At 42.6% G+C, this 248,964-nt stretch overlaps 10 protein-coding genes and 1 long non-coding RNA gene across 24 annotated transcripts; 7 read left to right on the top strand and 4 right to left on the bottom strand.

Annotated features, from left to right (window-relative positions):
• The first annotated feature begins 19,270 nt into the window (after nt 1–19,270).
• adamtsl5 (ADAMTS like 5) lies at nt 19,271–83,805 on the top strand. Of its 2 annotated transcripts, XM_086294635.1 has the most exons (14): nt 19,271–20,016; nt 25,378–25,479; nt 45,116–45,191; nt 60,548–60,720; nt 60,913–60,973; nt 61,377–61,482; nt 62,703–62,830; nt 65,119–65,242; nt 67,915–68,001; nt 68,585–68,748; nt 75,726–75,924; nt 79,099–79,209; nt 80,275–80,346; nt 80,429–83,805. In XM_086294635.1, the coding sequence occupies exons 1-14, from the start codon at nt 19,997–19,999 to the stop codon at nt 80,746–80,748; spliced, it is 1,743 nt and encodes a 580-aa protein (XP_086150761.1). In that variant the 5' UTR covers nt 19,271–19,996; the 3' UTR covers nt 80,749–83,805. The 2 variants fall into 2 exon arrangements, with proteins under 2 accessions (XP_086150761.1, XP_086150770.1); XM_086294644.1 differs by lacking the exon at nt 25,378–25,479 and having other exon boundaries at nt 19,273–20,016.
• LOC147339487 (uncharacterized) lies at nt 68,769–74,356 on the top strand. The gene is made up of 2 exons (XR_015129796.1): nt 68,769–73,272; nt 73,519–74,356. It is a non-coding gene; the product is annotated as an uncharacterized LOC147339487 (long non-coding RNA).
• On the bottom strand, nt 82,456–114,403 carry serinc4 (serine incorporator 4). 3 transcript variants are annotated; one of them, XM_086294665.1, is made up of 11 exons: nt 114,192–114,403; nt 102,336–102,503; nt 101,807–101,985; nt 100,114–100,193; nt 99,688–99,781; nt 97,176–97,387; nt 96,468–96,563; nt 87,493–87,619; nt 87,233–87,345; nt 86,475–86,628; nt 82,456–86,380 (listed from the first exon to the last, which is right to left on the bottom strand). In XM_086294665.1, exons 1-11 carry the CDS (start codon nt 114,216–114,218, stop codon nt 86,173–86,175), a joined length of 1,458 nt encoding a protein of 485 aa, XP_086150791.1. In that variant the 5' UTR covers nt 114,219–114,403; the 3' UTR covers nt 82,456–86,172. The 3 variants fall into 3 exon arrangements, with proteins under 3 accessions (XP_086150791.1, XP_086150783.1, XP_086150800.1); XM_086294657.1 differs by lacking the exon at nt 114,192–114,403 and adding an exon at nt 109,862–113,045; XM_086294674.1 differs by lacking the exon at nt 114,192–114,403 and adding an exon at nt 109,852–109,980.
• Nucleotides 114,404–115,668: 1,265 nt separating this feature from the next.
• hypk (huntingtin interacting protein K) lies at nt 115,669–118,439 on the top strand. The gene is made up of 4 exons (XM_086294702.1): nt 115,669–115,868; nt 117,101–117,156; nt 117,260–117,311; nt 118,214–118,439. The coding sequence occupies exons 1-4, from the start codon at nt 115,707–115,709 to the stop codon at nt 118,307–118,309; spliced, it is 366 nt and encodes a 121-aa protein (XP_086150828.1). The 5' UTR covers nt 115,669–115,706; the 3' UTR covers nt 118,310–118,439.
• A 7-nt stretch (nt 118,440–118,446) lies between these two features.
• mfap1 (microfibril associated protein 1) lies at nt 118,447–123,665 on the bottom strand. The gene is made up of 8 exons (XM_086294680.1): nt 123,434–123,665; nt 121,891–122,107; nt 121,659–121,797; nt 121,380–121,567; nt 120,661–120,930; nt 120,413–120,572; nt 119,554–119,643; nt 118,447–118,973 (listed from the first exon to the last, which is right to left on the bottom strand). The coding sequence occupies exons 1-8, from the start codon at nt 123,513–123,515 to the stop codon at nt 118,794–118,796; spliced, it is 1,326 nt and encodes a 441-aa protein (XP_086150806.1). The 5' UTR covers nt 123,516–123,665; the 3' UTR covers nt 118,447–118,793.
• A 734-nt stretch (nt 123,666–124,399) lies between these two features.
• hddc3 (HD domain containing 3) lies at nt 124,400–127,316 on the bottom strand. Its single transcript, XM_086294690.1, has 4 exons — nt 127,071–127,316; nt 125,140–125,195; nt 124,812–125,052; nt 124,400–124,627 (listed from the first exon to the last, which is right to left on the bottom strand). Exons 1-4 carry the CDS (start codon nt 127,180–127,182, stop codon nt 124,497–124,499), a joined length of 540 nt encoding a protein of 179 aa, XP_086150816.1. The 5' UTR covers nt 127,183–127,316; the 3' UTR covers nt 124,400–124,496.
• On the top strand, nt 127,036–137,938 carry vps33b (VPS33B late endosome and lysosome associated). Of its 4 annotated transcripts, XR_015129786.1 has the most exons (25): nt 127,213–127,345; nt 127,633–127,772; nt 128,483–128,563; nt 128,673–128,734; nt 128,820–128,869; nt 128,980–129,047; nt 129,138–129,183; nt 129,263–129,357; nt 129,971–130,075; nt 130,194–130,284; nt 130,359–130,436; nt 130,624–130,697; nt 130,781–130,867; nt 131,449–131,539; nt 131,619–131,693; nt 132,937–133,001; nt 133,076–133,130; nt 133,208–133,254; nt 135,459–135,591; nt 135,708–135,781; nt 136,309–136,410; nt 136,507–136,582; nt 136,697–136,816; nt 136,955–137,128; nt 137,809–137,938. XR_015129786.1 is itself a non-coding variant. In XM_086294609.1 (24 exons), exons 2-24 carry the CDS (start codon nt 127,677–127,679, stop codon nt 137,032–137,034), a joined length of 1,851 nt encoding a protein of 616 aa, XP_086150735.1. In that variant the 5' UTR covers nt 127,036–127,206; nt 127,633–127,676; the 3' UTR covers nt 137,035–137,181. The 4 variants fall into 4 exon arrangements, 3 of the variants coding, with proteins under 3 accessions (XP_086150735.1, XP_086150727.1, XP_086150743.1); XM_086294609.1 differs by lacking the exons at nt 127,213–127,345; nt 137,809–137,938 and adding an exon at nt 127,036–127,206 and having other exon boundaries at nt 136,955–137,181; XM_086294601.1 differs by lacking the exon at nt 137,809–137,938 and having other exon boundaries at nt 136,955–137,181.
• Nucleotides 137,428–146,300, top strand: prc1b (protein regulator of cytokinesis 1b). 6 transcript variants are annotated; one of them, XM_086294552.1, is made up of 15 exons: nt 137,428–137,584; nt 137,809–137,941; nt 139,909–140,031; nt 140,301–140,534; nt 140,736–140,906; nt 140,995–141,144; nt 141,254–141,401; nt 141,479–141,615; nt 143,267–143,362; nt 143,450–143,596; nt 143,678–143,791; nt 143,883–143,996; nt 144,466–144,648; nt 144,779–144,813; nt 145,081–145,605. In XM_086294552.1, exons 1-15 carry the CDS (start codon nt 137,574–137,576, stop codon nt 145,253–145,255), a joined length of 1,971 nt encoding a protein of 656 aa, XP_086150678.1. In that variant the 5' UTR covers nt 137,428–137,573; the 3' UTR covers nt 145,256–145,605. The 6 variants fall into 6 exon arrangements, with proteins under 6 accessions (XP_086150678.1, XP_086150709.1, XP_086150686.1 ...); XM_086294583.1 differs by lacking the exon at nt 145,081–145,605 and adding an exon at nt 145,728–146,300 and having other exon boundaries at nt 137,429–137,584; nt 144,466–144,571; XM_086294560.1 differs by lacking the exon at nt 145,081–145,605 and adding an exon at nt 145,728–146,300 and having other exon boundaries at nt 137,429–137,584.
• Nucleotides 146,301–166,324: 20,024 nt separating this feature from the next.
• Nucleotides 166,325–173,108, top strand: ptpmt1 (protein tyrosine phosphatase mitochondrial 1). Its single transcript, XM_086294540.1, has 4 exons — nt 166,325–166,627; nt 168,485–168,565; nt 170,655–170,846; nt 172,494–173,108. The coding sequence occupies exons 1-4, from the start codon at nt 166,481–166,483 to the stop codon at nt 172,620–172,622; spliced, it is 549 nt and encodes a 182-aa protein (XP_086150666.1). The 5' UTR covers nt 166,325–166,480; the 3' UTR covers nt 172,623–173,108.
• Nucleotides 173,109–176,146: 3,038 nt separating this feature from the next.
• Nucleotides 176,147–184,492, top strand: ndufs3 (NADH:ubiquinone oxidoreductase core subunit S3). The gene is made up of 7 exons (XM_086294527.1): nt 176,147–176,297; nt 176,519–176,584; nt 180,654–180,751; nt 181,419–181,568; nt 183,786–183,911; nt 183,998–184,117; nt 184,205–184,492. Exons 1-7 carry the CDS (start codon nt 176,243–176,245, stop codon nt 184,373–184,375), a joined length of 786 nt encoding a protein of 261 aa, XP_086150653.1. The 5' UTR covers nt 176,147–176,242; the 3' UTR covers nt 184,376–184,492.
• Nucleotides 184,493–185,548: 1,056 nt separating this feature from the next.
• c1qtnf4 (C1q and TNF related 4) lies at nt 185,549–239,716 on the bottom strand. 3 transcript variants are annotated; one of them, XM_086294515.1, is made up of 4 exons: nt 239,624–239,716; nt 191,616–191,977; nt 189,949–190,543; nt 185,549–188,371 (listed from the first exon to the last, which is right to left on the bottom strand). In XM_086294515.1, the coding sequence occupies exons 1-4, from the start codon at nt 239,691–239,693 to the stop codon at nt 188,331–188,333; spliced, it is 1,068 nt and encodes a 355-aa protein (XP_086150641.1). In that variant the 5' UTR covers nt 239,694–239,716; the 3' UTR covers nt 185,549–188,330. The 3 variants fall into 3 exon arrangements, with proteins under 3 accessions (XP_086150641.1, XP_086150625.1, XP_086150636.1); XM_086294499.1 differs by having other exon boundaries at nt 185,549–190,543; XM_086294510.1 differs by lacking the exon at nt 239,624–239,716 and adding an exon at nt 193,216–193,322 and having other exon boundaries at nt 185,549–190,543.
• Between the last annotated feature and the right edge of the window lie 9,248 nt (nt 239,717–248,964).

Here is a 248,964-nt window from a genome sequence, read left to right as displayed (position 1 = left end):
TTTCAGATAAAATGTGACATTTGTTGCCCCGCGGGGGATAATTACAGTTCCTGGAACCACACATGCAAACAGTATAGACTTTACATAGCAGTGTGAGAGGACAGTGTGGGCCATGGAAATCAGCCAGGCTTCATATATCAAATGCAGTCTGGGAGTAAGTTCCCAAAACAACTACGCACCCCCACACACACACACACACACACACAGTAAGGGAGCTGAACAGATAATCAGTCCTCAGTCAGAGAGCTGGAGTAGCTCCACAGAGTGAGTCTGGGCAGGTCAGGATGCCAGCCTGACATTCCTCTGAGGATGATGTGTGTGTGTGTGTGTGTGTGTGTGTGTGTGTGTGTGTGTGTGTGTGTGTGTGTACGTACTGTCCAGCTGGTGGGAACCTGGAGGAGTACTGAACTGAGCTGCTGCCGAAAAGTAATTAATGAACTGGTTTAAGCTGCCGGCAGTCCTGCAGTGCACCAGCTGATTTCTGTTTAAACCAGTTAAGAACAAAGTTGGTCGTGGAGTCGTTAGCTGGTCACAAAAAGCCATCTATTTATTATTTAATGTTACTTTGAGCTTTGGTGTGAGATAAAAATATCAATCAGGGCTTTCTGGGTCTTTCAACTGCATCTTTGTCTAAGGATGAGGTTTGTTGTGTACACAGAGAATAATCCTTAAAGCATTCATGTTCTCAGATGCAGTCAAAAGTTTGCAGCAGTTTGTTTTATATAACTTTGTGAGTTTGGGTGAGATTTTTACAGGCAAGCTAAAATGAGGAGACGGGGGACCCATGGCCTACATCAGGATGTCATTACTCTGAAATGCATAGAGTCACAACTAAAAGGTGATCTTAGAATAGGATGCAATCGTGGAAGTCAGGACTCTCCATTTCCAGTTTGTGTCACACTTTTCACAGTTGTACCGCCCCATGGCAAGTCGTTTTTGTGTCTGCAGACAAATCAGCTTCTTCCATTACAACTACTGGCAACCTGCTAGTGATTAAAGCACTGTGTATAGCAGTGTTTGGCAATCAGCTGCATCCAGGAACCACTAAATGGTTGGGGGATACACACCTTCCCCTCATTGCTGGTGGCTGACCAGTCTGTGTGTGGCTGCACTGTAAGCTGATTTACTATCAGGTAATATTATAGCTTGACTCTCACGATGCTCGTCATTCATCTCAAACATTTGCTGAACTATTTAAGTCCTTTTTTGCCTTGAGGTTCTGATAAGGTCAGACAGATTTAATGCTGTTGCAGGTTTGTCTTTTCTAGGTTTGTGCACACGATGATGTTAATTTGCATGATGATTGTCGACAACAATGATCTCTGTCTACGGCTCTGGTGTCACCTGCTTTTTCTCAGAAACACACAAAAGCAGCTGTGCTTCTTCTCCATCATTCATTTCCACCCAGAGCATGATGGGAAATTCATTAAAATCAATCTAGTTCTATCTTTCCCCCATCTTTGAAAAACTACACATTGACTTTGACCTTCTTCGGTGCATGTTCAGAATTTCATGTTTGCAGTGGATTATTTCAAAAGAGCTTAAAAGAGCTCAAAATCTGTGAGATACAGAAAATCTTGGTGTACTTTGTATCAGGACATCATAAAAATCTCTGGCAGGTCTTAATTGGAGATAATATATAAGACTGGAGATTACCTGTGACTCTCAGGATTGGGACACCTCCATACATGTTATTGTGTCTCGAGGCCACTTTTACGTGGTCTCGTCTCGACTCTGTCTTGGTCTCGATACCCTCTGGTCTTGGTATTGTCTTGGTTTAGGCGGTCTTGACTTCAAGTCTATTGTCTATGTCTTGTCCATATATGTGACCTCTGAGGCCTTCAGCAAACAGCAGCCTGGATGACTCACGCTATCTGCTGCTATGTGTGAGAGACGTGGTCAAACCCACGGGCAAATGAAAAATAAGGCAAATTCAACCTGAGATTAGCTGCATGTGACACACTCCACTCTCTGTTTAACAACACTGCAGCAGCAGTGTTTCTTCTCAGTCCCTCATCACAGTGTAGCTTCAGTATCAGGGCTCTAGAGTGCGACCAAATTTTTCAGTGGTGCGACTAAAAATAAATATTGTTCCGGTAACAACAACAAAAATCTCTGTAACTCTCCGTGTGGTCAACAACACTATCGTGGACTAAACCAATCAGAGATAGTCAGGGGCGGGACCTCTCTGTTTGGCCGTGGTCCAGTTGAAAGTGCAGGTGGAAGAGAGAGGTGAGTAGCTTGAATAAAGCGATATCAATTCATTAACGGATTCCACACAAAGACCTAAACACGGAGCGGACCCAACACATCAGAATCAGCTTCGTCTTTCTCGGCTTTCTCACCCGAAGGCCCGAACACGGACACGCTGTCGGAGCTTAGCGATTCTTCGGGTCCGCGCTGTGTTTACGTCTTTTTGCGCTGATTCTGAGCTGCAGGTTTTGCCTCTCTCCAACCAAAATTCACCGAGCCTGCAGCAAAAGAAGCAGCAAACTGCACTTCACATTTGATCAATGTCGTCATGAATTCCCTCTGACTTTTGCTGTTTTGCTTCCACCACGATAAAAATCACACTTCCTGCACAGCTCTCTCTCTCTCTGTACTTCAGGAACAGTTTCCCGTCTCAAATCTGTTTTCTGCATTATTCATTCGCTTATTACCCACCAGTCTAGCGTTGTTTACAGCGCTTTTTCTTTTTTCACTTAAATGACCTCGGACAAGAAAGCCTAATTTCTGCTGTTCAATACTGAAGAAATGTAAATTTCTTAAAATTATGCAAAATTGCAGAATATTTTTAAGGTTATCTGCTATAAAAAGCCAGACCAGGAAAATCTCCTTCATGTTTTCCTGTGTTTTATTCTGTTACTTTCACACAAAGGCATCTGCTGTGATTTTCACAATTCTGATGAAGTCTCATGTGTATCAGTACTGATAAATGATCAGAATTATAATATTTCTGACTGTCTGAGGCTAAATTGAATCAAATCAGGACTTTGAGAACCGGAATTGAATGGATTATAGAAATCAGTGATGATACTCAGCCCTAGTGAGCAGCCTAGGCCTGAGAGAAGTGGATGTAGCTGTGGGTAATAAGAAAAGATGAAAAGAACTATTGATAACTTTTTTGTTAAGTTAAGGCCTGATCTGTCTGAAATTCATAGCCAGTGCTCTGACACGGTGCCATCAATATTTGAATGCTGAAAAAGCCCAGTGTATCCAGAAAACACATTATATGCTGCAATAAATGCACTGCCCAAGTGTCCCCTCTCCCCACGGCCTTTCAGCAGCAGACAGCAGCAAACAGGTCGTCAGAGGAGGCCAAGATGATGATTAAGTTTAACATTTTCTACAATATTGACAAAGCACTTTAAGCACAAGTTTGTTAGTTAATAATTTAGAAATTAATATTGTCTGTATGGACTCCCCCCCCCCCCCCCCCCCCCCCCCCAAAGAAAGTGCACATGTAAAACTGCGGTGTTAAGCGATGCGGTTGAAAAATTTGAGTGCGCCTAACTTTTGTGCCGGTACACCTAAATTTTTAAAGTTAGGCGTACCGGTGCGCCCATGTCAAAAAGTTAGTCTAGAGCCCTGAGTATATTTGCTTCTACCATAGCTCTGTTTCACCACTCAATGTGGGCCAAGCTTTAGCTGTCAGGCAGACGTCCTCACATTTGACCGATATTTTGGTTCATGGTTCACCAACTGCACGATGCAAAGAAGCCCGGCCCATCGTAGCTTCTGCTGTTCGGTGTATTTGGTTTTCGCGTGGCTGATTCTCTCCTTCCTAATTCCTGTGGAGACAGTGAGGGTGAACTTCATTCTTCAGACACTTCTTCTGTATTTTGAAAAAATAGTGGCACAATTCGTCATGTGTTGTAGTTCATTCGAGACCATTTTTACCTTATTTTAGGACCTAATAAAGACCAGGAGATCTGCATGTAAAGCTTCTTTTTTAAATGGGTGTGTACTACAGTTGGCGTGATTTGGGTTCTTTTCATATTTAATTGGTTTCATGATGCAGCTGTTGTTAGATGCCTGTATAGCAGTGTTTCCTTTGCTTTCTAATGCCTCGCTCATTGCACCCACTAACAAACTCTTTCGTTCTCATCCGGCCTGAATGCTTGTGATCTGTATTTTTAGGTTTCTTGTGGCCGGGGTGGCAGGGCAGCCACACCTCTGGCATTGCATGTTGTGGGTGACTGAAATAGACTAATCCACACAACAGCAGCAGGATCCTGGCTGAACGGGCTCAAATAAACCTGGTTCCCAGAAGAGTACGAGGAGCGTCAACATCATCCCGATCTGCGACCTGCCTTTGTGCTTTGGATGTTTACATGCTTTTGTGTGTTATTCTCAGCCAACAAGTACAAAGCACATTTGGGCTGTGTGGGAACATTTGCCAGCAGTGAGCCAACCGAGGATGACTTTGTTGACTGTGTGTTTGTGAAGTTATTCTACGTGCGCGTACGAGTGGATTCCCCCTGCAGCTGTGTTTGAGGGCATGTGGATGTTTGTTTTGAGACACTGAGACGTGTTCCTTAGACTACCGTGTTGCTGGCATAAACACAGCTTCTCCGCTGCATCTGTGCAACCTCAACTAAGACGAGCTGTGTTTATCTACGTGTTTATGACTGAGCAAAGGAGAGACTCCATGAGAACGTCAGTGAGACGGCAGATGTTTCCCATCCAGACACCTTGTTTATACTGACAGGTTACTGACCCGTGTGACTTTACAGCGGAAATACAGTGTTTACTATCTCACTTAGCATGCATCCCCAAATATCCATCATGCCTCAGGTGGGTCCATTTCTTCTGAGATATAGCTCCTGGGTTTTATCCAGTTTCTCAGAGAGATGCATGGTCTGACCTTGGGCTGGATTTGCTGGGACGCCCATTGCTGGGAACGATGTGGCATCCTGATGTGTTAGTACACATCTGGATGCCCAAACTGCCACTTTTATAGAGATGATCAACCTCAGCAATGATCAGTTAATCAGATGCATTTGATTAGCAGCACCTGGCTGCTAATGACACTCGTAGTTCCCCTGGAAGAAGTGAGGGTGGACTGCATACATCCTGTGAAAACATTATTGTTAACAATGGCTGCGTGTCCTTACAAGAAATTTTATTCGGTGAAGGTTGTCACAGCAAACGCCTGAGACCCCAGGACGCGACGCAGTAGGTCGTTTGTGCAAGTTCCCGTTATGATTTACACTCATGTTTTTAAAGTCAAGAGAGTTTATGATCGTGTGAATACGTTGAGAAAAATGTGCACAAAGCTTTGAGACATGTGTTGTAACCAAACAGTGAGTGAAAATCATATGGCGAACGAACCATGAAAAATCCTGGTCGAATACTGGTCAAGCTTTCTGCAGAGTGTTGGGCGCGCTGTCGGGCATGTGGACCGTGTGGATTGGTGACCAGCATTCCTTACAAACAATATATCAACAGTTATGCTTTCACTCAGCGAGCTCATACTCCCTGCAGGAGATTTCCAACCATCCCACAGGCCACTGGTTGGTTTTCCAGCCTGCATCCAATTCCAGCTCATGACTGGCTTCTCAAAAATAATCATAGAAGTAGACATATACACCAATCATACATGACAATATGAGCACTGACAGTGAATAACACCGATCATCATCATGGCACCTGTTAGTGGGTGGAATATATCAGGGAACAGGTAAAGATAGAAGCAGGAAAAATGTGCAGTTTCCGTGTGCATGTGCGTGTTTGTATGTGTGTGTGTGTGTGTGTGTGCATACAGCTAAACCTGGGTCTGTGGCTCACTGAGCCTTGGCGCCTGTAGGACCTTGTTCTTGGGGGCGGGGTATGCAGTATGGAAGAAGGCAACCAGTATGAAGGTTTGGACAATGTTCTGTTAGGAACACTTGGGTACTGCCATCCATAAAGATGCTACTTGCATGCATGAGCTGCAGATCAAGTAGCTCCTTACTCCCCGATGGTTCAGGAATGGTTTGAGGAGAACTTCCGGTTTATGTGACTATGGCGTAGGTCGCACCGAGTGCAGCTCCTGCAGAGTCTAGTTATTATCTAGCATGTCCAGGCACATTTTGACGGGTGTTTTTAAACTGTTTTGTATAGTTCCGAGACAAGACTGTTTTTGCTTATTGCGTTTAGAATGTCGCGTAAGGTTAATAAGAGCGCAAGCACCTCTCAGCCGAACTTGCGGCCTGCTGCTAACACTGCATCCCCGCCTCGTGGTAAAACTTCGCCACTGCCTGGGTCGCCCGACACGCTGCTTGTCGATACGGAAAAGTTCACGAAGGCTGACCTCCTCTCTGAACTTCGTGAAGAAATTTCAGCACTGTTTAAAAAGGAACTGACGGCTCCTTTGCGGAGACTCTCACGTCTATCAGGTCCGACATACAGCAACTAAAAACGGACCTTTCCTCAGATATATCTACCATGCGGCAGGAATTCGCTGACCTCAGAAGCACAGTTACGGAGATGGAACAGTCTCTCTCTACATGCACGGATGATATTGTCCACCTCCAAGCCAAAGTGGATGCGATGTCAAAGGAGTTGGCCAAATTGGAGAATAAATGCGAGGATTTGGAGTCCAGGTCTCGCCGCAATAATATAGCCTACGCATTGTTGGTGTGCCAGAGGAGAACATCCTATCTGCTACAGATGTGTCCGTGCTGTTGATGGAGGCATTTCAGCTTGGGAAGGAGCCGCTTGTAGAAGGAGCCCACCGAACTTTGGCCCCCAAACCTAACACCGGTGAACGTCCCCGCGCTATGGTTGTGAAGCTGCACTAATACGTGGACTGTGCTAGGATTCTCCAGAAGGCCAGGGAGCTGCAGAGGGTGCAGATAAATAATATGACCATTTCTGTGTTCCCCGACCACACCGCTAAGACAGCGCGGGCCCGTGCGGCTTTCAATGAGGTCCGTCGCCAGCTTCGCGGCATCCAGGGAGTCCCATTTGGGATCCTCTATCCGGCAAGGCTACGGATCACTTATCAAGGAATGCAGCGCGACTTCGTCTCGCCAGAAGAGGCCAAGGAATATATTAAGACAATAACCATGCGATAAAAAATATAGCGGGACAATGTTTGTTTGTTTGAAATAGCGAATGATCCAAATCCAAACATCATTGTGGTGAGTTAAGTTTGTTACTCTGCCAAACACTTGTTTTGTTTTACCTGTCTAATAGTAAAATATAATTGTGTTATTTTTTATTTTATTTGTGCCTTTTAATTTATTCAGAAGTCGGGAGCATTTTTGTTCAGATTGCTCCGGGTGGGAGCGTGCACTGCCATCTCCATCGTTTGGGGATGGGGGCTTTTGCCGCGCAGGGGGGAGGCGGGAGGGTGTGTTTGACGAGTTATTATTATTATTATTATTTTTATTCTGAAGCTGTACTTCTGTTGTTGTGGGTTTGCTTTGTGTGTTTGCGTGAGTGTGTTTTTCCCACTTGTTCTTTCTTTGGGGGTGAAGAAATAAGTATTTTCTCTTTTATCTTTCTGCAATGATCAGCACTTCAGGTCAGTCTTTAGGCAATAGTGGTATTAGATTTTTAACTTGGAATGTCAAAGGTATGAATAGCCCAATTAAACGATATTCTCGCATCTTAAATGTCTAAAGAGTGATGTAATGTTTTTACAAGAGACCCATTTGCGAAATAGGGATCATCTTAGGCTCAGGTGCCCATAGGTGGGTCATACTTTCCATTCAATGTTTAATTCAAAAGCCAGGGGGGTGGCGATCTTAATAAACAGAAGGGTACAGTTTACAGCCTCTGAGATTAAAGCTGACAAAAACGGGAGGTATTTGGTTGTTGTAGGCACCATGTACAATGTACCCGTCCTCTTAGTCAATGTGTATGATCTGAATTTTGATAATCCAGGTTTTACAGATGCACTTTTGAGTAGTCTCCCTTCCCTTGATACTCATCTCTTAATATTGGGTGGTGACTTAAACTGTGTTATTGATCCTGCCTTAGATCGCTCGAATCCTCGGACCCTGACCCAATCCTCTATGTCCAAGTCTATTTCAGAGTTTATGTTTCAGAATGGTTTTGTAGATCCCTGGAGGTTTTCTAACCCTACCACCAGAGCGTACTCTTTCTTTTCTCAGGTACATCAGTCCTTTTCGCGGATTGATAATTTTTTTTGTGGACGGTTCCCTTATTCCAAAAGTACTGTCATCTACATATCATCCAATTGTCATTTCCGATCACGCACCACTTAGCGTTGACATCAAGCTCATAGCCCAGTCCTCTTTTTCCTCACCCTGGAGATTTGACTCTCTGTTGCTTTCGGATTTGTTACCTTTATCAAATCCGCAATTGATGAATTTATGGTGTTTAATGACAGCAATACTGTTACGAGGTCATTGCTTTGGGAATCTCTTAAAGCATATGTGCGTGGGCAAATAATTTCTTTCTCTGCCCATTCCACTAAAAGCCACAAAGCCAAACTTCAAACTTTGACTGCACAAATTTGTGACATAGATAGACAGGTTGTTGACAGTCCCACTCCTGATTTGCATAAAAGACGACTTGACTTGCAGACTGAATTTGATTTACTTTCTACGGCAGATGCTGAATGTCTTTTACTTTGTGCGCGTGCGACTTATTATGAACATGGTGATAAGCCCAGTAGGCTTTTGGCCCATCAGTTAAAACGTCAGGCCTCTTCTCGATTAATTTCTCAAATTAAAGATGCGGCAGGCAACTCGGTCTCTGATTCAAAGGAAGTAAATGAGGTGTTTAAGAAGTATTATTCCTCCCTATATGAATCTGAATCTGCTGCTGACGCCTCAGAGATGGATTCCTTTTTTAACGGTTTTATAATGCCCACTGTCGATCATGTTATAGCTGAATAATTAGATGCCCCTTTTAGGTTGGATGAAATTGTGCATGCAATCAAGACCATGCACAATAGTAAGGCACCAGGACCCGACAGGTTTTCAGTTGAATTTTTAAAAACATTTATAGACAAGTTAGCCCCACTACTTCTTTCAGTGTATAATGAATCTTTTGAACGTGGTCTATTGCCCCCTACATTGTCTCAAGCACTAATTACTGTTCTCTTAAAGAAGGGTAAGGATCCTACGCCTTGCACCTCGTATAGGCCTATTTCACTGCTGAATGTGGATGTTAAAGTCTTGGTTAAAATTTTAGCAATTTGCCTTGAAAAGGTTCTTCCTACTATTATTTCAGATGAACAGAATGGCTTTATTAAAGGCCGCCAGCTGTTCTTTAATGTTCGCATGCTTTTGAATGTCATTCTTTCCCAACACTCGACCACTAATCCAGAAGTAGTTATCTCACTTGACGCTGAGAAAGCTTTCGATCGTGTAGAGTGGAGCTTTCTCTTTGCAGTCTTACAAAGATTTGGTTTCAAGGACAGATTCATTTCATGGATTCGACTGTTGTACAAGGCACCACAAGCCAGTGTCTATACAAATGGTGTTTCCTCTGGCTACTTCTCATTGTCACACGGCACGAGACAGGGTTGCCCCCTGTCCCACCTACTTTTTGCTATTGTAATTGAACCCCTATCTATAGCTTTGAAGGCCCTTCCTCATTTTCGTGGTATTTCCCGGTCAGGCCTTGACTTAAAATTGTCTTTGTATGCAGATGACCTGCTTCTATATGTTTCTGATCCCTTATCTAGCATACCATCGATTGTGTCTCTATTAAAGAAGTTCGGCTCTCTGTCAGGTTACAAAATAAATCTTCTTAAAAGTGAATGTTTCCCCATAAATTCTTTAAGTCTTACATTTAAACAAACTGACATTCCTTTTAGACTTAGCCCTGCCGGCTTTAAATATTTGGGAGTTAACGTGACTCGTACTTTGTCTTCTTTATGCTCTTCCAATTTCAATTTAATTCCAATTTTCTCAAATTCAATCTGATTTTCAGAGATGGAAATCGCTACCTTTGTCCCTAATTGGTCGGATCAATGCTGTAAAGATGAACATTTTGCCTCGATTGTTATTTCGGTTTCAGAGTATTCCTATATTTTTACCTAAAGCTTTTTTCAAAAAGTTAGACCAGCTAGTTACATCGTTTTTGTGGGGAGGGAAACACCCCAGGGTGAGGAAATCATTATTACAGAGACTGACGTTTGATGGTGGTCTTGCCTTGCCTAACTTTTTATTTTACTATTGGTCCTCTCATATTCACAAATTGACCCATTGGCTTGAATCTCAAGAACTGCTGTGGTGCAAACTGGAGCACCTGTCGTGCACTTCCTCATCCTTAGAAGCTTTATTGTTCTCTCCACTACCACTTAAGCCTTCTCATTTCACCAAAAACCCCGTGGTACAGTCTATTCTAAGGATCTGGTCACAATTCAGGAGTCATTTTAAGTACATCTCTGCGTCAGTACACATGCCCATCACACAGAACCATCTGTTTACTCCTGGCCTCATTGATGGTACCTATGTACAGTGGAAGCGTCATGGTATTAATACGTTTAAGGATCTCTATAAAGATGGCACTTAAGTTTTTTAGACCTGTGTTCAGAAACAAATCTTCCGGCTACCAATCTATTCCGTTATTTTCAGGCACGGCATTGCACTTCTGCTCTCTTCCCCTACTACCGTCTTCTTCCAAATGTCCAACCGTGGGAGGAATTCTTATCCCTTAAACCCAATAAGAAGTCAATTATATCTTTAATATATAAACAACTTATGGATTTAAATGTCCATTCAGTTGTTAAAATTAGGAGGGCTTGGGAGCGGGAGTTAGGAGTAATTTTTTCGGATCAGCAATGGGAGAAGGCAGTATCCAATGTCCGTTATAGTACGTCCTGTGCCAGGTTACAACTCATCCAGTTCAAGGTGTTGTACAGGGTTTACTATTCAAAGTCTCGTCTGTCTGAGATTTACCCACAAGTGATGGATCAGTGTGAGAGATGTCATGCCACCCCATGTGACCTAGGTCATATGTTCTTTCTGTGCCCAAGACTCCATGGCTTCTGGAGTCAGTATTCAGTTATTCTTTCCAAGGCTCTTGGGACCCAAATCTGCATGGACCCTTTTCTAGCTGTTTTTGGGCTTCCAGTCAACACTGGTCTAACCGACCCTACACACTTCAAAATATTAGCCTTTACATCACTTTTGGCTAGACGTTGCATCTTACTCCTTTGGAAATCTTCAAAGCCACCTTCAGTTTCTTTTTGGTTTAGAGATGTGATGTCATTTCTTAAATTGCAAAAGATAGGCCTTGTGGCGAAGGGCAAATACAGAGACTTTTATCGTATCTGGGGCCCCTTCGTAGACTATTGCAAGTCATTAAACGCTCTACCAGCTGATTAATATCATGTCCCCCCCCCCCTTTTTTTTTTGTGTGTGTGTTTTGGGGTTTGTTGTTTGTGTTTGTTTTGGGTTTCCTCTTAGGTTTTGTTTGTTTGTTTTTTCAATTTTATTTAAGTGTGTGTGTGTGGGTGTATTATTGTATCTGTTCATGTAAGCAAAACTAACAAATATGTGAGGGGCACAGATTGTATTGTCATTGTAAACTAATGTACACTTGTCTCTCAATAAAAATATGAAAAAAAAGAAAGAAAAAGGAATGGTTTGAGGAACACAACAATGACTCAATTGTATCGACCTCCAAAATCCCAGATCTTAATCCAGAGCATCTGTGGGACCTGCTGGATAAACAAGTGCGATCCATGGAGGCCCCACCTCGCACCTTGGAGGACCAAAAGGATCTGTTGCTGACGTCTCGGTGGCAGGTACAACTGCACAGCTTCAGGCTCTAGTGGCATCCATGGCTGGAAGGGTCGGGGCAGCAAAAGGGGGACCAACACAACATTAGGCAGCAGGAGGTGATGTTCTGGCTGATCGGTGTACTCTAAGCTGAAGAATGCATTTTTTTTTTTCAAGGCATTGTGTTGCTGTTTTTCCACATGGGCACCGAGAGCTATTAAGAGCAGCATGTGGCTTGTTTGGTTTCTGTACATAACTCCTGATGCAGATGTTCTTACAGGATTCAAGTAGCCCAGTAAACTGAGTAAATGGTGTTTTACCCATGGCTTCAAGTGGCTTTCTGTGCATGTTATTTCTCCCTTATGTGAACACGGTATTGTAAATTACATGACGGCTGCATGTAATAGCTCGTATTCTAACAAGCTGGTTGATGAACAAGCTCGACTGTGCGCTCGGTGTCTGCACTGCTACACACTCTCTTTTCCTGCCAGCATTAAATCAAAGTGGCTGATCCCTCTGCTCTGTTTATGAACTTTACTAAGCCCCTGCATCAAAACCTCACCGCCTCAGAGAGTGTCTGCCACAGGGCCACATATAAAACATGTCACAACACCACATCACATGTATGTGCCGGTGTGTTGCCCAGGTGACCGGTGACAGATCGAGATGAAAGCAGGACGTTCCTGCACACTCTTTAAGTGTTATTCTACCTCCACTTGAATTCAAATCCCACCCATGCTGACATGCTGACATCACGCTGACATGCTGAGGCTTCTCGTTGTCTGTTTCAAGCCTATGAAGTCTTTTATGAATAAAGTGATTTTGGTCATTCTCCTTAAAAGAGTCTCTTTATTTGATTATAGAGGCACCCCTCTCATGTTGTCACAAATATGATGCTTTCAGTTTCTTTCCCCAAACACCTGCCTGTGGCCATCATGCCTGCATGTTGTCCTGTGGAAGGGACACTGGGTGAACCTACAAAGAACACGTGCATCTGTCACTGCCAGTGAGGCCTTCTCCAAACCACAGCCTCAATTCATGCTCAACCATATATTATCTGCTAGAAACACTGTCAAACCTTAATGAGGACGTGATCCCAGTGAGTGAAAACACTCATTTGAACCACTGAAGTCAGCAGTGAGGGGTGCATCACTTCTGTTATGGTGTTTGTGGTATTTTGCTGCCATAGTTTGAGTCTGAACACAGCAAAGCAAAACATTTATAAAAACAGACCTGCAGTTAAATTAAAACCTACCCACTGCTCTGGCTGTCTGGGGGCTTGTGTGGTGCATTCCACAGATGCTGATCAGGTCACTGTGTGGAGTGTTTTTTAGGCAGGTCAGTAAATTGTGACACAAGTTTCCTGAGCGACATTTTCTGTGGGGCAGCAGAGAGGCTGCCAGTGGGTGTTGTTGCCATGTGTGAGTGTGCTTTGACTGATTAGGTGAATGAATGAGAGTGACACAAGTTTCACGTGTCACAGCAAAGTAGTAATGAGGTCATCAGTGCATTTATAAAGGCATGTTATAAAGCAGAATTCCAGTGTGAAATAGCTCAATAGCAGTTTCCGATTGCTCCATATGAATAAGAGATTATATATTTTTTATTTCCCCGCTCGCCCCTGTGGGTGGTCTATCCACCAAGCTCAGGTCCTCTACCAGAGGCCTGGGAGCTTGAGGGTCCTGTGCAGTATCTTAGCTGTTCCCAGGACTGCGCTCTTCTGGACAGAGATCTCCGATGTTGTTCCTGGGATCTGCTGGAGCCACTCGCCTAGCTTGGGAGTCACTGCACCGAGTGCTCCGATTCATAAAAATGCAAAAGAAGACCCCAAAATGATGCTATCCACTTTGAGAGTTGCTGTCCGTGCTAGGCTGTGAAGTCTGAGTTCTGCTTTGGCATCCTTTGAGAACCAGCCAACATTTCAACAGTTTGGGTTTTTCTGTGCCAACCATGTGTGTAACCCTCATACAGCCAGTGGTCCTCTGTGCTGGTGGATGCTGTTTCCTCTTTCTTTCTATGTTGAAGAACATGCTTAGAACCGGTTCTAGCTTAGACGCCGGCACCGCGTTGGAGGAACGGGGATATCATTTGTTTGGCCTGCCCCCTGCCCCAGTTCAGCTGTTGATGTCCAGGTATTCACCAGTATTTGTTAATGGTGCTGTATCTGTCACAAATATGGATTTTCTCTAGACAGCAATAAAACTGTTAAAGAAGGCCGACACACCTGAAGAGCTTCCTAGCAGCAGCTGTGCCAAGGCTGCATGTACTGTGTATGATTCCTCACAGCACCATCCACAATCTTTCATCAGCGCTGCTGCGTGAAACCCAGTCCTACCATCAGCTTCTCATCGTGGCCGCCTGCCAAGCTCAGTAAAAACCTGAAAGAGGGGCGGGGCTGGTAGGTGTAAGTGCAGCCCTCCATATCCCCCTCCTAACCCCCAACCCCCCTCCTCACTAATATCTCTGAGGAGCGGGAAAGTGCCTCCTCATCTCAGAAAGCTCTTATTAGAGGGAAGAACATAGTAAGCTGCCAAAAGCACGCACAGAGAAAGAGAGAGCGTGCACGTGTGCGTGAATGCGATGATTACTGTAAACACTCGGCTATCTGCCTCTCGGTAAACACACAGAGTACTAAAGTGTGCTCTGTAATGATGGGGAACTATAGGAGGGCGTAGGAAAATCTCTCTACAAGCCGGGACAAGCATCCAGACCTCGGAGCGCTTAACTAATCATTATATACACGAGTGCTGAGGAGCTGCTTACTGCCCACGGAAACATTTCTATCACATATGACTGATAGGCAGCTTGAAGCTGTTTAGAGCTATTTAAATACTTTTGGAACCAAGATGAAGACGTTAAATATTTATGCTTTTTGTCTAACTGCATGGAGCCCTTTGACTTATTAAACAGAAAGTTTCACTGTAAATGTATCTGAAAGACTGTTTAGTTTAATAACGCCGTGCTGTGAAAAGATTACACTCTGTGATGGTGAAGCTAGATGAAGGAGCAGGAGATCAGAGAACTGTTTAAGGCTCAGCTCCTGATGGTGGTGAATGTACAGATGTGATGTCTGGCTGGATCAGATCCACTTTGGTGGTGCACACAGGCAAAATTACAAAAGGTCATTGTCCAAAAAACTAAGTGCATATTGGTGTTTGCCTAAGTCTACTGTCATGGTTCCAGGGCCCAACTGAGAACCGGTTCCATGCACTGAAACCCAGAAAAGGACCAGTTCAAAGCACTTCATACCAGTACTAGCTTTTTTATGTGAAAATGGCCTGTATTTATATAGCGCTTTACTAGTCCCTAAGGACCCCAAAGCGCTTTACATATCCAGTCATCCACCCATTCACACACACATTCACACACTGGTGATGGCAGCTACATTGTAGCCACAGCCACCCTGGGGCGCACTGACAGAGGCGAGGCTGCCGGACACTGGCGCCACCGGGCCCTCTGACCACCACCAGTAGGCAACGGGTGAAGTGTCTTGCCCAAGGACACAACGACCGAGACTGTCCGAGCCGGGGCTCGAACCGGCAACCTTCCGATTACAAGGCGAACTCCCAACTCTTAAGCCACGATTGCCCTCCGTACGTTATGTGAACGGAGGGAAGAATCATGTGTAATTTGTTCTTGTACTTGTGGTATGAGTTTTCAGGGACTGGCACCAGCACAGCCCTCTTGGAAAAAAGCAGCTGTGAGCAGTGCTTGTATGTAGTTACAGCACGGTCCAGCTTCCAGCATCTGTTTAGCACGCCAACAGCAAAAACTTGCCTTAATGCTTCGCTTCAGGCTAACAAAGTGTGGACTGAGAGGATTGATGATGTCGGCATGGTTTTGACCACGAGTCCGTTTTGTGTTAGCTGAGGTTTAATAGATTCAGACCCACACAAAACTTAATGCTGTGTTGTGGCTTTGGGCTTTTGCCACTTTGTCCCATCCTGCTGTGTACAGATTGGCCGCCTTTTATCTTCTTAAGCCATGCTGTGGTCCACTTGAGTCTGCGATGGTTAAACCAAACATGCCTTATTTAGTCTACTCTCACAGTTTAACGTACACTCTGTTTGGCTGCTGACGGCTTCCACCCCTCTGATGATTTATGACTCATTTTGTCTACAAGTCAACATTTGTAGTTTCTCGTGTTTTTTGGCATCTGTAATGTTTATGGGCATCATGTATGACCCTGTATGGTCAAAAACACGCTCACGGGCAGTAGCAGAGCTGAGAGCGCTGTCCTGTTTCCTCTGTTATGTCTGCATGGCTCCAGATGATAGCTCAAGGTCGCGCGTGGAACCTGAAGCACAGCTTAACTGTAGCTGTCTTGGCTGAGCATAAAGGGAGTGTGCTCCGAGTTCACAGAAAGCCCGTGTGGTTGCTCCACTATCACTAAGTTATGCTAGTTGTACCGCTGGACAAGCGGTGCAGGAAACTGGAGATGACCTGGGTGTTACTGTCTCATTGCAGAAAACATTCCCACTGTAACATCAAACCTGCTAAATACGAGCTTTGGCACGTCAGACATAACGCACAGTGGGAGACAAAAAGAGAAGCCTGAGGGATACAGTTACACACAGGTCCAGAGGAAGAGGGGGTTTTAAATGTGCCTGTAAAATAAAAAGAAGAAACTAAGACTGGTATGATAAACGTGTCCTGACATGTCGATGCAGAGGTCTACTTTTCTTAAGGAGTCACCCTCTGAAACAAGGAGTCACAGAGGATGACGTGATGTGGAGGGATTAATGGAAGATGCAGGCAATGAGAACGGGGCCAGATGAAAGAGGCAGTGATGATAAACGGACTGAGACGAGGATATTCGAGATACTGATTTGTTATTTTTGTGGCTGTGCGGGCTCTGAAACACAGTTTCATTTTTCAAGTTGTTTTAATGACATTTAATTGAACTGAAACAAACACCAATCAATAAACTGGTTTATGAGACATACAAGTTAAATCCAGTTCTTTGCCTCTTTTTGTATTTTAATACCAAATAAACTGTATAAATGTTACATCAATATAACACGATGAAGTCATAAACTCGTTTGTAGGAATACTGTAAAATAGTAGTGTCTGATTATTTTGTACAAGAAGTTAAAGATTTACGCCCTTTTTATTATTCCTAAAATTGCATAAAGGTGGAGGATCCACAACTAATGAGACGTCAAAGTAAAGTCACGTTTCTTCAGCAAATGTATATTTGTTACTTGAGAGTCTTTCCCTTCTGAGCTGGAGCAGGTAATCGTGGATTACCAGGGTAACTAAACAAACAGACAGTCTGCAGACTCACTGTGTTGATTCTTCTTTGTTTTTTTAAAGAAATCTTTGCCTTTGCAGTCGTTGCTATTTTTGTAGGGAAATGTAAGGCAAAAGAAGATTCCCAGACCTAACTGTGGTCCCCATGTTTCATGTGTCGGCCCTCTGAGGTGCACACGATCTTGTGAAAAAGAAAGGTTTTATTAGTTTTATTAGTACTTGAAGTACTTGTTTCTGTGTGCCTTCATTGTGGGGGAATTCTGGACGTTTTTCTACTCAACGTTACTTCAGTTCACAAAATATTTGGGGGCATTTGTTCCTGAACAGCTCACATAAGGCCCCACCACAGCATTTCAACCTGCTCGAAGCCTGGTCTTTAACTGGGACAACACCTTATTCTCCAGCTGGTGTGCTTGCTTTCATTGTCATAACCTAGTTTCAAGCAAACATGAGATGGACTCGGGTTTGACTTTGGTGCACAGAAGAGCTCATGGTCAGCGCAGTGACTGAAAGGTTCATCTGAGGTGCTCGAGCTTTCTCTTGGCAACCTTTACAAACCTGTTCAGTCTTTTGTTGTAACGTCAGAAGTTTTCACATTTAACATGCTAAATAAGGCCTCCCAAGAATGAGATCGCTTACTCCCCCCCCCCCCCCTTTTTTTTAAACATTACACAAGCTGGCCCTGGGGTGAATTTTCTGAGACATCCACACCAAGAAAGGAGTGGCAGCTGTCTTGTTTTCCACCTGTGAATAATCCCCTTCACTGTACATTGATGAACTTCAGACTGTTTGGAAATGACCTTTTAGCTTTTCACAGATAGACGAGCAGCAACAATTACTTCTTTAACATCACCGCTGATGTCTTTCCTCCCTGGCATTGTGGTAACACACGGCTGATCGCTCAGCAAAACTTCTGCTTTAACAGAAGTGCTCACACCTCCCAGTGCTGCATTTTATTAGCTGCATTTATCTCTGGCTGGCTGGAGCAGCATCTATTAAACAACTCGCAAAATAAAACAAAATAAAAACAAACCATCAGACACGAAAACACCAGACATCATGATACAGACTTATAATTTGCACCAATGTTTTTCAAAATTCTGTACGTGAAAAGTGAGCGCGAGAGCCCTCGGTGCGCCTGCGCGCTGCTGAAGTCAAAGTAAACTTTATTGTCATCTCCGCTACATACAGTCCAGTCGTACAGGGAGATGGCCACAGGCAGGAATGATTTCCTGTGTCGGTCAGTGGTGCATTGTGGGTAATCTCAGTCTCTCACTGAGCGCGCTCCTCTGACTAGCCGGCGTGTCATGGAGTGGGTGGGAGGTGTTATCCATGATTGTCTTTATCTTGAACAATATCGCCTCTCAGATACCACCCTAACAGAGTCCAGCTCCATCCCCACAGCATAACTGGCCTTATGGATCAGTTAATTTAGCCTTTTGGCATCTGTGACCCTCAACCTGCTGCCCCAGCATGCAACAGCAGAGAGGATCGCACTGACCACAACAGAAATACAACAAGTAACATTAATTAGTAGGGACAGTGAAAACGTCTGTTTACCTTTGTTAGCCACTTGGCTATGATAGTAAACAGTAAACAGACACTGATGTAGCTTACTGACTCTTTGGACTGTGTTCAGCACAATATTAATTAGTCATTGTCAATTCTTGATTTGTCCTGTTTCATTGTATGACCAATTATGATGGCTGTTTGTAAGCCATTTGCATACTATGCATACTCTGTGTGTGTGTGTGTGTGTGTGTGTGTGTGTGTGTGTGTGTGTGTGAGTGTGTGTGTGTGTGTGTGTGTGTGTTTCTCTGGTGAAATTCAGTATGGTTTCGACAACAGTTTTATGTTAATGTAAAACTGTATTTGTTTTATGTGTGTGTGTGTGTGTGTGTGTCAGAGGGAGTGTTCGCCCAGGGCGCCAAACAGGCTAGGACCGCCACTGATGAGGAGGATGACTTGAAGGAAGAAGATATTTTCATCAAATACAGTTAAAAATATTTTAACTTTATAAAAATGTAACAAAAGTGCTTTTGAACTACAATAGTAAAAGCTCTCAGTGTTACATTTGCCCCCAAGCGCTACTTTCTACTTGATTGATATAAATTGTGTTTTTACTGAAGGTATTAAATGGTACTGTTACAGTGCAGACATATATGTTCCTTCAAAGATGTCTGTTGTGAGTTGCTCCATTTCCAAAGTTGAACTGATCGTAGTGAGGTGAAGGGATGGTAAGTTTTACCGCCTCTGAGTTCCGACGCGCTGCTGTGCTGTGACGGGGGAGAGAGGCGTGTTCACGGCAGGAATGCAGCGCTCAGGTGGAGAAAGAGAGAGGGCAGCAAAGAGAGAGAGGGAGACACACGGACACAACAGCAGCAGCCGAGCTGTGGACAAGTGGGATCGGCCCGTGGCCCCCGTGCTCCTGAGAAGTCGTCCCCGCTCCTCTGTGCGCACTTTGGCCGGACTGAGAGGAAGGTCACGAGGAAAATAGAGGGGAAAGTGCCACCGGCGCTACCTGCTGCGACCACAGTCAACCGGGAGTCACCTGCCGGGAGGCAAAAGTGCATTTTAAGCGTAGTTGTAGGAACACGTTGGAGTCGTGGAAGATGGTTTATAAGAAGCTCTTTTTTTAAAGGACAAAGGGCCCTTCGTGTCACTTTTTGCACTTGCGCGTCCAGCAAAGGAGGTCTTACAAAAATTAACGTATTTATTATTTTCAGGCTTTACTTGTAACTGATGTCATGTGTTTTGGGAAGTGGGACGCAGCTGTTTGGATGGACAGGCACTTCAGCTGAGAGAGAGTGAAAGACAGAGACTTCCTTCAGAGTGTCTGCTAAAAAAACAGCGAAGGCAGAAGGAAGAAGCCTCCAGCAGACGCAGGGACATGGATGGTATCGCTGTCTTTGAAATCCGTGTGTCGGCGCAGTCTGCAGATTGGGTGCACAGCGCGTCCGAGCCGTGACAGTTCATCATGACAGAGAATCCAAACTGCACCTGAGCGCGAATGTAACGTTACCGGAGCCCACTCCACTACAGGATCCACGATGTCCTCAGTCCAGACGAGGTAAGAACGAGGGGCTGTAAACGATCTCTCTGATCAAGTTTATCTTCCACCCGCAGGTGGGATTAATATACTGTGATTTCTAATACGAGTCCAGCTTTGATAAGAGGCGACAAATTCCAGAGAAGCAACATGGAGCCGTCTGTCCTCTGGAAGGAGGAAATATTTGGTGGCTTTAAATATTTACCTTGAGTTATTTTTTTTTTCTTGCAAGGAGCTGCAAAGCCTTGAACATTTCTTGCACTGCATTGAAGGATGGGAGGTGATAAATTCCAGGGACAGTTGAGTTTTTCTCTTCCCCAGTGGGTTGGACGGTGTTTGTTTTGTGGTTTGATCCATTCCAAGAAGTTCAAGGAAAACTTGTGCTGTGGGGCATCTTTTCTCAGTTGTTTTGGAGCATATTTGAAAAAGCTCGTTGCTCGGGTGCTTCTGTATTTCGCTTTATTTGGTTTGTGCATTTGGTTTGACTTGGAGCAGCTTAGTTGATCCTGCAGTCGCCTGTGAAGCCAGGGGCAGAAGTCATATCCAGTCTGCTGTAGGCTACTTCCTACCAGAGGGTGAGGTAATCCCCCTGCCATATCAGTGATATTACAAGTCCCGACTCCACATTCCACACGCCCTGATACTCTACCTTTATCTCCTAAATGTCACTGCCTATAAATACCCTGGTAATATTTTATCTAATCCTTACCCTGCAACAGAGAACACAAACACAGAGGACTGCAGAGAGACTCAAACTTTGCAAAGCTTTTTTCATATCTGCCTCTCAAATGGACCTGGTGTGCATTTGATGCCGTGCATCAGGGCACATTTGTAGGACCGCTGTCAGCCAGGCTGGTGTGCAGCAGGAGAAAGAGGAGAGAAAGAATTGGCTCAGGGCACATTTTCTGTGTCGGGTAACTCTTCAGAGGAATGTTTGTTTGGGAAGGAGCTGTCAGACTCATGAACAGGTTTAATCTTCTTACCATGGAACACTGAGCATATAGCTTCAAAACGAGGACACTAATTTGGTGTAACACGCAACGATGTCACTCTCCTCCAGCAAGGAATTTCAATCCTTTTCTCTCGCCTGGGATTTGCGCTTTAAGCACTAGAGAAAGACATTAGTGTTTTTTTTTAAGTGGCTCTTTGTAATTGATGGATTATCCTTGATGTGTAACGAAAGACAAAAAGTTATGCAAGCCTCAGTTTTCTTCTAATAAATACAATGTTCTTAATTTAACAGATACAAAGCTGAGGTACATGATTTTGCACTCCAGTTTTCATTTTTACAGACATTTTCTGCAATGGCCTCTACGTGCATATAAAGCATCTGGTCCATGATGAAGATTGAAGGTAGTTTTTGAAATTATGAAAATATCTCCTGTATTTTGGCTGTAACTGCTATCACACCTGAAAGCCTGAGACTCCATTAGAGAAGCAGGTGATAGTACCATGAAAACCACTGGAACCGAGGGAACAACATTGATCATCAGGCAACAAGTGAACGGGCAGTGCTTGAAATGCTGGAAACAGGAAAAAATGGGGATAATGATCATAGAGACTTTGATGATGGCTATATTAGAAAATCATAGCAGTGCCAAGAGGGCAGGTCTTGTGGAGGGTACCCTGTATGTTGTGGTTACTAGCTTCAGAAAGCTGTGAATAGTAATGGCCATGGGGAGATTCTTGCTCTTCTAAAAGACTTGCTAAAATGTAAAGGCTGCTAAAAGTTTATGGAGCAAGTGCAAACCTCCAGAAAAATGTGGAAGTACCAACAACAAGCAGTTTCTCTAATGGCCATGTGAGGCTGGCTCCAAACTGAATCAGTCCCCAAAGGCTGCCATGTTCAAATCTGGCATTTGAACATGGCAGCCTGGGACAAAAAACATTTCAGTCTCTTTCTATTGATAGTCTCCCTCCATAATAACTGTACAGGAGCTGGATTTTTTAAAACTCACCTGTTCAGATATTTAAAATGCTGAAAGTTGGTTAATGGACGCAAATAAATGTAGTCCAGGCCGAGTGCCCAATGAGGCCTGGGTTTGCTAGGCCTTCACTCCATTTTTAATGGAAACATCTCACAAATGAAGTGACCTGTTTTGTAGTACTGACCATCCAAGAAATCTGTGCCTTAAATTTGATGAGTAAAATTCGAGTATAGGGATGGGTACCGGTATCCGGTGCCACGATGGCACCGGTTCTGACATAAACGGTAGTAACCAGACCGAAAAGCAGCGCACATTTCGGTGCTTTATTTCGGTGCTTTTTTTCCTGAGCTGTGATACACTTCTAGCCAATCATTTTACGTTTCCGAGGATAGTAGGCGGGGCCAGGTACGTACGTTCTGTTAGAGCAGAGCTACAGATTAAAATGTCCAAGGCGAAGCGGTCAAAAGTCTGGCTGTACTTCACAGCAAAATATGCAAACTCAGCAGCAACAAGTGCTTTAAGCTGATACTGTGATACTGTCAAAGGAGGTAACACCTCGAATCCGATGAAACACCTGGTGACGCATAGCGGTTTTTTTAAAAGCCGAGGAATGCGCCGTATTTGATAGCTTGCTGCAAGACCTCACACTGTGCACGTCGGGTGGGTTGCCAGTTATCGGACCCGGAGCAACATCCCCCAAAAACCCGAAGAGGAGAGTCCTGGCCCCTAGCCCTGCCAGTGTAGCAGAAATGATGAGGATGATGATGCAGCAGCAGCCGTTCTTCTCTGCGTGAGTAGCTTAATGTTGTTCGTGTGTAATTTACGTTGAGTAGGCTAACCACGTTATTACATTAATGCATGTAAGGTGAACTAGCAAACATCATCATAGCTACATGCGGCTGTCTTCTTGTTTGATGGCAGATGCTCCCTTCACCCTGGCCAAAAAGGCTAAAATGACCAAAGAAAAAGTGGAAAACAGCTGAACATGAGAGGTTTTTGGACAAAGTTTGTGTTTTTTCCATTGTTTAAGCACTGCTTCCAGCCAAGAGTGATGCCATATATGCCCCATAGCTGCAGAAAAGGCTAACATTGTTATCTTTTTACAAAAAAACCCAGCTGAACATGAGAGGTTTTTGGACAAAGTTTGTGTTCTCCATTCTTTAAGCACCGGTTCGAGCACCGTTTAAGCACCGGCACCGTTTCAAAAGTACCGATTTGGCACCGGTATCGGATAAAACCTAAACGATACCCATCCCTATTCGAGTATCTTTTTAGCTTGATACTAATTAGCAGATCTGTGCACCTACACGTTTGCCTATGAATACAGCTTGCTAGCATTAGCTGATAACTGATACCTTCACTTCTGGCTCCAAAGATACATCCAAATCACCAATGGTGAGGCTTGGAAATGCATAGTCCAGGGTGATGTTGCATTACAGTCTTATACAGTCTTTGGTTTGGAACTTTGTTTATGCTGTCCATAATCAAATGTGCCTACATGTGAGAGTTAGGGCCCTTTCATATAGAAACTGCAACATGCTAGCTGCGACAGTATAGCTGTGTGACCAACAGAAGTTCAGAGCCTGTAGTACGAATGAAGATCATGAGTGGAAGCAAGAAAGTGATGTAGTACAGCCAGAGCCCAGCGCAGTGCACGCCGCTTCCTGTGTGAAAAGGGTGGATGTGAACCATGGAGCAATGGAAGAAGGTGGTTCAGGTTGCAAAGACAGGATTATTTGGACCTGTTACAAACTTCTTTGTTGTGGATGCCACAGGACATCTTCTGGGTTGTTGTGGAGTCCACGCCTTAATGGGTCAGAGCTGTTTGATGGGAGACCTACATGAGCGAGCAGATGGTTTTAATGTTGGAGCTGATTGGAGTAATGTTGCCGCAAGGAAAAAAGTACTGCATCACAATTTGCCAGTTACATCTGTGAATTATCCAGTCTTCATTTTAAACTCTGGGGCTGGCTGGTTTAAATCTCAGTGCTCCCTGGGAGCTGTAATTAAGAACACATCAGTCAAACAGTCAGATTCAGATTCTTCAACTTAGGTCCTCATACATTTTTAAGAGTAAAAAGGCCCATACATGGAAGGAAGGCAACTGTACCATTATTATAACTGTATTATTACATTTATTTAAGCTTCTTATTATACAGATAAAGATACTGAATTCTTTATAACATTTTAATTATTTATTAATCGAAGAACCACATTTGTAAAGTAAGTAAAATTGTATTTATATATCACTCTTCAAGTCAAATATCATAAGGTGCTTAGAGTTAAAGTTTAAAGAGATTTAGTGAAAGAGACCAGCGAGTCCACAGATCTCAGGCTCAGAAGAAAAGAGATCAAGAGTCTGGGGGCCACTGTTGCTAAAGCTCCTTTAGTTTTGTATCCATACATCCACAGCAGGTCCTTATCACATGACCTCAGGGACCTGCTGTGGATGTATGGAGCTAAAGCTCTCTGATGTGCACTGCTGCTTGCCCATGCAGAGCTCTAACATTTTAAAACCAAAATCTTCAAGTGGACTCTGATGTTGATGGGGAGTACTTGGACTCTTAGTCTGAACAACCTGCACACGCTCCAGGGAGGACTTGTTAAGACAAGCGAACACAGGCGCCATCATACCGGAAACTCTCGTGATGATTCAACGTGGAGAGTTTGATGTCCGTCCAAGTCATGAAGTACTTCAGTTCTCAGTCACAGCTTCTCCCAGTTTAAAACTCTATGCAAAAAACCCTTTGTTTTTAGATACACCCAAATGACCTAAGACAAGAATAAAGGACAGGGCAAAAATAGTACTTTAATTCACAAAACAGATTATCTGCTCAAATAGGTCAGATCACAGCCACAGCTACAAAAATACCCACATTAAAGATGTTTTCTTGAATGAAATCAAGGCATGAGAGTGATAATCAGGATGGGAGATGGTTCAGATGTGTCCTCGTCAGTGGAAATAATATTTTTGGTTTAGGTAAGGAACAGAGTATGCTGGAGGACGCAGGACGTCAACGTTGCAGTAGGAAGCTGGCAGGATGTCCAATCATTGCACTCTCACTTACTTTGTTGGTCAACGTCCAGAACAGAGCAAACTAAAATGAAACACTTATTGGTCATTTCATCTTTTTCACTGTTGTCACTTTGTGTTCCTCTGTCGGTACAAACAGTAGCTGAGAACAATCACTGACTTCAGGCAAACAACTGGAATGCTGTTATCGATCCAGCAGCAAAGTAAACTCTCGCTGTCTCTTGTGCCGATTTCTTGGAAAGATTCAGCCAATAATCAAAGACCTTTTAAAGTAAACCTCAGAAACTCCTATAATGTAAAACTAGTCTTTCCACAGGTGAGAGTAACAGAAGGTTAACAAATGGTAGAAGGTGGAATCCACTTTGAATGATTTCCTGTTGTGGATATTCACATTTATACACTTTCCATGTTACTTTGAAGCAGGTACTGGCTTATCTGCAGCGGCCCACGGGCTCTGTCGGAGACAAAGATGAAGCCATGCAGTCATTCCACAGACGGACGCTTTCTAGTGTCATGGACCAGGTAGATAAGGCTTTACTGCTCTTTGTGTCTATCTGAACTCAAGCTTTTACTCTTTAGTCTCTTTGTGTCCAAGGCGGACATGTGACGTTTTTGTCTGTTAGCAGGATGAACCTTTGTGGTACAATGTGAAAACTGATTGGTAACAAGGAATAACTGAACTGGATGTGATCTAAATCATAGCTTCTGCCACTGGATCATTAATGTTTTTAATCCATGATGTAGAAAATCTGACAGAGACTTGAAACTTGACTCCCAACCCTCAGGATACATTTATGTCTACTTAGTGTTTATGTTTTTTTAATCTAAGACAGGCTTCACTCTTTATGTGGATAGAAGACATTTTGAAAAGCCCATTAAAACATGGTGGGTTTAGCCCACATGTCATCACAACATCAGTTGCGTGCATCTCTCCACATTCTCATGTTGTGAGACCGTGACTGTCGGTGACCTGAGAGGCTCTGCTTCAATCAAAGTGGCTGTGAAAAGATAATCTCATAATCCCCGAAGTATGGTGGTGTACCAAGGTTGTTCTCCCTGTGGTGGAAGGAGCAAAGTGAAATCAAGTGAAGCAAAGCAAGCCAAACAAAGGGAAGGCACCATAGTTGAGTCTAGACATTTTGGCAGTGGCCATCTATAATTATTTTACAATTAACCACAATCCTCTCTGAGCGTTTAACCCTTTAAAGCCGGTGGGAGCGGGCACGCTCCGTTTTGCATAGCTATTTTTAAATCCCGGTAGAACTGCAACCACGTAAGCTAGCGCAATAATTTTTTTTGCATATGAAACTGGAGGAGTTGTACTTACATCTTATGCCATCAACTTGTCCTTGGTCACAGTTTCCTTCCACATATTTGCAAAAATTGCATAAAAACCACTTGCAGCAACAAAAACATAATATTCCAGAAACACGGTTTACCGATCCGATCAGCTGTTCGTAACACTTTGGAATAGATCATCAGCGCAAACGATCGCATGTCTGCCATTACCTGCCCGGAACCGGAAGTGACGTCATTTTCATGGAAATGTAGTTTTTTACCTTCAGGGCCTCATCAGCCTATACTGGTGTTTTTAAAAGTTATGTTTGACTTTATGACTTTCTGTATTGTTTTTGGGATGCTTAGAAGTCAAATTGTACTGCTGGAAATAGTTTATTTTGATGCATATGCTGTTTTTTTGCAAATTTGCATTATAATATTTATTTTCGTTTTTCCTGCAGTATATAAAAATTGGTGTATTTCAAAAATAAAACTATGAAGACACTCAAAATAAATTTCCTGTGGTGGGAAACTATTTTGTGCAACTTTTTTGTATTTACAGTTCTGAGGCATAAGCCTCTTAAATTTCTCTAGCTAGAAATATATGTTAAAAAAACAAAAACGATTGTCAGTTTTTTTTGTAGTTTATTGCACTTTTTTGCAATTTATGTAGTTACTATGCACTTAATGCATACATATTATTAAAATTTGGGCTATAATGGTTGTATTGATGTATAGCAACTTGAAATGCTCCCTAAAATGGCACTACAGCATGTAAAAATATAATATAAGCTCTGGCGGACTTGGTTCTATGGTAGGTCTTAAAGGGTTAACAAACAGTGATACTGGATTTCTTTTTTTCTTTTTTTACTACGTCTTCAAGTGAAACAGCTGCTGAGCCACAGAGACTTTTGCCTCGTCTTCAGAGAGGCTCACAGTCCCGAACCCTAACCCAGACCAAGGCCACTGACTACTTAGTAAGCACAGATCCAGGGATCAGAGCCGGAATCCGGCGCTTCAGACTGAACATCTGGTTCTTTCATTTTATTCAAACGCGTGCTCCACGTAAGCATCAGACCCTCCACCAGTCAGTCTTGGGTCATTAAATCTCAGGGTGGGTCAAAGGTCAAGTCTTGCCTCTGGTTGGAAGACATGTTGCTTTTCCAAACTTGGTGGGTGTGCAGATATTTGTAGGGCGCCATACAGAAACACTTACACCGAGATCCCACACAAAGAATTTAAATGAGCAGAGATCTTGAATTGAGGTGTCTCCGGTGTTGACGTGACTCTCGGCTTCCAGGAGGTCAGAGGTCACATTCTCACCTGCAGCATAATCAAGCCAAAGCGGTATAATAGAATCCGTGTAATTGCATGATAGCTGTGTGGAGCTGTTGTTTATTTGTGCAGGGTGGGAATGTGAGAGCTACCTGTCTGTTAGGGCGTGTTTAAGGCAAGGTTCGTGAGTTCACTCACATTACAATGTAAGGGTGGGGAGAGTGCAGAGAACTTTACCTTTCTTAAGACCTGCTGACGTTAGACACAGGTGAGGTACCTGTCTACATATGGGTTTGTTGCCAAGTCACAGTCACTGCTCATGGCAACCCACTTTGTGAGTCATCATAAGGAGACCAGACCAAACCAGTGTTTCAAGTCAAAATTTTATGATCTGTCGATGGCATATGTGCAATATTCCAGATCTACAGCCCAGTGAAGCCGGTGCATGTGATTCATCTGTGGTTATAGGTGATGTTGCTCCACAGACACTCTTAAAAAGGTCAACAGAGAGATGTGTAGGTGTGCGTACTGTGTAAGAGCTGTTATGCATTGTTAAATATGACACAAAACACAAAAGCATAGATTATAATTATAGACTGTATATAAAAGATGGTGACTGCCTGTCAGAAGGACTGCATGAGGATCAGGTGCTGAACAACCAAAACTGGCACACATGTACACCCTCGCTTACTTAACTATATCAAGGGTCTTACCTGTTGGCATGTGGTTGCTAGGCAACACATGATGCTACCTAGCAACCACCTTCAACCGCCGTTTTAGTTTACTAACAGGTTAAATTAGGCCATCTACATCTTTGCACCTATAATACCTCAGTATCATAACCTCTCATTTATATCCGCAAAGCTTGAATTGTGCAGGATATATTATGACACCATCATGTTCTCCAGGCAACAACAGACTAAACTCACAGAACAAATAATACTACAGCATAATAGCAAGTACTGCTAAATAAAACTGAAGCACTTTAACCCTGTATTCTTTCTAATGGTAAGTAGAGGGTGAAGTGTATGAGGAAACTGCCCTAATATTCACTTCATGTATAACCTGTTGGAGGTTCCATTTTTTAGGGCAGAAATACCGGGGTAACTCGCATATCTCACGGAGGAATAAACCATACACACGTTTTTTAGAGTTTTACATCAGAGGGACACACCTTCCTCTGCGCCACCATTTATTACACACACACTTCCGTATTTATACCTTTCAGGTTAAGAGCACATACATATATGACAGGGCAACACCCCCACTTGCTCTTAACACTATACATTACACATTTACATGATATACATATTTACATGATATTCACATATCAACATTTTATGTTCCAACCAAAATATGCGTAAATTCATCTATTTTCACTTTACTTACAGCCTTAGTCATGATGTCTGCTACCATGTCTTCTGTTGCACAATATTTAACTTGTACTTCCTTCTCAGTTATAGCAGACCTAATAAAGTGATACTTGATATCGATGTGTTTACATCTTTGACGGTTTATAGGATTTTTGGACAATGCAATTGCACCTTGATTTTCTGCAAGAATGGTAACTGGTGAATATTGCCTTTTAATGTCCATGCCATTAAGTAGCTGTGAGAGGTATAAGCTTTCTTGTACTGTGGCGGCCATCGCCATGTACTCTGCCTCGCACGTTGACAAAGCTACTGTAGCTTGCTTCCTGGTTTTCCAGCAGATCACTGGCCCATTTTTGGATAGTACAAAACAATAACCCGTTGTACTTCTCCTGTCACTCAAGTCTGTGGCCCAATCTGCATCGCTGTATGCTATAAGATTTAGGTTTCCTTCTATCCTTTTATAGCACAGCTCTTTGTTTAGTGTCCCCTTAAGGTAACGTAATACATGTTTTGCTGCTGTCCAATGATGCTCTTTTGGCTCAGACAGGGATTGTGACAGTTTGCTCACTATCCAACTCAAATCTGGTCTTGTACATGTCATTAAGTAAATCAAACTGCCCACTAATTCTCTATATTTTCCTGAATCAACTGATTCACCATGTGCACCAAAATCATTTTTGAGTTCACAAGGAGTAGAACGTGGCTTACAGTCAGACATTTTGAACTTTTCCAGGATTTTTGTGATGTACCGTGTCTGATTTAGTCTTATCTCATGGTTCTCTTGTATACAGTCAATACCCAAGAAATGTTTGAGCTCACCAAGATCCTTCATTTTAAATTTCTCATCCAACATTTGTTTCACGTTTCTGATAGCGTCCTCACTGTTGGCAGCTATGATTACATCATCAACCCAGATGATAAGAATCACTGTCTCACTCGCTGTCTGTCTGGAATATACACAATGGTCTACAGGATTTTGTTTGTAACCTTTTTCACATAAATGGTCATGTAACATCTTATTCCAGTTCCTGCCAGATTGTTTCAAACCATATAGTGATTTGTTTAGTTTACAGACCAGTTTTTCACCTGTGTCTGATTTTACTTCAAAACCTTCTGGTTGCTGCATATACACCTCACAATCAATTGGGGCATGCAAATAAGCAGTCTTCACGTCCATTTGATGGAGTTTAAAGTTGTGCTGTACTGCTAATTGCATCAGCGTACGCACTGACGTCATATCTGCAGTCGGCGAAAAGGTTTCTTTGTAATCAATACCTTGGACTTGGCTATAGCCTTTAGCAACATATCTTGCTTTAAATGTTTTAGTCTGATTTGGGTTCTCTTTTATCACATACACCCATCTCCCCCCCACTGCATTTTTACCTTCTGGCAGCGTGGTTAAAGTAAACGTATTATTGTCTTTCAAGGATCTCATTTCATCTTCCATAGCATCTGACCAACACTTAGAGTTCGATGACTGCATAGCTTCTTCAAAAGTCTTTGGTATGTCGTACATCACCCTGTAACAGTAATCTACAGTCAGTGATGTTTGGTCGTCATCTGCAGTTTGGACATAGTCTTTCAGGTAATCTGGCCTTCTCCTGTTTCGTTTGGGATATCGTTCAGACTCTGTTCTATCACTCTGTTTGTCTGAGTTTTGTGCATCATTTATGCCATTGTCCTGAATGTCACTTTCAGGTTCCAGGATCATACTTTCATCTGATCTCTGGTCATTCCCTGTTTTGTCCTTTCTAGCGGGGTACTTCAAGATGTCCCCTGGAGTCAAATCATCATCTCCATTGTCATCAACCTGAGTGGTCTGGGTTTGGTGCTCAACCACACTTTTAGTGAGGAACTTGACCAACCTATGTCTAAGAACTCGTCCTGTTTTAGGGTAGTAGATTAGATACGACGGACTGTTTTTATCGTAACCCACAAAAACTCCTTCGTCACATCTCGTGTCTAACTTTTTTTTGTTGTGCCCGTAACCGTAGCAAACTGATCCAAAAATCCCCATCCTCGACATGTCTGGCTTCTTTCCTGTCAGCATGTAATAAGGGGTTTGCTTTGTGCGTCTGTTGTAACACCTATTACGAATTACTGCGGCAGTCATAACAGCATAAGTCCATAATCTTTTTGGCAGGTTACTTTCGATCAACCTACACCGTGCCATTTCAAAAAGTGTTCGCCATTGTCTCTCGGCAGTCCCATTCTGATGAGGTGAATACGGCGCTGATGTCTCATGCCTTATCGTGTTTTTATTTAACAATGTCTGAAACTCTTTAGATGTAAATTCAGTTCCATTGTCTGATCGGATTCTCTTTACTTGCCCATAGGGGGCGACGTCTGCCAAAAACTTTTCAGTTGCTTTTACGGTGTCACTTTTAGCCTTTAGAAAGTACACAAACATTGTGCCTGAGTAATCATCAGTAAATGCTAACGTGTACCTGAACCCGTCTTTAGCTTCTGGTTCTATCGGTCCAGCTAAGTCAGTGTGCACTAGCTCTAATGCTTCTTCTGCTCTTTCATCAGGCTCTCTATTCCTGGTTTGGATAAATTTGCCTTTTGTACACACTTCACAGTCTTGGTAATGTTTAGCTTTACCTTTTATTTTCATACCCTCGGTAATGTCCTCTAGTTTAACCAAGTCTTCATAGTTGCAATGGCCGAGGATTTTGTGCCAAGTTTCTACATCATGACAGCCATTGCATTCGTCGTTGTCAACATAATGATCAGATGTAACACTGTTCAAATAGTATAGGCGTTCATATTCACTTATCTTAAACCTTGTCCCGTTCTTATGGATAAGCTGGTTGCAGCCCTTCTTGAAGGTTACTGAGGCTCCTTTGGCCGTCGCCGCCTGAACCGAGAAGATATCTTGCGGGTAAGAGGGAATGTAAAGTGCTCCCTCCAGTGTCGCCTTCACCTTTCGTCCCTCGCTGTCTTGTAGATAGACCTCCACATCTCCCCTCTTCAGTGCGACCCCACTCGTCCTGGTCCCGTCAGCTAATTCCATGAAGTGTCTTCCAGGTGTGAATGTCTCATCAAAACTCTTAAATCTCTGAATGTCCGTAATAATGTGAGAAGTGGCCCCTGTATCAACCATTAGGCCTCTCTGTTTCAGCCCTTGATTTCCACAGTCTTTAGCTTTGAACGCGAAACTATGATCTTCTGCATCGGTTACGTGTTTAGCAGTAATCTTCTTTCGTCGGCGACAGTCGCTGTCCTTATGCGTTGAGCTTTTACCGTAACCGCACCACTGCTTCACTTTTTGTTCTTTCCTTTCGGTCTTTGTGTAACACTCACGTGCATATGACCCTCTTTTCCACAATTGTAACATATGATTTCTGCATTGTCTCTCTCTTTCTTCCAGTTATTTGCCTTCATCACATTGTCTTCAGAACATGTGGCCTTTTCGGTGCTCTCGTAGCTTCTTAATTTAGCTTTGAATTCACTAAATGTCATTGCTTTGTCACTGTGGGTTACATGTATGGCAAACGGCTTGAAAGATTCAGGCAACCCTTTTAGCACCATTGCAATAAGTAGTCCATCACTTAATGTCTCTTCTGCATTCCTCAGAGCTGTAATGGCAGTCTCAGCCCTTATCATATAGTCTGTGACGCTCTCACTGGGCGTTTTCTGTAGCGACGTTAGCTCCGTGTACAGGCTAATCACACGTGGTGTCCCCTTACCGGCGTAGTGCTCTCTCAGAATTTCCAACGCTTTCCGTCCGTCATCCTTGGCATCTCTCATCACGAGTGAAAGACTTCTATCATCCAATACTTGGATTAGCTCTGCATAAGCTACTTCATTCTTTTCATCCAAGTCCTTGTCTTCTTCCTCCGACTCGCCGGGCTCGTTCAGAATGGCAGCCTTTAGCCCAAGTAGCCGCAGGTATCCCAGGAACTTTGTTTCCCACAATTCGTAGTTTCTCTCGTCTCCGTCGAAGCATAGACGGTTCCACCGGCTTCCCACATCCCTTCTGGGCCCATAACCCGTTGGAGGTTCCATTTTTTTAGGGCAGAAATACCGGGGTAACTCGCATATCTCACGGAGGAATAAACCATACACACGTTGTTTAGAGTTTTACATCAGAGGGACACACCTTCCTCTGCGCCACCATTTATTACACACACACTTCCGTATTTATACCTTTCAGGTTAAGAGCACATACATATATGACAGGGCAACATAACCTCAGTGCGTTCTTATTGGATTTGTGGTTTGTTAGTTTCACGTCCAAGAGCAACATAGATGATAAATAACTGTATTCTTTTGGATGTGGCTTCCTACCAATTAATAAGTCAGTACCATATAAACATGCAGTGTTCCTCAGTTTCTCAGTTTGAGCTGCTCTTCACTCATCATGTCTTGTTTTAAACATCTGTATGGCAACAGCCAAACGCTCCACATGAAGCTTCTCAAGAGGCCTTAAAAACCAGTGGGTAATGTCATGGTGACTAGCATCTTTTATATATGGTTCATGGTTGTAATTGATCAGACTGAGCTGACTGTGACAGGAAGATGGCGCCTTTGCTCGGCTTGCCGTCTACCTGCCTATGCTGTATTGTATTTTATGCTTTTATATCAGCCCTGACGTTTAATATATGGAGCTATGCTGCTGTGATTTACGACCGTTCTTCCTTGCTCCACATCAAAGACTCTATGGAACGTCTTTATGATGACTGGGACAGTTATAGAAAAACTTTCCCCCCACCATTTGTGCACTCTTCCACCTCACCGGATTACTTCTTGCTACCAGCGAAACATGCCCTAAGCAATTCCAAGAAGAAATCGAGGAAAGAGGCTGTAGGGCCGGCATCCAGGTACACATCAGACGAGCCTACAGATCGGAGATTTCCCGACTCGTCTGGAGGCGTCCCCGGTTTCTGCTGCCAGTTACCCTTCCGGATTTGATTGGAAATACGTACTTGCAGCCACTACAGCGTGGATCCTGCCCATCTGATGCTCTGGATTTTGCCAATTATCTCCCCACCGCTGCGCCCTCACAGCCCGCATCGCACAACCGGTGGTTGGCCCCGCCGGTTCCGTGGCGCTGCTGGAGACCTCGCGCGCGGACACGGTGTTTGCTGTCAATTCCACTCCGACAAGCTGATGGGAAACCTGCACTGCCAGCTTTTAATCGGATTGCGCTCTTGAACGCCCGCTCCATCGCAAACAAATACCATGGCCTCTCTGTGTGAGGATCTAAACGTATTCTACGCTAGATTCGACACAGCGAACACCATGAGACCGGACAGTGTGCGCACCGCGGATGACGTCAGTGCGCACACTGTGTCTGAGGAGGATGTGCGGAGGTGCTTCAGGAAGGTGAACGCACGCAAAGCTACTGGTCCGGACGGGATTCCCGGCCGCGTCCTCAAGTCATGCGCGGCTCAGCTGGCTGGAGTGTTCACGCACATCTTCAACCTTTCCCTCTCTCTGTCTGTAGTCCCAGCCTGCTTCAAAATGGCCACCATCGTCCCTGAACCCAAATCCTCCACCATCTCCTCATTGAACGACTGGCGACCTGTAGCCCTGACCCCCATCGTAAGCAAATGCTTCGAGAAGCTGGTCAGGGACTTCATCTGCTCTGCACTACCCGACTCACTGGACCCTCTACAGTTTGCATACCGCCACAACAGGTCCACTGATGATGCCATAGCCCTGACACTACATACTGCCCTGTCACACCTGGAGAAGAGAGACACGTATGTGAGAATGCTGTTTGTAGATTACAGCTCAGCATTCAATACCATCGTTCCCTCGAAGCTGGACAGGAAACTGCAGGATCTAGGACTGAGCAGCTCCCTCTGCAGCTGGATCCTTAGCTTCCTGTCTGACAGACGCCAAGTGGTCAGACTGGGCAGCATCACCTCATCCCCCGTCACACTGAACACTGGTGCTCCACAGGGGTGTGTACTGAGCCCTCTCCTGTACTCACTCTACACCTACGACTGCACGGCCACTAACAACTCCAACATCATTGTGAAGTTTGCGGACGACACTACAGTGGTGGGTCTTATCACCAACAGTGATGAGACGGCTTACAGGGAGGAGGTCAGCGCCCTGACCCACTGGTGTCAAGACAACCATCTCACCCTCAACGTCGCAAAGACAAAGGAGTTGATAGTGGACTTCCGGAGGTACAGAGAAGTACACACCCCCATCACCATCAACGGCGCTGCTGTGGAGAGAGTGAGCAGCTTCCGGTTCCTTGGTGTACATCTGGCTGAGGATCTTACGTGGTCAGTACACACAAACAAAACAGTGAAGAAGGCGCAGCAGCGCCTCTTCTTTCTCAGGAGACTGAAAAGATTCGGCATGAGCCCCCGCATCCTCAGGACCTTCTATCACTGTGCCATTGAGAGCATCCTCACTGGATGCATCACCACCTGGTATGGCAACAGCACCGCCTACAACCGCAAAGCTCTCCAGCGAGTAGTGCGGTGCTCTGAACGGATAATTGGAGGTGAGCTTCCCTCCCTCCAAGACATCTACAGGAAGCGGTGCCTGAGGAAAGCGGGGAGGATCATCAAGGACTCCAGTCACCCCAGCCATAAACTGTTCAGACTACTTCCATCAGGAAGGAGGTTCTGCAGCATCCGGTCCCGTACCAGCAGACTGAGAGACAGCTTCTTCCACCAGGCCATCAGACTGCTGAACACGTCATAGACACCTCAGCTTCACTACTGGAACTTTAACATTATGCACTCCATACTGTACAATAACGCCACTGTTTTGCACATGTCTCACTCTGTATATTTTATTTTATATATTTTATTTATTGTTTACTCTATTTAATTTGTAAAATATGTGTGTACACACACACACACACACACACACACACACACGTAGAAAAATATTTAGTATACACATCCAGAAATGCATATACTATTATATATTGTACATATATTTATTAGTTTCAGATGTAGCCATTCTTGTATTTTGCTTGTTTACATTATTGTATTTTGCACAACTCTGTTGCTTGTGAAGCTCGCACACAAGAATTTCACTCAAATGTGCTGTACCAATGTACCTGCACATGTGATGTGACAATAAAAGTGATTTGATTTGATTTGATTTGATTTGAAACAAATCCTTCTCTCTGAATGAGCTCTTCACAAGGAAAAGCCTGGACTTTCTGTTTCTCACCGAAACATGGCAGAGGGATGGCGAATTTATTCACCTAAACGAACTGCGTCCTGAGGACTGCTCTTACTTGGGCGCCCCCCGTTTAGGTCGCCGTGGTGGAGGTCTTGCTGTTGTCTTTAAGGACAGTTTCACCTGCAGAGGTATGCAAACTGAAAACTATTCTTCCTTTGAGTCGCAAACAATTAAGGTGGGCTCTACGAACATCTTTCATTGTGTTTTAGTCTATCGCCCTCCTGGCCCTGCTACTGAGTTCTTAAAGGATTTTATGGACTTCTTATCTTCTATTATCAAGCTGGAGAAAGTTTTAATTCTCGGGGATTTTAACATTCATATTGATGATGCCTCATCTAATTCTGCAGCTGAACTTCTATCTATATCCGAGTCTTTTAACTTTGTCCAACATGTCTCCGGTCCAACCCATGTAAAAGGCCATACCTTGGACCTTGTTTTTTCCTTTGGCCTCAACATTGGCAATGTGTTTGCTGAGGATGTACATTTGAGTGATCATAACTGTATCTTTGTTGAACTTAATTTTAGCTCTAAACAGACGCCTGTGAAGTTAAAAACTCATAGACGCATAATAACTGAGACTACTGCTGAGAGGTTCTCCATTATGTTTGACAGGTCTCCACTTTTTACCGGAAACGATGTAAATGTTCTTATTCAGTCTTTTAATAGGGAATGCACATCCATTTTGGATCAACTGGCACCTATTAAAACAAGCTCGGCTTTACAAAAGAAGACATGCCCTTGGATAAATGAGTCTATCTTAAACTTAAGGAGAATATGCCGCAAAATAGAACGACTATGGAAGAAAACCAAACTTGACGTACACAGGCTCCATCTTCGAGATCTCATGCTCTCCTTAAATGACACAGTGAGAACTGTTAGATCAGAATATTTTTCTAGACTCATAACAAAAAACAAGAGAAATCCCAAGTTTCTTTTTGACAAAGTTAGTGCTATTGTCTCCCCAGATGTGGTACCTTTAGATGTACACTCTAAAGTAGATGTTAATAAACTCCTCCGATTTTTTGTTGATAAGATTAATGACATCAATGCTAAAATCTCCCCAAAGCTTTCTTGTTCTCCGAGTCAGGCACTCCCTTTGTACTCCTGGTCGACTTTTACAACAGTAACATATGATGAAATAGCAGCCCTGGTGGACAAAATGAAGCCGTCCGAGAGCCCCTCAGACATTATCCCCACTAAGCTTTTTATTAATGCCTTTGACACCATTGGTCCTTGGGTTGTGAACCCTTTTAATGTTTCTCTTCAGACTGGGGTGTTCCCCAGCTTTTTTAAACATGCCATTGTGGAACCAAGGCTCAAAAAACCCAACCTGGACCCAACACTACTTCAAAATTTAAGACCTATCTCCAAACTCCCATTTATGTCAAAACTCCTTGAGAAGGCAGTAGCTGTCCACTTTACGGCATACTTGGAGAAATATAACATCCATGACCGTTTTCAATCTGGGTTCCGTAAATTGCATTCCACTGAGACAGCACTACTGAAAGTTACTGATGATATTATGATGTCAGCAGACTCCGGAGAATACACAGTCCTAGTCTTGTTAGACCTCACCTCAGCCTTTGATACAGTCAACCATACCATAAATGGTAAATGGCCTGCATTTGTATAGCGCTTTATTCAGTCCCTAAGGACCCCAAAGCGCTTCACACTACATTCAGTCATTCACCCATTCACACACTGGTGATGGCAAGCTACATTGTAGCCACAGCTGCCCTGGGGCGCACTGACAGAGGCGAGGCTGCCGGACACTGGTGCCACCGGGCCCTCTGACCACCACCAGTAGGCAAACATGGGGTTAGTATCTTGCCCAAGGATATTTGGCATGCAGCCAGGACGCAGCCTGGGATCAAACCACCGACCTTCTGATTAGTGGCTGACCTGCTCTGCCACCTGAGCTACAGCCACCCATCCTGATAAACAGACTGAGAGACCTGGTTGGGATGTCTGGCTCTGTTCTAGACTGGTTTTCATCTTATATATCTGAAAGGAGTTTTAGTGTGTCTGCAGACCAGATCATGTCGGAATCTACAGAGTTGTTGTGTGGAGTTCCTCAGGGCTCTGTGCTGGGACCTATTCTGTTTTTAATATACATTCTTCCTTTAAGTCAGATAATACAGCAGTTTCCTGAAGTATTTTATCATCTTTTTGCTGACGATATTCAGCTATATTATTCGTTTAAGCCTGCTGAAGCTCATAAGCTCTCCAATCTGATTGACTGTTTAACCAACATTAAACAATGGTTGAACAATAACTGCTTACAGCTAAACCCGGCCAAAACAGAAACTCTGATTATTGCACCAGGCAGTGCAATACCTGATATTAAACGGCGACTGGGTGACTTAGGTTCCTCACAGAAACATAACCTTAGAAACTTGGGTGTCATTTTTGATGAAGCTTTTTCTTTGGAGGGGCATTTAAATCAGACAGTAAGAACCTGCTTTTTTCACCTGAGGAACATTTCTAAACTTAGATCCATCGTGTCAACAAGTGAACTCAAGATGATAATACATGCTTTTATCTCTACAAGACTTGACTACTGTAACAGCCTGTTTACTTGTCTAAACATGAAAGGGCTAGCCCACCTACAGGTTGTTCAAAACTCTGCAGCGAGGCTACTGACCCGCTCGAACAAGGGTGCTCATATGACCCCTGTTTTAATGTCGCTGCACTGGCTACCAATCAGATTCAGGTTCCATTTTAAAATTCTAGTTTTAACTTTTAGAGCATTACAGAGACAGCCCCCCCCCCTACATTGCTGATCTGATTCATACACATACCTCCACTCGTAACCTGAGGTCAGCAAACCAAACCCTTTTAGTGGTCCTCCACACTCGTTTTAAAACCCGAGGGGACCGATCTTTCCAAGCTGTTGCACCCAGATTGTGGAATGCACTTCCCCTATTTCTACGGGGTTTGGACTCAGTGGAGACCTTCAAAAAGCAGCTAAAGACATTTTTATTTCAAAAAGCTTTTAATTAGACCAGGGTTTTCATGGTGTATTTTATGACTGTATTATGTTTTTACCTTGTAAAGCACTTTGTGACATATGTCTGTGAAAGGTGCTATATAAATAAACTTTACTTACTTACTTACTACTTACTGTACCAACTGTAGCAAATGTTCACATTTGAAATGGTCAATAAATGGTCGGACATTTAATTGATTGTTGAAATGTTTTTCTTTTTAGTTAATAGTGAAAGTTGGGTTCAATTTCACCAAAACATAGATAGTAATCTGACAAGTAAACTAGTTATAAAGTAAATTACACCCTGTGTTATATTGTTGTAATGTTGGAAAATATGATGCTTAAATATATTCAAGCAGCAGCTGATCTAATTTACCCACCGTTTTTAGATTAAATGAGTCGTAACTTCTAATGTAAAGTTCAACGTAATAAATGATATACCGTGTTTATCTCTAGCCTGGTTTATTAGCTTTACTCTTTTTGAATAAAAGCACAGCTGCTTGATGATTTTAGCCATATCCTGTTCGTCATTTGTTTAAAAATTGTTTGTGCTTTTTGGTCTTTTTCTAAAGTCATGAGCTCCACTAATGTCAGTCCAAATAAAAAACTAGTCTCACGTTGATTAGAGCCATTGCCCTCCCCCTGCCCTGCAGCTATTCGCTAATGTGCTGCTATAGTCTTAATAATGAGAGCAGGAGGAGGCGGGCTGACTCCTGCTCACCTCTGTGCAGGCCCCTGCAGTGAGGGGGCCAACCAGTCAGTCGCTGCTGCTGATCTTTTCATGTTCAACAACAGCAGCCAAAGATCAAGTGAAACTTGAGAAATGACTCAGTTTTGTGGGTTCCTTCATCGATCTACATTCACATAATGTTGTTTTTGTGAAACCATGCTCATTCATAAATGAGTAAGTGTTGCTTATCTCTGGAAAACTGATGATTCTTTTTAATGAACATAATAAAAAAGCAGTTCTCTTAACAAATATTGTCACTGAGAAAATGTGTTTATTATTGTAAATTGGCTGTAAGTGTGAATGGGTGTGTCTGTGTGTCAGCCTTCTGATAACGGGCAGCATATTCAGCATATATACTTTGCCTCTCACCCTTGACAGCTGGGAGAAGCTTCAGCCTCCTTGTGAGCCTGGATTTGAAAGGCAGTGAAGAAAGGGGAGGGTTGGATCACAACAAACCATTTAGCAAACAACATTCTGTTTTCTTTCTTGCATGTATATTATACTTCATTCCCCAACAAATGGTTTGCATATAGTGCATGATATGAAGGATTACATTTTTATTCTCTTTTTGTTGTGCAATCCCTCATTTCTCATGCAGCTCCATTCAAACTGGAACTAACTGAGTTAAAAAGAAGAAGATTAATGCAAGCTCAAAGTGGATTACATGTCTAAAACAAGCCTGCTAATTGATTTATTATAGGAAAAACACACCCATAAAAACATCTGTCCCGCCCAGGACACAGCACAGAACTGCAGCACAGGCCTGTTTGTTTTCACTCTCAAATACTCAAAGATATGGGAATGAATTACAAACACGTTTTGGGCTCTCGTGATCCTTGTACAGAGATTCAAATCTTAAAAACAGTGCAGTCGCATTTAGAGCTCTACTTTGATGATGATTACATGTATCTGGTGGAGAATCTGTCCTGTTCTACCAGAATAAAACCTACAGTGCAAAGACATGTACGCATTTTCATGGATGACTGCCATTTTGGAAAGAAATCAATTATATATGCTGTGCGAAATTCTTGAGCCAACCATCCATCTTCTTCCGCTTAGCTGGGATCAGGTCGCAGGGACAGCAGCTGAGGCAGGGTGGAGGGAGACCTCCCTCTCCCCTGCCACCTCCTCCAGCTTGTCCGGGGAAACACCAAGGCGTTCCCAGGCCAGCCGAGAGATATAATCTCTCCAGTGTGTCCTGGCTCTTCCCCGAAGCCTCCTCCCAGTGGGACATGCCCGGAACACCTCACCCAGGAGGCATCCTTGTCCGATGCCCGAACCACCTCAACTGGCTCCATTCGATGTGGAGGAACAACAGCTCTACTCTGAGCCCCTCCCGATGGCTGAACTTCTCACCCCATCTCTAAGGGAGAGGCCAGCAACCATTCCGCTAATTTCCTTTGGCTAATTTCTGCCGCTTTTATTCGCGATCTCGTTCTTTCTGTCACTACCCACAGCTCGTGACCATAGGTGAGGGTAGGGGCGTAGGTTAACTGGTACTTTCACCCTCAGCTCTCTCTTCACCACGACAGTACAGCGTCCACATCACTGCACATCTCTGTCAATCTTCTGCTCCCCTCAGTTGTGAACAAGACCCCGAGATGCTTAAACTCCTCACTTGTCCCTGACCCAGAGTGGGCACTCCACCCTTTTCCGGCTGAGGACCATAGCCTCAGACTGGGAGGTGCTGATTCTCATTCCCGCCACTTCCCACTCGGCTGTGAACCGCTCCATTGTGACCTGGAGCCCACCACCTGATAAAGCCAACAGAACCACATCATCTACGAAAAGCAGAAACGAGATTCTGACACCACCCAAGTTGTTACGCCTAGAAATTCAGACCATAAAACTTACGAGTCCAGCGCTTGTTGAGACCAAGCTCTTCCAGCGGGTGTATAAGGATCAAATGGCCCGTAGTAACCCGCCAACCCTCATTATTTTATACTTAGCTAGGAAAAAGAGAAATATTTACATAATACAAAATTAGGCAAAAACAGAGTTTATACAATTATAACAAGCCTGAAAGTCAATATTTGGTATGACCATCTTTATTCAACACAGCTTGAACTCTTGTAGGCAAATCTACTTGTAATTTCTTTAAAAGTGGTCTTTAGGAATAGTTCTCCAAGCCACCCGAAGAACACCCAAAATGTATCTTTGGATGTTGGCTGCATTTTTTTGTTTTGCCTTTTTTTGTTGTTGTTCTTTGTCAAGGTGATCCCACTTTACAATAAAGTTGAGTTCCAGGCTCTGGGGAGGCCAATCCATGATTGATATTGTTTACTGGCACATCTTCTTTTGTCCCTGAAAGACACACTCACACCATGTTGAGACACGCCAAGTTTCTGGCTAATAGCTCTTTGGGGCTTATCGTGCTGGTGCAAAAGTACTAACTAAAGTACTAAGCATTGAAAAGAGCTTATCAGTTAATGTTAGATAGCTACCTAAAATCAATACATGCTCATTACATGTCACTGGCATAAGCATGCAGGGGTAGTAGTGACAAAACGAATCAAAATTTATTTCCAGTGTCCTCACTGACCACACAGGTTGTTGTGGTAAAGAAGTATTGGTGACTGTGCTTTATTGGCACGGTTAGAGGAAGTGTGTTTCCATGCAGTATCTGGTCTTTAAATCTAAAATCATTAGCCGTTTCCAGGTCCAAACTTTCAGGTCAGGGACAAATGTAAATCATGGCAGGATGCTGTAAACGGACCAAACTTCAGTCAGGAGAACAACTGAGATAATCCATCCACAATTTGGCTTAACAGAGCAGTTAAAAAACAAACAAAAGAAAGCCTTGTTTTGCTTTCCATGTGGATGTTTCTGTGTGATGTGGCGTGTCACATACAAACAATGACTAATATGGATTTAATATTGTTCAGTACCAGTGTACAAGGCAGCACGGTGGCACGGTGGTTAGCACTGTTGCCGCACAGCAAGAAGGTCCTGAGTTCAATTCCACCATCAGGCCAGGGTCTTTCTGTGTGGAGTTTGCATGTTCTCCCCGTGTTTGCGTGGGTTCTCTCCAGGTACTCCGGCTTCCTCCCACCGTCCAAAGACATGCAGCTTGTGGGGATAGGTTAATTGGATAATCCAAATTGCCACTAGGTGTGAATGTGCGAGTGAGTGTGAATGGTTGTCTGTCCCTGTGTGTTGGCCCTGCGACAGACTGGCGACCTGTCCAGGGTGTACCCCGCCTCTCGCCCTATGACAGCTGGGATAGGCTCCAGCGCCCCCCGCGACCCTGAAAAGGATAAGCGGAAGCGAATAGATGGACGAATGGATAGTACAAGTGTATGATTTGATGTTAAAAACACCAAACTTGCAAATCTAGTGGCTCTTAAGCTGTGCACACAGTGGAAATGTATATAAAATTGTGACGGCCTCTTCCTTTAATTGTGATTAATGTTCTCCTCTTTCGGTCACTGCGACCTTCTCTTTTCCTCTGATAAGAATTCTCCCATGTAAGGCCAGGACAGCAGCCGAGTCTCCGAAGGGAAGGGCTGCCCAGCCAAGTGTGAGGGAGATGTAGCGAGATGTGTATCGTTTAATTGGACAGGGCAACCTACTGACCTGGGACTGAGCCAACAGCCAACTCCAAAAGCTTTAGAGCAGCTCAGTGTTTATGATCAGGGGAGAGAGCTAGATGAGCTGAGATGTGGGGGGAGAGGGCACAAGTAAAGAAATGGAGGATATTGAGTTGCCGTTCACAAATGAAATCTGTCTGGCATTTTTATTTTGTCGACTTGTCTTAATGAAAATAAAAATGTTCCATCACAAAACACTCAAAAGTATGACACACTGTGACTGTCTACAAAGCAGCGCAAGGAAGCAATCAAAGAGCTTTTCCCAGAATCACTGAGACTTCTCAGAAGAAAGCAGTCATCCTTTGGTGAATCAGAGGATGGATGTGTCATTGTTGAGTTTAACCTGGAGGTAAGGAAAGAGATGAGGCAGAAAACACAGTCACCGTGAAGCTCAACAGAGACTTTATCTGGTAGAATCTCACCGCCTCACAGTGGTGTTACTGCAGTTACCTAGAATTGCTTTTGAATTAAAAATATATTCATTTATTCAGTGGTTAAACCTGTCATTTTCAGATTTGTAAGGTCAGCGTCATTTACTAAATGTAAGTCTGATCAAGCTTTGCACATCTGGTCACTACATTTCACATCTGTGGGTTGTTCATTACAAAATCATTCAGAAGATTAAAATAATCTCTAGTGGAAATCCTGGGTTCAAATATTACATTTCACGTTAATATTACATTACAATTTAGAAACAATCTGAAATAAATTCCAATTTACTTATTTTCACCCTAAAAGGATGTCACTGTTGCTCTTGTTTATGTCGAATTAAGTTCAAGATGTAATTCTTAGAAGTCCTAAAAGTGCTTAAAGTGGATGAAGACAGGCTGGGGGATATGGTTGAATAATCCAGAAAAGTACATAAGTCGACTTTGAGTCAGTACAGTTTTGTCAAACAGTGTACCTTCATGCTTGAGCAGGTTGCTGTACTGACGACTGAGTCAGACAAAGTCAGACAGTGTGAGATAAAAGGGTTTAAAAAACAAAATGTTTGTATCTGTGCCAAATAAAATGATCAAAGACTGCAAAAAAAGAAACTACAAAAAACAAGCATCAATGTCAGTTCTGTCACCATCTTTGTCTGAATTCTAACTTGGTCAGCTCCAATTCTTGAATTACGACTTGCCACCTTCAGAAAGACTTGATCTATTCAAGCAAACAGGTCATCTGAACATATTTAGTTCAGCCTTATTAGTACCTGATATATTCAAGAAATCCATCATCAACAAAATTATCTGTTAAGGCTAAAATTGAATGTACAGTGAGTTGATGCCAGCAGAGAAAAGAAAAGGTTTCATGTGGATTATTTGATGCTAAAGGTCAGCAGCTGAGTGGGAGGTAAGGCGAGGGGAGTGGTGGGACAGCAAGGCGGGCAGTCACCACCTCTCAGAATCTGTGGGAGTTAATATGATACTGTGGGGGTGAGTTGGGGGAGTAGGGTGGGGGGAACGAATGATACTTACTGAATCGGGGGACATTCCTGACCTTGGCTGCTGCCCTCAGGGGTTCAGGGTAGTATGGCAGCTTATTTGTGTATATTATCACTGACCTAAAGACCTCGTCTGTTTGAAGTGTCAGCAGTGCCTTTTCTTCCTCTATCCTCTTTTGTCTTCTCTGTCTCCTGCTCAAACATGTTTGCAACAACATGTACATCTTTACTTCTGCAGCTCTTCATTCATGTGTATCTGATGTGTGAAACAGCAAAGGGCGACGTCACCAAGCGACTGACGGGGTTTGTTTCTCTCTTTGTCTCTAGGAAGCTGACTCTTTGCCAGGCCCTGACCTTTGTCCTGCTGCTGGTCCTTCCCGTGTCCCTGTCCTCCCCGCAGAGTGTAAGCCCAACCCACCCACATCAGCACAAGCTCGTCAGCCAAGGCTCCTTTTTAAATGACGTGACTCTGTGGAAGCTTCCTAAGCTGTACTGAGTTGTCATGAGTTTGGTTCTTAAGCTTAACCAAACTGAGGCTGGGATTAACCATCGTTTTCATTTTCATACTTTTATGATGTAGTGGCAAACAGCAGATACACTGAAACATTAGCTTTTCAGTCAAATCATCAGTCTTAAGGGCAGAGGCGGAGGCAGACATTTGATACACCTGGGGCTTAGCCCTAAAGGGTAGTATGCATGTGGGATGGGGGGGGGATTAATAGGCTCTGTTTTGAGTTTTGTTCAAAAGAAAGAATGACTTCATATAAGAAAAAATATATATATTTCACATATGCAGGACACCTTAAACTATTTTTATAATTAAGCAGCGAGGCAGAACAAAGTCGGGGCTGTATCAAGACACACAGACTAAACCCCAATTCAACCAGACCCAGAACTGATCCGGAATTAAAACAGGACTACAACAGTTCAAAATCAGGACTACTTAGGATTTAACCAAAACAGAATCGTAATCAGAACTAGATGATAGTAGCACTAAAAATCATCATAGACCTGCACTACACTTATTTTTTAATTCTACCAAAGTCCACTATTTAGATTCAGAAACGTTTATATAATTATTTAGCCGTGTTGTGCAAACAAGCCTGCAAAACTCAATAAATATAGAATTTGAAAAATAACAAACCTAACGGTGATACTTTCGGTAAACAACCATTTGACTAACATGTGTGTCTCACCTGCTCTTGTTCTCTCTCTCTCTCTGTTCCTCTCTGTTCCTCCCTCTCTCTCTCTCTCTCTCTCTCTCTCTCTCTCTCTCTCTCTCTCTCTCTCTCTCTCTCTCTCTCTCTGTTTCTCTCTCTCTCTCTCTCTGTTCCTCTCTCTCTCTCTCTCTCTCTCTCTCTGTTCTCTCTCTCTCTCTCTCTCTCTCTCTCTCTCTCTCTCTCTCTCTCTCTCCCTCTCTGTTCCTCTCTGTTCCTCTCTCTCTCTCTCTCTCTCTCTCTGTTTCTCTCTCTCTCTCTCTCTCTCTCTCTGTTTCTCTCTCTCTCTCTCTCTCTCTCCCTCTCTGTTCCTCTCTCTCTCTCTCTCTCTCTCTCTCTGTTTCTCTCTCTCTCTCTCTCTCTCTCTCTCTCTCTCTCTGTTCCTCTCTCTCTCTCTCTCTCTCTCTCTCTCTCTCTCTCTCTCTCTCTCTCTCTCTCTCAAACACCAACACCATCAAATATACAGTTGAAACCAGATGTTTAAATACTCTTCAGATAAAAACACTTTTTTAATTGTAACATCAAATCAGACTAAATGTTTATTTTTTTTAGATTGATAAATATAAAAACATATTTGTTAACTTTAAGAGTAAAGAGAGAAACTGTCTGTATTTCTTAATTGTAAACGGCACCAAATTGTATTCAAACTGAGCCACACTTATGGAGCTCCACAGTTCTGTTCCTGGTGTTTTGGTTGACATCTCTTGATTTTCCCATGTCACAGAAACAGGCTCTGTGTTTTGCCTTATATGCATCCACAGCTGTGCCACCAGTTTACTCACATGGACTCTACTAACCAATCAGAAGCTTCTTCAGCTCAGAATGGAATCGTCTGCAGTTTTCTTATTAATGAACAATAAACTTAGTGTACATGTACTCCTAAATTTGATGAAAGTGATAAAAAATAGAAGCTCTGTCTCTCTTTATTCTGACATTTAACTAATTCAAAAGATATTTCAATATTTATTTAACCAAAACAAAACAAGTTTACTCTAAATTGATATTGTACAGTAAAAAAATGTTCTTGTGTTTTCCATAAAGTGTATGTAAATATCTGGTTTCAGCTGTGAATGTACTGCTGTGTGTTGAAACTCCTCTTGTTTTGCATAGAAATATACTGAACAACATACAAAGCATAATATATAAAATAACATCTACCAGAGTTTTTTCTTTGAAAGAAGCTCCTTATGTCCATTCTTGTATATCAGTGCATTACTGAAACCGATTTATTTAGCCGTGGAGGGAAACAACTGAAAATATGAAATAAACACACATGTAAGCTAAGACTCTCTAAAGAAACAGCATTGTTGTTGTTCCACTTTTCATTTCGCCGTTTGTTGATTCACGTGAAGAGAAAGTAACGTAATATGGGTCAAGTGATCAGTTTGATATCAATCTTTTGTGATTCACCGTCATATTTACATTATTTGTACAGTACGAATGATTTACTTTGGTACCTGGTCAAACGTCAGTTCTCCTCTGTCTGCCTCCCTGCGCTTCTCCAACAGCGCACTCGCAGACAGCAGCTCCCCCCGCCCCCTCGCTCAGTGTCTGAGCTCGGATCATACCAATATTAGGGGGGATTTACGCACAGTCATAAATTCCCAAAGTGTGCACTATGTGCTTCGAATACTGTGTGTAGTTTTTGTTTTATACAGTTGTCAGCCAGGCATCTAACTATGAAAAAATTACACTCCAAAAGACCCCAGGCTTCTTAAAAAACGACCCGGGCTTAAGCCCAGCAAGCCACCCCACCCCACCGCTCCGCCACTGCTTAAGGGGTGTTCAAATTCATAGGCTGTATCCTCCTGAGGACCCGGCCTTAGCGGTCCACGTGGGCCGGGTAGGCCAGAAGTGAGCGGCTGTGAAATTGGACGGTCCAGCCTTCAGATTTGCGTCACCAGCTGTCTCGGTGGAGTTTAGCTGTCTGCTCCTTTCTATCTAAAATATAACAGGACACAGGAGTAAACTCTCGACCATCTCACACTTCTGTTTAATCAGTTTTCTGTTTGATGTTTATTTAGCTGTGTGAAAACTATAACTTTAATCTCAGCCAAACCGATTTACTCAGGAACAAATAAAACATTGAAATAAAAACAAACAATAAAATTTTTAAGTTATTAAGTGACTTATATATCACGTTTAACCTGAGTAGCGAAAGACTGTGGGGGTCTGAAAACCACGTGTCGGGAGTTTGCCATTCTCAGCGGCTCTAGTGACCCTCGAGCTCCCGGCGAGCTATCGAGCTGGTGGGTAACAGACGTCTCCTAAAATGTCGGAGCACTTTTGCAAATATGTGACATTGTGATAAACCAAGCAGATATTTGAACTTTACACAGCTACATTCTCGCCTGAAAATATCTTAAAAGTGAAAGAGTAATAAGAGTAATATTACAACTAAGTAGCGTCCGCCATTATTGGAAACTGGAATTGGCTGGGCCGTACAATGAATTCTGGGATATTCTGGGGAAAATGAGGACGCATTTGTCGACCATATTTGGCGGAGTCTACGAATTTGGACACCTCCATAGTTTAGCTAAGAATTCACTTTTTTTGTATAGCTGCTAACAGCTAACAAAAATCGCTCGCTCTCAAGCCAACAAATGTTCTGGTGCTAATTATAGACTGTATATAAAAGATAAACATAGCGACCTTGATGAAAAGGTCACACATTAGTTTTAAACTCTTCATAGCTTTGGACAGATTGTGTTTTGGAGTGGCCAGAGGCTGGAGGGCTAACATATTAGCTCAGCTCAAGGTAGCAAGCTTGGTTAGTACGCTAACCAACAACTCTACCTTGCAGCAGGATGGATTATTTGTAATATTATCTTCCAGAAAGCACCAACACCGATCAGCTGTAGCTGCCTAGTTTGAGACACCTGTCATTAAAAGCAGCTACAACCCCGACTTCAGTTTCAAGATGGCTGTTAAAAAAATAACAACTCGCTCATGCTCTAGTAGAAACTGAAGGACTTTTTGTACCAATTCTACATTGACCTAATGTTTAAGCCCCAGAGGAGACAGCTTGATGGTAATGAGACACATGAATCAAGAATGGAGACATTGATCAGTAAATCAATGGTTAATAAGTGTGCTGTAAAAAATGAAAGAGTGACCTAGGAGAGGCTAAAAGTTAAACAAAATGGCACTACTGGTGATTTATTTTCTCTGTTACTTGTTATTGAATCACCCACTGATGTATACTGTTGGTATTCTCCTTATTAATGAAAAATCATTATAATATTTATCTTTTTTGGTGTATTTTAAATATCTTTGATCTTACTATGACAATTTTCCTGTTATAGCGCTCCATAAATTGTATTCCAGGGCTCTAGAGTGCGACCAATTTAGTCGCAAATGCGACCAAATTTTTCAATGGTGCAACTAAAAAAAAAATCTTAGGTCGCACCGGTGCGACCAACTTTTTGAGTAACAAAAAAAACCAAACAAACAAACAAAAAAAACCTCCGCAACTCTAAAAGACACACATTATGCCCCTATCGTGGTCTAAATCAATCAGAGACAGTCAGGGGCGGGGCCTCTCTGATTGGTCATGGTCCAGATATTCCCGTAGTCCTTCGTGTGTACGTTTGAAAGTGCAGGCGGATAGAGAGAGGTGAGTAGCTTGAATAAAGCGATATCGATTCATTAAATCCTGAATCGACATTTAAATATAAACTTATTTTACCAGAAACACCAGAATCTCAGGTTAAAGCTCATAAAACTATTTCAACAACCACCAAACAGTAAATGAGAGCAGGTACACGACCAAAATTCACTGAACCAGCAGCAAACCACGCTTCACATTTGATAAACATCACCATTAATTCCCTCTTACTTTTGCTGTTTTGCTTCCACCACGATAAAAATCACACTTCATGCACAGCTCTCTCTCTCTTTCTCTCTCTCTGTGTACTTCAAGAACAGTTTCCCATCTCAAATCTGTTTTCTGCATTATTCATTCGCTTATTACCCATCAGTCTACCGTTGTTTACGGCGCTGTCGACCGCTGTTTTTTTTGTTTTGTTTACTTAACCACGTCGGACAAGAAAGACTGATTTCTGCTGTTCAATACTGAAGACATTTAAACTTTTTAAAATTATGCAAAATGCAGAATATTTTTAAGTTTATCTGCTATAAAAAGCCAGGCCAGGAAAATCTGCTTCATGTTTTTCTGAGTTTTATCCTCCGTTACTTTGACACACAGGCCTCTGCTGTGATGTTCACATCTCTGATAAAGTCTCACAAGTGTCAGTGCTGATCAATGATCAGAATTATAATATTTCTGACTCTCTGAGGCAAAATTGAATCGAATTGGGACTTTGTGAATCGAATCGAATGGATTATAGAAATCAGTGATGATACTCAGCCCTGGTGAGCAGCCTAGGCCTGAGAGGTGGATGTAGCTGTGGGTAATGAGAAAAGATGAAAAGAACGATTGATAACTTTTTTGTTAAGGCCTGATCCGTCTGACATTCATAGCCAGCTCTGACATGAACCCATTAACCTCTGAGCACTGAAAAAGCACAGTGTGTCCAGAGAACACATTATATGTCGTCATAAATGCACTGCCCAAGTGTCCCCACTGCCTTTCAGCGGCAGGCAGCAGCAAACAGGTCGTCAGAGGAGACCGATGTGATGATTACGTTTAACATTGGCACTCTTTGGCAATATTGTAGACAAAGCACTTTGTACAAGCACAAGATTGTTAGTTAATCATTTACAAATCAATATTGTCTGTATAGACAGAAATTTCCCCCCCAAAAAAGTGCACAGGTAAAACTACAGTGTTAAGCGATGCGGTTGAAAAATTTGGGTGCGCCTAACTTTTGTGCTGGTGCGCCTAAGAAAAAAAATTTAGGTGCACCAGTGCAACTGTGGCAAAAAGTCAGTCTAGAGCCCTGTATTCCCACAGATTTTAAGGAATTCACTGAAAGTTGGATGACGTATGTGTTGAGTTTTGCAAGAATGGAAGAGAGTGTTTTAACAAATGGCATCGTGTTTTATTTGCATGTGAAACCTGCCAGCGCCTAAAGCCATATCCCAAAGCCGCCCCCACGTTATCCTGTCTTCACGCCTTCTTTTTCTTACAGTTCAGAGTTAAATATTGTGATTAAGGCCATTTGTGAGGAAGAAAAATCCCAACTTTCAGGTCCCAAAGAGGAAAATCCAGCTCATTTAGATAATAAACCAATCACAGACCATAGACTAGTCACAGCGATTGAGCCGATTGGCTTTTTCTTGCAGGGTGTTTGTCCTCTGATGGGATTTTGTCTTGAGCAGAGGAGCGCTGCTCCAAGCCAGCATCCTCATTGTCTCCTATTCTGTTGTGTTTGTCGCTGCTATGCCACCTTTTCCCATCTTACCGCATCTTTCATCGCTATTTGTCTTGAGGTCAAGCAGACAACCATCCAACCTTCCCCGAGGGCTGACTGGAATAACCACACTCAGACACTGCCCCCCCCTCCCAGCTGCTGTGACACCTCAAACAGACCAATGGATCCATTCTTCATTCTTCATTTTCGTGTTACAGTTGTGTCATTTCAAAAAGACTAGTAACACATTATTTTCAATCCTTGTTTCAGAGTTGTTTACACTGCTGAAACATCTTTTGCTCTCGGTCATTGTTGCAGCTGTGCTGGCAGCGTCTCGGGTGGCCACGGCAAAAACAGAACATGAAATACACCAGACTTGGACATGGTGTAACCCCGCCACAGGCTTGGTGTATTTCCCCTTGGATTCAGAGAACAGCATGTACAGATGTTATTGCTTCACTTTTATAGGGCTGTGATGCTTCTGCGTTTCTTTGTTCTCACTGGGAACTTTGGTTTATGGCTGCAAAGAAACAGCCATTTCAGTTACTGTGTAAGCCTTACTGCAGCGCCCCCAGCTGTGTGGACGCCAGTATCTGCAGGTTGTTTACGTGTCTTTAAGTGTTTCTAGATACTGCAGCTCTCATAATTATCAAAAACATCTATGCTACGTGAAATCATATGCTTACAACTGCTACCGATATTTAGTGATTAATAAAAAAAAAAATTGCATTCATCACCACAAAAAACAATCATTCGTCTCTTAACACCGAAACTGTTAAATGAATTCATGACTGATAAAAAAAATTACAAAGTGCAAATGAAATAAAAGGAGGAAAACTGTGAGGAGGGGGAGTTGGCCGTCCGACTGCGGTCTGGAGTGTGGGGCCTCCCTGCTGCTGCGGAGTCGGGGCGGTCTGCCTCCCCCCACCGCAGGGAAAAGGGTAACACCACCTGGGTCTGGGTGCAGTTCCCCCCTCCAGGGGCAAGGGTACCTAGACCCGGTTTGTAGAGTACGCTTGGGGAGTGTGATCGTGTGTACAGCGTCTCTTTATGTCTGTCTCCACGTTAGTTGAGTGTGGAGTAAGTGCATATGAGAGCATGAGGGTGGGAATGGATGTTTGTATCTGTGTGTGCCTGTATGTCTGTGTCTATATGTCAGGTTGGGTGTCAGGCGCCACCTCTCTGGGGACATCTCAGGCCCTCCAAGGTTTGGAGGCCTATCTCCTCCTACCACCACTTCCCCTGCCAGTGGCGGACTCCCTCAGACATCGGTGCGTTGGTGGTTCTTTGTGTCCGGGGATGGGCGTCCAGGTACACACCGGCTCACTCCTTGGCGGCCGCTTATTGGGGCCTGGAGCCTGGGGCTCGCTCGGGCCACTTCGGAGGTGGGGTGCCCCCGGCCTCTCGGCCTGGGGCTCGGTCACTCAGGCACAGCTGGCTGCCGGCGGAGCTCACGGGCGCGTCACTGCAACTCCCCCTGGCTTCTGCTCCGTGGCTGCTGAGTGAGCCCTCATCTGGGACTCTCCTCAGCTCTTTCTGGGACAGTGGCGCGGCTGCCCCTCTGTTGGTCTTCCTTGGTCTCTTGTGTTCTGGGGGCCTCTGGATGTCTGGAGTTTGGATCTCCTCCACACCTGCTTCACGCCCTGGAGGACGGGGCTGTGGCCCCCCCACACCCTCTAGCAGATTATTACATGAAGGAACCTTTTAAAAAACAAAAAACAAGCACGTCCATGCTCACAGGTGTACACACGGGTGATCACACCCACAAACTACACCATTTTTGGCTCCTACCTCAAAGCACACTGTGTTCTGTTGATCTTATGTGCTGCACAATAATGTTTAATATTTAGTATTTACTGTCATATTCCCATATATCATTGTGATGTTGTTTATTCTATTACTCTTGTTCTCTTCTGCTTGTTTTCTTTTTTCTTTCTCAGCAGGTGACCCAGGTGATTGATATATGCATTTTTTTTTCCTCTGCCCGTTCTGTTGGTTTTTGTCTTTTGCCCTTCTCCCCCGTCCCTCTTCTCAGCTGTTTTTCTTTCCCTCTTTCTTTCTCCCCTTCTTTCCCCCAGTCAAGTCTGTCCCGTATTCAGTAAGTGAAAATAAAATAAACAATAAAAGGTGAATCAAATGGACCATTACAAGGCTGGGATGGTCAATTTGGTAAAGTAAATCCGTTGGGCATCTTTGTTTGCCTTTAGACAACAATTCTGATGGCGGGACAGGCAAAAACAAAAAACAAAAAAAAGAAAAGGAGGAAAACTGTGGACAAATATACTAACATAACAACATCAACTCTATAATCACACAGATCAGATGCTTGAAATATTTACCTGAGACTTGAACAACAGAATAGTTCAAATCTTCACCCCTGACTCCCAAAGCTGCATGTTAAATTTGCAGATTAGGATTTGTTTCTCGGGCACAAAACTCACATTTTTAACTAGAGAGCTTCAACTTTTACACAACTTTACACAGATTAAAACACTGAATCAGGAATAATGTCTTCCTTTTGATCTGACCACAAACTACAGTAATTATCTTAATTACATTAATGCTTTCCTGCTTTATTTGGAGCACAAGTGTCATTCTTTGCAGGTATATTTTATACAAATGACACATCAGACTCCCCTCTATATGAGTGTGTATCGACCCTGGAGAAAAGACCCTTTGTCCATCCAGCTTACAGAATGGAAACAGTTATGCCAGGTCAGACAGGCGAACAGTCGAACAACGTTACACTGTGGCAGTTTACCTGCACGCTGGCTAGAGAGACGTAGACTCTTTACTCCGTCTCTCTTTCTTTATGCAGTTTGCTTTGTGCAAAGAAGACACTTTTTTCTCTGTTTGGTGTGAATGGTGGAGGAGAGATGGGGACATTGTAAAGGTCATAGGTCAACTTAGTTAATTAGAAAGCTAGTCCGACCCATTGACAGCTGTTATCAAGGCTAATTTGGCTGGCGCTGATGCTAATGACAGTGACCTCAGGTGACCCTGCCATAGTAATGCTGGACAGTTATAGCAAAGGTCACTCTCAGCTTTGTGTGTAACGTTGTATGAGGGTGTGTTTGCATCTAACCATTTTTTTTTTTTTATTATGAGACACTTTGTCGCTTTTTCTCCACACACGTAAATGCCAGACGTTCAAAGTACAGAGGATTTGTTTTGAAGTTTTAGATGTGGGAGTTTTAACATGTTGATTTATGGATACCAAAAGCCATTTAATGTTGAGCTCGGGGGATTCAGACGGCTTTTAATAACAGTTCTTACATGATGAATTTTATCTTTTGTAAAGTGGCTGTCACACTTTGAAAAACAGGATTGATGTAACCCCAAGGTGAAACTGTTCGTCATGTACTGCAGTCAGGAAACATGAAATGGCTAAATCACAGTTTATCTCCTGACTGTGCAGCTACATGAAGCAGTTTTCACAGTCACTGCTGATCTGTTGTTCATTTTGAAGGGTTGCATTGTTTTCAGCTCATTATATCCTCTAACTTTGTTTTTATATTTCTGTCAACATATTTACAGTGCAGACCTAACCTGCTACTGGCTCCCTGTTAAACCCAGAATTAAGTTTAAAATCCTCTCATACAAGGTCCTGAATAATCCGTCCCTATCGAGTCTTAAAGACCTCACAGTACCGTATCACCCCAACAGAGCACTTTGCTCTCATAATGCAGGCCATCCTGCGTCATTTAAAGGTAGAATGGGAGTTCGGATAAACCTTTTTGATAGAGGTGGATCAGGTGACCCTGAATCCACCTTTTGACATGCTGAAATAGGCTTAGGCTGCTTCCCATGATTCACTGACTGCTTCTTATTTTATTTTTATCTATTTTATTTAGAAAGCGGGGCAACATATTAATGAACATTTAAACAGATGTAAATATGCCAGATTATAGCCTTTGGCTAATTTCCATCTGTAGACCCTCTGGCAGGTTGGTGTTACACACATGTTAGTAAAAACATACAGAGACACTATTTACAGATCATGTGACAAGGACAAAAACAGTGATCACATTATATTAGAACAGACAATGACAAGAAGAGTGGACACAGAGGACAATATAGAGAACAATAACGGAAACACATCAATTATATTGCACAAACCCCAGTATTGCACATGCCCTGACTGTCCTGATATTGCACTGACCCATTACACTAATAGTTGTTTCCCTTTTTGTAATACACTAACTCTTTTTCACGTCCAATATAAAGCATGATTATTAAACATGGTCACATGTTTGTGTCCCTCAGCTGCCCTTTTAAGTGACTCTTAAACATGGGGAGACTTTCCCTCACCAACAGTGGAAGACTATTCCAGAAGCTCACTCCCTGATATGACAGAGCATCTGTGAACAGGTGCTCCGTCTAAATGTCAGTTCACAATCACCTCTCACAGTGGCTCGAGTCAGTCGAGACCCGGCAACACTGCTAGACTTTTGTTTAATAAAAATCACTCATTGGTGGAGGCGTCAGACCATGTACAACTTTGTATACTAGACAGGCAGATTTGAATAATTTGAAATTAGTAAAATTTAGAAACTTGTATTTATCTAAAATTTAACAATGGTGATATGAAAAAGGGTTTTTTTATCTAATATTTTCAATGCTCTTTTGTAGCACACTTCGATTGGCCCAATAGCAGCAAAGCTCATATAGTAATACAGTATTCAATATGAGCCAGTATCATAGAGTGCAGGAATGTAATCGCTGCCGTGTCTGTAAATGATGTGTGGATATGTCTAAAGTTCTGTATATTAACATTTACAGTTTTCACTATTTTTTTAACGTGTTTTTAAAGGATAATTTAAAAGTCTAGTAGCACTCCCAAATACTTAAATTCCTCAACATTAATTAGTTCTTGTGCACCCAGGCAAACTTTTACTGCAGCCACGGTTGTTATAGGTTTACTAAAAAACATCGATATGGTCTTTTTAACATTAAGGCACAGGCATGAGTCATTCTGCCATTTTTGTAGATCATGTAATGCCAATGAAAGCATCATCAGCAGTTTTGGCTTGTGTAAAAATTACCGTATCATCAACATACATAATCATTTTTGCACACATTGGGCAGGTCATTTACATAAAGTGAAAATAACAGGGGGCCTAGAATTGAACACTGAGGGACGCCTTCCGTACAGTAAAGCTAGGGTGACTTGTAAATTGAATTGTAAGCCCAGGGAGCTGCTGTAGCCAAGGAAGCAGTGATGGTGTAAGCCCAGGAAGCTACTGTAGTCAAGGAAGCAGTGATGGTGTTAGCCCAGAGAGCTGGGGTTTTTCTCTGTATGTATTATTGTAGGGTTGACCTTACAGTATAAAGCACCTTGAGGCGACTGTTGTTGTGATTTGGCGCTATATAAATAAAATTGGATCGAATTGAACCTTTCTTGCTAATATTAATTACAACTCAGCTTGTAGATGTTATGATCCTGAGTCTGACAACTCAGTGTTTTGTGTTTCCTTATATTGTTCTATGTTCTTGTTTATTCTGGTTATGTCTTTCGGTAAGGTTTGTCATTTGTTAGGTTTCTGTTCTGAGCCTACTTGCTCCCACTTCTCTGTGTTCCTTCTGTCTGTCCATGGTGTCACACTGTCTGCTCGTGAATCTGTCTGTTAAGTTCAATGCCTTGTCTGGTTCTGTGTCTGTGAGTTTCCTGTTTTATTCTGAAGGTCTCTGTCACATGTGAGTGTTCTCAGCTTTATGTCTGTGTCTCGTTAGCCCTGATTTCTCCCAGGTGTGTTCCCCTCCTCTCTCCCATCCCATAATTAGTCCTGTGAGTATTAAAGCCCTGTGTGTTCTCCTGCCTGTTGCTGGTTCCTCTTTGTTGCTTCCCCGAGTCTCCCTGCGGTTGTTCTGGTTTCAGGTTAGTTGTGTTAGTTTTCCCAGTTTAGGTTTCTCTTAGGTTTTGTTTTGTGCCTGCTACATTCCGGTTTGTGTGTCCATCCTTATTAATAAAGCTAACTTGCATCTGAAGCTGCCTGCATCTTGGGTCCTCTATTAAAACTCACACGGCTTGCCCTGCTAGCCGTGACAGTAGATGATTTATTTTTTCATTTAGTTACATAACTAAAACTAGGAAATAATGTCAGTATTATTTTAAACAAACATTATAGACTATAATTGAATTAACATCAGTGATCTTGGTTTACACACGTATCAGCCTTTGTTTAGTAGCCTGGCTCCTTTTTCCACTAAAGTTTATCTTAATAACAGCCAAACCAGAGTTTGACATTTTCTCATGAGCAGGAAAGCTTTGTTCTTCAACACAGCCTGCACTGGTGTAGGCAGGCTTTCTTCTTGTTTCTTCACCAGGCTTCTTGAAGGACAGTCGAAAGATCTTCTTTGCTTGAGGTTCAAGCTCTGGGGAGGTCAATCCATTATTGTTTTCTTTTTGTCACGTAAACCAAATGTCCGCAGTATTTAAAACCTAGTTCAGATTAATCATGAGCCTCATCACATTGCCACTCTTTGGTTTTAGAAGTGAAGAAGACTCCCTTTTGGATGAGAGGTGAAACGTCTTCACGGAACCTAAAGAAGTCTGTTGGATTTCTTGCTCCTTAAACTTAAACCAGGACCTGGATGAACCGACACAGACGTGGTGCAACATCAGCTGCATACAAAGAGTTTTCTGTTTCATTTGTGAACATCCATTTTTGTTGTTGTTGCAGTAAAACTCAGTAAATGTGTTGTTTTGTTGCAATACTGACACCATTTAAAATGTTATGACAGTGAAGAGTAGCACGCTGAGGTTGTAATAATCATCTTGTTTGCCACATAACCTGGTGCAACTGTTAAATTAGAGCCAGATCATTAAATTAATATTTGATTTAAATCTATATGATGCTTTTACTAAGAAACATACTCATGCATAAGCAACACGTTCTCACTCCAAACGCGTAACATCTGATGCCATGTGACAAATCGTCGGTATGTTACGCTTTCAGCCCCCCAACACGTTCCTATGTTATGCGTTTGAAACAGAAGGAAACATGAGAACCATTTGGACTGAATCTACAATGTACATTTATTTTACTTTGTCATCATGAATTGCTTTGGAAAACACACAAGGTTAGGCATGATGTTAGGGTTAGGGCTGGAATACATGGCTGGAACGTGAGCTACCGCCGGCAGCATCCTTCTATTGGATTCCATCCACAATCGGGCACGTGTCATGGGGACGCGGAAGGTTACCTTTAGCTTTCCCATGGAACGCCTCAGGACGTGACAAATCGTCGGCATGCTGGCATAAAGTCTTTATTAGATAACTGTTTGAAATCATTTTTCTTCAGCTTGTCTCTCTCAGTGCACATGCTGCCTCTTTTGGATTTATTTCAAATGTAATCTTCAGTGTTGTTTAAATATTGTAGATATGAATCAGTTTAAATACATGTAACCAACTTTCCGTCTGACATGTTTTGTGTACTTGCTGTCTGTGGCTTCAGCCATCCATGACAGCGAGTCTGCTGCAGCTGTTGCATGTGTGTAAAGAGTTAAACGTGTGTGTGCGGTATGAGCAACCAGTGGGAATGCTGCCAGTTTCAGTCGTCCTCCAGGGCAGAAACTGTGGAATGTGTTTGAGGAGCAGCACTGAGGTTTCTCTAATCACTTTTATTGTTCCGCTGATCCTGATCCACCAGGCTCACAAGGTTGACTGTTGTTCTTCATACGTCTGCTCTTTAAATAGATTTATCTGGCTCCAGGATTTTCCCTCCCACAAACGATATTTCATCATTCTCTGCTTTCTCCCTTATGCACGACACAAATGACTCGGAGTTGCTGACAGTGGCCAGTTGCCACCTAACAGCTTTGAACATGCAGGACATGAGTGCAGAGTGATTGCAGAGCAGAGCACAGTAACAACAGAGCAGGGAGTCGTGTTGTTTCTGCACTTTCAATCTCTCAGTAAGAACTTAAACATTGTTCAAAGAAAGATCATATTAAAAAAACATAACACAGTAGCACATGGATCAAGATGATTGTGAGCCAGTCACAGAGGAATAAAAATAGGATGGAAACGTGTTTGTGGCTAGGAAAGTCAGTGTTCAACCTCTGGGCACCAACAGTTTCTGATAATAAATATTCATTGACATTGACGTTTGCATAAACGCTCAGACTAAGACTACATGTGTAAATAGAGCATTTTTAGAATGAAAGAAGCATGTCATGGAAGAAAATAGCACACAAAGCTCTAAACAGCCAATGCATAGATAAAGAATGCCTGTGCCTGTAGATTAGTGCCACAACTATAGTTAAACTTCTTTGCAGATACTGTGAACTAAAGAAAAATCTCTGGTTATAACCACAGAATAGGGCTGTGCGATATGACCAAAATCTCATATCCCTATATAAGATTTCTATCGTCCCGATAACGATATAAATCACAAAAATGTAACATTTTCTGTAAATTCTGTGAATCTCGGGCAGCTCGTATTGCGGGAAGTGTTTCCAGCTGGGCGTCGTGTACCTGGAGTAGAGTGTTTTAACCAATGCATGAAACGATACATTTTTAGACATAAGTTGTAACGGCCGCTGTTTTCTTTGTGAATATTTATTACACGGCGTGCTGCGGGGAAAAGCCTGTTCTAACGTTTGAGTCTAAGGACTATTTTTTAGCACCTGGCGTCTCCTTTTTACTTCTCATCCGTAAATAATCTGCTCTTTCACGTGATTCAGTTTATTTTGAAAAGTCTCAACAGGATCTTGAGCTTTATTGTGAAAGGTTTATGTGGAACATAAACAAGCGGACACGCGATGCTGTTACCATGGTTGTTGTTAACCACGACGCATAAAAACAGGCGCCTGTAGTGTGGTTATATTAAATATAAGAGAAAGAGAGAACTTTAATACACCACGAAACAAACAATAGCGTAAAATGAAACGATAGATGTTTTTATATCATCATCCGATATATATCGTTATATCGAACAGCCCTACCACAGAATATATACATAGGTTGCAACATGTGTTACTGCAACACTAGCATCTGTTACTGTGACTCTTGTGACCTAAATAACTGCAGAGAGATATGATAGAAACCTAATGCTTCCAATACAAATACTCCATCTACATTTGATAAAAGGTTTCAGCGTGTACACTCATTTGGTGTCTACCTGATCTTCTCCCAGTGTCCTGCTCTCATGCTCCCATGTTTGTGTTACCTGTTCTTAAAGTTGTCTTTGTAATTGTCTCTCTGTTTTATACTTTTTTTCCAGCCCTCTTGGATTTCGGCGTGGGGTCCTAACAGCAACGATTCGTCGGTGCGTCCAGCTCGCACACGGAGGCAGCTGCACTTCAGAAATGAGTGGGCAACATGGAGCGGCTGGTCTGTGTGCTCACGCACCTGTGGGGGCGGAGCATCTGTGAGGTCACGCACCTGCATCACAAGGTTAGCACGGGAGAAAATACGGACAGTTTTCAAAATTTTATGCGACGTTTCAGTCAGACTTTTTTTTTCAGAAAAACCTTCATAGATATTTTTGAAGGGATATGAAATTTATATTTTAACATTTTTAAGCCACAGTGTTTCCTACTGTTCTCTTACCTAATCCTATACATCTCTTTTATTTCTGTGTCCCAGGAATCCAGTGGGTGGACCATGTGCAGGAGATCCCAGACAGTACAAGATCTGCAACACCAAGGTCCTTTCAACAAAAAGGCTTTTGGTCTTTATTTAAAAAAAACACACACACATTTTATGCAAACACTGTAGAGCAATGGCTAATGTTTGCTCGTGAAGGAATGTCCAGGGTATAACGATCAGCGACTTTCAGGGTGTGATCTGGAATTTCACTGACAGTTTAACCTGCGTCTGCACCGCGGCGGCGGTCCTGCCACTGTTTGCGCTTCATGATAAAGCAATAATGTGTCTCTGTATGCAGAGTAATTGTTACAGTGTAGCAATCAAAACGGTTTCACTGAGAGAGTTCAAAATCAGGTAGACGGTTCCTTCGATGTGAAGCCTATATTGTATGGCATGGTCGTAACAAAGGTTCATCCTCAAGGACGTCAGGGTGTTGATGCTGTGTGTCTGTGTGTGTGCAGGACTGTCCCCCTGGCTCGGAGGATTTCCGAGAGATGCAGTGTGCTGCCTTTAATGACAGGCCGCTGGTGGCTGGCAACTCCTTCAGATGGACCACCTTTCATGGAGGTCAGTGAGATGATTCACCCTCTTCCTACTTAAGACTTCTTCAGTATATGTTGTTGTTTTTGTTGTGCAGTGAAGAGATCAGTTTTGGATGTAACTAGTCCCACGTGGCTTGTTATAGAGTCACCATATGAATGCTGAGACAGATGGCTCATTTATGCAATGTGTGGTTTTTATATATGTATGAAAATTTTCTAAGCCCACAGTTTACTCTCTGCAGGCATCATTTAATCACCAGATTGAAGGAAAAATGGTTTTCTTTCAAAAGATGCTTCCTTGAAAGCCAGCGAACGTTCCTATTCGATCTACAGGCCTCTGAGGAGAAGAGTGATATCTAACATGGATTGAAAGAGAGACTTTTTTCTATGTTGTCTTCAGAAGCACGTTTTAAAACTAGAAAACACAAAAAACCCTGCACACCAATAAAGCAATTCCTGGGCACTCGTGGCTTTTAGACCAGATATATTTGAAATACAGTTTTTCTACTACTTGTGGGCATCGTGATGGGACAGATGGCACCACACTAACACCATAAGCAGCCTGCTCGGTCCTAACACTGAATTTAAACCACGACTGTAAAATGAAATGGTTTACTGTAAGGGGACTCATCATTTGGGCGCAAAAGGAAGTCAGTTTCCCACAGTTTGACTGTGTCAATATGTTCCCTTCTTTGTTAATCATACATAACAAACCACAAATCTTCAATAAAACCCGTCAAACAAGTTAGTGCGTATCAAAAATCCACAGTGAGCTGAAAAGTCTATCCTAATGTGTCTTTTGGGCTTAATCTGTGTAGAATATAACAAACTACAGCAAAATGTCTGGAGATGAATTTAAAAAGTGTTCCCCAATAACATTCAGAGCCTCGATGAGCATATAAAACAGCGCTTTTTTCTGTTTTCCAGGGACTCAGATGTATAGCTCGTGGATGTGCAGAGACTGTGTTTTTTAAGGCCCATACAGACTGTAGCTAAACAATAAAAAAGCTCAGCAGCTGTACACAGCTGTAGTTTGTGTGTTTGTGGCAGCCGTGTAGCTCGCACATCCTGCTGTGGCCTACTGGAAGTTAAATCCCAGGACTTTGTTGCTGTTCGTTCAGTTTGCTCTCTTTCTCCATGTTCTGGTTGTTTTTGCTGTTCAGTCACCTCCCCCGCTGCCTCTTTGCTTCACCTATTTTCCCATAATATCATAATGAGCCACTGACTGAATATCTTCTCTGCCAGGCTCTAACCCCTGTGAACTCAGCTGCTTGGCCTTGGGTCACAACTTCTACTTCAACTTTGGCCGAGTGCTTGACGGCACAGCCTGCGACAAGGACTCAGGAGCAGTGTGTGTGAACGGACGCTGCCTGGTGAGTGGTACCCGGTCTGTGTGTGTGTCAGTGTTTCCTATGTTTACCGCATAGAAGATTTAAAGCAGACCTATTATGGATTTCCTTGTTTTCTGTCATAAGCAATGCCAGATGCTTATGTTGAACATGGCCGAGGATTCAGATACGAAGGTCAGTCTGTTTCAGGTATTTTTTCCTGCTCTTGGGTCAGTATGATGTCACGGAGAGGGGATATTCCTAATATGGGCACTTGATTTTCACACCTGTGACTGGACTGCAGATGTCACGTCCGGTCTATACCAGGAATGCAAAAATCAGGATATTTTCTCACCACACTATAGTCTAAAAGTTAAACTATTTACATGTTTTAAAGTCATTATACAGTAATTTGATTTTATATGTGGATGCTTTGTGCCAAATTGAGCGTTACGGTTAATTTTTGTTCCTTTTCTACTAAAAAACAAATAATTTCACTTTTCTATCAAATAAATATTATTTGAAGAGAGTTACGTGTCCATTCAGTCATCTGAGGTGCTCCGGCACTCAGTCACATGTCTATGGAAAAAATGAACAGGAGCTGTACTTCTGGAAACAGAAATCCTTAAAAACTCATCCAAGCTTTCAAATGACGGCGATGTCAAAAGAAAACTGGCCCGAGTCTCTTGTGCCTTCAGCTCCACTCTGTTGAGGCATAAGTGATGTTGACCAGTCTCACTGGAGCTCTCTGGAGAAGTGAACTCCATGCTGTGCGTTTGGACCACAGTTCTCTCATCAGTGTAGACTGCAGCCTTCAGTTAGCATTATGGCTCTGCTGAGCTCTCCACAATCCCACATCTAGCCTGTCCCCTTCTCACCTCTCCTACCCTCACACGGATGGGGACTGGGTAGGAAACAAACGTGTGTCTCATGGGTCCTGGAGCCCGTGTGCTGTTGGGACATGCATACATAACACTCAGCAGACACATCTGCTGCAAGGGAGGACGCTCACTGCTGAAGCTATTTTTACACAGCCCACAAAGGATTAATTTGTGTCTGTTTACATATGCTGCATGTGCATACGTGTGTATTTGTGTGTGAGCATGCTCACATGTTGTGTGTGGCACATATAAGAGGATTTATGGGCCACAGACTTGTGCTGGCCCAGGTCAGAGCTGCCCTGGGCCTGAAACAAGAAGCAGATGCAGCCTGCAGCTCGTGGAGTCCTGCAGGTAACAAACTGAGTTCAGGCAGGTGAACACATGAACACAGGACCGTATGTGTGCAGTGTAAGTGTAGATACTCCTTCACAGCTAAAACTGCGGTGTTTCTTTAATGTACACCACACAAAATTATCTAAACTCTTTTCAGTTTAAGAAATTATTTCATTCTGCAATTACTAGCTATGTTTTAGCTGCTCCCTAGCCACAGCAGGCAGCACCACATGTTTGATTTTACCCTGGATGCCCTCCTGATCCAACCCCAAAGTGGGTTTATTGTCTTTGGCTGGAATGGAGAGTCCATCGGGATTGGCTGGTTTGTTTTCGCCTGCCTCAAGTGGCCACTTGAGAAACTGCAGATTTTGATACTTGATTAGTTTTGACTTTAAGAAAAAGAATAGTTTTCTCTTCAGCTGTGGAGGTTACCAGTGGGAAAGCTGTCATCCTTTGGATGACATAAATGATTAAATTACTGATTCTGATTGTTCATTTCCTGTTGAACGACCAAACAGTGAACTGACCGTATCAGTTCTAGACTTTAGAAGAGCTGCTCAGCAACAACTTCAACCATTCAATTTCTCAATCTGCTTTCATGCCTAAATGTCACAGCATCCATGTCTTCTTCTGTGCAAACAGATCATGTGTTTTTAATTAAATAGGTTCTCCAGATTATTGATCTCTAGTGTGGGAACCTCTTTGATTGGGTTGTACAGCAGAAATGGAGACCACAGAAGAGCGCAGCCACTGTCGTCTTTCTAGCAACAGATTCTTCACACACCATAAAACATCCTGCTCGTCTTCGCTGCTCTTTACTCTGGCATTTACAGAGACGACTCCAACCCACTCTGCCCTGTTGAGGCCCTGGGGTACAGTTTTTCCACAAAGTAAATGTTTGTAAGAGCAAGCAAATGACAGAGAGAAGCAAATACGAGAAAGAAAGGAAGAGTGAAGAGAGCTGAGGCCCGGCAGTAGCTGGAGGTGACTACATGGCAAAGAAAAGGCCAAAAGAAAGGTTACTTCTCAGCAGAAAATGCACGCTGTTAGGAAAAACAGGAGCGACATTAAGTCAAAGCAAACTGTCCTTCTCAAAGCGTTTGTCTGTGTTTATCACAGAAACCTGGCTGTGACTTCATCTTAGGCTCAAAGCAGCAGGTGGATGCCTGCATGGTGTGTGGCGGACACAACGCCACCTGCCTACACCACAAGAGTGTGTACCAGAGCAACAGTCTGGAGGCAGGTAGGAAACACACACACACACACACACACACACACACACACACACACACACACACACAGAGTAATAAGGACTGAAATGCCAACACAGCGTGGGGATATTTCCAGTCCCCCCTTTGTGTTTTCCTACCCAAATGCTATTAGTCATTCAAGCTCAGGGAACTGTTCCCTGATGAAGTGAACATTAACCATGGCAACACGTTTACCAAATAAAAGCAGTTGGCTGCCTTCCAGGAGGAATCGAGCTAACAACAGCTACAAAATTACAGTTGATTCAGGAAAGAGGAGGAAGAACACAAAGTTCTTTGGGCCATTCTGGCTCGGTGCCACCACATCATGTTCTACCTTCATCAGCACTTGTACTCGAGAGGATAATGTGGGCTATGACTGCATGCTGGGAGGAGGTTTTCAGAAGCTTGTCTGCCTGTATGCTCTATCTGAAAAGAGAAATAACAGGTTAGAAAACACAAGTATTCACTACTTAAACCCGGCCAGCGAACAAACTGTTTCTAACTCAGTTTACTTTGAAATTTAATCACATCAAAATGTATTTCAATTATTAAACAGAGCAAAAACAAAGCAGCAGGCAGAGCTTGGACTTGGACACATGTTCTTCAAGTTCATCTCCAGCCTCTTGACTTCATCCTGCATCTGTGTGCTATGTTCCCCCGTATACTGCAGACAAACCCCACACACTGGGTTGCAGTATTATACTGCATTGTTTGCCCTGTTTAATTGAATTAAGAATTCAAATGTCAATGTAAGTCATCAGCTGGTGAGCAAACCATGGAATAGTCTGTGTATACAGAGGTCAAGACTTCATAGACTTCATAGTATTGGTATTTAACCAAAATTCTTTTTGCAAAAACACCAGTTGCCATCTAGTGGCCTTGCATGTTTAAGGCACTTTGGCTACATTTTGATGTGATTTTTGGCAGCTTTTGGAATTTGTTGGCTGCTTTATCTTCAGAATAGTTACTTTTTAACTCATGTGAGTTTGGAGGTTTGTTTAGGGGGCATTCCTATTCAGCTGGGAGCATTCATCTAATGAATGGAAACCTCAACATAATACAGAGCTTTCATGTTATTCTCAAACATTAATGGTCTGAGAATAATAGATGGAAATAAACAAATAATAAGCACCAGATTCTGGGGAATTAAACCTAATTACAAAGTGCCTAACACCTCAAGTGTGTCACTTTGGCTCTGTAACAGTGGTTCTCTCTCACAGCTCATTGTGTAGGGAGACCAGAGGTGATAGATGAAGTCCTGGCCCATAATGGCTCAGACTGAGAAAGAAGAACACGGCTGATAAAGGCTGCTTTGTTTGGGTGACTCAGCAGCCTCCAAGGGCTCTTTTTCCTTTCCTTCACCAGTGGAGGGAGGGCCAATGGGGCAGCACGAAACGGTTCTTTCCAAGCTCCAAATGCACATGGCCCCGAGCTCATCGCTGATCACATGCCTGCCACTTTGACATTTCAAAACACATCATAAAGCCCTGCAGATTCACCTCGAGAATAGTTTTTCTCCGAAACTGGTGAAAAGAAAAACCAGAGTGAGACACTCTTTATACGTCATGATAAATGAGCTTCATGCTGTTGATGCTTTGCGCTCGGGGACACACCTGAGACTTTTTCTATTTCTTGAAGTATCAGTCTGTAAGGAATGGTTGGGAGTTTAGAGTCCATATTTCTTTTTCTTTGTGCTTAATTAGGTTTAATATTACTGACATTACAGATCCCGTTTGTCTTATAATGACACGTTACAAACCATCGCCTGCAAGTGTACAGCAAGCTCTTTTAAAAGCTATAATCATGTGATTAATAATCCAGGTTTTCTGTGAGTCACTGATCACAGAGCACTTACTGACTGCTCAGTTACACAAAGGTAGACCCTGAGTATCAGGTGCACAGTACAGTCTGAATGCTTCTAAATATCTATTATGTTTGAAAAATGACAGAATGTATCAAACTAGGATAATAGTACAGTCAATTGTCTGGAGATGTGCAAGTTTATAGCCTTTCAAATAACATTCAGTAATGCATAGCAGGCTTTTGGTATCCACCATGTGACCATTTAGAGTTAAGGGTGGGGTTAGGATAGCATCCACAGCATTTTGTGGAATTTTCACATACATAAATGAGAAAAAAGTTCTAAATGACAGAAAAACATTAAGATGTTTAAAAAATGTTTAAACTTTGTGACTGCTTGTTTAGCATGGCACTAAAATGGTAAATGGACTGGTTCTAATAAAGTGGTAGTCTAGTAATCTGATGTTGGTGATTTAGTTTTTAATAAAAGAGTTTAAACAAGTAACTGAGGGGTTGATTTCTGTCAGGAGGCTGGTCTGGTCTTGTAAGATGACTTGAACGTGAAGATGCTTTAACATTACAGACACATCCTTTTTTTGGACCGTATATATAAGTAAACACTTCAACCTGCAGACTGAGCCATAACTCTCTCTGCAATCCCAGAGGCAGATGTGGGATTATTGTTTAACCAACAAGCTTCTTTTAGATGATTTCTAGGATTTTCTTGTTTCCTGGCTTCCTGGTACTTTGTATCCAAGCTTGCTGTTGGTGTTGTATTTGTGTAGTTGATTGGAAAAAAAAATGGCCTTTTCTGAATGTGGTGCAAGAAATCCAATTAAAACCAAGCTTTTACTCTCTCTGTCAGGCGGGCCTTTTGGATACAATGAAGTGGCCATGATCCCTGCTGGAGCAACTCACATCCGAGTCACTGATAACAGCAGGAATTATCTTGGTAAGAATCCGTCTACAGAGCCGCTTTTTCTCCCTGTCTCTCTTTTACACACACCAGGCCTGCTGTGCGTTTGACTTTCAGCTTAATTCCATGGCAGTCTCTTTGCATCACTGTTTCATAGCTGCAGTGTAAATCAGTTTTATAATTCAGGTCTACACATGCTGTGGCTTCCTCTCCCTGGAGACAGTGGGCTTGACGGTCCCATTTGGTTTCTGGACCCTCTGAACGTTTCCCAGGCAGCAAAATAACCAAGGGCATCTATTCTCATCACAGTTTATGAGACCAAAATAAAACACGCCCTGAAACAGAATGCGCTGTTGTCTTTAAAGAGACCCTCATAAAGGCTTTATTTGACCACTTGGTTAAGACAGGTGAAGGTACTTGTTTCCATCCATGTCATGGAAAATCTCTCCCCTCCAGGAGTCACTGCTGCCATATATAGTCAGGCGCCATATTTCTGCTTCTGGCATCCGGCCTTTGCCTCAACTTCACCCACTGATAAGGAAACATAACTGTTTCCTTTGATGTCGAAAGACATGCCAGTCTTTCCTTCATTCTCATGACCTGTCCTTCCCTTGCACAGCCCTGCAGAATGGACGCTCCCAGTTTTTGATTAATGGAAACTGGAAGATCAGCGTTCCAGGCGAGTACAGTGTAGCAGGGACTAAGCTGGTTTATCGGCGCTCAGCAGACACCTGGGAAAGCTTTGAGGTGCCAGGACCCACCCAGGAAGACCTTCATCTAATGGTAAGAATATCTGAAGATGCTGGAACAGAACAAATATATATAATTCATTGTGGTAATGTACAGAACCAAAATGAGAAAAAAGTTGTCTCTGTCCAAATATTTATATATATTTTATAAATCAATTACATGTCTGTTTTGACACTGAAGACTTTAAAGCAGTGGCGTGTCTAGAAAACTTTTGTTGGGGGGCCAGGTAGGGGCACAGATTTGGAGAAGGGTGGCAGATGTAATTGGCAGATAATGTTAAAAAAGAATTCTGCCAACCGTTCACCATAATTCAATAACCCTATAAACCTAATAACCGAATGCGCTTTTAACTCTTATTAGAATGAGATTTTAACCACTACAGAGCAAAGTCTTTAGATACTGTGTTGATAAAGTAAAAGAGATACAATCAGTGCTTTGTCAGTGTTTATTCAGCATTCAAGGACAGCAATATTTGCATAGTATTTTTACTGACATATAGTGCACATATGTTTTGAGCAAAAGCATTTTTGTAATATTAAAATATGAACATTTTTAACATTCAATTGGCAAATTAGCCAATGCAAAACTTTATCTGCCTATTAAAAAAAGAAGATAATCTTCTCACAAACTGGTGTTTGATTTTGAAACAGGAAAAAAGTGGGGAAACAACTGAAAAGACTAACATTTGAATGAAACCTGAAAGCAAGTAAATACTTTCTATGCCTTCTTTTGATAATGTTTTCAGTATAAATTGTGCAAAAATAAACTTCTTGAACTTTTAATATGAGTCTGTTACGTGTTAGGAAGACAAGAAGTACAAAAACATTTGTAAACAGCAGCACTTGGAGTTGCAAAATATTTATGTTTTGAAAGTGAACATTTACTCAAGTACCTTGACAATATAAACATCCCTTCCTTGCATTTTCCTTCTCACACATACCTTCATTTGTAGAACTCACAGGTGACAGTGATGACTGCTGCTCAGTCCACCTTTCCCTGACATTGCTCTCTGCTTCTGGGTGTATTTTAGCCTTCTTAAGAAAGAAATTCTCAATATTTTGAGATCTTTTCATTCTTTCTCTTCTTTTATCTCTACTGGTTGGCCCTGAAGTAATAAAGCAAAAACTTATGTCACAAACAACAACTTTCCTGATGTATGACCTTGACTAGAAGTCAGGGATGTCAAATTCTGGCCCTCATGGACCCCTATCATGCACGTTTTAGATGTTACCTATACCAACAGAGCCAATTCAAATCAAATAATCCCCAAACACCTAGTTGTGCAGAAGTCTGTAAATGATTCTTTAAATCAGCTGTGTTGAAGTATGGAAACATCTGAAACCGGGAGACCAGGAGCCTTGAGATCCAGAACTGCACATCCCTGCAGTGAACATGGCACAGGGGTGATTTACACTCTATTCATAACATGGAGCTGGCAGATAGGATAAGTAATGAGAGAAATTAGATAGACCGCACAGTGTAGTGTAAGTGCTGCGTTATGGTAAACTTTGGTAATATTGATGTATAAAGAACAACACTGGCTGATGACGAAGTACAGTCAGCTGGCATGGTGACACTGCCAGTATTAACCTGCAACCAAATCTGCAGCTCCACACAGCAATGTTACGACTTGGATTATATCTTATAACTCATAACTCTTATGCTAGCTCCCCCCAGCAGCATACTGTCTGAAATATGCGATGGCTGCAATAATTCTTTAACTGTTATTTTTTCCTTGGTATTCTAATTTCACCGAAGTTTACTAAACTCAACAAACTTAATATTACTTACCGGGACATTTATTCTCTCATTTTCTTTTCACCTCATTTTCTCATTTTCTGTGGTGGCGTCTTTCGTGCTTGGCTCTCCTTCCTTTGCTAACGTGATGCTCATTAGTGATGTTCGATTCAATACTCGAGAATCACTTTACTGACTCGTGAATCATGATTCACAAGCCCAACTGACTCACTGACTCATCCCTGTTGCTGTTAGCAAACTAATTTCATTAGTAGAAATATATCTAGCTTATAATTAAAATTGTGGGGAAAAAAACAACAGCCAGTTTCTTAAAAAAATTTCTGCTCTGAACTGGAAGAAAAAACCCTGAGTAGAAGCTCACATCAAGACAATAGCTCCTCTGTTCACAGTAGCAGCGCTCTGCTAACATGCTAACAGCACATTTGAGTTACTCACCCCCTCCCTTCACGTGCTGAATCGTAGCGTAAGCCAGTGGTTCCCAAACTTGTTTTGCTGGGCCCCCCTTTGTTTTACATGAAAAATGTTCGCGCCCCCCCTGGCGCGCACACGCACAAACACATCTTCCAACCACACACGCCCATATTTTGCACCATTGCGGTTTATTTCACACCTCAAACATTTAGTAAACAATTAAGCAAATACAAGTAATCTGCAATAAATTACAGGTAGTAATAAAATAAACTACTGACTCTTTTACGCTACGTCCACACCTACACGGGTATTTTTGAAAACGCAGCTGTTTCGTCCACACGTAAACGGCGTTTCGAATCACCGAAAACTGAGATTTTTTTAAAACTCCTTTTTTGCGTTTACGTGTGGACGAGGAATACAGAGTTCGACACGCAACGTCAAAGGTATGTGCCTTTTTTTCACGTCAGCTGTGCGCCACGTTATTGTTTACATGAGAGGAATTGCAGAGTGGCAGATAGTCAGATTAACAGTATTTTGTCTCTATCTGCAGTTTTTACAGGCTTACATACACACACGCAGTTACTGTCCCTCTATTTACAAAGGCAGAGGCGTCACGGTGTAATTATTTTACATGTAGTTGTTATTTTCCTGTGTAATAATATTCAAAATTGCTATCAATACATTTTTCCAAAAATGTCTCTGTGCAAAATGGGTTCAAAAACATAAACAGCTGTGGGATGCTGTTTGTCCGGGATTTGAACCGAGGGAACGAATCGTGGCAGGATCAGCCTGATATTATTTGTATCCCACTGTAACTTTACTGTATAAAGAGCTAACATCTCCAACATGTCAGGAGTAGTTAGTCATTACAACAAGTGTTTGTGAACTAAAAATCAAGAATGTGGGATACTGTTTGTCCGTGATTTGAACAGCCCAGCGCTGCTCTCGACACAGGGAAACCAATCCTGCAGGGAGACCTACCTCGGCACTTGTGCAGGTGAAACCATGCTTCACCATATTTTCTAGTCTTTGGCTTAGAATAGAGTTGGTTTGGAAACATATTCAGCTATGCTTCATCTCCTGCTTTGCGTTCCTGTGGGCGCCCCGTGCTAGCAGTGTCCAAGCGTTGTTGTTTTTTTTCCCTTTTCATACCGTACCCCCCCCCCCCGCAATGGGTTTTTTTGTGCAACACATGCACAATGCAACATTTGCAAGGCAGTTTTGTCTTTTCGAGGGGGAAGCACGTCCAATATGAGAAGACATCTCAGTAGCAAGCACCCCACAACAACAACAGCACAGTCAAAACCCAGCTACTACCATTGGACAACCTAGCAGCCAGCAGCAGGAGCAACAATCTTCAACAGCAGCATTATCAACAGCGGTCACATCACCTGTTTATTCCAGCAGCACATCAACAAGTACTCAGCAAGAGAATACAAGCACACACACAGCAGGGCAAGGACAACAATCAGCAAAAAGAAGACAGAGGCAGTCTTACATGGGAGCATTTGTGTCAAGGCCCATGATGCCACTTCAGCAGAGCAAGGTTGACCAGGTTAAAATGATTGCCCAAGATTTTCAGCCCTTTTCAATCGTTGATGACAGAGGATTTAGGGAATTCACCAAGGCACTTGATCCTTCATATGTTCTTCCCAGTAGAAGTACAGTATCCAGACAGCTGATGCCCGATTTGTTTCAGAAGATAAGAGCTGATGTTCAGGAAAAAATCAAGACAGCACCTGCTGTGTGCTTAACAACTGACTGCTGGACCTCCAGCACATCAACAAGTTACATGTCTGTTACATGCCACTATGTGACCAAGTTTAAGCTGCAGTCAAACTTGTTGGACTGTTTTGAATTAACAGACAACCATACATCTGAAAACCTGGCTAGAGAGCTGGAAAGGATTGCAACTGAATGGGCCATTATGGAAAAGATAGTTGCATGTGTAAGTGATTGTGCAGCCAATGTCAAGAAGGCTGTGGGTGACATTCTGCACTGGAACCATCTAAATTGTTTTGCACACATTTTGAATTTAATAGTCAGAAAGGGAATCCAGCAGTCTCAAATTCAAGAAATTATCAGAAAGGTAAAAGCAATAATTGAATATACACGCCGCAGCAGAGTGGCTTCTGCTAAACTGAGAGAGACACAGCAGCAGATGGGACAGCCCCAACTACGACTGAAGAAAGATGTTCCAACCAGGTGGAATTCCACTTATTACATGCTGAAGCGGATTGCAGAAGTGAAGGATCCCCTCATTTCCACCCTGGCCTTGGTGAATCCACAGCTGCAAACCCTGTCACTTGAAGAGTGGGAGATGGTCAAGGAAACCTGTGAGGTCCTGCAGCCTTTTGAGGAAGTGACTGTGGAACTGAGTGCCGAAAGGTATGTTAAAATAGTTTCATAATACATGTATATATTTCATGTTGTGTCATTACATTTGCCTAAACACATTTTTCAATTCTTTCCCAGATAATAGCATTTAAGATGTTTCTTACAACAGCTTACAATTAAATGTAAACTGTGAAATGGTTTTCTATGACAATGTATGCTTAATGCACTGCACTGCAGGGGCTGTAACTGCATTAAAACGCATGGAACTATAGTCTTTCCTTTATTTCTCCTCAACAGGTTTGTTACTGGATCAAAAGCCATTTTAATGGCAAGAGGGCTGCAGAGGGTTACTGCACACAGACAGAGAAGTCCTTCCATCTATCAGCCAATCCGCAACATGGTAGATATCCTCATGGCAGAAACTGTCAAATGGCTGGGGGGGATCGAACAAGTGAGCCTGCTTACAGATGCTACACTTTTGGATCCCAGGTTCAAGAAGCATGCATTTTTGCATGATAGACATGCAGAAGATGCTGTAACAAGAGTTGTGGAAGCTGCATCGAGGTCCTTAAGACCACTGCCACTGGCAACACCCAGCACAGAGGAAGGAGAGGGTGTCCCACAGGCCAATCCTTCCACTGAGACAGTGCCTGTGATTTGGGCCGATTTTGAAAAGCGGTTTGCATCACTGAGGCCAGGAGTCCAAAACCCCTTCACAGAGGCAATGCTGGAGATTAAAGGATTCCTGTCAGAGCCACTCCTACCCTGAACATCTGACCCCCTGGAGTGGTGGAAGTCCCGTGCCACTGTCTTCAAAAAAACCTGCGATATTATGAAGACGAGACTCTGCATAGTGGCAACTTCCGTTCCATCAGAGCAGATCTTTTCAAAGGCAGGACAAATAATTACAGACAAGAGGAACCGTCTCAGCCCTGGAAAAGTTCGGGAGCTTATTTTCCTCAATGCCAATCTGTAAGGGACAATTAATTTTGAAGTGGACTAGTACTTTTGAACGCTTTAATCTGTGAATTTTTTTTATTTTTATTTCGATTTTTGATGATTCACATTTCATTTCTATCTGTCAGAAATTTCATTGATATTCTATTGAAATAAAAATAAATGTTCCCTTTACAAATCTTTATTTTTTGCTCTTTTTTGCTCTATAAAAAAGTTGTTTTTCTTTTTCAATCACTCATCTTAGCAATTGGGTTTACATGAAAAGACAAACAAATTAAGTTTGAGTGAAAATGTACATTTTTTGCACTCTCCTAGCAACTGACTCAGTGACTCAAATGACTCAAAACACCCGATTTATTTTGGTGAGTGACTCATTCAAACTCGATTCACTTATTGTTTTAGCTTCGGGTGGCACCTGGGGTGGCCAGTCTGGTTGGGCTGGACACGCCACAGCTTTAAAGGTAAAGGTACCAGTACCATAATGGCTGATGTAGCTCAGAGCCAACTGGTCATCTGTCCCAGTTTGTAACTGTTGAGGATTAAACCACATAAAGCATCTGGGCAGCAGTTTGACCAGACTGTTTCAGTTTTTGTTAAATGCATGCGCATTCCCAAATATATGGAAGACTTCTATAATTAAAGCACTTCCCAAAAGCCCTTGGTGACTTTCATCTAGGTGCTTTAACTTTTGACTTGTCCTGGCTAAATATGTGGCACAAGTGGTTAGTGAACATCTTACCTCAGCTGTAGTGGATCAGTCGGATCCTTGCAGTTTGTATATAAACCACAAAGGGGCACAGAAGATGCAACATGATTTTATTTAATACAGCTGCATGTCACTTACAGTAAAAAGATGCTATTTGTCAATCTGACTTTAATACAACAACAACAACAAGACGGATTCGATGGATTAGAATTTGAACATATTTCCAGGTGAGGACTGAGGAAGGAGATTGGAATTCTAACTGATAATCCATTATTAGTTGATGTTTAAGGTTCACAAAATGTGAATTACACAGTCTCCAAAGGTTGATTCTGTTCATCTGGACGTAGCGTTTTCAGCTGGTTTCAGTCATTATGCAAATGTACTGTTTATAAGATTGGAAACCTGCAGTCAGCTGAGACTGAAGAAGTCACTTGGATGAGTGACGAAACGTTTCTCCCACTGAAAACGTCCAGATGAACAGAATCAACCTTTGGAGATTTACTTACCTGGATGATTGAGCATCAAGACGGTGAATTACACAGGCCTGATGACAGGTCCTTCAATTTCTGGTCAGTCTGTGGGAGTAGCTTCAAGTATTTGGGCACATGTACTGATAACAAGATGACTAACAACAAAATAGAAATGAGAACGAGGAAGCTAGTCAAAGACTTTTTCTTGGAGTTAGCCCAAACATTTTGGAAAGAGTATATGTCAGCTCGGTGAAAGAATCCGGTTACTGCAGATAGAAATAGAAATCTTCCTTTGGCTCTAATGGTCCTGACTGATAGCTTGCTATTTTTCTTTTTCTCCATGCCACTCTGAACTGTTCACTTGTGTGCAGGTTCTGGCAACAGACAGAAACCCGGGGATTGAGTACGAGTATTGGCTCCCACCAGACCAGTATGCTCTCTTCCACGGGAGGAGGAGCCCACTGCGACAGGCTCACCATACTGCCAGCTACCTACCCTGGAGTCAGCCCACTGCTTCAGCCACAACCACCACTACCAGGGTTCCACAAAACACCCCCCGACCTCACTGGTGTAAGGCCCATATACTCTCTTTAATTCTCGTGAAACAGATTCATACATTAAACCATTAGTTTAGTAAGTCAGTAAACTGTAAGTCAGTCAACCTCTCAAACAACCTCATGTTACTTAAAGCTCAGTTCAGGTTGAGAAGAAATTTTAGGCTGCCTTTAAAAACACACAAGTACCACATTAAAGAAATTTCTGCCAGTCATTCCTGTAAGGGGAGAAACTCATGAAAGAGTGTGCCGTCAGCAACATTCAGACCATCTGCCCTATACTGAGCAGATACTTACATGAATACAGTGTTTTTATTGTTTCTTTAATGATAACAGCTAAAATGGACTTTGTGCTATCTTTCCAACGTCATAAATGCTGCCTTCTGTGGTGTTGTGCTGTGGATCTGTTACCAGAACCAGACAGATTCATTGTGTCATTCCACAAATACCTACAACACCATTGGTCTTTGGTTGTCACTTTTCAGTAACTGAATGCTAGCTATGATGCAAAGCAGTGTTTTCTCATCACCAAGTATTGTACATACATGTACAGCACTCACTTACAAGTGTTCTCTGTTCACTTTATATTACTGGGCAACGAGCAGTCATCAGGGAAATCCAGGTTACAAAAAGAAAAAGAAAACTAAGGCTTTGGTCCTGTGCAGTCTCTGCAGTCTGCAGTAATAGCACTAAACATTTACAGTAGTTTATACTCAGTTTACATGGATCACCATCAGACTCTTTGTGATCTGTGTGACGGATAGATTTATTCCAGAAACCGAGGCTGTTTCAGCCACATGCAGAAACAAAAATAACCCCATGCTTTGAAAGTAAAAATGCAGCCGAATTATTCAGTGGTTAGTAAAGCTCATCTACAAAAAAAATGTCAGTTCAATTGCATTTATATAGCGCCAAATCACAACAACAGTCGCCTCAAGACACTTTACACTGTAAGGTCGACCCTACAGTAATAGATACAGAGGAAAAACCCAACAATCATATGACCCCCTATGAGCAAGCACTTTGGTGACAGTGGGAAGGAAAAACTCCCTTTTAACAAGAAGTAACCTCCGGCAGAACCAGGCTCAGGGAGGGGCGGGGCCATCTGCTGTGATTGGTTGGGGTGAGAGAAGGAAGACAGGATAAAGACATGCTGTGGAGGAGAGAGAGATTAATAACAAGTGTGCCATTAACAGCCATTTAAGAGCTGTATCTGTACAGATGCAAGTGCTCACTTTAAACCGCAGATACAGAATGTGTGTAAAAATACAGAAAAGAAATGATAATTTCTTCTAATCACCAGCAGGGGATGAAAAACAAGTTTGATTCTGCACAAATCTGAGGCTGAAAATGCCTGTTTTGCTACATTCCTCTGTTTTTTCAGGAATTATGATGTGTTTATGCTCTCAGGTGCTCGTTTGAAGTCAGACTATAACATGTTATTCATGTTCTATGTCCTTCTGAGACACAGCCTATTCATTCATGCCCTCTGCAGTAGACACGCAAGTCACAAAAAAACACAACTGAAACAATAGATGCTCCTCACTGACTTTATAAATTGATAAAGCAACGCTAATGATGCTAAATTAACAAACAAACTTGTGGTAATGCTGAAAATAGCAGATTGCTGACCACTCTGCAAAGTACTTGAAAATGCAGAAAGTACACATTTCTGAGTAACCTAATGAATATGTAATAAATTACTTTGGACATATTTATGCATCTTTAATCAGCAGCATGGGATGAAACTAACTCAGAAATATTGGCTGAGTGACTCCTTTCAGAGATAAATATAAAGCCAAGATTAGCTCATGAGTGCATTTTATTGTCTGACAGAGGAAGTTGTCAGACGAGTGGCAGCAAACCTAAAGGCGTGCACACAGCACCCTTACAGAAGTTCTAATTCAGCTGAATAAGTGAAAACACTCACAGTGGATGAAGGGCTGAAAAGAATCCATGTTCAGGTCCCATTTGATTTTAAAATAGTTTATCTGCAGGCTGGCCTGGTTGCTGCTGAGAAACACAGCTGGTGTAAGTTTCAGGATTACAGTACACAGTACACATGTGTTCAATCTCTCCTTAAATATTCACATGGGAATCTGCACTGAGCCCGAGGAGCCATGCCTTCTTGTCAGACTCCATCCGACCCTGCAATAAATCTAAGTAGCCTCTCTGGAAAACATTTTCCAGCAGGGGAATTTCTGCCAAAAGCAGAACTCATATCATTGACAGAAATAGTATTTTGATTGTTTATTAGATAAAAACGGGACTCTTCAGGTCGCAATGATACATAATAAAGTCAGAATGAATTTTTTTTTGCCGAAGCAAAACAGACTGTATGATGCAGGTTTTTTATATATTTTATCTTTTACAATGCCAGGTTTAGTTTTAGATATGTAATGTGAAGTTGAATAACGGAGACACATCGTGGATTTTTAAGCTGCTCTGTCATTTCTTTTTTTTTTTCAATCATGATCTCTTTTATTGAGAAAGCAATTGAACATAACAGTAGTATGGCATTGCTTTCACATTTTTTAACTTATAATTGAAAGGGGAAAAAAAGAGAGAGAAAAAGTTGCTGCTCTCTCATTTCATTAATATATTCAAATAATGTTTCCTGTTGTGTTATATAATGAAAAACACTGTTAACTGATAGGCTGTAATATCAGTGCATGCCTGTTGATCATTATCCAAAATGAAATGAACAACAGCAAACATTTAAGCCACAACACGACATAAAATATGTTTTTATAGCCAATGGAAATGGAGTTCCAGAGGAAGAGTTTGCCTTTCTAGTACACAGCTATAGGTTTTTCATTAGTGCTGGATAAAATGGAATGAAGGCACAACTTCCCACTCTTAAATCCAGAGGTTTGTTGCCTAAACTTAATAAAATAAAATAAACTTAATAAAATAAAAAACTAAAGCAACGAAATATAAGTAATAATCAAAAATAGGTTAAAAAAAAGTGGATCAACCTTGACTATAGACTGTATATAAAAGATGAAAATAGCCACCGTGACATCACTGACCAGTTTTAGACTCAGACCAGTTTTTGGTCTCTTCCATGTTTTTGCTTTGGAGCCCAAAGTGATTGTGGTTGCAATACATAGAGAAACAGCCAATTGTAAGATGCCCAAGGATTTGAAAAATCATGTTGATATTAGTGTGTTGATTTTGTCTCTTCTAGTTTTACAGCCAGTGAAGCCACCACACCACCAGCGTCCCCACCAGCCCATCCTGCCTCGTCTGGAGCGGGACGAGAACCGTAGAAATTTCCTCCCTCAGCCCTCACCTGAAAGTATGTTCAAGCAACCCATCACATCACTCAACAAGCTAAAACTGGTATTTTTTTAAAACTTCATGTACCCTATAAATTAGATCAGTCCCAAATATGTGCCAAGGCCAAATGCCACATTAACTCCAAGCTAGAGTAATAAAAAACAGCTTGAAGCACAAGAATAACAAGAGGTCTTGTGTATTTTGCTAAGACCCCACATAGCCGTGATCTCAACAATCAGTCTGACATTAAGAGAAAAAAGAACTTGATACCTTTGACATTTCAGTATATGCAACACTTGATAACTGCACAGCAGAAGTGTGGCTAACGTCCTTGAGAATAATATCATCGCAGAGAGAATCTGTAGACTGCAGCTGTCTTTGGTTATGGCTCCATCTTTGGGGTCAAAGTTTTTGGCATCAGTCATTGTGACCAGTCCTAGTTTTGGCACTGGGACCACATTCACAGAGGAACTGTGGCAAGTTATCTGAGTTACTGAGAACAACCTACTAGCCAAGTACCTTTAAAAAGAAACATTTGATAGTACCACCTTTAGTGTTGACGTACCTTCAGTGTGGCTCTCATCCAAGCCTGTGTGTGATGACCCACTCCATCCTTCCCTCCTTTTGGCTTTGAGTGGCAGGTTACATCTGTTGGCATGGGGCTCCTGTGCCTGTGCACTATCAACGTCCTCAGAGCTCAGTTGTTTCTTACCCCTGAGAAAACTGCACACACCTTATTCACCCATTTACACAAATGATTGTACTAACCACACACGATGGTTAGTTTAGCGTCTCTTCTTGTGTCTTTCATTTAAAATAAATAGTCTATTAATAAGTATTTGTGTATGTCTCCCTTTTTGTCTTGTGGCCCGTTTTTGGCAAGTGGGGGTTCATCCGGGATGAATTTATTACAATGGCCATTTTTGGCTGTCACAAAAGGATCACTATCTTCTAAATGGCAGAAACACGAATTAAAGACTAATTAATGTTTTTCATCTAATTCCATGGGGTGTATTTCTATGAGACATATTTTTATTTATGTCTGCAATTGTCTGAACTAATTTGCGGTTGCCATATCCTTCAGGGCATTGTGGCAAATGCCAGCGTGTTAAAGGTCGACGAGAACGCCAGAGACAGTATTGCCAGAAGGACTTTGGTAAGACTACATATTCTATTTTTGCTGTTTTTAGTGGCTTGTTACCACATACAGCTGTATTAGTATCGCTATTTTATTTTAGTTTTCCGGGCAAGAGTCCTTTTGAAGCTGCAACGAGGTGAGGAAACTCGTTACGACGTCCAGATCATCCACACCTACCGGAACCGGTTCCGCCTGGAGCACCGGGAGTTCCTGTGGGTCCCTAATGTGTGCGACTGCCCTAACCTGGAAGTAGGGAAACAGTATATCTTTATGGCGCGACGTCACATTAATTATGAGCGCACATTAAACCGAATTCTGCTTGAAGAGGAGAGCTATGTGGTGCCATACAGACCCAGAGAGGATGAACTGTTATGGCCGCTTGAAAGGCTCTGCAGCAACAGAGGACCCAAACAGAACTGAGGGGATGAGTGTTGTCGCACGCTTTACTCAGATATAACATTTCTGGACCTTTAAACCAACATCAGATTCCTTGTGATGCATGTATTCCAGAAATACTGAGAGTCCACGATTATTTAAAAGCCTGATCAGCTTACTGTACAATTTAGAGCACTTTAGGTGACACTTGTGCCACCTTTAAAAACACCAAAGAGAAAAACTGACTGAAATGGCCTTTTTATTGTGGCTATTTCCCACAGCCATCATATATTTTTATATTATATTTGTTTTTGTGTAAAAGAAGAATCCACTTTGAATAATTTTCTCCTTTTTCTCTTTAGTATTTCTGAAAAAATGCCTAAAAACCAGAATTTTGTATGACAGGAAGCACATGGCGATAGCTGTGGTTTCAAAATAACTTCTGATCCTATCAAAGTCTGTGGGAGAATGGCTCAGTCACCTATTTTGGGTTGTTCTGAATATATGTTTTGATCTGTTTTGTAAATCTTGGTCATACTATTTTCAAATAGCATATGTGATATGAAACCTCCAGCTCATTGGCTAGCGAGATGTCATCAAGGGTTGATCGACAGCACCAAAACAATAAGTCAAATTCAACTTATAGGTTCATTACAGCATCGAGACAGCAACTTAGATTACAGATATCCGAAGATATTAGTGGTGACGAGGTTTTAAAAAATTAGAGCTGTCATTAAATATTACACTACATGATCAAATAAAGACACTTCATTATGAGAAAGGGGACAGAATGCAAAGCTGGGTTTCCAACAATCACGTTTTCAGATGCTAATCCTGGGATGTTGATGAAAACAATCTCACCTGGAATAAGGTATACTGTGTGCCAAACTCAGCTCTGTGGAGCAGCTGCTGCTCACCTGCTTTAGACTAGTCATAGTGCGAGAGGCGGGGCACACCCGGACAGGTCGCCAGTCTGTAAGTGGGCTGAGAAGCGGGGTACCATAATAACAAGCCATAATTAGTGAACATGAGTGGACCGATATCAGATGAACAACTGAAGGTTGTTCACCAGTGCATTATTGAGGCACTGTAAAATATTTAATCCCAACAATGGGGCTGTTTCATTGTCTTTTTTTCTTTTTTGAAATAATTTATCTGAATTTCAGGAGTGGGACCACACCTCATACACTTCCCCTCTGGTCCCATGGTTGTATGGTTTTCTTGCACATTTCCTTTCATTTTCACGCTTGCCAACCCACACAATGCTTGGCCCAAAAGCTCCTGCCAGTTCTCCCTGAGGCCTTCCCCAGTCCACAGACTCAGGTCTAGCTCTGAGGCCTTCCCCAGTCCACAGACTCAGGTCTAGAGCTATCTTTATTCCATCTGCCACTCTCTTTAAATAAACACTGTCAATCTAATCAAGGATGTGGTTCTTGCAGCATTAATTTGATGTGATAGTTTGTGATTCACAAGTTAATCAGAGTGTTGAACGTCCACAGCGTAATTCATTTCAGATTTTTCCAACATGGAGGTTTGGAAGTCTTTAAGAAGATCGACAGACTGGCTACCTGTCCAGAGTAAAAGTAATTCCAGTTCTTCTCACTGCGTAGTCCTTTCTCAGACAATAGACCAGAATATAATGCAGACACTAACTTCACTACTCAAACTGTGGTGTGACCTGTCCTTACACTACAGACAATGGGAAAAACCTGAAACAGCAGTCACGACAGACTGAATTAGATGCTTTATCTTTGACTGGTGATATATAATAACAGATTGTTTCACAGTGTTCATGTATGAAAAATAAGCTTTAATCATAACACAATAATTTTGTGTCAGCTGTGTAATGTCTTTCATAACGTTGCTTATTTGCTGTATTCATTTGTTAGAGTATGTTAAATCAGGTCTGGCCTTTGATACTTACAGAAAATAAATATACAGTATTTTATTGTGTGGCGCTGATTAGCTACAAATGTACTACAATATAACTGATTATAACTGTTTTAAGAAACCTTGTAATGAGTTAAATGGTTGAACTCTGCTTATTGTGTTGTGGATTAAAAATATCATATTTGCTTTTGAACCTAATATACTGTATGTATATGTGCCAAAGAGACTCTCTTTGTCTTTATAATGTGCGTGTGTATTCAAAGACCAACCAATGTAAAATAACAAATGAGAAAAAATTAACATCCGTAAGACAACTGTATTTACAAAAACCCTTTACATCTACACCAAAGGAAGCACTAAACAGTGGCTAATACAACTTTATACACACACACATACACATATATACATATACAGACATATATATACACATATACATATATATACACACACACACACACACACACATATATACATATATATATATATATATATATATATATATATAATTGTTTTTTACTAAGCCTGGTTCCTGCTCATTAACTGTATGTGAGTCATCACAGACACTTGGCTCAGTTTCCCTTCATTTGAACAGGGACTATTGGAAACCAGTCCTAGGCTTCATATACTTACATCAACGAGACCTTTTGTGGGATGGAGCGGGGCTATGTTAGATGCACAACATATTTCAAACTCGCTCTTGCAGACATGATTACTTCATTTGAAGGCATGAGACAGGAAGCTTCTATCCCTTCTGCATTTTTAATACTTTTTAAGCACTCCTGGATTTATTTTTTTAAGTTTTTAAAATTGCTTCACAATTTGCAAAAATAAATGTAAACAATAAATAAACGTATCTGGATAATTATTGTGAAATACAGAAGTGAATTATGTCATTTTAACACGTCTTCAGTTAATCGTTAAAAAAAAATCATGTAATTCTACTTAGCTGCCTCTCAATTGTTTTAGTAAACTTTGTCTCAGAGTATTTAAAGATCAAATTCTGATGAAACAATGCAGACATGATCTTTTTCAGAATTTAATTTAACACATGAACAAATCTTTCTTTGGGTTTGTGTGGAAAACGAATCAAGAGCTGCCGCATCAAACAGAAGTGGGAAGCTATGAATGAATTAAAAGAATAAACTGATGTTGTTTGTACATTTTCTGGTTTCGTTAGCACTACATGAAATAAAGTTCACATTCTGTGCTGGATGGATTTGTTTATCGTTTATTGAGAAATAGGGATGGGTATCGAAAACCGGTTCTTGTTGAGAACCGGTTCCCACTGTTTGAATTCCTTGGAATTGTTTGCCATTTTTGTAAACGATTCCCTTATCGATTCCAGTCGCCCCGAATGACGTCACCACATTGCGGAGCATCATTTACCTGGCAGGAAACATGGCGGCTCAAACGCTCAAAAGTTTGATTATACTTTACGAGAACGGATGACAACAGGGCCACTTGCAATACTTGCAAAGTAGATATTTCATTTAAGGGAGGAAACACTACGAATATGCAAAAGCATTTGCTCACAAAACACGCGATGACCTTAAATGAATGTCGTGAATCTCAACCCAGCAGCAGCGGTAACGTTTGCACGCCCTCTCCCGTTACTGCGGCAGGTAAATAATCAACTAACAGTGCATATTATGTTAGCGCGATCTGCCTTATTACTAAACCTGCCATTACTGTGCGTTTAGGTGACCATGATGAGAGAGACAGACAGAGTCTGGCTCAGTCGCTGGCAGTTCTCGCTGCAGTCTACCGGTAGCGTCTCCTTTCAGGCCAGGATAGACGAATGTCACGAGCAGTGACTAAGTTTGTGGTAAAAGGCTTGCACCCATTTGCCACAGCAGATGCCCCCGATTTTCGGTAAGTGAATGTGTTTAATTGTAGGCAGGGATATTACTGGATATTCTTGTGTAATTGCTACAGAATAATTTATGTTATACTTTGTTATTGCTACAGAAGAATATTTATTTTATTATTTTACATTTACAATTTCTTTTCCAGGGGACCCTGTGACACCCCATTGAAAAGCCGTAGGCTGTGGATCTCTTAAGATCTCACTGTTGGGTTTGTTAGGCCATGTTACTCCTAAATTTCTATCTTGTTCAAAGAGAAGATATAAAACAAAGTTCTAAGCTAATCGACCTTAGTGTTCTCCTTTTTTAAAAAGAATCGATAAGAGAATCGATAAAGAATCGAATCGTTAAACAGAATCGAAAATGGAATCGGAATCGTGAAAATCTTATCAATACCCATCCCTATTGAGAAGATCACCAACACTTTTGTGTCTGTGCATTAACAAACTAAAGCCAGAAGTTTACTGGCTTTAGCTTACCTTTACAACTGGCAGCATGGGGAAAAGCTAGGCTGGAAAAGCTAGGCTAATGTGTTAGCGATTTCTAATCAAGATGTTAAGCTAAAAAGAACGAGTTTTTTAGGGTGTGTTTGCAGCTACCATCTGGTTAACCGAGACTGGAGAATCCCTCATGTTGGACTGGCAACCACACACATCAGGCAGTTGTAACTGTCCTCACAATGAAGGAGCTGATTACTGCTATGCTACTGCTATAGCAGTTACGCCCTGCACCGACCACTACAGACATCAAGGCAGCGTCTACATCATCTTCAAATTGGATAAAGTTAACTAATAAAAGATAAAAGGTTAGTTATTACTGATGTAAACTTGAAGATTTTCACATGGGTCTGTCGGGAATGCCTTGTTTTATATGGAGCCAGTCTCATGTGCATTTTTCTTTCTTTCAAGATGACTGGATTATGCTTGTTTGTATGTATGCATGACGTTATTTTAGATGAAAGATGAGTGGGTCAAGTGTAGTTATGTGTAATGTGACCTTTTTTTCAGGTTTGCAGTTGTATGCGGAGGAGAGAGATTAGATGTACAAAAAGATTCAAAGTTACTGCACAGATTGAACTGTAAATGTGTCGGTAGGAAAACGTGTTGCTTTATAGGTAGTTCTTAAACTGTTTGTGTTTTTGCAGAATTTGAAAGATTTGTTCATGCTCCATAACCCTCAATTATTTGTCATAGGGCTAAAAAGGCTCTGTGCTTTAGGGCAAATTCTTTATTTGATATACATGAAACAGTTTTAAATGTTAGGGACATGCGCCTCTGAAATAGTAATCTAGCAAATACATAAACAGTGTTCTCTCTTACAATTTTAAGTGTCTACATACTGCAAAAATAATAAAAATACTAAAATGAAACATTCAAAATCTTTACACCTACCCTCTTACTGCGATACCCAGTATACTGAGTGAGAGTTCATTTCTGATCCCTTTGGCAATTCATATTGTAATGTGCTTCTAAACCACAGTTACATCCTTGTTAGTGGTTTAGGGTATCAAGCCTGTGACATCAGGCCTGTGCCCAGTTCTTCACATGTCAGCAGGGGCACCACCCGTGGGTTTCTCTCACAACACCGTGAGTCTTTGACCCCTCACCCCAGTGACCTCCACGCCTGAAAATTTCCTCCTGCTGGGCAACACGGGGAGGCCCTCCGACACCTGACCTCTTGTCCACTCTTCTCCTGCCAGGCTACTTCCTGAGTGTCAGACACTGACAGTGACATGGCGGGACGATGTTGAGCGGCGTTTGATGCGTGATCGGCGAGGTCTGGATTCGTTCTGACAGCTGCACAAAGGGCCCAGCAGGAGCCAGAGGTAGAGGATCACACAGGCCCAGCAGGACGACATCTTCACCCAGAAGGTAGACCAGCTGCCGTGGGTGAAAGTGGTCTCCAGCACTGCTGACTCGTAACTGGGGAGAAGACGGCACAGATTACAAAAGAAACATCTCAGAAATGTAAAATATATATGTATGAGAACAATGTCTAGAACTGTCACTTACTAACCTGAACCAGTTAGTGAGGGTCATCATGACGTACAGCGAGGCCAGGAAGAAGACAAAATGAAAGAAGAAGTAGCTGTAAGCCACCCTCTGTGTCTCGTTGTGAATAACCTTCTGACAGCCTTTGTTCTCGTCATCAATCGCAAAATCTTCTTCAGCTGGAAGATTACAAGTGATATGCTGGTTACTGCAGAACCATCAGTCCACTGTAGCATCAACTGTGAGGCATAGTTAGGATTACACAACAGCAAAGGTGTTTTTTTCTTCTGCACACACAATCATTTATGAGAGAGAGTACTGAGTCACAGTGAGCATGGTTGAAACATGACAAAGAACCACCTGGCCTACCATAATCTGCATTTAGTAAACAAGTGGAAAACATTATTCTGCTGTAACATTTGTATCATCAAGTGTAAGGATTGGCTAACAATGGTTGCAGCTTTTGTATTTAAACTCAATCAATAAATCTCCAGTGCCCATCAGCGGGACAACGTTAGCTCCTGATGTCAGGTGTCAGTTTCAAAAGTCTGCCGGTGCTGTTGGTGATCCTGGATCGAGCTGGTCTTTAGAAGAACTGCAAGTGCTTCAACATAGAGTTTACATTTGCACACTTCTTGTTAAAGACTGACACAAGTTGATACCAACCTCTTACCTTTACATCCTCAGTTTTAAGGGAGTTAATTTAGTTGCAAGAAGAGTTTTTAAATGGTCAAATGTAGCATAAGGACCAAATGAAACCAGGTTAAGTGTTTTAGTACACACCTTCTTCTTCTTCAGGGCAGCAGAAACAGCATGTAGCTTTCTGGAACTCATAGCGGTAAACTTTGATCATCCAAAATGGCCCGAACACCTCTGCCAGGTAGGAAGCTTCATTACTGGAGGGAAATTAGACATCAACACATTTGTTGCCCCAGCAGAGATATGTGGCTGTGATGTAAAATGTAATGCACGCTTACAGGACATTTTCAGTCACTTCTTTGTATCATGCAGATACTCTGTCTAAAGATGAAGTGTTTACTCACCATGCAAAGAGCACACAGCAGTACATGATGGCGGCTCCAATTATGGCCACAGCGTTGCCTTCTTTCTGGATGCCATCTTGTCCCACACTGGGGTAACAGACGGTCATGTTCATGCCCTGGTACACAACTGACACAAAGATAACACAGCATGCTAAGTTTTACCATCGCATCACACCAGGAAACTCAAACGCTGGTTTATATAATGTATGAATGGCTGAACACTGACAGTACAGGTTCAGAAGATGAAACAATATCACAATTTATATTAAAAAAAAAGAGAGAAATCTTTATTATCAGAATACTTTATTAATCCCTGAGGAAATGATACGGTCACAGTTCCTCCAACACAGTAACTGACTCAATATTAAAATATGACATCTTTTCAAAGGACTCTCGATCTACTGTGTACTGATTTTAAATAAACACAATAATAACATGGACTGAACCACCACCCACAACCACTAGCACTTTATATAGCCTCTGTAGAAATTATCCACATATTTCACTTAGCTTAACTGCACTACTGTAAATGCTGTAAAATACAATAATTATAATTCTACAACTGTTTGCAACTGTATATAACTGTTTATTAATATGTATAAGCTAACATAGCCTGTACACTCACTACAGCTGTAGCCTGTACATACTTATAGTATATTCATAACATACCTTCATACCGTGTACATTGTACCATACCTATAATAGTTCCATATTCTGTAATATATCTATATTATTGCTAAAGCAGTTTGTGGATGGATGCAAACTGCATTTCGTTGCCTTGTACTTGTGACGTGTGCAATGACAATAGACATGAATTCTATTCTAATTCTAATCCTTAGCTATGGTGGCCGCTGTAGGACCAAGAGCCCTGGCCAGCGTTGATCTGCAGTGAGTGTAGCCTGTCAGGCTGCTGTTTACCTCAGCTGTGCACATCTGCTCAGTCTTGCTCACAACAATGATACAAGTCGAGGAGTCGGTGACGCTCATTTGCTGAACATCTTCAGCTTTTCTGTTGTTAGCTGCTGTTAGCCGGCCTTCACAAAACTTTTTATTCTCTAAACTCTCATTTGTCCAGAGGATCACATGACCAATCTGGTGACAATAAGTAACTGCAGCAATATCAAGAATAAATAAGCATATTTATGCACAGGAATTAAAACACCGTGCCATTTGGTGATGTAATTTTGTGTATTTAAAATAATTTTGTTATAAATTGTTCCACAAATTATGTGGCCAGACGTTTGATCTGTTAGGAGAATTATTTACGCAAAGAAAATGTTCTGTTTTGTTATTGTTGAACAGTAAAAAGGACGGTTTGCAGTTATTACAGTTCTTGTTGTCTAAGGTGTTGTTGATGTATCCAAATCAGAGTAACTAAGAAATGAAGCAGAAACTGTTGGCACCTGTCCCAGCTTGTTTTCATAACCTGTGGTTACTGCTCTCGCTCTCTACAGTGTGCACACACTTTGATGTTTAAACTGCGCTTTAAATAAAACTGTAAAAAACTGACTTCTGCCAACCTGCACTGTGTGTTCTAAGGGGGGGGGGGGGTAGTGCACCAACGAAAGAAGGACTATACCCCCACTGCTGGGGTAGAGGGCTGGCACGTTGTAGTAGCAGTTCAGCAGTGTTCTCACAGGCCCGCTAAATGCAGAATATTTCCTGTGGTTTTAGCAGAAAGCAAAGCTGCAAGAAAGAATTTGATGAAACTGCTTTGAGAGTTTTGTGCTGTAATATTTTTCAGCTGTCATGGCACACCACGTGGAAATTTTAGTTCACTCTTATCAAAAGCTGTGAGCATCATCCTCATAACCTTCTTCCTCGTTGTGCAATACGTATTTGACATGGATTATTTTTGCTCATGCAGCCCGGGTTTACATGTAAATGATGCAGTCTTCATGGCTGGGCCTCCTTTTATCCTCAGCATGTTAGTCGTGCGAATGGAGTCTCTCTAAGTTTATCAAACTTAGAAACAACGAATAGGAAGGGTAGGCAGTTAATAGAAATCCCTGTCTCTGGATTCAGCAGAGACACATAGACTAGCTGCCATGTGCTTTCATACCAGACCCAATGGTTCAAATTTGCAGAGGCAGTGATGAAAAGTATTTTTGGGTTTAAATTATTTTACTAAATATTGAGATGAAACTATCTGCATTCTGTGTAAAACGTAGAATATATTGTGTTTTCATAGACTACAGATATCAAAATGGAAAGTATAAAAGTGCAGGTTGTAACCCACCCACCTAAAAACACAGCAGACACAATAAAATCCCTCTGTTATCGTATGAAAAACACTCTCACATTAGCAGTGCACAAAGCTGGATGAAATCGAGTCTCAAAGCTGAACTGTTCTTCTACTACATCAAGAGTTTTTGACATTTTTCAGCAAGCATGACTCACCATGTCGAGCTGCTTCAAAAACTTTTTTCATCCTTAACTAAAGCTGTGAGCATCATCCTGCTTCAGTACTTATTGGACAAGGACTATGTTTGTTCCTGCGATCCACATTCACATATAACTGGTGCAGTCTTCATGGCTCTCCCACCTTTAATCCTCAGTTGTTTAGTCACCTTAATTGAGTCTTTCTACAAAAAGACGATTTATTATCAGCGCTATTGTAGTTGTGGTAATTACATGCAGCTTTTTGGCTTTTTTTTGGCCAAATATCTCTTTCTGACTGGCATTTGGGCAGGCGCTGTTCTGCTTGAGGGTGACTGGTACATCTGTCTGATAACAAACATTGGTAGAAACCACAGAGGAATTGTTTGTAAGGAGAATCTGACAAATGAGGAAAAGCACACCAAAGCTACATATAAGAATGAGTCAGTGGTAAGTAAATAAAATAAGATAAAATGCGTTTCTCTAACAGCTCTACCATACAGATGTATTTATATAGATTTAGATATATATTCATAGATATCTTTGGCAGTTGTGCATTTCATGTAACATACAGATAAATAAGTTTTAACATTTTCCTGCCTTCCCTTGTAGGACATTGGCTTTGGTGTTTTGAGTGTGGTTTTCATTATTTGGAATATCTACGAATTTTGGAAACCCATTTGTATTATGAGACGGTTCAACAACATCAAGTCCTCAGGGTGCCCCTCATACTACAGATGGGTGTACGAAGAACTTCTTTCAGAGGAGGTGAGCAACCACTTGAATGAGCTCAAAAATATAGTAGAAGAAAAAGCAAAGAAACTCTGTGAAGGATACTTGAATCGCATTCGAAAAGCTGAGCTGCAGACACAAACAGAAAATCACCATAGCAACAGTTCCATTTATAACAGTAATGACGAGCCTAATCCCAATAACAGTGAAACTGACGCCGTCAGTACCGACACCCTCTTTCCCAGGAGTGATGCCGCTAATCCTAACAGCAATGCTGAGCAAAATTCAGAAACTGACACCTTGGTTGCCTGGCATGTAATTTCTGAACCATATTTCTACCTGAACGATTACACTCAGGTGGGGCAGAGCTGAAAACAATGTTACTGTGACCAAAATAAGCTTCACAGAGACTGTTGTTGGTTCTTGCATTAGTTTCCATTTAGTTTCAAAAGTTTTTTAAACTTTAATGCCGGGCCCCACAAAGACAGACAAACAAGTACACTCAGATCAGGAGTTGCCAAAGCAGCAAGAGCATGTCTCCCTCTTTGAGTTGTGTCTTTTCAGTCACTAATTCTTTCTCTCAGAAACATACAGATTACTCTGTGTGCGTCACGGTGAGCTCATAGAGCAGAATAAGCCTTCCAGGAACACACAACTCAAACAAAGGCCGAAGAAGAGAGTAACGAGACCCCCCCACACGCACACACACACACACACACACACACACACACACACATAGCTGGACTGGCCATCGGCCCACCGGGCATGGTGATTTTTCGTTCTTATGGGCCAATGGGTTTTGGGGGGGGGGGTTCGTTTTTTTTCCCGTAACGGCATAAACACTGAAAGGTGGTGGATTGGCCAGATGCTGGGAGATGTGTAAAAATAACTCAATTGTTTGGTGGTGGCTATTGCGGAGCTTCCACAAATTCAGTAACATTAGCAAGTGGTGGAGGCCAGCAGATGCAACACACTGGCAGGTGGATGACGGAAAGGCAGGAGGAGCAGAGACCCGAGGCAGTGAACTGAACTTCAGGTAAGAAGTTATGACCTGCAGTCTATCTGGTCAGATATAAACCAAGTTTAGGTGGAGTTTATTTTCGTTATGCTGACTTTTTACAGTCAGTTACAATAACTCGTACTGCATACTAGCTAGCATGATGGAGTTTATATACTGCTGGGCGGGTGCTATGATGTTACTGATGTTGAACTTGTTTTATCTTATTTTATTTATAAGGTTAGTTATTAGAGTTTCCAACTGTCCTGTAAAAAACGGAATAGTCTGGTATTCAGAGAAAACATTGCGCGTTTCGTATTGAGGTGAGAAGGAACACAGTTTGTCCTGGACTTCAGCTACAATGAAAAAATACACAAAGCTGGATTTATTCTGTGTCTTTGCTGTCAGCTGCCTCTTCTCTCATTCTCTCCCCTCTCTCTCCTGTTTCTACTTCAATCATGAAACTGATCAGTGATCAGCTGATCGGCTTTTCTCTCTTGTTTGTTTATCGCCCACTTTGTGCCAGAAAGAGGAAACCAGCGGAGGTCGCGCTAAACAACAGCAGCATATTTAAGGTTGATCAGCTGTTGTTAGAATTTATTTAATATTAATTTCTAGTATCAGCTGATGTTTGCTGGAGCCACAGCTGTAAAAGCTGCTGGTCATGATACCGGTTTGGATTGTGGTGAGAAGGAAACATGAAGATGAAACCAGGAGATGTCCTTACTGAATCATCAGAGCTGAACAGGTGATGGAGAAACAGGTTTACCTTTTAGGTCAGCGGTCTCCAACCTTTTTTGTACCACGGACCGGTTTATGCCCGACAATATTTTCACGGACCGGCCTTTAATGTGTCGCGGATAAATACAACAAAATAAAACTAGTACCGGTACCGAAAAAAAGAAGATTTATTCATAACCAGTGTTGGGAAGGTTACTTTTAAAATGTATTCCATTACAGATTGCAGAATACAGAATACATGCCCCAAAATGTATTTTGTAACGTATTCCGTTACGTTACTCAATGAGAGTAACGTATTCTGAATACTTTGGATTATTTAATATATTATCATGCTGTTTACAACTACATGAATGTGATTTATTACTATTACTGAAGGTCCGCGGCTCCGAACCGTAGTAAAGGGACCTCTGGCTAATACGTGGGTTCCGTGTTGGGCTCATAGCTGAAAAATAGCTTTACTTTGTTGTCTGGGTCAACTTTTCTTGCGAGAGACAGAGAGAGGCGTTGAAAGGCTGCTCCAACGGAACTTATTGTTTCGGAGGAAAACACGAACACAGCGTACAGTCGAGTCTTAATAGCTTACTTACAACTGGGCTCGTCAGGCACTCTTCTTGGCTGCAGTGGTTATTATTATATTTACATGCTTCCAGCTCCCGTTTCTGCTCGATGACAGCTCGTACTTTTCCTTTTTCTCCCTCCCTCGCTCACAGACACATAACGTGTATGGCAGTCCATTCTCCCTGCAGCACGGACTACACTGCCCATGAGGCTGCATTCTTTAGAGCTATGTCTGTAGCATTCTGCCTGTTAGCTTAGCACAACAACAACAACAAAAAGGCGCTCTCTCACCCAGGAAACACGCAGAGAGAGAGCGTCACCCTGTAACCATGGCAACCGTAGTGCTGCCGCCTAGAACAACAGAACATAGCTGTCAAACAAAACCCAAACAGTCCTGACCCGCGACAATATGAAACAGGAAAGTACCGCAGTGTAATCCATTTATTTCAACAAAGTAACTGTATTCTGAATACCACCTTTTTAAACAGTAACTGTAACGGAATACAGTTACTCATATTTTGTATTTTAAATACGTAACGGCGGTACATGTATTCCGTTACTCCCCAACACTGTTCATAACACACGTGAAAAGACCCAGGAAAACCGAGTTAACGATCAAAACGATAACAAAATAACGCTGAAAACGATAAAAACCCTGAAAATCATACATTTCACACCTGAGCCTCAACTCTCGCAGCCCGTTACCAAACGACTCACGGACCGGTCCTAGGCCCGGGGGTTGGGGACCGCTGCTTTAGGTGACATAAACGAGTTGAAGGGAAGTTATGAACTGTTTCTGAGAGACTAATAACACCAGGATCCTTTTCTAAGTAGCTGACAGCTGGTAACTGCAGGGGCGGCTCTAGCAAAGTTTTGCCAGGGGGGCAGGTAGGCATTAACAGGGAGAGGGGGGCACAAAGAAATACTTTTCTTTTTTATTCTCATTTAAAATGTTTCGCTTTTAAAAAATAATTATCTGAATCTTACAACAAACGTTTTCATCTGATGTCAAATGTATAGAAATCCATTATTGTACATAGTAATTTTTTTTAGGATCCCATCATAATTTCTTCAGAAGTAGCTAAGTACTGCATATGATGCCAGTATTTTCCCACATTTTCTAGATACTGTACCAGTACTGTGTGCAAAATGCCATCAAAAAGTCAATTAAGTTTTATTCTTTCTCACCTGTCTTTCTGTCTCCTTTCACTTTTTAAAGGTTGCCATGTTAGAAAAAATATTTTGCCCTGCCATGCTGTTTATTGATGTGGCAAATGAATGGTTTATGAAAATATATCTAAATCTGTCATCAGTAATCAGTAATGATCATGTCTCCCCTCTAGTCTTCTCTGTCTTAATTTCAGGTTTTCACCATGTGTTGTAGATAGTTCAGGAGGTTAAGTCGACCAAGCAGTTTAGAATACCAGAATAGGGAGGATGGTGTAGGTTTAAGTTTATTAGACTGATACATATATACCAACAAGACAGTCTGCATCACTGTGACAACAGCGTTTGTTTTCATTCAAAGGCTTTATGGTTTTTCCTATAATACTTGGTGGGCCGGTCTCTAGTCAAAATGCCCGGGCCGATTTTTTGTCCCAGTCCAGCCCTGCACACACACACACACACACACACACACACACACACACACACACACGTGCACGCACACGCACACGCACACACACACAGACACACACACACTTCCCTTCTGGAGACGTTTCCATGACAGGTCAATCCATGAATTAAAGGAAACTCAGCCACAGTAAGTGGGAATTAACTATTACAGTGTGTAAGTATGTGTGTGTGTCTGTGTGTGGTTCCCAGTCTGTGTTGAAAAGTTGTTTTTATAACAAACTCAGAGTGCATATTTTCTCAACATGTTGCTGCAGTGTCCCGAGCTGCCCGAGTGCCTCTGAGCTCTCACACACCTCTCCTACACACACAAACACACCTATAGTTTGTCCTTGTGGATAACAGCCGATTACCGAGAACATTTTCAAACATGACACAGCTCACAGTCTGCTGAGTGACCTTAAAGAAAGCGACAATCTTCATTTAGAAAACAGATGTAGAACTTTTCTGCTGGGCCTTCAGTGAGGGTTTCAAATGTTTTATTGAGTTCTGACATTTACCCATAATGTGTATAAACAGCAACAGAAAGTAGCGAGAGTCCGTCCAGGACTGCAAGTGTATGCCAGATTATGCCAAAGCACCAACAATGGCAGACGATGACTCAAAGGTAGCTGCAACAGAGCCTCAGCATGAAAACATGCCTTTGCCTTTATACTTTGTGATAATTGTACAGAGAGTAAAGTTTTACATAACTCACTGGTTTCACAGCTATAGGCAGCTATAGCCCCTATGTGTTTGCGAGGCATCACTGCAGCTAATATGGACTGTAGACAATCATGCTGCTAGCATTACCTGTCAGGATTGAACTACACCCTCTTGTTGAATAAATTCTCATTTCTGTCACCTAAAAACAAGGTGGTGATGAAATTAACGCTAAAATTTAGACTTCAAAGACTGGAGTTCTTAAACCGTGGGTGACATCATGCAGTCTGTCGAAGTTATGATACAATTTATGGCTTTTCTGGAATAAGAGCATAAAATAGCAACACAAACAAATTTAGATTTCTCCAACATTTGTGTAAAATAACAGCTATTTAGATTCAAATCGTGAACCCATGTTGACTTTATTGATGTTTTACCTTTGACTAAAAACGCACTGTATTTAACCAAACGAGTCCAGAAGTAGCAAAAATGGACTAAAAACATCGAACTGCTACACTTAATGAGGGATGCATTGGTACTTTGGTTCCTCCTGGACGCCTGCTTTACATCACCCTGCACTTTGCTGTTCATCGGGACAGCTGTGTTTGGAAGTGTAACGACTCTACCAGCCAGTATTGTCAAAGCATCCATGTATGATTCAGACACATTTAGATGTAAAGCCTGGATAAGACTTGGGTTGTGTGATAAGCTGCTGCTCTAATGTCTCTGTTATGTGAAGGGTCTTTGTTTTACCTGGAGCCAACAGGTGAGTCACTGGGAAAACGGAAAGGCAAATTATAGAGGAGTATGTGTATGTGTTAGGGTTACATCCTGGTATAGCGCAAGCTGTCAGGCCTCGTCTGCCTCCATGTCTCTGTGCATTACTCTGTCTTAGTTACTTCCTTTTTTATTTTGAAGATGGATTATTTGTACTGAATCTTGTACTTCCCGTCTTTGTCCTGCATTTGGGTTATCTTCCTCTGTGAGTGTTACACTTTCAGTTTTTAAATTTGTGCATTGTTTCAATCCCTACATCGCAGTTATGCAGAGAAACGCTGCAGGAAGACAACCCTTATAACCCTCATCAGGTTACGCAGGTGTCATTTAATCCAACAACATTGATCGATCGCAGCTCTGAAGAAAAAAGCATGAAGAGATCCGGGTGCATGTGTGGGAACTTGTTGCACATGTTTCTCTTTTAATCAGCATGTAAGGGGAAAGTCCACGTTTCTGTGTCAGTGTCTCAGCCGAGCGATCTCTGTGTTTCTGCTCTGCGTTTGATTATTTACCGTACCTTTCTCTGGTGGACGGCTGGACAGTGCAGAGAACGTGAGGTACATGACATAACAGCTGATGATGGAGGCCTGAAGGAGCCCAGACCGAGGCTGTTCTGTAGACAGAGAGAAAGACAGAGGATGGTACAAAAGTTCTCAAAGGGGAGTCCTGAAAAGTCTGGCCATGATTATTTTTCATCTCGAGGAAGAAACCTTCAGCTCAGCACTTCAAACTGCTATAAAGAACCATCAAACCTGGCAACGCTACTGTTGTCCCAGCACAATGACCAGGATGTAACTGTCCTCCATTCCATATAGGGTCTATTTTTCTTTTTTTATAAATATTTTTATAAATATAGAATATAAAGATTTTTTACCAAACTACAGATTTGCACAGTACAAATGCACACTACACTACCTCATGCTGTGTGATAAATGCAGTGGAGTTAAAAGTCTTGATGTGTATTCCTAGAGTCCATAAACTCTCACAAAATGTAAATACTCATGTAAAGTACCAATACCATTACCTGTACTTGTCTGAAAGTACAGGCCTGTGTTTAATCCTGAAGCCCAGACATGTGTAGGCAAAGCACGTCTGGTTTAATGGGAGAAGCAGATAATGTTAGCTTACATCAGCTCTCCGTTCAACAGGTGTATGTTTGCACAGCTGGATGTGGACTAAGTGTTATTTGCAGATTTGTTGCCGTGAGCGTGTTTCATCGACTCACTCTGTTTCACACACGGTGTGACGGCAATGAAGGACATGAGACCACAGAGTCCCAGGTTGACCCACAGCAGGACTTTGTTGAAGTGGCAGGCAATGGGGTGGGTGTAGTACTTGTACATGAAGGTGAAGGCCATAGTGGCGATGGTGTAGAAGAACAGGGTGGCGCACATTACCGCCAGGTACCAGCGCTTGTTTTCTGCTGCTCCAGTCAACCTGAGAGGACAGATGATCGTCAGAGCTTGACTGAGTTCATATTCAAGTGTCATGGTGTTCCACTGCACGAGTGATTATTCCACTTTGAATTTGGCGAGACAAGGAAGCTGGTGGGAAAGTGGCATCCAATTATTACATCAGGCTTCATTTTTAACTGAGAGTTTATTCCAGCCCTGTTGTTTTACCTGTTAACACTAAAAACAACAGATCTGTATTGTTTTGACTGAACACATCACACCTGAACCGTATGCTTACCAAAGCAGAGCTGGGCTTTGAGCCATTAATAACACCAACTGGGACTGTAAGAACATTTCCTCTGCTAAGGTCCATAAACATTAAAGATGAATCTCTTAGTCTGCACATCTGCATCATATACATGAACTGTGGATAAATGACATGTACAGTAACATTTGCTCTCCTTGCCATCCTCATGGGTAGAACTCGGTGGTTAGTGGTTCAAACCTCTTGTTATGGAGATTTAAACTCACACAACTGGAAAACAACTGGAAGACAGAATGCATGTATACAGCCTACTTTGACGTGAACATGTTTAGCATCTTTAGCATGTAGCTGAAAGTAAACCTAAAGTTATGTTTAGAAGTGAATGTGATTTTCTATGGAAAAGGTTTCAGAGCCTTCATTATAACACGGTCTCAGTCTGTAGTTACTTTCATTAGTTTGTATAGTTTTATGTGTGTATTTGATTTTCGTTTAATTGTGTACATGTTTTTAATTTGCTGTACCAACAGGCACCTATAAATCAAATGTGTGACTGTTATTGTTATTAAGATGGAATTCGGAATATCTCACACAGTCACTGAGTCAGTCGGGTATTTAGGACTCACAGTGGTGAGGCCAAGGATTGAGAAGACAGTAAGAATAACACTGGAGTCAGCTTGATAATGCAAAGAGAAATCTGCCAGGTGCTGCAGCTGTGAACCAAAGAATATTTGGTAACATTTCTGACCTGTAAACCAAGACTGGAGAGACAGTGGTGAATGAAAACTCCACGTCATTGTAAAGAGAGAAAGAGGCTTTTCTGCCTGTCTGCAGTGGCCTCAGAAAAGGCCTGAATGAATAAATCCTCTTAGCTGTCGTGGCTACAACTCATCAGAGTTCAGAGGTGGCTGAGCCTGACGACAAAGGCAGCTGCAACAGCTGGATACAGTAAATAACATCTGGGATATGTCTGGACGGATAAATGAGGACATGACAGAAAGGATGCAGAGAGGATAGAAGTGCCAACAGAATTATTATTTCTTAGTCCGTCGGTTCTCCGGTCACTCGGAAACTGTTCAAAATTCATGAACACGTCCTTCTTTTCCTGAATATTTGAGGTCTGGATGATTTTCTTTGATCACAGCAAACTGAATACTTTTGGTTTCAACTACTCCAGACGTCTGAAGACAGACGTGTGGTTGCTGTTTGTCGCATGTTTCACCCACAGAAAAAGCAAATAAAAAAAGAAGCAGCGCTCTGTTTTACTTAGCTGGTGCTGAATGAGTCTGATTTGAGTTATTCTGCAGGACAGAAATGAATCATCAGCACTGGCTTCACACGAGGCTGGAAGAAGCTGCAAAGGACCCAGAAACCGTACATAACAAGAGATGGATGCTACAGGTCTGACAAGTCCAGCTGTATATAAATGTATGAGCGCAGTGGCTTTTCTTAAATAACACAACACTATGTTCAGTTTGGAAATGATGCACATTAGTGTCCAGAAGGATGATAAAGCAGTATATGCTGCACATCCCCAATTTATAAGCTTTATCCAAAATGTTTCCATTTCTCTTGTAAATATGCAGATTACAGAAATAAATAGATGTGATTGTGTGTATTGTTTCATTGGTATTTTGTGAAGGACTTGTGTTATGCTGAAAACCAAAAATATGTGTTCACTGCGAAACAAAGAAAACATGTCATTCCAACACCATGTGGCACTCCTCCTCTGGATTCAGTCTTTCCAGATGTTTAATCTGACTGCAGGGATTCGCTCTCATCCAGCACTGCACCGAGGCATCCCAGAGCTGCTGGATGTGCTCATGGTCATGAATCGTTTTTTCATAAAGTTTCATCGTGCAAAGACGCATTATGATGTCAGCAAAACACAAGCAACACAGCAAACACAAAGTTAATGACACACTTTTTAACAACGTCAAGATCCCCACAGACGGGGTAAGTGTGTCCTTGTTTTGGATGATTGTCAAATGAGTGATTCCACACAGCTACGAGTTCGTCTTCTTCATTTCACAACATAAAATCACACATTAGGTGATTCTGTAGGACAGTCTTAGTCTTACCAGTTCTTGTTCCAGGTATGTGCAAACGCTGTGATGAGGATGAGCTGAATCAAGATGAAGGCGAATCCTCCCACCACACCAACATAATGCCAAGCTGAGGCAGGTAAAAGAGAGAGAGAAGCGCCATCATTCAGTGATTTATTTCAAGATGACAGAGGAAGCAGTTAACAGGAAAGGAAAAACAAGAGCAACCTGTATATAATAAACTGGCTGTGATCTCAAACTTGTTTCAGCATATTTATTGTCCCCAAACAAAGTGAAACCGAGCTGCAGAGATTTATGGCCCGTTGATGAATGCCCTGCAGGGTTTCGATAGTGCTCAGGAGCAGATCTCTGCTGCCCCCTAGAAGGGTTTAGAAGGAAGGTCATATCTGCTCTCAGGATGGATTTGCTTCCAATGAAAAGCCTGATAGAAAAGTTTCTCACCATGCAGGAAGGACTCTGTTGGGATGAAGAAGGCAGCAGTGCACATTCCCAGCAGTGTGATGAACTTAAGGAACCAGAAGCTGAAAAAAGAAAGAAAAAAGGAACTGTTAGTTTTTGGGGGGTTTTAAACCTTCAATATAAAAGCTTTTTTCCAACGATTTTGTAATTTTTACTAATTTACAAGTGCTGTATTACTTCTCTATTGAACCTACAAACCCACTCATTTCTGATACTAAGAAAAGAAACAGCAGAATCTGAAAAACGTACCTTTTGCAGACTTCTGAGCTCCAAATCGGCTTGTTTGCTCAAACTTACTTTATTCATCTGATGTGGAATGAAAATATATTCACTGTGGTGTGTTTTTGAACTAATAATTAGAATCAGCATAAACTCAAGCTGCTGTTGTAAAGATTTACAGCATCTGCTACCAACATGAACATTACATGTTTTATGTTATTGGATTTTCTTCCAGCTACAGACTGAATGTCTCTGTGCAGAATTTTAAAATGCTTGTGTGCTGCTCATGTTTCCTCAGAAATGAAATTCATTGTACTGACTTTAGTGGCCTCATACATTCAGATAAATACTTTATTTAACAAGAAAAACAATTGAAACACAAATAATAAACTCCCAAAGAGGGAGGTGCACGTTGATGAGCACAGTAAGTTTTTCCTCCGTGCAAACACTGTTTATGTGTCTGCGTCTGGTCTTTAAGAACGAGGGTACTCGGTGCTCTGCAGGCCACTGTTAGAGCTGTAACCTTTCACTGTGCTACTACTAAGACTCCTGTGAGTTTATTTATACCAGACAGAAGCAGCAATCCAGTCTGTCAAATCCTAATCCGAGTTACGTCACAGCTATAATCGACTGCACTGCAATGGAAAGTGCAACAACAAAGAGCTTTAATTAGAGCAGCAGCTTTCAGTAGGTACAGGCTGGAGTATTTAAAGGCGTGTGTGAGGACACACTCCTAAAGTCTAATTTAAATATTCAAGGAAATCACATAAAAGCAGGCGGTGCACATTTAGGTCAGATCTGCTGCACTTGCATAACAGTGTTACAATAATATCCTGCGTTATGCTTTTGATTGTTAATGTGAATAAGAAAACATTACAAAATGTAAAAACTGAATATTTTCTTGAGTATTTTTAACTGAAACATGATTGACTCCAATCTGCCTTCTTTACAAGACCTGCACAGGTCACATGACACATCATCTTCTGTCCCTGCTCATAACCTTCACACAATGCTTCATTTCTCTTTTATATCCTGCTGTCTGTATGTAGTTAGGACATATTCCTATAGTGTGTATTTATATTAATATCTATACAGAGATGTATGTATTATGTATAGTGTAAATAGATAGAATAATATGTATAAAATACACAAACACTACCATTGAAAAGTTTGGACACGCCTTCTCATTTACTGTTTTTTCTTTGTGGTCACGACTGTTTACATCATAGATTCTCACTTTTGTAAAGTGTAGAGTTGTTTGGACAAACATATGGTATTTTACTTTTAGGCCCAGATTGGGAAGACTCCTACAAATAGCTATTGGTTGATTGATTGATTGATTGGTGAACTACATTATTAACCTCTAACAGTCTGTACGTGTATCTTCTTGTCACTCATTGTAACATGTTGGTGCTGAAATGTGGAAAAAGGCTCATGTGTAACACTTCACACTGACCCGTTGTGTATGAGTGCTCTGAAGTCCTGACTGGACTTCACGTCAATGAGGAACATCGCCATCATCAGGTAGAAAGAGGAAGTGCCGAAGCAGACTCGATAGACCGCAGAGTAGCCCACCAACATCTCACAGTGGCCCCCGCCGTGCGCCTGGTCACACACCACGTTGAAGAAAGGCACCTGAAGTGACACGTCACATTCATGATGACGTCAGAGATGGTGCTTCTCCACACTGACTGACTATTCAGTGTATTTTCGTCTACACATTAAATTCACACAGCTAAGACAAATAATTTGGTTTATTTATTCTTTTGTTCTTGAAACTCTTACCTGCAGCAGTTATTTGCAGAACTACGTACAGAATAATAATGTTTAGTAGTTATTATTCTGTATGACTTTATTTAATGTTTCTCACATTGTTCATTGGGGTTTGAATTCACTCATGACTGTGGACTTTGTGTATGGAGTCAGAATAGCTGCACTGTATAAAGCGCACTGGTAACATATTGAACAACTGAGCAAACACTCACATTTTCCCTGACGAGCTCGGAGACCGTGCGGGACAGCATGAGGCAGGAGACCGCACAACTCATTATGTGAAAGAGCGTGTACATGACCCGCGTGCTGGTGGAGGATTTGACCGGAGGGCAGAAGGCACAGCAGAGCGAGCAGGGAGCCGGCCCACAGCAGCAGCATATCTGAGAAGGAGAACAGCACACAGGCCACGGACATATTTCTGTCTGCTGTTACAACTGTCACACATAGCAGCTGAGAAGATGTGAACTGTATTTCACCAAAATCCCACTTGATCTGAAACGTGTAATATGTTAGTAAATACACTGCATGCTGCAACAAGTGGAGATAAAGTTAGAAAAATAAAATCTTTGGCATGTGGTCACTTCCGGCACACAGCATCTCCTGAGTCAAAAGAGCATCTGACGGCCGTGGGTGATACATGAGGTCAGACAGCAGAGTAGAAATGATGTGCACTGATATTCAGTCCAGAGTGCTGAAAAATGAAAACCATGAACTACTATGAGCTCCATAAATTTGTTGCCTTTCAACAACAGGAGAACTCTTGATCCTTAAGCTCTAATTTACTTTACGGGTATTTGGAGTAGTTTCAAACTGCTTTAGTACTCATTGAAAGTTGAAGACTTCCTGTAGTGGGCACTGCAGTGTTGAATCGTGCTGTATGGTTAAGTTTACGTTAAGCAGAGTTCCTGCTGGTACAGGGACCCGGAGGATTGAAAATCCTAAACACTGCATCTGCACAATCCAAGTATTAAAAGCAAAACTGTCTGAAGACATTTAAAAGTCCCAGTCTCACACTGCCAATGATGGCAGATTAATGAGTCCACTGGCATCTGGCTGGTTCTGATTCTCATCAATCAGAGCTGTGGATGACTGAATGTAAGCCTGTGTCCACTGATCCTGAACTAAACCTAGAGGAGAAACCTGCACGCTCATCTGCTCATGTGCTTCAGCAGCCTCTGCAGTCTGTCTGTAGTAACTGTGTAGTTTTATATTGTAGATTGTATTTCTCTGCTTTGCTTTGTGAACTGTGTGCATATTTGCAGGCACTGGAACTGCACTAAATACTAAAGGAGTAAATCCAGATGTATTATCACTCATCATGTGCACGTCTTAATCTGATAGATAATGCAGAGAGGATTATCCAACATCTTCTCATTGAGGGGAAGACTGCATCAAAATAGATCTTTAATCTTGGTCAGTGGCTGAAAAATGATTTGATGAAAGACGATTAAATGGAGCGTATATCTCCTGATATCCCTTCCAGCTGAAGAATGGGTTTCCATTATGCACTGACTGCTCACATGGCTGCAAATCAGTCAGTCAGTGATGTTGCTCTGGTCATTTTTGTGGGGAACAGTTTCCGTTTGTTGGTGCTACCTTTTCTATTTTTGTAGATTACTTTAAATTTTGAAGAAGAAATATGTGCTTTATTAGAATTCTATAATTCTAAGATAGATTTTGGTCTATATTACAATATATGTATATATTAACACGTACATATGTGTGTTTGCTGCAGATTTTGGGATTCACACCCATGACTTGAATCTCCCATTCCACCACATCATAAAGGCTTTAACTGTGGAGCCCAGTGAGCTCATTGATGAGACTATTGTGATGTGGTGTGATGTCCTGCTCTGAGCAGCCGTCACAGAATGGTAAATGGACTGGTTCGTATATAGAGCTCTTCTACTCTGAGCATTCAAAGCACTTTATACGACTTGCTTCATTCACACACCCGCAAGCACCTTTATCTCTCTTTCCTTTGTCGTTTCTAACCTTCACACTGCGATGGATGAATCAGGAAGCAACGAGGTGAGTATCTTCTCCAGCAGCCAGGGATTGAACCCCCAACCTTCTGATTAGTAGATGACCAGCTCTACTGCTGTGGCTCCTCCTGAGCTACAGAATGGGTACACTGTGGTAGTAAAGGTCAGCAACACTACCCAGGTAGGCCGTGGTGTTTTAACAATGCCGCTGCTAATGGACTCGAATGGTGCCGAGACAATATCCCCCGCACTATTGAACCACCAGCAGCCTGAAGCCAGTGATGCCACACAACATGGATCTATGCTGTCCTGTTGTCTCTGACCCGGACATCTGAATGTTACAGCAGAAATTCATGCTATCAGAGCGGGCAGCATACTTCCAGTCTTCTGTGTGAACTGTAGCTGCAGTTTTCTGTTCAAAGCTGACAGGAGAGCCACATAATGTGAACTTCTGCTGCTGCAGCCCACTTGCTTCAAAGTTTAACATCGTACATTCAAAGACGTTCTTCTACATGCCGCGGTTCTAACAGGTGGTTACTGCTGCCTCAATGTCTGCTCAAAGCAGTCTGACCATTTCCCTCTGACACCAGCAACACACTTTCACCCAGAGAACTGTCACTCAGGTTTTCTTCTTCAGACCAACCTCCCAGAGATGATTATGTGGGAAAATACAGTAGATCTGCAACAGACCCGCCCATCAGACACCAGCAACCACATGCACAGTCACTTAAACCAGCTTTGTTTACCATCTCTGTTTACTTTCTTACATACTGTACACATTTACATGCTTATTGTTTATTTGTCTATTAGTCAAGTTGTAGATTTGTTAATAAAAGTGCTTTTATCTGCACTCTGACTGATGGTCTGACGGCCCAAAGAGAAGCATGGAGATACTGTAATAACTCCAAGTCACTTGATAATCACAAAATAAACTACTTTGTAAACTGAACACCTAAAACCATCTCTCAGCATGCAGAGCATGAGAAACCATAAATGCATCAGATGTAAATTGTCCTTTTTTGCATTCTGAACAAACCAGAACTGTTCATAATAAAGAAGTGCAGATGTTTCTGATGGAATAAAGAAAACTACACATAAACAAAAGGGAAACTTTATAGAATTTATAAAAAAGGTTTATAAGTTGAGCCACCTTACAGACAGCCAGGTGTCTGCCCTGTGGCCTAGTTTAAGGTTCATAATGCAGGATTACTGGTCACAGAGCAAAGTTGGGCCATGGAGATTAAACCAAAAACACGAATAATCACTTTCATTTAAAAACAGCCAAATAAAAGAGTGGGTCACACAGCATATTCAGGGCAGACCACAGACTGTTAGGTACAGAGTGAAGACTAAACGTGGAGGAGTTTGTGAGATAGAGACGGAGTCTTCATTCAGGCATTCATGGACGTTTGCATAAATGAGCCAGGTTGTCCTGTCAAATCACAAATGTAAGAATATAATTTCAGAAACACAGGAGTCACTCAACGTGTTACTTCTACATGATGACGATCTCATCTGCACCTTTCCAAGTATTAAGTGCTAATCCTGACCCACATCTGCCTTTCACTTTGTATCGCAAAAGGACCTCTGTCAAGTTTATGTATTTTAATCTATGTATATTTCTTATAATATGTCCTTTGCATTTTATTTTCATCCACTGAGGTTTGAGGGCTTCACCTTAATGGAAGAGCAACATGGTGGTGGGAAGGGTTTCGCTGCTTTGTGAAAAGGCAAGTTGTTCAACAACAGAACATTTCTCAGTGTGATAAAGTAAAGAACTACATGAACTATCCTGCAGAACATTAAAGCTTTACAGAATCCACAGAAACCCGTGTGCACAGTTTGAAATCTAATGCTGAGCGCCTTTAAGCCTCCATGCACTTATAAAGCTCCAACTGTACAACATGGATCTGACAGGACCTTATATTTTACAGAAAAGAAAGAACCCCAATGATAAGACAGTCCCCTATGGGGAAGAAGAACTCCCCTTTCAAATACTCACTGAATCATGGGAAACGTCCCTGCATACACAGCAGCAAAGCTAGTGAATGGTTCAGGGTCACCTGACCCGTCCCTAACTATATGCTTTATCAAAAGCAGAGCGGGTCTCTGTCTCCTGAACACAAACTGGGACAACTTGACTTTACTGGGACTCCCTGAAATATATCTTATATAAGAGTAATATGAACTCTTTTCCTTTCAGTATTCTTGCTGCACAGGTTCAGGAGCGCTGTCATGAACACAGTTCGTTGTTGCACAAATCCAGGTTAAAATTCTACCACACATGCAAACCAAGAAATAAGACAACCTACATAAAAACAATCTAGAAATACAGCTGATCCTGGCCTAAAGGTAATTCATGAAGTGTAGCAAAGGAGGAAAGTGACCTGAAAATCAAGCAGGCTTTCTTCTCTGAGCTAAAGAGGAGCGGGACCTTCCGGGTTTCTACCAGTGCACAATCCGTCATGGTGTGGGTGCACAGGTCCACATAACATCGATAAATGCATATTCATGAAAGCCCCATAAGCTAACATAAGCTGCTATTAATGTGATGTGTTCTTAGCAAAGGTCTTGCTTATTTCAGACAGATAATGCCAAAACCTCATTCTGCACATACTCTAACCTGCACCTCAGACCTGTCCCCCACTGGGAGCGTTTGGAAGTAACATTAAGTAAAGTATGGATGTATGGAAACAGGACTGCTTTCAACAGGTCTGTGGTTCTATGATAAACAGGCCAAATACAGCTTCAAATCCAAAATCCAAAAGTAAATCACCTTTTACTAATGGAGAGCAACATAAAGGCGAATGATGCAGAATGTTCAGAGTATCATGTTGCACATTACTAAACCGAAGACAACGCCGCTGCTACCGAAGAAAAAAACTGTTCTTTAGTTCTATACTGCTGAGCAAATGAACAAATCTGGATCTCGGGCTACGTCTCAACACTGCAATGAGGCATTGAGTCCCATTGTCACTGGTGAGAAAAATCAAACATGTAGCCATGCAGTCTGCAGTGAAAGAGTGCACTGCTGCAGTAGGATGCCAGCACTGCAAACAGTCAGTAAAAAAGCTTGTAGTTCACTCACGTACATTTATTGTTTAACAGCACTGGCTCAAAGTTATTGTCCAGAGTAATATTTGGGTCATTCCTACTATTCGGTGCCATTTCAGTGTGATCACTCTTCATCAAAAAATACAAAATTTTGAATTATTTTAACATTTCATCTAAAAGAGGGATTTTCAACCTATAAGAAAAATGTATTGGTCCAGCTAAGGATATTATATTATAATATTTTTTAAAATCAAAGTCTTTACCCATGACGTGCCAAATGTCCACCCTGTTACAGGACATTCAATTTTCTATTAATAACTGTTTTGAATACACAGTTATAGTAATATTTACATTTTCTAAAAGCTACAATGTCCCTTTTTAAAATCTGCAAGGAAATTTCAAGGAAGTATTTTAAACAAGCATTATATTGAAAGAAGACAGGTTCAGTTTTAAGACACAGTGTAATTTCAAAAGATTGTTTTTAGATTCAAAGGGAATATAAAAAAAAAATTGGCTCCATTTTTAAGTAACTTAATTTTGCTGATTCATTCCCTCCCAATAACCAAAGAGACATGCATTATGTTTGTTGATTTGATTTAATTAACAAAAGAAACACACAGGTAACAGGGTGGACAGGAGGTAACAGGGTGGACATAACATCAGTGACAAAAAATACCACCTTAAAGAAACTTTGAACACCTTCACCATGCCCGTCCAACCAACACAGGTAGATACATGTCCACATTAAACAAGCAAATTTTCACTGTACACCCAACATAATGAACATTTTTCTCACACATTTTACCTATGCAACAGACCAGCAACTCCAGTTTTTTTCAAGGAAATCCCACACTTTCCTCTCCCGCTGAACTGACCTCTTATTCAAAGGTGTTGGTTCTTTCATCAGACACACAACCTGGTCATCCCTATACCAGGTTATGTCCTCACGTGGACTTGGCCAGTGGAACTTGTTGGTCCCGTTCTTGTGCATGCATTTCACTTTAACATCCTCTTCAACCTCCAGAATGATTCCTGGGTAGGGTTCACCATCGTAGTTGATAATGCACCACTGACCAATATGATCTTTTGTGATGTTCTCAGGCCGGGTTGGTCCCTCAGTGCAATGTGGACTTGCCTCTTGACTAAGGCTTATCTCCTTCAGGCCATAGCATTCACAGTCTTTGTGCCAATCACAAAGACAAGGGCTAGTGCCAAAGGCACTAGCCCTCTGCTTTCTTTTCCTTTCTCGCCACTGCTTTCTCTGTGCTCTCTTCTGTCGTTCACTGAGATCTGCCACTTTCTTTTTTTTCCCTTCCTCTCTGTCCTTTCTCCACTTCTCTTTCTCTTTATTGAGATATATCTGTCTTCTCTCAGGGTCAGCATCACGACGTGCTCGGTAGCGCCGCTGCTTCTCCGCAGCAGACATTGGTGCCATTCCCTGAAAAATGTATACTATTCAAAATCTTCTAAAAGTGTGTATATATATACAGGTTAATGATAATTACTAATACACACTTGTATAAATAACCCTAAACACTAAACTTCTATCATCTTACGTCACCCCTGTTACCATGTGTCCCCCCCTGTTACAGTACATAGCAATAACAGGGGTGACGGTAACAGGGGGGAGATTTTATGCTAAACTTAGCCATTACTACTAGTATGATGAACAACAAGCTAGTACATGGTGACCACTAAGAACCATTTTTAACATGTTTATTAGCCATATTATAAAAATTACAAAAAAAAAATTGTTTCCACTATTAATAAGCGTAACAGGTTGGACGTGTTATGCTTTGCCACATTACAAAATCTTGCTAAAACATTGAAAAAAGGGTTGATTAAAGAGTGGTACTTACTCGTCTTCTTCTTGAAAGTTTTCCCTCCAAAATATGTTACATCTGGGAGTGTCATGTGACTAAAAGAATAATCAGGTGATGTGTTCTATGGAATTCTTATCAGAGTAACAGGGGTGACAGTTGATTCAGGGACACAACATTTTTTAAAGATTTTAAGTATTAAACATGCATTAATAATAAAAAAGAACATTTGATGAGGAACATTAGAAATAAGCCAATCCAGAAATGATGAAAAATCTAGATTTTATTTTATTTTTTTAAGTTATATTTGTAACTGAAGTCGAGCAAGCATGACTGGGGACATAGTACTTTAGTGACTTGTGCTAAAATAAAAGTAATTTACTTTTAATGTATTTATCCTGTGTATATATCAATGTGTTCTATGGTAGAGGGGGGTTAAACATACGAGAAAATGGTTTAGAAATAAGCATTAGACAAGTTTTACACTAAATATACCATATTATGTCATTAGGACTCAAATGGCACCGAATAGTAAGAATGACCCATTTACACATTTCTATAGCATCTGTACAATATATGTCCAATGCTGACCTGGGACCAGCAACAACATTAAAAAGCTCCTTACACATTAATATGTTTCTGCGTCCTGTAACTGATTATTTCTACATTACTGTCCTTCTACTTTTTAATAAAAACAAATACAGCTACAGAAAACTCTTAATAGCTACAGTGAATCTAACTGACTGGATAAAAGCACTTCAGTGAGTATGCACAATCATCTCATGAGTAAATTCCTTTAGTTTAATGCATTACAAACTAAACTGACACTGAAAAAGGCTCAAACAGACTCCAGCTGTGCTGCTGCTCACCAGCTCTCACCTGATAGGCCACCATGTTGAGGAAGTAGTTGTAGACCCCGCTGCGGTTCATCCCCTGAGTGGCCGACATCGTGAACTGCTTTTCCTCGGCCGCCAGCACCCTACATTTGGCCATGAACGTCCAGCACAAGCGGCTTCTTTTTCTAAGTGCCTACAAAGATGGCATCCTCACATCCTCAAAGAGGCCAGAACGCAGCGTCTAATGGGTTTTTCAGCAAAATGAAATAAAAGGAAAGATGCACAGTCCGGCAGCTTGTTTCTGCGCGCTCTCTTATGCTGGATTAGCGGTAAATCTAGTCCAACTAGGCTCTCTGCAGATGAGACATGAGAGCTGTGTTGCTCTCAGTCCAGCCTCACAGAGGAATCAGTTGTTTTTTCGCCCATATCCTGCGTGCTTTGGCTCTGCTGCCGAGTTAGGCGCTGCCAGAAAATAGGGAGAGGTGGTGGCGAATGCCCGGTGCCCTCCCTCTCTCCCCCAGTCAGATTAGGCAGAGAGTGTGTGAGGGGAGGAGGGAGTGGGAGAGAAATGACGAAGAGGAGGAGGGGGAGGGAGAGAAGGAGGAGGTCAACAGGGATCATGTGCCAGTCCCATCTGTCCCTTTCCATTCCATATTCCCAGCATTGCACAAAATCCACAGCACAATGAGATTGGGCATGTTTAATCCAGATTTGGAAAATTAAACAATTATCCTGTGTGACTTCTGGAAGCTTGACTCGCAGTTTTCTCCGAGACCTGGGCCAAGTCTGAGAGAGAGAGGCCCACATCCGTAATCCCAACGAGTTTTCGTGATTGCACTACGACCCAGAAATGTTAAAGCAGGACGCGCTGGACGGCTTTCTGCCGTTGATGGGTCAACAACGGTATCGGTACATGTGCTTAATGATAAACAGGCCAATGGATTTGGAAGGCCTCTAATGGGAGAGTAATAAGGTATTAGGCAAAAATGAACAAAAGACAATATATTTATTATTAAGTTACCCAGACAGTGTGTGTGTGATGTTGGGATGGACTGCTCAGCAATCATTTAAAGGACTTACAGCTCCACAATCCAAGCTGCTGCACTCTGCAGCTCCATGAACTGTTAGTATTTTTCTTTGTGCTTTTATTTGATGAGTTTCTGTGTAAAATGATATCAAATATCGAATATCGCATGATAAAAGCCGATTATGCTCGTGGGGGGAAACTATACCCTGCAAGTTCAGCTTTCCCATTGCAAAGCTGCTACACTCCTCGTCGCCAGCTCTGTTCTACAATCTGACATTTGTGAAAACAGTCCATGAATTCCTCAAAGGGACAAAGCTGGTCAGTACTGAGGTGTAAAAGCTACTTGGAGCTGGATATGTGCTAAAACACTCTTCTGTGTTGCACAGCGGCAGGGAAACGAGACGACGGCAGCGGCTGAAAAGCGCTGAGTGCATGAGGAGAGAGTCAGATTAGATCTGGGTTAGTGTGCAGGGTGGCGCACTGGGATAATCCCATCGCTGTTCCAGCCCTCCTCTCAGACAGGATGACCTTCACCAGCGCAGGCACAGCATTATTGCAGCCTGTTACTCTATCTGAGTGAAACCTTCTACTGAAGCTGCAGAGATTCTCCAATGTGCAGCATGTTTAGGAAATAATACACAGCAGTCTGTGCTCCCGTATGGAGACAAAAACCCAACATGTTTAGCTACAAGTTTACTTAGTTACTGCTGTGTCTGATAGATTACATGATGAAGGCCAAGTGTCCTCAGGACCCGTGGGATTTAGAGCCCCTGCTTCAGTAAACAGCCATCTGAGTACAATGCATTACAAAAACATCCAACTGTAAAAGATCACTTTGTTATTTGCAGATATATTAAACTGTCTGTTCACTGTTATGCTGATGCAAAGCAAAAGCAGAGAGTCACAATGCTGTCGTGTTCAGCTGCTTTAATGAGTTGTTCTTGGTACTGAACCTCTGTGAATGTACGCTGGAAAAAAGCAGCTTGTGCCAGGATCGTGTAGCCTCTGGAGAGGAGACACAGTCCTACCAGATTTACCTTCATGGGACTGAGCAATAAAGAAGAAGTTGAGTAAGAGGGAACATCAGAGGTTAACCTGGTTCAGGCTTGGATTTACAAAGCCAGTCAATGAAGACTCTTCCAGAATCTCTTCCAGTTGTAGGATTATCAGTGTGAGGCTCATGGAGACACACGGAGCTCTGTGAACATGGTGAACATGCTGACCACAGCCAGCATTACCAAGAACAAGCTCACTGCCACATATTCATTCACAGCGATTTCACAGAAAAGTACTTTTTTAACAATATACTTGAAAAAACTAGCTGACCTAAGATGCTTTGATAATGTCTATCCCTGTATATAATACATTGTAAATAAATACAGATACACAAGACGATCAAAGAAATGTAAGATGACCAAAACGAGAAGAATAAACACTAAAGGACTGAAAGGTGATGCACGCTAGCTGTGAATGTACACAAAGACCAGGGGAGGAAACTGTGGAGGACTCAGGACACGACTGTGTTCTGCTGTCTCCCTGAGTGTGGGTGTCCCGCTCCCAGGATTCATAACCTTTCACCTGCATGCATGTTACAACTCAAAGTACTTTTATTCAAATCTATTTAGTAAAAAATCCAATAAAAATGACAGAAATGAACCAGATGATGTAACTTTGCATGTGTTTGATAACTCTCTCTTGAACCAGTAACCCACTTAGGAAAGGGATGCCAAATGCTGTCATTTTTCTGTAAAGCAAATTGACCCTGCCTTTGGGTATAAATAAAGTTACCTTGACCTTGACCTTGAGGAAGGCTTCTCCAGGCCACAAACGTCCACACTAACTTTAAGAACAAACATTGTTTGATGTCATTTCCTTAATTTCACTTTAGATTATCCCCTCCAACAAGTGTGGGTGTAAACCAGTTAGTCACTGTGACAAACACGTGTTGCTCTCAGCGCTCCGGTCGGCTGCGCAGGGTCCGGCATTCCTTGGGGCCCCTTTCACTCTTGGATAATTACTGCTGCCTTGTGGGAGAGGAGGAAGTGCCAGCGAGAACAAACAAAAGCAAATTAGAGGATGCAAATCCGTGCTTGAGTGAATGTGCTCGATCTATGGTTTCAATAGGCCTGTGCAATGACTGTTGGCTGAAATCCAAGCCTTGTTTTCATTTATCACAAAAAATTCAAAATTGATCCCTTTGTTATTATTTAGGAATCTTACAGACAAACCTGAGCGCTCTAAGCAGCGCTGGTCCTGGTGGGTAAATAAAAGCTGTGACTTTTTACCAGATTTTACAAACAATAGGAATGTTTCTTCCCATAGAGACACAATGTACCCATTCATAGCTCTGACAGAACGGCGTGTTCATACTCTGAAGGATTACACAGACGACAGATTATTACACACAGCATTTTTTCTACTGACAGCTTAACTTTGGGGAAAGTGCTGCTTTCATTGGTCTAACATCAAAATCTGATGCCATCCTTTTTATTCTAGCACAGGAACATTGTGTACATACACAGTGCTCAATAATTATGTTCCTGAAAGGTGGTTTCCAATATTTACATCAATTGCCCAGTACAATTGTTTGGCTCTGTAAGGGGGGGTCTCCTAAATAGAAGTACTTCTCACTGCCATCGCTTGGACTGACAACATGAACGTATACAGGCAAAGATGTATGAGGATCTAAATATGACATTACTTTGGACCTCTGACATCTTCTTCAAGGCCAAATAAGGTCACACTTTCATAACTATGATCTACTTTTACATTTCACATCTGCTTTTCTTTCAAGTTCACACAGAAATGATTTGATCTTTAAAGGAAGTTTCGTTAAGAGAAAGAGAATGAGCTGCTTAGTTAGCTAGAAATGTACTGTAGTACATAATAGACTTAAGTTATTCATGTCCAGTTATTAACAAACTAAACTAACCAATAACTTCATTGCTAATGTATTATACAAAATAAAATGGGAAATGACAAAAGCCTCCACTTTGCACTTGTTTTTACTGGAATACAAACTTCTTAAAGTACGTTTAAAAAGATCAAAGAAAACTAAACATATAAATATACAATAATATTTCCTGAAAAATAAATACTCAGAGAGTGAGCTGCCTCAGCGGCGGTCTGCACTCTCTGAGTATTTCTTGTTATATATATAAAAAATATATAATTACATAGAATCTGTTAGTCCCACTGGTTCTCAGCGCTGACTGACTGACAGTTAAGGGCAGCAGAGGTTGTATGCAACATTTTAATCCTTTTGGGAATCAGAGGAATTTCATTTCATTAGATGATTTCTATTCTTGTGTGTTTGTCAGGCTGTTTGCTTTCTGCAGAGTCTCACCTGTGGCCGAAGCCAGCGTCCTGTCATCACGTTCCTGAGGCCCTGGGTGATGAGATCTCCAAAACTGTCAAGCAGGCATCAGTCATAAAGCAGGATGAAGGGGTTGGTATGACGGGAACAATGTGTCTCCGGCCCCGGTGGCATCCCTCCAGCTGCTCGCGACCCGACGCACCTCCTGAAGGAGGAAACCACAGAGCACTGAGGTGGCTTTTCAGTCCCACTCGAGGCTGAAAGCACCAACAGGTTTCTCTTTCTTTTAATCTGATTACAGTGGTGGGTGGATTGGAAAAACTCAAATACACAGAAGGGCTGGAAAAGTCTGGACACACAGGAAATCTGTTGCAGTGGTGGAAGAACAGGTAAACCTCTTAGAACAGACAGGAATAGAACAAAGAGGAGTACAGAGATTTAGTTATCCGGAGACAGACGGCACGTAATCCGGTTATTTGTTTTTGTCTCAAAAATAACAAGACAGTAAGTCATGCTATCCTTCCTCAAACATGTGGGTAGGTTTAAATATTAGTTTAGATCCAGAATTTTAAAAAATAAAATAAACAGACATTTCCTTCCCCAGCATCTCTGATGCATCAGACTGATCATCTGATCAACTGACTGTTGTTGGTTTACTGGAGCCTTCCACAAACTGTTGTTTATGCTCTCTGCTGTTATCACTGTAACACATTTCTCTGCTCAGTGTCACAGGGGACCACACTGGATTTAATCATTGTGCTGTATTTTGGATATATGGATCATCTGACTGATCATAAATATTGATCAGACTGACGACAAATTCCTTTTTCTTAAAAAAAAATACAATAAAATAAATCTGGTGTCCTGTAAGACATAGTCATGGTGACCAAACGCTTACCTAAATTATGGATACACATATCCATTACAAGGTTGAGCAACATTGCAGAATCATATTTGACTACATGAATTATTCTCTTCCCCTCTGCTGTTGGACACATGAACAATAAACGTACGACTGTTCCCACCACTAACACATGACCCTACGCTGTGTTCACTGCATCATTCCATGTTTTGGCACTGATCACCACCTGCACTCATGTATATATCTTTCTACGTAGCACTTTTAATTCTTATTCTTACTTTTATTTTTTCATGTCTATTTAAGCGCAATTTATGACAGTATGTTTGCACTGAAGCACCGCAGCAATTTCCTAATGTTGTAAACCTGCTCAACATTTGGCATTAAAACCCTTTCTGATTCTGATTCTGATGAAATAAAGATATAGTATCTACGGACAAATATGAATGAGTTCTTCCTCACAAACAAGTCTCATGCAGTATTTTTAAACTGAACACTTTCATTTTTGTTGTTTGTATCTTATGATTTAATTAATTTTGTTGAGTTTTTTGTTATTGCTATTTTTAAAGAACTTTTTGTTTCAAGGGAGCTGGAATTTTATTTTTTAAAGCTTTCCGGTTCTACCTCGTATTCCATCCGATAGTTCTAGGAACCGTCCTCTTTGTTCCGGCGTTACTCGAGCAAACATGGCGGCGGAAGGAGATGTCGATTTGGACTTGGAAGCCGAGGAAAACTGCACCGGGAAGCCGGCAGAGAAGCCTCGGAAACATGACAGCGGGGCCGCTGATTTGGAGAGAGTGACAGACTACGCGGAGGAGAAGGAAATCTCCAGCTCTGATTTAGAAACGGTGAGAGCAGCGGGCTAACGTTAGCACCGGAAACATGCGGTCCGTGCTGCCGTTTCCCGCACAGCATCACTGACACAGAACCAAGTCTAGTGTGTTTGGTGTGTAGCTTGTGTTTTATACACACTTGATCTGCACGAGTTTTGCCTGTTTTCATGCTAGTAGCTAACGTTTGCGCAATTATGTAACGTGAGTGATAAACTCGGTAACTAATTGCTTCGTGGCTCGCCAGGTAAATCCGCACACCGGTTTTCTTTAAAACAAGTAAAATATGTTTTTTTTTTAAAAAGACACGACAGCCTCACAGCTGAGACAGAGCATGCTGCACATAGAAGAGCAGCGTTATAGAGAGCGCACATGTCCTGTCAGGCTTCTGTTTTTAAATGTCTCTCATTAGCTCCGGTATGAAAAACGAAAACCTTTCAAACGTTAGGGACGTAATCACAATCCCCCAACGTTGATTCTGTCCATCTGCACGTGGGAGAAACGTTTTGTCACTCATCCAGGTAACTTCCTCATTCTCAGCTGACTGCAGGTTTCAACCTTTTGGGGATTTCCTTCCCTGGATGATTGAGCGACGTAATCACAACTTTAAAGTAATTGCTCTCCCATTATGAGGCACATCTAGTAATCAAATAGGGTTTACCTCACTGATGCCTGCATCAGAAAATAGTAAAATGCTGCCTGACATCATTTTCCAAGCCCACTCCACCGCAGCGCCTCCTGAAGACCTTCAGGTTATATTTCGACCTAAAGGAAAAAATTAACTACTGCACACTAACTCACGATATGATAGAGCAGCACGGAGTGAGACCAGAGAAGTATTTCAGTTTTTCTCACCTTGAAACCTTGTTTCTTGACAAAATACCAATAATTAACGCCTTTTGGATAAATGCACATTTTAATATTCATTCGTAAACATTGCGTGTGGCACACACAAATATTTGTGGTGCTTCCTAATGAGTGGTGACGTGACTAGATTATTCCCATCATTTGTGCGACCGTCTGTTGGTGTTTGAGTCATGAAATGTGTACGCACTGTACACTTTGAGTTGTGAGCAGGACTTTATTTACTTGTAACATTTACTATTTAAAAAAAAAAAAAATCATTAATTTGTGAGACCAAATGCTTGGATGTGTAGAACAGAGATTGTCTGGGTTGCGACATTCTTCATGTTTGACACATAGGAAGGTGAAAACCATATAAATGCTATAAACAGAGTTTCCTGTCACAGGCCATGTCAGTGATTGGCGACAGAAGGTCGCGGGAACAGAAAGCCAAGCAGGAGAGGTAAGAGCAGCTTCATCTGTAACTGAAGTGTTGGCTCCTTGTTGCCTCAGTCACTGTAAAAGACCCAGGAGAGTCCCGATGTTTTATTTATTCCTGCTTTCAGAGAAAAGGAGTTGGCCAAAGTCACCATCAAGAGAGAGGACGTAGAGCTAATTGTAAGTTGTTGTTTTTAATTATTATATTATTTATTTTACTCTTTTTGTGTATTAATCCATTTAGCTGTTATACAACCACACAAATGCTGGTTCACTACATGGTCTAAAGCATAGGTGTCAAACTCTGGCCCGCAGCCTAATTACATTTGGCCTGAAATTACTATTAGAGCTGGCCTACTGGTATTATACAGCTAATATATATATTGTTTAGTATTAAGCTTTGCTTGTTCCAAATTCAGTTTTTCAGCAAAACTTGTTTGAGTCCATAAGAAAAGATTCATTTTTATATCTGGAGGAAGTTTTTTTTAAAAAATAAATATTAATGTTAGCCCGCGACTTTGTTCCAGTTTTGAATTTTGGCCCACTGTGTATTTGAGTTTGACACCCCTGATCTAAAGTATGTGGACACTAACGCCGTGTGACCCAAACCCAAAAAGTTGATTCTGTTTTTTAGTTATGGTGAAAATGATAAATATGAGCATCTTGGACCAGAATCAAAAACACTTCTATTGATAATTGACAAAAATCTGATCTCAGCGATCTGAAAGTAGCAGAATTCCTAAAAGCTTCACTTGAAACGATTAGAACTGGAATTCCTTTCCTTTGATTTCCCAGGTGATCGCAGCGTATGAGCCTAGCTCTACAGTGGAGTAGTTCCTTCACACATATGACTTATATTACCTTATTAAGTCCCGACTATTATTGTAAATTGGTGATCTAAAAATAAAATTCAAGTTGGACCAGTGCTGTCTAACGTTTGTTGATTGGAGCGTTGGTAATGGAAACTATCAAATATTAAACCTACGTTTTAAATTACATCAGTGTGTTACAGAAGGAATCGTCCTGAGCCAAACTGTAGTTTTTATAAAACCAGTTGTCTTTACGCTTCTTTTGGTGTCCAGATGTCTGAGATGGAGATTTCGAGGGCCGTGGCTGAGCGCAGTCTGAGGGAACACATGGGAAACGTGGTGGAAGCTCTGGTGGCTCTGACCAACTGAACAAACATGACTGACACTGGACTGCTTCATTAGGCTCATCGGTCACGCTGGGTGGTTAAACTGTCGTGGTGTCACCTTGACAGTTGTTTTTGTGTTTTTGTTTTTTAAATAAAAGTTGACATTTGGCTTCTTTCATGTCCATTTATGAAAAAAGAAAACACACTGCTTTATTGAAATAGTCATCAAACATCAGTAAACAACACCGAGGAAAAAGGAACGAGTCAGTGGGAGACTGTGTGTACTAAATGTTGAATTTACAAAATTACATAAGCCATCGTCCAATGACATAGAAACCTCTTTTTGATGGTTTTACAGCTGAAATCCCACCAGCTGCATCTCCTGTAGATTTCATGGAGCCAGCAGTCCATCTGCTGATTTCCTTCCACGTCACAGTCCAGAAAAACAGACCATCAGGCTGCAGCTCAGTCTCTCAAAGTCTTTACAGCTGCACCGTGGGCCTGCTCATATCCTCTTCGTGTGCATCTTAAGTCTTCCTCTTCTTCACGGTGGGCCGGTCAAACACGTCCCTCACGCCTGCTGCCTTCTGCTTGAAGAACTTGGTGTTCTGAGCGCTCTCTTGAGCCCAGGCAGAGTCAAACGACGTGGTGTCCTGGTCCACCAGGTGGGTGTACTTTGTGCGTCCAGACCGACCAAAGTTTTTCACCTTTGCAGGAAACACAAACCAGAAAAGATCAGAGAGCCCCGTGATTGAAGAGAAAAAGAAACTCTTTTTTTCTATTGCCTGAATAAGATGCACTGTTATTGTCTCTACTGCTCTGTGCAGCACAAGAGGTTCTCTGGGCTGTCAGCACATGTGAGAAGAAGTCAGTGGAAACAGCAGCAGGTCAAAGACAACTGTTTAGTCATTAAAGCTTCAAAACAAGTACTGATTTATGAAAACGCACAAATAAACAGATGCAGATTAACAATAAATATCTGCAAGTGCACCAAGTAAGCAGGTCCAAGCTAGCTGGAGTGCCGAAACACCCGCAGCACACAAGGACATTTAATTTCACAACATAGCCGTCCAAATGTCTTCAGAACAACAAGACACAAATGTAAAAACATGGTTAAGTGTTTACATCCTCCTCTCCAAGGTTCCAACTAGATCTCCTGAGAACCAGCACAAACACCTGAAAACCATTTAACCTTATTTTTCCATATGAACACAACGCTGTTATAACAATGTTCAGTGAAACAGTCCAGGCTACGATGAAGATGAGGAAAAAGCAAACGCCACTGACCTGCATAACTTTGGGTAGGATGGTTTTGTTGAAGTGATCCTCCAGAGTAGGTGCACTGAAATCTCTCTTGTACACGTCCTCCTCCTCGTCCTGCAAAAGAAAAACATCCTGACACTTAGACTTATCGCTGACATCATCAGCTAATATCCTGCAGCTTGGATCAATGTTCCAGGGATGAGCCAGAAGGTCAGAGATGTTACGACTATAAAAGCGTTTTGGTGTAAAAAAAAAAAGTCAGGACATTTTAAAAAGCTCACTGATACAAGAGTTTGCTGTTGAGGACAAAACAGTACAGGCCTGGTGGTTGTTTAAAGTTCACATCCACAAGGATTACATGCATCTCCTGCACTGTGTGCGGTGCATATATCCTGCTTTTTTTCAGAGAGTACCACCAGCCCACTGAAGCTCAGCATCCCTGTGTGCACGCACATAACATACACAAAATATCCAACATGTACTCAACTTTACTGAAAATCATTTTATCATCTGTCTCTGGTTGATTAAACTAAACTACAGTCACCTGACCTTTGGCACACAAATCCAAATTAATTCATTTCTAGGTGAACTAACTCGGCTTCACTCAACTACATGCAGGTAAATGCACAGAAAGTATTTGGTGCAAAGAGATCCTCCTCAAATAGTTTGATTAAAAAATACAAGAAAAGGGGGATGGAAATCAAGAAATTCATTCAAAGGTAAGTCATATAATGAGAAATTAAAGTATTATTGCTTTGCTACATGTAACAAATGTTTTAGGTTCTTAGGAGAAACTCAGCAGAAAAGCCCTGGGTCAAGCTGGGACATTTGGGGGAAGCTCAGTTAGATGGTGCAGCTAGACTGAAGCACTGTGGTGACTCACCATGAAGAAGGCTCCTCTGTGGTAGTACTTCTGGAGGAACTTGTATTTGCCTTTGGTGGCTTTGTTGGTGACGACCTTGCCGTTGTTGCGCAGCTCGGCCCTACGCTCCTCCTCAGTCAAGCTGTGGAATCTCTCGATTTCAGACTTCTCCTTCTCGAAGCTGAGAACAAACAACACTCATGATCTCTTCTCTGGATGTTCCTTTATCACAAATTTATTTTCAGTCACTCAAACTGGTGTTTACTTACGCTTCTCGTGCCTCTCTGTCCCTTTTGATGCGCTTCAGCTCTCTGACCTTCCAGGCTTCGTATTCCTCCTCCTCGTTCTCTCCATCGGTGTCCAGAGCGTCCAGAGCAGCCAGCGTGCGCCGGTTCTCCTCAAACTCCTTCTTGGCCTCTTCCTCCACGATCTTGAGGGTATAGCGCCGTCGCTCCTCCGCCTGCCTCTTCGCTTCGGCCTCCAACTCTCTCTGCCTCTGCTCCTCAGCTTCACGCTCTGCCACTGTGACTCTCTCTTTTCTGTGGAGAAAACAGTTCATGTGCTCATTAATGTTAAGGGCCTGGTATTCAGGCCGGTGTTGTTGTGATCTGCTTCCATCTAAAACACAAAGCGCACTGCAGCTTTAACAGGAATAAAGTGTTCAGGAGTTACTTTGACAGAAACGTTCTGCTCTGCTCGAGCTCTTTCCAAACACATTTTTGAGTGTGAACAGCTCCAGACTGTACTGTATGTTTCCAAATGACATGACTGTTCTGGATAAATGAGACACAGCACACTTGATAAAAGACTCATCATTCACTCATGTTTTCTCCATGCTGTTAATTTTCATTCCTTCAGTAATGCAAGCAGACACTTCTTGTGTGTCTTGATCTGTCAACATTCTGCACAGAAAACTGACCGTCGCATGTCTGCGACTGATAAATACGGTCTTTGGATTTACGTTGTTCTACAAACTTTCATCTCGTACTTGCGGATGAAGACAGGTTTGAGCCGCGGCTCTGCTTCGTCCTCGCTGTCGGTGTATTCCTCGTATTCAGACTCCATCTCCGACTCGTCTCCTGATTTCCCCTCTTCCTCCACCTCCATGACCTCCATCTCTTCATTCTTTCTATCCAAGGCTCGCTGACGCATCATTGCTCGCCTCCTCTCGATTTCCTGTAAGTGACCAGAAGAAAAGAAACATGTCTTAGTACAAACAGGTGAAGAAAAAAAAAAAAAAAACTGACAAATTTAAGCTTTGAGGCACCTCATCATCCACTTCTTCTTCCTCCTCCTCTTCATCTTCACTGCTCTCCTCTCGCTGTGGGTGCCACGTGCCTTCATCAGAGTCTTCGCTGCTCTCAACCACAACTTCAGGCTCTGCTATCTGTCTGTGTCTTGCAAGCCTGAGGACAAACAGGCACAAATCATGTTCACGTCAGCTTTCCAACACGATCGTTTTGGTGAACTTGAATCAGATTGTAAACATTGGGCGCCACCTCTCTTCCACGTCCTCAGAGACACGGTTTAGCAAACGCCTGAGACGTGGATCAGAGACGTCCTCCTCCTCCAGCTCCACCTCTGGCTCCATTTCTTTTCCCTTCTTCACAAACTGGAAGTCTTCTTCTTCTTCATCAGACGACTCCATCGGCGCGTAGTCAGGGCGTTTACCCGACACATACCTTTTCACCTTCACCTTCTCCATGGAGAGTTCACCTGGCACACAGAGACACACAATCCTCTTAATCACACTTGAACCTACGTAAAGTTTTCCGATTAGGAATACCAGCTCAGCAGAACCACAAATAATACCAACTTTGCAGTTTCTCATTTTAATGTTTAGCTAAGACCAAGTCATAAATATCATCATTTATTACTGCTAAATAAATCTTTACATGACAAACTGATCACCAGAAGACTGCGCGACATATAGATTTAATACCTTTCTCACAGGACATGCAAATCATAAAAAGTCATCTTAAAAGTACCTAAACCTGAATTGATTTAATATTATACAATACTGGTAACCCCAAATGAATGATTACACAGTTTGTTTTTCAGTTATTATTTAAGTCACTTCTAATATCCAATTTCTTTGTATGTAGCAAATCTAGTAAAAACCTTTAAAAAAATACTTTTATTAATCAATGAATCCACTGACATGAAGCATAATTTTAATTCAGAACAATTTTCTTCTTCTGCTAAGTAAGAAATAAATCCACCTTTTCTTAAGCACACGTGACATCAAACTGAGTGTATTTACATGTATATATTAGTGCTATTTCTTACATTTGTAAACTCTGCAACATATTGTATTATTTAATTAGTTTAGTCTGTTGCTGTCTTGGAGCAACTGTAACCCACATAATTTCCTTGGGGAGTAATAAAGTATTCTGATTCCGACTTTGGGGTCACTGGTCTTTAAGTAACTGCAATGCCTGACAGTGCTGGTGTCTGTGTATTTACGTCCTCACTGGCTTCAGGCCGCTCGCAACACGCTGATGCGGACAGTTTTTTCTACTCTTGACTCTGTATTATGTCACACAGAGGAAATATCCCCAACTGGGTCATGTCACCTGCTCTAAAAACCTTCTGTTTAGGAAGACCAGCCAATGAAAACCTTTGGCTTAAAGACGGAGCTCGTTTAACACGGAGTGGACTGAGAGTTAATCTGAAGTGTAAATCGTGCAAACCACAAACTGAGGCACCCCGCAATAAAAACGTGGCTCTTTTTTAATGCAACTCCACTCTGAGGCCGCAGGTAGTGCAGGATCCCATCAGGTTTATTGAGACCCGTTATCCAACTACAACACTACAGATATGTAGACGAAGATAATTTTGTAACATGTTCCGTCAATTCTTAAATTGTTACAGCCAGGACACTAATGTTATTAAATTAAGTAAAAAAAAAAAAAAGAAGAAAGTACAGTCCAATTTTTTCCAGCATATATCTTCGTACATAAATTTACTATCAGCTTTGCTACTCCAGCTAACTAGCTTAGCACGCAGCTAACACCCTGCTTGCTAACCGCACAAGCTCACCTTTTTCATTCCGGACCGGCACGGCTCCGGCCGTGGACTGGATCGGTGGAAGCTTCATGTTTAGGGCTTCGCGACTAGACATGACCGCCCGGTCGACGATATGCAACCGTACAAAGATTAAAAAATGAGTATTTCACTTTAACAAAACGAATTCCTCGTCGACGCTCAAATCAAACGGAAGTTCGACACAGTCGGCGAACGGACAGGAAGTAAATTTGCTCCGACAGTTCTTCCGCCGGTAAGCGGTGACTGTGTACATTTCACTTTAATACAGAAGATAGGAAGTATTTGGTTTACACAGGAAATATGTTTCCGAAAAACGAAAAGTTAACTTTCTAAAACAGGGAAGGGTGAAAGTGAATGTTAATATTCTGAAACGTTTTAGTGTAACATCGCCCTCTGCAGGCTGCTGAGCTAAACACATTCATTCTTTTTATACGAATATATCAAATTATTGTTTTCTTGGTTAAAAAGTAGAATAATTTCAAATAATCCCATGTTTTAAATGTGGACATGTAACATGTAAAGGAGTCACTAAAACTCTTAAATCATCTTTAATGAAGTAGAGTTATCAGGTCGCTTCAAGAGAAAAAATGCAAATGACCTACATCTCCTTGTTGTTTTATATTAGCTTATTTATTTTCTGTTAAAGAAAATTACTGAGCATCCTGGCTTTCTTCAATGGATTCAAATATAACCAATAACATGTATAGTGAAAAACACTTTGTGCCAAATTGTTTGCTTTGTGTAATGCAGTCCTGCAAATGTGTGTTATATCTAAATAGGCTTTTTTTTTTTTTTTTTTTTTTAAACGCACCATCACAGTCCACAAGCTACAATTACCAAATGGGGAGTAGTATCTTTTACTTTTTCACTATTACTAAACACCACAACATCAGACACTCGGGGATTCAACTAGCCTGCAAAAACATTACAAACAGAACAGAAAACTAAAGGACACTGTAATGTACATGAAATTTGATTTATTTTGAATATTTACAAACAAAAAGCATTTTATTTGCATTCGAAATAGCCCATTCTCCACTGTGTTGTGGCCCTCCTGTCAGAGCTGGACTCCTCTCTCTTTGAAGAGTTCCTCTAGCTTCTTCTCCAGAGCAAAGTTGGTTCCTTTCAGGCAATTCACCACCTCAAAGGCCCACAAGAAATACTCCTGCACTCGCTCAGCTGTCCAACCTGCCAAGCACATTCAGAAACATAACTGAACAACGTTTGTTATGTTGTCTTTTGCACTTCTGCCAAATAAATAAAGTGTTCCAAAGCATTTCATCCTCTTCATTTTTAATTTTAATTTTAATTTTTTTTTACACAGCATCCCATTTATTGTAGGAAACAGCGCTGTGTCCAGAGACGTACTGACCAACAGGAGTGCAGCGGTTCAGATCCCTCAGGTTGTACAGTTTATCAGCCAGTTTAACCAGCTTGGCCTGTTGGCTGCAGTGAGGTGCGTGTTCCACCTGTAGACGCTTCCTCTCCTGCTTGGGCAGGCTCTTGTCATCCGTCACCTCCTGAACAATGCGAGCCACAGTTACACCAAATTTAGCTTCCAGCTCTGCGGGGGTGGTGTCGGTGTCTTCGACTGTGTCATGAAGCAGGGCGGCCTGCAGGGCAGGAGGAAGCACACAGGATTACTGATGCGAGAATGCATGCACGTGACTGTGACTAACAGGTAACAACTGATAACTCACCTGCAAAACCTCGATATCTGTGACGCCCCCTTCGTGGCTGAGGATTCTCGCTACTCCTTAAAAGCACACACAGAGAGCTGTGAGTAAACAAGACTGTAAACAAGAACCTTCACTGTTTCCAGACTGCTAAGAGAAGTCACTTATAGAACAAGAAAACTCATTTATAATCAGACATTTCCTCTCTGAAGAGCTCCTCCAGCACTTTAAGTTTCTACATTCAGTAAAAGGACTAGATGTTACAGTCCCTGATAATGCATTGCTTTAAATGGAGAGAATCTTGAGGGATGGCTGTTATGAGGAAAGCCCAGAAACTTTGCCAGCAGCACACATCGTTATTCCTCAACTTTAGGTCTTTTACCAACGCTAATCTGCCATTTTTAATTCCTTGGTTAGGTTTAGGGATTAGAGATCTGATCTACATTTTCATATTAAAATTTGGGACACATCGTCAGTAGTGGACCTTGGATTCATCGGGTGTTTTGGCCATTATCACTAGACACCCTCATCCAAGGAGGCCCTGATTCAGCCCTGGAGTGTGTCACTGGTTTATGTTAACATTGTTATTTCTCTTCTTCTTTCTTCTGTTTAGGTTTCTATGGTTTATTTTTCTATCTAATCATTGCAACTAAAAACTAATACTTACCTCTTTAGCATTTATGGAGCCTCACTTCTTCAAAGGGATAGAAAAGGTGATAGAGAGAAGTAAGACAAAAGGGACAAGACAGGAGTGAGCAGAGAGGAGAGCCGGAAGGGGGGGGCGCCTGATCTGGCTTCCCACACCTCCCCGCCGGATCAGGCTGTACACTCTACCTCCCCACTATAACATAGCTCATAGGTCTCATTTGTAAGTAGGAAAATAAAACTCAAACAGAACAAGCAGACGAACCATCAGAAACTTCCTTTACACACAGGGACACAAGGAGGGAGCTTAATCACTGGCTGCCCATCTATGGTGCTCCTTGCTAACACCACGATAAACAAATCCACTGAACTGTCGTTTCAAAAGATATTTTGAAACAATCACTAGCTCCTCTTTTGCATAATAAAGCAGAATGTCTGAAGAAATGTAAAAATACGAATTTGGGGGGAAAAGGTAAAAAAAATAAATAAAAGCAAAGACAATATAATAAAAATCGATACATGGAAATTAGATTTGAGGGAAAATAATTTATGTTTTTCAGTATTATTTTTGGTGCGTTCCTTTATCCTTTCAAAGTTTGTCCCTTTAAGTCCCCCACAGCTCTAGTGGTCTGGAGCCCTGACAGGAAAAGCACTGCCAAGTGCTATCATTAGCTCAGCAAAGAAAAACGGAGCAGTGAGTAGTGGAGGAGATATTAGGTTCGTTGCAATCTGCGGCATTACCACTAGATGCCGCTAAATCCCCCGCACACAAAAAACCATTAGTTTTGTACCCCTGAACAAAAAAACAGATCAATCGACCTCCACCTCCCTGTGAGACTATACACTATACAAATTTAAAGTCGAAAAATAACGTACCGCTATTACACGGCAGGGTATTATCACTAGAATCAAATAAAATAAAGGTAAATAAAGGTTTTGCAGAAACATCGTTTCTGCAAAACTATTTGTTGCCATAAAATGGTAAACATATAATGTTAGTGATATAGCTGTAGTAGGCGAGTAAACCCTGATAACTTGACTGGTTAGTTCTAATATACCGCTCCTTTCGGCGACTCCCTTGTTGACAAGGTGTCGCCGCAGCAGATACTGTTATATAATGTCCACTATGAACATAATTAAGTTTGATAACTGGGTTTTAATTCAATCTCCTCCTTCCACGGCTTCCGGTATCGTATCAGTTAAACATCAGAAACTTTTTTTTTCTTTTTCTTTTAAAGATAAGAGTGAGAAACTTCACGGGTTTACGTACAGGCAGTGAATGCATCATACTACCGTAAAAACACACCTACCTATGGGGTGATTTATATACGGCGTTCCCTCTGGATCTTTACGTCGCTGGTTGCGGTGTTTCTCTGCGGCAAATTGAACAGTTTCTAACAACAAAGCTGCGTCTGAGTTCATGGTGTAAAAATCACGTCCTGTCAGGTCAGTGACAAAAAAACCGCGTTATTAGGTTATTTAATTTTCAACGTCTTTCGAGCAAGTGTAGCGGTCCGTTGGTATTATGATCCGGGGGGAAACAACTGTTCGTGGGATCATTCCACTTATTTAGCTACGGAAGCAGGTAGCTGCTAACTTAAGATAAAGCGTTATGTTTCAAAAGACATAAACGGTCAAATTTCTGGCATTAATTTTATATTTCGAGGGAGAATTTTACAAAGTACTGTCAGCGTATTCGATTATATCAGCATTTATATGATGAATGTGTTTTTAGCTTTGAAGCTAAGCCAGCAGTGAGGATAATCACAGCACAGATCTCTGTCTTATATGTTTCTGCTGGTTTTTGTATCTCCATTATTAAACATTATATTTGTATATGAGTTATTTATTTATTTTCTTTGTTTATGCCAGTCGTGGATGCCTGAGTGTTGTCCGGTCTCCGTCGTGTGTCCAGCATGGCTCACAGTGCCAGGAGAGACTCCCCGGAGCTCCCCGACTTCTCCATCCTCAAGAGGCTGGCCAGAGATCAGCTCATCTACCTGCTGGAACAGGTAGGAGCACGTCACAGCTCCTGCCGAAGACATACACATCAGTAATATGACTGGCATGTATAGCATGGATATGGCACTGTTCTTCTTTTTTTGTTTTTTTATTATTATACTTTATCATTTGACTGCACACCCATTCACGACACGTCACCACAGACTCATCAAACATCCTGAGCAGCGTCCGGTAGATGTTGAAGGACCTCAGTGATGTCAGAAAATAGAGACTGCTTTGGCCTTCTATGTTTTTAATGAAGTCTACTGTATTTCTTGTTTGTTTTATAGAATTATAAATTGTGTTTATGGAGATAACAACAAGCAGTTTCACTGGCAGTGGCTTTTAAAAGTGCCCACCAGCTAATGGAGTGAATTCTGCTGCAGAATCATGTCTATTTCTAAGGTTGCAGCGATTCACTTGAGATTTTATGTTGAGAAATATTCCTATGTGCTGAACTATACTGTCTTAACATGAAAATTGTCCCCACCAAACTACAGTTTACTTTTGCCTTAGGACTCAGTTTTACAGTTTAATTTCATTTAATTAGGCAAAAATGAACATTGTCAGAATCAGTGGAGAAAGTGTAGAAGCTGTGTGCAGACTAAGCCATGCACGCATTAGTTTGTGATGTACTTCCAACTCGGTGAAGACAAAACAAGCGATGCTTTTTGTGTTGTGAAGAGCAGATTGTCCTACAAGCCGTTCTCTTGTGTCACAGCTGCCCGGGAAGAAGGACCTGTTCATTGAGGCAGACTTGATGAGCCCGCTGGATCGTATTGCAAATGTATCAACACTAAAGGTGAACTGCATCAGCTGCTGCTCTCCTGCCTGTTCTGATCTCTTCAGGATTACTGCACTTTCAGCAGGTCTTTAAAAGCTTTTTGTCTCCCCCCCCCATTTTCTTTCAGCAACATGAAGTGGACAAACTCTACAAAGTGGAACACAAACCTGTTATCAGCACCTCAGATCAGTGAGCCTGCACCTTCATACCTTACAGAATTGTACCCACACACCTGACGCGCCCACCTGACAATGTGGCGTTGCTCTTTTTCCAGGCTCTGTTTCCTGATCCGTCCAAGAATACAAACTGTGAAATGGATATGTGGTAAACGGAGATTCTTTTTATTTATCTCTTGTCTTGATGGTTTTATTATAAAGTCTTTTGGGTAAAATGGATGAAACTGAAGCAAAGTGACATCTGCATTTTTGTTGCAGATGTAGTGAACACAGACAAGGTACCTGGAAAATCCCGAAGATACAAGATCATCTTTACCCCTCAGAAGGTATTTCTCTTTCTTGTCTTGTGTCCGTGCTGTACTTGTAATGCTTCGAGTGCTTGATACTGACCTGCTGACCCTTCTTTGTGTTACTAGTTCTATGCGTGTGAGGCCGTGCTGGAGGAGCAGGGGATCTTTGGCGGTAGGCATCTTTCTCTTTTTTCAGGAATGACGAGTGTGAGTGAGGAGAAGTGTAAAAGCTGTTTTTGCCTTTCCTGTAGATGTGTCCATAGACGAGTGGCCTTTCTACCTGCTTCCTCTTGATGATGACATCATCAGTCTGGAGCTGCCAGAATTCTTTCAAGACAACTTCCTGGTTAGTAGAGGCCAATTCCTTGTCTAAATCCTTTTCTAGTCAGTGTTTTAGTCATCATTTGTTAATGTGAAGAGGTTCTGCAGCAGTACACAGACTAATGAGTGAACACGAGCAGCTAATGAGCTAGCTGTTTCCCCTAAATGATGAAAAGAAAAGAAAAGAAATATTGGCCTCACATGCTCGTTGGATGCATGCATGACTTGTTGCTCTGCATCAGTGTTTGATTCAGTTTTAGACGTTTGAATAAAACGTTATAGACTCAGTCTGAAATCTGAAGTTCGTTGTGTTTTTACTGTTCCACGTGGTTTACAGACACCTTGACATCCAAACATGTTTTTGTGAGAAACACAGAGCTGCTCGTACCGTTGTCCAGATGTGTCACAGTTTTTGTCCTCGAGCTTTAGTTTTGAGTTTTCGTCGTTTCTTTCCTTAATTTCCTCATTTCTGAAGCCAACCGCACAAAGGAAGTCTGGGCATTGTAGTGTTACTAATGTGTTAATAATCATAGTGAAACAAATCATCACATTTGAGCTGTTCATTGCTGAATTTATAAGCCCGTAGTTGAATCAGAAGTGTAACTACAAAATCTCTGATGCATCCTGTATTTTTCCAGGCTGGAGACCAGCGCTGGGTGAGGACCGCCGGCAGTGCTCTCCACCTCCTGTACTCCCTGTACGGCCCATTCTCAAAGGTCTACGGGATTGGGCGCTGCTCAAAGGTGCTGTAAGATTAGAGACCAGAAGCTAGTCTGATACAAACTAGTTTAACTTTTTCACGTCCAGTTTGTTCGTCACCTGCTTTGGTCTGTTGCTGATGGTAATTCTGTGTGATCCCAGATGGCGTACGAGTCGTGGAGGGAGCAGGTTGAAGAGGGAGAACAAAAAGCTCGTCAGGCTGAAATTGGGAATGTTTTCCTTATTGACAGAGGTGAGGAGGCGCAGTGATCTCAGAGGACGATGGGCCGTGCCGTTCCCGTTCTAATGTCGTCGTTATCATTGCAGATGTGGACTTTGTTACTCCTCTGTGCTCACAAGTTGTCTACGAAGGACTTGTTGATGACATCTTTAGAATCAAATGTGGTAGGTGTCAGTAAATCGAATCCACTCACACGTTCACTTTATGCCTGGAAGAAACACGTCACCTCTGACCTCTTGAGCAGAGCATTTCGCCCTCACATTCGTAGCTCTTTTGAAGCCACGCTGCTGGTTGTGGTGTTTCTTTTAAAAAATATCCATATGTTGTGTGATCATTCCAACTGTTGTGCAGGATGTGTGGAGTTTGGACCTGATGTTACCGCCTCTGACAAAAGTGTGAAAGTGATGCTGAACTCTCACGATAAGGTAAGGCTCGTCTTAGTCTGCGGTCGGCTGCACTTTGCTAATTGTCGTGATTCTAATAGAAAAGTCTGTCTAATGTTTTGTAGGTGTTCAGTGAAATCAGAAATGAGCATTTCTCCAACGTCTTTGGTTTTCTCAGTCAGAAAGCCAGGAATCTGCAGACTGCATATGACGTGAGTGAATGTTGATACTGCTTAGCAATCATTGCACCCGTGGCTCGATTTGAAGAGTCTTTGTACGGCACAACCTTGAAAAATGGCATTTATATTTGCACTGGTGCGTTACGTGTTTATTACCTCGTGGTCGTGTTTTATGTGCGATGCCAGCCAATAGAAACTAATAAAATGCTCCTGCGTCTGCGCTCTCTGTTTAGGTCAGCAAACATTTTTGTCCCTCTAGTTTTTCCTCTTTCTCTGTACGTTCCAGTAGTTTCAGTGATCTCGCTCCAGGAATTTGCTGGGGTGACGTTTGTGAGTCTTTATCTTGACACTTTGATGCTATAATTGTTATTGTCTCAAAAACTACAACAAAAAAGTATCTGGAAATTGTCCGGATGATCTGATGGTGCTGAACCCCTCGCAGTAGTGTTGGGCTGCGTTGATGCGATGTGTAGTTACATTTAGTTACATAGTTACATAGTGTCAGGTTACCCTGCAGTGTTTCAGTGGGGTAATTATGACGTAGCTGAAGCATTAGTGACCAGTAAGGATAACAGCTAACACCTTTTTTCTGGTTTTCTTTAATAACTCTACAGAAACGTCGGGGCATGGACATAAAGCAGATGAAGACGTTTGTGTCAGAGGAGCTGAAAGGGTTGAAGCAGGAACATCGACTGCTGAGCCTGCGTGAGTGTTACAGTATCCTACCGCTGACTCCGAGCCATATCTGCACGGCTGCGTTGCTGAAGAGCATTTTCTCTTCCAGACATTGGTGCCAGCGAGTCGATAATGAAGAAGAAAACAAAGCAGGACTTTCAGGAGCTGCTGAAGACAGAACACTGTAAGAATCCTCCGCTCTGCTCTTTGTTCCAATCACGTTTCATTTAACCTCCTTAATTTCTCTTTGATATTTGGGCATATTGGGACCCGATGAATGTAAAAACAAAGAATTACCAGATATTTTCTTTACCTGATTTTTGTTTCTAAGAAAAATGAGAGCCACATATGAGGATATTCATTTCGATCGAACACTAGCAGTATAATGTCCTCATAAGTGGATATCACTTTTGTAGTGCAAAATTGTCTATTTTGGTCTAAATAACCCAAAATGTGATGCCCACACATGTGGACGCCAGGTCCTAGGAGGTTAAGGGACTTTAACGCCTTAAAGCACAAAACAAGCTCCATGTTTGTTGGTTTCATACGTGTGTGCAAGAACATGAAAGCTCTCCAAAGACTTTGCTGACCGATGAGTCTCATGTTTTCAGTACTTTAAATGAACTAGAGATGATCCCATTTGAGAAGGGTGTAACTTGGGTTATCTTTTTTTATTACTACAATTTACAGATGCCCCCTAAATGCATCACAAGCAGGCAGTCATAAACCCAGCAAAGGTCACTGAAGCAGCAACATTATCTCCCTGGGTTACGACGGGGACTGGTGACGATGTGATGCCTAAAACTGCTGCATTGTTTTCTGTGTGCCCTGTTTCCAAGACTGGGAGAAGAACAGTAAGATCACTGTTAAGAGTGGGATTATAAGCAGTGACAGTTTAGACTTGGACCATAGTTAAGTTAGGTTTATGGTAGTTTTTAGCACTTAAATGTGAGGCTTGAGAATGCCATACAACCATAAATCTATTTCCTTAAACACTTATCCAGTTTAGGGCCACAGGAGGGCGGAGCCTATCCTGTCACAGGGCAAGAGGGAGAGCACACTCCCTGGACAGATTCCTAGTCCAGTGCAGGGCCTACCACACAGACAGACAACCATTAATACTCACAGTCACACCTGTGGCCACGTCTCTGTGAGCTGCCAGAATAACCTAAGAGAACAAACTCCACATAGAAACTTTTACTGTGAGACAACAGTGCCTGGCTTGAAGTGCACTGATGTGGAATAAAGTCCTGCAGAGATGGGTAAACAAACACACCTGTGTTCCTGTGTGTGCTCCTGTCTCCATGCTGCACGTTAAGTGGTTCAGTTCATTTTGTGTGTGTCCGCTACTAAAAGTTGTCAAAGATAATAGTTTGTAGTGTTTTAACCCCAGGAGCAGCAAATCTTGTTTCCTTGTGCTTTCCCAGTGTTACTGGAAGGATTTGAAATCCGTGAATGCATTTCTTACATAGAGGAGCACATCAACAGACAGGTGAGTGTTCTTAAAAGAGTTCAGCAATAAGCGCACTGCCAAAAAGTCTGAATGACTCTTTTTCTCCTTTCTAGGTGTCCATGATAGAAAGTCTGCGGCTGCTTTGTCTGCTGTCTATCACAGAAAACGGTGAATCATCCTTCACTGATTCGTCACAGACTGTTGTCTTTCCTGTTTACAACTATTGTGATGCTGTTTTCCTGCAGGACTGCTGCCAAAAGACTACCGCTCATTGAAAGCACAGTATTTGCAGGTGAGGTACAGCAAATCTCTCAGAGTATTTTTGTTGTGGGAGACAGAGATGGGCAGTACACATTACAAGTAACGCGTTACTGTAATCCGATTACTTTTTTCAAGTAACGAGTAAAGTAAGGGATTCCTATTGCAAAAATGGTAATTAGATTACTGTTACTTTCCCGTAGGAACGCTGCGTTACTAAAACCGTGATTTTTTTTTATTTTTTTTTTGCGAGAATGTCTCATGACAGTGACGTAAGCGAGTGCGACGTTCGTGGTAACAGCTGTGTGCAGATCAACAATGGATCATATATCGAGTGTGGGAGAGAGTATGAGCGTGCAGCGTTTAAAGCGTGGAAGTACTGACCTTACTTTGAGTTTGATTCCATAAAAAGTGACAAAAACATTAGTGTCCGCTGTGCGTGGGAAGAAAACTTCTTTTTACAGCGAAAAAACCCTAAACGTCCGAGCAAGCACCGAGTAGCTGCCACGTAATGGGAAATTCACAGAGAAACTCGCGGATTCTTCCACTGACCGCTGCTGAAAATAGAGCAACAGGACCGCTGAGTCTTTGATTTTATTTATTTTCTGCTGTGTTTTACTTGCATCTATTTGAAGGAGTGAGTGTAAACACAAAAAATATTTTATTTTATGTGCAGGAATGTGCAGAAAATACATTTAAATGTTAAACAAATTTCTTCCAGTCAGAGAATGCTGCATATAATTAAATTTTTGCTTGATGCATAAAGTTAAAAGATTAAAACTGATAAAACAAGTTTTAAAAAGAGACTTTTCCATTTGATTACATTTTATATGATAGATTATGTAGAAAAAGTAGAATTGGGCTGAAAGATCTATCGCTTTATCACCTCTTCAGGTTGTAAATCGTGTTTTTAAAAAGTAACTAAGTAACTAATTTGAAAATAAGTAATCAGTAAAGTAACAGGATTACCTTGGGGGGAAGTAATCAGTAGTTAGTTACTGATCACTTTTTTCAAGTAATTTGTGGTAGAAGTACAAAAGCTTTTAGTGTCAGCATTTTTGTACCTTTGCTTGAAATGGTATTTTCTGCTGTTTATTTTTATTTATTTTTTAATGCTATTTTCTGTTCATGTTTGCTCAAAAAAGATTCAAGTATACAAACAGCATGTAGGCTGATACTGGCCGTAAGGGATTTGTGCCAGAAAACACTCCTATCTGTCATTTTTGGAGCTCTTGGTGAATAAAAGTCCAATCTGTTTGTTGGAAGACCAGAGCGCCGAGGAGAAACCCGTCTGAGACGGAGAAAATCAGGCTGACAGCAGAACTTCTCACAAAGCAGCTGCACAGTTATAACACAGTTTCTACACATCTTATTGTATATTTTATTATATCTTATTGTATATTTATTTTATTTTATTCTACTGTATATAGTATTTTATTTTATTCTATTCTGTACAGTTGTGTACTGTATTTATTCTTATTGTATTCTAATTTTTGCCTCATAACTTTTGCACTGTCCACTTCCTGCTGTGACAAAACAAATTTCCCACGTGTGGGACTAATAAAGGTTATCTTATCTTATCTTATCTTACATTTGCCTGTTAAATAGCAAACACACACACACACTTCTTTCTTTGCTTTGTGTGTGTTTTGTGCAGCTCAAATATGCCTGTAACCATCTCAGTCACCCTGTAATGTCTTCAAACAAAACAACCTTCACATTTCATCAAATGCAGCATTGTGTCAATGATTGTCTTGGAAAGAGCGGCTGCTTTCTCAAATGATGTTTGTATCTTTGTAACCTGAGATGACAATGAAATGTATTTTTTAAACAAAGACTCGGGACTTGTAGGCTCACAAATATCTGATTGTAAAAGAATCTGAGTTCAGCTTAAATCATCACTAAATTTTTCATTTATTCGTTGTGAGCTTTCACTTAATTTAACAGTCTGGCCCCGTGGGGAAAATAATAATACAGCCTATCCCTACACTGGAGCATGAAATGTAAATCAGTCTGTAGCTGAACAAAGATCATTTCCTCCTCTTAGAGTAATGCTTTGGAGAACGTGCAGCATCCAGCTGTTTGGGGACATCACAGGCTTTTGTCACAGATCTGATCAGGCAGCCTGTAGTGGCAGATTGCTCTTTGCTGCCAGCCTTGGCTTGTTAAGTGTGTGCTCATTTTGATAAAGAGCCATGGGTCCAATGCCTGACATTTTTCTCTGTCTGACCTCATCAGAGCTATGGAGTGGATCACCTGCTCACATTTTCCAACCTGAGGCAGCTTGGGCTGCTGGTCGAGCAACAGCCGGGAGAGACGCTCACTGTAATGGAGAGCAAAGTGGGCAAACTGGTTAATGATAAAACTGCAGGTGACAGTGGCTTCTCAGCGCAGTTTTAGCCTTCTCCACTTACAGGAAACCCTGCATTGCTCTGTGCATCAAGACACACGTGCTGTTTGACTTTTCTTCTTCTTCTTTGTTTCCAGGAAAACTGACAGATGCCTTTTCCTCTCTGGCAAAGAAGAGCAATTTCAGAGCCTTGAGCAGAAAACTTAACTTGGTAAATTATTGTTTAGGTGAACATCTTTGGTTAGTTGTATTTGTGGACTCTACAAGAACAACTTTGTATGGTTCACGGTTCAAAATAAACCTTATCTATGGTGTACTGAGCCTTGGTGAAGCACTGTGTTCATCCTGCTTGGAAAAAAGGCTTTTAAAAAAATCTCCTCTCCTTGTAAAACATCCCTCTCTTTAATCTTTTTTCTGATTGGTTGGCCCAAACAGAGAAACGAGTTTTAAGTTGGGATGACCATATTAGCAGTGTCCTCTCAGTGACATCAGACAGAGCCACAAGTAAAAAAAAAAATCACTGTTTACTTCTTTCACATAGGCTGACCTCATGGTTTGACACTTTAACGAGCATCTGCAATCATAACACTATATATGACACAAAACAGTAACATATATTCTCCTTAATTAACTTTATTTAGTTTAAAAAAAATACAGCACATACTTTTCCTAAAGGCATTTTGTTTTTCATTTCTGATTGTGTCAAATGGTAACGTGCTCATCATATTTTGCATCAAGGTGCCAAAGACGGATGAAGAATATGACCTGCGTGTCCCTCGAGACATGGCTTATATCTTCAGTGGTGCCTACATCCCTCTGAGCTGCAAACTCATCGAACAAGTAAGTCAACCAGGACACATTCAGTCTGTGGATATGATGGGGGGGCAGCCATGGTAACTTTAAAATAAAATTCTATTCCCGGTATGTATTGCATAGGTGCTGGAGCGAGACGGTTGGACGGGGCTTGAAGAAGTCACCAGGCTGCTAAATGGTCATGAATTTGCAGTTACAGGTTAGTTCAATGGCAGGTATAATGGATCCGTTTGAGGCTAATGCTAAAACAGAAAAGGAGACTGTTGTAACAGACGTCTAACAGATTTGATCACTGTTCTCCTTCTCTGATCAGGGAGCAGCGGAGTGGATTCAAGGGGAAAGAACGACACTCAGCGTATCATACTGGTCATGTTTCTTGGTGGATGCACCTACTCTGAGATTTCGGCCCTTCGGTTCCTCGGCAGAGAGAAAGGTAAACATTGTGATGGGGTGTAGGGCCACTTAAGCAAAAATAAAAAATGTGAAAAACATCTTCTGAAATGGGAGATGTATTTTTTATTGTATTGTTGAAAAGCAGAAAATAACAACCGTTTCTATTTTTTTCTCTCAGGTTATAAATTCATTGTGGTTACAACTGCAATTACAAACAGTTCCAGACTCCTGGAGGCTTTGCTGGACAACCACGTATGAAGCCTGGCAGCACTTCATTATGGACAGAACTGCTGAGGAGCCGCTATGCATTCCTCCAACACTGGCATTAAAGATAAAGAAATGCTTCATTCTGGTCTGTTTCTGGTGACGCGAGAACTGTAAAGATGTGTAAAGTGAATAAACGTTTCTTAACATCTTCGTTGGTTTCTATGTAGTCGCGTTTACCGGCTGCCCGGCTCTGCTGTGAGTTCATCAGTTTAAAATTAACTGCAGTTTCTTCTGTTCTACTACGTGACGTCAGCGCACCGCCCGTGCGATCGTTGCGTTTGTTTTCTTGACGACGTGCAGTTCATTGCATGCAATGGGTAGAAGAAACCCTGGCGGCCCGATGTGGTGTAACAAAACGAGCGCACTGGCAGCACGGGCCAATCGGAGAGCGGGACGCTGCGAGTCGCGTATTTTGAACTGTGTACAAACGGACTGGGCGCAGGAGAGAAGCGGCCGTCTGAGGCTTGACTTTTCCACAGGTGTTTTAAACGGTTTTTACCTGTAATTGTAACGGGCTCTGGAATTTAACGATGAGGAAAAGGTATGTTTAAGTCTCTTTGTTTCTCGCAGTGGAGTCAGTGTTTGTAAACTATATATTGGGCTCTTAGCAGCTTACTGTTAGCTAATGTCAAAGGCAGTTCGTAATTGATGTGTGCGTGTTCCACAAAAATCCTGTTGTTGTTATAATGTTACGAACGGCTGGATTATCGATAGCTTGTGAATCCTGTATTAATAAACGACGGTGTCTCCTGCGTTTGTTTTTAGCGAGGTACTCGCAGCGGAGGCTGTGTCGTGCCTGAATAAAGCGCTGTGCCACCTGAAGGACATTTGGGAGGAGATCGGCATCCCGGAGGACCAGAGACTACAGAGAACTAATGTAGTCAAAAGTCACATAAAGGTGAGACCATTTCACATGTAACAGTATGTGTAACCTCTGATCACTGCTGATGTGTCAGTGACTCAAATGCGCCTGCTGGATTGTGACCGGGTTTAAGTTTTAGGCTAGTGGTGTTTCACGGAGTCTGGGTCCTATCATGATGTAGGATGGTGCAGGGTGCTTTGGGTGAGTGTAAATCTGAATGACAGCAATAAAGAAGGATGGGATTGATGCTTGCGTTCATTATGAGCGAAACGAGACTGGAGACATTCAAAGAATCCGGAAAATCTGCAACAGCAAAGGTAGTGGGAGAAGGTAAACTTCCCGGGGGAGGGGCTTTTTAAAGCCTTGTGTTTGGGCAAAGTCATCACACCTGTGAGCAGTTTGTCATCAGATTGTAGTTTTTCTGTTCGAATTATCTGTTGTTTACATGCTGCTCAGTTTGATCTTCGGTGGATAAAAACGGTCACACTTAATGAATCATCCATTTGCAGAACAGAAGAGTGCAACATGAGACCTCTTAAGAAACATGAGTGCATTCCTTTTAAAAGAAATGTAAATTGTGTGTTTGTTTGTTTGTTTTTAAACACTTCGTGAACTCTGTAGACGTTACGTGTGCATCACTGTGGCAAAAAGAAAAACCTGTCTCTTACATCTTTGTGGAACAGCTGTGCTCTTTGTCAATGACAAGTTCTCTGTGATGTTCACCCTTTGCTATCTCATGCTCTTTTTTTTGACTTGCTGACATCAGGGGAGTTTGGACAACCCTAATTTAGACAACGCTTCAAAATATCTGCCTGAACAAGTACTCAGAAATATTTCAATATGACGTGGCAAGTGGCAAGGCTTGTTACTAAGAGATCTTTGGCAGTGGAAAATATTTACAGCTCTGATGATATTAATACCTCAGCCGGTCGCAGCAGATGGCTTTTACACTGCAGCTGCAGCCACTGCTCTAGTGGCAGAGGTGATGCGCCCTGCGCTCTGCAGGGCGCATCACCTCTGCCTGTTCGGTCAGCAACATCAGTTTGTTGCTGATCTGACTACAAAGTAAAGCATCTCCTTCATTATGCTGTGGTAACATTTAATGTTTCACTGTTATGTGTGCAGCACTAACCTTAGAAATAAACAGCAGCACAGAGTTTATTTCACTGCTCTGTGTGCTGCATCGTCAGGTTGCTGCAGCATCCATTGCTTGATCTTTTGCAACACTTACATTTTACTGTTTATTTTTTCAGATTCTTTATAGAAGATCATTTTGTCATCATCTGATTGGAGTAGACATGCAGCTCATTTTGTGTGGGAGAGGAGTCATGTGACCCATGAAACACAACATTTTATGAGTTTGTTCAGAGTTGAAAGCTCCGCTTCGGAAAGAAAGCTGATAGCCACTGTAGTGATGCCTATTATAGTCTAAAAACTACAATAGAGTTAAAGTTATCTGCAGATCAGATGCATCTGGAAGTAAATATATTTCTGTGCTATTGACATGAAGTTTTCACCAGAAGTCAGTAACAACCTGTCCAATCCACACATGCAAAGAATTCAAAGCCAAGGAAAGTCATGACACCAGCAGAAGTGCATCAGGACTGAAAGCAATTTTTGCCACTCAGTGCAAATTAATATCAGCTGATTCAGTCCCAACTAGAATTGGTGATTGTTCAAAATTTATTTTATCCCAGTAGAAACATCAGAACTAATATCTAAACAGATACCATAGTTTGGGTAAGTTGTTGCTATCCTAATGTGCATTTTAAAACGAAGAACTGTGCTAGCTCTTTGGTTTACCTTTACAAGGAGCAGTATGCTAACCACCAAAGTCTTTGTTGCCGATTATATCTGGATTTCATGAACTGAAATGGAAATTGAAATGACTGTTTCCTAAATAATTACAGGAAGCGTGATTATTTAGGTGCGTGATCAGCTGTTGAAGAGAATTTTGATATTTACACTAAACTCCTGTTTGATTTGCTGCGTTTCTCCAACAGAATTTATTAGACATGATGATTCAAGAAGAGGAATCTCTGAAAAAGAGGCTCATCCTTAGCCTTCAGACATGCAAAACAGAAATGGAGAAACTCTGCTTGGAGCTTCAGCTGCCCGTGTTCGAGGTAACAGCGCGTTTCCATCTCAACGTGTTTAACTGGAAACTGAATCAAACATTTAATTACACGTCATCGAGCATCTTCCTTGGCAAATGACTGATTATATCATTGATATTCAACAAGCCTAACCTGCTTCCTCCTTTTGCTGTAAAACCATTTCTAACTTCATGCCTGTCAGTCACTGTAGTTACCAGCTGATGTCTTTAATGACAATTTAGTGACTTTTAAAAAAAAAACAAAAAACTTTTTGCTGTTAAATTTGTTTGCATATTAAGGAAGAGGCTGGCATCAGCATGCTCCAGCAAGAGAAGAACATCCGCACACAGGTGGAGGCCCTGATAAAGGAGAAGGCTCGGCGGATGCAGCAGCTGAAGGCTCTGCTGGAGCAGGACCAGGACCTGTGCGACGTCCTGTGCTCCGTGCCGTACGGCATCGCTCCCGACTCCGTCCCCTCACTGGAAACACTGGACAACTTCCACCAGCACATCGCCAACCAGAACGAAGAGAGGGTAGGACCTCATAGTTCAAACCACACCTCTAACAGAACATTAATGTGGCTGCATGAAGAGAAACTGTGGGATGAACACTGCTACAAGCAGGAGAGATGTCACTGGACAGGCTGAGATCAGTCTGGGTGCAGCACTGTTTGATGAGCAGGTTTTGTTTCTTCCTCTTTGTTATGTCACATTTTGACTGCTTCATGTTTCCAGGTGAAGCGACACGCTGAGTTCACGGAGCTCAAAAAGCAGATCATTTTATACATGGAGGAGCTGGACCGTGTCCCCGAAACCAGCTTTGAGAAGGACGTGGTCTGTGAGGATGAGGACTCTTTTTGCCTCTCGAGAGACAACATTACATCACTCAAACTGCTTCTTTGCCAGGTGAGCAGAATCTTTTTCTTTTTTTGCATAAATCGTCATTTCAGCCCAACCTGTTGAGTTGCTAACTGATGCTGTGTTGATCTTGCAGCTTGAGGAACACAAGGCAGAGAACGAGGCCATGTGTGAGAGTCACAGAGAGAAGATCCAGCAGCTGTGGGACAGACTGCAGGTTCCACAGGAGGAAAGGGAGGCTTTCAGCCAACACATGGTCACGTCCAAGAAGAGGAATTTGGACGCGGTGAGAAGATGCTGCAGATTATTTTTCCTGTTCTTTGTGGACAGCTGTGAGTTCCAGTTCTGTGGCTGCTGTTTTTCCGTGTTGTTTGATCTTTATTTGTCCTCCTCAGTTACAAACAGAAGTCCAGCGTCTCGAGGAGCTCAAACTGCAGAACATCCGCAATGTCATAGATGCCATCCGCTCTGAGATCGCTGTCTTCTGGGAGAAGTGCTTCCTCAGCACAGACCAGCGGCAGGCTTTCACACCATATTTTAGTGGTGGGTTTTCTTGTTTGTCACACATTCTTTTCGCCTTTTGTTCAGTTTTTTAAACTGAAGCTGACTGATTGTTTTAGAGGACTTTACTGAAGATCTGTTAAGTCTGCACGATGCTGAGATCCAGCGCTTGAAGCAGCATTATGAGGATCACAAAGAGCTTTTTGAAGGGGTTCAGCAGTGGGAGCAAAGCTGGAGACTCTTCCTGGAGCTGGCGGTGAGTTTGACAGGAAGCTACGTCCATGTATAACACTGACACAAAATTAGGTTGTTTTATGTCTACTGAAACATTTGAATTATAGTTAGATCATGGACACGATGTGTAGACTCAGCTTTCATTCTAGAGTCTCTGACGTGTTTAGGAGCTGAAGCTCCTCCACGTTTTTTTTTTTTTTTTTTTTTTTTGTTTTGTTTTTTTAAAGGGACCATGGGCAGGTGTGTGCGATTCCTCCGTTATATCATTATTAATTAAGCAGATAAAAAGCCTGCAGTTTGAGGTGCGGTGCTTGCATTTGGAAGATTTTGCTGTAAACAGACCACATTGGTCAAAGGAGCGCTCCATGCAGGTGAAACGATCCATCCTTAAGCTGTGAAGAAAAAAAAACATCCATCCAAGAAATTACTGCAATATTAGGAGCGGCAAAATCTACAGTTTGGTGCAAGAAAGAAAGAAAGCTGTGGGGAACTCAGCAACACAAAGACCTGGATGTCCACAGACATCAATGTGATCGCAGAATCATTTCCATGGTGATGAGAAATTCTTCACAAAGTGAATAACACTCTCCAGGAGGAAGGTAGGAGGTAGGCTTATCAGTATCCAAGTCTACCATAAAGAGAAGACTGCATGAAAGTAAATGCAGAGGGTTCATTGCAAGGTGCAAAAAAGAAGTCATCTCAAAAAGCCAGCACAGATCTGGACAAACAGATGAAACCGACATCAACCTCTACCTGAATGGAAGGTGTGGAACAGCTGATGATCCAAAGCACACCACATCATCGGTGACACACGGCGTCATGGACTGAAGCACAGGGACACAGGAGCAGCTGAATGAACTCTGAGGTGTTCAGAGACTGTCTGCTCAAATCCAGCTAAATGCAGTCAGATTGATTAGCCGGTGTTTCATAATACAGATGGACCACAAGCCAGAACATACAGCCAAAGCAAGCCAGCAGTTTATTAATGCAAAGAAGAGGAATATTCTTTATTGGCCAAGTAAGTCAGCTGATCTTAACCCAACTGAGCGTTTTACTTGTTGAAGACTAAACTTCACAAACAAACAGGAAGTGAAACGCGCTGCAGCAAAGGCCTGGCAGAGCTTTAAAAAGGAGGAAACCAGCATCTGGGGATGTTCAAGACTTCAGGCTGTCAAAGCCAGCAAACAGTTTACAAGCAACTATTAGTTTGTCCAATGACCTTTGAGCCCCTGAAATGAAGGGGTTGTGTTAAAATGCTTTATTTGGTCACATTTTTATCCAGTCTTTTTGTTCAACCCACTGAATTTAAGCTGAAAGTCTGCACTTGATCTGCATCTGAGTCGTTTCATTTAAAATTCACTGTGGTGATGTACAGAACCAACATTAGAAACAAGTTGTCTCAAAATATTTATGGACCTCTGTATGTGCTGTGACTGGTCTTAAATCTCACTCAGATAATTGTTTTTAATTATAAATCTGTTATACAGATTATGAACATGTGTGGCAGGAAAAGTTCATACAAATAAAACATGAATATCCATGTTTCATCACTTTAAATGAACATTTCTGAATTCATTTGGAAACATTTGTCACTCCCTTAATGAACATGTTCTATTTGGTAATGCTGCTTCCAGGTCCATCTCCATTTCTTTCACTTTCTTTCTTTTCTTCAGAAAAAAGCAACAGATCCATCGAGGTTCACTAACAGAGGAGGAAATCTTCTCAAAGAGGAGAAACAGAGATCTGACCTGCTTAAAAGCCTGCCAAAGGTAAAGAGCAAAGCCACCTCTTTCCTGAGCTGATAATATCCTGTAGCATTAATCGCGTGTGTGTGCGCGCGTCTTTCCTTTTTAAAGATTGAAAAGAGATTAAAAGCCCAGATTGACACGTGGGAACAGGAGCAGGGTCGAGACTTTCAAGTAAACGGCCAGAAGTTTCTGCAGTACGTGGAGGAGCAGTGGGAGCTGCACCGAATGGAGAAGGAGAAGGAGAAGCTGGAGAGGGTAAGAGTGTGTTTGTATTAAAAGCTTACCCACGGTGTTTGCTAAGGGTGCTGATGATTTGTCTTTCCACAATCTCTGCAGCACATTAAGAAAAGCAAACAAACGGAGGAGGACATGTTGTATGGAACCGCAGTACGAACCCCAACCAAGCGCAGGTTCCTGGGCACCGCCACCCCAAATAAATCACAAAAGATGGTAAATGTCAGCTTGTAGTCGGGGTTTTGATTCTTGCTGTAATTAAGCCGCCGTCTCTGCAGTACTGACCCTGCTTCGTCTCTCTTATCAGGGTAATGCGACCTCCAGCATCTCTAGTGGCACCTCTAACAGCACAATGCGCTCTGTCTATGGTGGGACTGTCTGCCGCTCGCCGGCGCCGCGCCCTCCCCTCTCAGCAAACAAGGTTGGCTTGATTTTTGGGAAACTTGTTCACATCGAAAGCATGCTCACTGATATTTGAGCCTCGGACGTAAAATATGTTCGATGTTTTTCCTGGTTTGTCTTTGGAGTCAGTTAAACACAAAGTGGTCAAATTGATCCATCAGCTCGATATAGACACCAATTGCCTAACTTATTATAACCTGTCTATTTTACTGCTTCATGCTAAAATGTACCATAGTTGCATCGTGTTGTGCGACTGTTATATTTTACTTATCAGCAGAGCATGCCTATAAATGCTTCAGGACGTTTACACGTGTTGTCTTATTTTTCGTCTCAGTGGTGCAGAAACCTTTCATGATTTAAAAATATTCTGTTTGAATGAATTAAAGTACAAACAGTGTATTTATCAGTGCTTTGGGGAATTGAGTGAGTTGGTGTAAAGAAGCAACAACTCTGTATTTCTCTGATGTGACTCTGTCCTCCTCCATCAGACCCTGGCAGTGCGGACACCGGGGGGCTGTAAACCCCCCCACCCGAGACTGCAGGGATGCAACAAAGAGAATGAGGCCCAGCTGAAGGGCAGCAGCCCTCTGAGGGGTGCGTTGCTGACTCCTGCTAGTCCACAGCGTAACTTCAGCATAGCCTCTGTTGCCAGCACATATTCAGAGTTTGTGGTAATTTAACACTTTTGTCTCTGCATGTCTTTATTATTTTGGTCCCTCTGTTTCTGTGCAATAACATTTTAAGGCATAAAGTCAAGGATGAAGTACACGATAATGCTTATGCTGTACATTTGTATTTTAGAGGGACTTGGTCAGCACTGAATCTGTTCAATCAAGGTGTGTTTAAAGTCCTGAAACTTTGCATAATCCTAACTAATTGCCTTAATCTGCTCTAACTGCATGCTTCAAACCAAAGACAGAAATCACCTTAAAGATAAAATTAGCAATTAACTTTCTTAAACGTGATGGCACAGATTTATGGGTAGCATAGATTAACAGTGGGTTACTCAGACACTGTGTTAATTTACTAATCGTTGATATAGTGGATGTGAATCAAGGCTTCTGAGCCCTCTGTATCAGGTTTCTTTGCGCTGCATGTCATAGACTGGGAACCTCCTTAGTGTGGAGCTGTGGGGTCTACATTAGTGACTGTGAGCGCAGGAGCTCCCGTCCATCTCCTGTTCAACTTTTCTGCTTATCGGATCAGAAGAGATTTGGCTCGAAGGAGCTGAAACACATTGTCCAACTGAGGGGCTCCACGAAGAGCAGTGTGACGTGAATAAAGATTTATTTTAGACTGTAAATAATCCAAAGCTGTTTTGAGTTTACTTTATTTCATCAAGTCTTCACTGTGACAGCACAAGCAAACTAAACAAATCCACAATCATGACCCTGTCCACAGAGGAAGCACGTACATGTGAGAGCAGCTAGCTAAGCTCATACGAACAGCTAAACGAGGCTCTCTTTGGGCTTCTGTGATTGGCTTTTGCTGCCATCGTCACTGAAGGTTCTCCAAAATGTCACCATTAACCGTTGTTGGGTGTGCTGACATGTCAGCGACGGCTAATGCAAGTTCAGTGTTTAGACACCTTTATTCATCTGCACTGCTGTTGCTGCTAGCACTACTTAGATGAGCAGCACTTTAATATCTGTGTGATTGTCTGATTTACACTAACAGTGTGTGTCTTGTCTTCTCCAACGGCCCGCACACGTATGTGACGTCACGCTCACGCCTGCTCGTTTTTCCACAGCGAGACCTGTCCAAGGCCTCTGACGCCAAGATCCAGCACGGCATCCTGAACTCCACCACCACCAACCTTTGACCTCTCCGCTCTGATTGGTTAAAGTTGAGGTCTCGTTCAACAAGTGTCACTACCTTTCACAGCGATCTGCTTGTCCATGTAAATGAAGGCATTAATATATTATGTGTTAAATGTTTGAGAGCAAAGGCCTGAGGAAGCTTTTTGATGTTTGCCTGTCACTGAGAACAGTCAAACCAACACTACTTTGGCTGTATAATTTTACAGTTATTCTAATAGTATTGTCCATATCTTATACTGCACATTGTTGTTTTTTAGAGAAAAAGTTGAATAAGAAGTTTAGCTTTATAAAGTTATGCAATCTGGAGCTGCAGGCCATATATGTATGACTGTATTGCACTTTGTTTAGAAAATATATTGCTGCGATTAGTGTAATTTCACACAGACTCACACTGTTCCCTCGGTCTTTTTTTTTTTTTTTCCTTTTCCTAAATGTTTCTGTATATGTCTCTATGCTGTTTGTGTTTTTTAAGCTAATTCATAAAGATTTCAGGCTGTCAGGACTTTAAAGCCCCTTTTTGGACATGAAAAGGTTTCAGTGACACATTTTTCATGGCTTCATTCAGACAAACCCTCTATAGCAGGGGTGGGCAACTCCAGGCTTCGAGGGCCAGTGTCCCTGCAGGTTTTAGATGTGTCCTTGAACCAACACAGCTGATTTAAATGGCTAAATTAGCTCCTGCAGTTCTCCAGAGGCCTGGTAACGAGCTAATCATGTGATTCAGGTGTGTTGACCCAAGGTGAGATCTAAAACCTGCAAGACACCGGCCCTCAAGGCCTGGAATTGCCCACCCCTGCTCTATAGTAACAGCTGTGTTACACCATGTTTGCCTACATGCGTGACACCGTCACGTCTCTGGTGACGTGCAACTGAACTTTTGAATGTTTGGTTTTCTCCACTATTCTCATTAACAGAGCAAACTAAGGATTAGCACGTGTGCAGGCGTAAGTCTTTGTGCGCTTCAGTTTCAGGCTTGTGTCATGTTCAGATCTGCACATATGGGTCTATCCTGGTAAAGTTGCCGTGATGACTCCTGCTGAAAAATGCTGCCATCAGATTATGAGAAAAGGAATGAGTGTCTGAGAGGGGCTTTAGGTTACATGTTTGAAATCACAGAAACGTCATATCACGGCTGATTTTGGAAGCAAGAAAAATAAATGAATACATTTTTCACTCAAAGACAACAAAGAAACTGGTTGGGGAAAAAAAGGCTGCCCTCTAACATTTTGTGGAGCCCATTTGGAGATTATTTTTGAAAACATATCAAGACACACAAACCCCAAAGTTTTCAGAGGGTTCTCACAGGTTTAGCCAGTGTGTAGCACAAACATGTTTGACATCAGAGGCTCTGGTTGGGTCGTATGGAACGCCAGGACTGACATAATGAATTAATTAAACACACCATTAAATACACTCAACAAAAATATAAACGCAACACCTTTGTTACTGCTCCCATTCCCCATGGGATGGACGTAGAGACCTAAAATTCATTCCAGATACACAATATAACCATCCCTCCCAAACAGTGGTCACAAATCAGTCCAAATGTGTGGTAGTGGGCACATCTGCTATATTGAGATAATCCATCCCACCTCACAGGTGTGCCACATCAGGATGCTGATCTGACATCATGAGTAGTGCACAGGTGTACCTCAGACTGCCCACAACAAAAGGCCACCCTGGAATGTGCAGTTTTGTCTCACAGCAAAATGCCACAGATGCCACAAGCAATGAGGGAGCGTGCAATTGGCATGCTGACAGCAGGAATGTCAACCAGATCTGTCGCCCGTGCATTGAATGTTCATTTCTCAACCATAAGCCGTCTCCACAGGCGTTTCAGAGAATATGGCAGCACATCCAACCGGCCTCACAACCGCAGACCTCGTGTAACCACACCAGCCCAGGACCTCCACATCCAGCAGGTTCACCTCCAAGATCGTCTGAGACCAGCCACCCAGACAGCTGCTGGAACAATTGGTTTGCACAACCAAACAATTTCTGCACAAACTGTCAGAAACCGTCTCAGGGACGCTCAACTGCATGCCCGTCGTCCTCATCGGGGTCTTGACCTGACTCCAGCTTGTCGCCGTAACAGACTTGTGTGGGCAAATGCTCACATTCGATGGCGTCTGGCACGTTGGAGAGGTGTGCGCTTCACGGATGAATCATGGTTCACATTGTTCAGGGCAGATGGCAGCTGAGAATGTCCCAGTTCTTGCATGGCCAGCATACTCACCGGACATGTCACCCATTGAGCACGTTCGGGATGTGCTTGACCGGCGTATACGACAGCGTGTACCCACGAATATCCAACAACCTCGCACAGCCATTGAAGTGGAGTGGACCAACATTCCACAGGCCACAATTGACAATCTGATAGACTCCATGCAACGATGTGTTGCACTGCATGAGGCAAATGGTGGTCACACCAGATACTGACCGGTTCTGGGTCCCCAGACCCCCAATAGCGCAAAAAAACTGCACATTCCAGGGTGGCCTTTTGTTGTGGGCAGTCTGAGGTACACCTGTGCACTACTCATGATGTCAGATCAGCATCCTGATGTGGCACACCTGTGAGGTGGGATGGATTATCTCAATATAGCAGATGTGCCCACTACCACACATTTGGACTGATTTGTGACCACTGTTTGGGAGGGATGGTTATATTGTGTATCTGGAATGAATTTTAGGTCTCTACGTCCATCCCATGGGGAATGGGAGCAGTAACAAAGGTGTTGCGTTTATATTTTTGTTGAGTGTAATTAATTAAATGTGGCAATAAATAAACATTGTAAATAATGAATTAATTATTGGCACATTTAATTAATTATTTAATAATGTATTTAATTAATTCATTTTGGCACTATTGTCCCCTTCATGTCTCGCGTTGAAATCATCTTATCTGTCAGCCTCACCCATCAAACTGGGACTTGTGTCAAGCCAGCCTCCAGTTTGTTTTACGTTTCCTGTGTATTCAAAGTATTACGGGAATGGATGTGGAAACCGGATTTCAAAATAAAAGCCAACTTCGAGTGAATTAACAGATATGTTAAGAACATAATAACATATAATTTAGGCTTTTTTTTTTTTTTTACAAACTCTAATGTTAGATCTATATGACACAGCCTTGTACCCTAATTGTGCCCTGTCACTATCAAGGCCATCTTATTTTGGATTTCAAAGTAAAAGCCCTGTGAATCTTCATTTTTGAACTACTCTTTAAATGACTTAATAATGCTCTTAAAAGCAAAAGTCGTATTTCCAAATACTATTTGAACTTTATATCAACACTTTCCAACCACAGTCTTTTTCACAGTGATACCATATCAATATCAAGTCAGTCTGATTTTGCCTTTCACAGTAATGGCCCTTTGAAATTGCTGATATTTGACTTAATCTTTTAACGATTCAAAATGCTCTAAAATGAAAAATTCTTGTTTCCACAGGGTAATTCCACCTTAGATCAACAGTATACAGCCCCACAGTGATACCATATCAATATCAAGTCATTCTGATTATGCCTTCCAAAATAAAAGCCTTCTTAAATTGTCCATAATTGACCTAACTTTCAGTGATTTCAAAATGCACTAAAAAGGAAAATTCCTGTTTCCACAGGGTAATTCCACTCCAGATCAACAGTATACAGCCCCACAGTGATACCATATCAATATCAAGTCATTCTGATTATGCCTTCCAAAATAAATGCCCTTTCAAATTGAGCATATACAACCTACTTTTTTAACGATTTCAAAATGTTCTTAAACAGAATTTTGCTGTTTCCACAGGATAATTTCACTTTAGGTCAACAGTATACAACCTCACGATGTTACCATATCAATATCAAGTCATTCTGATTTTGCTTTCAAAAATAAAAGCATTTTCAAACTGCCCATATCTGACTTGATCCTGGAACAATTTCAAAATGCTCTAAAATGGAAAATTCCTGTTTCCACAGGGTAATTCCACTTTAGATCAACAGTATACAGCCCCACAGTGATACCATATCAATATCAAGTCATTCTGATTTTGCCTTCCAAAGTAAAAGCCTTTTCAAATTGTTCACAATTGACCTACCTTTCAGTGATTTCAAAATGCTCTAAAATGGAAAATTCCTGTTTCCACAGGGTAATTCAACTCCAGATCAACAGTATACAACCCCACAGTGATACCATATCAATATCAAGTCATTCTGATTATGCCTTCCAAAATAAAAGACTTTTCAAATTGCCACGATACGACCTACTCTTTTAAAGATTTCAAAATGCTCTAAAAGTGAAAATTGCTGTTTCCACAGGATAATTTCACTTTAGGTCAACAGTATACAGCCCCTCAGTGATACCATATCAATTTCAAGTAATTCTGATTATGCCTTCCAAAATAATGGCCTGTTGAAAATGCCCATAATTTACTTAACTTTCAGTGATTTCAGAATGCTCTAAAAAGGAAGATTTCAGTTTCCACAGGGTAATTCCACTTTAGATCAACAGTATACAACCTCACGATGTTACCATGTCAATTTCAAGTCAGTCTGATTTTGCTTTTCAAAATAAAAGCATTTTCAATTTGCCCATATATGACTTACTCTTGGAGCGAATTCAAAATGCTCTAAGATGGAAAATTGCTGTTTCCACAGCATAATTCCACTTTAGATCAATAGTATCCAACCCCACAGTGATACCATATCAATATCAAATCAGTCTGATGTTGCCTTCCAAAATAAAAGACTTTTCAAATTGCCGATATACGACCTACTCTTTTAAAGAATTCAGAACGCTCTAAAAATGAAAATTGCTCTTTCCACAGGATGAATCCATGTTAGATCAAAAGTGTACAACCACACCATGGTACTATGTCAATTTCAAGTCATTCTGATTTTGCCTTCCAAAATAATGGCCTGTTGAAAATGCCCATAACTTACCTAACTTTCAGTGATTTCAGAATGCTCTAAAAAGGAAATTTTCTGTTTCCACAGAATAATTTCACTTTAAATCAACAGTATACAACCTCACGATGTTACCATGTCAATTTCAAGTCATTCTGATTTTGCTTTCCAAAATAAAAGCCTTTTCAAATTGCCCATATATGACCTACTCTTTTAACGATTTCAAAATGCTCTTAAATGAAAAATTCATGTTTCAACAGGACAATTCCACTTTAGATCAACAGTATACAACCCCACAGAGAAACGATGTTAAGATCAAGTCACTCTGATTTTGCCTTCCAAAATAAAAATATTTTCAAATTGCCCGTAGACGACCTACTCTTTTAACGATTTCAGAATGTTTTAAAAATGAAAATTGCTGTTTCCACGGGATAATTTCACTCAAGATCGACAGTGCACACTATCACGGTGATATCAAGTCAATTTGCCTTTCAAAGTAATGGTCCATTGAAATTGTCCATGTATGACCCACTCTTTCACTGACTTCAGAATCCTATTAAAAGCAAAGTTGCTGTTTCCACAAGTTCATTTCACTCTACATTGACAGTATACAACCCCACAGTTTTATCACGTCAGTATCGGAATTATAATTGTTCATTTGGTACTTTTAATAATTAAACGCGGATGCTGTTAACAGGACAATTACTGTTTCCACTAAGTAATTGGAGTTCATGCAAACCATACACAACCTCTACAGTGGTAACATCTCAATCTCAAATCAATCTCGTTTTTCATTTCAGAGTACAAGCCTTTTGACTTTGTTTATAGGAGCTTCTCTTTCCACAACTTCAGAATGGCATTAAATGGAAAGTTCCAGCTTCTATGAATTAATACCAGTTTGTGCCAACACATATCATTGCATATAATCTAACAGTGGAGTTGGTGACCATACTTTTCGGTGACATTAGAATGCTGTTAAATAGGAAAATCCCTGTTCCCATGCAATAATTTTTCCTCTAAATCAATAATATACTCCCTCAAAGTTGTACACTGTGAAAATCAAGTCTTTCTTGTTTTGGCTTTAAAAATAATCGCCCTGGAAATGGTTTGCAAGCTGTTTTGTAATTTCTTTATTTAGAATGACATCTTTCCACAGACTTGAAATATGAACGTACTATCAATTACAACCTAGTGGCAATTTCAGCTTCCTTTTACATCATCTTTATGATTCAATTCTGTCATAATCAATTGAGTCTGATTTTGCTTTTCAAAATGAAAACCCAATATGTGTTGAAACAGCAATTTTCATTTTTAAAACATTCTGAAATAATTGAAAGAGTATATCACATATGGACAAATTCGACGGGCCATTAATTTGAAAGGCGAAATCAGACCAACATGAAATTTACATGGTTTTACTGTCGGGTTGGATACTGTTGATCTAAAGTGGAATTATCCTGTGGAAACAGCATCTTTCAATTTAAGAGCATTTTGAAATCGTTAAAAGAGTAGGTCGTCTACGGGCAATTTGAAAATACTTTTATTTTGGAAGGCAAAATCAGAGTGACTTGATCTTAACATCGTATCTCTGTGGGGTTGTATACTGTTGACCTAAAGTGGAATTGTCCTGTTGAAACATGAATTTTTCATTTAAGAGCATTTTGAAATCGTTAAAAGAGTAGGTCGTATATGGGCAATTTGAAAAAGCTTTTATTTTGAAAAGCAAAATCAGACTGACTTGAAATTGACATGGTAACATCGTGAGGTTGTATACTGTTGACCTAAAGTGAAATTATCCTGTGGAAACAGCAAAATTCTGTTTAAGAACATTTTGAAATCGTTAAAAAAGTAGGTCGTATATGCTCAATTTGAAAGGGCATTTATTTTGGAAGGCATAATCAGAATGACTTGATATTGATATGGTATCACTGTGGGGCTGTATACTGTTGATCTGGAGTTGAATTACCCTGTGGAAACAGGAAATTTCCATTTTAGAGCATTTTGAAATCACTGAAAGGTAGGTCAATTATGGACAATTTAAAAAGGCTTTTATTTTGGAAGGCATAATCAGAATGACTTGATATTGATATGGTATCACTGTGAAAAAGACTGTGGTTGGAAAGTGTTGATATAAAGTTCAAATAGTATTTGGAAATACGACTTTTGCTTTTAAGAGCATTATTAAGTCATTGAAAGAGTAGTTCAAAAATGAAGATTCACAAGGCTTTTACTTTGAAATCCAAAATAAGATGGCCTTGATAGTGACAGGGCACAACTAGGGCACAAGGCTGTGTCATATAGATCTAACATTAGAGTTTGTAAAATAAAAAAAAGCCTAAATTATATGTTATTATGTTCTTAACATATCTGTTAATTCACTCGAAGTTGGCTTTTATTTTGAAATCCGGTTTCCACATCCATTCCCGTAATACTTTGAATACACAGGGAACGTAAAACAAACTGGAGGCTGGCTTGACTGCAAGTCTCGAATTGGAGGCTGGCTTGACACCAGTAAACTGGGGGGGAACGCGGCCACTGCAGCTTCTATAACATTTGATTGGTTGCCGTGCAAAGTAAGTCAAGACAGGTCGATCTTAGATAATCGATTGCTTGTGTGAACTTGGGGCAGCCAGGTATCTCAGAATGCATTTCAAATCACAGGCAGCAATGTTGGTGGTGTAAAGTTTTGAAATACCCCGTTTTTCTGTCACCAGCTACACTTTTAATAGTGTTTTAGCCGCGAATGTAGCGCCGTAATCTTCACACATCTGGTCAGGTTGTCGACATAGAACATGTTTGCAAAAGTGCTCAGCTAACAGTCAGCTGACAGAGTGCACCGAGCTCACAGCCCCGGTGTTCCAGCTTCACTGTTTGTTTTTTGGGGGGGGGGGTTAACCGGTTTGTTTACATATTTCACTCTCCGTGTTCCACATGTTGCATTCGCAGATTCTCATTTTCACCAAACGATCGTCTCTTTCCGCCTGGTCTTGTGTCTCTGTGCTTCTGTAACATAAAGAACGAGCTGACATTTTTCTCACGACACCAGCGATCAGCTCAACAGGCCCTCAGTTTACCTGCATGCATCCTCCTCCTCACCTGTCAGCTGTTTAACACCTGCTGCTAGTTCAAGAAACACGCCCACGTGACCTGGTGATAGTCACAGTTTAACTGTGCTCGATATAACGCAATGTCGGCGCATAGTATTTTCCCCGAGCGCAGAGCTGCTGGAGCTTGTTTCCCTACAGAGCACTTTATAGGCGAACCCACTTTATCAGCGGCTGATGTCCAATCACCGGCACACAGCTTTGAAACCTCACCTGAGTTTTAGCTCTTAGTGGTTAAACGCTGGACTTAATTCACTCAGGTTCTGTCTGTCGGGTCACGTTTACTTCGCTGTTTTATTTACAACCGAAAGCAGGGGCGATTCTAGGATCAGAGCTTTGGGGGTGCTGAGCACCCAGAGAGCTGCCCAGCCAGGCAAGATAAACTTCAAGATGAGACTTCTTCCCCGTCTCTGTCAGTCCCTGCATCCTTAAATGTCTCCAGTTGTTCCGAGTTCTCTCTGACTGTCTCCTTGGTGCATTTAAACCCCTGTTCCTCCCTGTCCTCGTCGTCTGTTGTCTTCGTCTCCATTATCAGTCATCATAATTTTACCGTCTCTGTGCAAGTCTGCAAATTTCTGTATTAAATCATAACATTCTTAAATTCATCAAGTCTCTCTGTGCCTGGGTCCTCATCACAAAACATGACATCACTGTTTTGTACATTTTAACACAATTTAATCCCACATTTGTGAAAGAAAAGCAAAACACTTTTTTAAAGTCTGTAATAAAACCATCAAATCTGATAAAGGTTATTTAAATGCTGCAGAAGAAGAATGGATTGGAATAAAATAAAAAAAATACATATCCTAACCTTAATTACTGCGGGAGAAATGAATGATGCTCATAGTGAGTAAAAAGTAAACTGAGTGCATTTTTTGGACAGAGATTCACTTTTAAAGTGTATGTATAATATAATACAGATACATAAAAATACACTCCAAAAATAGAGTCCTTGAAATGTACAAATGTACAAAATATTGATTAAAAAAAATTATAAAAATGGAGGCAACTTTGCCTATGGTACAATGTATGAAAAGATCTTTACTGCAGATGCTACTATGACTCTGAAGATTTTTTATTTTATTTTAAACCATGTCACCTCACCTTGAGGTTGGCAAATCTGTCACTTTTGGTGGTCAAGTCTCTCAAGCAGGTTAACAGTTTCTGTTTTGCCTGTCACTCTTCCCTGTCTGTTTTCATACCTGGTTCTTCCTGACCTTGTACTCTCTCCTCATGTTCCCCCCATACCTCTTTCCCTCTTTGGACTGACAATAATACACAAATAGATTGTATTCAATTAGATGAAAAAATTACATTAATGTGAAAAAAATATTATTAAGATCACTAGTAAAAAAAAAAGTCCTCTCTCAGTGTACTTTCAACCAAAAGGCAAATAACCCAACCACATGTACATCTAATAAAAGATATAAATATTGAAACACTGATCCAACATTATCCTTTGTTGACAGATCATTTGTTCTTACACTTTTACCTGAATGTTGCTTCTGGGTATCATATTGGCACATATGACAAAATAACCAGCTTCTCTCTTTCCATTTCAAACAGGACAGTGGTAACAGCAGCAGGCTACGGACAATGTTAAGTTTTAGATTTTAAATAGTCTGTATAAATGTCAATGGGAGCAACAGGACAGTCAAATGTAGCTGATTTTACTACAGAGCAGGACGGATTGTAGGGTAGCAAACATAGTCGGGAAACAAGTTTTCAACACTGCAGGTTACCTGGTGTAATGTTTTTCAGCTAAAAAGAAACATGGCCTGACTCCTACCTAACTATATAAAGAGTAACTGAAGGTTAAATGCAGCTAATATGTCCTGTTTTAAGCCAGATGCTCACACCTCCACTCAGCTGCGTCTCAGCCACTATAGCTCTTGCAGCAACAGCGCTAGAGCCAGAGTAGGGGAGAGGCGAGCTGGAACAAACCATTTTTTGGGTGGTGGGAGGGGGTTATCTATACTTTTGTTGTTAAAATGTTACGTCTCAACCAAGTACTGAATGATTTTTATATTTTTAGTAGTGTGTCACACAAACAGCAAAACTATTGTCAAAAAAAAGAGTAAAAAATCTTTGGGGTGCTTTGATTCATTTTGGGGGTGCTGAAGCACCATTTTGGGGGTGCCATGTTCTGACTGAGAGATTTTTGAAACTAATTCAAATGTACAGCTCTGCTATCACTTCCAACATAAATGAAGACAGAAAACTAAACAGCAGTGACGTTTGCAGGGTTACTGAAGTTGGGCGACCTGGTATATAATGTTGTGCTACGTGATTGTGTCATCCAGTTTTACTACCCCAGTCGGGTTGTTTGAGTTCGAGCGGATGCCGTTTGGTCTGTGCAATGCACCCGCTACATTTCAACGCCTGATGCAGCACTGTTTGAGTGGACAGATTGCAGAGTCTTTATTGGTGTACTTAGATGACATTATCATTTATTCACCTGACTTTTCGTCTCATTTACAGCATCTAGATGAAGTGTTTCAGAGGCTGTGGCGTCATGGGTTGAAGTTACAGCCGAACAAGTGCGAGTTCCTGCAACAGGAGGTGAAATTTCTGGGGCATGTAGTGGATAAGTATGGTGTAAGACCAGACCCTGATAAGATTTCTGCAGTGATGGATTGGCCGGTCCCTGATACCATCAGACAAGTCAGATCCTTTTTGGGCCTGGCTGGCTACTACAGACGTTTTGTGTCCGCGAGCACCTGTTTTAGCATACGCAGATTACTCCCTTCCCTTTATTGTGTATACTGATGCCAGTGGGTGCGGGTTGGGAGCCGTTCTGGCGCAGGTTCAAGAAGGTCAAGAAAGGGTAATAGCGTACGCCAGCAGAAGCTTACACCACACGGAACGGAATGACGCGAACTATAGTTCCTTCAAGTTGGAGCTGTTAGCCCTTAAGTGGGCAGTTACCGAAAAGTTTAAAGACTATCTGACTGGTGCACGATTCGTTGTGTATACTGATAATAACCCTGTGGCCCATTTACAGACTGCTCGCTTGGGCGCAGTAGAACAACGTTGGGTTGCCCAGCTGGCCTCTTTCGACTACGAGATCAAGTATCGTTCGGGTAAGAGCAATATTAATGCTGATGCCCTTTCTCGATTCCCCACTGTCCCAGCAGAGCACCTGGAGGGGGCTGGATCAGAGCGTGGAGTCACTTCAGCAGCCATTGAATTGACCTGTGAGGTAGAGGGGAGTGACTGGGTAGAAGCACAAGTTCACGATCCGGATATTCAAGTGGTAAAACAACTTCTGGAAGCTCAGGTCGCACCCACAAAGTCAGAACGTCAGGCATTGTCGCATGGTGTGCGGCGACTCCTACAGCAGCAAAAAAGACTTTTTATTAAAGACGGAGTACTGTGCCGTAAAGTGTCGGACGAATATACCCAGGAGACTCGTTATCAAGTTGTGTGTCCTAGTTCCAGGTGCCATGAGGTGTGGCGGAAGATCCATGAGGCTGCTGCCCATGCGGGGGTAGATCGAACCCTCTCTCGGATACGGCAGCGGTTCTACTGGGTTACCACGGAAGCGCAGGTACATCAGTTTCATCTGGGTTGTGTCCCCTGTAGTCTACAAAAGGAGAGGGTAGAACCTAGGGCTCCACTGCACCCTATTTCGGTCTCATACCCTTTGGAGGTTGTAGGCATGGATTTCCTGTCCTTAGGTCGACCAACTGACACTTATCAAAATATACTTGTGGTGACTGATCTGTTTACGCGGTTCGCTTGGGCTATCCCTACAATAAACCAAACAGCAGAGACTACAGTAAAGGCTTTGTGGAAGTACAGTGGGGCAAAAAAGTATTTAGTCAGCCACCGATTGTGCAAGTTCCCCCACTTAAAATGATGACAGAGGTCAGTAATTTGCACCAGAGGTACACTTCAACTGTGAGAGACAGAATGTGAAAAAAAAATCCATGAATTCACATGGTAGGATTTGTAAAGAATTTATTCGTAAATTCGGGTGGAAAATAAGTATTTGGTCACCTCAAACATGGAAAATCTCTGGCTCTCACAGACCTGTAACGTCTTCTGTAAGACGCTTTTCTGTCCCCCACTCGTTACCTGTATGAATGGCACCTGTTTGAACTCATCATCTGTATAAAAGACACCTGTCCACAGCCTCAAACAGTCAGACTCCAAACTCCGCCATGGCCAAGACCAAAGAGCTTTCGAAGGACACCAGGAAAAGTATTGTAGACCTGCACCAGACTGGGAAGAGTGAATCTACAATAGGCAAGCAGCTTGGTGTGAAAAAATCAACTGTGGGAGCAATCATCAGAAAATGGAAGACATACAAGACCACTGATAATCTCCCACGATCTGGGGCTCCACGCAAGATCTCATCCCGTGGGGTCAAAATGATCATGAGAACGGTGAGCAAAGATCCCAGAACCACACGGGGGGACCTGGTGAATGACCTGCAGAGAGCTGGGACCAAAGTAACAAAGGTCACCATCAGTAACACACTACAACAGCAGGGAATCAAATCCCGCAGTGCCAGACGTGTTCCGCTGCTGAAGCCAGTGCATGTCCAGGCCCGTCTGAAGTTTGCCAGAGAGCACATGGATGATACAGCAGAGGATTGGGAGAATGTCATGTGGTCAGATGAAACCAAAGTAGAACTTTTTGGTATAAACTCAACTCGTCGTGTTTGGAGGAAGAAGAATACTGAGTTGCATCCCAAGAACACCATACCTACTGTGAAGCATGGGGGTGGAAACATCATGCTATGGGGCTGTTTTTCTGCCAAGGGGACAGGACGACTGATCCGTGTTAAGGACAGAATGAATGGGGCCATGTATCGTGAGATTTTGAGCCAAAACCTCCTTCCATCAGTGAGAACTTTGAAGATGAAACGAGGCTGGGTCTTCCAACATGACAATGATCCAAAACACACCGCCCGGGCAACAAAGGAGTGGCTCCGTAAGAAGCATTTGAAAGTCCTGGAGTGGCCTAGCCAGTCTCCAGACCTCAACCCCATAGAAAATCTGTGGCGGGAGTTGAAAGTCCGTGTTGCTCGGCGACAGCCCCAAAACATCACTGCTCTCGAGAAGATCTGCATGGAGGAATGGGCCAAAATACCAGCTACTGTGTGTGCAAACCTGGTAAAGACCTATAGTAAACGTTTGACCTCTGTTATTGCCAACAAAGGTTATGTTACAAAGTATTGAGTTGTATTTTTGTTATTGACCAAATACTTATTTTCCACCCTGATTTACGAATAAATTCTTTACAAATCCTACCATGTGGATTCATGGATTTTTTTTTTCACATTCTGTCTCTCACAGTTGAAGTGTACCTCTGGTGCAAATTACTGACCTCTGTCATCATTTTAGGTGGGGGAACTTGCACAATCGGTGGCTGACTAAATACTTTTTTGCCCCACTGTATGTGATACAGCCGTTCGGTTGCCCAGGCCGACTCCACCCCGACCGTGGGTCTAATTTCGAATCTGCATTAATGAAACAGCTTTGTGATACCTATGGTATAGCCAAAAGCCGTACGACACCTTACCACCCTGCAGGGAATGGTAGTGTAGAACGTTTCAATCAGACCCTATTGAACATGCTCCGCTCCCTAGAATCAGTTAGGCAGAGCCAGTGGGTAGGAAATCTGCCGGAACTCGTTCATGCTTATAATAATACTATCCATAGTTCCACAGGTTATGCGCCTGCCTATTTGATGTTTGGTCGACACCTGCGACTTCCTGTGGACGTGGTGTTAGGCGTGGCCCCCCAGCAGGCGAGGCAGGATGTAAGTGAGTGGGTGTATTCTCATCAACAGAAACTCTCCCTAGCTTACCGTTTGGCTGGGCAGAGGATGTATAGTGCGGCCTCCCAACACAAAAGCCAGTATGAGAAAAGAGGCTGTACCCTCCCATTGTTGCCCGGAGAGAGAGTCTGGGTACGTGACCGAAACAGACAGGGCGAAGGAAAACTGTGCTCCTGGTGGTCTCCTGAGCCATATGTGGTGTTGGAACAGGTGGGAGATGCGGGCTTAGCGTATAAGGTCAAACCAGAAAAGGGGGGTAATATACAAACTTTACATAGGAATGCCTTAAAAGTGTGCATTGCTCCTCAAACAGACTTTACCCCTCCTACGGAGGAGCCAACCACAGGCCCTTCGGATTTCCCAGCGCCAGTGTTTTATGGGTTTTTACCCCTTACTGACTGTGTGTCACCTCACCAGAGTGATTCAGGTATGTCCCTTAGACGGTCCATTAGGACCACGCGTGGGATTCCACCAGAGCGTTATAGGGAGATGGAGCATTAGCAGGGACTGCTAATATTTCAGTGTGGGGGGATGTCATCCAGGGAAGGACGGATGTTGTTTTGCTGTGCTGTATTTTAATGTGAAGTGTACTTATTTATATTTTTATATTGCATGTACTGGTTATATTTTGTGCAGTGTTTTATTTAGATTGCATGTTTTGGTTATACCGTCAAATTGTCCTGGAGAGACTCCGCCTTTCCCCATTTTTACTAATTGGACACACCTGAGAGGAAAGGCAGTGTAATTTACAGAGTGCTGAGTGACACATAAGAGGGTTGGAGCTTGGCGTTCGAGGAGGACGGACAGCACCAGCGACTAGGGACGCGGAGCGAACAGGCGGACGGCAGTAGTAACGAGAGCCCAGCTTGTGCACTGCGGGAGAGCAGAGGCGGCGAGACAGCTGGTGCCGATTTGCAGTTTTAAAGAAGCGGCCGGCGGAGTTGAGAGCTCTGCCCACCCGGGGTAAGTCTTCGACTTAGCCCCTTTTATTGAATGAAAATTGCCGAAAAGAATAGTGACTGCCGCTCCCTCCCTTTCTTCAGCGTACCAGGACGCGGAATGCGGGGAGGAAGGCGAGGACTCCGCTGGGTTTCCCTTTTACATCACTTCGCTGGACTTTTTTAGTTCTTTGTGACTTTTATATCGTGGCGGATGCCACTAGACTTTTAATGTTGTGTTTTATTGCTTTTTATTGTGTTACCCCTTGGCCAAGGTTGTTTTAATTCATTTTGCATTTTTAACTATTTAAATATAATAAATTATATTTTAATTATACAGTTTTTTAATCGTGTGCTTTCCCTTGGCAGCTCCACTGCTCTGTCCGTTTGGAGGAAGGTTTCCTTCCTTTAAAAAAAAAAAGACACTGTGGAAATAAAATCACCTTCGCTCCGTTACAATTGCTAGCGACACAGCTATGTTAGCATAACATTAGCACAGTGAAGCTGGAGGATGAACCACAACTTTTTTTCCACTCATTAAAAGTTAACGTGAGGGATTCTGGTGGTCAGGGACAAATGCAATCGCATAGCAGGCCAAACTTCAGTCAGGAGAACAACTGAGATTATTCATCCACAATACAGGGTTAGTTATTAATATACTGCAACAACATGGGAATAGAGCAGCTGCGAGAGAATTCAACATTAATGAATCAATGTTACGGAAGTGGAGGAAGCGCAGTTTTTGGCTTTCCCCATATTCCAAAAGTGCTTCATCTCTTTGCTATGACTGTTGCCCGGAATAATTTGCAGATGATAATGGTTGTAGCCACACTGCCATGCTTTTGACCAAAACAGGCGCAGCTTGATGACATCATCACATGTGCTATCCCGATAGAGCGGTATAGTCAAAATCTCTATCTTTGGCCAAATTTATATTGTTTCTATCGTATATCATTTCTATCGCCCACTCCTACATGACAGAAACACCAACGTTATTTCTTTTATGCGTTTATACGCAGGTCACGCTGATTACTGAACAAAAACCCAAAGATCGGCTGTTAATCAGATTTATTTGCTCGCTCTCCTCTTTAAACATGTTTTTAATGTTAGTTATAATTCAGAATTGTTGACTGAAACACGTAGGACAGATAAGGAAATAAAAACCCGACAAATATAACCTCAGTAAATGAAGTCAGTGTACTGCGGGGGTTATGGCAGCTGTGCCTGCGCTTTGTCGGCGGTGGGACTGAGCTGGGCAGACATCATCGAAGCACTTTTGCAAAGAGGCTCTATCTTGACAAACCGACCAGAAATCTAAAGATTAAACCACTGCATTCTCTGCTAAAAAAAAAAAATTAAAACGGTATTTGGTGACACACAAACAGGGTTTTTCAAAGTTCAGTTCTGTTAGTTGTTTCCCGCTGACATCGGGGGAGCAATGTTTGTCCAGTCTAAGATCAAACAAGGTCAGACACATGTCAGGTGTGCTTGAACAGTCACCTTATTGTAGGTATCCTCTGCAGTTAGCTTAGCAATGGTACGTGTTTCTGTAAAGCCTCATAGTCAGGGAGAGTCAATAAGGAAAAAGGCCCCAAATTTTAGACACTCCTGCACAGCCCTCTTCCAGAAGCAGCCAATCATCAGTGATTGCACTATAATTACATCCTGCACCAAATGCACCTGTAAATGTGGACCATCTCTAAAGAAGACGACCATAACCATAGCATTATGTTTTCAGCTCACACCAGGCTGCACAGCACAGCTGCCTTTATAATGATAAAAACTAAACGTAATCTTTGAGTACGAAGCCGTTACTTACATCCATTTTATCTTTTAATGTCCTAGTATGGTGAGAATAGTTTTATTTAACACCATAAAGCAAAGTCATCATTTTTAAATGAAAAGATTTACATTTTAATATAAATGTTTTGAATGATGTATAAGGAAAAGACTAAATGGAATATTTCCAAATGAGGGTGCTGGATCTCAGGATGCTAATAGACTGTTATTCATATATACTCGTATGTGTTACAAATTATATGAAGAATAAACCACACAATGACAATCTTTTTTTAAATTTATGATAGAATGACAATATTAAACAATGGAAAAGCCCTAAACATTACAGGAAAACCTCAACATTGAAATTTGAGTCAGCACAGTATATAAACACGATGGGAGTGAGAGACAGAGAGGAGAAGTAGTGCTCCGTGCATCATGGCAAGTCCCCCAGCAAATACAGACTATGACAGCATAACTGAAGCATGGGTTGACAAAAGGCACATTTTGAGCCTAACCTTAAAAGAAGAAATCATTTGTGTCCTGAGCAGTGGTGGAGCGGGGGGTGGCTTAAGCCCGGGTGGTTTTTTCAGAAGCCCGGGGTCTTTTGGAGTGTAATTTTTTCATAGTTAGATGCCTGGCTGACAACTGTATAAAGCAAAAAACTACACACAATATTCGAAGCACATAGCGCACACTGTGGGAATTTACGACTGTGCGTAAATCCCCCCTAATATTGGTATGATCCGAGCTCAGGCACTAAGCGGGGCGGGGCAGCTGCTGCCTACGAGTGCGCTGTTAGAGAAACGCAGCCAGGCAGACAGAGGAGAACTGAAGTTCGACCAGGTACCAAAGCAAATCATCCGTACTGTACAAATAATGTAAATATGACGGTGAATCACGAAAGCTTGATATCAGACTGATCACTTGACCCATATTACGTTACTTGGTCTTTAAGTGAATCAACAAACGGCGAAATGAAAAGTGGAACAACAACAATGCTGTTTCTTTAGAGAGTCTTAGCTTACATGTGTGTTTATTTCATATTTTCAGTTGTTACCCTCCACGGCTAAATAAATCTGTTTCAGTAATGCACTGATATACAAGAATGGACATAAGGAGCTTCTTTCAAAGAAAAAACTCAGGTAGTATTTTATATATTATGCTTTGTATGTTGTTCAGTATATTTCTATGCAAAACAAGAGGAACTTCAACACACAGCAGTACATTCACAGTTGAAACCAGATATTTACATACACTTTATGGAAAACACAAGAACATTTTTTTTACTGTACAATATCAATTTAGAGTAAACTTGTTTTGTTTTGGATAAATAAATATTGAAATATCTTTTGAATTAGTTAAATGTCAGAATAAAGAGAGACAGAGCTTCTATTTTTTATCACTTTCGTCAAATTTAGGAGTACATGTACACTAAGTTTATTGTTCATTAATAAGAAAACTGCAGACGATTCCATTCTGAGCTGAAGAAGCTTCTGATTGGTTAGTAGAGTCCATGTGAGTAAATTGGTGGCACAGCTGTGGATGCATATAAGGCAAAACACAGAGCCTGTTTCTGTGACATGGGAAAATTAAGAGATGTCAACCAAAACACCAGAAAAAGAATTGTGGAGCTCCATAAGTGTGGCTCAGTTTGAATACAATTTGGTGCCATTTACAATTAAGAAATACAGATAGTTTCTCTCTTTACTCTTAAAGTTAACAAATATGTTTTTATATTTATCAATCTAAAAAAAATAAACATTTAGTCTGATTTGATGTTACAATTAAAAAAGTGTGTTTTGATCTGAAGAGTACATAAATATCTGGTTTCAACTGTATATTTGATGATTGTCAGCACAAAGAGGGAGAGAGAGGAACAGAGAGGGAGATGGAGAATGAGGACAGAACAGAGGTGGAACAAGAGCAGGTGAGACACACATGTTAGTCAAATGGTTGTTTACCAAAAGTATCACCGTATCATAGGTCCTCATGTATCTCGTACCTAGTGTTTCTTTTTAGGTTTGCTATTTTTCAAATTCTACATTTATTAACTTTTGCAGGCTTGTTTGCACAACAAGGCTAAATAATTATATAAACTTTTCTCAATCTAAATAGTGGACTTTGGTAGAATTAAAAAAATAAGTGTAGTGCAGGTCTATGATGATTTTTAGTGCTACTATCATCTAGTTCTGATTGTGGTTCTGTCTTGGTTAAGTCCTCAGTACTCCTGATTTTGAACTGTTGTAGTCCTGTTTTAATTCCGGATCAGTTCTGTGTCTGGTTGAATTTGGGTTTAGTCCTCGTGTCTTGATACAGCCCGACTTTGTTCTGCCTTGCTGCTTAATTAAAAAACTAGTGTCATGAATCGCTGTGTGGCAGGCAGGCAAGCAGGAGTGGTGGATCCAAAATGCAGGACTCAGACACAGAAGTACAACTTAAAGCACAGCTTTATTGCTGGGAAAAACCTCTTACTAAACTCACCAAAAGACAAACAAAAACGCTGGTGGACTAAAACATTGTAGCAGAAATACTGAACTGGAGGCAAAACACACAGCTCGTTGAGGGTACGACGCGACACTGACTCAGAGAAACACAGGGTTTAAAAACACTGGGAAGTAACGAGGGGAATGAGACACAGAAGGAGAGCACAGCTGGGGGAAATCAGAACTGACGAGACAAGGAAGCATAAACTGAACACATTCACATAAGACACAGACCTTCAAAGTAAAACAGGAACTATGACACAGAGACGCGAACTTGACATGGTGGAGACAGCAACTAAGAAACAGAGACATAACCAGTAAGGCAGAGGACTCGAACCAAAAGACAGAGGGAAACTCAAACATGCAGACACAGACTTACACAGAACAGAGGGGACACAGAGAGACATGAAGGGCAAGGGATCAAAACTAGAAACCATAGAATAAATCACACACAAGTACAATAATACAAAAATCACAAAGAACTAAAAATGCTGGGTCAGAAGACCCAGGACCCTGACAACTAGTTCAAGGTGTCCTGTATATGTGATATATATTTTTCCCTATATGAAGTCATTCTTTTTTTGAACAAAACTGAAAACAGAGCCAATTAATCTTTCAGTCATTTCTAAGCCCCCCCCCCCCCCCCCCCAAAAAAAAAAAAAAAAAAATCCCACATGCATACTACCCTTTAGGGCTAAGCCCCAGGTGTTTCAAATGTCTGGCTCCACCTCTGGTCCTGAGTCCAAACTGTGAGTAGGGCTGGGTATCGTCACTGATTTCTAGAATCGATTCAATTCCGATTCACAAGGTCCCGAATCGATTCGATCCACGATTCGATTTAATTCGATTCGATTTAAATCTGGGAAATTTTGACAGTCAGAAATATTATAATTCAGATCAGTACATTTACATATTTTTGTATCAATAAAAAGGAAGCTGACACACGCAAGACTTTATCACAGGTGTAAGCGTCACAGCAGATGCCTTTGTGTCAAAGTAGCTGAAGATAAAACACAGAAAAACATGAAGGTTTTCCTGGCCTGGGATTTATAAAAATATTCTGCAGTACATCAAAAACGAAAGAAAACCATTAATCTACATATGAACATTACCCATTAATCGATGAATCGATTATAAAAACCCACCCCTAACTGTGAGGTCAGGAGAGGGGACTGAGACCTGAAGCTTCTGCCTACCATTCTACTTTTAAAAACGCCAGAGTGCTGGGCTGTTGTTTTCATATTTTAACTAGCGAGATTTTCTGACGTATCTTTGGCAGATACCGTGATTTATTTCGACGATAAGAAAGCGCAGTGACAAATCAGGCTTTTATTTTGGAATAGTTTTTGAGAGATTAAATTTTAATGTGTAAAAAAAAAAAGTTCTGACAGTCCTTTAAAAAATGTGATATATGAAGTTGTTGTACTCATTATATATGTTCAACTTTGCACCTTAACATCAGCTGGTCGAGCAGAAAAAATATTCTGATTTGAGACTGAATCTATGGATGGAAGGTCAGTGTGTTTATGTTGAAGGGGTAGCAGTCGGCGGAAGTCGTGCTTCAGGAGGAGGAAGCTGACAGCATGTGGGATGAAGGCTGCGAAGCACACGCCGCACAGCAGCACGGAGGAGTAATGATGAGAGGCTGAGCTCTCCACAGCACAAATTCAGTTCTTACACGACTCGTCAGAAAATAGCTCAGCCATGTCGGGAGTGTTAGCACGGCTGCTCTTCTACCCCACGTTAGCCTACAACGTTGTCATGGAGAAGGTGTCCTCGAGACGGTGGTTTGACCGAGTGGATGAAACTGTGATCCTCGGAGCGCTGCCGTTCAGGTCCATGACCAAACAGGTCCGCCTGTCAAACACTGAAGCTGCTAGCTAGCGCTCGACTACGCTAACGACTCTTTAGACCAGCTGCCGAGCTAGCCCGCGCTAACGAGGCGGCATTGACTTTGTTCTAAACAAATGTTTTGACAAGTTGTTATAGTAGTAGTGGTGTGTGTGTGTACAATTTCAAAGAAATTCTGTAAAGACAGTAATATGCGAAGCCACAATTATGAAATAGTAACTCACAGTGAGTAGGTCATTATCTCAATCAGCGAATATTGTGATTTGTGGGTGATTCTCACCATCTTCGATCCAGCTGAAGCAGAAACCGCTGTAACACCGCCTCAGTTATCTAACAAGCTAACATACCAGAAACAGAAACGGTCTCGCAGTTCAGTAGTTTTTGCCCATAGTTGGTCCTCTTGGATCATCAGACCTCTGACGGTCAACATGATTTATTAGGTTTGTTTTTCTTCAGTAGTCAGACAGAGCACACAGTGCAGTGTGCATCAGTAGAAAAACACTAAGACTAATGTTCATACTATGTTTAGCATTAATTCACACACCGCTGTTGCTATTGTTCTGCTGCTCTGTACCTCCGCCCCTTCCTTCACGATGCCCCATCAGTGCGTCCTGCCTACAGCCACTGTGGCCACTCCAGCACCACCCACAGATGCACATTTGGCCACTTATTTGTGTGTTTGAATACTTTGCACCCAAAAAGCTTTTGAATGGCCTTTTCCCGAGCTAAGGGCTTTCCTTTTATAAAAGTAATTTTGGTCCCAGCAAAGAAGCTTTTGGATAATTGTTGGACTGATTTCTAAAATGTTTTTGATTATTAAATGATAGGCAAACATCCCTTCCTCATTGTGAGGAATACAGCTTATTAATGTAAAGACTCTTACACAAGGAACATGCTACCATACCATACCACCTTTATTTATAAAGCACTTTAACATAAAACCAGAGTTCACAAAGTGCTGTACATGCAAAATGGCCTAAGTAAAGTAAATAAAAATAAGATAAAATAAATTAAATAACTAAAATAAATTAAAACAAATTGAGTCAACCCCTTTAATCAGTGCCAAAGGCTTCAGCGAATAAATATGTTTTAAGAAAACTTTTAAACTCAGAAAGAGAAGAGGCCTGTCTAACGTGCAAGGGCAGATCATTCCACAACTTTGGGTTGGCTGCGTAAAAATGCCATGAAACACACACTGAACGTTGTGCTTTTGTCACATTACACATACTGGATATTACCTGTTACATGATTAGAATAAGGACCACAGGCATCTTTCTCCTTAGCTCAGGTAAGATGCCTGTTTATGAGTGGCTGATATTATTGAAGTCGATGGCTGTGGTCCCTTTGCTGTGTACATTGTGACACTGACACCACCTTCAGTCTACTCCTTGGCAAACTCATGTCATGTGTGTTGTTTGTGTATACTTTTCCCTTCTAGTCAACTTCCCATAAATATTTGCACACTGTGAACTGACAGCTTTTGCAGCAGTGACTGTGGTGGCTTCTGGTGGTTGTTGAATTTTGCCATCTGAGCATCTGGTAAGTCAGCAGTCTTCCTCATGGCTGTGGACTCCAGATGAAATATTCTAATAATTTGACATACCAGATTTATGTTTTTTGTGATCATCAAAATGAAATAAAAAAAAATCTTGGAAAAAAATGAACTTTTACACAATATTGCCATTTTCTGAGATGCACCAGTGTTTGCATAAAGAGCAGAGAAGGAGACTGGAAATATATTTTGTCAAGACCTCATAAAAAATGGAATAAAGGAGAGAAAGAGTATTTAGAGTGCCGCTCTCGTGGCAGTTGCAGTTTTCAACTCTGAGAGCTGATGGCCTGTTTTTGCTTTTGCAGCTGGTGGAAACAGAAAATGTTCGAGGGGTGATCACCATGAACGAAGAGTACGAGACCAAATATTTCTGCAACTCAGCCCAGGTGAGTTCCCTTCGTTTGAGTTCCCATTATTAAGTTAACGTGCAGTGCATGGGGGCCCAGCCCTGGAGCAGGGTGCCGCCGGTGCATCGAGCCACCTGGGGGGCTACCCCCGCCCCCCCCCCCCCCCCCCCCCCCCTCTGTCCCCTTCTGGCTGCCTCTGCCTCAATTTTATCCCACAACTTAGACATTCACATTACTCACACTCTCATTACACATACATATAGGATCTTGGGGTACGATACACGGAATCCAAAGTACCATCAGGGTGTACACCCCACCCCTGGCGTCGTTGCCCACCTCTCAATTTTAAATACAGACATTGAGGGCTAGCAGGAGGGACTATGCGCTTACTTGCTGCTCTCTGGCAGGTAGCTCCATGCCCTCCTGGGTTTTAAATGCACCTTAGAACACACATGCATCAACACTACAATGAGCGGGTGGAGGGAGGTTTGGACTCTTCTCTCACCCCCATTCTCTGCGACCTGCTGGAGCGGGGGGGCTAGGAGGAGGAGTTGGCCGTCCGACTGCGGTCTGGAGTGTGGAGCCTTCCTGCTGCTGCGGAGTCGGGGCGGTCTGCCTCCCCCCACCGCAGGGAAAAGGGTAACACCACCTGGGTCTGGGTGCAGTTCCCCCCTCCAGGGGCAAGGGTACCTAGACCCGGTTTGTAGAGTACGCTTGGGGAGTGTGATCGTGTGTACAGCGTCTCTTTATGTCTGTCTCCACGTTAGTTGAGTGTGGAGTAAGTGCATATGAGAGCATGAGGGTGGGAATGGATGTTTGTATCTGTGTGTGCCTGTATGTCTGTGTCTATATGTCAGGTTGGGTGTCAGACGCCACCTCTCTGGGGACATCTCAGGCCCTCCAAGGTATGGAGGCCTATCTCCCCCTACCACCACTTCCCCTGCCAGTGGCGGACTCCCTCAGACATCGGTGCGTTGGTGGTTCTTTGTGTCCGGGGATGGGCGTCCAGGTACACACTGGCTCACTCCTTGGCGGCCGCTTATCGGGGCCTGGAGCCTGGGGCTCGCTCGGGCCACTTTGGAGGTGGGGTGCCCCCGGCCTCTCGGCCTGGGGCTCGGTCACTCAGGCACAGCTGGCTGCCGGCGGAGCTCACGGGCGCGTCACTGCAACCCCCCCTGGCTTCTGCTCCGCGGCTGCTGAGTGAGCCCTCATCTGGGACTCTCCTCAGCTCTTTCTGGGACAGTGGCGCGGCTGCCCCTCTGTTGGTCTTCCTTGGTCTCTTGTGTTCTGGGGGCCTCTGGATGTCTGGAGTTTTGATCTCCTCCATACCTGCTTCATGCCCTGGAGGACGGGGCTGTGGCCCCCCCACACCCTCTAGCAGATTATTACATGAAGGAACCTTTTAAAAAACAAAAAACAAGCGCGTCCATGCTCACAGGTGTACACACGGGTGATCACACCCACAAACTACACCCTTTTTGGCTCCTACCTCAAAGCACACTGTGTTCTGTTGATCTTATGTGCTGCACAATAATGTTTAATATTTAGTATTTACTGTCATATTCCCATATATCATTGTGATGTTGTTTATTCTATTACTCTTGTTCTCTTCTGCTTGTTTTCTTTTTTCTTTCTCAGCAGGTGACCCAGGTGATTGATATATGCATTTTTTTTTTCTCTGCCCGTTCTGTTGGTTTATGTTTTTTGCCCTTCTCCCCCGTCCCTCTTCTCAGCTGTTTCTCTTTCCCTCTTTCTTTCTCCCCTTCTTTCCCCCAGTCAAGTCTGTCCCGTATTCAGTAAGTGAAAATAAAATAAACAATAAAAGGTGAATCAAATGGACCATTACGGCAAGGCTGGGATGGTCAATTTGGTAAAGTAAATCCGTTGGGCATCTTTGTTTGCCTTTAGACAACAATTCTGATGGCAAAAGAGCCAAACGGGACAGGCCAAAAAAAAAAAAAAGTTAACGTGCAGTTTAATCGCCCTGCTCATATTTGAAATGACCCTGTGCTGTCATGCATATGCAAGATGAGTTAAATACTGATGTGTGATAGAAGTTCAAACCCTAACAGTGCCAAAGAGCCGCCCCTCATACACTGTGTCATTTATTGTTGCGGTGCTGGTGCAGGAGTGGCAGGCTGCTGGTGTGGAGCAGCTCAGGCTTAGCACTGTGGACCTGACTGGTGTCCCCAGCATGGAGAACCTCCACAGAGGCGTGGAGTTTGCACTGCAGCATAAAGAGCAGGGAACCAGTGTGTACGTGCACTGCAAGGCTGGACGTTCCCGGAGCGCCACATTAGCTGCCGCCTACCTCATACGGGTCAGTATGATGCATTCAGACTGCCACCTGCTGTTTGAACTGCAGACAGCACAAAAACCGAGTGGAGAGAAGAACATCCCACTTTTCATGGTAACGCAAGATAAAGCATAAAGAGCGGATAAAAAATAAAGAAATAAATAATAAATAGAATAATAAATTTACATTTGTTATGTTGGATAATTTTGAACAAATAAGAATAAGGTGGCAACAAATCTGTTTTTTACAGGAAGCAAATAATTATACTGCTATAAAATCTGAGCAGCGCATAAGCACTTTTAAGCACTTTTAAGTACTTTTAAGCACTTTTAAGCACTTTTAAGTACTTTTAAGTACTTTTAAGCACTTTTAAGTACTTTTAAGTACTTTTAAGTATTTTTAAGTACTTTTAAGTACTGTGTAATTTCCTGGTAATTTAGCAGCAAAACAAACAATATTTCCCTGTATTTACGTCCTAAGTACGTGTTACTTTTTGTGGAGCAGGCAATATTACAGAGTGGCCTAAACGTGCCTATCCTGCATGTATTTTAGAGGAAAGGAGACACAATTTATACTGTAAGTAATTTTGAGTATTGCATAACTTATTTTAAGTCAGGGTCTCATATTTGCAGCCTGGGGGCCACTTGAAGAAATGTCATGCAGTTTGTCTTTGAAGTTCTTTAAAAAGCTGAGAATGACTGAATATGAAGGCAGCATGAGCAGAGAGCACAAACATGCTGAGGGATCAGCTGTTAGCTCAGTGACAGAGTCACACTCATGTCTGCAGTTTATTTTGTTAAACATGAACACAATGACAGCAGCAGTGCTGCCACGTGTGTGCACAGAGAGGACCAGTGTGTTTGTTTGGTGGTTCGATGAAAGGATTCAGATTGTTACAATCTGCGTTCATGTTTGCAGTTTTGTCTCGTTATACAATATTTGAAATTTAAAAAACAAAACAAAACATTTTCAGAAATATTTGTGGGTGTTTTCTTGTTTGTTTCGTTTTTTATTACTACTTGAACACAAAGTGGTCTTCCAATGAGATGACATCGTTTCAGTTTCAGAGCCTGTTTTAAGTGGTGTGTAATTAGCTGGTAATTTTGCAGAAAAACAATATTTTTGATGCAGTTTTTGTGTTGACGGCTGTAAATGTTGAGTGACTTAACCTTCCCTTTTTACATCCTTATTTTGTTACACTGTGTACATGATGGATTTTCTGTTATTCAGTTGTTCTTTTTAACTTACAGTGTATTTAAAATTACTTACACTGTAAGCTGTGTCTCCTTTCCTGTAAAATACCCAGAAACTGGCCGAGGTTAATCTGCTTCATAATATGGCCCTCTCCCTGAACAGTACAGCATACTGCTAAATTACAATGTAATATATTTCTTTGTTTCCTGAAAAAACCCTGACTTTTTACCCTCTTATTCCAGCGTACTTACCTTTAAAGTATTTGTATGTAAATATAATCTCATGGTCATTTCAGATAAAACACATGCCACATTTAACTCCGTTTTTGACCCGTTTACCTCCACATGCACTGAACCACAGAGTGTTTAAGTCAATATTCCAGAGTGGTGACTGTATGAAACATGCTCATGGCTGATGAGTCGCTCAGGCATCAAGCGACAGGTTTGCTGTGTTGACCGTTTGCTTTCCTGCTGACAGTTACACTGCTGGACTCCAGACGAGGCCTGTCAGAAGCTGGCATCTGTTCGACCGCACATCCTAGTACGCTCCGCTCAGCTGGAGATGCTGAGGAAGTACTACCAGCAGATATGTGCACAGTCCAGCTGAGAAAGTGGGGCAGTGTGTCGGACCTCATCGTGTTCCCACTGGAGGTGGGAGACGGCGACTCAGAGCCTTGATCAAAACAACTGTAACAGGAAATGCAACTGTTGCCTTTTCAGCAAGTGCTCTTTGGCATGTGTACAGCTGCAGAACAGAACATGTTGTTTATCTGTTTTTGTTACTCTTTAATATAATTTTGTTGAAAGAAAATTTTCTTTTTATAATTTGATTTCCAGCCACGTTATTCTGTTTTAACTAACAAACTAAGACAAATCACTGCAATGCTCTCCACATTTGTTTTTAAAAAAAGAAAACACTCCCCTCAGAGCCGGCTGACGTCAGCTGGAGTTTAGTCAACAGGATGAGAACACTGTAGTAAATAATTCAGTAATGAAGGTGTTTCTGTGTAGACTGGAAAATATTTGCTTTATATTTTTCTGCAGTGCCTCATAATGTAAAAAAATGACCATAAATAAATGTTTATGACAAAAAGAGTAATGGTGCTTCTTTATTTTCAGTAGTTTGTTCATATTGGCAAGCACATATTTAAATAAAGTTAGGATGTTCCAATGTGACAGTTATCAAGAAGGTTTAATATGAGGATGGAGTCCCCGAAGCAAACACACATGAAAAATGTTCAAGTGATAATACTGTTAGATTCTATTTCATGCAAACAAATAGAAAAATTAAATTGAAGTAAAACAAAATAAAACCTAAATCTAACTGTAGCGTGGACAAACATTCGGTCAACTTTTACATCCTAGTAGGGTAGCTGTTTATTGGAAGTTCATTTAACTTTAACATTTAATATTAGTTTCCAATGACACGCTGTTGGCTAACAGCACTGACTATTTTGTGCTGGATGATCTTCCTGACACAACCCTCCCCTTTAATCCAGACTTGAGAGGCCACTCGGCGTAGTCTGACTTGTCGACTGCCAGTGCTGCATCGTATCATGACACATTGTTATATAAATCATGGTATTTTAAGCATTTGCATGGTTTGGGGCTAAAAAATTACACGCGAGTGCCAAACTCAATTAATTAAATACATCTGTAAATAACTAAATGTAGCATGGATTAATTAAAAATTGAAATAATTTATTCAGTAATTACAGTTTTAAATATTTAATTATTTACAATTTTATTTAAAAATATTGAATTAGTAATTATTTAATGAAATCATTTGGCACTCTTAAAATGTGATGTTTGAATATTTCCGTTTCAGTGCATTTTCCAGGGCATTTTCCAGGGCACGCTTTCAGGAGCAAAGTGAAGGAGGAGATGAAAGCAGCACAGCGGGAGGTGAAACGCTGCCTGAGGGAAGCAAAGGACACCTACAGGAGGAAGGTGGAGCAGAAGTTGGAGAGGAACAATATGAGGGAGGTCTGGAATGGTGTGAAAACCATCACAGGCCACAACACCAAGAAAAGCACAGTGGGGGGGGGGACTGTGGAGAAGGCAAACGAACTCAACAACTCCTTCAACAGGTTTGACCAGCCCACAACCCCCCCACCCTCACCCTCACCTTCACTACAGAGTCCTCTCCCCACTCTCCTGCCTCCCTCGCTTCCCCCCCTTCCTGACACCATGACACCCCCCTCCTCCAATCCCTCTCTCAGCAGCAAGACATCTCCCCCCCTCCCCTCCTCCCAAACATCTCCCAGTGTCACAGTGGATCAGGTCAGGAGGCAACTGAGGAAGCTTCGCCCCAGAAAGGCAGCAGGCCCAGACAAGGTGTGTCCTAGGATGCTTAAGGCGTGTGCTGCTGAACTTGGGGAGCCGCTACAACGAGTCTTCAACCTCAGTCTGCGACTGGGGAGAGTGCCCGCCCTATAGAAGACATCCTGCATCGTCCCGGTCCCCAAAAAGAACCGGCCCAATGAGCTGAATGACTTCCGACCGGTGGCACTGACGTCACATCTTATGAAGACTCTAGAGCGGCTCTTCCTCAACCTCCTCCGACCACAGGTACAACATGCCCAGGACCCACTACAGTTTGCATACAAGGCGGGTGTCGGAGTGGAGGATGCCATCCTGTACCTCCTACACAGAGCCCACTCACACCTGGATGGGGGAAAAGGCACGGTCAGGATACTGTTTCTTGACTTTTCCAGTGCCTTTAATACCATCCGGCCCTGTATGCTTCAGGAAAAACTGAACAGGATGGAGGTGGACCCCTGCCTGGTGGCTTGGATCTCCGACTACCTCACCGACAGACCACAGTACGTCAGGCTGAAGGACATCACGTCTGACACAGTGGTCAGCAGCACAGGAGCACCACAGGGAACTGTGCTGTCCCCTCTTCTCTTCACCCTGTACATCTCTGACTTCTGCTACAACTCTGAATTATGCCATATTCAGAAGTTTGCAGACGACACAGCCATCATGGGGTGTATCTGGGATGATCAGGAAGAGGAGTACAGAAGTCTGGTGAGGAACTTTGTCGCATGGAGTCACACAAACCACCTGCAACTCAACACCTCAAAGACTAAGGAACTGGTTGTGGACTTCGGGAGGTCCAGAGAAGGTCCACTGCCGGTTCAGATAGAGGGTGAGGAGGTGGAGGTGGTCAACAAGTACAAGTACCTCGGGCTGTGGGTGGACAACAAACTGGACTGGTCATGCAACACAGAGCACCTGTATAAAAAAGCCCAAAGCCGACTGTACTTCCTCAGGAGGCTGAGGTCTTTTAACATCTGCAGGAAGCTCCTGAGGATGTTTTACCAGTCGGTGGTTGCTGGAGTACTTTTCTATGCTGTGGTGTGCTGGGGGAGCAGCACAGCAAAGAGGGACTCATCCAGGCTGGAGAAACTGATCAGGAAGGCTAGCTCTGTGGTCGGCATGAAGCTGGACACTCTGGTGACAGTGGCAGAGAAAAGGACATTAAAGAAACTGATGGACATTATGGACAATGCTGGGCATCCTCTGCACACGGCCATAAACAATCAGAAGAGTCTGTTCAGTGACAGGTTGCTTCTCACAAAGACAAGAACTAACAGACTTAAAAACTCCTTTGTCCCACACGCCATCAGACTGTTTAACTCCTCTCTGGAGGGGAGAGGGAGGGGAAACAGGAAACAGGAGGACAAAGGAGGGTGGAACAACTAAGCTGTAGTGCCTCTTCACCTCACTGTACAATACCTTGTGCAATACTTTTTGTAAATAGTCAACAGTGCAATAGACTCAATACTTGAAATGTGCAATTCACTTGTATTTTTATTTTTTATTCCTATTTATTCTATTTATCCCCTTTGTATACTTTATTTATATTTGTCTCTGTATTTATATATGTGTGTGTGTGTGTGTGTGTGTGTGTGTGTGTGTGTGTGTGTGTGTGTGTGTATATATATATATATATATATATATATATATATATATATATATATATATATATATATATATATATATATATATATATAACAATTCTGTAACTGTAACTTCGGTCGTTGCTGTGCTTTTTTTGGAAGTCGAATTTCCCAGAGGAACCCACCCGAGGGATTAATAAAGTTCTATCTTATCTTATCTTATCTTACATTGAGTGACATTTGTCTTCCCGTCCACGAGGGGGCGACTGGCCGCTGATAGTCAGCTCTCGGCCCGAAGAGGAAACTTGAGAGAGCCAACATGGCGGCGTCGTTGGTACGGTTTGTCCGCGGAGGTCTTGGAAGGAGTTTTAACAGTACGTTAACTAGAAATCCATATACAGGCTGTAGATTGCAGTGATTCGTTTTAGCCTGCGTCCGTTTGCGTGCTACCAATACAGTGTCGTCTTCAGCTGTCAAATGCTCCGTGTTTGACCTTCGAGCTAGCTAATGCTACCTTTAGCCAGCTCTTGTGTAGCAGTGCGGATTCACTCGTCAGTACCTCTGTGATTGATCCTTTCTGTCTGTCCCTCCTCAGTTGCGAGGACTTCGTGTCTCCTGCAGCAGCAGACCAGACTGCAGGGCTCCAGCACCGAGACCAGACGTGAGTACACACTAACTCATCGTGCAGGGTAGTGCCGCTGAACCACCGAGCTGTTTGACATTAGGACTAATAGCTGTCACCCCCAGAGTTAGAATTGTTTTAACTCAACTAGTTAACAGGACGTTACTGTGGGAGTATGGAGCAGCAAATCATTGTTTGTACCTACGGACATGGTTGCATTGACGGGTTGTTTTTGTCCCCGGTACTAACATTACACAGCAACAACTAAAAACATCAGACTTTTTTTTTAAACACTGACAGGTGCTTTAAAAATATCCAGAGGGTCCACATATATGTAACAGCACATGGAGTGGGGTCCACAGTGAAAGCTGCTGTGTTTGTGACTGTTGTGATGTTATTTTGTCTGCTGACAGACACACAAAGCTCGACCTATCAGATAAAGCACTACATACATCAAATGAAAATTTAGTGTTTTCCCAACAGTAAAAGACTTTCGTGACTTTGTGCGCGTGTCAGATGAATGAGAAAAAAAACTCTGGTGCACAAAGTTGGCAACAAAGAGGCGACACCGCATGTATGTAGCACAGCTGCTGGCTTAGTGTGCCGCTTCTTGAAGTCTGATCTTTGGGCTGAAACATCTGTGTTGAATCGTCCTTAGGGAGGGGAGTCCCAGTAATGACTCACGATGTTTCCTTTATCTTTACAATTTGCTAATGATATATATATATATATATATATATATATATATATATATATATATATATATATATATATATATATATATATATATATATATATATATATATTAGTGCCAAGCCGCACGTGTGTTTGTTTGGGAAGCAGCCAGCGCATAATGGAGGAAATGAGTGTGCCGACTAGAAAAATCAACCGAGCGTGACCGAAGAGAAAACAGATGATGGTTCCAATGCCGGAGAGATTGTCGAACGGAAGAGCCATAGAAGTTCCGTAGTGTGAAGGTATTTCGGCTATTTCAAGTCTGACAAAAAACAGAGTAGCGTGCACTGTAAATTGTGCCGAAAGCAAGTCTGGAAATACAATAAACTGGTGCATGCGTCACACTGTGCGCCACGTTATTGTTTTGGTGAAATGAATTTCTACAATACTGTTACTGTTAATTCTACTCTCTGCAGTGTTTAAATGCTTACATATACACACAGTTACTGTCCCTCCACACATACGACTCGGTTCTGCTTCTATGCCCCAGCTTTGTTTACTTTTTCCCACCGAGGCTTCTAGACTTCTGATTGGCCAACATTTCTGCATGGTTAGGAATCTAGCGCCACCTGCTGCTTTGGCATGTTCATAGCAGCGTTTTCCTTCATTTCTGCCTTTATGTGTGGACGGGATTATTTTTTTAAAACGAAAACGGAAAATCTCCGTTTTCAAAAATACCCGTGTACGTGTGGACGTAGCCTCAGTCTCTGACTGGAAGCGCTAATTCGTCATTCGGCTTTTGTCAGACTAAAGTAACTGTTAAAACTGTTTGAAAAGCTCAGCTATACAACAAGGAGAGATTGAGAATTTCCTTTTAGTTCTCAGTTTATTTGATATTGACAAAAGTTAGTCAGTTTTGTCTGTTCTTCTGTAAAACAAACTAAGATTTATTTTTAGAATTAATACTTTGTTTCTAAGTGGAATTGACAATTTAGTCTGTTTCATTTGTTCTATTTTGAAACTTAAACGCTTTAGCGGCTGTCTTTTGTGTAGTTTGCAATATTTGCCTTTATTTATCTGAAAAAGTCTCATGTTCCTTAAGTACATCTACCCTGTTGAACTTATTATGGGAAATAAATATTTAAAAACAAGCTGCTGATTATTTCACATTTTACTTGTGAGCAACGGCACATTTAAATCTTACAAATATAGTTATTTGGCTTATATCGTGATAGATATCGTTATTGCCTGAAATGAAAAAAACATATCGTGATATGAAAAAATCTCATATCGCCCAGCTCTACGTGTACCACATAAAATCGTTTCGAGGTCAGTAAACACAACCAGAATTCATACATAAGGCACACGGGACTATAAGGGGCAGTGTCGATTTTCAGAAAAATCAAAGCATTGATTTTAAGTGTGCCGTATTTTCCAAAAAACACGGTAATAACGACGTCCCGCTAGCATGTGCTACCAAAAATAGTGCTTTGTTGTGTATCTAACGTACGAAAGCCAAACCAGTTCCACACCACTGAAGTTGCAGCATTTTTACAAACCAGTTCTCGGTTCATCCGTTTCATTCAACGATCCACTTTCGCTCTTCTCATTCTCCGTCGCCGCTGTGCTTTTTCCGCCATGTGCATATGTAAACAAAGACACTGCGCGTGCGCGTTTTACCCATATTCTACCGCAATATTTCATTTTCTTATTGTTGCCCAACATTATACCAGTATTACTGTGAACGGTATGATAAGGCCCAGCCGTACCGTCATTGACCCTGAAGTTATTAGCACTGATTCCCAAACTGTCCCTCACAGTGACTTTATTATTTCAACACTGGTATCGGATCAGCGATTGGTGTTGGCAGAACCTTAAACCCAGGTCTTGTAATCAGATTGGAACCGGGAAAAATCTGAATCCGTGTTTCCTTAATGCTCAGGAGAGTCTTCAGCACATCAGCAAGACAATCGGTTGTATTAGAAAAACAAAAGCATTTTTTCATCTGTTAGGGCTGTGCGATATGACCAAAATCTCATATTCCAATATGAGACATCTATCGTCCCAATAAAGATATAAATCACAAAAATTTAACATTTTCTGAAAATTCTGTGAATCTCGGGCAGCTTGACTTGCGTGAAGTGTTTCCAGCTGCACGTCGTGTACCTGGAGTCTTATGTCTAAAAATGAAACTATACATTTTTAGACATAAGTTGTAACTGTACATTTAACAGCTATTAGTCCTAATGTTTATTTTCACTTGCTAGATACGGGACAGACTTGAATGAGGAAAAGAAAAGGGAGAAAGGAAGAAGGGGAATAAACAGCAGAGAAGAGGGACGGGGATGAAGGGCAAAAAAACAACTAAATAAGCAGAAAAAAAATACATATATCAATCACCTGTTGAGAAAGAAAAAAGAAAACGAGCAGAAGAAAACGAGAGCAACATAATAAACAACATCACGATGATATATGGGAATATAACAGTAAATACTAAATATTAAACATTATTGTGCAGCACATAAGATCAACAGCACACAGTGTGCTTTGAGGTAGGAGCCAAAAAGGGTGTAGTTTGTGGGTGTGATCACCCGTGTGTACACCTGTGAGCATGGACGCGCTTGTTTTTTGTTTTTTAAAAGGTTCCTTCATGTAATAATCTGCTAGAGGGTGTGGGGGGGCCACAGCCCCGTCCTCCAGGGCATGAAGCAGGTATGGAGGAGATCAAAACTCCAGACATCCAGAGGCCCCCAGAACACAAGAGACCAAGGAAGACCAACAGAGGGGCAGCCGCGCCACTGTCCCAGAAAGAGCTGAGGAGAGTCCCAGATGAGGGCTCACTCAGCAGCCGCGGAGCAGAAGCCAGGGGGGGTTGCAGTGACGTGCCTGTGAGCTCCGCCGGCAGCCAGCCTGTTCAAACGTTTGAGTCTAAGGTTTATTTTTTAGCACCTGACGGCTCTTTTTTGCATCCTCTTTCACGTGATTCAGTTTATTTTGAAAAGTCTCAATAGGACCTTGAGCTTTATTGTGAAAGGTTTATGTGGAAAATAAACAAGCGGACATGCAATGGTTTTACCGTCGTTGTTGCTAACAACAAAGCATAAAAACAGGCGCTTGTCCGTCCGTAGTGTGGTTATATTAAATATAAAAGAAAGAGAGAACTTTAAGAAATGAATATAGTCACTACAGTGGCCATCAAAACGATACAAACGATATCGTAAAATTCAATTCAATTTTATTTATATAGTGCCAAATCACAACAAAAGTCGCCTCAAGGCGCTTCATAAATGAAACGATAGATGTTTTTATATCGTCATCCGATGTCTATCGTTATATCAAACGGCCCCAGCGCCTGTGACTCTGGTCAAATGTTACACAGCCTGAAGCGTCTGTCGTGGTGAATTTACGGTGTCGTCTCCTCTGCTCTTTGCAGCCACCATCAGGCCCAAGGATGCTGTCGCTCACAACCAGCTGGCAGCGTTTGGGGAGTATGTGGCAGAGATGATGCCCAAATATATTCAGCAGGTCCAGGTCAGTTCATATTCACATCACAGTGGGAGCACGTACACTCTTCTGTTGCAAATCCTGCTGCTGACCGAGACAGCACATTGATGGTTTTTCACAGTTATTGTGAAAAGCCATCAATGTGTTGGTGCCGTTACTAATCAAGACCTGAGTAAATATTTTAAAACTGTAATTAGACTTATTATGTTTGGATTTAGGCAGCACGGTGGCACGGTGGTTAGCACTGTTGCCGCACAGCAAGAAGGTCCTGAGTTCAATTCCACCATCAGGCCAGGGTCTTTCTGTGTGGAGTGTTTGCGTGGGTTCACTCCGGGTACTCCGGCTTCCTCCCACTGTCCAAAGATATGCAACTTGTGGGGATAGGTTAATTGGATAATCCAAATTGCCACTAGGTTTGAATGTGTGAGGGAATGTGAGTGCGAATGGTTGTCTGTCCCTGCGTGTTGGCCCTGCGACAAACTGGCGACCTGTCCAGGGTGTACCCCGCCTCCAGCCCCATGACAGCTGGGATAGGCTCCAGCACCCCCCGCGACCCTGAAAAGGATAAGCGGAAGCGAATGGATGGATGGATGTTTGGATTTACTCTGATTTGAAAAAGGAAGAGAATGGATGAATGCATGTTTAGATTCAGAAACCTGCAGCAGGGCCTAAAAGACTGTGTTCATGTGTGTAGGTGACCTGCTACAATGAGCTGGAGGTGATGATCCATCCTGATGGAGTCATCCCTGTGCTGACCTTCCTGAGGGACCACACCAATGCTCAGTTCAGGAACATGACTGACTTGACAGCTGTCGACATCCCGACACGACAGAACCGTTTTGAGGTACAGAGATAAACTGGAACTGACTGAACCGTGAGCTGCCTGAGGTTATTGCTAAGAGAGGCAAGGATTTAAGCATCCTATCTGCAGGTGCATGCCTGTGTAGCCATGGTTACAAGAAAGTAGAACTCTCAGTGCAGGTGAACAACAACATATAACATGTTACACTATGTCATTATTTGTTTAACAAAAATGTATCCAAAATTTGGTGCGTGAAAGACCAAGTCTACAATTAATGCTTTGATAGGAATTATGAGGGAAAGTAGAGCCTGGTGCTGGTAATCAATGCATTTGATTAACCCTTTAAAGCCGGTCAGCGCGGGCACGCTCCGTTTTGCATAACTATTTTTAAATCCCCGTAGAACTGGAACCACGTAAGCTAGCGCAATAATGATTTTTGCATATGAAACCAGAGGAGTTGTACTTACATCTCATGCCATCAGCTTGTCCTCGGTCACGGTTTCCTTCCACATATAGCTTTGCAAAAATTGCATAAAAAGCACTTGCAGGAACAAAAACATAATATCCCAGAAACACGCTTTGCCGATCCGATCAGCTGTTCATAACACTTCCTACATTGAAATAGACGTCAGCGCGAACTATCGCATGTCCGCCATTACCTGCCCGTAACCGGAAGTGATGTCATTTTCAGAAAGTTAGTTTTTTACTTGTAGGCCTTATAAGCCTATACTGGTGTTTTTAAAAGTCATGTTTGACTTTAAGCTTTTCTGAATAGTTTCTGTGATGCTTAGAACTCAAATTGCACTGCTGGAAATAGTTTATTTTGATGCACATGCTGTTTTCTTTGCAAATGTGCATTGTAGGATTGTTTTTCGTTTTTTCTGCAGTTTATAAAAATTGGTGTATCTGAAAAATAAAACTATGAAGACACTCAAAATAAATTTTCAGTTGTTGGAAACTATTTTTTGCAACTTTTTTTGTATTTAAAGTTTTGAGGGATAAACTTCTTAAAGTAGAAATATATGTAAAAAAAACAAACGATTTTCTATTTATTTTTTTTTGTAATTTATTGCAATTTTTTTTAAATAAACTATTATGTAGTTACTATGGACTTAATGCATACATATTATTACAATCTGGGCTATAACAGTTGTATTGATGTATAGCAACTTGAAATGCTCCCAAAAATGGCTCCACAGCATGTAAAAATATAAAGTAAGCTCTGGCGGATTTGGTGCTATGGTAGGTTTTAAAGGGTTAATTGATCATCAGCACGGCCAGCCAAGGAGGAAAGATAAGCACTGATAAAGAAGCAATTATTTATGCTCATCAGTCCATTATTCTACAATGAGAAAGAAAGAAGAATTATAAAAAAGTGGAAAGCATTCAAGACAGACAAATGTACCTCAAGGTCAGAACAGGCAACGCTCCGGGAATCTGGAATAAACCCAAACACTGCATCTCAAAGTGTGCAGGGCTCAGTTAGCATGTTCAATGATAAACCTGATGACAGCCTGGAGATTTCTGCAATGTTGCGGCTCATTTATCAACCGAGCGTCTGCACCAATCTGTGCTTCAAGACGTTTCACAGCAGCGTCTGTGATTTATCAACATTTGTTCCTGAATTACTTTGTACTTCTTTAACAAATGGAGTAGTCCCTCTGACTGTGCATCATAGAGCCTGTCTGCATTAGGACATTTTACCATAAACCTTTAAAAATACTTCTGCCACCACGTTCAATAATAATTGTATTTATTATTGTGTTTTGGTCATTTTGTACAGTTTTCCAAAGCACCAAAAACCACACATAATATATAATAAATATGTATAGTATAATATAATATAATATAGTATAATATAATATAATAAAAAATTTCAGTTTAATATTAAATGCTCAGGCTCTAACCTTCATCCAGCGAACCATTTTCTTCCACTTATCTGGAGCTGGGTCACAGGGGCGGCACCACGAAGGCCAAGGCCTGTTTGGACCTTGAGTCATTTAGGGGCATTGCTCTGCATACTGAGGGGGGTTCAAATATAAGTCAAATATGAGGCCATCTCTCTGAGAGCTAAAGCCTGGTGACATTAGGTCATGTAACAGGATCACAGCAAACCAACCGATCTGTAACAGAAGAGCTGAAAAGAATCATGTCCAGACTCAGTCCAAGAGAAGGGCTGTGGTGGGACATTAGGTAGTCTAATTTATGCATTGATTGTGTACTATAGTACTCTGACTCACTGTGTGTGCTGGTCTACAGATTGTGTACAACCTGCTCTCACTGCGTTACAACTCCCGTATCCGCGTCAAGACCTACACCGATGAGTTAACACCGGTTGACTCCGCTGTCCCCGTCCACATGGCCGCTAACTGGTACGAGAGGGAGGTGAGTTGCCCGCTGCACTTGTGAAACTCAGCAGTGGTTTATACTAACATTACAGACAAACTGAGAGCAAAGCTGTATTACCACAGGTGTGGGACATGTTTGGAGTTTTCTTTGCCAACCATCCCGACCTGAGGCGGATCCTGACAGACTATGGCTTCGAGGGTCACCCCTTCAGGAAGGACTTCCCTCTGTCGGGATATGTGGAGGTGAGTTTACTTTGAGTCCACTTTATTCAACTCCAGCAATGTGAGAGACGGGAAGGAATCTGACCCGAAGCATGCCTCCCTCTGCAGGTTCGTTATGACGATGAGTTGAAACGTGTGGTGGCGGAGCCTGTGGAGCTGGCGCAGGAGTTTAGGAAGTTTGATTTAAACACGCCCTGGGAGGTGTTCCCCGCCTACCGAGATCCCAAAGAGGATGCACCCAAGCTGGAGGCTGGTGAAAAGGCCCCTGAGAAGAAGTGACGTCCTCTTGTTTAGCCTCCACATCTTCATCACCATGTTTTGTTTTTGTGTTATTCTGGGAGTCCAACCCCCCAGCAATCCTGATATTTATGTAAATAAAGATACTAGTAAAACATCTGGAATATTGTGGCTTTTTTTTCTTCCAGTTGATGAAAAAAGTATCTGAAAGGATTTGACAGAGGGGTACAGACCTGTCACTTTCACCATAAACTGGGAAAATGTTTTTAAAAGTAAACCCAATAATGCACAAAGCCTTATTTTGTTTAATTTTTCAAAATAAGTCCTTAAAGAATTTACATTCATGTTGGAATCATGAGCAGCAGAATATCGACCTGGGGGAATTCAAACAAAAAGGAAAAAAAACTAAAATTTTGGCACCTCAGTTGCTGACCTCAACTTCTGTGTTTTTTCACTGGTTTTGGTCTGGGAGGAATCACTCCATCGGTTGTCTCATTAGGAGCATGTCCCAACATTGTCAGGCATGCATGCAACCACATGGGGGCCATACAAACTACTGACACTATTTGAGTTTCAGAATTGTTCTTTTGGCAAAATGAGCTAACGTGCTGCATTTCCTTCCCTTTGATTTTCAGAGTTTTCTTAAATTCAGCCCTGGGTAGGTAGAAAATGTTAATTTCTAACAAATGACGCAGCATCCTTTTGTTCCCGATGTGTTCCTGACACGAGGGCATCCAGCATCAAATCTGTGCTGAATAAGGGGAAATAAGGGACCAACCCGAGGTAACTAAACTGGGGGACGCTGTGTATTATGGGCCCCAAATAAACTGTTCCTACCGAGGCAGCAGCTTTAGCAAGTTGATAAAAGAGAAAACTAACAAACTGTGAGTGAGTGAAAAAGTCTGTGTGGTTGGTCAAAGTTGTCTCCAAATGTTTACCGAGGCTAGGATGTTCATGTGACTGTGATTACAGTTTTTACATTGCAGTGTCTGTTATGAACTTCATACCCCCCCCCCCCCCCCCCCCCCAACAAACACACAACCGAAAAAATGAAACCAGACGTTTTAAACTATGGCTAACGTGAAAGCCAAACATGAAACAAACTTTTTGTTTGTGACCACTGAAGTCTTTTCAAATTTCAAACACTAAATTTAGCCAGTAGGTGGCGCTGCAGCACTGAATATAAAGCTGGAATGTCTTTCATCGCAGTCAGAATGACACTCAAACCTTTATGTTTATTTTTTATTTTGTCAAACATCTTCATTGAAGCATTCATTTTACAAATAAAAAATACTCGAAACACTTTAAAGAGTCAACGTGAGGCAGACTACTGCAGACAGGCTGTGGGTCAAACTGAGCCCTCTTTCCCCATAAGCAGGGTCACAGTTTCAGTTTCAATCATGCCGAGTAAAATGATGCTGTTCCAGAAAGCGAGCACATTTCGACCCATGTCTGTGCCACATATTTACTAATACACAGTCTTCCATTGGGGATTATCAGAAACAGAGAAGCACAGACCCGAAACATCCAACATATCGTCAGTTACTATACAGATAAGTCACTAATCAAGAAAAGTACACAGCAGGCATCGAGTGGGTCTGTGAAGCTGCTCTGCAATCGTGACAAAGTATCTTTTTCATGTATTTCACTTAAATGCATGCATCACACGAGTTTGGTGCAGGATTTCTGGACACCTTTGCAGACTGGTCACGGTTCTGAAAGCTGAACTGAGGCGTTCCACCTGTGTGCACTCCTCCTCACTGAGTGTTAGACTGTGACAGAATATATCTGCAATGAGCCATGCTCACAGTGTAATTTCATACTGTTAAAAAAAAAGGCATATTTTTCTGAATTTCTCAGAAGTGAGTGCAGCCCGTAAAGGACAGGAAATTGTGGATTAGTGAGACTGTGAATGTGGAGCCACCTGAAGCCGGAGATCAGCTGGTGCAAAATCATTTCTCCTGTGCCCAAAAGATGTGACAATGAAGCAAAGACTTTTCTTTTTACTTTCCACTACTCTAACGCTGTCGTTTAGGAACATTTTCAGGTTTATCTCTTCAGGTTTTCATAATTTTAAAGCCCAGTTTTAAAGACCTTGGTCCATTTGATGTAACTTCCTGCTGCTGCACACTCTCATTTCTGTCTCCTCCTTTGCCACGGTGTGTGTGGTTAGAAATTTCTGCTCTTAATATTAGCAATTAATCACATTACTGCCAGATGAGGGATAGTCAGAATTCAGGGATACATGAAGGGTTGCATGCTTCTTATAATGCAGCTTGTATTTTTTCCTAATCAGTCCAAATGACTTTGCACCAGCCCACTGTTTATGTTTCCTTCCAATGAATTTTTCACCATTGCGGCGCTCCAAGGGCCGGTAAAACTGGCAGGACCGCAGCGTGGTTAACGGGCATCTAGTTTATTAATAGCGTGGCTGTTTGGATTATTTTAGGAGTTACGTGTATTGGCTGCAACATTCACTGCCATTCAGCCTGCCAACTGAAGCGTGGCTACCCACGCGATGATTACCCCTGCTGTGGTGCTTCAGTCTGAATGCACTTCACTGGAGCAAGAGGAAGTGTTTATACACAAGTTTCCTGGGCTAATTAATTAATAGAGATTTTTCTGTGTGGCTCAGGATCGGCAGTTGTCCGAGATCTCTGATTCGCTGGTTATGATGTGGACATCATAGCTTATGTCTTATTTAAGTGTGAACTTCTCCACCCACAGCTTTACAAGAGGAAAATTATATCTTGAGCGATCTGATAAAAGCTAAAAGAAAGCAAAGTCAAGGCCTCTGGTATTTAATGTGAAATGTTTTGTTAATGGCCTTTTTAACTTTTGATACTAATAACAGATTTTGTTGCTAGGGGACAAAAGCTTTCTATCTTTTTTCTTCACGTTTAATTTGTTGACTCCTCTAACAATTAAAAAAAAAAAAGTTTGCTTGAATTTAGGCAGAATAGTTGCCTTGATTTGAAAGATTCTGCTTATCCAAATAATAAAAGAGGGATTTTGGAAGTGATTGGACTGTAGTGTCTGGTTGGACACAAAAGCAGCTGCACCTGCAGCAGATGTACATGAACACCACCACTGCTCAGGTGGAGCACCACTTCTCTCCACCTGATGAATGCCAGTCAGTCTCTATTTCCTCTATTGAGGAAACTGTGTTGGGTTAAATGCACACGAGCACAGACTCTGTTGTTTGCTGTGAGAGTGAGCTGTTAAGCAAAATGGGATAATAATTCAGTGTGGGTTCGACACTGGGCAACCTTTTATAATTGCACAGCCATTTATGCTGTCAGTACCACCAAAATACTGATTAATGAAACTAATGTTGATTTGTTATTTTAGTCTTCAGGAAGCAGGTTTGCATTTTTTATACACTGGTGTGTTTAGATCAGGGGTGTCCACCTCCAGGCCTCGAGGGCCGGTGTCCTGGATGTTTTCGATGTGTCCTTGATCCAACACAGCTGATTCAAATGGCTAAATGACCTCCTCAACATGTCCTGAAGTTCTCCAGAGGCCTGGGAATGAACTAATCATGTGATTCAGGTGTACTGACCCAGGGTGAGATCTAAATCCTGCAGGACACCGGCCCTCGAGGCCTGGAGGTGGACACCCCTGGTTTTGATCGTTGGTTATATGAGAACCTCATTCCTGTGAATTTATAGCCAGTTAACTGTAATAAAAATGTAAATGTTCAGTAAAAGTGAAGTATGATTTCACATGTTGCCTTTCCAACAGAGAAGGTGATTTCATAAAGTCAAGGTTCATCACAACTTGAACAGCATCATCGTTTCCCCTGCGGCGTGAAATTAAACAGACATGCATATTATAGCTGCCGGGAGAAGCAATTACATTTTCCCCACAGTGGTTCTGAAGACATGAATTAAGTGCCGCTAGAATTAGAAATCAAATTAAGGTCCAGATCCCTGCAGGCTCAGAGGTGGCATGTGGTCAACAGTCGGATGGATATGGAGTCTGCACATTTCTACAGCTACGTCAGTTTGTTCCCGTCGCGCTCTGCTCCTCCTGCGGCTGATATTTGGGCGAGAAACACCAAACTTTAAAAAAAAAAAGACTAATTTTGACACAAAACACACAAATTTCATATCAATTTACATGCCTCTATAGACAAAGAAAGTAAAGACACTTTACAAGCAGAAACACCTTGGACGAGGGTAACAAATGCACTTGGAGGAATATTTTGCTCAAAAAAATGAAAAATTCAGTGATTATCTACCACAGCTTTATGTCTACAGGTCAGACTGAAGTGTGCATGCAGTTTGAATTTTCATTTTGCTCAATGTAATGGAATTAAGTACATCGTTTTGCAGTTTAACCCTTCCCTTATAATTCTGCAGTACATTACACAGGACGTTTACTGCACATTTATCAAAACATGCTTACAAGTTTCTCTTCAGAGCAAGATCTTATGTTCAAAATGCAATCAAATATAAAGACTTTACAAGGACGATGTACTGTGGTACGCACCGGCCAACTGTCAACATTAAATAATCATATAACACTTTAACTAAAGTCGCCTCATTTAATCACTTAATCTAGCAATGTAGTTGGCAAGTAACATATGTGTTTATTTGTCAACAACTTAATGTCATCAAGCGGCAACGAGCAGCAGCCTCGTCTAAAAAAGAAGCTAACAAAGCCAAATCTATGAGCCACTTGGGCCTGACAACGGAAACAACTCAGTTTCAGTGCAGCAGAAATACGCAGGTGTAGAGTTAGGTTCAGTTTTTTATCTTTGTCTTTATAGCGAGAAGTGAAACTGTCTTTTGGGGCATTTTCATTGCTGCTGTCTAAAAAATAACTTGCTGTGTTTATTGCACCGCCTTGGATTCAGTGTTTGTGAGTGACTTTCTAACAGCTGGCATTAATTATCAGATATCTGTGACCGCACATGCAGCTCGCTAACCTATCTTTGTTGCCCAACTTAGAAGTTAGCTTGCTAGCATTCCACCTTAGCATTCCACCATATTGTCCCAATATCCATCCAATCATATAATAATCGTTAACAGTATATCACAGAGCATTTCTGAATCCCACTCTGTTTTTGAGCTGTATAAAAGACATGGACGCTAACTGATGAGCTAACACAGGAGTGAGTGGGTGATAACCACTGAACTTTCATTAAAGAGTTAAATATTCACATCTGCCAACATCATATCCTGGGAAGCCACTGGCTGAACATTGATTTTGTTGTAAGCGCTGCACTCAGTCCGGGTCGCTGTGACTTTGTGAAGGAATTCATATGAAGCAGAAAGACAGCCACAAAGCAGCATTCATTTGGAGTACAGCTCCCCAGTACTTTCTGTGAAATCTGAGACTTTTCCATCTTATATGAATTCCTCCAGAAATGTTCGGTGCCTAGTCAAGATGCTGCAGCTAGGGTTTCTTGTCTGCATATGATTGGCTGGTGGCAGTATTGGTGGTGGCGGCAGCAGGAAAATCTGGGTATACCAGGAAGCCGGTAAAAGTGATGTACTTGGCGTGGTTGCTGTAGGCACCGAATCCATCTCTCTGGTGGGAGTAGAGCCAGACTGTGTCCCCTGGTTTAAGTGACAGCATCAAACTCTGGCTTTGCAGAGCTTTCTCACCTTGGCTATCGTCATAGATCATCGCTTGCACTTCCAGGCGGTTCTTCATCAGTTTGACGGACAGTGTCTTCTGTGGCATCTTGCCCACGTTGAAGGAGAAATAGTACGCCCCGGGAATGCGGCAGGTGAACACTCCCTCTGTCACGTTGAAGTCTTCCCCTATGTTAACAAATGCAGTGTCGAAGCTCACCGGCTGGTGTTGCGGCATGCCCAGTTGGTTCACGCCCACAATGCTTTGGGTGCGCCCCACCGAGAAAGCAGATCTCTGGTCATCCTCTTCGTCCTCCTCCTCCTCTTCTTCCTCTTTCATTTGCGGCTCCTTCTCCCCATCCGTCATTCCGGGTCTGACATGATCCGTGGCCTGGTTGTCGCTCGGCAGTGGGATGTTGTCTTGCAGTGGCTGCTCGGAGTCGGCGTGCTGCTGGTGGTGATGGTGGTGCGTTTGGTAGCCGTAGACATCGGGGTACACAAGGTAACCATTGAAGGTGGTGTAGTGTCCGGTGTTGCTGTACAGCGCGTAGCGAGGGTCGCCATGGAGACGGAGCCAGACAGTGTCCCCGAACTCCAGCTGCAACATGACACTCTGGCTCTGCACCTGAGGAATGATGCAGACTGTTATGCCGGTGTAGTCATACCGAGGCCTGTTTCACATCAACAACAAACACATGATCCTGTCACACAGCCTTTCATTGGACGGAATAATCCGCTCTGATCTGATCTCATTCCCATCCCCACACAAACACACCCTCTGTGAGTGCTACCACAACCTCTGACATCATAAAAGAGCGCTGTAAATATGGGGAGAAAAAACACACATCGAGAGAGATTGATTCAATCAATTATAAGATGTCTCTATAAAGTGCCGGGGCCTGTTTAAAGGTTATTGAAGTTCCATATTTTGGGAAATCTGGTAGCTTGATTAGATTAGAAGCTTTTGCATTTTTTAAATGTGCATGAAATGCAATGATCTGCTGGGAAACCTCTGGGTCTGACATTCATGTGCATGCCACTGGAATATACCAGAAGGTGTGCATGGCTTCACCCAGTAGGAGAGCGTGCCCTCAGGACAGCTGAGGCACATGAAACAGAGCCAGAGACCCTGACCCAGTCTTCTTGATTCTGACTGAGCACTAAAAAACACAACAGATTCATGCTGGGGGATCTTAGCCCAGGACACCTTCAGTACAGTTCTCAGTGTCAGGAATTTCACTTCACAAAGCAAAGTCCCAAAGTCCCAGTGCCTGACAGATCTGCACTCGGAGCTTCTTTAACCGTGTCCTGCTGGGCCAGCTGTGTGTATAAGCACAATGTAAGGTAGATTATTTAATGTTGTGGCCAGTCAAAGTACTAACTGTGGAGTTGGAGCTCACTTCCATAAAAACCTGAAGCAGGCTCCAAAGTTAAAAAACAGTCACTTTATTATAATAAGCAGAGGTGTATTAGGGCTTGGTGCATTTCCGCTCAGTCACTGACAAGAGAGAGATACCGGGGTGTTTATTACCCACTTTGACAAGGGGATAAAAGTTTAGGTCAGTCTCATCCTCCAAGTGTAGTAATCCTAACCAGTAATACCTGCTGAACATGTAAAGCACTACTGGATTATAAGATTTGGCCGCTAGCAGCTTTCTGTACATAAAAACAAATAAGATTGAAGCTCTGAAGCGTACCTTCCTCTCCTCCCCTGCATTTTCTTCATACACAATGGCCTGCACCTCATTCCTGTTTTTCATCAGCATCACAGACAGGTCCTTATGTGGAAACTTTCCCACGGTGAAGGAAAAGTAGTAGGCTCCAGGGATACGACAGCGGAACAGACCAGACTTGGCATCAAAGTCCCCACCGATGTTGACGTAAACAGCGTCAAAGGTTACCGTCATCTTTGGTCCACCTTCCATGCTGCTGGTGCGAGCGACCGAGAAAGCTGAGCGCAGCTCTACATCATCAAGCAGGCGGGCGAAACCCCACGCACTGCCCATGTGACTCAGGCACAGCAGGACAATCAACAGGCCGGCTGGGAGCAGCATCTTATCTGTAGACAGAAAGAAAGAAGGGACACGTTTACCTCAAATACAGGTTTGCAAAGTTTCAGTCACACATCTCAGAGTTTCAGTCCTAGCTGCGGTTTTTGTGACAGTCTATCATAGAAAGGTTTCCATGGATCACTTGGCAAACAGCAGTGTATAATCAATACGTGACAGGGAAGTTAGGATATGGAATTTCCCTTGCTGCCTTGTCTTACTCCATGATTCCGAGTGGGATTTAATAAATAACCCTGTTGTGTTCAATCTGCTTAAACAGCACATCAGCTCCAGCTGCCTGAAGCCTTGTGTTCATTTATCTTGCTGCTTAGTGGCTGGAACATTTGTAACGGTTGTTTCATTAATTTCCACAGCATCGTATTCGTCCCCTTCACATGATTTGATATACCAATGCTCATAGTGAACTAGCACATGGAGATAAATGGAGATAAACCAGAACCCATTTCTGTGGAGAAGAGTTGGACTAGTTTTTTTCTGTCGATGGTTTCTTAATCATCACCATGGCAACACAGTAACGTGGTGGCTAACACCACTGCCTCACACCTGAAAGTGTTTGCCTCGTACCTGTGTGAGTTCTCTCTCCATCCCTCATCTCAGAGACACGTAGTTGGTAGGATTCAGATAATTGGTGATCCTAAACTGCCCAAAGATGTGAATGTGAATGCACACACACACACACACACACACACACACACACGCACACACACACCTGTAAATGGATGGATGCTGCTTACGTGCTGTCGCAGCCTTGCTTTGCTGCTGTCACTGCCCTTGAGGCAGTCACTGACCTCCTGGATGTACCTGAGCTACTCTCACTGAGTCAGTGTTGTCGGCACACTTGAACCAGCAGAAACTTCCTGAAATTTAGCACCAACTCAAAACATCACCTGACAAAAATGTCCATCGTAGAGAATTATGGACAATAATAAATAACTGAGCTTCAACTGTTAAGCAAAGGCCATTTACTGCATATGAAAGATGACATTGCTCCATCAAGCTGAGCTTTTTGTCCACTGCCATCTAGATCAGTTTTAAAAACCAAGCCGAATTTTTGGCCTGTCTTAGAAGCTGAGGAACACTTCACTCTCATATGGTAGCAACTCGTCTGTCACAGCACGACTGCCTGACACAAGCTCTGAATCACACCCTGTGTTTTTATCCTTTATAATTTACAAAATAAATATAATCTTGCCTTCAGTAACACTGTTACTGTAATAAGTGGACAAACCTGGAGAAGCCAAAGCATCACTTTCTTGTCGACTTCATTACAATCAGGTTTTCTTCTGCAGTCAGAGAAGCTGCCCCTTCCTGGTCATGACAGACCGTGCAGTCATTTCAGCCACATCTGTCATTTGCACAGTGGAGGCACATATTTGTATCAACATTAGAACCACACTGGACAAACCCGACCCCCATACAGTGGAGCAACTACACATTTGCACATCAAAAACGACAACAAAAAAAGCTTTTCAATGAAAGAAAAACACGCAGTCCCAGAGCAGGGTTTGAATCACTCAAGCAGTTCGTGCTCAGTAAAGGAGGTATTGTGTTCTTTATTAGCAGCGACAAGCGCTTTCATTGTCTTATTGTCCTCCCCCAGTGAACCAACAGGAAGTAGACACACACACACACACACACACACACACACACACACACACACACACACACACACACACACACACACACACACACACACACACACACACACAGGTGGAGCTGCAGGGCTCTGAAAGCTTGTCAGAACAAAAGGACGAGGCTTAACATGTAAGGAGCAGAGACTCGGGGGAGTGGTCTCCATGTTCAGCACAGCGAATACATGATCACCACCTTAGTTTTACATTTGGACTTATTACATATAACAACCATCCACTCACAAAACAAACAATGCAGAACGTTAGAGAATATGAAGAAAATTAGATGCAGTTGTGTCAACAATATGCTTCAGTATTTCACACAATCAGAAGAATCTGAACTCTAATTCAAATTGTGAGCAGACGGTGGAGTTTTATGACAAGTGACAGTGAGGTATCAGAAGGTTTATATAGTCATAAACCCTGTCACACACTTCCCCCCCCCAAAATCAATACTTGAGTCACCTGATGCTGCTACTGGCTCTCTGTACTGTAGCTGTGAATGCTCTCATAGCGAGGGTGCTGCTGTGCTCTTAAGGTTTGGTGTTATACTCCCTCCCAGGCCCTCACGTAGGTACCATTCATTTATTTTAAACACTATAGCTGATAAAAAAATAAAACAATAAACATGAAACTCATTAAATGAAACATTTAGAGATAAGTGGTTAATCCATACTGTCAGATTCATTTTTTACACTGTGACATATCTCAGTTATTGTTTTATTTTGCAAATGTTGACAGATTATATAAGTGCAGGATGTGGAGCTGGTTAGTTTGCAGCATTGTTGTAAAGTTTCCTCTAGATTTGGCTGTGGTTTCCATGGTAACTGTTAGGTTAGGTCAAGGTCAGTTTGAACTGGAATGACTGACGGTCCTGCTCCATGAAGAAATTGAGTGCAGTGTATCTTACAAGACAAATTAAAAGTGAGTAACATTTCCCGACCACACTGCAGGTTTCTCCCGTCTCACAGGTTATTTTTGCAGAGGAAGGCACTCTGGACTTCTGGGTGCTGCTTATTTTGTTAAACCAAATGTCTGCATATTTTTATATCATATTTTATGATGGATCTTTTACTGGTGACCTGACAAGGCTAATCTGCCTACCAACCCAGACGACAGCATTGCACATATGTTCAGCATCACAACTGCAGAAAGCTGGCATGCTGTGGAAAATACAAATAGAAACAGAATGCAAAGATTTTATTTACAGTAGAACACAGACAGCAAATCAAATGTTTCAATTGAGAAAATGTACCATTTCAGTTAGAAAATAGGTGCTTTTGATTTTGTTGACAGCAACACATCTGAAGCTGGGCCATGTTTACGAACGTGTAGCATCCCTTCTACTGACGACAGTCCGTAAACATCTGGGAAAATCAGGGATACCGGCTGCTTTTGGGACACGAATGTCGACTCGTTCTTTTCTGATTCTTGACTGGATCTTCTTTGCCGTGTCTTTCATTTCATAATGCTCCAAATATTTTTTATTGGTGAACGGTCTGGGCTGCAGGCAGCTCAGTTACCCCGCCATGCTGTTGTAAAAATTGCAGTGTGCAGTTTTTGTCTTTGTCCTGCTGACATAGACAAGGCTGTATGTACCTTTAGCATTGATGCTGCCTCTCCAGATCCAGTTCCACAGGCACTAACACACCTGATTATCATCACAGATGAAGGCTGCTGAACTTGTACTGATTATAAATTGTCCATCTCCTCTTCAGTCCAGATAACGCAAAATAATAAAAAAGTGTGTGACCACAGAACAGTTTTCCACTTTGCTCTAGTCAGCTTACAGTTTGGCGCAGAGACGACAGCAGTGTTTCAGCAGTGCTCACACATGCATGATGCAGATTTGTGGGCAAACATAGACAGTGATTTCTAGAAGTGTTCCTGAGCCCATGCAGAGATTTCCATGACAGAATCCCTTTAGTACAGTTCCACCCGAGGGCCAGACTATCATTCTTAGAGTCTCACACACTTTTGGTCACATTATATTCCACTGCATTATGTTTTAATTTACACTCTTACACAGTGTTCTTGTTCTTTTGGAAATGGTTTTATGAACTGCATGTTTTTACTTGGGTTAAATGCACAAGCTTAGACGCACAGACTAACATTCACTGTCAAACCAAACACAGTAAACACACCATTACTTTGTGCAACACTTTTGCAGTAGTGTAACAGGTTTGCATGCCTAACTGGTGAGAAAAGTGGAAACTATAAGACTTAAAACAGGTTCATACATACAGGCTGCATGTACACAGCACACACACTGACTGGGGATAACGTTTTGACTCCTTAAGCTTGTCCAGTTTTCTAACACATTAACTTTGAGGACACAAAGGTCATGTCCTCCCCAACAGAAGGGAACAGAATAAGATAAGATAAGATAAGATAAGATAACCTTTATTAGTCCCACACGTGGGAAATTTGTTTTGTCACAGCAGGAAGTGGACAGTGCAAAAGTTATGACGCAAAAATTAGAATACAATAAGAATAAATACAGTACACAGCTGTACAGAATAGAATAAAATAATATACTATATACAGTAGAATAAAATAGAATAAAAATATACAATAAGATAAAAATAGAATACGAATGCTATATACAACTGAGTAAAAATACAACGATGCCAGAAAAGATTATTGCACTTAGTGTTATTGCACATGTGTGGATGTGTGTGTTTGTTCAGTTAAAGTCTTTGTTGTGGAGTCTGACAGCAGTGGGGAGGAAAGACCTGCGAAATCTCTCCGTCCCACACCGTGGGTGCCACAGTCTCCCACTGAAGGAGCTGCTCAGTGCTGTCACAGTCTGCTGCATGGGGTGGGAGACGTTGTCCAACAGGGATGACAGCTTAGCCGCCATTCTCCTGTCACTCACCACCTCCACTGGGTCCAGAGGGCATCCTAGAACAGAGCTGGCCCTTCGGATCACCCTGTTCAGTCTCTTCCTGTCCCCAGCAGAGATGCTGCCGCCCCAGCAGACCACGCCATAAAAGATAGCAGAAGCCACAACAGAGTCATAGAAGGTCTTCAGGAGTGGGCCCTCCACCCCAAACGACCTGAGTCTCCGCAGCAGGTACAGCCTGCTCTGCCCTTTCCTGTAGAGGGCGTCTGAGTTATGAGTCCAGTCCAGTCTGTTGTTCAGATGAACACCAAGGTACCTGTAGCTGTCCACAGCCTCAATGTCCATACCTTGGATGTTCAGTGGTTGCAGTGGAGAATGCTTGTGCCTGCGGAAGTCTACCACCAGCTCCTTGGTTTTACTGGCGTTGATCTGGAGGTAGTTCAGCTGGCACCAGTCCAAAAAGTCTTGAGTCAGTCCTCTGTACTCCTTGTCGTCCCCATCAGTGATGAGGCCGACTATTGCAGAGTCATCAGAGAACTTCTGCAGGAAGCACTGGGTGGAATTGTGGGAGAAGTCTGCAGTGTAGATGGTGAAGAGGAACGGAGCCAGAACCGTTCCCTGTGGGGCCCCCGTACTGCAGACGACCCTGTCCGACACACAGCCCTGAGTCCTCACATACTGTGGTCGGTCGGTGAGGTAGTCCAAAATCCAGATAGTGAGGTGATGGTCCACTCCAGAGTTCTCCAGCTTGTCCTTCAGAACCGAGGGAAGAATAGTGTTGAAGGCACTGGAGAAATCAAAGAACATGATTCTCACAGTGCTTCCAGCGGTCTCCAGGTGAGCGAGGGAACGATGTAGGAGGTGAATGACGGCATCATCCGCTCCAATGCCAGGCTGGTAGGCAAACTGAAGTGGGTCCAGTGATGAGCTTGTTAGGCGCCGAAGCTGAGCCAGGACCAACCGCTCCAGGGTCTTCATCAGGTGGGATGTCAGAGCCACCGGCCTGTAGCTGTTGAGGTCCTTGGGGCGTGAAGTCTTTGGCACTGGTACAACACAGGAGGTTTTCCAGAGCTGTGGGACTCTTCCCAACCTCAGGCTCAGGTTGAAGAGGTGCTCCATCACCCCACACAGTTGGTCCGCGCAGGACCTGACGACCCTCGAGCTGATGCCATCTGGGCCCGCTGCCTTCTTGCCATTAATCCTCCTCAGTTCCCTCCTAACCTGGGTGGTTGAGAGAGACAGGCTGGAGCCTTGTGTTGAGTGTGTATTGGATGCTGTTGTTGGGGGTGGGGGGGAGTGAGCAGGGTGAATAGAGGAGGTGTGAAGTGTCTGAGGTGTCAGAGGTGGAACAGCAGCAGTGGGGGTGCAGCAGTCTGCAGCCGATGTTGAAGAGAATGAAGAGATAATCAGCCTTATTCACTTCACATGCATGAAATCATGATGTTATGGCTGATCGGTGTATATAACTTATATGAAGCAGGAAATAGGTCCGTATATTTTGTTCTGCTGGGATTTTTACTGGCTGTTATTGATTAGAATTTGTTCTCATGACAAACCGGCATTGTGGCGTCTTACCTCATCTAATGTGCAAAGTGTTGTATATTATATGGTTCTCTATAACTTGTAATCTTTGAAAGTTATTTACTGGTGAAACTAAATGTTCTTCTTGTATGGCTATACTAAATCGACCTCTTTAAATGGAAACTAATTATAGTGGTTAATTGTACTTAAGGCACCGAGGCACAACTGATCACTTCTGTGTGATTACTCGTCCCATTGCAGCAGAGAGAGAAATCTTTTCTGAGAAAGCAAATAGTGCTGCAGATATCATAATTTTCCTTTATGAATCATAACAGTCTTAAAAAAGCAGATGATGCAGTAGTTAGTCTTGTTCACATAATGGCACCTTACATTAAAAAAATAGTGTTTGTCTATGTAATGGCAGCAGTTTTAACTAGTCATGTTGATTCTCCGCAGAGAGACGCTTCGGGTTCAAACAGTAATAAAAGAACAGATCAAACAAACTTCCTCCATAATGAGCACCCATGGGAGTAAAGCACAGAGCGAAGCAACAGAACGGGATGGAGCTGAGTAAGTCCATTCAAGAATAAAGAGTACATGGTGATACTTTTTCAAAAAATTTAACTAACGAGCCTCTTTCTAGTGCCCTGCACAGTTCTATAGTTAAAATGCACCTCAGGTGCATATTTCGCTTTGGCTGACTTTCTTGAAGTTTAGTGTTAACATTATTATGCGCGGAGCATTGTAATTGTGTGGTTACAATTATCTGATTGTACAAGCTTTTTTAGTATGCATAACACAACAATATCTGTTACACACTGAGTGTGTTTGACTATGTGCTGCTCAGTGTGTGCTGCAGTGAATATTCTTCATTTTAACCAGAAACAAACAGAAAAACACTAAATGGCTATGCTAGCTGTACTGAGGTGTAGCTAACAATGCTGCAAAGCACTACTTTGAGCTGAACATATGCTAACATATGTTCACTGATTATGCTAACACATCGATGTTAAAGTAGACCTACTGCTGTTTCTGTCATGTAAAAGTGTATGACGGTCATATGGACAACACAGTGGTGCTAGCACAGTAATCCCTGTTGGCCAAAAGCCCCTTTAAGCATGTTAACTGCCTGAGCATGGTAGCATGCTAACATTTGCTATACAGCATGATGAGTAGCATACCACGACATTTGATTAGTTGTTGTAGTTTTACTCAGTAGCAGGGTGTCCGGTGATTACTGCAGTAATAAAATGACATAATGTATTAAGGTTAAAAATAAATAATACTAATGTAAGTACCGCAAGCCCAGAGGTCTGTAAACAATAAGCACTGCAAGTAAGATGAAGTATTGGCTCAGATACGAGTTATCTGCCATCTGGCAACAAAACGCCTGAAGATAGGGGCTGCTGCCTGCAGAGGCTCAGTCATCACGGGATAGCTGACTTTCATATTTGTTCACTCTGCTGTTAATTGTGTTTCTAATTTCTTGCTTCCCCACAGGCCGAGACAGACTGTGCAGAATTGGTGAAGCTGCTAATATTAAATAGGCTCCAAGTCACAGGCAATTTGTTATCTATCAGTCAGAAGTGTAAGTTCAATAAGTTATTGGATCATAATATAGATGTGTATATGTTCTGAAACCAAACCTGTAACAATAAATTAATAATTTGTGGAAATTACTTTAGTGTTATGTTACTGAAATATATTTTTGTTATTCTTGAAGCTCAACAGCTTCACAAGTTAATTACCTCGTTGGAGTGTACTCTTGTTTCAAGAGGACAACAGCTCTGTTTAACCCTCCTGCAAATAAAACCATATGTTAACTTAATGTGACTGCTAGCACTCGGCTGTGATGGCCAATACAGAGACTGAGGGAAGCCATCAGACTAACATCAGCTGTGACAGATATAATATGAGGAAATGTATCAGCTAATGAATTTGACTGCCATGAATCTTATTTACTATTTCTTTTTACTAGTTACTTATCTCCAAATGTCTGTTCATACGTCGATTTCTATATTTAACTGGGCTGAAGCCAGAATTCCCTTTTTGAACAGCTTACGAGTCCAGCAGCTTCTTCTGAGGGGAATACTGAGTAGTCTGAGCAGACTGGGAGATCCCGTTATGGTCCCAGTGAGTCCTGGATATGTTCCTTTTAACAAAAGACGTCTGTTCTTCCATGTGCCAGAGGATTTACTATGTACTGGAGTAAAACATCTCCTACCCTCATTCCCCTTAAATACTGTTTGTGTTTTCTGGCTTTTTGTCTCAGGGCAACAACAGAAGTAGGCCAGAGCTGTGTTTACATACACTGTAGAATCAGGTGGAACTGAACACATGAAAAACAAATTACAATAAGCAAAAAACAAACAAACAAACATGTAAATGCTGCCATCAAACTGCCTCTTTTGTCTTGCCTTCAGACTGCTCAGTAGTTTATCTGTAGTTGTCCAGATATTCGGTGAGTTCTTAAACTCCATGGTATGCAAATATCCGTGTCAGTACTAGCTGTTTCAAAGTGCCAGGAAACATGTTCTGGGAAAATCCACAGGGACTGATTCATTACTCAGTTCGCCAACCAACCGGATGTACGAGTTGGCGCTGCCGCGATACACCTAATCCACCGTGCCTACATCCATCTGGACAGGACAGGAGGGGCTGTCCAAATGATGCTCTTTGATTTCTCCAGTGTCTTCAGCACATTTCAAAATGTCCTGAACAGTGTTGGGTGTAATGCGTACTGTAATTAAATTACTTTTCCACTGAAAAAGTAGAGTAACTAATTACTGTTCATTTTTAGGTATTTTAATTACAGTTACTTACAATATACTTACAACGTAGAAGTAAGCTCTGCTGCTTTAACACCGCTGTAGTGCAGCTGCGCGTCATTTCGCACCAGTTTGCTGCATAGTCGTATTCTAAAGCGGAAGATGTCGGACTCGGCTGAAGCGAGTGGCTGTTTTATGAAATGGACATATTCCCATCTCTTCACTTTTCTGAAACAAGCAGACAAGAACATTACAGTAAAATGTAAGCTATGTCTTGGGGAGAAAAAACTATCGGCCGCTGTTAATAGCACGAGTAATCTACTGAAGCACCTGACACGAGAGCATAGACGAACACTTCTGAGTGATCCTTGTTCATCATCCATGGATAACACCGCGACAACTCCTGCTAAGCAGGCAAAACGTGATTTTACTTCAGCAGCACAGAAAGCGTCTGAAGGTGAGCTTAAAAAATGATTGCGGGCTACATTGTGGAAGAGATGCTACCGCTGCGTACTGTAGAGTCTCCGTCTTTAAAAAAAATGTATTTATTATTTAAAGAGTTTAATTTCTATTGTTTGCCCATTCAAGGTTTATAGGGATTTTAAGAAGTATTTAGTTAAATTACTTATTTAGTAATTAAGTTACTTTTCTGACACAGTAATTAGATAAGTATTTTAAATACAATATTGACTAAGTAATTAGTAATTAGTAATTAATTACTTTTTTAAAGTAACTTACCCAACACTGGTCCTGAATGACTGTCCTGCACATTGATACACCTCTTAATCCTTTCAGAGTGTTGTTTTGAAGACCTCCAGAATAGTTTTCTTATATGTATCAAAATAAAAGCATAAACTTGGATTTTTAACGCAGATGCAGAACATGAAACACTTATAGCTGAGATATTTCCTCACTGGTCAGAACTGCGTTAAACACAGATTACTGTACGCTAGCACATTCACATTTAAAACTGTGTCAGACACAGAAGTTTGGACGGCCACTGCAAGGAACTGTGTCTTATTCCCTTTTCACTCTGCCCCCTGTACACATAGGCAGTGGCATCTCATATTCAGAACAGGATCTGCAGCTACCGGATACCGGATGAGCTTTCAGAATACCTGAGAGTGGTAGACTAGTGTGTGTTCAACTATTTGCAACTGAACATCAACACACCAAATGTGCTGGAGGTACAGGATTACCTCACCTCTTCTTTCCGTTACAGTAAACACAGTGCAGATGGTAGCGGAAGAGTCAAAGTTCATTTTGCAGCTGTGGAGGCTCCAGCTGTATTTTGTACAGACAGAAGATTTTTTGAAACTTCTTTTCCTAATGAATGTTTTCCACCTTCTTGGCATTTGGTTAACTACAAAAGCAAGTTGTGTAATTAATGTATTTGCCATAAAATACATGGAGTATGAATCATGTGCTTTTGCACTGTTGTGTTCTGCCAGTTTAACTCCAAGTCCTTCACCTTGCTGGAAAATCAACATTATCACAGAAGATGAAAGGTTGCATGCCTCAGTGACAGTCGCAGCAATCTTATCAAAAGAGCTCTGATCCTAGAGGGGATCAATCACTGTCTGTACGGGACTCCCCACCACTCAGCTGAGTGATAAAGCAGCAGCACAGAGCTGGTTGTGTGTCTGTTCACTGTATACACAGCATGAGTGTTACAGAGCTGCTGTATTTTCTGATGGCTAAAACACAAAACACAAAGCATCCTGCATTTGAAAAGGCATCCATCTTCCCAAGAGATTCAGAGATTTGTGCATTAGCCAAGAAAACCACCATCTGCAGTCATTTGTATTTGCCAATATGTGCATACATGGAGCGAGAGGTGGAGAAGAAAAACTCCAAGATCCCCAAACTGATAGTAGGCATTGGTGAAAACTGATAAGATATTCATTCAATTTAAGTCATCAAAGTAGGAACTGGGTTAAGGTGGGTTGCAAAGTGGCTTGTTGGTGTAAGCAACTATAGGCAGAGCAGTTAGAGAAAGAATCAGCTGAGCTTGATTTCATGGCCTCCCTGAACAAATTGTTTCCCCAAATCTAAGTAGCTTTACTCAAAAAGTCTCATCTTGTTGTTCGATGGGGTTGAAAATAAAACGGGCTTGCACAGATGTGATGGATTCAAAGGGGTTTTAAATACTCATCTGTGTTTGTTCTTAAAAGGCCATAATGATTGTTTGTAGAGGTAAAATCATAAGCTATCATACTCAGTTGAATAATAGTTTTTTCACCATGTGATTTCTAATATCTACACTCTCTGTGATCCACAGATTAAGCAGAGACACTGAGGAACACACAGAAATATCTGTGTGTTTTTCAGACAGCAGAAACATGTGAGCCAAACTCCTCTTTGTCTCCAAAGGTCAGCCTGTGGGGGATTTCAAAACCAGCCTTATTCTTAGATTGACCTTCATGCATTTTTGAGTTTGTAGAGAGGATTTTAAAAGAGTCTCACAGAGAATTTCTCTTGTAGAAGTTAGTTAAAATACTACAAATGCATATCAGTGTGGTGTCATGGATTGCACCGCAGTGAACCAAATGTCCTCAGAGACAGCGAATCCTTGGCAGGTTCATTGCTTTACGAGCTTTGTCTTTATTCTTTTCTAATATCAGCTCGCCATCAGATTAAGCACCATCTTGTGTTGTCAGTAGAGTTGGTGCTTCTAGTCCATTTTCTCTCGTGTTGTGGTTCTCCCCGAGATATGCCCCGCGTCTAAAAATAGAGGGAGGAGAAGGGCTGATTTCTCCTCCCTGGAAACAGATCGATACCTGACGATTGAGATGGGAGAGAGAAGGAGGACAAGAGGAGGGAGAGAAAATGGAGGAAAGGTGGAGAAAGAGAAGAACGATGAACAAATCTGGCAGAATTTCTTGGAGTGGATCTAGCTGTTGAGTGGTTACTGGGGATTTAAAATACATTAATAGTGTGTGTGTTTGTGCATGCGTGCTCATGTGGCCTATATAACTTTGTCATGTGGGTGGTGGTGTGCGTTTTTGTGTAGTCTCTGCTGCGTGGGTTGTTGGTGGTGTGTATCAGAAGAAATGTGTGACTGCGAGTGTGAATTTATCTGTGTGTGCTGATTAAAGTTATATTTTTGTGCACATGTGGGTTCACACATCTGAATCATGCTTGTTTCTGCCCTATATAATGTGGTTAAGGTTATATGAACAGTGGGGGAAATAATCCTTTCATGCCCTGAATCAGTAAGTGTGCACACTTACAAAGAAGGGAACAGCCTGTAATCTATATGGTTGTCTCATTTTAATGGAGAGAGGCAGAATATCAACCACAGGGCCCAGGAAATATTACAATATTTTTCAGACAATAAGGTGCACTTAAAATCCTTTTATTTTCTCAAAAATCGACAGTGTGCCTTATGTATGAATTCTGGTTGTCCTTACTGACCTCGAACTGATTTTATGTGGTCAAATATCTGTCAAAAAATGTTGGTAAGCTACAAAGCCGCACCGCTTGATGGATTGTTGGAGCATTACGGCTACCGTAGTCAGGAGCCTCGCGGAATAATCTGGGTCCTAAACTCCATCCGCTTCAGGTCCCAAAGTCTGAAATTCTTTCATCTTTAATAAAATCATCAGCGTTGCTGCTTTACCAGGTGAAACAATTAAGTTTAACATCCAGGCATCCATGAAAAAGGAATTTATTACATTTCACTGAGTTAGAAGTTAGCAGGAAGTTAGCGCACTAGTTTCCACCTAATCATGATATAACATGTTCTGAGTGAGAGATTTCTGAAAATTTCAAACGTACAGCTCTGCTATCACTTCCAACATGAATGAAGACAGAAAACTAAACAGCAGTGACGTTTGTAGGGTTACCGAAGTTGGGCTAGCTGGTATATAATGATGTGCTACGTGGTGGCTAGCGACACAGTTATGTTAGCATAGCATAAACACAGTGAAGCTGGAGGATGAACGCTAACTTTTTTCCCCTTGATAAAAGTTAGCCTGAGGGTTCCCGATGGTTAGGGACATATGCAATCGCATGGCAGGATGCTGTAAACGGACCAAACTTCAGTCAGGAGAACAACTGAGATTATTCATCCACAATACGAGGTTAGTCATTAATATACTGCAACAACATGGGAATAGAGCAGCTGCCAGAGAATTCAACATTAATGAGTCTGTCACGGTACTGGGTCATGGGAGCCAGTGTGTGGGTTGTTAATGTGTCATTTTGTATTAATTTGTGTTCTAGTTTCAGTTTAGCTCATCCAGTCAATTTCTAGGTTGCTATTAGTCCTTTGTTTCTTAATTTCTTTGTGTCAACATGGGGAACTTTACAACATGTAAAGTTCCCCATGTTGTTTATTGTGTGTTATTGGTCATGTTTCTTGCCTGCCTGGTTAATGTTGTCAAGTTTGTGTCATGCCTGCTTCTTATCATGTTTTCCTGTTTATTATGAAAGTCCAGTTTCCATGTCTTTGTGTTTTGGTTTACATTTCCTGTGCATCATTATGTTCATCCTAGTCAGCTGTTTCCTCATGTGTCTCCACTCCCCCTGATCACCTTATGTGTATATTTAAGTCCTTTGTCTCTTACTGTTCTTTGTCAGGTTGTGTGTTATCCTCACCACAGATTTAATAGTTTTCCCTCATTGTTTCACTGTATTTCATAGCATTCCTAGTTACTCTGTGTTCATAGTTTTTCATAGTTCTTTCACAGAGTGTCATTGTCATTTAGTTTACACAGTGTTCTTAGTCCCCTTAGTTTTCCCAGTTTCAGTGTGTCTCTAGAGTTGTTCTCATGCCATCAGCCACAACAAAGGCTCGCTTTATTTTTGGACTTAGTTCTGTCTTCACTGTATCTGCTTTTGGGTCTACCTCATCTACACACCGGCGCACCCCGCCGTGACAGCACGACCTGACCATGTCAGACCCAGCGGACAGTCCAGATGAGATGGGGGAGGAGCTGCAGCGGATCAGCCAGCTCATGACACGCATCTGCGGGTGCATGGACCCCAGAGTGGTGTCCACTGTGTTGGCGGCTATAGACGCCATCCTGTCGCAGCTCCGGCAGTTTCCCCAGCTTTTTGAGGCATTCGACTCTCTGGCCCCCCTGAAGGAGGAGCTTCGCACCCATCGCTGGCTTAGAGAGTGTTGAAAGCCGCAGCAGCACCCACGAATTCACCCCGTAAACGGGTGTCGTCGCCGCTGCCTCGTGAGCCAGAGGCAGTCAGAGTTGGAATGCTGAAGCTCGCCACTGCTCTGCCAGCGTCTCACCATTCATCGGCTTCCTCATCTCCGCCACAGTCAAGCTGCACAGAGGTGGTGGAGGCCATCAATTTTGGTGACGATGAGCGGCAGCAGGTGTTACGAGCCTTTCGGGAGGAAGAGCTCCGTTGGAAGCCCTGGCTCATTTTCGTGGAGGAGCTCTCGCCAGTCGCCCCGCTTCGGACCGGCCACTCACCTTCGCCGCCTCAATCGGACTACTCATCTCCTGTTTCCTATCTGGCACGGATGTGGTTGGAGGACGAGGGGAAATTCAAGTTTTGTCCACGGCCGCTTCAAAGAGGAAGCGGCGTTCACGTCGCCGTCGTGCATTGCTACGGCATGTCTTGCCTCCACTGAGCAGCACAAGGATGCTGTGGAGGTCATGGATTTCAACCTCGAGGAGCGGCAGTGCGCTGCATGCGCTCAACTAGGGGAAGAGCTCCGGTGGAAGCCGTGGTTCACTCCTAACTATGACAAGATTTTCCGGGGAACTTGCCTGGCTCTCGGGGGCCCCCTGAGCTGCCAGAAACTCTCCCCTACCGCTCTGTCAGCACCTAGTTCCCCAGCCTCTGCAATGGTGCATGAGGAACCGCTGTCTGGTTCATTGGAAACCACCATCAAGAAGAAACGGCGTTCGTGTCGCTGTCGCGCTGCGCAACGACTGGAGGTGAGTGAATGCAGTCTTTCATCACCAGTCTTCGTTGAAACATTAGAAGATGAACTAGATTCAGAATTACAGATTCAAGAGTCAAAGTTAAAAGAGACTCATAGTGTGAAGATGGCCGACTGTAGTACTGAGAATGGTGTGGTCTGTTCGTCTGGCTTCTATGCACAAGGAGTAAGACCCACACAGACTGTGAATTCCAGCACTGGAGAGTTTCAGCCTGTGTTTTTGTCACGCCCTTCCAAACAGGAGATTGACGGCTCAGCTGCTGCGCTGACGGGGAATCCTGTGTCATGTGTCCTCCTGTTTGTGAAGACGTTTGTTCAGAGTTAGACAGTGCTGAGTTTCAGCTACCGTATTTTCACGACCATAAGGCGCACTTAAAAGTCTTAGATTTTCTTCAAAAAGTACGGCGCGCCCTATAGCGCAGTGCGCCCTGTGTGTTGTAAGGAGGACGTAGTAGAGAACACCATGAGAACGCTAAAGGGTGAAGTGTGGGCGCAACCCTGAAAATGGCAAAGAGACACGCTTATGAAGCACAGTTTAAACTGAAGGCCATCAGCTACGCGGAGGAACATGGAAATTGAGCAGCGGCGAGAGAATTTAAGATTAACGAATCGATGGTTCGCAAATGGAGGAAGCTAGAAAACAAGCTCCGGCAGGTCAAGAAAACGCAGCTGAGTTTCCGCGGACATAAGGCGAGGTGGCCCGAGTTGGAGGAAAGACTCGAGCGGTGGATCATCGAGCAAAGAACGAGCGGGAGAAGCGTTTCGACGGTCACCATTCGGCTAAAAGCAGTTTCACTTTCACTTTTTATGAAACGGTGCCATTTTTCCATCCGGACCAGGACTACGGTAGCGCAGCAACTTCCAGCGGATTATAAGGAAAAGCTGGCCATCTTCCGCTCCTACTGCAGCAAACACATCGGCGACAAAAACATCCAGCCCAGCCACATCACAAACATGGACGAGGTCCCGCTCACTTTTGACATCCCGGTGAGTCACACTGTGGAGAAGAAGGGGACCAGCACGGTAGCGATACGCACAACGGGGTATGAAAAGTCTTCTTTTACTGTTGTGCTTGGCTGCCATGCTAATGGACAGAAACTGCCGCCTATGGAGATTTTTAAGAGAAAGACTTTTCCTAAAGAGAAGTTTCCAGCAGGAATCATCATTAAGGCAAATGAAAAGGGCTGGATGGATGAGGAAATGATGAAAGAGTGGCTGAGGGAGGTGTATGTAAGGAGACCAGGTGGTTTTTTCCACGCATCACCATCGCTCTTAATCTGTGACTCTATGCGTGCCCATCTCACAGCCGATGTGAAAAAACTAGTGAAACAAATGAACTGTGAGCTTGCTGTCATTCCGGGAGGCCTGACAAAGGAATTCCAACCGCTGGACATCGGTGTGAACCGCCCGTTCAAAGTAAGGCTGCGAGCGGCCTGGGAGCGATGGATGACCGATGGAGACCACAGTTTCACCAAGAGTGGAAGGCAGCGCCGGGCGAGTTACGCCACAATTTGCGAATGGATTGTAGATGCTTGGGCTAACATGTCTGCTGGCACTGTTGTTCGAGCTTTCGCAAAAGCCGGCATCATTTCCGAGGAGCCGCACGGCACAGAAAGTGACTCTGACAGTGAAGAAAGTGAACCTGGCATGTTTGATGGAGATTTAGCGCAGCTGTTCAATTCAGACACAGAGGATGAGGACTTCGATGGGTTTGATTGATGATAAAAATGTGAGTACCAAACTTTGTTTTGCTCCTGCTTTATTTTTAAATACGCACACTTGTATGCTTGTGTGTTGTTGATGATGACGATTACTGGTAATAAAAATGTGAGTAAGGTACCGAACTCAGGTTTGCTCCCGCTTTATTTTTAAATACGCATACGGTACTTGTATGCGCCCTATGATCCAGTGCGCCTTATGTGTGTGTTAAATACAGTAATGGCACACATAACTGAGACTGCGCCTTTTAGTACAGTGCGTCTTATGGTCGTGAAAATACGGTAAGTAATGCGCCGCTAACCAAGCCACAGACAGGAGATTTTGTTTCTAAAACAATTGTGAACAATTCTAGTACTCCTGTAAAGTCCTCTGATGCTGCACTTAGACTAAAAGAGACTTTCACAGATCATAATGTGAATAGTGTGGGCGGTGGGGTGGAGGTGCTTTCTTCTGCGACATATGTTGTGCCAAGGGTTCCATCACAGACTGAACTATGTGTGACCGATGCCTCCCTTCCTGTGTCTGCTCTGCTCACCCCAGAGCCACTTCAAGAAGCTAATGATGGTGTTACTGAGTCACTGGAGAAAGTCATGTTTGGGGATCTTGTTCAAAATAAAGATTTCAATGTACCAGAACTGATTGGTTCCCTAGCCACACCCTCTTTTGGAGCCTGTCTTCAGAGACTGTGTTTCTTCTCCTCCAGGCCCCTCTGCTTTCATAGCAAGTAAAGACATTTCAGAGGTGGCCAGTCCTGAATTAAAGTGTGAACAGACCGTGTGTGAAGTGACAAGTGATAAGGTATTGCCTGCTGTTGTGTGCAAAGAACTGAAAACTATAGATGCTGGTCAAAGACTCACTATGAAACTCACTGACAACAACACGAATTCAGATCATAGAAATCCAAGCGAGTAACATTACTCAACCTGAAATCTGTTTTCCTCTGAATATTAAGCAGGATGCTTCTGAACTGTTTAACTCCAGCACTGTCACCTCCAATCAGGTGATCATGGCTGAAAGTGGGGAGTCCAATCTAACTGTTAGTGAACTTCTGTTATCCCCTCCCAGAGTTAACGTGATGTCTGTCTTCTCTGGCTCTGTAAACTCATCACTAGACGAGGTTTCATGTTGGGATAACAGTGTTACCACCCAGTCACAATCTGAAAAGTCATCTCTTTTCATTAAGGATTCTAGCGCAGCGTTATCTGCACCCATTTCTCCATACAATCTAAATGTACCACTTACCACTATCATTCTGTTGTCATTAACCAGATACATACCTGAGTATTTAATGTTTGTCCTCGAGCCTCACCATAAAGGTCTAAGTCATGTTTTTGTGTGCCAGGTTGTGATCCTTGTTTTTCGTGTGGCTGGACCAGCCCCTCTGAACTTTAAGGAACTGTCATTGATTGAATTCAACCAGCCTATGCTGAATTCTTCTGTGTCTGAAGAGACTGGACCATTTGCCTTTAAGCCAATTAAGACTGCCTCAGACTCTGAGAACGTAAAGACTGCTGGCTCAGGATCAGTGATCATTAACACTACTAATTTCATGGCCGCTTGTTTACAGATTGTGGGCACTATGGACTGTTTTTCACCTGCTCTCTCTCTCTGCATGATTATGCCTCAGTCCTTGGCGCAGGCCACAGTTCAGCCACCTGCTCAATCTCTAGTTTTGCCTCTAGATCAGTCACATGCGCTTTTACTTGCACAAGTAGCAGCTCAGCTCCCTGTACGCTTAGCAGCTCAGCTGTTGGCGCACCCTGCTGCCACGCTCTCAGTTTTGCAGGGGGCCTCCATACCTGCTGGTCCTGCATCGGCTTCCGCTGCTGGCTCAGGTGAGCCAGCCCAGCACCCAGCAGCTTCCATGCCGCCGTCTACATCAACTGGGGGTTCAGGAGAACCCAGCCAGCATCCTGCCTCGCCAGCTGGAGGGTCTGGGGAGCCTAGGATTGCCAACCGTCCCTTAAAAAACGGAATCGTCCCGTATTTAGAAACAAAAGTACACGTACCGTATTGAGCTAATAAGGGACGCACTTTGTCCCGTAATACAGTGAGAATCAAAAGTAGTCTATAAATGTTAATGGAATTAACGCTTTGTTTGAAAACATAATTCCCAGCCCCTCTCCTGCTTTGTGACCAATGAGCTGACAGCACACTTATGACAATTCGAGTATGACAATTCAGATTACCGCTCATCTCATTGGTCGAGGAAAGGTCGCTTGCGGAGAAAATACTGGAAGACAACAGATGACCACAACAAGAAGCATGGCCAACAGGGAAACAAATGCCGACACTGCGGTGCAAGTCTCGGTTGACAGTACACCTAAAGCTGGGCAGACACTGTGCGATTTTCAAACTGCACGATTGACTCACAGGGGTTAGAAGTTGGTAGGTCACGATGCAGGGTCTCACACTATACCGCCCGATGCTCTGATGCGACCTGAGAGCTCACACTGTGCGTCCATAAAATGAAGGTTATAACAGAAAATCTGTCGCTCTCTCCCTCTCTGTCTTTCACTCACACAGACACGCACACCACCACCATCAACTTTGCTAAATTGCTAATGAAAAGCATTGATCAGGCAGCTGTGATAAAGCAGCAATGTAAATCCAACTATTTTCACGGTTGTTGTGGTCGTGATAATTTTGTGATGCCACATTGAAAAGGCTCGGGTGAGCTTTCCAAAGTTCTACAAGTTGTGCCTCCATCGCTTGTGTCCAGATCACACGCTGCACAGCCGTGCTGCTCCGTCTTTTTCACCGACGTTTACGTGTTTGCGCGTGAGCAGTGTGAGCGGCTGTGGTGACACCCTCACGAGCGATTGATGATCGGGAGCTGGTCGTGAGGTGTTAATCGCTTCTCGTTACCCCACGTATACTACACGATGCACGATGAAGGCCAAAATCGGGCCGATCACCAAATCGGCCGCACGACTCAAAAATCGGCTCAAAATGGGCCAAAAATCGCACAGTGTAAGCCCAGCATTAGAGCAGCAATGTTTGTTCCCCTCAGAGAAAGAAAAAAAAAAGGCTGCAAAAGTACAGGGAGGAATGGGAAAAGGAAAACACCTGGCTGGGAAAGTGCACGATAACACCTATAAAGCGCACTGCACTGTGTGCCGGCGCACTTTTTCCATAGGCATGCTTCTAATGGTGGGCACATGAATTGTCTGTCCCTGTGTGTTGGCCCTGCGACAGACTGGCGACCTGTCCAGGGTGTACCCCGCCTCTCGCCCTATGACAGCTGGGATAGGCTCCAGCGCCCCCCACGACCCTGAAAAGGAGAAGCGGAAGCGAATGGATGGATGGATGGTAATTTACCTGTTACTACCACACACCAAATCTGGTCGTTGGTACTTGCTGGCTTGTGTAGCCACTAGGTAACAAAAGCTCAACATTGCACCTAGGGTCCTGGAGCACTTCCGTTGTGTTTTGGGGTTTGCACGTGTTTTGGAATTTGTACGTGCTTTGGAGTTTGTACGTGCTTTGTCTCTAGGGGCCACCGTACAAAAGTGCTTGCTCCCCTACAACCTAGCCAGAATGTGGGATCCCACAGACTGGCTTTGTGCCCAGAGCTGCACAAGGCTGGAATGGGTTACAGTATAAGATCATCAGCACGAGGCTTACTGAGAAGGCAACAAGTCTTGGTGTGAAACAGAAGAAATTTCCAATGCTTATATAAAATGTCATCAACTTGACCTGCTATGGTTGGAGGAAAGGAAATGCTGAGTATGACCCAAAGAGTCAAGCATGGAGGTGGAAGCATTATGCTTTGGGGCTGTTTTTCTGCTAAGGGTTCAGGATGACTTCAATGCATTGTGGGGCCAGTTGATGGTATTAGGTACCACAAAATCTTGCACAGGAAGCTCTTTCCCTCAGCCAGAACATTTGAGGATTCAGCATAACAGTAACCCAAAATATACCACCAAGCCAACAAAGGAGTGGCTTTGAAGAGGCACATTAAGTTCTTGGAGTGGCCAAACCAGTCTACTTCCAACCTGTAGGAAATCTGTGGAGGGATCTGAACATCGAATTGGCAGCCAAGAAACCTTAAAGGATTTAGTGAGTTTCTGTAAAGAGGACTGGGCCAAAATCCCTCCTGCGATATGTGCAAACCTGTTGACCAGCTACAAGAAGAAACATCTTACTGCTGTTCTTGCCAACACGGGTTTCTCCACCAAGTATTACGTTATGTTGGCTTTGGAATTCTGTCTCTCTCCATTAAAATGAAATGATCATAACATAAACTCTTGATTTCTTTATAAGTGGAAAAACACACAAAGTCAGCAGGGGTTCAAATTATTATTTCCCTCCCTGTATATGACTTTATGTCTATATTCTACTGTATATGTCACAGTATCTTGTTTCAGGATGATTAAATTGTCTTTTTTTCTTTCTCAAACATAAATAATCTGGTCAAACACTAAATACACTGTATACATAAGTTATACAGCATGTGACAGGATACTTTGGCACTAGTTGGAGCTTGCTGAAAAAGAAATATGTTGAAGGTCACACACCAAGTTTTATTTTGCAGTGCAACTTTGTCACCTCGGCATGTGCATGGTTTAATCTACAGAGGAATGTTACAGACACTACAGACACACTGCTTATACCGACCAGCTTTAATATGACCTTTTCCCCTCCATTAGAATATTTTTGTGGTTATATTTTTATGCAGATTCCCAGCAAACCTTTAAATCATTTCCGTTACCCTCTTGTCACTCAGAAATGAATAAATGTCAGTAGTGGACAGAATATTTGGTTTCTGGGGGGAATTTTTTCACGTTTATTTTTGCGCTGCTGTACATGTGTATGACAAACATACTTCAGAGTGTTTTTGTGGATGTGCAGGGAAGAGTTGGTTTATTTGTGCGTGCATGTGTGAATCTCTCTCTTCCATGCTGAGCCATCTGCTCGAGGTGATAACAGACACATTAGCCTACAGACTGAAGCAAAACAGCCATTCTCCAGGTTTCTCCAGCTGGCTCAGGATGACTAGTTCATATTACCTTTAAGAGAACCTGTTAATATGTTTTCATTTTTCCTGCTGCTGCTGTCCACAAACTGCAGCGCCATCGTCTCCCATTTAACCCTCAGCTAAGATTTCCTCAGCTAATCTAAGGACGATGACTGAAGCTGAGAACGTGTAGGACAGGAACAAAAAAAGAACAAATTTTGTGCTCAACAGTTCAGCATTTTATTTCTCATGGTGTTTAATAATGGAACCAAACCAATGCATCTGAGACATTTCACATCATTGTGACAGAAGGACTGGCACGTTAAAATCCTCTTGAGTCATCATGGTTCTGTCTCTTTTGTGTGAACTGACCAATATGAGCACAGTCTTTTTTCCTCCATGGCTCAGTTTTTTTTTTTACAACTGTAAACAAGACAAAGCCAAAAAAGACTGACATTAAAGTGTAGCTGCAGTTTACATTTGTGGACGCATTTCTGGTCATTTGCCTCTGTACTGCAGCCGCTTTCAGTCCCACTGTGTCTGTTCATGGCTCTCTCTGCCTTCAGTTTTATCTCCAGCATCTGCCTGACCTGGCTGTTGATGAACATCCAGTTTCTTTGCAGTACTCCTTGAGCTACTATCCATTTGGATACATTTGGACTGTGAAGTGCTGTCCGATTGATTTTGCAGCATTTGGCCAAATCTGAGCAGATTCAAACTGATCCTGCTGCTTTTATCAGCACTCACATCATCAATAAACACTAGTGACACAGTTTCACTGGCAGGCGTTTGCATGCCCATCCCACAACACTGGTATGGTATGTTTTACCTCATGAGCTATTTCTCTTCTTCTCCAGACTTTTCTCTTCCCATCATTCTGGTTAATCTAAGTTCATTTTACTTTCTTCTGTCCAAAGAACTTTATTCCAGACCTGTGTGGCCTTTTTTGTTTTAATGGAATTCCCATTTGTCAGTGTAACCAGTGCTTTGCACCACTGCAAACCCTTTTTATTTTCATTTACTGTATGAATGTGTCTCTTCATTGTAGACTTGGCAGTGATGCAGCGATCTATTCATGAATGTTCTGACTTTGTTAGATGGTGATTTGGACAATGCGAATGTTTTTACTCTTACTCTGATTTTGTTGTTTGTTTCAGTCTTCCTCATTTGCATCCACGTGTCTTTGACAGTCAAACTGAGAGTTCCAGTGAAGATAGACCAAATAAAATGCAACTCTTGGAATCAACTCAAGACTTTATTTCTGCTGAATTTTTCATGGACTTATGAGGAAACTGACCTGACCATAAAACAGCTTTATCAATTTCTCTTGAGCCTTTGAATATGAAGGCATGCGTATAAAAATGACTGTGAAACAATTAATGCAATACTTTTGTTTGCACCTCAAATTAAAGCTTAAAGTCTGTACTTCAGTCACACACGCACTGTGTGATTTCAAATTAACTGTGTCATTGTCTAAGATTGTTTGGACCTACATGTAGATTACATGTACATTGACATGAAGTTAACAGCCAGTATCATAAAATCAGATATCTTAATTTTCTAAAATGTTCTGGCTTTCTGATGACACTGCTTAGTAAATGTGAAAGATTTGCAATATTTAGTCTGCTAAGTAAATCAGGGAAAGGGAAGACTTTACTCTATAACCTGTTATCCTGGCACAAACAGACAAAAGTACTGTATAGCACTGAATAAACTGACTTCAGGGATTCTGTAAAAAGACCTTACAGATTTTACCCAGCTGTGCAGATATGTATAGGCTTTTAGCCTCTTCTAGCTCAGTGTTTTGGTTTAATGGCAGCTTATTCTACAGCTTAGTCCAAGTGTTTTTTATCAGCCCCATTTCCAACAACAACAGGCAGCAAACAAGCTCTTAACAAACCCTTGTCCTCCATCAGATTGCATCATTTGCAGAAATAATCTGTAGTGCTTTGGCCACATGTATAAATGACACACATAGACCATGCACATGCTTTCTAACACATAAATAAGCTTTATAAAGGACAGTGAAACTACAACCATGTATTGTTGTTATATTGCATGTTTATGAACACATCTATCTACAGCTCTTTCTGTTACCTGTAATTATTGACTCTTCTTCTGTGATTTGAGCTTATTTTTTAAAGTCTATTTTTTCCTTGCAGCAGCGTTCTGTACCCTGAACTTAAAGGATCGATCGCCTCCATCACATTTGTTGTTCCTCAGTAGCTTTTCTTCTGTTCTCAACAACAAAAGCACATTTCACCCACTTCTCCTGTGACTCTCTCAGTTTCACAGTCTGTAAAATTGCATGTCTACTTTGATATTGTCTTATTAAAAAATTATTGTCAAATAACTTGTGGAGCAAACAGTGATTCTGTATGCAAATGATGAAAAATGAGACGGTCTGCTTCCACTTGCTGCTAAAGACGATAGAAGAAATGCACTTTTAGTAGTTCACAGTAACAGCGTGTACGCATGGCTGCATAAAGCCTATGAAAACAAAGTGTATGTACTTTTCTGTCCTTGTGATTATTCACAGGGTTAGCTGGTTGTCTGCATGCGTCCCTAGGTGTGGACAAATGCAAACCTGCATTTTAATATTTCATACCATAATGCAGACATAGTCTCTACTCCCAAATTAATTTTCATTTCCCTTTTCATGTTGGTAATAACTATCACTGAGGCCAGCTGCTCCCTTCGACCTTTAGCTTTTACACCAATGTGCAGTGATGGTAGAAACCTTCATTTTCATCATGTTTACTAGCCAGTGCTCTGATGTGAATGTGATGTTAGTAACTGTAACTGTTCTAATAATAGCCGTGCTATCACTCTTTAAAACAGCATGGTTCAATTTCTATGGCAAGACCTTTGGTTCAGCAAAAACGAAGATATAAGCAGCTGATTCAGTCTCATTGTGTAACCCAGCTTTTGCTTTCCTCTGAGCAATAGCGCTCTCTTTCTGATACGCCCACCCCCACCACACACACACACACACACACACACACACACACACACACACACACACACACACACACACACACACACACACACACACACGCACACACTATTCTTCATTAGATCAAAGCCACACAGAGAACTATTGTTGCATTGTATAGGCCAGTACAACTGCTTTTGCTCTGTGAAAGCAAGAGAAAAAAAACAAAACAAAAGTATCTCTCATCACACATGTGTGCACACACATTCACACACACTCTGGGGCCAATATTTGACTTAAAGTGTTCCATTTTTCTACCAACGTATGCTTTTACTGAATTTTCAGTGTGTTTGGGATCAACGACAAACTAAAAAATGAAGCTGTTGCCAATCAGATGCTTTCCAGATGTTGTTGCATTATGGTCAAAATGTGACACTGATAATTCCAACAGTTTTCAGAAGACCCCCAACGCCACACTACCAAACCATCAGTTTATGCATGTGTGTATATGTATATGTGGGTTTTTTTTGGGTTTTTTTTGCCTTTCCCGTTTGGATCTTTAGCCATCAGAATTGTTGTCTGAAGGCCAAGAAAGATTTACTTTATCAAGTGGATCATCACGGCCTTGCCATATTGGTCCATTTGATTGACCTTTATTATAATTATGTATTTATTTGATTAGATTTTCGGTTGTTACAGACGGGACAGACATGACTGGGGGATAGGACAGGGAGAAAGAATGAAAGAAAGAGAGAGAGAGAGAAAGAAAAATAGAGGCGAGGAGAGATGGTGAGAAAGGGTGGAAGAAAAAAAAGAAAAACAAACAAAACACTTGGATCACCTGTATGGAGATAAGAAAAAACAGAAGAGAAAACAAACAGAAAAGAGCAACATAATAAATACCTAATTCAGTAAAATCATAATTCACGTCGGTAGTAATGACACCCGGGTACACCAATCGGAGGTCACTAAAATCAATATTGAATCGGTGTGCAACTTTGCCAAAACAATGTCGGACTCTGTAGTTTTCTGTGGTCCCCTTCCCAGTCAGACCAGGAGTGACATGTTTAGCCGCATGTTCTCCTTAAATTGCTGGCTGTCTGAGTGGTGTCCCAGAAACGATGTGGGCTTCATAGATAATTGGCAAACCTTCTGGAGGAAACCTGGTCTTGTTAGGAGAGACGGCATCCATCCCACTTTGGATGGAGCAGCTCTCATTTCTAGAAATATGGACAAATTTATTAAACCCCCCATAATATGACTATCCAGAGTTGGGACCAGGAAGCAGAGTTGCAGTCTTACACGCCTCTCTGCAGCTTCTCTCCTCCTGCTACCCCCCCAAAAACCCATCCCCATAGAGACTGTGTCAGCTTCCAAACAGACAAAAAAAAACAACTAAAAACCAGCAACAAACAACTTAAACATAAACAATCACAAAGAAAGAACAATACAGTATCCACATCTGAACCAAAGAGTAAAACAGTGAAATGTGGATTATTAAACTTAATAATTGATCAACAAATCAATTTACTCTGCCTTACAGAAACCTGGTTGCAGCAGGATGATTATGTTATCTTAAATGAATCAACACCCCCGAGTCATTCTAACTACCAGAAATCTCGAAGCACAGGCCGAGGGGGCGGTGTGGCAGCAATTTTTCACACCAGCCTATTAATCAACCAAAGACCCAGACAGACTTTTAATTCATTTGAAAGCCTGATGCTTAGCCTTGTGTAAAACTCAGAAACCAGTCTTACTTGGTATCATCTATCGTCCACCTGGGCCTTACACAGAGTTTCTGTCTGATTTCTCAGACTTTATATCTAATTTAGTGCTCAGCTCAGATAAAATAATTATTGTGGGTGATTTTAACATCAATGTAGATGCTAAAAATGACAGCCTCAACATGGCATTTAATCTGTTATTAGACTCAATTGGCTTCTCTCAAAATGTAAAAGAACCCACCCACTTTAATCACACTCTAGATCATAGGTGCCAAACTCTGGCCCGCGGGCCAAATTACTAATAGGGCTGGCCTACTGGTATTATACAGCTAATATATATATTGTTTAGTATTAAGCTTTGCTTGTTCCATATTCAGTTTTTCAGCAAAACGTGTTTGAGTCCATAAGAAAAGATTCATTCTTATATCTGGAGGAATAAATATATTTCAATAAATATTAACGTTAGCCCGCGACTTTGTTCCAGTTTTGAATTTTGGCCCACTGTGTATTTGAGTTTGACACCCCTGCTCTAGATCTTGTTTTAACATATGGCATAGAAACTGAACATTTAACAGTGTTTCCTGAAAACCCTCTCCTGTCTGATCATTTCCTGATAACATTTACATTTACAATAATTGATTACACAGCAGTGGAGAGTAGACTTTATCAAAGTAGATGTCTTTCTGAAAGCGCTGTAACTAAGTTTAAGAATATAATCCACCCACTGTTATCATCTTCATTGCCCTGTACCAACACAGAGCAGAGCAGCTCTGAACGCTACCCCAACAGAGCTCGATTATCTGGTTAATAATTTTACCTCTTCACTACGTACGACTCTGGATACTGTAGCTCCGGTGAAAACTAAGGTCTCAAATCAGAAGTAACACGTAGCCTAAAGCAGATGACTCATAAGCTGGAGCGGAAATGGCGTGTCACAAATTTAGAGGATCATCATTTAGCCTGGAGAAATAGTTTGTTGCTTTATAAGAAAGCCCTCCGCAAAGCCAGAACATCTTACTATTCATCACTGATTGAAGCAAATAAGAACAACCCCAGGTTTCTCTTCAGCTCTGTAGCCAGGCTGACAAACAGTCAGAACACTGTTGAGCCAACCATCCCTTTAACGTTAACTAGTAATGACTTCATGAACTTCTTCACAAATAAAATTTTTATCATTACAGAAAAAATTACCAATAATCATCCCACAGATGTAATATTATCTACAGCTACTTTCAGTACCATTGATGTTAAGTTAGACTCTTTTTCTCCAATTGATCTTTCTGAGTTAACTTCAATAATTACTTCCTCCAAACCATTTTAGACCCCATTCCTACAAAACTGCTCAAAGAAGTCCTGCCATTAATTAATTCTTCGATCTTAAATATGATCAACCCATCTCTAATAATCGGCTATGTACCACAGGCCTTCAAGGTGGCTGTAGTTAAACCTTTACTCAAAAAGCATCTCTAGACCCAGCAGTCTTAGCTAATTATAGGCCAATCTCCAACCTTCCTTTCATATCAAAAATCCTTGAAAGAGTAGTTGTCAAACAGCTAACAGATCATCTGCAGAGGAATGGCTTATTTGAAGAGTTTCAGTCGGTTTCAGAGCTCATCACAGCACAGAAACAGCTTTAGTGAAGGTTACAAATGATCTTCTTATGGCCTCTGACAGTGGACTCATCTCTGTGCTTGTCCTGCTAGACCTCAGTCAGCGTTCAATACTGTCGACCATAATATCCTATTAGAGCGATTAGAACATGCTGTAGGTATTACAGGTACTGCGCTGCAGTGGTTTGTATCGTATCTATCTAATAGACTCCAATCTGTTCATGTAAATGGAGAGTCCTCTTCACACACTGAGGTTAATTATGGAGTTCCACAGGGTTCAGTGCTAGGACCAATTCTGTTTACATTATACATGCTTCCCTTAGGCAGCATCATTAGAAGACATAGCATAAATGTTCACTGCAATGCAGATGACACCCAGCTCTATCTGTCCATGAAGCCAGATAACACACACCAATTAGTTAAACTGCAGGAATGTCTTAAAGACATAAAGACCTGGATGGCCGCTAACTTTCTGCTTCTTCATTCAGATCAAACTGAGGTTATTGTACTCGGACCTGAAAATCTTAGAAATATGGTATCTAACCAGACTCTTACTCTGGATGGCATTACCTTGGCCTCCAGTAACACTGCTTTCTTCGATTTGTGCAACATCTCTAAAGTTAGAAATATCCTGTCTCAGAGTGACGCTGAAAAACTAGTTCATGCATTTATTACTTCCAGGCTGGACTACTGTAATTCATTATTATCAGGATGTCCTAAAAACTCGCTGAAAAGCCTTCAGCTAATCCAAAATGCTGCAGCAAGAGTCCTGACAGGGACTAGAAAGAGAGCAGATTTCTCCTGTATTGGCTTCCCTTCATTGGCTTCCTGTTAAATCCAGAATTGAATTCAAAATCCTGCTCCTCACATACAAGGTCTTAAATAATCAGGCCCCATCTTATCTTAATGACCTTGTAGTACCATATCACCCTATTAAAGCACTTTGCTCTCACACTGCAGACCTACTTGTTGTTCCTAGTGTATTTAAAAGTAGAATGGGAGGCAGAGCCTTCAGCTTTCAGGCCCCTCTTCTGTGGAACCAGCTTCCAGTTTAGATTCAGGAGACAGACACTATCTCTACTTTTAAGATTAGGCTTCAAACTTTCCTTTTTGCTAAAGCATATAGTTAGGGCTGGACCAGGTGACCCTGAATCCACCCTTAGTTATGCTGCAATAGACGTAGGCTGCCGGGGGATTCCCATGATGCATTGAGTTTTTCCTTTCCAGTCACCTTTCTCACTCACTATGTGTTAATAGACCTCTCTGCATTGAATCATATCTGTTATTAACCTCTGTCTCTCTTCCACAGCATGTCTTTATCCTGTCTTCCTTCTCTCACCACAACCAATCACAGCAGATGGCCCCCCCTCCCTGAGCCTGGTTCTGCCGGAGGTTTCTTCCTGTTAAAAGGGAGTTTTTCCTTCCCACTGTTGCCAAAGCGCTTGCTCATAGGGGGTCATATGATTGTTGGGTTTTTCTCTGTATCTATGAAGCGCCTTGAGATGACTTTTGTTGTGATTTGGCGCTATATAAATAAAATTGAATTGAATTGAATTTAATAAATACAACACCATCACAATAAACTAGCTAACAGTAGATAACAGTAGATGCTAAATATTACATGTTATTGTGCAGTACGCAAGATCGACAGCGCACAATGTGCTTTGAGGTAGCAGCCAAGAAAGGTGTAGTTTATGTCTGTGAACACCCGTGTGTACGCCTGTGTGGATCAGCACGCTTGTATTCAAAAAGGTTTCTCCATGTAACGATCTGCTAGGGAGTGTGGGGAGCCAAAGCCCCATCCCCCAGGGCATGAAGCAGGTATGGAGGATATCCAGGCCCCAGACATCCAGAGGCCCCAGAATACGAGGACCGAAGGAGGACCACCAGGGGGCAACCGTGCCACCCTCCTGGGAAGAGCTGAGGAGAGCCTCAAACGAGAGGTCACCCAGCAGCCACGGAGCAGAGGCCAGAGGGGGTTGCAGTGACGTGCCCGCGGGCTCTGCTGGCAGCCAGCTGTGCCAGACAGGACCGGGCCTCAGGCCCTCGGAAGGGGCCCAGCCGGGCCACAGGCGCCAGGCACCACCAATCGGCCACCAGGAGTGAGCCGGTACATACATGAGCACCCAGCCCCAGACACCAAGAACCACCAACACACCAACGTCGGAGGGCATCAGCCACTGGGAGTGTGGTGAGGGAAGAAAGGCCTCCATACCTTGGAGAGCCTGAGATGTTCCCAGAGAGGTGGAGTCTAAAACCCAAGCTGACATATAGACACAGATGAACAGGCGCACGCAGACACAAACGTGCATTCCCACCCCCATATACACAAACAAATACTCGGCACTCACCCGACGTGGAGACAGACACAAATAGACACTGTACACACATTCACACTCCCCAAACATACTCTATATCCCAGGTCCGGGTACCCCCGCCCCCAGAGGGGCAAACCGTGAACTCGACGTATTAGCCAGAGGTCCCTTTACTACGGTTCGGAGCCGCGGACCTGTTTTATATACGCGCCGAATAGTTTTCTATACGAGATCGCTGCAGAAAGTGCAGCTTTACCTAATGTCCACCTACTGTTACTCATTTATATTAAGATTTAAACATCTAGTTGGTATGACGAGTAGTCTTCAGTAATAGTAATAAATCACACAGCAATAGTACATTCATGTAGTTGTAAAAAGCATGATAATATATTAAGTGATCCAAAGTATTCAGAATACGTTACTCTCATTGAGTAACGTGACGGAATACGTTACAAAATACATTTTGGGGCATGTAATCTGTAATCTGTAGTGGAATACATTTTAAAAGTAACCTCCCAATACTGCAAACCATGATAAAGGCTCCACTGTGTTTTGATGGTTGTAAGCCCCTACTGTTGTTTCAAATGCTGATTCAAATAAAAAAAAAAATATATTCAAATTTATATTATAATACCTGTTGAAAAATTCATAACACCGTCTCCTTGACTGGTGAGCTTTGGCTACGTTCTGAGGGAGTTGATGACACATGTTTATTCTTAGGTATGAAACTAAGCACATACACTGCAAAATATTGTTAACATCATGTAGGTAACAAATACAAAACACCTCTAAAGTGGGAGTTTTACATATTATCATATGTTAAATGTCCTGTGAACCACACAGGCTTAGAAATTGTCTGGAAACTTATGACTGCGATGGAAAAATAGTCACTTGTGGAGTGGTTGCTGGAGGTTGTTGACGACGATGATGCCATATCAAAAATGTCCTTGCGCCTGCTTTGGTCACCAGCAGATCATTGCTTCGAGTTTGCATGGAACCAACCAAGCAACCAAAGCAATTTCATGCTGTTGGTGCAGCACTGTATGTCTCTTTGCAGCCAGTTTCACTTTAGCAACACCTATCAACCTTCAGCAAACAATTTGTCGTGGAATACACACTTTTCCCCAGCAATCGATGGTTACTGGGGCCTTACTGGTCTCTAATCCTCGGGCTTTAGCAACTGATTTCACAACAACTTCCAGCAAATAGTTACACCCATTTGGAGAATACATATTTTCCCTGGGAGCAGAGGTTGACTGATGGTTGCAGTCTGTAGGCTGTGTAATGACTAAAGTAATCAGGATCAGGCTTTGTTTCATCACACTCTTTGAAACAAAGCTGGTTAATGCTTTTGACAGTTTCTTATCCAAAGTAAATTCAAAACCGAAAATGTGACACATGGTTTATCTCACAAACGTTTCAGCTAAAAAAACATCCATATAGTAAGCTGCCATGTTTAAATGGCAAAAGCCTGAAAAATGGGAACCAAAGGCATAATTTGCCATTTGCTGACATGTTTACCCATTCTTAACAGATGAAACATGTTTTGCTTCATGAGCTGGAGCAAACATGAAGTTCCAGCTCAAGACCGGCTCCCTCCTCCTGTCCTCTAAACACACAGGGGTGCAGGCTGCTGATTCCTCCTCTCCCACTGGCATCTGAGTACAAAAGCTCCTTTGAAAATGACTTTGACTGGAACTGCAGCACGCAACCTTGAAAGCCACACAGACAGAGTCAGTGAGAGCCGATCCAAATCCAACGGCTGCTGAGCGGAGAGCAGCATGCACGACACTTTGTGTTTAGTGGTACGGATGCTCATTGGATGCCGTAAATGAGCAGGAATATAAGATGCTGCGGGACAATAGGAACGGGCGTCGTGCTTATTTCTGGTAACAGTCGATCAGCTTATTTCATGTGTGATCTCATCAGCTGTCTTTACTGCACATTAAAGCAATATCACTGTCATCAGTTTCAGAGAGTCATTTTTATCAACATAGCACATTAAGATCGATGATTTCATTGTGTTTCAAAGCACATAGTACAATCAAAATGAAGCCTTTCATCTTTGAGAGTACCAGAGGTGCTTTCTTTCAATAACACACTGGAAACCGTGAAGTGTTGAATCTGCAGCTTCCTTCCACCTTGTGGAATTTTAGTGCACTGTTTTCAGCCCTTCATCCCAAAGTTTTAGTGTTTTGGTTAAATCTTCCTCCCCTCACCGTGTTTCAGTTGCGCTATAACCATTTTCACCAAAAAAGCTCTCTGTAAAATGCTCTGACCATGACCCGGGCACCAACCTACAGCAAGTATTCAGCTTTAAGGATTTAGCTAGAGATAGTGCAAAAAGTTACTAACTTATAAATAAGTCTCATAATTTGTACTGAAAGCAGCATTGCATGTTTGTTTGTGGCTATGATGGGATAACCAGTGCTGCTGCTAACCTGGAGATTTAGTGCTTTTGTTCATTTATCAAGAGACATTGTAAGAGAATGGTACTAAAATTTTCAAATAAAAATCTAAGGGAGAAATTGGTGTTGAAATTTAAATTAAAGTCAATTCTTCTAAAATAACTCCCAGGCGGTGTTTCAAGATGGCTACCCAGTTTGTTTCCAGAAGGACTGATTTGGCTAACTGCATATAGACAGATGTTTTCACCACTGCTTCCCAAACCCTGCCAGAATAAAGCTGGTCTCAGGTGGACTTTGGTTAGTTACACTAAAAGGCACCATCAGCTAAATTTCACATTAGTAACTCCTACGCTGGGTTATTCTAACAGTGCAGAGCATGTTACTGTAAATTCTGTAAATTCTGACATAATACTGCAACCTACCATGTTTAGTCTATGCTTACTTTCTAACACAACCTTTAAATTTCTTTTTTATTACTTAAAAAACAATCTATTGTAAAATAAAAGTAGCAATACAAACTAACAAGAGAAATTCAGCAACACCTGCCAAGGGCCATGGTTCGTGACTTTAAGTATCTTCAGGTCTTGGTTCATGACCTGCGGATTAAAGAATGAGATCATGGATACTAAAGGTGGCTAGGCTCAGCCTTAGCTGTGGTCACTTAGGAGGGACCACTCCTCCATGTTAAAGGAGTGAGATGATGTAGTGCAGGCATCAGTATACATCCTGGGCATCTCCTGTGCGAGGTAATCCAGGTATGTCCTCCTGGGATGAGGCATACTCAGAAACGCTGGACAGATTACACCTCTGGCTTGGGAACACCTTGGTCAGAAGAGCTGGATAAAGTGCTTAATGAGAGAGCGGATATAATTTTGAGACTGGATTTTCTGTGTTGTCACTCTCGCCATCTCAGAGATTGATCTCAAATACAGCAAATGGACCGATAGCTAGCTAACAGTTTGTGTTTCAAAATCCAGTTGATAGTCTGTTTCAGGCCATATTTGTTGACATTTGAAATGACCTGCTAATTTTAAAAACATAGCTTATATGCCTGCTTTGCTTCTGTACTGCTAGCTACAGATAAATGAGGCCACTGGAAATCCAGTGAAATCTGTATGGATGCACGAGATGAATGGGTAGGATGTGCAGCGAGTAGTCTCCATGGCATCAGCAGGAAGGACTGCTTGGAAGCAGCAGTGAGATTTTTGATTGTTCCAAATCCTTGTAGTTTTCTGCCGATGATTGACTTATTTAGATGATTACCAAGAGTGACCGGTGAGTTCAAAACAAAAAGTGCTAAAAGCTCAGCATAAATTAAAAACATATTTCCTTCTAAAATGTTTCAAAGAGCATTAAGTTGTCAGAAATCCAAGTTGGATGTTTCTGACATGTTTTAAATGGCCTCCTCTACACATTTAGATAACACACTGTGAGTATGGTCCATGCTATGTTTGGAACAAGGTTTCAAGTTGCTCACCGCAAACATCCAGGCTCTCATGAAACTGGTGAAAACTGTGAAGGTGAACGAGAAGGCACTGGTGGTTTGCAAGCCTACAAAGGGAAAGATGCCAGTGTACGGACCACTGTTGGTGGTTCGAGCTTGTGTCTACCCCAAGATTTCCCTCGATGATTATAATGTGATAAGTTGCATATAACAGGATCGGGTTGTACACAAAAAAACAAATGTGCAGTTTTTTTTACCAAGTATAAAAAAGACCGTTTGTACACGGTTGATGAAGTTAAATCTAAACTTAAAGCTTACGGTCAGTTGGCATAACCACATGCTCCATATTCATCATTTAGAATAAAGAGCGCACGACACAATGTTCCTCCCCTCAGTCACCTTTCTCTACACAGGTTTGTGATTATGTACTTTCCCAGAATGCATTTCAGCAGTTTCTCGTCTGACCTTGATCTGTATTATGCGGTTAAACTGAAACAACTGTAGTGGTAACAGCAGAGTGAAGTTACTGCTACCACGGCTGAAAAAGAAAACCCAACGCTCGTGCAAAATGCGGCTCATGTTTTAATTGCTGCATTGTGCACCTGGGTCTGGGTGCAGTTCCCCCCTCCAGGGGCAAGGGTACCTAGACCCGGTTCGTAGAGTACGCTTGGGGAGCGTGATCGTGTGTACGTTGGTTGAGTGTGGAGTAAGTGCATATGAGAGCATGAGGGTGGGAATGGATGTTTGTGTCTGTGTGTGCCTGTATGTCTGTGTCTATATGTCAGGTTGGGTATCAGACGCCACCTCTCTGGGGACATCTCAGGCCCTCCAAGGTTTGGAGGCCTATCTCCCCCTACCACCACTTCCCCTGCCAGTGGCGGACTCCCTCAGGTGTCGGTGCGTTGGTGGTTCTTTGTGTCTGGGGGTGGGCGTCCGGGTACACACCGGCTCACTCCTTGGCGGCCGCTTATCAGGGCCTGGAGCCTGCGGCTCGCTCGGGCCACTTCGGAGGTGGGGTGCCCCCGGCCTCTCGGCCTGGGGCTCGGTCACTCAGGCACAGCTGGCTGCCGGCGGAGCTCACGGGCGCGTCACTGCAACTCCCCCTGGCTTCTGCTCCGCGGCTGCTGAGTGAGCCCTCATCTGGGACTCTCCTCAGCTCTTACTGGGACAGTGGCGCGGCTGCCCCTCTGTTGGTCTTCCTTGGTCTCTTGTGTTCTGGGGGCCTCTGGATGTCTGGAGTTTCGATCTCCTCCATACCTGCTTCATGCCCTGGAGGACGGGGCTGTGGCTCCCCACACTCCCTAGCAGATCGTTACATGGAGAAACCTTTGGAATGCAAGCATGCTGATCCACACAGGTATGCACACAGGTGTACACACGGGTATTCACAGACGCAGACTACAGCTTTCTTGGCTGCTGCCTCAAAGCACATTGTGCGCTGTCTATCTTGCGTGCTGCACAATATCGTTTATTATTTAGTATCTACTGATATCTACTGCTAGCTAGTTTATTGTGATGGTGCCGTTTTTTTTATTATGTTGCTCTTTGTTTGCTTTCTCTGTTTTTTTTCTCCATACAGGTGACCCAGGTGTTTTGTTTGTTTGTTTGTTTGTTTTTCTTTCTTTCTTCCCCCCTTTCTCACCATCTCTTCTCCCCTCTGGTTTTCTTTCTTTCTCTCCCTCTCTTTCTTTCATTCTTTCTCCCTGTCCTATCCCCCAGTCATGTCTGTCCCGTTTGTAGCAACTGAAAATAAAATAAATTCATAATTATAATAAAGGTCAATCAAATGGACCAATATGGCAAGGCCATGATGATCCACTTGGTAAAATAAATCCGCTTGGCATCTTTCTTGGCCTTAAGACAACAATTCTGATGGCTAAAGATCCAAACGGGACAAAAAAACAAAAAACAAAAAAAACAAAAAAACAAAAAAAAAACCAAAACAATTACTGCATTGTTTCTATTTACAGTTTGAACCAAAAAGCAACACATCACATTTTAAATCGGGACAAACAGAACTGATGCATTCTACTTTTTAACTTGCATTTTACACAGAAATGTGCAGTAGTTTATCCACAGTACCTGTCATCATCAGATTTTACCACGGGTTGATATGAAGGTCAATAGAGTTATCCACAGTACAGGACGTACATATTAAGTCCCAGTAACATTCCTGCTCTGAAAAAGCATAAAAACCAGTATACATGTTACCTGGTTCTTTTTTTGTTCCACCAAAGAACACTCAACGCCCATCTTACCCTGTACGTCCTCCAGTTAGCTTGATGATAATAATTTTGCACATGCATGCCCGTGCTCGCCCTTATACTCTGTGAAAAGCACATAAAGGCCTCCATAATGACCAATACTGTCTGCTCTGTTTCCCATGAAGGCAGCAGGCTGCGACTGATGTTGTGAAGCCGCCTCCCTCGGCTCTACCTGCTGGGAGGGCAAAATCAAAGCACAGGCTTCTGAGGGAGGGTGGATAGGAAAGTTCACACCTCTGACTAGAAGTCAATATCAAAATGTAGACTGGGACTGAGGATGGACATCAAAGTGTTCAGTCTAGTGTTATGATTATGTCCATTATCACAAGGAGCAGCCCCAGGAGAAGAAATAAGAGTCATGGGGTGATCCTGAATGATTATGCCCTTTGGGACTGGATCAAAGATTTCTACTGTAGAAGATTGTTTTTAGCATCCCCACTGATGTCTGCATTACACAGGTCGTATAATCAGAAGTGTGCAGACAAAATCCCAGATGAGTCTGAAGCTCTTGGACAGGATGATGACAGGTAATACCCGAGTCTGAGCTAAAAAACCTTCTGTTGCCCTCAAAGTCACCTTTATAGATTTGTAATGCTTCTAATTCACTCTGTCTTCTAAACCAGGCTGAGAAGCAGGACTTTCTGCTTTTTAACTAAAACAGTTATTGCAACAGCTATCTGACAAAGTGTAAAATGAAGGATTCAAATATGTCTCTGGATTTCATTGTCCTTAAACACATTCTGAGAAGATGTCTAGGGTCGTTATTTAGCACAAGTGTAAAGTTTTGTTTTGGTCCCTTCATCAGCTAAGAGAAGGAGATGGACTTTAATAAGACTTGTCTTATTAAAGCATTATCTGCATTCAAACACTGAAAGCTACCAGCTCCATTCAGCTGACATGCCGTAATCTTCTAGTAGCAGATTATAAAATAGTGCAAGTTTACATGACTTGAGCAATTTCTGTTGCTCCAAAATTCTCTTAAGATATACATTTTAATCAAATTGTAATCAAATGTGAATCCAAGCATGAGCACAATAGTTGGTAATGTTATCTGGAGCTTTCATGTAACAAACAAACATCACGTCCACCATCAGTACATACAAATCTAAATAAGGGAGTGTACTGGGACTGGGTAATTCATTGTAAATATTTTGACTTACAAAATTAATTTATTACCAGTTAGGAAAAGTCCCATTGATTAAATCTGTATCCCTGCAGCTTAACCTCTGGGTGATGTGTGCACATCTTTATTGTAATGTAATGTTTTATCTGAGGAGCTATGGCAGATTATCTAAGAATGACTCAGAGCTTAACATTATCTGCTGCTCTACCAAACATGTGGCACAGTTCACTGCCATGTTAGATTTGAATTAAGTGTAAATGAGGTACTTGATATTATATTTTGGTGCTACAGTAAATGTCTTCAACTTTAAACAGAGTATGCTGCCAAAGGGCAGGACACACACAAGAGCCCTGATCATGAGGGGCATTACGACGTCAGAGGGTCGGGTTCATTGGGATTTATGTGTGCCTTGTTTTCACATCGTTATCTACAGCAGTATTATGGAAATCCATGTAAAGTTTATATGAAAGTGAAAAGCTGGAGGGCTGGATTAGGTTCTTTGCTATTTACATAAAAAATAAAGCCTATTGGTGGATTTTGTTTTCTGCAGGAATATGCAAAGTGTTTCATCACAAGGTCTGTTTGTTTCAACAGGTCCTTTCATTGCTCCCCCCCATCTGAAAACTGCCCTGTGCATACAGCTCAGCTCCTGACCAGTGAGGGAGCATAAATCCCAGAGCAGTAAAAACATATGCTTAAATTAAAGCTTTGAAAAAACAAACAAACAATGAATGTGAATGTATTTATACCCCAGACTGAATAGAAAAGATGGATGTAGCCAGAATGACAACACTCATTAATTTGATTAGTGAGGTACTTATCAATCAGAAGATAGCCACACTCCAAATCACTCCATGTTTAGTGTTTAATTTATTATTATAAATGAGGAAAAATTACAAAATGAACATCATATCATATTAAATGAGACTTGAAACTAAGAACAGAGACCACAAACTCACAATTAAAATCTTGACTGAAGTCATAGATAAGTTAGCATTAGAGACGCTTCCCCATAGACTTCTATACAATCAGACTCTTTTTGCATCAAGAGGATTGGGATGAGGAGCTGCCCCTGCTGGTCACTGGAAGGACTGTAGGATTAAGGTATTAATTAGGAATAGGTTCCTAAAGATTAAGATTAAGGTACCTAAATCTTCTTAGAACCAGAAGTTACATCCATCTTTTAAAACCTATGATTTATACATGTTTCTATATCATGTGTAGAAGCATGTTTATATATCAATTCTCACGTTGTCTGACATCATTACTCTTGTCCTATCATCTTCCTTCTACCTTCTTTGACCCAATGAGCCTCCCGTTGTTTGGTTTAAGTGTCCATTATTGTCCCTTTCAGACTCATTCGTTCCCCCCATCTCGAACTCACAGATACCTCAGTCATAGCTCCATCTAAGCCTCAGACTCCGGGGAGGTGTCCTAAAGCCTATCAGTGCTGGGATTCAGTTCTCCCATGATGGATCATCGGAGTGTAATTGCCAAATATATATATCAAGTCTCAGTGTGTCTGTATCTGTTGTATTAAAGTTTTGATTTAGTAGTCGAGTTGTTTAGACATTTCCCATGTTGTATTTGCCAACCTCTCACTGCTGAGACATCATGCAGTTCCTCTTGTACACCATCCTGTATTTATCAGCACAGCAGGGGGAACGTGCTTTGGGTGGATAACCAGTTTCTTTCCTCTTGTCCTTTCCCAAAGGTGTTTTTTTCAGTTCTACTTTTGGCTTTTTATTCTTCGGAGGTTTGGCACCACCCTACACTGGTTCCTCTTTTCCTCCCTTTTAAAATGCACAAAGAAAATAAAGGGAGGAAGGTATAATAAGAGCCCAACCCTTCCTCAAAAATACAAACTGATGGAGCAGCCTGATGGAGCAGCCTGGCGACCTGGGCCTCATATCAAAGAGAATTGGGGGGTTGTTATCTGGAGGTGCAGTGGCAGACCTCTGCTGCTTCTGCCCCTCTCATTAATCCTTCTCCCTCCCTCCTTCCCTTCACTGCTTTTCCTCCTCCCTTCCTCAGCACTTGTCACCAAGCTGTCAGCTGCCTGCTCAACTGTAGACACACGGACCAGCCTGGGGATGGGATGCATGGCAGGGATGGAAAGAAAGATGGAAAGACAAAGAGAGAGAACTGACAGATCCAATATGAAAGAGAAAAAAAGAGTTGGAGGTGTAAGCCAAGCTTGTCAGCCCTAGCAAACAAGAGAAGAGATCAATTTCTATGAACTCTAATCCATCCTGTAAGTGTCTTCTTTTTCCTGCCAGTGTCTGAGTACAAAGAAAACCCAAAGCAGAAACACTGCTCTCTCAATCCTGTCAATTCACCTGCTAAAGAAACAGAAAGAGAGAAGGAATAGAGAGAGAAAGCAAGGAGAATATCAGCTGTGGCAGCAGCCTAGTTTCTTGCCAGAAAACATGGCGAGGTTCGATTCATCAGTGACATACGAGGTACAAGTGAAGCAGCAGTGGGAGTGAGCTGACTGCTGCCTCGGCCCATTATATGTGCGATTACAGGGGTTGAAGAAACAGATGGTAGTCAGGTAAGGAGCTGGTTTAGATTTCAGTAAGATTTAAACACCAACAAACTTCCCTTCGCAAACTATCCTGCAATTTGTGGTCAGCTGTTATGGTCTTGTGAGGAAGGTGAATAATTAGCACAGGAGGATGTTTCCAGCCCACCAGGACGGGTTTAATGATCTAAGACTAGCAGGACACATCTTCAGAATCAAAGAACTTCTAAGCATATAGTTAGAAATCTCCACCCACTTATTTTTGGTCCGTTTGTTTAATGCTTAAGAAATATCCAACTTTGTCATGCTTATTTGATTTTGATCCAGTTCCCTTTCTATCATAAACGGAGGTGTGTAATCCATGGTATCTTAAATAGTGAGTGTATCAAACATCCACGGTGCTGACTGATCACATCCTCTCTACAAACTGAAAATGCATCTGTATACTGAAGGACAATGAAAGCAGCAGAAGAGTCCAGAGACTTGCTAGCGGCTTAGTGAGCTTGCAGCAGTCACAGCAGATGGCCCCGCCCTCCCTGAGCCTGGTTCTGCCAGAGGTTTCTTCCTGTTAAAAGGGAGTTTTTCCTTCCCACTGTTGCCAAAGTGCTTGCTCATAGGGGGTCATATGATTGTTGGGTTTTTCTCTGCATGTGTTATTGTAGGGTCTACCTTACAATATAAAGTGCCTTGAGGTGACTGTTGTTCTGATTTGGTGCTGTGTAAATAAAATTGAATTGAATTGATTATGCAAGCATTTCTTGAACTAAATTCCAAACACGCTGAAAGCGATGAACCTGCTGATCCTGAGTCGTGTTTGTCCAGTCAGTTTGGTGTCCACATCACGTTTAGCTACCACTTTGGTTATATACCACAACACGGGTCAATAAAGAGATCACACTTCATTCTGCTGTGTAAACTTTGTGACATTGAAATTCAACCTCATGGACGAAGAATCCAAAGTCAGTAGTATTAATCATCTGGGCTTACTATATTTAGCACCAGCCCATGCTCTCACCTATTTCCACCTTAAGTTGGATTAGTGACTCAATTTTTCCACTCATCTCTTGGCAACCTGCACAGAGATGAGTTGTTCTGCTTGTGAAAACAATTATTTTTACCCCAGACTATATCCTTCCTGGTATTTCTGAGTTGCGATAATAAAAGTCTCCTTAAGATTTTTAAAATTTTGAACAAAGATATTTCAGTTGGCTAAAAGAGGCGCACCAGCTGAAAGAGCAGCTGTGCTGTCCCTAAAGAGCCACTGTAAAAACCAGCAGTGGCTGCTAGTTTGTTTTTATCCTGTAGTAAGTGGTGCTAAATTTGGTCTGTGAACTTCTGTTTGACAAAGTTTGTAGATGGGCATCAATCTTCTTCTCATACCACAGTTTGGGGTGGCTGAGGGTCACAGCAGGTCATCTGCTAATTGGGTGGTTGGTATTTTGATCCCTGGCTGCTTCAGTCTGCATGCTTCACCAAAACTCTGAACCCTGAGCTGCCCCTGATGCATTCACTGGAGTGTGTGAGTGTTAGACAGAAAGCACTTAGATGTTGGAAAAAAGCGCTTGTATGAATGTGACTAAGACAAGTTGAATGAAGCACTTTGAGTGCTTAACCAGAGAGGAAAGTTCTGCTTAAGAACCAGTCCATTTACAGCTTCTGTCCTTGCTGTTTATTTGTTTTACCCTTCTGACTCTACACCTGCACCAGCACCAGTGTCTCTTTACCCAGTTTTCACTCCCGTCATTCCCATCCCGTCATTCCCATCCCATCATTTACTGCATGATTGTACGTTGGTAGCTCACTGTGTAATGCTTGATGGTCATAAACAAACACAATGCAGTGAGTCATGTTTACTTGTGCTGACTGTTGAATTTCTGGAAACTGGACTGAAAGTTGTTCTAAAGACAGCTTGCATTTGACAGCATGCACACTGTTCTGTGTGGGATAACTTATTTCACCCATCCATCTATCCATCCACTGCGGCAGGGATAGCTCAGTAGGTAGTGGTGGCCCCATGATCGGAAGGTTGGTGGTTCGAATCCACTGAACGGCTACCCTGAGGTACCCCTGAGCAAAGTACCATCCCTACACACTGCTCCCCGGGTGCCCAATGGCTGCCCACTGCTTCACTGAGTGAATGGGTTAAATGCAGAGAGGACTTTCCCCATGGGGATCAATAAAGTATACTTTCTTTCATTTTCTTCCGCTTATCCGGGGCCGGGTCGCGGGGGCAGCAGCCAAAGCAGAGAAGCCCAGACCTCCGTCTCCTCAGCAAACTCCTCCAGCTTATCCGGGGGGACACCAAGGCGTTCCCAGGCCAGCCGAGAGGTGTAATCTCTCCAGCATGTCCTGGGTCTGCCCCGGGGCCTCCTCATGGTGGGACATACCTGGAGGCCTCCTTGTCAGATGCCCGAACCACCTCAACTGGCTCCTTTCGATGTGGAGGAGCAGCAGCTCTACTCTGAGCCCCTCCCGGATGGGCAAACTTCTCACCCTATCTCCAAGGGAGAGGCCGGCCACCCATCGGAGGAAGCCCATTTCTGCCGCTTTTATTCGCGATCTCGTTCTTTTGGTCACTACCCACAGCTCGTGACCATAGGTGAGGGTAGGGACGTAGATCGACTGGTCAACTGAAAGCTTCGCTTTTACTCTCAGCTCTCTCTTCAACACAACAGACCGGTACAGCATCCGCATCACTGTGGCCGCCGCACCAATCCGTCTGTCGATCTCCCGCTCCCTTCTCCCATCACTCGCAAACAAGACCCAGAGATACTTAAACTCCTTCACTTGGGGCAGGGTCTCGTCCCTGACCCGGAGTGGGCACTACACTCTTTTCCGCCTGAAGACCATGGCCTCAGATTTGGAGGTGCTGATTCTCATTTCCAGCTGCGTCACACTCGGCTGCGAACTATTCAAGGCGAGCTGGAGGCCATCACCTGATGAAGCCAACAGAACCACATCATCTGCGAAAAGCAGAGATGATATCCTGAGACCACCAAAGTGAAAGCCTTCTGCCACTTGGCTACGCCTTGAAATTCTGTCCATACAAATTATGAACAGAATCTGTGATAAAGGGCTGCCCTGGCTGACCCACCAGGAACAAGTTCGACTTATTGTCGGCTATGCAACGGTTGTATAAGGACTGAATGGCCCGTAGCAATGGGCCAGTCACCCCATACTCCTGGAGCACCCCCGACAGGACACCCCAAGGGACACGATCGAATGCCTTCTCCAAGTCCACAAAACACATGTAGACTGGTTGGGCCATGTCCCCTCAAGTATCCTCGAGAGGATAAAGAGCTGATCCAGTGTTCCACGACCAGGACGAAGACCGCATTGTTCCTCCTGAATCCGAGGTTTCGACTAGCAGACAAACTCTCCTTTCCAGCACCCCGGCATAGTCTTTCCCAGGGAGGCTGAGGAGTGTGATTCCCCTGTAGTTGGAACACACACCGGGTCCCCTTTCTTAAAGATGGGAACCACCACCCTGGTCTGCCAATCCAGGGGTACTGCCCCTGATCTCCACGCAATAGAGGTGTGTATTCCTTCCTTCCACCGCCTGACAATTTTCTCAGTCGAAGTCAGCAGCACTCCACCCGCACTATACACAGTGCAGGTAAAGCACCGCTTTCCCCTCCTGAATTGCCTGATGGTTTGCTAGAATCTCTTCGAGGCAGTCCGAAAGTCTTTTTCCATGGCCTGAGAAAGTGAGGAAACAAAAGCATTGAAGCATTGTGAACCTGTATAATCACAACAGAAGAATCCACAGATGGATTGTTTTCCATTCGGGGTGGGGACTGTGCTTTGGGGAAAGTATGAAAGGGTTCAGGGTGGAGTGAACTGTGTGTGTGTGTGTGTGTGTGTGTGTGTGTGTGTGTGTGTGTGTGTGTGTGTGAGATATCGTCAGGATGTTGCTGGAGACAGATTAGTGCAGCAACAGAGGGATTGTCAGATGATGACGCGGTACAACTCAAAGACATCCTCTGCTGCAGTACTGTCACTTTCCTCTTCTTGGGGCTTATTTTGGGAGTGCTTCTCTCTTTTTTCCTTGTGTGCTTCTCACATCATGCTTTGCATTCACACTTCCACTGTTCCACAACATGCTCACCTGCTGTTGGTCAAAATCTCGTGTAATTGGCTTAGTAATTACTTTTTCCTGCGTGGGATGCATGTTGTGCTTTCAAGATTGGCAAGCTCTGAACAAACAGATCTCCACCTGCTTTGAGTATTCTGGTTGGTGCTTACAGATGGGCAATCAGTGACTGAAGTGGCTCTTGCAAATATTCCACATTCAGTTTTATTTGGAAGGTGCTGGCAGCCGTAATGTCACCCTCAAAAACACAGGGGACTCGTGACTCCTTGGATTGCTGTGGTTGCCTGTAGTTTGTATAGAAGATGACAAGTTGTCTGCAAATTGCCAAATAACCACAGACAAGTAGTGAAATTTGAAAAATCTAAATCAGGAATGGAGAGCGTTCACCTTCAAAATAAAATGTGTGCCTTTCTGTTGAAACCACCACTTTTCAAAGGTGTTTTCTTTACAGATGGTTGGTCTCTGTTTCCCGTTTCACTGCTGCTTACCAAATCGTTAACAAGTGTTTGTACGTGTTGGCAACTCTCTCATAAATTACACGTGACCATACTAATCTGCTAGCAACCACAGCAATTACAATGAGGTTTTCAATACAGTGGCAAATACTTCTTTGTGACTGATTTCACCTAGTGACACCAAGCAACCTCCCTCATTCTTGACAAGCTGACAGCAGGTTGCCAGCTGGTCTCTTTGTGACGGTGGCCTTAATGTCCCCCAAAGCTGTTCTCTTCAATTCATGACAAATAAAAAAAAGCAATGTCTCGTGGTTGAGCTTGGATTTGCACAAACTATTTCCAAACTGAAATGTTGTGTTTGCTGTGATGTTTCAAAGATCAAACACTGCTACCCCAGATGACTTGGAGAAGGTTGCTCACATAATTAGTTGCTCATACATCACTCAGGTGTCTTAGTTAAATACCATTAAGCACAAAAACACAGAAAGTATCTCATTATCTATTTTTGTGATCTCTGGTTCATCTAAGTGTTTTTATTTTCCAAGGATAAAAATAGTGATGCTTACTGCTCAGTAATTGTGTGATTAATATTAAATTATATGTGATTATGAGATTTTAAACTATGATTAAAGGACAACAAAAAAAGTATAATTTATGTTGGCTTTGATAAATACAGTATTTTTCTGCAAATGATTGACTTCAATTTATCAATCTAATGCTAAATCACAACAACAGTTCTCTCAAGGTGTAAAGTAAAGACCCCACAGTAATACAAAGAAAACAAAGAAAACTCTCTAGCACAAGTACAAGTAAACTGCATTTCTGCTGTTTTCTTTTTAAAGTGAGTCACACCTCAGTAACATCATGATGGATCTGGATCTGTAGTGATCGGCTCTTTATGCCTTCAGTGCCTTTTAACACTGAACGCCTGAACTATGTGTAGATGTGGTCAATGAAAAGATGGACCACTGTTTTTCTTTCCTATACCCTTCATGTGTCAGGAGAAATCCAGAAAAAAAGAATGCATTGATATAGATTTTTTTTAAAGCTCCCATCAGAAGGCATTCCTTTGGGAAAAGCTGCACCTGTCACAGTTGGAGCAGTGAGCAGCAGAGTGAGCCCTTTCTAAATGAGAATTAAAGCATGACAAAAAGGAGACTGACTGAGAACAGCATGGCTTCAACTTGAATAAATCTTTGCCCTGTTTTTCAAGCATTCGAGCTTTTTCTTTTTGAATATTTGAGAGGGGTTACCGGCCTTTTCGCTCTCACACACTCATACAAACCACGCTGTTAGTGTTGAATATGCAACAATATTGCATGCAACAAGTTGATTTCCAATCCAAGGTCGTCAGCACAAATGAACAAGACAGGCTGACTGTTTGGTGCAGGAATGCAGAAGATTAAATGTTATTTACAGAAGCTTTAGGGTTGTGTAGCTGCAACTATTTTAATCTCAGTCTGTCTGTTAAAACCCCAAACATCATCCTCAGAAGTACGTAAATGCAGTCGCCTCAAGCTACAGTCTTCATATGCTATTGTCACTAAATGCTACAGGCTCGTATTTATTATGAAAAAAAGGGCTCACTTGAATAAAACTTGGTTGCTTAAGCCAAAGAACTTGTTAAGCTGCTGGTTTTACTTCTTTGTTAAGCATCCTAAGAAACACATGCTTTTGTGTTTCATGATCATGACACAGATAAAGCAGCAGCCAAAAAGCAAAAAGTCCACAAACCAGTGCGTAATGTCATGTGGCTACATCTATCGTCTGCATAGAGTGTATGATGTCAAAAGGATGGTCGACTTAATACAGCAATTCAATTTTATTTTATTTATATAGCACCAAATCACAACAACAGTCGTCTCAAGGCGCTTTATATGGTAAGGTAGATCCTACAAAACTAAATACAGAGAAAAACCCAACAATCATATGACCCCCTATGAGCAAGCACTTTGGCAACAGTGGGAAGGAAAAACTCCCTTTTAACAGGAAGAAACCTCCGGCAGAACCAGGCTCACGGAGGGGCGGGGCCATCTGCTGTGACATGCTGGGGTGAGAGAATAATCTTAGTAATGAATAATCTTAAAAGTAGAGATAGTGTCTGTCTCCTGAATCCAAACAGGAAACTGGTTCCAGAGAAGAGGGGCCTGAAAACTGAAGGCTCTGCCTGTATGGTAAAACCGTACAACAGGTAAAACGACACCATTTACAGCTGCAATCTACTGCAAAGCAACAAGCTTGAAACTTTCCTCAACCGCTTGATGCTCCCTCCCTCCGGGCTGTGTTTGGTTGAGACAATTCTTTACTTGTCAATTTATTGCGCTGGCAGTGTGTATATTTTTATATCTCATAACTCTAGGTTTCTTTGTTTGCTCTCACGACATCAAGAGCTCCTCAATAAAAGAAGGCAGAAGCAGCTGGATGCAGGCACACACACACACACACACACACACACACACACACACACACACACACACACAGATGCTGTAAATAACACCAGCATATGTCCCTGACAAATGTGTAATCTGCACACACACTGAGCACGAGGATCAATCTGTAGCCCGCCGCAGCCGTATGTTACACTGATGCGGATTAAGATATTGTATCTGCAGACAAAAGGAGTCAACCGCCTTTGTGCAGAAAACCCATCTTAAGATAAGAGAGATCTCATCTCCTCAGCCTAATTCACAGCCTCCTTCTGCTCTCCTGTATCTCTGCCGCAGATAATGGCAGATAAATAAACCATAGGATATCCATGCATGCTGTCTTTGCCACACTGCAACCCACCGTGGCAAGATGTTACAAACAAGACAAAGCAACTGTAGCTCAGCTAAACATATGCAAGCTGCAGGTTGTCCCTCTGCTCGCATTCCCACAGTGCATTATATCAGCCCAGCTGCCACATGTGACATTATATAGACATTATATGCATTACACCCTCTGCTTTTGTGAGGTGTCACTGTTTCTGGAGATCAGTGCAGATAAATAATGCATGCTGCTCAGACGCGGCATGACTGCTGAATGCGCACTGAAGGCAGTATAGCTCTTTTCTCCCAGCACTTACACAGCAAGCAACACTTAAAGCATCCATTAACATCACACCAACACTTACGCTGCCCCTTGCTTTTTGAGCTCATCTGGGAAATTACTTATCAGAAAAATCAGAGCACATTCTGGACTGGTTGTCTTGTTTGTCTCTCGGGACATCTGCTGAACCCCGAGTGATGCGCTCGATGAATGCCAGCACACTCACAACTTAGGCTGCGCTCCCAGCACCAAGTTCCTAGCATTCTCTGTTGCACCTGAATGTCTGCATTACGTTTCAGCATGCACAAAGGCTACAAGCCGTGCTTCAGAGGGGAAGAAGAAGTGAGCTATCTCACCTGTATGTATGCGGAAGGTCTCTTCTGTCCTGGCCGTGTACAACGCACAGAGCTGAAACTTCTGTCTCATCAGCGCTGCTGGATAAACCTCCCCCCCTCACTCTCTCTCTCTCTCTCTCTCTCTCTCTCTCGCAGTCTGCTCTCCCACCCTCCCGGCTTTCCCTTTTTGCTCTTTTTTCCCTGTAACTCACTGTGTTTTCTCCATCTGTCTTTTTCTCCCTACTTCAGTGCCTTCCATCAACCTGCTGCTGCTCATGTTGTCTTTGTACATATATATGTATATATTCTACGGCTATATTGCTATTGGAGGCTATAATTTGATAAAGAGCTTTTAGATGAGGTGCAATGCGTACCACTGCAGTGCTGGAGAGATGCACTCGGATATGATGCTCTGTTAACCTAGATCCTAGTCTGTGTGTGTGTGCGTGCGTGTGTATGTGTTCCCACCTGTGTTTTCTGGTGTGTGCGTGTTTGTGTGTATGTTCACAGATAATGGGAGGGGAGGAGTCTCCGTGCCATAACAACCGTTGGGCTTCGCTATTTGGCGACAGTGCTGCCAACTTCCTCCCTCCCGCTTCTTTGTTGGGAGTTATTTTCTCACCTCTGGGAGGATGGTGGGTAAGGCGCGGGGGTAGTGGGATGAAGAGACACACAGAGAATACGTGTAATGCTCTCAAATTGAAATTCATCCTACCCGTCTCCCTTTATAATCTCATTCAAATTCCACAGTCTGTTGCTCACTCATATTTAAATGAGCACTTGACTAAATCCCTCCTGTGCTTTCGCTTTTCTCGGTCAGCCTTTGGCAGGCTGCCGTGCTCTGTTGCTCTCCATCTTCCTGGACGCTTCTCGGCAAACTGGCCAATACGCGTATATAGAACTAAAAGAGTGGGCATTGAGGCCACGCAGATCTAATGTCAGGCAGTACACATGCAACCCACTTTGAAGGTAAATGAGTGTGAATGGACCAAAGCTCAGGATGACACTGACAGAGCGTTTCTGAAATTCTTGTAACTTTTCACACATAACCGCAGAAAAACTAGAAAGACTGTGGTGTTAGCAAACAACTGAATAAATAAGCTCCAGTTTGTTTGTGCTTTTCAAGAACTGGTGTCAGCTCACCATATTGTTGTCTTCATTGAGTCTTTGGGGTTTTTTGAGGTCTAGAACTGTTTGAAAATGATAAGGTTTCCGAAAGAGACTCAGGCACAGGCCAGGGTTTTCCTTTAAGCGAAGGACAGTGCGTTTATTTACAGTGAACACATACACCAAGTGGCTATATACAACGTGCAGGGGAAACGGGTCCGGGTCGCCAGGGTCCTTGGGAATCAGGGTTGGGAGAAGGGTGTTCCATACTTTCTGTACAAAAACGTTCCCCCTCAATCACTCCTCTCCGCATCGGGTTCCAAAAACGATCTACACACAAAACGTCGGGTTAGAAGGATAATTATAAGAAATTCTCAAAGTACAGGTTAGCAGAAACACAAGTCTAACTGACACTGATAGCTCAACGATCCAGCGAAGACTAGTGCAGACTCGCCATCTAAGTAGTGCAGTAATCAGCTGGGATCAGCGGCCGGTGTGGTGATGAGCAGGTGTGTGGGCCAGCAGCGGGAGCCCGCAGTGAGCATCGCCGTGGCGAGAGAGAGAGAGAGTGAGAGAGAGAGCGAGAGCGAGAGCGAGAGAGCAAACAAACCACAAACATATTGCCCAATAGCAGAAACGGCCCTAACCAATCTGGCGCCCTAGGCAAGATTTTAGGTGGCGCCCCCCTACATCAGCAGTGTAGTGTAATGTTGTAACAAATAATATTTCTATTAAATAAGCTTTACTTTGCATTTTAATTAACGTGGGATTATTTTTTGTATTTAGAAATAATAGTACCAACTTTTTTTTTTTTCCCAACATTTGTGGCACTGGCGTGGCGCCCCCTGATGGACAGCGCCCTTAGCATTTGCCTATACGGCCTATGCCACGGGCCGGCCCTGCCCAATAGAGGATTGACCAGCGGAGCACAGGGACCATGACAGAAAAGGCCTTCTTTTTCATCTTGTCTGACTGTTTGAAACATTAGAGAGGCTTGTGTTACTGAGACAGCCTCGAATGTCTCCAACCACGCTTCTAAAACCATAACCAATTAATACTGTAACTATGATGTCTATGGCTGCCCACTGCTTCCAAGCTCAGGATCCTTGATTGGACTCAGAGACCAGCTTGTGGTCTGACAGAAGCTAAAATTAGAAGAAGGGTAACAGCCTTTTGCCTTCAAGGCAGCCGATCTTGTGAGTAAGCTTAGAGCAGACCTTCCCAAAGTGTGGGGCCTGCCCCTTGGGGGGGGGGGGGGGGGCAGAGCCATTGCAGGGGGGCGTGGTATGAAAAAAGGCTTGGACACTGCTAGCACGGGGCACCTACACAAACGCAAAGCAGGAGATGACGCATCGCTGAATATGTTTCCAAACCAACTTCATTCTAAGCCAAAGACTAGAAAATATGGTGAAGCATATCTTCCCTTTGGCTTCACCTGCACAAGTGCCAAGGTAGCTCTCCCCTGCATAATTGGTTTTCCCTTAGTCAGGAGCACGTGCTGGGCTGTTCAAATCACGGACAAACAGTATCCCAACATTCTTGATTTTTAGTTCACAAACACTTCTCATAATGACTAACTACTCCTGACATTTTGGAGATATTAGCTCTTTATACAGTAAAGTTACAGCGGGATACAAATAACATCAGGCTGATCCTGCCACGATTTGTTCCCTTGGTTCAAAACATGGACAAACAGTATCCCACAGTTGTTTATGTTTTTGAACCCATTTTGCACAGAGAGGCATTTTTGGAAAAATGTATTGATAGCAGTGTTGAATATTATTACACAGGAAAAAAATAACTACAGGTAAAATAATTACACCGTGAGCATCTGCCTTTCTAAATGGAGGGACAGTAACTGCGTGTGTGTATGTAAGTGTGTAAAACCTGCAGATAGTCAGATTAACAGTATTTTGTGTCTATCTGCCATTCTGCAATTCATCTCATGTAAACAATAACGTGGCGCACAGCTGACGTGAAAAAAGGCACTTACCTTTGACGTTGCGTGTTGAACTCTGTATTCCTCGTCCACACGGAAACGCAAAAAAGGAGTTTTAAAAAAATCTCAGTTTTCGGTGATTCGAAACGCCGTTTACGTGTGGACGAAACAGCTGCGTTTTCAAAATCACCCGTGTAGGTGTGGACGTAGCGTAACAGAGTTAGTAGTTTATTTTATTACTACCTGTAATTTATTGCAGATTACTTGTATTTGCTTAATTGTTTACTAAATGTTTGAGGTGTGAAATAAACCGCAATGGAGCAAAATAGGTGTGTGTGGTTGGAGGATGTGTTTGTGCGCGGGGGGCGAACAAAGGGGGGCCTAGCAAAAAAAGTTTGGGAACCACTGGCTTAGAGTGACATTGTGACAAGCTAGTTGCTTTAGTGTGAAGTAACGAAACAAGCCCATGGCCCCAATCACAATGGAGGACAATGTGATTCAATCCCGAAGACCCCAGTGGAGGCTGTGTGGGATCCAAAAGGTCATCTCTCTTTGTCCCTTATCTTTGCAAGGTAGGGGCTGTTAGTGCATTTTTCCAGAATGATCATTCACTTTCCATCTTTGACTCAAGATCCAATCATCCATGGGGGTCTTACTTTTGCGACCAACCTTGTTATGGAAATCTGAAATAAACTGAGGTGCATTTCTTTATGCATTTTATTTACCTTTGTAAAGTGGTCAAACAACAGTACAGACAGCATCGTAGCAGTCTGCATGTTTTTTGAAAGAAAAACAAAGTAGACGAAGTAAGACTATATGGAGCTTTTCTTTCAGTAAGATCAGCTTGACACAAAGAAATAGCAGCCTTATAAATTTCCATCACTATGGTGCAGTGTTGGGTAAGTTACTTTAAAAAAGTAATTAATTACTAATTACTAATTACTTAGTCAATATTGTTAAAATACTTATCTAATTACTGTGTCAGAAAAGTAGCTTATTACACTACGCTCACCGGAAGAAGCTAGAGATCTGGTGGATTGGCTAAGAGAGTTGCTGAAATCGGCTTTGAGCTACGTCAGTGGGCTTGTAATGATCCAAGTGTCCTGAGCCATTTGCCTCCAGAAGCTAGATCACAGAGTCTGGATCTGTGGCTAGATGAGGACAAATCCAACCCGCTAGAGACCACGCTCGGGCTCAGCTTGGACTGGAATACCGACTCCTTGGGGTATAAGCACATGCCCGTGTCCTATGAGATGCCAACCCTCAGAAACATCTATAGAGTCCTAGCCTCATAGTACGACCCTTTGGGCTATCTGTTACCCTTCACCACTCAGGCCAAGCTCCTTCTCAGGCAGCTATGGGATAAGAAGCATGGTTGGGACGACTCGAATCTCCCCTCCACCCTCCTGCAAGCTTTGTCTGACTGGGAGGCGGAACTTCAGTTTTTACCTCACCTTACCTTCCCACGTGCCTATGTTCCTGCCAGTGCTAACTCAAAGGGGGCCATCCGTGAGGTGCACATTTTGGCAGATGCTTCTGAGAAAGCTTATGGAGAGGTGTCTTATATGAGGACTGTAGAACAGGATGGGCAAGTTCCCTTCACCTTCATCCTAGCTCGATCCTGTGTAGCCCCCAAATAAGCTCTCTCTATTCCCCGCCTCGAGCTCTGCGAAGCTTTGCTGGCAGCGCAGCTGGCCAGTACCCTGAATAGGGAACTCACCTCAGCGATTGAAAGAACAGTCCTGTGGTCTGATTCGACCACTGTTCTCACTTGGTTGAGCTCACAGTCCTGCCGCAACAAGGTTTTTGTAGGAGCCAGGGTAGCTGAGATACAGGAGTTGACGGAACACTGTACCTGGCGCTACATAGACTCAGAGAGTAACCCAGCGGATGACCTGACAAGAGGGAAGGCTCTGGCCGAGCTCAAAGTGCCTAATTGGTGGTCTAATGGACCCCCCTTTCTGCTCAACAGTCCTGATACATGGCCAGAGAACCCAAGCTCCGACCCCAGTAATGACGAACTTGAGCTCTGGAAGACAGTCTTCTGTGGAACCTCTATCGCTTTCACACCTACCTGTCAGGATGGAATGGCATGCAAGACTTGGCAGAAGCCAACCTTTGTCTGTCTCCGAACGGGGACCACTCGTATTGCTCTTTTCTGCAATAGCGCCTTTGTTTCCTATCATGGCCGCCTCGGTGTTGAAAGTCGTGTTTACGACTCTTTGGAAACAAGGCGGCTTGACCCGGAACTGCAACCGGTAACCCATGGCAATGGTTCACAGCACGCACGGAGAGGGGGCGCAAGCATGCCACGGAGGGAAGTGAGCAGCCAGCCAGCTGACCTGCAGCACCGTCGGCGGGGCGTTGTCGCACCCCAGTGTGTCTGCAGGGGACTGCATCACCTGCCTGAACTGGCTCATTCTGCCTGCACGCTGAGCATTTGTGATTGTTTGAGAATAAACAACACTCTTTATTGATTGTAAAATTGTAAAATGTACATTTATACATTTTGTTGGAGGCACCTTTTCTGGGGCACAACAATGAAAAACAGCGGGAACACTCGATGTGGTCACCTGAACATTTAACACACCTGAACAGGCATGAGGCATTTTGTGTGCAGGGGTTTTGTGCTTGGGAGACAGTGTTAGGAAAGTGCAGCGCCTTCTGGGGCTGACAACCTGAACAGAACTTAAGCGGCACCTCTTGTGCGGCAACAGAGGGGTAAAAACAGCGTCTCCCTGCTGCTGGACCCCCTCTCCACTCGAAACCACAGCTAGGAGGGCTGAGGCTTCTTCCTCCTGGGCGTCGGGTCCCGAGGGTGGGCCTTTGCTCCAGGCCGACTGGCGTGGAGCTCGGGCCGGAGGATGTGCTCTCGCTGGCGGAACACCCACTTCAGCAGTGGGCGCCGGTCTCTTGCCAGTCGGCAGAGGAGCGGCGGGCCTGTGAGAGCTAGCTGTGGGCTTGGGCTGACGTCTGGGGATGATGTTGCGCAGAGCTTCCGTCTGCTTCTTCCTCAGATCGAATCTAGCCTGAATGGCTTCAAGTGAATGTCCGAATAACCCAGCTGCAGACACTGGTGCGTCTAGATATACCGCCCTGTCCCTATCCGGGACGTCAGAGAGGGTTAGCCACAGGTGCCTCTGCGCCACTACTGTCGAAGTCATCCCTCTGCCCAGGGAGAGCGCTGCACAGCGAGACGCACAGAGGATGTAATCTGTGGCGACTCTGACCTCGTTAAGGTAAGAGGTGCCAGCGGGCTGTCATCAAGAACCAGCGATCCGACCTCCGCCAGGCACATTGCCTGGTACGTCTGGAGCATGGTGACAGAGCTCATGGCGCGAGCAGTGCCGGCCTGAGCTCGATAAATCTTCTCCAGCTGCGAAGCAGGCAGAGTTGCGGAGTTGCGGGGCCGCCGACACCATGGTTATGGGACGGGGCCAGATAAGCAGCCAGAGACGGCTCCATAGGGGGTGGGTTAGCTAGGCCAGCCCCCTCGGCGCCGTCCAATTCCATGTACTGTCCATAGTGACGCGGGTAGACAGAGGTTTGTCCCATGATGCTGTTAGCTCGCAGAGAAAGTCTGGGAACATGGGAAGGCAGTTTTTGGCCGTTGCAGGCTCCGGTGGGAGGAAAAACCCCGCGAACCGCGACTGTCATGGTCCTGAGTCTGAGGACTCAGTGTTTTGTGTTTCCTTATGCTTTTGTTCATTCCGAGTGTGTATTCTGTTGTGATTTTGCCATTTGTTAGGTTTCTGTTCTTTGCCTGCCTGCTCCCACTTCTCTGTGTTCCCTCTGTCTGTCCATGGTGTTATTGTGTCTGCTCATGAGTCTGCCTGTCAAGTTCAGTGTCCTGTCTGGTTCTCTGTGTCTGTTAGTTTCCTGTTTTATTCTGAAAGTTCATGTTTCATGTCAGTGTGTTCAGTTTTACCGCTCCCCTGTCTCGTTAGCCTAATTGCTCCCAGCTGTGTCTCCCTCCTTTGGCCCATTCCGTGATTCCTCCCCGTGTATTTAAGCCCTGTGTTTTCCTGTGCTCTCTGTCGTGTCGTCTGTTTAACTCCATGTCCGTCTGCATCATTCTGTGTAACCCGGTGTTCAGTCTGCGTCTCTCCGCCATCTTTCATTGTGTATTTTGTTTGGTTTAAGTTGAGTTCTTTAGTTTTCCCCAGTTTAGATTGGTTTACTCCCCGCTCTGCTCCTCCTGTTTTTGTCACCTTATCACCTCTGCAAATAAACATTCACTCACACCCCAGTCAGTGCCTGCATCTTGGATCCTTTTCTCAATTCACCACATGACTGCTGTGCAGCCGTGACAGTACGACGCGACCACAAGATGGATCCAGCGGCCTCGACCGGGGAGAGCGACCTCACACGCGCCCTACGCCTGGCGGACTGGGTAACCCACACCTCCAACGCACGAGCGAAGGTTGTGGGGTTAAATGCCATTGAGGCTATTCTGGATGGAAATCCCTATCTCCACCAGGTCAGGGGATTTACGGATTTAATCTCTGAGCTGCATAAAGCCCGGGAGGCAGTGCAAGCTCGGGAAGTGGCGGGTTCTGCCCAGCAACAGTGGACTACGACCGTCCCGAAGCAGCCGTCTCAGCTTCACCCACCGGAGGTTTCACGGCCCGACCCGCCGGAGGTTTTGCCCTGCCCGTCGGAGCCGTCAGTGGTGGGGAAGCAACGTTCGCGCCACCGGCGCTTCACCCCACAGCCGGATTCAGGGACTCCTGTGCGACCATCTGTGGTGAGTTTTAAGGACGCTGGTGCTTCTGAGACTGTGTTTTCTGGGGCTGTTCATAGTGAGAGTGCCCACCAGTGCCCACTGGTTCTGAGACTGTCTTCGCTGGGGGGCCCGAGGAGCCCGTCCAGCTTCCTGCCTCATCAGCTGGAGGGCCCGAGGAGCCCGTCCAGCTTCCTGCCTTGTCAGCTGGAGGTTCAGGAGAACCTAGCCAGCTTCCTGCCTCGTCAGCTGGAGGGCCCGAGGAACCCGTCCAGCCCCAAGATTCGTCAGCTGGAGGTTCAGGAGAACCTAGCCAGCTTCCTGCCTCGTCAGCTGGAGGGCCCGAGGAGCCCGTCCAGCCCCAAGACTCATCATCCTCGCCAGCTGCAGTCTCATCATCCTCGTCCGCAGCAGCCTCCTCATCAGCTTCATCAGCTTCGCCTGGTCCAGCCTCTGCCTCAGCTTTGCCTGGTCCGGCTTCAGCTTCACCCACGCCGTCGCCTGGTCCAGCTTCAGCCTCACCCACGCCGTCGCCAGCTCCAGCTTCAGCTTCACCCACGCCGTCGCCTGGTCCAGCTTCAGCTTCACCCACGCCGTCGCCTGGTCCAGCTTCAGCTTCACCCACGCCGTCGCCTTGTCCAGCTTCAGCTTCACCCACGCCGCCTGGTTCAGCTTCGGCTTCGCCTCCGCCTGGTCCAGCCGTCGCCTTGTCCAGCTTCAGCTTCACCCACGCCGCCTGGTTCAGCTTCGGCTTCTGCCTCGTCTGGTCCAGCCTCGTCTGGTCCAGCCTCTGCTTCTGCCTCGTCTGGTCCAGCCTCCTTCTCACCTGGTACTGGGGGGCCACGCAGCCTTCTGGTCCCCAGCTGCCGCCTCAACATCGTCGGTCATCTGCCAGGCCGCATGTTGGGCATCTTCGCCACCGTGGCCGGCCTCCGGACTTGCATTGTTGCCACCACTGTCGTGAGCACGGTCGGCCCCCAGAACTGCTTTCATGCCGCTGTTGCCGTCCGCACGGTCAGCCCCCAGAACTGCTTTCATGCCGCTGTTGCCGTCCGCACGGTCGGCCCCCAGAACTGCTTTCATGCCGCTGTTGCCGTCCGCACGGTCGGCCCCCAGAACTGCTTTTATGCCGCTGTTGCCGTCCGCACGGTCGGCCCCAGAACTGTTTCCATGCCACTGCCTACTGCGTGGCTGGCCTCTGGACCTGCCCCACTGCCGCTGCCTTTCACACGGTCGGCCCCCGGAACTGAACTGTTTTGGCCTCTGGCGCTGTCGGCCTCCGGGTCGGCCCCCTGAACTTGTCCGTCTGGGCCTTTTTGGACTCTGCATCATTCTGTGTAACCCGGTGTTCAGTCTGCGTCTCTCCGCCATCTTTCATTGTGTATTTTGTTCCTCCTCCCGTGCGTGTTTGGTTTAAGTTGAGTTCTTTAGTTTTCCCCAGTTTAGATTGGTTTACTCCCTGCTCTGCTCCTCCTATTTTTGTCAGCTTATCACCTCTGCAAATAAACATTCACTCGCACCCCAGTCAGTGCCTGCATCTTGGATCCTTTTCTCAATTCACCACATGGCTGAGCTGGCGGAGGAGAGGGCCAG

The sequence above is a fragment of the Aulonocara sp. 'chitande type north' Nkhata Bay genome, linkage group LG1, assembly GCF_057382095.1.
Source record: "Aulonocara sp. 'chitande type north' Nkhata Bay isolate Kocher_YH1m ecotype deep benthic linkage group LG1, A_spYH_male_GT1.1, whole genome shotgun sequence".
Classification (NCBI taxonomy): Eukaryota; Metazoa; Chordata; class Actinopteri; order Cichliformes; family Cichlidae; genus Aulonocara; species Aulonocara sp. 'chitande type north' Nkhata Bay.
Note: the sequence above shows the minus strand (reverse complement) of the source record. Positions and strands in the feature narration are given on the sequence as shown.

Excerpts from the sequence above, each read along its gene's own strand:
- adamtsl5 (XM_086294635.1), top strand. The coding sequence starts at position 19,997 with ATGTCCTCAGTCCAGACGAG. Across the intron at positions 45,192-60,547 it reads CCCTGTCCTCCCCGCAGAGT|CCCTCTTGGATTTCGGCGTG; the intron begins GTAAGCCCAACC and ends CTTTTTTTCCAG. Across the intron at positions 61,483-62,702 it reads ATGGACCACCTTTCATGGAG|GCTCTAACCCCTGTGAACTC; the intron begins GTCAGTGAGATG and ends CTTCTCTGCCAG.
- serinc4 (XM_086294657.1), bottom strand. The coding sequence starts at position 109,975 with ATGGCCAAATGTAGGGTGCTGGCGGCCGAGGAAAAGCAGTTCACGATG. Across the intron at positions 102,504-109,861 it reads TCAACATGGTGGCCTATCAG|ATATGCTGCTGCTGTGGGCC; the intron begins GTGAGAGCTGGT and ends TCTCCTTCTCAG. Across the intron at positions 86,381-86,474 it reads ACCCTCACTAACTGGTTCAG|TTACGAGTCAGCAGTGCTGG; the intron begins GTTAGTAAGTGA and ends TCTTCTCCCCAG.
- hypk (XM_086294702.1), top strand. The coding sequence starts at position 115,707 with ATGGCGGCGGAAGGAGATGTCGATTTGGACTTGGAAGCCGAGGAAAAC. Across the intron at positions 115,869-117,100 it reads CCAGCTCTGATTTAGAAACG|GCCATGTCAGTGATTGGCGA; the intron begins GTGAGAGCAGCG and ends TTCCTGTCACAG. Across the intron at positions 117,312-118,213 it reads GAGAGGACGTAGAGCTAATT|ATGTCTGAGATGGAGATTTC; the intron begins GTAAGTTGTTGT and ends TTTGGTGTCCAG.
- mfap1 (XM_086294680.1), bottom strand. The coding sequence starts at position 123,515 with ATGTCTAGTCGCGAAGCCCTAAACATGAAGCTTCCACCGATCCAGTCC. Across the intron at positions 121,568-121,658 it reads AAGAAGAAGTGGATGATGAG|GAAATCGAGAGGAGGCGAGC; the intron begins GTGCCTCAAAGC and ends GGTCACTTACAG. Across the intron at positions 118,974-119,553 it reads TCCTACCCAAAGTTATGCAG|GTGAAAAACTTTGGTCGGTC; the intron begins GTCAGTGGCGTT and ends TTTCCTGCAAAG.
- hddc3 (XM_086294690.1), bottom strand. The coding sequence starts at position 127,182 with ATGAACTCAGACGCAGCTTTGTTGTTAGAAACTGTTCAATTTGCCGCA. Across the intron at positions 125,053-125,139 it reads CAGATATCGAGGTTTTGCAG|GCCGCCCTGCTTCATGACAC; the intron begins GTGAGTTATCAG and ends CCTGCCCTGCAG. Across the intron at positions 124,628-124,811 it reads GAACCGCTGCACTCCTGTTG|GTTGGACAGCTGAGCGAGTG; the intron begins GTCAGTACGTCT and ends TGTGCTTGGCAG.
- vps33b (XM_086294609.1), top strand. The coding sequence starts at position 127,677 with ATGGCTCACAGTGCCAGGAGAGACTCCCCGGAGCTCCCCGACTTCTCC. Across the intron at positions 130,285-130,358 it reads TGTTTTCCTTATTGACAGAG|ATGTGGACTTTGTTACTCCT; the intron begins GTGAGGAGGCGC and ends TTATCATTGCAG. Across the intron at positions 131,694-132,936 it reads GCTGCTGAAGACAGAACACT|TGTTACTGGAAGGATTTGAA; the intron begins GTAAGAATCCTC and ends GTGCTTTCCCAG.
- prc1b (XM_086294552.1), top strand. Across the intron at positions 141,616-143,266 it reads GACTCTTCCTGGAGCTGGCG|AAAAAAGCAACAGATCCATC; the intron begins GTGAGTTTGACA and ends TCTTTTCTTCAG. Across the intron at positions 143,997-144,465 it reads CTCCCCTCTCAGCAAACAAG|ACCCTGGCAGTGCGGACACC; the intron begins GTTGGCTTGATT and ends CTCCTCCATCAG.
- ptpmt1 (XM_086294540.1), top strand. The coding sequence starts at position 166,481 with ATGTCGGGAGTGTTAGCACGGCTGCTCTTCTACCCCACGTTAGCCTAC. Across the intron at positions 166,628-168,484 it reads TCAGGTCCATGACCAAACAG|CTGGTGGAAACAGAAAATGT; the intron begins GTCCGCCTGTCA and ends TTGCTTTTGCAG. Across the intron at positions 168,566-170,654 it reads ATTTCTGCAACTCAGCCCAG|GAGTGGCAGGCTGCTGGTGT; the intron begins GTGAGTTCCCTT and ends GTGCTGGTGCAG.
- ndufs3 (XM_086294527.1), top strand. The coding sequence starts at position 176,243 with ATGGCGGCGTCGTTGGTACGGTTTGTCCGCGGAGGTCTTGGAAGGAGT. Across the intron at positions 176,298-176,518 it reads TCTTGGAAGGAGTTTTAACA|TTGCGAGGACTTCGTGTCTC; the intron begins GTACGTTAACTA and ends GTCCCTCCTCAG. Across the intron at positions 183,912-183,997 it reads CTAACTGGTACGAGAGGGAG|GTGTGGGACATGTTTGGAGT; the intron begins GTGAGTTGCCCG and ends GTATTACCACAG.
- c1qtnf4 (XM_086294499.1), bottom strand. The coding sequence starts at position 239,693 with ATGAGACAGAAGTTTCAGCTCTGTGCGTTGTACACGGCCAGGACAGAA. Across the intron at positions 191,978-239,623 it reads GACCTTCCGCATACATACAG|ATAAGATGCTGCTCCCAGCC; the intron begins GTGAGATAGCTC and ends TTCTGTCTACAG. Across the intron at positions 190,544-191,615 it reads ATGCAGGGGAGGAGAGGAAG|GTGCAGAGCCAGAGTGTCAT; the intron begins GTACGCTTCAGA and ends ATCATTCCTCAG.